This window comes from Pongo pygmaeus, chromosome 12 (genome assembly GCF_028885625.2).
Source record: "Pongo pygmaeus isolate AG05252 chromosome 12, NHGRI_mPonPyg2-v2.0_pri, whole genome shotgun sequence".
NCBI classification, from domain to species: domain Eukaryota; kingdom Metazoa; phylum Chordata; class Mammalia; order Primates; family Hominidae; genus Pongo; species Pongo pygmaeus.
The window spans coordinates 132,512,984-132,733,799 of NC_072385.2; the positions used below are offsets into that span (position 1 = coordinate 132,512,984).

Here is a 220,816-nt window from a genome sequence, read left to right on the forward strand (position 1 = left end):
TAGGGAGGTCTGAAGAGAGGGAGAATAACCCATCCGGGACCCAAAACAATTAATAGTAACGTCAAAGTTCATTGATCACAGATCACCATAACAGATATCATGAAAAAGTTTCAAATATTGCAAGAATTACCAAAAGGTTGCCAGAGACACAAAGTAAGCACGTTACCACAAAAATGGCCCCACTGGATTTGCTCCACACAGAGTTGCCACAAACCTTTAATTTGTAAAAAAAAAAAAAAAAAAAAAAAAAAAGCTATATCTGTGGGCTGGGCATGGTGGCTCACACCTGTAATCCCAGCACTTTGGGAGGCCAAGGTGGGTGGATCACCAGAGGTCAGGAGATTGAGACCAGCCTGGCCAACATGATGAAACCTCGTCTGTACTAAAAATACAAGACATTACTCAGGCGTGGTGGCGGGTGCCTGTAGTCCCAGCTACTTGGGAGGATGAGGCAGGAGAATCGCTTGAACCCAGGGAGGCAGAGGTTGCAGTGAGCTGAGATTGTGCCACTGCACTCCAGCCTGGGTGACAGAGCGAGACTCCAACTCAAGAGAAAAGAAGAAAAAATGCAGTATCTGTGAAGCGCAATAAATCAAAGCATAAAATGAGTTGTGCCTGTGGTTTTTGGTTTGTCAAAGCATTCACCAAAAGATTCTCACATGCGTTTAGTGAACTTCCCAAATGTTTTCTGACAAAGTTTCAGGAAGGCATCTGATTGGCACCTACTGAGTTTCATGCAACTGTTTTTCTGGTGAAACCAATTTATCACCACCCACAATTCTAGTCATGACGTTCTAGAATCTCGGAGATGGAATAGATGAGTGAGCAAAGTGTATTTGCAAAAGAGTCATCTATTCCTAAGCTATCACATGCTTTAAGTTTATCCAAGTCCCCACCATGTGACCAGTTGGGAGCCTCAGCTTGAATGGATTTAAGATTATCCTGTAATTACAGATGAGGAAAAATGGTCCTAGAGGGCTGGCCACATTGCACCAGGCCACCAAACAATATGAGAGCTCATCCAACATCAGCCCAGCCCCATGCGCTGTTGCACACAGCTGTGAGCATTGCACCTGCCCGATACCCCAGCCTGCCGGTATCCACCCCGGTTTGCACACCACTGTGAGGAAGCATGCCCCTTTAATGGTTCCTTAGCTCAGTCCTGCTGATGGGTTGCCATTCCCAAGTTGTCCTTAACGTCCTAGTGGCTATAACAAAGGCACCAAACAGCCACTACAGTTTTGGTTTTCATGTATCAAGTGTTAAGCCTTTGTGCTTAAAATCTTCACATTTTAGGTTTACTTTCATTTATATTTATGGTAACAAATATGCTCACATCCCAAATCTGGAGATATTGACAGTCAGTTAGCATGTTTGAATCTGGAAGAGTCCTGAAACTCCAGTAATGACTGTTTTTATGTTTGTGGGATTTGTTAAAAATAACTCAGTCTGTGTTCACCATCACAGTATCTGGGTTTTCTTTGTTCCAACTGTGGGGACTCCAGAGGGTGGAAGCCAAGGTTGAAAGCCTAACATCTCCGTTGTCCTTCCCATTATGTTGTGAACGTGTCCCTAACTTAACAAAGTGATCCTTTTTCCATCATAACTCTAGATGTCACCCTTATGGTCTAGTACAATACCGCCAAGAAACCACAGTTTTCAGGAATCGCTTTGTGGTTACTGGTTTGGTGCTGCGGAGGACGGAAGGAAACACTGTGTACCCCTTTATCAGTTGCAGTGACTGTTCAGATATGGACGGTAAAGAGGTGTGGCTTTTCCATTACCGTGGTTTGGGGAAGAGAAGGAATAGAAATCTTCAGATTTTCATTATTATTATTTTTTTCTGACCTTGAGCATAATCTTAAGTTATAGGGAAAATTTTATCTTCAATGTGTTTTATCAAAAACATACCACCTTAATGATTATTAACCCGCAATTAAAAACTGTAAGTGGACCATCCTGGCTAACACGGTGAAACCCTGTCTCTACTAAATATACAAAAAAATTAGCCGGGTGTGGTGGTGGATGCCTATAGTCCCAGCTACTCGGGAGGCTGAGGCAGGAGAATGGCATGAACCCAGGAGGTGGAGCTTGCAGTGAGCCAAGATCGTGCCACTGCACTCTAGCCTGGGTGACAGAGCAAGACTCCGTCTCAAAAAAAAAAAAAAAGAAAAAAAAGAAACCCTAAGTTAAGTAACTCTGTGATGTTATCGTCACATGCTTTTAAAATTGTCTGCATCCTTCCCAGCATGCAAACTGCTTTTCTTGTTGTTTTGTCCTCAAGAAGCAAACTCATCAGGATGTAGGAATGGAGCCTGGCTGAGTGACTAGTATGCACCTGTTTATAGAGGAAGTTCCTGGAAAACATTCATGTTTGTATTATTTAAAAATTACTACACCAGAAATTAACTCAGAGAATGACCACTGGTCATCATTTCTTATGATTCAGGGTGTGTAGGGGAAGGGAGCAGGATGTTTGACGCCGTGTTGTGGCCGCGCGCTCTGTGGAGACTCGGGACCCTGAGCTTGCCGGGAAGGCTCTGGGCTGCGCTGTGTCCAGCGGCCTCTCTCTAACTCCTCGGTGCCTCCCATGCCCTGCAGTCAGGAACTGCTGGACCCAAGACTCGAACCCACTGCCTCTGACCTTGGGTCGGGTACTCTCTTCATTTTACCAAATGTAGAGAAACAATGTCTACATTGAATTAAAACTTTGATTTGTTCCATGCTAGCCCCGAAACACGGATAGAATTGCAGAGCTCATTCGAAGCTTCGCATCCGAAAGACAGAATCGTGTAACTTTAGGAACCTGAGTGCTTGAAATAAAATGACTGCAATTTATTAGCTCTGTGGCCTTTACCAACTCACGTGACCTTTCCAAATCTTTTTTTTCTTTGTAAACCAGAGAGAATTACACCGTCCACCTTGTGAGTCTGCTGTACAGATGACCTGAGATGTTCCTATCAAAGTGCTTAGCTCAGGCATAGGAGCTGAATTCTCCTTTCCTGCTCGTTTGAGCACAGCCTTGCCCCTAAAGCCCTCAGGCTCAGAGTCCCTCCCCCACATCCCATAATTACTTTTAGAAAAACACAGAGACTCACTCATGCTTTCCGGCAGCAGGGAAAAGAGAAGATTCTGGACCTCTTCCCTGACTTCCTACACTGCCTGAAGGTAAAGGCAACGAAGTTATGATGAGAAGCAGCCGAAGTTATGATGAGAAGCAGCCGCATCAGACCCAGAACATCTGGCAATTAGAGGCCAGTGGCTAATAGCTCAAGCCTTGCCGAGGCCAGGAATGTGGTTACAAAAGACGGTGCACCTGGGCCCAGCGGGAGCCTTCCAGAAACTGCCACACAGCCCTCCCCAGGACCCCTCCTTCCTGAGTGACTGAGTTCCCCCAGACCCTGCGCACAGGCCTCCCCAGCACCCTCCTTCCTGAGTGGCTGAGTTCCCCAGGCATTCCAAACACACCTTTCCTGTCTTTGTGTTTGCTCAGCCTGTCTTCTCCTCCCCTCATCCTTGTTACTTGAAATATCTCCGTATCTCCCCATTGCCCACAGCCGGATCCACGGTCGGTGACTAATCTCCGGGAAGGCGTCCAGCATGAGCCGTGAGGCCTGCGCCTGGGCCAGACTTTACCGCTCACCAGGAGTCTCTGCCCGCCGCCCCCAGCGCAGTTCTCTTCCCTGCTAGACGTAAAGTCCTGGGGACAAGCACAGCCCAAGTGAGCTTTGCTCCACCATCCTTACCTTAACTCTAAATCATGGCTGATTCTGTCACCGTCCTACTTCGGTAGTGGCTCCATGACTGTTTTTTTTCTTTTTTTTTTTTTTGAGAGGGAGTCTCACTCTGTCACCCAGGCTGGAGTGCAGTGGTGGCGGGATCTCTGCTCACTGCAAGCTCTGCCTCCCAGGTTCAAGCAATTTCCTGCCTCAGCCTCCTGAGTAGCTGGGATTACAGGTGCCCACCACCACACCTGGCTAATTTTTGTATTTTTAGTAGAGACGGGATTTCACCATTTGGACCAGGCTGGTCTCGAACTCCTGACCTCAGGTGATCCGCCTGCCTCAGCCTCCCAAAGTGCTGGGATTACAGGCGTGAGCCACCGCGCCCGGCTCCGTGACTTTTTAAAGTGAAAATCTTTGCTTATAGCCTGATGGTCACAGAGTCTTTGTACTTTTTGCAAATAATGCACCTGAAGCCGTGAGATTTGGGTGAGCTCCATTCCTGTTAATTGCTGTTTGAGCTCAGACAAATTATGTAACTCATTTGAGACTCAGTTTTCAGCTATAAAATTGTCTACCTAATAAGAATTTTTTGGCCAGGCACAGTGGCTCATGCCTGTAATCCCAGCACTTTGGGAGGCTGAGGTTGGAGGATCGCCTGAGCTTAGGAGTATGAGACCATCCTGGGTAATAAGGTGAAACCCCATCTCTACCAAAAATACAAAAAAAAAAAAAAAAAAAAAAAATTTAACCAGGCGTGGTGGCTTGTGCCTGTAGCCCCAGCTACTCTGGAGGCTGAGGTGGGAGAATCGCTTGAACCCACAAGGGGGAGGTTGTGACAGAGGGAGACTCCGTCTCAAAAAAAAAAAGAAAACAGTATATTTTATTTGAACAAAATAAATGTCAGTAAAAAGAAAAAAAAAATAAAAAGGATACAGCCATCTGAGCTGCCAGGGGGCAGCAGCAGCTTGTTGGGCAGAGTCACCGTCTTCTGCGCCCAGATCCCAGCAGGGTCAACCCCTTCCCTGCCAAGAAAGAGCAAGTCCCACCCTCTCAGGGGTCCGAGGGCCACAGCTGTGTCATCTGTGAAGATAACTGGGGAAAACGGCACTTCTGGATGCTCCAGAATTGTTTGTCTTATTGACCCTGTGGATAAATACCTCCCTGGTCTGGTGTGTGGAGGTAGCTAGAGCTTTGCCTGGGGCATTGTCGTGCTGTCAGCGTGAGTGGGCACTAGAGTAACCTCAGCTTGGTGGCGGAGACTGTAAGCAAGTCCAGGTTAGCAGTGATCATTCATCTTGCCATCTCTTCCTTCACTTGTTCATTCAGCTACCGGGAGCCCGGCTCTGTGCTCCTAGCTCTGTGACCGAGGTAGACATAAAATAGGCAGAGACTCCATGCAGGTTAGATACAGACTGGCTGGAGACTGTGTACAGTCAATACAGACCAAATATAGGCTAAATATAGACTATGTATAGACTACATATGGACTATAGACTAGATGGAGACGGTATAGCTATACAGGTTTGCAGCCTATATAGCTTAGCTATAGACCAGGTGTAGATTGGATATTGATTACATACATACAGATTAGATGTAGACTGCATGTATTAATAGATGAAATATAGAAAAGATATTGACTTGATGAAGACTGGATATAGATGGAAATAGACTACATATGGCCTAGATATAGACTAGATGTAGAGTACATATTGACTAGATACATTAGACTAGACGGACTGAATCTACATGAGATACTGACTAGATATAGACTGGATATAGACTAGATGTAGACTAGATATAGATTAGACTAGATGTAGACTAGATATTGACTAGATACTTATAGACTAGATGTAGACTGGATGTAGATAAGATATTGACCGGATATAGACTGCGTATAGACTAGACAGCCTAGACGTGGACTAGGTAGAGACTGTGCTGGGTTCTACTCCATTAAGGAGCATGGAGAAAGAGAAGGTGGACGAGTGACATGTTGGGCTGTGTGATGAATGTGGTGAGGAGAGCACAGGACCACCCAGGAGCGCACAGCAGGGGCTCCTTGCTCCTTGTGGAAGTGAAGAAAACCTCTTGGCAGTGAGGAGCCCTGAAACAGGGCTGGGGCAGCCATTGGAGGGGACAGTGACATCGTGTCCCAGGTGGAAGGGCCTCAGGGCTCCAGGGGAGTCTCCACAGCTAAGCAGGGTCCAATAGCCTCAAAGAAGGTGACCATTTTTTTCTGAGTGGCTTGGGGAAGCTCCTGGCAGGGCTGAAGAGGGGGCACATCTGAATGGAGCACTCAACAGGCAGCCTTTGTCACATCAAGGTTGGGGTTCCCCTAGAGCTGCAGGGGAAGAGGGCACCGTCCTTTCCACTCCCTGATGTGGAGGAGGGGTCCAAGAGGAGTTCTGGGGCAAGCAGTGTGTCCTGTGAGCATAAAGGTGTCAGGTGAAACGCCAGCAGGAGACAGGAGAGAAGGGGACTCCGCAGGCAAGGGGGAGCTGCGGGTCAGCTACAGGGGAGTTGGTTTCAAGGCCACTGATAGGAATGGCAGCAGCTCCACTAGCCCAGACTTCACTGTGATGAATCCCCCTCCTCCAGACCCATGACCTCCATAGGCCGGAAAACTCACCATAAATATACAAACATACTATGGCTGCCACGTGGATCCAGCTCCCAAAGCTGCACAACATGCAACCTACCCAGTTGCAAACCATCATACGGGGGCCTAAACTTTGTGTATTAGCCTTGCTTCTGTGGGGCGTTTGTGCATTTGGCATCATCCACACCCACCCAACCCCTGGTTAGGGCGTGCCTTGCTGGTACACTGGGGCTTCCGCCACCTCCCTCCCTGGCTAACTATGTCCTGAGACCCCAGAGCAGCCTCATTCACTGACCTGAGATGCCTGAAGTAGTGCCAGCATTAGATTGTTCCTCTGAGAGAGACGACACAGTCAGCCATTGCATTGTTCCTCTGAGAGAGACACAGTCAGCCATTGCATTGTTCCTCTGAGAGAGACACAGTCAGCCATTGCATTATTCCTCTGAGAGAGACACAGTCAGCCATTGCATTGTTCCTTTCAGGGAGATGACACAGTCAGCCATTGCATTGTTCCTCTGAGAGAGACACAGTCAGCCATTGCATTATTCCTCTGAGAGAGACACAGTCAGCCATTGCATTGTTCCTCTGAGAGAGATGACACAGTCAGCCATTGCGTTGTTCCTCTGAGAGACACACAGTCAGCCATTGCATTATTCCTCTGAGAGAGACAACACAGTCAGCCATTGCGTTGTTCCTCTGAGGGAGATGATACAGTCATTTGCTCAAAGCCATTGCATGTGTTTGTTTTCTTAAGGCACTTTCTGGAGAGAAGATTTTGATGGGGAAAGATAAGAGAGCATTTGGATGTCTATGCACCGTCAACAGAAATGAGGCTTCAGGCCAAGGCTTCTAAAATGCAGGATTCCCAAAGTGGCAGTCACATAAGACGGATCCCTCCATCGCCTTCTAGAATATTGAGAAGATCATCACGCCTGGGACTGGCTCATCACGCTGGGACTGGCTCACAGCACTAATCTTTTTCTTGTTAGCAGAGACTCCAGGAAGCAGATGAGCAGACCTATGGGCCTGCTATGTGCACCTGCCGCCTGCCTGGGATCCTGCATCACCCAAGTCTTCCTGCGGACCACCCTGGGTGGTGCACATGCGGTCATCATTGTACAAACGAAGCTTTAGTTCTATAATGAAAGCCCCTTTAATAAGTTATGCTCCTTGAAGACTGGGTCAGCGTCTCTTTCACCTCTTTATCCCCAGACTTAGCACAATTACAGCCCCAAATCGGCAATGGACCTTTGACCAAATGACATGTCAGTGCTTCAGGGAGCTTCACTGATCAGGACAGAAATGAGTGACTGGAGGAAGGTGACCCGGATGTCTGTAACCCCCAGAAAGGGTGAGATGGCTATTTCATCAGCCAGCATTGCCGAGTTGTTTGTGTGACGACATTCTGTCTGACTGCTGGGCCTTACCAGTGTGTTCTCTGCTGGAGCCATGACAGTTTGAGTTGAGGACATTTTACATCAATCACTGAACTGCACAAAAGATGGAAATCCAGCAAGGGACCCAGTCGACCTGACTGACCACAGAGCTACCTTTTGCTCTTTCTGGATGCCACACGGCCTCCTCATCCCGCCTGTCCTTGGAGCTTGTGTTGGTCCACTTTCATGCTGCTGATAAAGCCATACTTGAGACTGGGTAATTTATGAAGAAAAAGAGGTTTAATGGACTCACAGTTCCACGTGGCTGGGGAGGCCTCACAATCACAGCGGAAGTTGAAAGGCGTGTCTTACATGGCGGCAGGCAAGAGAAAATGAGAGCCAAGCAAAGGGGGTTTCCCCTTATAGAACCATCAGATCAGCTGGGTGCAGTGGCTCACTCTTGTAATCCCAGCACTTTGGGATGCTGAGGTGGGAGGATTACAAGGTCAGGAGTTTGAGACCAGCCTGACCAATATGGTGAAACCCCATCTCTACTAAAAATACAAAAATTATCTGGGCATGGTGGCATGCGCCTGTAGTCCCAGCTACTCAGAAGGCTGAGGCAGGAGAGTCGCTTGAACCTGGGAGGCGGAGGTTGCAGTGAGCTGAGATTGTGCCACTGCACTCCAGCCTGGGCCACAAAGCGAGACACTGTCTCAAAAAAACAAAAACAAAAACAAAAACAAAAAAATCCATCAGATCTCATGAGACTTATTCACTACCATGAGAACAGTATGGGGGAAACCACCCTCACGATTCAATTATCTCCTGCTGGGTCCCTCCCTCAACACATGGGAATTATGGGAGCTACAATTCAAGATGAGATTTGGGTGGGGACACAGCCATACCATATCAGAGCTGTGCTCCCAAGCACCCAAGTACTGCCGAGTTCTCAGGCTGGCAGCTCCAGCTGATGGCACGTCACTGGGGGGTGAGGGGTTGAGGACCTGAGCTGCCCCCAGGCTCTGCAATGGAAAGCATCAGGCTGGTCTTGGACATTCTGGGTGGGAACTGTCTAGAACCTGGATGCTGGGTTGGAGAAGAGCCTCAGGTGGAATCGCCAGGATTCTCAGCTGTCGAGAATGTCACCTGCTGCTGTACCCCCAACAGCAAGGGAGGCACCTGGCACATCGTGAGCAACTCTCGTGTATTTGTTGCATGATCTAGTCCAAGAATGGCCAATGAGTTTCACCTGCCAGTTTTCACAGGCCTGTGTGCCGGGAGTGTTCCTTACCATTTTTTCATTATTATTCTGCTAAGGAGGATTTTTAGACATTATATTCCTAGTCAAGCCCTCATCTCTGCAATGAAATTATAATACCACTGTTGACCCAAAGCTGAGTAGCAAGCACTAGAACTGAGGGAAATCATGGTGAGATTTATTCTGAGCCAAGTTGGAGGACTTAAGCCCAGGAACACAGAATCAGTGTCCACTGAGAGTGTATCTCAAAGCAGACTCCAGGAGGCACCGTGCACTTACATTTTCTAACAGGCGGATGTGTGTGGCCCAGAGGGTGGGAGAGGCAAGCAGTGAAGCAGCCGTGACATTCCTGAGATTCTGATGAGCGCTCGGTGGCACTGCCCACACGATAAGGTAAGTATGCAGTTGAGTGGGGGCTACAGGGAGACTGGTTCCCTCCTGTCTTTATTCTACAGGTTTATGATAAACAGGTTTATGACCAGTACCTGCCAGTGAAATAGTTAACAAACCCCAGTTACATGGGCAAGAGGCCAGCTTTAGGTTAGAGGCCTTGGTTTTATTAGCTGTGGGTCCCAATGCAGCCATTAGAGGCTACTATTAAGATCTTCTTTTCAATGTTCCTTTTCTGACCCCACACAGGAACTATAAACCTGTTCATGTGTTGGCCCTCTCGAGAATCGCAAATATTGCAATGGCCAAGAATTTTTGTTCACCCACGAGCTAATGTTGCCCCCTTGGGAGTGACTCTGCCAGACTGAGGATGCCTGGCCTGAGTGTAGGGCTGCTTTGGGTGTGAGGACAGGAGTGGCCCGTAGCCCCGTGAGCAGCCACCACCCGTGAGAAGCCCAGGCTCCCAGCCGCAGGGGGCCTTGTGTCTCTGCCCCCAGGTCGGTGCAGACGGGGGCCAGGGTCCCCACCTGCCAGCCTGGTGCTCACTGCACAGCAAGAAGGTTTCCCAGCGGGAACAGACTGAACCAGGCCCTGGTCCTCCAAGGACACAGAAGTCAGGGACAGAACTGAACTGTGACCAATCGATGGATCTGTCGTCGTTGATCTCAGGCTGCCTTCTTATCAGAAGTTCAAAGTTCTTCAAAGTGAGGAAGATCAACTGGAGGATTTCAACTGATCTTTTTTTTTTTTTTTTTTCTCAAACCTAACTGTTGAGTTCAGGGTTTCCAGCCGTCTCTGTGCCCAGGTGGGGCCGTTTCTGACGGCAGCATCACTGGTGCACAGCAGTGGGTGACAGGGACCTCGGCCGCATTGCGCCTACGCCGTGCAGGATCACAGAGGTGCTGGGAGCTAGGGAGACAGCAGTGACCCTCCTACAGCGGTGACCTTGTTCTCAGTCACAGGGCACGTCCCAGTCACAGGGCACGCAGTGATTCGTTGTGTGCTCAGCAAAGGTAGATCCGGGCTCCCAAATAACGAAGGGGGAGGAGAGGATGGCGGCAGCAAGGCCCACGCTCCTGGGTGCCACCTCGGGACATTCTGACTCTGGTTTTGGGAGGGACCCAAGCATATGCATTTGAAGCAACCTCCCCAGGTGATTCTGAGTTCCAGGTAGTTTGGGGGATCCCAGATCAGCCAGCAGCACCCCAGGTTCAGCAAGGATGCTGGGTTTCCGCTCGGCAGCTTCCTAGCCTGCAACAGGACAGGTGCTTCCACCCTACTCCGATCTGCAGGGAGCCCTAAGAAACTGGTCTCAGCCAGGATCCCAGGAGAGACGAAAGTGCCCTGGGGCTGCGTGGCTGGAGGACAGCATCAGGACAATCCGCAGAGCAGGAAGTAGGGAACCCAGCTGAAGGCTGGTGCACTCTCTGGGTCAACAGCAGGCGGCTGTAGGGCCTGAAGGGGCAGGGGAAGAAGACACCTGGGGAGACGGGCTGCCTGGGGAGCATCTCTGCAGTGACCTCGCCCCAGGGTGGGACAGGGGCCTACGCCAGCCAGCTCCAGTGACTCCTCTAGAAGGAGTCTGGGTCAGCGGGCTCTCACTCACTCTCCATGTTCCAGTCTCTGGGGCTGCCTTTTGGGCCACACCTGATTGCAGCCAGGGCAGAGGGAAAGTGTGGGATGGAGCCACCCTGCAGGAAGGGACACCATCCGTTCTGTGCAGCCAACCACTCTGGCTGAGGCTCCCTCTCTAACCTGTCTCCCCAGCCTGAATTATTGAAGTTATTGAAAGATGACCATTTTGAAATCATCTGCTAATCTTGTCTATTGTTCCCTTCTTTGTGTTGTGAACCCGGAAAATTTGAGCCAGGCCTCAGTTAATTTAGAAAATTTATTTTGCTGAGGTTGAGGACGCGCACCTGTGACACAGCCTCAGGCGGTCCTGACGACAGGTGTCCAAGGTGGTGAGAGCACAGTTTGGTTTTATACATTCTAGGGAGACATGAGACATCAATCAACACATGTAGGATGAACATTGGTTTGGTCTGGAAAGGCGGGACAACTCGAAGCAAAGGCAGGAAGACTCGAAGCGGACGGGGGCTTCCAGGTCATAGGTAGGTAAGAGACAAATGGTTGCCTCCTTTTGAGTTTCTGATGAGCCTCTCCAAAGGAGGCAATCAGATGTGCATTTATCTCAGTGAGCAGAGGAGTGACTTTGAATAGAATGGGAGGCAGGTTGGTCCTAAGCAGTTCCCAGCTTGGCTTCTCCCTTCTCCCTTTGGCTAAGTGATTTGGGGGTCCCTGGATCTCTTTTCCTTTCACCCTGTCCATGAGTGTCCGGTGTTTGACTCCCACTTATAAGTGAGAACATGTGGTATTTGATTTTCTGTTCCTATGTTAATTTACTTACTACAATGGCTTGCAGCTCCATCCATGTTGCTGCAAAGGACATAATTTTGTCCTGTTTTATGGCTGCATAGTATTCCATGGTGTGTATGTACTACATTTTATCTAATCCACCAGTGATGGGCACCTGGGTTGATTCCACATCTTTGCCATTGTGAACTGTGCTGCAGTGAACATATGGGAGCATGTGTCCTCTTGGTAGAATGATTTGTTTTCCTTTGGGCATATACCCAGGAATGGGATTGCTGGGTTGAATGGTAGTTCAACTCAGAGTTCTCTGAGAAATCTCCAAACTGCTTCCCGCAGTGGCTGGACTGATTTCCATTCCCGACAACAGTGTATAAGTGTATCCTTTTCTCTGCATCCTCACCAACATCTGTTACTTTTTTACTTTTTGGTAAAAGCCATTCTGACTGCTGTGAAATGGTGTCTGCCTGTGGTTTTGATTTCCATTTCTGCGATGATTAGTGATGCTGAGCATTTTTTCACATATGTGTTGGCTGCTTGTATTTCTTCTTTTGAGAAGCGTCCATTTATGTCCTTTGCCCACTTTTTAACGGGGGTTATTTGTCTTTTGCTTGTGGATTTAAGCTCCTTATAGATACTGGATATTATACCTCTGTTGGATGCATAGTTCGTGAGTATCTTCTCCCATTCTGTAGGTTGTCTGTTTACTCTGTTGATAGTTTTTCTAGCTGTATAGAAGCTCTTTAGCTTCATTAGGTCTCATTTGTCAATTTTGTTTTTGTAGTAATTGCTTTTGAGGACTTAGCCATAAGTTTTTTGCCAAGACTCATATACAGAAGAGCGTTTCCTAGGATTTCTTCTAGGATTTTTATAGTTTGAGGCCTTATGCTGAAGTCTTTGAAATCCATCTTGAGTTGATTTTTGAATATGGTGAAAGGGAAGGGTCCAGTTTCAATCTTCTGTGTATGGCTGGCCAGTTATTCGAGCACCATTTATTGAATTAAGAGCCTTTTCCCCATTTATTGTTTTTGTCAGCTTTGTTGAAGATCAGATGTGTGGCTTTATTTGTGGGTTATCTTTTGTGTTTCATTGGTCTATGTGTCTTTTTTGTACTTATACCATGCAGTTTTGGTTGCTGTGGTTTTGTAGTATAGTGTGAAGTTGTGTAATGTGAGGTCTCTGGCTTTCTTCTTTTTGCTTAAGATTGCTTTGGCTATTCGGGCTCTTTTTTGGTTCCATGTGAATTTTAGAATAGCTTTTTCTAATTCTGTGAAAAAAATGTCATTGGTAGTTTGAGAGGAATTGCACTTAATCTATAAATTGCTTTGGACAGTATGGCCATTTCAATGATATTGTTTCTTCCAATCCATGAGCATGGGATGTTTTTCCCATTTTTTCATATCATCTTTGATTTCTTTCAGCAGTGTGTTGTAGTTTTCCTTGCAGAGATCTTTCACCTCCCTGGTTATCTGTGTTCCTAGGTATTTTACTGTTTTTGTAGCTATTAAAAATGGGATTGTAAATGCAAATTTCTTCATGCCTACTCCTGTCCTACCAAGCTGGGATTACTGGGGCTGGGGCCCAGCAATGTGTGTTTCAGTAGAGCCCTTTGGGTGATGTAAAAGTTTGAAGAACATTGATGATGAGAGGAGGGGGGGAGGGGCAGCACAGTCTTCCATAACTGTGCTGAGACCCCACTGTCTATCTCCTGCTCCAGACCCCAGCACTCTGCACCCCTGGCCCCTTCCCTGAAGGGCCCTCCCCTACCCCACCTTGCCCTCCCCTCGGAGGCTCCTCCTGGAGCACCTGCTCCCCTCACCTCTCCCAGCAACCTGGGTTCACACCCCTCCTCGGCCCACTCCCCTTTCAGGCCAGGCCATTCCAGAACAAGGGATTTTGGAAGTAGAGCCCCACTCCCTCCCCTTCCATATTTGTTATTCCACAATAAAGATGTGCCACTTAGAGAGTGGAACTGACTTGCTCAAGGTCACAGAACCAAATAACTCAGCCCTGGAGGAAAACCCAGGTTGATTTGCATGTGGGGCCATTCATGTGTGAGCGGATTTCCTGAACTTGATGGCAGTTCATAATGGCAGCGAGCCTGACTCGCTCTCTCTCTTTTTCTCTTGCTCTCTCCATTCTCTCCCCTACCCTACCAACACATCCCCTTTTCGTCCTCAGCGGGGGCAACAATAATCGCAGCATGGTTAAATCCAGATTGAAGTAATTTGTTATATTGTGAGAACATTCACATTGGATTTCAATCAATGTCACACTTAATTGAGGAGTAGAAGGCTTCGCATTCTTTGTTTGTTTACAATTCCTTCAAGAGTAATTAACATAATAAAGATATTTATATTCTTGTTAAATTTCAAAAACAAATTCTTCTTTTATTAAAGATGAGATAAATTCAATAGCCTTAATACTAAAGGCCTATGCCTCTTGTAAAAGACTCATGGAGGTTGACATTTTACAACATATCCAGAGGGAAAATGCGGTTTTTAAAACTTATAGTTGTTCCCATAGACAAAGCCAAAATTCCTTTTGGCAACTTGTATTTGAAACGAGCCATTGTGTGTGCGTGGCTGCATGGGCTGTGGGTCCCGCCTTTCTGTCCCAGGAACCCAGAGCCCCCCGACTTGGGCACAAGGTCCCCACACACCCAGTGGGAGAAGGCTAGGCGGTGACTCCACCCAGCGTGCTAGCTCTCCTTAGAAGTTTCCAGCCAACAATTTTAAAACTCAGTCAGAACTTGGTTTTCATTGTTCACTTCTGAATTACCAAAACATCTCCTGGGAGTTCATGATCCACTAAGATTTTGTGTAGGGATTGTTCTATTCATTTGGTGATATTGGCTCACAGGCATGAGTAATTACTGAACTGTCTCTGTCTCCCTCCCTCTCTCTTTTTGTCTTTCTCTCTTATAAGAGCAGATGACTTAGGGAGACCAGCTGTCCCTCCCTCTCCCAGCAGGAGGTGTGGGTGTGGTTTTGCTGACTCGAGGCTGAGTATGGGAAAGTGGGAAGGGTAGGTTCAGGGCCAGTGCTTCTGGATTTGGGCCCAGCTCCCTCCACCCCCATGACTGTCTCAGGCCCGCAGGGTCTCTGCCCTATTGAGAGATGAGGATGGGGAAGCCCCGGGCCTCCCAAACAGTGTGGGGAGGGCTAAAGTTACCATGTGAAATGTGAAGGAATTTCTATAACCAAAGCGCTGTCTTCCGGGAGGGAGTCCTCAAGAAGCCTCAGCTCTGGCCCCGTGAGAGGGAATGCTCTCGGAGTGACCCACGTTTCCCTGACTGCAAAAAGAGACCTGCAATCAGAAGATAGATTCTTTTTTTTTTTTTAGGTTTTCTTTTCTCTGATTGTGGATTAGAATATAGATAGTTTTCAATTCTGGTAAGCACAGGTTAGAAAATTTCATCTCAAGCAATGATCATTGTTGCTGTTTTGAATCTTTTTTTAATGGATAAATGGACCCCATAGCTCCTTGTTGTGTTTCTTCTTTTAATAGATAAATGGACCCCATAGCTCCCTGTTGCACTTCTTTTTTTAATGGATAAACAGACCCCATAGCTCCTTGTTGCATTTGTTCTTTTAATAGATAAATGGACCCCATAGCTCCCTGTGGCATTTCTTTTTTTAATGGAAAAACGGACCCCATAGCTCCCTGTTGCATTTCTTCTTTTAATAGATAAACGGACCCTATAGCTCCTTGTTGCATTTCTTCTTTTAATAGATAAACAGACCCCATAGCTCCTTGTCGCATTTCTTCTTTTAATAGATAAATGGACCCCATAGCTCCTTGTCGCGTTTCTTCGTTGGTAATTTTCCCCCAAGCTCTCAGGTAATTTGGTTGTTGCCTCCCAAGTGAATGGGCTGTGGTGTGTTCCATGCCTGTGACACCTCAGAAGGACACACAGCAGGAAGAGGCGAGGCCGGGTGCACTGCCGTGGGCAGCCTCGTGGACACATCATAAAAGAAACGCTCTGACCGGCGTGGACAAAGCTCTGTTGGTGTGGGAGTGGTGTCTTTTTCTGCGTGGAAACTGCAAGAATAACTACATCTCTTTCTGCACATCACCCAATTAAATCACACACGGAAATGATACCCTGAGTGGGGGATTTGGCCAGCCTCTTTAAACATGGGAGGAAGTCCTGAAACCAGAATTCCTTGAGGATGAACACAGAATCTTTTTGTCCTTTGGAAGGGGCTCTGGCCTCCAAGGCTTTTGTAAAACGGAGGCTGTTCACTCCTTGTCCCCCTCAGTCTCCTTGTGTCCTCCCACCCCAGTCAGGGCCCAGTACCTTGCCTGGGTCCCACCCTGAAACCACCCCTTCCAATCTCCTCCCCTCATCACTGCCTCTCCTGAGCCTCTTTCCTCAGTGGTCTGCCCTGAGATGCCCGTAGGAAGGAGACTGGTAACTGGACACTCAGCGCATACTTACTGAACATTGATTCTTTGTCAAATGTTGATGAAAAAGGTTATCCTGAAACTTGTTTAGAAATAGGAAGGCAGGCTATATTCACGGGACTGCGGGGGGCACTTGGATAGGTGCAGGGACCATGACAATGGGGTTTGCAGTGGGGAGAGATGAGAGTCAACTCCAAATACAACAAGGACACGTGGGGTTTTACAGCCAGGAGCAGGGGGTGGTCAGTGGGTGGAAAATTGGGAGAGGAAGTATCAGGGTAAGCCACTGAACAGGGTCCCACAGAAGCCAGGCCAGGACAACGGGAGGATGGGGAACCGGTCGGATATCAAGGATAACCAGGCAGCAAGGGCATGGGGTTCCACTTAAAATGATTTAGTGGGATTTTTGATAAAATTGGACACTGCATAAAAGAACACAAAAGCCCCCAAATCAGGACCCCGTTGAGAGGAGAGTTCAGAGGAGCCCGACTAGAATTATTCAAGGAGAGGATCTGTGTCACAGCCTTGCACTGGAGGTATTAATGGTGGGAAAGATGAAGCTCAAGACCAGGCAATGCAGTGAGAAGCGCGGAGAGGACTAAGCCCGTAGGCCACAGCGAGGGACGAGCGGGGGCTTTGGTGCAGAGGAAGGTGGGGAGGGCGAGGACGGCCTTTAGAGGAGGAGAAGTTGGAAGGGAGAGGAATGCTGGGCCGCAGATCCGTGGGGAATAGGTGAGGAGGGGCTGGAGCACTGGGAACCCTCAGCCATCACCTGAGAGAGCAGCCAGCCAGGGAAGACCAGGCCACAGGTGAGGTGCTGATTCTATTTTATCCCAAAGACAAGAGGCAAGTCACCTTGGGCACACCATGCCACCATGCTTTGGTTTCTGAGAAGGCATCTTCCCAAGTCACTCCTGGCCTAGTTCTTACTCCTCCCCAGTAACAGAAGGCAGCTGGGGACCCTGCTCATTCGATGGGCTCCGGGCCTCATCCTTCCTCCTCCCCAGTAACAGGAGGCAGCTGGGGACCCTGCTCATTCGATGGGCTCCTGACCTCATCCTTCCTCCTCCCCAGTAACAGGAGGCAGCTGGGGACCCTGCTCATTCGATGGGCTCCGGGCCTCATCCTTCCTCCTCCCCAGTAACAGGAGGCAGCTGGGGACCCTGCTCATTCGGTGGGCTCCGGGCCTCATCCTTCCTCCTCCCCAGTAACAGGAGGCAGCTGGGGACACTGCTCATTCGGTGGGCTCCGGGCCTCATCCTTTCTCCTCCCCAGTAACAGGAGGCAGCTGGGGACTCTGCTCATTCGGTGGGGTTCATCAGAGAAGAGTTCCGTCTCTGTTTCTCCTCTCTGGATGGTAGGAGCAAATATCATGAATACAGGTCACCTCTGTGGACCAAGCTGCCCTTCAGGTGGACTGTCCCAGGATTTAGACTGAGGGACACAGGGTGGAGGAAGGGAATTCTAACACACTCAACAGGCAACCAGGAAGAAGCCATTTTCTTCGCTATCAATTGTTGGTAATAATATTACATTTCGGTCTTCATTCGTGTGACTTCTGAGCTTATGCCTCGATGGGTTTTGAACTCAGGCTTTAACTTCCCCCAGTGTTGAGGAACAGCCACATATCTTAAGGAGCAGAATCTGGGGGCCAGAACGACGTGTGCACAGACCTTTGGCTGAGTGAAGAAGCGTGACTTGAAGCCTCAGGTAGGACCATGCGGGGTTTTGATCTCAGTGGCCAATTGCGGTTGTGATGCTCAGTGGCGGCTGCATTATAGGGGCCAGCAGGTGTCCAGCCGTGATGGCTCAGCTGTGGCAGGCTGCACTGGAGGGGCCAGCGGGTGTCCAGTTGTGGTGGCTCAGCTGTGGCAGGCTGCATTATATTGGGCCAGCAGGTGTCCAGTTGTGATAGCCCAGCTATGACAGGCTGCATTATAGGGGCCAGCGGGTGTCCAGCTGTGATGGCTCAGCTGTGACAGGCTGCACTGGAGGGGCCAGCGGGTGTCCAGTTGTGGTGGCTCAGCTGTGGCAGGCTGCATTGGAGGGGCCAGCAGGTGTCCAGTTGTGATAGCCCAGCTGTGGCAGGCTGCATTATAGGGGCCAGTGGGTGTCCAGTTGTGGTGGCTCAGCTGTGGCGGGCTGCACTGGAGGGGCCAGCGGGTGTCCTGTGCTTTGGGGACAGGGTGGCTGTAGCAGATGGGCGTGGTCAGGAGCATCAGTAAATAAGGCACACTGGCGAGCCTCAGCAGGCATAGCTGAGCAATGTTAGGAAAGAACCACTTCCTCCTTCTCTCTGACATTCACAGGTTACAAAAAACGTAGCTACTTTTACTGTGTTCCTTAGCCAGTAAGCATAGAATTTAAAATTCAAAGAAAGCATGTTTCCATCTGTCCCACATTTTGCATTAAAACTGAAAGCACAATTACATTTAGTGGAGCTATGATTTGAGTGACTGTAGATTTCTCTCTAGAAACCGGCACATAAAGGTGAAGCTTGAAAGTGTTAAAAGAGGAGACTGTCGTCAACAAAAAATCCATTTGATGAAGGCAAAATAAATTTAGTTCCAGAGGAAGCAAAACACAGAGAATTTGTCACTAACAGACCTGGCCTGGTGAAAGTCTTCATATGGAACTTGTTCAGCATGAGTGGAAAGAGTGCCAGCGTAAACTTGGATATTTAGGAATGAGGAAAGAGAAGTAGAAACAGTAAGTATCAGAACAAATATAAAAGACTACTTCTTTTTCTCTTAGTTATTTAAAATTTGTGAGCGTGGAAAGGAAAATTTATACTGTTTGGCGTGGTTTTCAACATACACAGATGTAAAACACCTGACATTTATGACAGGGTCACTGAGGAGGACTGTGCAGCTGCAGGTTTTCCACACTCTACAGGAAGTGGTGTCCTATTAATTCCAAGCCAACTGTGAAAGATGACATGTGTCTATTGCAATAATTAGAGCAGCTGTTAAAAGAATGATTCAAAGAGATATAGCAAAATGCAGTGTAAATTTAGATGGAATACTAAAAAGACTTAATCTGAAAGACAGAGGAACAAAAACAGAACAGACACACAGAAAAAAATGGTAATTTTAAACCAAATTGTATCCATGATGACATTATATTAATTAATAATTACACATTATATATTAAAAATAATTTAACTAAAAGGAGACTGAGCGAATAAAAACAACCCCAGTATTGTTTTCAAGAGTCATGCTTTAAAATTAAAGATACACATAGGTAGAAGTTCAACAGATGGCAAAAATCGTACCATGGAAACATTGAGCACAGAAGACTGGATGGCTATGTTAATACCAGATAGACTGAATACAAATAGTATTACCAGAGACAAAGAAGGACATTTCATAGTAATAAAAGGAAAAATTATCAGGAAGGCATAAGTTACCAGTGTATAATTATGATTGCATGAAAAGTGACAGAATTAAAGGGAGAAATAGACTTTTTCACAAAGCAGAAGACTTTAATACTCCTCTTTTGGCAATTGATAAAATAACTAGAAAAAAAAGTTAAGACCTAGATGATCTTCAAGTACTGCCAATTCCCGTGATCCAATCAACATCCATGTAACACTGCACCCAACAACTGCACATGCTGTTTTCAAGGGCACATGGGGCATTCGCCCAGGGGATGGGTGTCATCCTGCGGAGGGAGAGGAAGGGCAGGTGTGAGGCTGGAAGCTGTGGCAGGTGCATTTGCAAGTGCTTTCTATGAAGGCAATGGTGAGAAGATGATGAGTGCTCTTTACCTGGACTGGGAATCTTTATTCCGAGTTGAGATGGAACTGGATCTGTGTTCGGAGCAGAGTTGGCCTGAACTTGTCTCTGAAAAGTGGTTCGAGGCAGGGCTTCTTTTGCATCTGTGTTACTAATCATCCCCTCTCCATTATCGGACATAAACTAGGGAAGCATAAGAATCATTCAATGAGTCAAACTCTTGACTCACCTTCCCCAGCTGAAAAACACCACCGTGCAGAAGTGGTGTCTCCAAGGGTGGAGGCAGGGAGGGAGAGCGTTTCCTGTTAAAATTCCCCAGAAGTACTTGTTAGTGCCCATGTGCTTGGGTTTTACCTTCCAAGATTATGACATGCCCGATGGCTGAGAGCCTGCTTGTGTCAGGAAAGAAAGGATCTTGGTGTTCTGATTATTCTTCCTAATGATGGTTCTAAATCAAACCTTAATGGCTGTATTTCTACCAGACTGAGGGGAAGTATTTTAGATCAGTGCTACTCAACTTTATTGCACTTAGAAATCAATAACATCTAACATCTGCAGATCTCAAAAATGAATGTGGCCTCAACTATCAGCAACACTCAGTCCCTGGACAAACCAGAAGACTGGCCAAGGAGCTCTGGTGTGTCCTCACTGTTCCCTTCCTCTCTGCCTGCCCAGACGCCTACACACTGCACCTGCATCTGGACTGGTTCGCAGGGACCTTCCGTGGGTTGTGCACCTGCATCTGGACTGGTCCACAGGGACCTTCCGTGGGTTGTGCATCTGGACTGGTCTGCAGGGACCTTCCGTGGGTTGAGAGAAGACTGCTGTTGTGGACACAGCGCGTGAGGCCACAGGGGTCTTTTCTGTTGCTTTTGGTGGCTGGGGTGACCTCAGAGCCCATCCTCATCTTTCCTGTCCTTCATGGTCAACCCCAAGGACCTCTCTCCCACAAATTTCTTTCATTCTCTCTCTGGGAAAGGTCTCTGCCTGCTCTGAGTATTCTCAGACTTGCTCTGACCTCCTTGGGGTTCCTTCTGATATGCCTTGGTTTCCCTCCCTGGCTTCTACCACCTGGATCTCTGCGAAGAATGCCTGGCCTGAGTCCTCCTGGAGCCGGGGTGCCCAGTTCCTCCAGGCTGTGTCCTGGCAGCTGCACTTCAGTCTTCCCCTATTCTCAGTCCAGGTGGCTATGGTGGGGATGTTCGCCCCCGCCATGCCTCCAGGAAGAGCACATCACCAAAGGTGGTTCAACTTTTTATCCAGGAATTTTTGGGGAAGTCTTCGGAAGCAGAAGAACCCTGTCTACTGGGACAGCCAACACTCAGGTTAACGTGCATGTGGATCTGCTGGGAGCCAACGTGTGGAGAGGGGTCTTGAGTGGAAGGTGAAGGCAATGAGGATGAGAGTAGGAAAGAGAGCCGGAAGGAGCAGAAAGGTGGAGGGGAGAAGCTGGGGCAGATGTGGAGCTAGAGATGGGAAAGAGAGGGCGAACTTCAGAGAGAGAGAGGAGTGAGGGAGAAAGGAAGAGAGTCTGGGACCTACAGACACACTTTGAACATCTGGACCCAGCTGTCATTTCAAGCCTCCCCAGGAGCTTTGCATTATATGAGCCAACAGACTCATTTCCCTTTTTACTTAAGATCATTTCCATGGGGTTTTCCATCCCCTGTGCACACACGTCTCCCGTTCCTGCTCTGCAGGGTGCAGCACAGCACCTGCGCCTCCTGCCATGTCCCACACGACCTGACTCTGCCCCCTCCCCAGGCTGGTTTCCTGTGATTGCACCTGCCTCCACCCAGATGCTCCTCCTCCTCTCAGGACCTCCCTCCACATGGACCTCCCACTCAGGTCCTTTACACTCAGGTGGACCTCCCACTCAGGTCCTTTACACTCAGGTGGACCTCCCACTCAGGTCCTTTACACTCAGGTGGACCTCCCACTCAGGTCCTTTACACTCAGGTGGACCTCCGCCCCTCTTTCCAGCCTGAGCCTCCAGCCTTCCCTGAGTTCCCCACCACATTTGGTCAGAAGCACTCCTTGGTAGCCCAGGACTGGGTACAACGTGTATTGTGTAGAAAGCGCTCAGTCCATGAGGGCGGCTGGACCCTCCCTTGGCATTTTGTGGGCTGTTGTATTAATTGGTGCAAGCTCTTTCCCGTCATGTACTTTAATACCCCAGAGGGGGAAATTTGGGGTCCGCAGAGGGGTTGTTCCCTGTTTTAATGGAGTGTGAGTGAACACATGATAAAGGGAGCTGAACAGAACTCGGCACAGGGTCCTCTGGCCTCAGCACGCTCTGGAGTTCAGAGTGTGGGCAGATGAACAAGGAGAGCTGCACAGTTAGACTGAGGATCGCCCAGGCCTTCCTTAGAACCTGTGTCTGCAGGTCGGCTCTGTGGCGGTCGGCCAGGTCCTTCTGTGAGCCGGGCAAACCTTGAGTGCAGGATGGCTGCAGGAAGGCCCTTCGTTCCATGGAGCCCCTCGGCCGTCCCCTCCCACACATCCTCCCAGAGACAGGCAGGTGGAGCAGACTGCCCCAGTTTACAGATGGAGAAGCTGATGCTCAGAGGATGAGGCAGGGCCGTGGCCAGACGAGAATTCCTTTCTCTTTTTTCCTGCTTGTCGCTGCGGGAAATGTGGATTGGTGTCCGCTGCTGTCTGGGGACTTTCCCCCAGTGCTGCCCCTGTATTACCTCATCCTGAGACACCACGGGGAAATGTGAGCAGTCCGCAGACTGGGTTTTGGTGATTTGGCTGAGTCGTGCCCTGTGTTTAGATGTGGGGCTAAGAGGCTTCCCGAGGATGGACGGATGGACGTGCTGCGGCTTCTGGCCCGGGGCAGTGCCTGGCTGGTGGCAGCTGCTCAGACGGCGTTTGTTGCCTGTCTAATGAATGAATGCCCAGAAATAATCTTGGGCATCCAGCATCACTTTAAAGGAGGTGCCGCTTTCAGGTGTATTTTCCACATAATCTAGATTTTGCCTGTTGTCACTTTTAAAAATTATATTGCCCTCTTCTTCACTTTCTTAAAGAGACAGACTCTGCTAAGCTGAATTGAATTATCTGCGGTGCTGACCGTTGAACAGCTATTCCACACATGGGTGATGCTGAAGTCATTCAGGCCGGGGGAGCTATTTGTCCCCAAGTCAGGGCCACGGGCTGCCTGCGACATCAGCACTGCCTCCTGCCTGGCACAGAGCCCGCTCGCAGACAGCTTTCCTCACCGTTTTCCACGCCAGGAGGCCGCCTCTCCCCACCTGCTGTCCTGTGCGGGGCCGCGGCGGCTTCCAGGCGCCGGGAAATGACTTCTCTGTCTCACTTCCTATGCAGTTCCTGGAAGCAGACGCTGCCTCTCGTGATGTTTTTATCTTAGGCCCACGCAGAGTCCCTGTCACACGGGAAGTGGCCAGCCTGTGTTTGTGGAAGAAATGAACAAACAAAATCATTTATCCACCTCCACTTTCCAGCCGTCCTGTCTGCCAGGGGAGTACCAGACGCAGGCCCAGGGGTCCATTCGCCCCTTCTCAGCTGAGATGTGTCAATATCTGTGACTCCGTCAGACCCTGTGGAATAGTGTCCACGTAAAGTCTCAGAGAGTTAACAAGGCACAAGGATTTAAAAAAATGTGTATTTGTGTGTCTGTGGGTCTGTGTGTCTCTGTGCCTGTGTGTAAGTATGTACCTGCTGTCTGTGTATCTGTATGTGTCTGTGCATAAGTGTGTGTATCTGGGTCTTTGTGTCTTTGTGTCTGTGTGTGTGTTTGTGTGCGTGTAGGTGTATGTGTCTTTGTGTGTGTCTGTGTGTGTCTGTGACTTTGTGCATATGTCTGTGTATCTTTGTATGTGTTGTGTGTGTAGGTGTGTATAAGTGCGTGTGTGACTGTGTGTGTTTGTATCTCTGTGTATCTGTGTGTATAGGTTGTATATGTGTCTTTGTGTGTGTAGGTGTGTATTTGTGAGTTTTTATGTCTGTGTGTGTGTTTGTATATGTATGTGTAGGTGTGTATATGTGTGTGTCTGTGTCTGTGTGTGTGTGTCTGTGTCTGTGTGTGTGTGTCTGTGTATATGTTGTATATGTGTCTGTGTGTCTGTCTTTGTGTGTTTTTGTGTATGTCTCTGTATCTGTATGTGTGTCTTTGTAGGCTGTGTGTGTAGGTGTGTATATGTATCTTTGTGTGTTTGTGTGTGTTTCTGTGTCTGTATTGTGTGTGTATGTCTTTGTGTGTAGGTTGTATATGTGTGTGTAGGTGTGTATATGTATCTTTGTGTGTTTGTGTGTGTCTGTGTCTGTATTGTGTGTGTATGTCTTTGTGTGTAGGTTGTATATGTGTGTGTATGTGTGTATATGTGTGTCTGTGGTTTTTTTTGTGTGTGTCTGTGTGTGTATTGCTGTATATCTGCGTGTAGGTTGTATATGTATGTGTAGGTGTGTATATGTGTGTCTGTGTAGATTATATGTGTATAGTTGTGTATATGTGTGTGTGTTTGTGTGTGTGTATGCCTAGGTGTGTGTAGGTTGTATATGTGTGTTGGTATGTGTGTGTCTGTGTTTGTGTGTGTCTGTATGTAGGTTGTATGTGTGTGTCTGTGTGTGTTTGTGTGTAGGTTGTGTATGCTTGTGTCTGTGTGTGGGTTATATATGTGTGTGTCTGTGTGTTTGTGTGTCTGTAAGTGTGTATGTGTGTGTGTGTCTGTGTCTGTGTTTTTGTGTGTGTGTGTCTATATGGCTGTATAGCTCTGTGTGTGTGTGTGTGTGTGTGTGTGTGTGTGTGTTTAGGTTCCTGACTGGGGTCTAAGAAGATGTCGTTGTTGGACAAGAGGTCTGGGGCTTACTCATCGGAAAGTTCCGTGGGCACGTGCAGCCTTTCCTGTCACGGCCAGCCCTGCTTAGCCCCCGGAGCCCACGGAGGACCCTGTCTTTGGGATGGGGATCAGCGGGGGGATCCTCTGCGTGTTTGCACATTCAGGACCTGCAGTGCCCTTGTCGGATGCTCCGCCCTGGCATGGGGGATCACTAACTGAGAGTTTGGGCAGAACGACAGCTGTTGTAACACCCTCTATCGACAATTTAAACAGGTTGGACGACCCTGTTGTCCAATCTGGTTACAATGTATTTTCCTGACAGTGAAAACACAAAGAACAAGTACATTTGATTCCTAAGGGGGTCTAAGTTAGTAGGTATGGTAGCTTATTCAGACCATCAAAACAACCCCACACTCGCATCTCTTACGTTCTCTCTACCTGATGCCTTGGCAAGTTGGGCACCACGTCAGGCAGCATCTGTGCGCAGAAGGCACGGGTCTGATGGCAGCCCCAGCCTGGCTGATTTGGTGGAAAATCCAGCGAACCCAGGCACAGGCAACCAAGGCCGAGGGTGCTCCCAGGTGTGCCGATGACCCCGTGTGCTCCTGTGACTTGGGAGGCGTCACCACACTAAGCCAGGGGAGGAGCAGCATCTCCGCTCTCTGGATGGTGCAGGGGTCTCCCCAGCTCACCCCGGCAGATGGGACCTGTGGAATCTATTTTGATGACAACTTAGCAAATGGTGACTCATCATCAAAAAGCGGTTCAGTAATACTGGGGTTTGGTGTGGGAAATTCACTTTCTTCCTTAAAATCTTGTTCTAAGTTTTTTCTTAATTCCTTCTGGTGACATTTTTTGTACCGATATCACCCATGGGTTGCCCTTGGGAAGAATCCAGGGATGGGGTGAGGTTATGGTGAGAAGACGGAGATTCCAGCACACTGGAGACCCCAGGGGAGGAGCGGGGAAGGGCCTTGAACCTGGGCCCCTGCAACCACCTGGTGCCTGGTGGGCTGACCTCCCAGAGTGACCTGGACAGGGCAGCATGACCCGACAGCACAGGGCAGGCGCTCAGCTGCGTAGACTTCACACAGCCTCCATTTGCTGTGTGACTCTCGGAAAGTTGCTTAGCCTCTCTGAACTTTGGTTATGTCGTCTGTAAAGTAAAGATAATGATTTCTAGTCTAGGATTATTTTCAGATTCAATGACACGGTTGTGGGATACTTAGCGCAATGCCCAGTAAATAATCCGTTATTCTCATGGTCATCATCCCCTCTGTTCTATCGGGTTCATGCATGTTCCTGCTCCTCCCCTTTCCCCTCTCACGCCGTCCTTGTAAGCATGTGGCCGATTCCACTTCAGCACCAAAGGGGAGAAAACAGCTGGCCCAAAGCTCAGGAGTCCTGTTTGTTTCTTTTTTTCTCTTGCCTGTGATTTTCCAAAAGCCTAGATCCTTATGAGAATTTAGAGCACTTTAGGAGAAGGTGCAAGGCAGAAGAGCCAGACGGCCAAGTGAGGAGCAGGCTGGCCTAGAAGAAATGTGAGCATCTGGGTGGGAAATGAGAGGGGCTGTCCAGGGAGCGGAGAGAACCCTGGAGGCCCGAAGTGACAGGCCCGGGGGCGCAGCTGAGAGCGTCCTACGTCGGGTGGGTGGGGAGGAACCCTCTTCCCGACTCCTCGTGCTGGCTTCCACCCCGGGCGCCTGGCATGACCCTGATTGAAGGCGGGGCCGGGATCTACAGGGATTGAAGCGGGTTTCCGCCCATGCAGAGGGTGTTGTTGGCTTATAGAAAAAACAGCAGAGGTCAGTTCTTGCACACCCACTCCTGGGCATAGAAATCCATCCCTGCACGTTTTAAATTACGTCATAGTCTCCATATTGCTCCTCCAAACCCACGTTCATTTCAGTGAATGCCACCTTTTCTGTCCAGCTGCAGAATGTGCTCACCTGTCTTTCCGACCACTGCCTCGTGTCCTCTTGCCTCTCTGAACCTTGTGCTCCCAACCACTCTCCGCTCTGCTGCCCACATGATCATTCTAAGAAGCAAAACACATTACACAATTTCCCTGCTTCACATCTGCTTAGTCCAGAGAATGAGTACAAGGGGCACCGTAGCTTGGCCTTGACCCCTCTGCAGCCCTGCTGGTTCCATTCCCCGAGGCCTCAGGGGCCTTCCACACTTGGCCATGTCTGCCAGGGACACCCTCCACCCACTCCCCATACTCAGCGGACAAAGCCTCATTTATCCCAGAAGGCCCAGCTCCGAGACCAAGTGCGCGGTGAAGCCTTCCCCAGCTTTGCTGAGCTAAAGAGGCTGTGCCCATCCCTGGCAAACCCAAACCTTCCCTCTTTCTCGAAAGGCACCTGGGGAACCCTGTTTTTCCCAGGGGTGTTCAGGGAGGAGGAGGGATGCCTGTCTGCACCAGGGGCCCTGGGTCTGCTGTGCACTGGCCCAGACAGTTATTTATCCACCCAGAAAAAGAACATGTTTATGCAAATATCTATAATATAAACTGGTAAATATTTATAGAGGTGTGTTTACATGTAGTAGACACTTCTCTGTAGGTGCATATTTACATTTGTAATCCAAGCCTCACGACACAACCAGGGCAAGTGCAGGAGGCTCCCCCGAGTGGAGGTGGAGGAACGAGTGTTCTGAAGGGAGCTGGCACCACGGGCAGTGTCTGGGAGCCTCAGGGAACCTTCGGGTGGAGTGTTGGACAGTCCTGAAGGGAGCTGGCCCCATGGGCAGCGTCTGGGAGCCTCAGGGCACCTTCGAGTAGAGCGTTGGACAGTCCTGAAGGGAGCTGGCACCACGGGCAGCGTCTGGGAGCCTCAGCCACCTTTGGGTGGAGCGTTGGACAGTCCTGAAGGGAGCTGGCACCACGGGCAGCGTCTGGCAGCCTCAGCCACCTTCGGGTGGAGCGTTGGACAGTCCTAAAGGGAGCTGGCACCATGGGCAGCGTCTGGGAGCCTTGGGGCACCTCCAGGTGGAGCGTTGGGCGGGAAGCCGGGAGGAGGCTTGTTTGGATTTCTGGCCTGTTTCCCCAGCACCATGTTTAGACCCTGGTAAACAAATGACTAAGCCCTAAGCCTGCCTCTTCCATCTCCAGGTCTCATGTGGGGTCACAGCTTCTCCCTAAGAATGGCTAAGGAGGTCATGGCAGGTCAGCTATGGCTTGGACTTTGGACTTAGCAGGCCTGACATCACTGGGTTGGGGGCACACACACAATGATGTCACCTCCAGATGTGGGGCCCTGTGGATCCCTGCACGTCTGTGGTTTGCAGGCTGATGAGCCGGGTTTTCTCTGGGAAGGCAAATCTTCCACATCTGGGAAGAGTCTGACACACACAGAGTGCCCTTCCCCTGCTTGTTCATCAGCAGATGCGACGCTACTGACCATCCTTGCTGGAAATGGTCACCAGATGATGGAGGAACGGGCCCCGGGGGTCCCAGGCCCAGCTCCGTGAATAAGCCCCATCCTCATGAGCAACACAGATCCATGCCTCCCTGAGACCAGGGGCTCCTGAGGGCACAGGCCGCGGCTCATCCACTCACAGTATTGTTTTTAAAGTCCAGCTCTCGTCCCAGGGCCCAGCACAGTTCCTGACACGCGGGAGTGTCAGTCAGCACTTGTCCAATCTCTCATTCCTTGAACACATATTTATTGAGGGCTGGTATCTTCAGGGCAATGTTCTAGGCACTGGCAATGCCTCAGTGAGCAAAACAGAGACCCTGCCCCAGAGAACTTCCCTTCTAGTCAGGTGGGTGTGGAGGGACAGGTGGCGGTCAGTTAACAATAAGCATCATTAATAAGAACATCACATCGAATGCTGGAAGATGATATGTGTTATGGAAAAAGAAGTTGAACAGGGTGAGGGCCCCGGGGAATTGGAGGGTGGGGGGTGAGCTGGGTGTGGTGCTAAACAAGGTGGTCGGGGGATCGGAGGGTGGTGGGGTGAGCTGGGTGCGGTGCTAAACAAGGTGGTCGGGGGATCGGAGGGTGGTGGGGTGAGCTGGGTGCGGTATTAAACCAGGTGGTACGGGGATTGGAGAGTGATGATGTGAGCTGGGTGTGGTGTTAAACAAGGTGGTTGGGGGATCGGAGGAGGGTGGCATGCACAGAGCTGTGAAGGAGACTTGCCGGCAGAGGGAAGAGGCAGGCAAAGGCTGCAGCAGGGAGACCTCTGAGCTGGGTGAGCAGGGAGCAGCAGGAAGAGGAGGGGCCAGGGCACAGCACAGTTGGGGCCTCCAGGGCGTCCTAGGCCACTGTGAAGACTGCTTATCCTGCGGGTGGAGAAGGAAGGCTTTGCTATCTTAAGCCAAAGAGTGAAACGCCCTGGTTTGGGTTTGGTGACGGAGCAGAGGGCAGAGGCCATGAGCAGAGCTATCACGAGCGACCTTGAGCCAGTGCCTCATCCTGGGTGCCTGGAGAATAAGCTTCTCCCCAGGAGGGCTGCAGCCAAGCTCACTGAAGACATGGGAATCGCACTGTTGTTTCTGTTTCTCTTGTCCCCGTGGTCCCACGTCTTTGCCAGGAGGCTTTGCAGCACCCGGAGCAGGGAGGTGGCAACTCCTCTGGCCAGGAGACAGACACTGTCCATGGCCACACAGGATGGGGGACAGGCCAGGGCACCTCTCTTCTCCTCCTGACTCTTGTTAGTTTCACCTCGTACAATGCGTCTTGTTCCTTAATGCTCACCCTGAAATGCTGTGGGATTCAGTCCCCAAAATCGTGCACAGTAGTTTTGAAGGTAGAATCAGCATGATTTCTAACTGGTTAAGTGAACTTCATTAGAGAGAGGGGCCAAGAAAGGCTCCAAAGCTGATGGTCTGAGCAGCTGGAATGAGATGCTCACCAGACTCACCACCTACTGAAGCAGAGAAGGCAGTTCCCAAGCCCCCTTCCCAAATCTGGAAGGGGCCCTGGTGCCCTCTGGTGAGATGAGACCATTTCTTTACATAGTTAGGAAAGTGAGCCTGGAGCCAGGTGCCAGGCTCCATCTCAGAGGGACACAGCCAGCCCTGGGAAGGCGCATCCATCCCCCAGACAACCTTCTCCTAACTTTATGAGCCAGTGAAGCGAACTCGATAGGCTTAGTGAACTTGGATCTGATTTTAGTCAACAACTTTGAGAACAATCCTCATTTTCAGGAGATTCTGAGGTTTCGTTTGCTCAACGACTTTTCTAAGTTCACGGAGCAAGGCTGACACCTGGGCTTCTGCCTGTAAATCCATGCTTATTCTGATGGAGCCTGACAGCATGGACCTGCTCAGATACAGACTCTCCAATGCCGCCTACAAACCCTGAGGAGTGGGGACAAGAGGAGGCATCACAGGATCTCCCAGGGCGAGGCCAGGGAACGCCTGGAGGTTCTGAGACTCAGGGGAAGCTTTGACACCAGAGATGCTGCCGAGAGTGGGGAGCCCAGAGGGTGTGCAGAGCCACGCAGCCGGTGCCTGCACGTGTGTGTCTGTGATCTCTGTGTGTATGATCTCTGTGTATGCGTATGATCCGGTTCCTGGTGCAGCCTCCGCGTGCTCAGCTTCTGCTGTGGGTGCCCTGCCCTGGGGCCCAGCCCGGTTTGGGACGTGAGAGATTCGAGGGTGCTCCGTGCCCATCGCCAGCTGCCCGGCACCTCCCTCCTTGGCTAGGAGTCAGCAAGGCCTGTTTTCCGCATCACCTGTTTCCCACTTTCCTGGGATAGCTGTGTCTGTGGTCGTCACCAAAGGCACTGATGGTGTCCAGCTCCTCAGCCCTGACCCCACAAGGACCTCCTCCTGCTCCTGGGGCAGTGGTTGCCTCCAGCTTGCTGTGTCCCAGCACAGCGGCAGCGCCCTCCTTCCCCTCTGCGCGCTGTCCTGCAGGTCTCTCTTCACCTTCCCAACTCTTAGCTCTGCAGGTCGTTATGAAAAGGAAGATTGGAAGGCAGGAGGCTGTGTGTGTGTGTGCACCTGCGTGTGTATGATCTGTGTGTGTGCATGTGCATGCGTGTGTCTGATCTGTGTGTGTATGATCTCTGTGTATGTGTATGATCTCTGCATGTGTGTGTGTGATTTCTGTGTGTGTGAATGCGTATGCATGTGTGTGCATGTGTGATCTCTGCACATCTGTGGTGTGTGTGTTTGCACGTGTGTGATCTGTGTGCATCTGTGGTGTGTGTGTTTGCATGTGTGTGTCTGATCTGTGTGCTCACATCTGTGGTGTGTGTGTTTGCATGTGTGTGTCTGATCTGTGTGCACGCATCTGTGGTGTGTGTGTTTGTGTCTGATCTGTGTGTGCACATCTGTGGTGTGTGTGTTTGCATGTGTGTATCTGATCTGTGTGCTCACATCTGCGGTGTTTGTGTTTGCATGTGTGTGTCTGATTGTGCATCTGTGGTGTGTGTGTTTGCATGTGTGTGTCTGATCTGTGTGCATGCATCTGTGGTGTGTGTCTGTGTCTGATCTGTGTGCGTGCATCTGTGGTGTGTTTGCATGTGTGTCTGATCTGTGTGCTCGCATCTATGGTGTGTGTGTTTGCATGTGTGTGTCTGATCAGTGTGCTCGCATCTGTGGTGTGTGTGTTTGTATGTGTGTGATCTGTGTGCTCGCATCTGTGGTGTGTGTGTTTGCATGTGTGTGTCTGATCTGTGTGTGTCCATCTGTGGTGTGTGTGTTTGCATGTGTGTGTCTGATCTGTGTGCTCGCATCTGTGGTGTGTTGGCATGTGTGTCTGATCTGTGTGCTTGCATCTATGGTGTGTGTGTTTGCATGTGTGTGTCTGATCTGTGTGCTCGCATCTGTGGTTTGTTTGCATGTGTGATCTGTGTGCTCACATCTATGGTGTGTGTGTTTGCATGTGTGTGTCTGATCCGTGTGCTCGCATCTGTGGTGTGTTTGCATGTGTGTCTGATCTGTGGCTTCACATCTGTGGTGTGTGTGTTTGCATGTGTGTGTCTGATCTGTGTGCGTGCATCTGTGGTGTGTTTGCATGTGTGTGTGATCTGTGTGCGTGCATCTGTGGTGTGTTTGCATGTGTGTGTCTGTGTGTTCACATCTGTGGTGTGTTTGCATGTGTGTCTGCTCTGTGCTCTCATCTGTGGTGTGTGTGTTTGCATGTGTGTGTCTGATCTGTGTGCTCGCATCTGTGGTGTGTGTGTTTGCATGTGTGTGTCTGATCTGTGTGCTCGCATCTGTGGTGTGTGTGTTTGCATGTGTGTGTCTGATCTGTGTGCGTGCATCTGTGGTGTGTGTGTTTGCATGTGTGTCTGCTCTGTGTGCTCGCATCTGTGTGTTTGCATGTGTGTCTGATCTGTGTGCTCGCATGTGTGGTGTGTGTGTTTGCATGTGTGTGTCTGATCTGTGTGCGTGCATCTGTGGTGTGTGTTTGCATGTGTGTGTCGGATGTGTGTGCTCGCATCTGTGATGTGTGTGTTTGCATGTGTGTGTCTGATCTGTGTGCTCGCATCTGTGGTGTGTTTGCATGTGTGTGTCTGATCTGTGTGCTTGCATCTGTGATGTGTGTGTTTGCATGTGTGTGTCTGACCTGTGTGCATGCATCTGTGGTGTGTTTGCATGTGTGTGTCTGATCTGTGTGCTCGCATCTGTGGTGTTTGCATGTGTGTCTGATCTGTGTGTTCGCATCTATGGTGTGTGTGTTTGCATGTGTGTGTCTGATCTGTGTGCTCGCATCTGTGGTGTGTGGGTTTGCATGTGTGTGTCTGATCTGTGTTCTCACATCTATGGTGTGTTTGCATGTGTGTCTGATCCGTGTGCTCGCATCTGTGGTGTGTTTGCATGTGTGTCTGATCTGTGTGCTCGCATCTATGGTGTGTGTGTTTGCATGTGTGTGATCTGTGTACTCGCATCTGTGGTGTGTGTGTTTGCATGTGTGTGTCTGATCTGTGTGCTCGCATCTGTGGTGTGTGTGTTTCCGTGTGTGTCTGATCTGTGTGCGTGCATCTGTGGTGTGTGTGTTTGCATGTGTGTGTCTGATCTGTGTGCGTGCATCTGTGGTGTGTTTGCATGTGTGTCTGATCCATGTGCTCACATCTCATCTATGGTGTGTGTGTTTGCATGTGTGTGTCTGATCCATGTGCTCGCATCTGTGGTGTGTGTGTTTGCATGTGTGTGTCTGATCTGTGTGTGTGCATCTGTGGTGTGTGTGTTTGCAAGTGTGTCTGATCTGTGTGCTCGCATCTGTGGTGTGTTTGCATGTGTGTCTGATCCGTGTGCTCGCATCTGTGGTGTGTTTGCATGTGTGTCTGATCTGTGTGCTCGCATCTGTGGTGTGTGTGTTTGCATGTGTGTGTCTGATCTGTGTGCGTGCATCTGTGGTGTGTGTGTTTGCATGTGTGTGTCTGATCCGTGTGCGTGCATCTGTGGTGTGTTTGCATGTGTGTCTGATCCATGTGCTCACATCTATGGTGTGTGTGTTTGCATGTGTGTGTCTGATCCGTGTGCTCGCATCTGTGGGGTGTGTGTTTGCATGTGTGTGATCTGAGTGCGTGTATCTGTGGTGTGTTTGCATGTGTGTCTGATCTGTGTGCTCGCATCCATGGTGTGTGTGTTTGCATGTGTGTGATCCATGTGCTCGCATGTGTGGTGTGTGTGTTTGCATGTGTGTGTCTGATCTGTGTGCGTGCATCTGTGGTGTGTTTGCATGTGTGTCTGATCTGTGTGCTCGCATCTATGGTGTGTGTGTTTGCATGTGTGTGTCTGATCTGTGCGCTCGCATCTGTGGTGTGTTTGCATGTGTGTGTGATCTGTGTGCTTGCATCTGTGGTGTGTGTGTTTGCATGTGTGTGTCTGATCTGTGTGCATGCATCTGTGGTGTGTGTGTTTGCATGTGTGTGTCTGATCTGTGTGCTCGCATCTGTGGTGTGTTTGCATGTGTGTCTGATCTGTGTGCTCGCATCTATGGTGTGTGTGTTTGCATGTGTGTGTCTGATCTGTGTGCTCGCATCTATGGTGTGTTTGCATGTGTGTCTGATATGTGTGCGTGCATCTGTGGTGTGTGTGTTTGCATGTGTGTGTCTGCTCTGTGTGCTCGCATCTGTGGTGTGTTTGCATGTGTGTCTGATCTGTGTGCTAGCATCTATGGTGTGTGTGTTTGCATGTGTGTGTCTGATCCGTGTGCTCGCATCTGTGGGGTGTGTGCATGTGCGTGTCTGATCTGTGTGCGTGCATCTTTGGTGTGTTTGCATGTGTGTCTGATCTGTGTGCTCGCATCTGTGGTGTGTTTGCATGTGTTTCTGATCTGTGTGCGTGCATCTGTGGTGTGTGTGTTTGCATGTGTGCGTGCATCTGTGGTGTGTTTGCATGTGTGTCTGATATGTGTGCTCGCATCTATGGTGTGTGTGTTTGCATGTGTGTGATCTGTGTGCTCGCATCTGTGGTGTGTGTGTTTGCATGTGTGTGTCTGATCTGTGTGCTCGCATCTGTGGTGTGTGTGTTTGCATGTGTGTGTCTGATCTGTGTGCGTGCATCTGTGGTGTGTTTGCATGTGTGTCTGATCTGTGTGCTCGCATCTGTGGTGTGTGTGTTTGCATGTGTGTGTCTGATCTGTGTGCGTGTATCTGTGGTGTGTGTGTTTGCATGTGTGTGTCTGATCTGTGTGCGTGCATCTGTGGTGTGTTTGCATGTGTGTCTGATCTGTGTGCTCGCATCTATGGTGTGTGTGTTTGCATGTGTGTGTCTGATCCGTGTGCTCGCATCTGTGGTGTGTGTGTTTGCATGTGTGTCTGATCTGTGTGCGTGCATCTGTGGTGTGTGTGTTTGCATGTGTGTGATCTGTGTGCGTGCATCTGTGGTGTGTGGGTTTGCATGTGTGTGTCTGATCCGTGTGCTTGCATCTGTGGTGTGTTTGCATGTGTGTGTCTGATCCGTGTGCTCGCATCTGTGGTGTGTGCGTTTGCATGTGTGTGTCTGATCCGTGTGCTCGCATCTGTGGTGTGTGTGTTTGCATGTGTGTGTCTGATCCGTGTGCTTGCATCTGTGGTGTGTGTGTTTGCATGTGTGTGTCTCATCCGTGTGCTTGCATCTGTGGTGTGTGTGTTTGCATGTGTGTGTCTGATCTGTGTGCGTGCATCTGTGGTGTGTGTGTTTGCATGTGTGTGTCTGATCTGTGTGTGTGCATCTGTGGTGTGTGTGTTTGCATGTGTGTGTCTGATCTGTGTGCTTGCATCTGTGGTGTGTGTGTTTGCATGTGTGTGTCTGATCTGTGTGCTCGCATATGTGGTGTGTGTGTTTGCATGTGTGTGTCTGATCTGTGTGTGTGCATCTGTGGTGTGTGTGTTTGCATGTGTGTGTCTGATCTGTGTGTGTGCATCTGTGGTGTGTGTGTTTGCATGTGTGTGATCTGTGTGCGTGCATCTGTGGTGTGTGTGTTTGCATGTGTGTATCTGGTCTGTGTGCGTGCATCTGTGGTGTGTGTGTTTGCATGTGTGTCTGATCTGTGTGCTTGCATCTATGGTGTGTGTGTTTGCATGTGTGTGTCTGATCTGTGTGCACGCATCTGTGGGGTGTGTGTTTGCATGTGTGTGTCGGATGTGTGTGCGTGCATCTGTGGTGTGTTTGCATGTGTGTGTCTGATCTGTGTGTGTGCATCTGTGGTGTGTGTGTTTGCATGTGTGTGTCTGATCTGTGTGCTCACATCTGTGGTGTGTTGGCATGTGTGTCTGATCTGTGTGCTCGCATCTGTGGTGTGTGGGTTTGCATGTGTGTGTCTGACCTGTGTGCTCGCATCTGTGGTGTGTTTGCATGTGTGTCCGATCTGTGTGCTCGCATCTGTGCTGTGTGTGTTTGCATGTGTGTGTCTGATCTGTGTGCTCGCATCTGTGGTGTGTGTGTTTGCGTGTGTGTGTCTGATCTGTGTGCGTGCATCTGTGGTGTGTGTTTGCATGTGTGTGTCTGATCTGTGTGCGTGCATCTGTGGTGTGTGTTTGCATGTGTGTGTCTGATCTGTGTGTGCATCTGTGGTGTGTGTGTTTGCATGTGTGTGTGTGATCTGTGTGCGTGCATCTGTGGTTTCTGTATGTGCACGTCCATGGCCCGTGTGTGTGCCTATGCATGCGTCTGTGCTCTGTGTTGTGTGCCTGTGTTTATGTGAGTCGTTTGGGCGGAGGCTGCAGCTCAGTGCTGCCGTGCGCTCCGTCCCTGGGCCCTGCAGAGAGTCCCGGGGGGCTTCCTCTCTCACGGGCCCCCGCTCCGGGAAGGCTGCCAGCCCCCTGCCTGCTGTTTGCATCCCTGTGGACACAGGGACAACAGCCACTGTCCCCACCCCCAACTCTGCCCCGGTCAGTGGGGCAAATGAAAATGTCTGGCCTGATCACAGAGTAGGCTCAGGTGCAGGGATGGGCTGCCCAGCGTGTCCAGGAGAAGAGGGCAGTAAGCTCTCAGCAAGGGATGCTCTGGAAGCTTCCTGGAGGGTGAAATGTCTGCTGAGCTGAGATCTTGGAGAGAAGTGGACGCTAGTCTACGGGGTGGGAGACCAGGGGGCAGCAGAGCCTTGTGCAGGGCCTGAGGCTAGGCCTGTGTGCTGGGGGTACTGGGTGCTGTGCCACAGGCCTGGGAGGGTCCCACTGTGCTGAAGCGCTCACAGTTTAAAGGACCTTCTGGCGGCTTCGCGAAGAGCAGAATGAGAAGGGGCTGGGGTGGCCGTGGGAGGGAGGCAGGCCAGAAGGCCTTGTTTGAGGATGGGAATAAAAGACGAAGGCAGAGGTTGGAGAGATGTGGCTTCCAGCCCAGGAGCACTGGGGTGTGCAGGGGCGGGTCCCCGGGTGCTCGTGGAGCAAGGGGACCTTGTGTCTCAGGTCTCAGCTCAGCCCAGTTGTTGTTTCCATGGCGGCCAGCATGTCTGCAGGAGCTGCCCCTCAGTTCAAGCACCACCGGTAGGAGCCTCTTCCCTTTCTAGGCGTTCCTGAAGCACCAAGCTCAGCAAAATTCCCTGTCTTCTTGTTCGTTATGAGTCAGTGTGCTATGGTGGGAAAACAGTCTTTGGAGGTTTTTGTTTGAGACCATTTACTATAATGTCCTTTGACACTTTATCTCTTTGGACCTCCTTTCTCTACAACTTGTATCTGTAGATTCCTACGGACTTCAAAGGCTCTAGATGCCGAGTTGACAGGCTTGGCTGACATTCAGAAAACTTCAGATGAAATGTTAAGTGCCCGAACCACAGCTTAAGCAGATGTGTGAGTCAGAACCCTTATTGCCAGTGACAAAACCTCAGTTCAAAGGAGCAGAGATGGGAGTGGGGACCCAGGCCTCGTCTCTGCTTCTCCCCGCCATCGGCTTGGGCCTCTCTGCCAGGCCCCTCTGCTCGGCTGGGAACAGGACTCCTGGCGGGTCCCAGCAGGCAGCATCTGGCTCTTGGCAGCGAGTCCAGGATTCTCTGTGGCCAGATGCCTGCTCACAGTCCCAGGGAGGGGCAGCAACCTGGCAGCCTGAGTCAGTGCCTGCGGCTGGGCTGGTCACTTGTGGAGTCTGTAAGATGACAGCAGCTTTTATGCAAAGCACATGCTGGAGTGTCAGGGCTCTTCCTCACAGCAAGGGCTCTTCCCAGAGGACAGGGATGCTGCAGGCACTGTGAGAGGCCTGGATGGAGCAGATGTGCAGCGAATCCAGCTTCCTCTGTCACCTGCCTTGGTCACTCGGCATCTGTGACAACCACAGCAGATGGGGCTTACGAGCTGCAGACACTCGTCTCTCTGCTCTGGGGGCTGAAGTCCAAGACCAAGGCCCCATGGGCTTGGTGTCTCCCGAGGACTGCTTCTTATTTCACAGACCTCTCCTGGGGGAAGGGGTGAGGGTCTCTCTGGGGCCTCTTAGAAGGGCACAGATCTACCCATGGGGCTCCACACCATGACCTCATCACCTCCCAAAGGCCCCCAGCTCCTGGAACCATCACCTGGGGAGTTAGACACTTTGAGGGATACTGACATGAAGGCCATGGCACCGCTTTGCATTTTAAGGTTTATTGTGTTTATAAACCACAGGTACATTTTTTTTTTTTTTTTACCACAATGGAGCATAGCTTCTTTACAGGAAAGGTGTAATAACAGTGTGACATTTGCCTACTGTTAGAATAACTAACTAGTCATTTAGGTTTGTTCACTTTTTAAATTATTTTGTCCTCCACCAGTTTAATTTTTTGCTTTTTTTTTTTTTTTTTTTGAGATGGAGTCTTGCTCTGTTGCCTAGGCTGGAGTGCAGTGGCATGATCTTGGCTCACGGCAACCTCCATCTCCTTGGTTCAAGTGATTCTCCTGCCTCAGCCTCCTGAGTAGCTGGGACTACAGGCGCCCGCCACCACGCCTGGCTAATTTTTTGTTTGTTTTTTTTTTTGGTATTTTTAGTAGAGACGGGGTTTCACCATGTTGGTCAGGCTGGTCTCGAACTCCTGACCTCGTGATTCGCCTTCCTCGGCCTCCCAAAGTGCTGGGATTACAGGCATGAACCACCGCGCCGCCATTTTTTTTTTTTGCTCTTTTACTGCATTTAATGTGATGTCTACTTCGTGAGCAATAGTGAGTGTTAGGAAACTCAAAGGCTTTTTCTCCAGTTTTGCCCAAAGTATTCCCCATGAGTGTGGAATTATTACTAAGTGCTACTTTTGATGGGAAGTATTGGCGATCTGAGCTATCCATCACCTTGACTGACGTCTTTGGCCCTGCCAAGGTCTTCTGGAACCTTCCAGCGTGTGGTTGGGCAGGGGTGCTGTTTCTGTTAGGAGGCTGGTGTGTCTTGCCCTTGAGTTCTTGGAGTATTTCTTAACATCTGCCAATAGCTGGGGCAGTTTATCCTGAAATTATCCTGAACCACTGGGGCTTGCTCCTTGGGCCAATTTTTTTTTGTTCTAGGCTCCTTTGCATCTTATCAGGAGGAGTTTTCCTCCCCCCGATAAGTTTCTGGTCTGTGTTGCTTTCCCACACTCGAGAATACTCATCTGTTGTGAGACAGATGGAATTTCTGCCTCCAGCTGGGACCACTGGGAACCAACCCGGAGGACGCTTCCCACTCTCCCCTCCCAGCAGAGCAGCCTGCGGGCTTAGGGGCCGCGCTCGCACAAACGGGCCAGGCTGGCTTCTCGTCCACCACACGCGGTCCTCTGTGCATCCTGTAGTCCCAGCGCCAAGGCACCTTGGTGGTGCAGCAGGAAAAACCGCCACCCAGATGTGAGCCCAGGCGCCGTGTGGGGGTGGCCAAGGCCACAGCGCCCTCATCTGGGATTTGGGATGAGGACGCGTGGGATACAGCAGGCAGTGCTCTTGCTGGCGCAGCAAAGCCGGAGATGCGCCGAGCATCTCTGCAGCCCAGACCCGGCCCCCGAGCCTCAGGCCCGGCCGCTACCTGACGTCTCCCTGTGGAAATCCGAGGAGTGGGTCACCACCACGTACCTGCCAGGAACCTCTGGATTCTCCTCCAGCCCCTCCACCTGCCCCGGCTGGTGCTTCCATTTCAGCCTGGGTGCGTGTGTGAAGTTAGAGGTCAGGATCCGTGTTCGTCAGGTCAGCGGACGTGTGCTGGCAGCTGCGGCAAATAAATGACCAGCATCACGCACCGCGGGCTTGCTCCGCCGTCGTTCCCTCCTGTTCAGGCTGGGCGCTCGCAGGGAAAATGCTCCTCCACATGTTTGCCGGGACCTGGGCTGCGTCCCTGGCATGGAGCGGAGTCCTGCCGACTGGGCTTCCTCCCGCAAAGGCCGGAGAGGTGCACGGTGGGCAACTGGCCCAGCTGGCCTAATCTGGCCGGAAATGACAGGTGTGACTCATTCGCAATCCAGCACCCACAAGGCAGGCCCTGCCTGGCCACTGAATGTGGCCGGAACAAGGCGTGCCTCCGAGGTGCCTTTAGGCTTGTCCCCTTAATAACCACAGAATGTAACATACCAGCCAATTCCACAGGATTTTCTCCAAGATGCATCTTGAACATCTGCATTTCTCCCCACATTCTCTGCCCCCGCACCTGCCCAGTGTCCCCTCCTCCACTCTGCCATTTCTCTGACTTTCCTCTCTTTACAGAAGACATTCTGCAGTGGTCCTCAGCTGGAGGCATCGTGCCCCCGGGGGACACTGGACAGGTCTGGATCCGTTATTTGTCATTGTAACTAAAGAGCGAGTGCCCGCCGCTCCCAGTGCAGGGAGGGCAGAGATACAGCAGCACCTCCCGCATCCGCAGGCCTAGCAGGTATCCTGGCCAACACAACAGCCAGAATTCAGGGGGCAGCCCCTGGGCTAGCTCATTTTCTCTCAACGCCCCCCAGTGACTTCTTATTGCTTAAAGAATAAAATCTGCAATCCTTTCCCAGATCTACAAGCCCCTGCCTTGTGGGATTCTCCCACTCCAACTTTGTTGACGTCCCTGCCATGCACGAGGTGCCGTCTAGTCTACGTAGCTTTCTCAGGCGGCACGTGGCTGGATAGGATTCAGAACCTCTGGGTCTGCCAAGACCTCTGCCTGGAGAGCCTATCTGCGGCTGGGCCCTCACCATCTGCACAGCCCTGCTTGGCAGTCCTTCCTTCTGCAGACCTTCCGGTCCAAGCTGCCTTCCTCCTGCTTCTGTGCTTTGTGTCCTGGTCGTTTCCTTTGCAGCATTTAGGCCAAGCAGAATCATCTGCCTGATTTATTTGTTTACTCGTGTTACACTAGTGATTGAGTTCAGCTGCTGATTTCCCAAAGAACAGTGGATTATTACAATAGAAACCCCAGGAACAGTCACTTTTATAAAAATACATTTTTCACTCATAAATCTGGGAGTGGGAGTGTCAGGCTGGTTTGGCAGGCCCACGTTTCTGCTGCACTGGGCCCTGTGCGCACGTCCTCATGGAGGCTGCTGGAGCTCCTGCCATTGTTTACTCGTTTCAAGCAGCAGGAAGAGACAAGGTCCAAGAGCAAAGTGGTGCCTGTTGGTTGGGTTTGTCCCCCTTTTAAGACAGTCTATAGCAATCCCACCCCAAAGCTTCTACCTACCTCTCTCTTGCCAGAGTATGACATGGGCTATTACTGTCTGCAACAGAGACTGAGAAAGACAAGTTTTCAGATGTGCAAATTGCTGCCTGGGAAATAGCAAACACAGGCCTTATTAGTAAGAAAAAAGAAAATGGCCACAAATTGTTTTTGTCTGGATTTCTGTCTGAAATTTATGCTCTCAGAAGAGAGAGTTCGAATTGTTCCCCCCTAGATCTCTGGCACTTCACACAGTGTCTGGAACCTGGAAAATTCTCAATGAACCTTTGTTAGAGTCAAAAGTAGACTTCTCATCTGCCTCTGTGGGTTTTTCACTCAAGACTCCAATACAGCCTCAGAATTCTCTGCACACAGGCAGTCAGACTTGGCACTAGGGATTGTGATTTTTTCACCATATTTGCTGTTGGTGGTTTTTTAAAAAGCAAATCTGGGTCAGTGAAGGGGCACCAGAAGCTTTGCCAGTGGCTGGAGCAGCGGGGACCTCTCAGCTGCTCTGTGCAGGGGCCTTGCAGGCGCAGGACAGAGGGTCTTTGAAGGCAGAGACCACAGCACCTTTCACTCCCACCCCTGAGAGAGGCGTCATTAGGTTGACTCTTCACCAAAGGGTCCCTGCTGAACAGACTTCAGCACATGAACTTTCAGTAGGTTTGTGTTTTCAGGTTGACATGGGTTTGGGCACCCTGGTTCAATTGTCTTATATATAGTTTTGGGGCTGGTTCAACTTGAAGCTGCGGCCAGAAGGACAGCCCCTTATTACCTGGGCCCCTCCCCTGGGAAGGCGCTTCGCACTTCCTGGCCTTCTCCGGACCCCGGGCTTCTGAGCTGTCCCCTCTAAGCCAGGCTGCTGTCTGTTCTCACAATATCTGTGGTCTGTGCCCCTCCTGCAGGACTCTTCTGAGATTTGCAGTTTACATCAGCATAGACCCAGCAGTTACAGTCACACTGGGTGTCTAAATGGGACCCACTGGGCGCCTGCTCCTGGGCCCTGCGTGGTCTGTCTGCTCCACCACAGACACGCCGCTCCCCGGTGCTGGAGACCAATGCATCCGCACACACAGGTTACAGGCAGAGGCTCCGTTCAGCCAAGGAAGGACCGGGCAGCTCTGCCCAGGTCTGCGCAGGCCTGGGGCACCGGGTGGGGGATTTGTGGTGTGACCCGGCTCTGCCACCTACCGTCAGAGCATGCTTCTTCCTCCACACCGCCAGGATCCTCATCATAAAGGGTCCAGCCTTGGCCTTGTGGCCCCGATAGTAACATCTAATGTGATATGTGTATTAATCTGCTGGAGCTGCCATGACAAAACACCACAGACTTTGGACTGAACCACAGGAATTTACTTCCTCGCAATTCTGAAGGCGGGAAGTCCAGGACGAGGGGCCGGCAGGGCGGGGTCCTCCTGGGCCTCTCTGTGGGCTGCGGGCTGCGGGTAGGGCAGGGCCCTCCCCTGTGTCCTCACATGGACCCCTCTAGGCCCTCTGTGTACCCTCCTTTCATGGGCCGTCTCCAAGTACAGTCGAGCTCTGAGGGGACCGGAGGCCACAGTGCAGCCCATGGTGCTGAGCAAGGCTGGAGCCGGAGGTGTCGGGGACATGGATGTGGGTGAGGGACATGGGTGTGGGGGACGTGGGTGTGGGTGAGGGACATGAGTGTGGGGGACATGGGTGTGGGGGACGTGGGTGTGGGGACATGGGTATGGGGGACACGGGTGTGGGTGGACATGGGTGTCGGGGACATGGGTGTGGGGGACACGGGTGTGGGTGGACATGGGTGTCGGGGACATGGGTATGGGGGACACGGGTGTGGGTGAAGGACATGGGTGTGGGGACATGGGTGTGGGGGACACAGGTGTGGGTGGACATGGGTGTCGGGGACATGGATGTGGGGGACATGGGTATGGGGGACACGGGTGTGGGTGGACATGGGTGTCGGGGACATGGGTGTCGGGGACATGGGTGTGGGGGACACGGGTGTGGGTGGACATGGGTGTCAGGGACATGGGTGTGGGGGACACGGGTGTGGGTGGACATGGGTGTCGGGGACATGGGTATGAGGGACACGGGTGTGGGTGACAGGGAAACAGACTGAGCTTCTTCAAGGCCCTGCCCAGCTCTCATGTCCAGGAGCCAAGTGGAGCCCAGGGTGGCTGCCGGCCGGTGGAGACCTGTGCGGGGAGAACGGGTGCTGTTGTCCAGGCCCTGGGGTGGCAGCCCCTCTTGGAGAGCTTTGGGGAGCACTGTTGACCCAGGGTTCCAGGCTGAGGTTACGGCGGTGGCCATGGAAGTCTTCGGAAAGACTGAGTTGTCCTTTTGAGAGGTGGGGCCCTGCCCTCACCCAGTGCTGCATTTGCTTGTTCATTGTGTGAAAATGAAAGTTCCTGTGAGGAAAATCCATGAGCACAGGGCATAGACTGGCGGGGACAGAGGGACGGGAGACAGAGGGACAGAGGGATGGGGGAGAGAAGGACAGAGGGACAGAGTGGAGATGGACAGAGGGACAGGGTGGGGACAGAGGGACAGGGCAGGGACAGATGGACAGAGTGGGAACAGAGGGACAGGGCAGGGACACAGGGACAGAGGGACAGGGTGGGGACAGAGGGACAGAGGGATGGGGGACAGAGGGACAGGGCGGGGACAGAGGAACAGGGCAGGCACAGAGGGACAGGGCAGGAGGAGAGAGAGACAGAGCGGACAGGGTGGGGGCAGAGGGACAGGGCAGGGACAGGGTAGGGACAGAGGGATGGGGACAGAGGGACAGGGCAGGGACAGAGGGACAGGGCAGGGACAGAGGGGCAGAGGGACAGGGCGGGGACAGAGGGACAGGGTGAGGACAGACGAGAACAGAGGGACAGGGCGGGGATAGAGGGACAGGGGGACAGAGGGATGGGGGACACAGGGATGGGGGACAGAGGGACAGGGCAGGGACAGGGGACAGGGTGGGGACAGTGGGACAGAGGGACAGGGTGGGGACAGAGGGACAGGGCAGGGACAGAGGGACAGGGCGGGGACAGAGGGACAGGGTGGGGACAGGGACAGGGCGGGGACAGAGGGACAGGGCGGGGACAGAGGGACAGGGCGGGGACAGAGGGACAGGGCAGGAGGAGAGAGGGACAGTGTTGGGACAGAGGGACAGAATGGGGACAGAGGGACAGGGTGGGGACAGAGGGACAGAGGGACAGGATGGGGACAGAGGGACAGGATGGGGACGGGGGACAGAGGGACAGGGCAGGGACAGAGGGACAGGGTGGGGACAGAGGGACAAGGCAGGAGGACAGAGGGATAGGGTGGGGACAGGGACAGGGCGGGGACAGAGGGACAGAGTGGGGACAGAAGGACAGGGACAGAGGGACAGGGTAGGAGGAGAGAGGGACAGTGTTCGGACAGAGGGACAGGGCAGGGACAGAGGGATAGGGCGGGGACAGAGAGACAGGGTGGAGACAGAAGGACAGGGCGGGGACAGAGGGACAAGGCAGGAGGACAGAGGGACAGGGTGGGGACAGGGACTGGGCAGGGACAGAGGGACAGGGCAGGGACAGACTGGGGAGAGAGGGACAGGGACAGAGGGACAGGGCAGAAGGAGAGAGGGACAGTGTTTGGACAGAGGGACAGAGGGACAGGGTGAGGACAGAGGGACAGGGCGGGGACAGAGGCACAGAGGGACAGAGTGGGGACAGAGGGACAGGGTGGGGACAGAGGGACAGGGGGCAGAGGGACAGGATGGGGACAGAGGGATGAGGACAGAGGGACAGGGTGGGGACAGAGGGACAGGGGGACAGAGGGATGGGGGACAGAGGGACAGGGCGGGGACAGAGGGACAGGGACAGAGGGACAGAGGGATAGGGCAGGAAGAGAGAGGGACAGTGTTAGGACAGAGGGACAGAGGGACAGGGTGGGGACAGAGGGACAGGGCAGGGACAGAGGGACAGAGTGGGGACAGAGGGACGGGGACAGAGGGACAGGGCAGGGACAGAGGGACAGGGCAGGAACAGAGGGACAGGGCGGGGACAGAGGGACAGGGCGGGGACAGAGGGACAGGGCAGGGACAGAGGGACAGTGCGGGGACAGAGGGACAGTGCGGGGACAGAGGGACAGGGTGGGGACAGGGACAGGGCAGGGACAGAGGGACAGAGTGGGGAGAGAGGGACAGGGCAGGAGGAGAGAGGGACAGTGTTCGGACAGAGGGACAGGGTGGGGACAGACAGATAGGGTGGGGACAGAGGGACAGGGTGGGGACAGAGGGACAGGGCGGGGACAGAGGGACAAGGCAGGGATAGAGGGATAGGGCGGGGACAGAGGGACAGGGCGGGGACAGAGGGATAGGGCGGGGACAGAGGGACAAGGCAGGAGGACAGAGGGACAGGGTGGGGACAGGGACAGGGCAGGGACAGAGGGACAGGGCAGGGACAGAGGGACAGAGTGGGGAGAGAGGGACAGGGACAGAGGGACAGAGCAGGAGGAGAGAGGGACAGTGTTCGGACAGAGGGACAGGGCGGGGACAGAGGGACAGAGGCACAGAGGGACAGAGTGGGGACAGAGGGGCAGGGTGGGGACAGAGGGACAGGGCAGGGACAGAGGGAAAGAGGTACTGGGGGACAGAGGGACAGGGCAGGGACATAGGGACAGAGGGACTGGGTGGGGACAGAGGGACAGAGGGACAGGGCGGGGACAGAGGGACAGAGTGGGGACAGGGACAGGGCGGGGACAGAGGGACAGGGAAGAGAGAGAGGGACAGGGCAGGAGGACAGAGGGACAGGGTGGGGACAGGGACAGGGTGGGAGGACAGAGGGACAGGCTCTCCATGGCCACTGACAAGGACTGCTGCAGGCGGTGCTGCCTCCACATCTGTGTGGGAGCCCAGCCCATTAGGATAAAAGCTGCACCTTCAGAGTGTAGCTCCAGGATTCCCTGGGGATGGGGTGTCCCTGTTCCGGTGTGTCTCCCCACCTGGTCTCCCCACCTGGTCTCCCCACTCGGTCTCCCCCAGTCTCCACAGTGCAGGTTCCAGGGAGGCCCCTGTGGGTGGGGCCAGGGGTGGGGATGCTGGCCTGGATAGGAATCTGGGCGGGGAGGGCAGCCTGCTGGGCAGAGATGACCACAGGGAGGGCCGGCCTCACCCTCTGCCAAGTTCCACCTCCACATTCCTTCTCCTTGTTTTCCACTCCCAGTCCTGAGGTCTCAGCTTTCCACGGAGAAGTGGCAGCCAGGAGAGGCCAGGAGCCAGGGCCGCAGCCAGGGCACAGCCTGATGGACTGAAGCACCCTGGGAGTAAGGGGGTGGGGGAGGAGCTGGGTGTCATCGTGGGCACCTTGATAGTTTGGGGGGCCTGGTCTTCCTCTTCCGGAACTTGTCCGTAAAGCTAATGAGCTAAGGAGCATCTTCTTGATTGCAGACCAGGAGGCAGAAAAGTTCTCTAATAAACACCTGTGGTGTGCCCGGCCTCCACATTTGCAGGGGGTGGGGCTCCTCACCTCCCCAGGACAGCCAGGCTCATCCTAGGGACAGGTGAAGCTGAGTCAGTGCTTTATGCAGGGGACCTGGGGCCAGAAAGGGATGGCCTTCACCCAAATCTCTGTGCAGCTGCTGAGGTCCAAGGTGATTACTTCCCGAGAAGTGCTCTCAACTCACCTAAAGGGTCACCGAGGCAGGAGGACTCAGGCACGGGTGAGAATCAGCCTGTGTGGATCAGCCCTGGGTTGAACCTTTGCATGTAGCTCGGCGGACTCTGTACTGACGCATGGAGAGTTGGCAGCTCCCTCTTCATCTGAAGGGCTGAGGAGACACAGTTGTGCACCTCCCCGTGGACACCTCCAAGTGTCCAGGGATCTTCTCCCAGACCCCAAGCCCAAAGGGCAGAGCTTTGCCATGGAGCACACAGTGGAACCCGGGGGCGTGAGATGTGACAAGCTGTCCGGTTGGGAGGATAAGGTGTGACAAGCTGTCTTCTGGTTGAGCAGCTGTGGGATGTGCATCTTCCTGGGAGGACGGGCTTGAATGCCCCTGTGACGTGGAGCTCACTCCTCCGGAGGATTTCTGTTCCTTCTTTGGTGGCAGTAACTATTTGAACATTTTAAAAAATATGGTTTCGAAAAATATTTTTCCATGACTTCCATTCCTTGGATGACCTGCCATTTCCCCATAGGATATGTGGAACACGTTTGAATCTGGAACACAGCTCTAGCTCATGGGCTTCCAGGGACCATCTTAGAGGTGTCTGTGCCCGTTTCTCTGAGAAGAGCTCCCGTAGACATAACTGGGCTCTGGGTGACTCCTTGATCACAGGCTCGGGCCTGCGTAGAGGAGCAGCCTGAAGACAGGCACCTGCCCCCTCAGCCTGTGGATGGCCGCCCACGTCCCTCGAGAGTTGCCATCCTCTCCTGTCTGCCACTGCCCTGGGCTGATGCTCTCAGGCAGCCCCACGGTCTCTCCTCGGGGCTCAGTTGGGCTCAGCTCCATCGGCCTGGGACTCCCGGCTCCTTCCTCAACTCTGGTCTAGTAGGAGATGACCATGGTCAGGGAGACACACGCTCCCCAGGGTGGAGGGCTGGAGTCCCAAAGCAGGAATGCTATGTTTTGTTATTTACTCTGAAGAACCCCGGAGATTCATTAGGAAACAGGGCATGTGCTTCCGGGACATTTGGAAAATCAAATTTGAATATAACTGGGGTGTGAGATTAAAACTTGGCAAAAAATATAACCTACGTTTAGCCTGGCAAAAAAAGAGTCAATCTGAGGCCAAAAATCACTCCTTGGGCATCCCTAGGCAATCCGCACCAAAGCCTAGACCAGAGGGTGAGGAGGCTATGCCCAGAGTCCTGGGGTGGGAAGAGGGGCCCCCAAGGTGCTGAGTCAGATGGGGTCTGAGGTGCTGCTGATTCAGAGGTGAATGAGACAGGCACGCTCGCAGCCGGCAGAGGACAGCACCCAAGCAAGCAAATAAATAAGTACAAATTATGGTAGACAGTGGCTCAGGTTTTTAAAGTTGACCTGCTTTTGAAGGCTTTCTGGCGCCTATGCTGAGCTCTGATGGATGGAAAAGCGGGTAGTTCTCGAGCACAGGCCCCGTGAAGGCTCAGAAGCTGGGAATACAGAAGCCTCTATTCGGGCCAGGGAGGTGTTTACAGACCAGGCTGGTTTTAGGAAAATGCTCCTATTCCTTAAGAAAATTTGGAGCAGATGATCTCAGAGAACTGTTGCTGGGCCTGGGAACAGGTTGTGTCGTGTTTTTAAACAGCCAGGACAGAAGACAGCAACAGGCAGGAAGAAGACAGGACAGAGAGAGACGAAGCGAGGGGCCCATCTCCATCTGCACAGCCGGGCATGCTCGGAAGGCACAGCCTGGGGTGGGCAGGGGTCAGCTGGGTGGCTCTGCGACTGCTCCTCTTGCTGCTGCTGGGGGAGGGAATAACCTCTAGAGTGAGACCACCCCTCAGGCAGGGAGATGGGAATTGTCCTGAAAGTGGGGGGAGATTTTCCACAGGAAATATTGGGAGAGGAGGCAAGGCACTCAGGCTCGGACCCCAGGGGTCCTGGGAGACCCCTGTGTGGGGCTCAGGGTGGGCCTTACGCTTGTCCTGGGAGGACTGACCAGGCTCGGGTTCTCTGCTCTCACCCACGAATTCTAGACCTTCAGGAGGGTCTGTGACATCCACGTTTGACCTCTGCTTATGGTCCTGGAGGGTCCAGCGGGCAAGTGGTGAAGGAAACCTGGCCAGTGGGTAGTGCTGACTGAGACCCGGGGGCTGGGACTCCCAGGGCAGCGCCCACGGTGGTTCGGAGTGCGCTGGCGGGGACAGAAAGGGAGCAGGAGTCCCGCAGAATCCAGCCCGACTTGGAAGAAGGAAGCCTCATTCCCCAGGGGACCCAGTGTCTCCCAGACCTTCTGTGCACTCAGCCCGGGGCCTGGTCAAGGCCAAGACACCAACCCAGCAGGCCTGGGCGAGTTCTCAGGGAGCAGCTGGTATGGAGCCCATGGGGCAAAAAGGAGGGAAGCAGGGGACGCCCAGGGTGGAGCCAGGGCGTGGGAGTGGGACTTGGCACGTCGTTATCCTTGAGACCCTGACTACTGTGCCGTGAATAATGGGGTCCCTCTTAGCCGCCCCTGGAGCGCAACCCTGCACAGCAGAGGGGAGCCTGTGAGCGCAGCGAGTCACGCCCCTCTAATCTGGGACCAACACACTTTCCTTTGGAGTTTTAAATGTTTTTTGAAGTTGGCTCACACATATTCTGCCCATTGTGGATTCTGTTTGTTCATAGATTCATACAGATGGGATACCTCTCATCTTTTCTGGAAGAAAGGTGAGATATAAACAAAAATGTATTAAGGCTGTATATCCATGATCGAAAGTATACTTCAAAGAGCAACATGCTACTCAAATCCATGAGAGATTACTGTGTAACTATTGTTGAATTGAGCCCGCTCTATTTGTAATGAATTGACTGAAAGTTTGTATAAATGGTGTAAGATATAGGCTCTTCAAGCTGTCAGATAAAGAAAGCCTTATTGAAATACCTCCGTTAGCCTTGCTTGTAAGCCACATACTTTACTTGGATAAATGGCATGAATTTGGCTTCTTTTTACAAACAAGAGGTTCATACCTGTTTATTCTGCCACATTGTGACTGTTTTTCTTTCCTTTTCTGCCTTCTCTGCGTCTCTGCGATTCTTTAGACCATTGTCTGTCATTACAGCCCCAGGCTTAGCGCAGGGACTGGGATGGAGGAGGGGCTGGAAGATGCTTATTGAATGTTTGGTGAAAAACAAAGTGGAGAAATAAGCACATGAGTGAGTTGGGGGGCAAGGGGCGGCTGTGAGGGAGCATGACCTCCCCTCCCGGCACCTCCAGCGTCTAGGGACAGCCGCAGAAACAGAAGAGTGACCGGGGGAGGGAGGGCACAACGCAGGCCTCCGAACATGAAGACTGTGTGTCCACAGCGGGAGTGGAAACGGAGCACGTCTGTGCGTGTGGATGTGGCGCGGAGCAGAGGTGCCCTGGCTGGAGGCTGAGGAGGAGTGCGAGGGTTATGAGCGGTTCGGTGACTCTCTCCCACTCCTGCTGGCGCAGGATGAGGCCACATGAGGTTTGACAACAGCGTTGGCTTCCAGCTGAAGAAACCCCTGGGTGGGCACACAGGCGTGATGGCCAGCCGAGTTCTGTGTCTGTTTTCTTTCCAGCAAACACTGTTTACCCGGCTCAGCCTGTAGGGTGCCCACGGCCCACGAGGACATAGAAGGGGAACCCGTCCTGCGTGTCAGGCATTTCACACCTGTGGTAACACGTGTGTAAGCTCTTAATCTGGTTCTGTGGGTTCTGCTGGGTTCTGCTTCAGTGCGGAACTCTGCAGATGTGCAGAAAGAATCAGCTCTGGTTTCTCATCAAGCAGGAAATCCCAAGTTCTCACTTAAGATGAAACTGGAAGATGGCACAACTTTTATAGCCATACTCCAATTGCCAGATCTGGGACAAAAAAATGTGTAACAGAAAAATATATGACAAAATGACATTTCCTCTGTGTGTGTGTGTGTGTGTGTGTGTGTGTGTGTGTGTGTTTTTGGTTAACCAGTCAGAAAAGTCCCCATGAGTGACAGAAGGTTCCTAAGAAACAAACTATTGTATTTGGTGAAAAGGCTTCACTGATCTCCGAGTTTTGCAAACAGGAAAAAAAAAATGTGGCTGTTAGGAAGAACTTGGAAATCCCAGTCTGCGAGGACAGACCCCATCCTACAGGATGACATGGCCAAGCTGTGTTATTGCCTGTCTCAAAGAGTCTTAAGAGTTAGTGACGGAAACTTTCTGGTTTTAATAAAGTGGATTCTGTGCTGAGATCTTATGGGTTTGCGGGGTTTGAAGGAGGAGATGGCTGAGGAACGTTGGCCTTGGACATTGTGGCAATCTCTTAATCTACCAGCTGGGAATTCCATTGTTGGGAACTGGCGGGGCAGCTTTGCTAAGAAGGAAGGCAGGTTGGAGAGAGAGAGCAGAAAATGGGATATAAGAAAGTATAGTCTTCATGGTTTGCTAAATTCATGGAGAAGGCAGCAATGGAGTGAGTGTGTGGATGTGAAACGGCTCTCGGTAAACCACAGGCTGCTTATTTGGATTTCTGTGAGAGCCCCCGCAGGAAGCCCCCTTCACTGTGGAAGGATCCATGGATTGTTGTGAGGCCTCTGCAGGAAGCCCGCTTCACTGTGGGAAGGATCCATGGATTGTTGTGAGCGCCCCCGCAGGAAGCCCCCTTCACTGCGGGAAGGATCCATGGATTGTTGGGAGAGCCCGCACAGGAAGCCCCCTTCACTGTGGGAAGGATCCATGGATTGTTGTGAGGCCTCTGCAGGAAGCCCGCTTCACTGTGGGAAGGATCCATGGATTGTTGTGAGGCCTCAGCAGGAAGCTCCCTTCACTGTGGGAAGGATCCATGGATTGTTGTGAGGCCTCTGCAGGAAGCTCCCTTCACTGTGGGAAGGATCCATGGATTGCTGTGAGGCCTCTGCAGGAAGCTCCCTTCACTGCGGGAAGGATCCATGGATTGTTGTGAGAGCCCCCGCAGGAAGCCCGCTTCACTGTGGGAAGGATCCATGGATTATTGTGAGGCCTCTGCAGGAAGCCGGTTTCACTGCGGGAAGGATCCATGGATTGTTGTGAGGCCTCTGCAGGAAGCCCGCTTCACTGTGGGAAGGATCCGTGGATTGTTGTGAGAGCCCCCGCAGGAAGCCCGCTTCACTGTGGGAAGGATCCATGGATTGTTGTGAGGCCTCTGCAGGAAGCCCGCTTCACTGTGGGAAGGATCCGTGGATTGTTGTGAGGCCTCTGCAGGAAGCTCCCTTCACTGTGGGAAGGATCCATGGATTGTTGTGAGGCCTCTGCAGGAAGCCGGCTTCGCTGCGGGAAGGATCCGTGGATTGCTGTGAGGCCTCTGCAGGAAGCCGGCTTCACTGCGGGAAGGATCCATGGATTGCTGTGAGGCCTCTGCAGGAAGCTCCCTTCACTGCGGGAAGGATCCATGGATTGTTGTGAGAGCCCCCGCAGGAAGCCCGCTTCACTGTGGGAAGGATCCATGGATTATTGTGAGGCCTCTGCAGGAAGCCGGTTTCACTGCGGGAAGGATCCATGGATTGTTGTGAGGCCTCTGCAGGAAGCCCGCTTCACTGTGGGAAGGATCCGTGGATTGTTGTGAGAGCCCCCGCAGGAAGCCCGCTTCACTGTGGGAAGGATCCATGGATTGTTGTGAGGCCTCTGCAGGAAGCCCGCTTCACTGTGGGAAGGATCCGTGGATTGTTGTGAGGCCTCTGCAGGAAGCTCCCTTCACTGTGGGAAGGATCCATGGATTGTTGTGAGGCCTCTGCAGGAAGCCGGCTTCGCTGCGGGAAGGATCCGTGGATTGCTGTGAGGCCTCTGCAGGAAGCCGGCTTCACTGCGGGAAGGATCCATGGATTGCTGTGAGGCCTCTGCAGGAAGCCCGCTTCACTGTGGGAAGGATCCATGGATTGTTGTGAGGCCGCTGCAGGAAGCTCCCTTCACTGTGGGAAGGATCCGTGGATTGTTGTGAGGCCTCTGCAGGAAGCTCCCTTCACTGTGGGAAGGATCCGTGGATTGTTGTGAGGCCGCTGCAGGAAGCCCGCTTCACTGTGGGAAGGATCCGTGGATTGCTGTGAGAGCCCCCGCAGGAAGCCCGCTTCACTGTGGGAAGGATCCGTGGATTGCTGTGAGGCCTCTGCAGGAAGCCCGCTTCACTGTGGGAAGGATCCATGGATTGTTGTGAGGCCGCTGCAGGAAGCTCCCTTCACTGTGGGAAGGATCCATGGATTGTTGTGAGGCCTCTGCAGGAAGCTCCCTTCACTGTGGGAAGGATCCGTGGATTGTTGTGAGGCCTCTGCAGGAAGCTCCCTTCACTGTGGGAAGGATCCGTGGATTGTTGTGAGGCCGCTGCAGGAAGCCCGCTTCACTGTGGGAAGGATCCACAGCTGCCGCAGCACAATCCCACCTCCAGGAATCTCATAGGATCCCTTGAGGAAAAGCCTAAAGCTGCTGCCATTAGAAATCCCCAAAAGAGCATGGCATTGTCAGGATTCTGGGGGTGAAATGGTTGTCGCGAACCACCCAAGAGGAGAACTGGCCTCGGCTTGGTTTATTCATTCCCTCCCTTCACTTTGATATTAAACTTCTTTTGGAGCGATATTTCCTGGGTTTCTTTTGTGAGACAAGTTTCTTCCCTCTAAAAGAAGAGAATATTTTCAATGCTACAAACTCCAAAGCATAAGGACTTTGGGTGAACTTTCTGTTGAAGTACAGCATTTAGACAGCAAAGCCCGCAAATCTTAGCTTTTAGCCCAGTGAAGTTGGACAGTTTATTAACACCTTCAAGTAACAACCGCTCAGTCAAGACAGAATGCTGGCTGCACATTCGCTACCACAGATTCATCTTGCCTCTTTTTATGAACTCCATGCAAATAAAATCAGACAGTACGTAGTTTTCTGTCTGTATCATTTCCCACTTAATATCCTGTCTGTGATTCATTCATGTGGTTTTGGGCATCTATGTGTGTGTGTGTGTGTGTGTGTGTGTGTGTGTGTGTGTGTGTGTGTGTGTGTGTTTGTCATTGTTGGGTCGTATTTCATGTTAAATATACCACAATTTATTTAACCAAGTACTGATGGATAGTTTTTGGTTTTAGGCTATTATGAACAATGTGGACATGAACAAGTCTTTTGGTGCACATGTGAATGCATTGCAGGTGGGTACCTGCCTAGAAGTGGAGTTGCTGGGTGTGATAGAATTCCTGCATGCTCAGCTGTATAAGACACTGTCAAAATGTTTCCCTAATGGCTTTACTGATTTACATTCTCACCGGCGAAGGATCAGAGTTCCAGCTGCTCCAAGTCTTTTCCAGCATGTGGTGTTGGCAGCGTTAAAGTGCAGGCATTCTGGCAGTGAGGAGTGGTGTTTCACGATGGTTTTAATTTGCATTTGCTTGATGATTAATGAGGTCGAGCCCATTCAGATGTGTGTTTTGATCATTTGAACATCTTTTGTGAAGTGCTTGCTTAAGTCTTTTTCTCACTTAAAATAAATTATCTTCAATTTGTTATTGATTTGTAATGTCTTATATTACCTATATATATCCTTATATATATAAGAATATATACCCTTATATATATAAGAATATATACCCTTATATTTTAGATATGAGTTATTTTATATATATATAGATATATTACATTTCTTCTCTCAATTTGTGCCTTTTATTCTCTTAATTGAACAGAAGTTCTTAGTTTTCGTCAAGTCCTACTTGTCAATCTTTTCTTTTATGGGCTTTTTGTGTCCTGTTTAGGAAGGCTTAATGAGCATTAAGATGTTTTCCTATGGGCCTGGCGTGATGGCTTATGCCTGTAATCCCAGCACTTTGGGAGGCCAAGGCGGGTGGATCACGAGGTTAGGAGATCGAGACCATCCTGGCTAACACAGTGAAACCCCGTCTCTACTAAAAATACAAAAAAATTAGCTGGGCGTGGTGGCGGGCGCCTGTAGTCCCAGCTACTCGGGAGGCTAAGGCAGGAGAATGGCGTGAACCCAGGAGGCGGAGCTTGCAGTGAGCCGAGATCATGCCACTGCACTCCAGCCTAGGTGACTGAGCAAGACTCCATCTCAAGGAAAAAAATAAATAAATAAAAAATAAATGTTTTCCTATGTAATCTTCTAGAAATTTAATAATTTCACCTCTCATTTCCAGGTTTGATGATCACTTGAAAATGATTTTTAAATATATCATATTGCAGGGATTCAGGTTAATGTTATGACTCATGCATAGCTGACCTGGTGATTGTCAGCTGAAGAATGAGGAGGTTCATACATTTGGAAAGAAGGGCTTTATTTCTTGTGAAGAGTGCAAGAGTGGCCATTTTGACAGGCTGGGAAGGGTAGCCTCCAGTCTGAAGCTGGAAACAGGTACTACATGGGTGGAAAAACTAAGACAGAAATTTATTCAGAATGGGACAGCCAATATACATACTTAATAAGGTATAGGAATCATTAATATTTGTGAAAAGATGGCATGCACACGTGTACCTGAGCTTCATGCTTCTCCATGGATCACATGTTCAAAACCTGGCGGGGTTAGTTTGATCTGAGCATGGAGATTTTGGCTCTCTGACTTCAAAAGGTGAAGCAGAGGATATGAAAACCCTCCCTGCACATTCCCCGCAGAGTGGCCAGAGCCATTCCATGGCCAGTGGTCTCCTGTCAGGAAGGAATGCTGTTGGTTGTTGAGTCAAGATCATGAAAAGGGAGGGTCAGTGATGAAGTTGGTTGAATCAGCAGTGGAGCAAGTCTTCCAAAAGGGCTGGTTTCTCTTTAACCCTTAGGGAAGGAAGCCTAATGGTGGTGGCGAGGGAGGGGTGTCATGAGGAGCATCCCACCTCCCATCCCATCATGGCCAGGAACTCAGTTCAGGTTTTTCTGGGGTCCCTGTGGCCAAGAGGAGGGCTGTTCAGTCAGTTGGAGGGCTGAGGATTTTGTGTTTTACTTTTCATGACATATAGTTGAAAGAGTGTCTTCTGCCCATGGCCCTGCACTCTCACCTCGGTTGTCATTGAGTGACTGTATATGTGAGTGTGTCTCTTTCTGGAATTTCTACTGTGATTTGCTGACCTTGCATCAACACTGTTTTAATTGCTATAGGCTGATAAAAGTAGTCTTGATGTCTGGTAATATGAATGCCTCAGCTTAGTTGCTGTCTGTCAAGATGGTCTTCGCTGGTCTGGCCCCTGTGCCTTTCCATATGTATCTTAATATCTGCTTGTCAATTTCCACCAAAAACAAAACTAATGCCTGCAGGAGTTTTGATTTGTATTGTATTGAATCTATAAATCAATCTGGGCTCACTTGACAATTTTAACATTTAATCCTCCAGTTTGTGAACGTGGTATATTCCTGTCTTTATGTACAACTTCTTTAATAGGTTTCAATAACTTTTTTTTCAGTCTTTTATAAAAGTTTTGCACATTTTTGTTAGATTTATTTCTTGGTATTGATGTTCTTATGGTATTGTAATTTTTTTAAAATTTCACTTTCTAGATATGCAACCATATAGAAACGCAATTGAATTTTGGATGTTGACCTCATATTCAGCAATCTTAATAAATTAACTTATTAATTTAAATAGTTATAGTTTTTTTGAAGTTCTACATTCAAAATATTTTTGTTTGGACAAATAATGAAGGTTTTATTTGTCTACTTCTAACTCTAATGTTTAAATTTCCTTTTCTTACCTCATTGTCTTCAGTTAGTATTTCTAGTACAATATTGAAGGAAATGGAGTTAGTGGAAATTGTTGTCTCATTTCCAATTTCCTTAGTTGTGTCTTCAGTATTCCATTATTGCATAGGTATAGGCATTTTTGTAAATACTCTGACATATTTGGGAAATATCCTTGTGCTTATGGTTAACTGAGGTTTCTTTTTAATTGCTTTTTGTCTGAATCATGAATAGATGTTGAGTTTTATTATATAATATTTCTGCAGTTATTGATATCCTCATATAGTTTTTATCTTTTACTCTGTTTTTGTGTTGCTTTACTATGACTAATTTTAAATATAAAACCCATTTCCATTAGTAAAATAAATCCTACTAGGCTTAACATATTATTCCTTTTACGTAGTGTTATAAATAATAATAATAACCTTTTATCTTTATGAAATATCCTTTTTTATCTTTAGTAATATTTCTTGCTTTAAAGCAGGGGTATCCAATCTTTTGGCTTCCCTGAACCACATTGGAAGAAGAATTGTCTTGGGACGCATAAAATACACTAACACTAGTGATAGCTGATAAGTTAAAAAAACCAAAATCACAAAAAAAGCTCATAATGTTTTAAGAAAGTTTACGAATTTGTTTCGAGCTGCTTTTAAAGCCTTCCTGGGCTGCATGCAGCCCATGGGCAGTGGGTTGGACAAACTTGCAAAGTCTGTCTTTTCTCTTCATTAGTTGCATCAGTTTTTAAAATTGGATATGTTTGGTTTTGAACTTTGTGGTGTATCTTGTTCAATCCTTTTACCCTATTACTTTGTGCTGAGGTTTAAAGTAGATCTTCACTGGTCTGGCCCCTGTGTTGTTGTAAGTAGTGTACCATGGGATCTTTTGTTTTATCCAGAGAGATAATTTTTGTTTTTCAGTTAGCATGTTTAGTCCATTTACAGTTAATACTATTACTGTTGTATTTTATTTTAAATCCACCATCTATTATTTTCTATTTGCCCCATGTTCATTTTTCTCCTTCCTTGTGTTTTTATCAATGAATCAAGATTTTTATTTCTCTATTTCTGCCTCTTAGCTTATAGTTAACATTTTTACTATTATTTCAATGGTTACTTTTTGCCAAAAATTCACCATTGACACAGTCTATCCTAAATTATTACTTCTACATTTTATGTATTTAAATTATTTCACTTTTTGGGCTTTGTCTTGCATTTTATCCTATGTTTCAAATGCATGAAACATTTTTATTATTGTCTTAAATATTAGATCTTTATGTAGGTTTACTTCAAATATTTACCATTTTGTGTATTCTTTATTACTTTTAGCATTTCCACTCTTCCAAAAAAAATTGTCCTGCCTCATGTTCATGAGTTTTGGTTGTCTGGGAACATCTTGATTTCCACCTTCATTTTGGAAAAGCATCTTTATTGGGCATGGATTGTTATATACAATCTGTAAACACTCCAAGGCCATCACTACATGCCTTTTGTTTTCTATCTGTTGAGAAGTCAACTGACACTCTAAATGTGGCTCTTTGAAAGTGTCGTGTTATTTTTTTTTGGCATTTTAAAGATTTATCTCTTTGTCTTTGGTTTTCAGAATTATTCTGATGTCTAGTGTCAAAAGCTAAAACTATAAAAAGTCTGAGGTTTTGCTCTCCCTGTTCCCTAAGTCCTAGGTGAGTGTGGCTGTGGGTTTGCATCACTGATAAGGAGCTTGAGCTCAGGGGATCTGGGTCCTACCATGGATTGTGAGACTGACTGGCCTTTGCCCCGGAGGGACACATCATGACAGTGGATGCTGAGCAGACCTGCCTTTTCCTCTCCAGAGGGAAGCACTGTCTGTGTCTCCCAAGGCTGCACACTAAGCAAACATACTTGAAAAGACAGCGGGGGGTCAGTGGGTCTCAGTGCCTCTGCCTACAGCCTGCACAGGGACCCTAGGGGCCCCGTGAGGAACTGTCTCCACAACAGCCACCATTGTTTCCACACTGTGTTCACTTCTGGTGAATTTTCCCATGAGGTTGTCCACAACTATGATTGATCTGACAGATAGGAACCACGTGCACGACTTTGACTGATCTGGACAGATAGGAACCACACCCACTCCATCTGTGTCTCGCAGCCTTGAATTTCAGGTCACTGACCACAGGCCGCTCGTCCAAGGCAACTGTGCTGATGGTCGAGGGAACCCGCATGCATTTGGTCCCTTCCCATCATCGAGTGTCAGAGGTGCCCTTTATCTCAGCCGACTTTCCTAAACTTTGTGACTTTTCTTTAACCATTGTCCTCTCTTCATTTCTATTTAAATTTTTTCCCTTCTAATTCCTTCACAAACTATATCGACCCATGAGACCAAAGCCCCAGATAAACTGAAAAACTGTGTCCTGGAAGGATGAGCCTTCAAGCCTTCCAGGGAGATATGTGTATGAAACATTCAGACATCCAATTTATTCCACAATCTCAGGTTCTTTGCCTGATTTTTATAACATTATTCCCTTCCAATTGTATTGTATCTAACTTAGAAAAGGCTCTCACATTGCCATGGTCTGAATGTTGGTGTCTCCCTCAAATTCATGTTGAAACCTAACCCTCAAGGTAGCAGTATGAAAAGTTGGGACCTCTGGGAGGTGATGGGGTCATGAGGGTGAAGCCCTCATAAATGGGGTTAGTGCCCTTGTAGAAGGGACCCCGAGAGCTCCCTCGCCTGCCCCATTGGTAAGGACACAGTGAGAAGGCACCATCTGTGAACCAGAAATGGAGCCCTCACCAGACAGCAACCCTGGTAGCCCCTTGATCTTGGACTTCCAGCCTCCAGAACTGTGAGCAATAAATGTCTGTTGTTTCTAGACCCCCCCATCTAGGGCACTTTGTTACCACTGCCCAAACAGATGAAGACCAATGTTTATCCAATATCCACTCAATGGTTTTCCTCCTTCTGTCCATGAGACCTGCTCTAACATACCCCAGCGGATCGTGAACACTTGGCATTTCTGATGCATTTTGACGCTCATCTTACTCACCCTCACGCTGCAGTGTGTCGGGTATTCCAGATTCCCCTCCACAGAGGGTCCCCGTCTCATCCTCCTCCGCTGCCCCTCACCGCCTGTCTGCCCTGCTATCATCTCCCGTCCTGTCCGGCCTCCCCCAACCACACTCTCCCTTCACCAAGCAGAAGGGAGGACTCCACCTGCCTGGAGAATGCTCTGGGTCTGGCCCCTGCCTGCTTTTTCATGTATTTGTTTTGTTGCTTTTTTCCTACCAACTTTCTTTGGAGCTAAAGTGCCTTGCCCTCTGTCTTTGCCCATCTAGGCGGCCGCATCTGTGGTTCCCCTGGCTGGCTGCTTGGTAGTTTGAATTTATTTTCTGTCTCCCGTAAGCCTGACTCCTCTTTACTTCTAGGTATTTGAATCCACCTTTCTGCTCCCAGAAATACTTTCCTGGTGTTTGTACCTTTCCACACTCTGCCCACTCTATCCACCTTTTCAGAGTCAGATCAGATATCACATTTTTCTGTCAGAACTTCTCCATTCCAACTGAAAATGATTGCCCCATTTCTATGATCCTTTTCCAACTCACACCACCTTTTATTGTATCTGAAATGTTCTGGTTTTGATAATTTGAAAAACGTTTTGTATGCTGGCCTCTTACTTCTCCATTGTCTTGAGGAAGGGGAGCTTCCAATGTGTTTCTCGCTGAGCCAGGCTCACAGCTTGCCTTCTGCTTGGATAGGGTTGTTGCCCAAGGATATTTGTTGTTTCACTGAATATTTTTGAATCTAAATACAAAAACAAACTTGGGATTTTTTTCTGCCTCCTTATTATAACCCCTTTAAACATATTTTCTTTGCAATGTGTAATTGCACCAACTTATTCGGCAAATATCATGCTTTTGTGTATTTTAAGTTCACAGATAACCACTCATCATTTCTAGCTCTGTATGTGTAAGTCTGGACCCTAAGTGCAATTTCCATTGTGTTAATATTGACTGTCTTTGTAATGCCCATGTTTAGTTTGAGCACACTGGTTAATTTCACTTATATGATAAGGCATCCTACACTTCTTAACCACACTTTCTTGCAAGACTGCTGTAACTATTTTAATCAATGCCTTTCAAGGTACCCAGGCTCTGGAGAGAAGAGTGGAAGTTGAGAGAATGAGGGGAACCAACCTCCATGAGCAAGTGCCCTGTCCTTGGCACAGGGCTGGGAGGTCTCCTTTAACCTTATTTGATGGTCCACACCATTCACTTTGGCAGTTGAATCTGTCTTGGGATAGTCAGCATTTCTCTTGGTGATCTCAAAGTGCAGATTGGGATGGAGAAGGGCAGCAAGTCGTGGGCCCTTCCTAGGCAGAGAGGCTACCTCATAGTGTAGGCATTCATGGGCGGTTCTGGACAGGGTGTTCCCCGCATGCTTTTTACTTTGTTTTACTTCTTAGCCTTGCCCTTCAGGAGGCAGAGGGCAGTTGAGTCACTGTGGTCGTCTAAGAACTAAGGACATCTAGTTACGTACAGAGTCTTCGCCGTCCTCCTCCGACCACGAGTATCCAAGGAACAACTTGCAAAGTGGTCTGTTTTCCCAGCAGGAAAATCCACTGGGGTGGGGCGTGGGCCAGTGTGGGTGGAGGAATGACTCCTCTCCCAGGGGTGAGATTTTTGAAGCTTGAATTGTCCGAGCTGTTGTTTCCTCCCCTTCTTGGTCACTGCAAATGCAATTATGAAATAATTCTTGGGGAAGCATGAGCAACATACTCTGCAATGACTCCAGACTGGACCTTCCAGCTTTGATCATTTGCAGGACTCAAGTCCACACAGGAGATTGAGAGAAGAAAGAAGGACTCAGAGACAAAGACAGCTCTGAGCCCCTAAGGGAAAGCTCAAAGTCAGAGTGCTAGGAGGACTTGCCCAGCTGTGTAGACACAGCTGAGCTATGTCTACATTGAGGCCGAAAGTTAGAAAGACATTGACACTAACCCCTGAAAGTAATTAACATAACGATCATGCATTATCTATCAGATTGGCATGATGACTAGCTGCAGGACAGTTTTGGTTTTCTAATTGTTCTCTGACATCCCCATTGAAGCGGGTTTTGTCATCTGTGACCTTGTGTCCATCCCTGTGATGTTGTGTGCGTGTGTGTGCGTACGGACACATACAACACACATGTCTTTGGTTGTAAAGCACACCTGGGGGAAGGTCAGCTCACACACAATTACTGTCAGGGAGCTCTTCCCCAGGCCTGGCAGCCTCACCCTGCAGTGGCCACCACAGGCCCATCAGCCTCTGCCATCGTGGTCTGCCTGCAATTGAGTTTGTTAATTGACATAATATATGTTGAAACTAATTTTCATTGGCGAAATCAGTGGCAATTCAGAAGTGTGGATTGCTGTAGAAATACTGTGCCCATCCCCCGTGTATGAATAAGGGTCTAAGAACCTTGTAGGTGGAGTGCCCTAAGTCCCTGGTGGTGTGTCCCTCACCTTCCAGAAGGACCTGCCACCTGGTCTCTGCAGGTGGTGGTCTGCTGCCACCCAAATGTGACCCTGCCTGTCTCTCTTCTGAGATTGGTTCATAACTCGTCACCCCTATGAGCTACAGACTGCAAGTTTAAGAGAGGACGCTGGGAGGAGAGCCAGAAAGGGGAGGTTGGGACATGTGAAACCCTGCGCGGTGGGTGGGGGCAGGACAGTGGGCAGCTCAGGTGTGGAGATAGCATCCTTAGGGTGTGGACTGGGGCTGCCAAGTGTGGACAGCTTTCTGTCTCTCCAGGGAGAGCCCATGGGACCCCAGCTTCTGCAGGACGTGTGCCGGGGCTGGGTGGCCTCACCCCTGCTGGCTTCTTTCCTGGGAGTGGGAAGGCAGGGGAGGATTTTCTTTTCTTAGATGTCTAAGAAAAAATGTCTGTCCACTATAAACAGAACTGTCTCTCCAGAATCCACACATTGACATCCCAAACCCCAGGATGACTGCATTTGGGGAAAGGGTTCTAAGGAAGTAAATCAAGTCCAAGGGGGCCATGAGGGTGGGGCTTTGATCCAATAGGACTGGTGTCCTTAGAAGAAGGGGAGGAGATGGCAGGGCTGCACTCTCTCCACCACGTGAGGACACAGTGAGAAGGCACCGCTGTTGTCAAGCCAGGAATGGAGCCCCCACCAGACACAGAATTGCCTCATACCTGGATCTTGGACCTCCAACCTCCAGACTCAGAGAAATGTATGTCTGCTGTTTAAGCCGCCCATCTGTGGTGTTTTGTTATTGCAGTTTGAGCTGGCTGAGATAACATGGAAGAAAATGCAGAGAGAACGTGGGGAGACACCACTGTAAATGCGTGGAACTCTTGAGACTTCAGGCTGCAGCTTAAAAAAATCCTTCTAACAATTGCAAAGATATGGCATCTACCTAAGTGCCCATCAACTGATGAGGGGATAAAGAGCTGCATGTACACCATGGAATACTACTCAGCCATGAAAAAGAATGAAACGATGTCTTTTGCAGCAACTTGTTTGGAGCTGGAGGCCATTATTCTAGGTGAAATAACTCAGGAATAAAAAACCAGATGCCTTATGTTCTCACTTATAAGTGGGAACACAAGGCTACGGGCAAGCAAATGCATACAGGGTGGTATAATGGGTACTGGAGACTCAGAGGTGGGGAGGCAGACAGGGGTGAGGGATGGAAAGTTATGCCTTGGGTATGATGTGCACTGTTTGGGTGACTGGTGCACTAAGATCCTAGACTTCACCACTGTAGCTTCATCTGTGCAACCAAAAACCACTTATACCCCTAAAGCTATTGACATTATAAAATTTAAAAAAAAATCCCTCCAGCTATCACAGCCCCTGAGACCAGTCCCTCTGCTTGGTCAAGCGTCCTGGGTGTGGTTGAGGCGACGCCCCCAGGGCCAGCTGCTTAGCGACTCCTTACCTTGCCTCAAGCTTCAGGCAGAGCTGAGCTCTAGACCCCTGGGGAGGAGGCTCTAGGTATGCATAGGGAGCATGCATCCCCTCAGGGTTGGGATTCCGGCAGATCCTCAGCCCCCACCATATATACTAGAGTTTTCATTCAGAGCCCTCAGGGCAGGAAGAACCTCTCCTGTGCCCTCTCATGTCCTCAGCTTCTGCCTGGGACCTGCTCCCAGCAGCTGCCCAACCACCTGTGCTCTCCCCATCTCACGCCAGAGCCAGGCAGCTGCACAGACCGGGTAGCAAAGCTCTTCTGGAACTGTACACAGGTCACCCTTGCCTTAGGACAGCACCCTCTGCAGCCCTTTCCTTTTTGACCTACCCTCCCTTTGGGACCTCGTTTCCCCCCTTGCTCTCTCACAGGCATCTGCCTTGCCCCTTCTACGAGGCCACCACGCAGACCCCGTTATGACTGTGGGTGTCACAGTGCTGGCCACCCCGCCCCGCATTGACTGCCTGGACTCACCTGCAGGAGGGGAAAGCCGTTGTCCTTCGGCACCAGCTCTGGTTTGGGTCTTCTCACCACCTGCCTTTCATGTCCTATTGGTTGGTGGCCTCGGCTCCTTTATTAGGCCTTTATTAGGGCTTTACAGATACATCTTTTTCCTGCATATCAGGATTCCTCCAACTCTTTTTTTTTTTTTTGATGGAGTCTCACTCTATCTCCCAGGCTGGAGTGCAATGGTGCGATCTCGGCTCACTGCAACCTCCACCTCCTGGGTTCAAGCAATTCTCCTGCCTCAGTCTCCCGAGTAGCTGGAATTACAGGCATGCACACCACGCCCAGCTAATTTTTGTATTTTTAGTAGAGATGAAGTTTCATCCTGTTGGTCAGGCTGGTCTCGAACTCCTGAGCTCAAGTGATCCGCCCATCTTGGCCTCCCAATGTGCTAGGATTATAGGCGTGAGCCACCATGCCCGGCCGCCTCCAACTCTTTACTCCTCATGGAACATGTCACATTTAAAAGCCACAATTTTATTTCTATCGATTTGCATTTATGTTGAGTCCATACTTGTATTCCAGTTTATAGTACAGTGAGTAAGAAACCGACAAGGAAATCACTTTTCAAAGTCATAGGAGGAAAGCGACTGCTTGGAACCTGCTGCCTGGACAGCACACACTGATTATTCACTCCCCTGCGTCGCGGCCGTCACGGCTGCCTCCAACACTGGAACCCACGCCCCCTGCGCCGCGGCCGTCACGGCTGCCTCCAACACTGGAAGCCACGTCCCCTGCGTCGCGGCCGTCACGGCTGCCTCCAACACTGGAACCCACGTCCCCTGCGTTGCAGCCGTCACTGGAACCCACGTCCCCTGCGTCGCGGCCGTCACGGCTGCCTCCAACACTGGAAGCCACGTCCCCTGCGCCGCGGCCATCGTGGCTGCCTCCAACGCTGGAACCCACGTCCCCTGCGTCGCGGCCGTCACGGCTGCCTCCAACACTGGAAGCCACGTCCCCTGCGTCGCGGCCGTCACGGCTGCCTCCAACACTGGAAGCCACGTCCCCTGCGCCGCGGCCATCGTGGCTGCCTCCAACGCTGGAACCCACGTCCCCTGCGTCGCGGCCGTCACGGCTGCCTCCAACACTGGAACCCACGTCCCCTGCGCCGCGGCCATCGTGGCTGCCTCCAACGCTGGAACCCACATCCCCTGCGTTGTGGCTGTCACTGGAACCCACGTTCCCTGCATCGCAGCCGTCACGGCTGCCTCCAACACTGGAACCCACGTCCCCTGCGTTGCAGCCGTCACTGGAACCCACGTCCCCTGCGTCGCGGCTGTCATTGGAACCCATGTCCCCTGCGTCACGGCCATCGTGGCTGCCTCCAACGCTGGAACCCACATCCCCTGCGTCACGGCCGTCACTGGAACCCACGTCCCCTGCGTCGCGGCTGTCATTGGAACCCATGTCCCCTGCGTCGCGGCCATCGTGGCTGCCTCCAACGCTGGAACCCACATCCCCTGCGTCACGGCCGTCACTGGAACCCATGTCCCCTGCGTCGCGGCCATCGTGGCTGCCTCCAACACTGGAACCCACGTCCCCTGCGTCGCGGCCGTCACTGGAACCCACATTCCCTGCATTGCGGCCGTCACAGCTGCCTCCAGCACTGGAACCCACGTCCCCTGTGTCACAAACATTTATTCCAGACCCACTGCACTGTCTTCAGTCTGAAATCTAACGATGTAAAAGAAAAGAGAGATCATTAGGTCACTAATCAACACAACGTAATCAGGGCATTCAAAACTGTAGCTGCAATTTGAGAAATAAAATATGTCAAATATCCCTTTTCATTTTGTTGTAATGACGAGACTTGCAAGGTTAGCAAATCCCTGTTCGAAACCGCTGACCACATATTTTTCTTCAGTCCCCTGCCTCCTCAAGAATCCTCAATGGCTCTCTGTCACTAATGCGTGGAGGAAAACTGGTGTCCTCTCCTCTGCCCAGCTGGGGACTGGAAGTGACCCAGGACCATGCCAGGCAGAGTTCTGGAAAGGCTCCTGGAACCAATGCAGCAGGTCCCTGACGACCCGGCCTCTGCTGCCAGGGGCTGGCTCTCTCTGGCTGCAGGGACCACGTCTGCTTTGGAAGAGCTGGGCGCCACTGCCCTGGCTGGTGGGCAGTCCCTGTGGTGGTCACTGGCATCGCTGCCAGGTTACTAGTGTAGTTGTTGGTTTACTGGAGAAACAGCTGGTTTATTCATAAAATAATTGGTTTACTGGTGGAGTGGTTGGTTTACTGATATAGTGACTGGTTTACTGGTATGGTGATTGGTTTACTGGTATAGTGGCTGGTTTACTCATATAGTGGTTGGTTTACCAGTATAGTGGTTAATTTACTTGTATAGTAGTTGGTTTATCAGTATAGTGGTTGATTTATGGTGCAGTGTCTGGTTTACTGGTATAGTGGTTATTTCTGTAATGGGTGGTTTACCAGTATAGTGGTTAGCATGGTGATTGGTTTACCAACGTAAGTGGGTGGTTTACTGGTGTAATGGATGGCTTACCAGTATAGTGGCTGATTTACTGGGTGTAGTGGCTAGTTTACCGATGTAGTGGTTGGATTACCAGTTTAGTGGGTGGTTTACCAGCATAGTGGCTGGTTTACTTTTGTAGTGGCTTGTTTACTGGTTTGGTGGCTGGTTTACCAATGTAGTGGTTGATTTATTGGTATTGTGGCTGGTTTAGCAGTATAGTGGCTGATTTACTGGTGTAGTGGTTGATTTATCAGTGTAGTAGCTGGTTTGCTGGCATGGTGGTTGGTTTGCTGGCATAGTGGTTGGTTTACCAGTATAGTGGTTGGTTTACTGGTGTAGTGGTTGATTTACCAGTGTAGTAGCTGGTTTACTGGTGTGGTGGTTGGTTTACCAATATTGTGGTTGGTTTGCTGATGTAGTGGTTGGTTTAGCAGTATAGTGGCTGGTTTACTGGTATAGTGGTTGGTTTACTGGTGTAGTGGTTGATTTACCAGTGTAGTAGCTGGTTTACTGGTGCGATGGTTGGTTTACTGGTGTAATGGGTGATTTACCAGTGTAGTGGTTGGTTTACCAGTGTAGTGGCTGGTATACTGGTGTAGTGGCTGGCTTACTGCTGTAGTGGTTGGTTTACTGGTGTAGTGGCTGGTTTACTGGTGTAGTGGATGGTTTACTGGTGTAGTGGCTGGTATACTGGTATAATGAATGGTTTAACAGTATAGTGGTTGGTTTAGAAGTATAATGGTTGATTTACTGGTGTAGTGACTGGTTTACTGGTGTAGTGGTTGGTTTACTGGTGTAATGAGTGGTTTGCCAGTATAGTGGTTGGTTTAGAAGTATAGTGGTTGATTTACTGGTGTAGTGTCTGGTTTATTGGTGTGGTGGCTGGTTTACCGGTGTAGTGGTTGGTTTACCAATGTAATGAGTGGTTGGTTTACTGGTGTAGCGGGTGGTTTACTGGTGTAGCAGCTGGTTTACCAGTGTAGCGGCTGGTTTACTGGTGTAGCGGCTGGTTTATTGGTGTAGCAGGTGGTTTAGTATGGAGGGTGACTTGGTACAATGAGGGACCACAGTCTCCCAGGATTGTGTCAGGGACTCCCCTGGTTTACTGGTGTGGCGACTGGTTTACTGGTGTAGCGGCTGGTTTACTGGTGTAGCAGGTGGTTTAGTATGGAGGGTGACTTGGTACAACGAGGGACCACGGCCTCCCAGGATTGTGTCGGGGACTCCCCTGGTTTACTGATGTAGTGCTGGTTTACTGGTGTAGCAGGTGGTTTAGTATAGAGGGTGACCTGGTACAACGAGGGACCACGGCCTCCCAGGATTGTGTCGGGGACTCCCCTGGTTTACTGGTGTGGCGGCTGATTTACTGGTGTAGCAGCTGGTTTACTGGTGTAGCGGCTGGTTTACTGGTGTAGCGGCTGGTTTATTGGTGTAGCCGGTGGTTTAGTATGGAGGGTGACTTGGTACAATGAGGGACCACAGTCTCCCAGGATTGTGTCAGGGACTCCCCTGGTTTACTGGTGTGGCGACTGGTTTACTGGTGTAGCGGCTGGTTTACTGGTGTAGCAGGTGGTTTAGTATAGAGGGTGACTTGGTACAACGAGGGACCACGGCCTCCCAGGATTGTGTCGGGGACTCCCCTGGTTTACTGATGTAGTGGCTGGTTTACTGGTGTAGCAGGTGGTTTAGTATAGAGGGTGACTTGGTACAATGAGGGACCACGGCCTCCCAGGATTGTGTCGGGGACTCCCCTGGTTTACTGGTGTGGTGGCTGGTTTACTGGTGTAGCGGCTGGTTTACTGGTGTAGCGGCTGGTTTACTGGTGTAGCAGGTGGTTTAGTATAGAGGGTGACTTGGTACAACGAGGGACCACGGCCTCCCAGGATTGTGTCGGGGACTCCCCTGGTTTACTGATGTAGTGGCTGGTTTACTGGTGTAGCAGGTGGTTTAGTATAGAGGGTGACTTGGTACAACGAGGGACCACGGCCTCCCAGGATTGTGTCGGGGACTCCCCTGGTTTACTGGTGTAGCGGCTGGTTTACTGGTGTAGCGGCTGGTTTACTGGTGTAGCGGCTGGTTTACTGGTGTAGCGGCTGGTTTATTTGTGTAGCAGGTGGTTTAGTATAGAGGGTGACTTAGTACAGCGAGGGACCACAGCCTCCCGGGATTGTGTCGGGGACTCCCCTGTGGCCTAGGCATGGCCGCAGCTGCTTCAGCACACAGGGTTGTCCCCCAGGATGTGGCCTGACCGTGGGCTCAGGAATGCTGTGGGTGGGAGGGATGAGCAGGGCATTCAGGGGAGCTCTGGCCCATGGGAGCCGCCCAGCTTCCCCTTTCTTCTGGGAGCCAGTGTTTTGCTGAGATTCAATGGACCCAGAGATCTCAAGCCTGGGGACCCAACTCCCCAACCCACGTCCTGCCTCAGGGAGAGAAGTCCACGCGTGGCCCAGGGCACAGGAAACCCCTCCCCACAGGAAACCGCAGGCTCCAAGAAGGTCGTTCTTGCCGACCACGGCATCCAGAGCTCTTCCAAATGAAAATTGTTTTTCCATTTTGGGGGTTGAGGGAAGTGGATTTAAATGCTGCCAGCAAAAGCCAGTTCACAAGGCAGTTTTGGACGCCTCTACCTTCTCCACAGGACATTTTACAGCAGCGCCTGTGGGCCTGAATAAGTTTGTATTCAAGATTGAAGGCTTCTGTCACACTAAGAAATGTGAAGTCATTATAAGTCACCAGTGTATGGAATCCACCCATGGGGAGCAAGATCACACTAGAACCCCCAAACTTGTTATTATCATTATTGCACCTCCACGTGAACCCAGCAGTAGTTCCAAGTTGGAATGTCACAGACTCTGAAGCCCCATCAAGGGCCTCTTCGACCTCAACAGAGACGCCCATCTGAGGATGGGCTCCAGCAAACCTGCTCCGAACCTCCTCTTCCCTTGTGCCCCTGCCTCATCGCTGCCATGTCTACCACTTGGGCCCGCGTGCAGACATGGACAGGCCCACCCTGCCCCGTTCTCCCAGCTTTCGCTGCCCCCACCCCAAAGCCTGAAGAGTCCTTTGGAGACATCAGCCCGATTTCCTTCATTCTCATAACTTTCCAGAGGTTTCTGAATCATTTGGGAGGAAACACTGAGTCCTGCCCAAGCTTCGCAAGCTGCAGCCCTGGCTCCCAGGTCCCTGGGCCCTGGCCCAGCACACAAGGGCTCCATATCTCCAGAGGCTGCCGCCAGGTGCACGTGTCCTCTGTTGCTGGTGATTCGGGTCCACCACACTATACAGAGGCTCCCGCAAACATCGGCTACACATGGCATTGCTCCCAGGCCCTCTGACATCATGCATCACCCACAACCTCCGGACTGACTGTCTCTGCCGCAGCCTGTGTGTGGGCTCACAGAGAGTCCAGCACCCTGGGCCGCACCCGATGCCTGGCATGGAAGAGACAGCCAAACATTTGTTGGATGAATAATTTACGAAACGCTCTCTGCGGGCTGAAGATGCCTCTCCCAGGAGTAGAGCTTGGGTAGAAGTGAGGGGCGGGACTTGGTGAGACCAAGGGGTGCAGGTGCTCAGCCGGAGGAGGTCAGGAGGCGACGTGTGTGTTTGCAGAGTGCTTTACACTTAGAAAGCCCATCATCTCTAAGACAACGTGAGGATGTGTGCTTTATGCAGCCCTGCGTGTTCCCGGAGGACCTGGGCCTCCTTCAGGACATCACCAGCCAACATGGGCCACACTCTCATAGGTGCTGGCACAGCTCTGCCCGGGAACATTTGTGGCAACCAGGAGGTGCCATGTGGACTCAGGAACGGGGGTATCAAGGTGGTAAGTGAGCACGGGCTGAGGTTGATTGAAGGACACTCTGCGGTGAGGCTTCTCGAGGGAAGCATTCTGAAACATCCACCAACGGCTGCCCATTCACATTCCATCATCGCACATCATTTTCCTCCTAAAATTTAATAACACAGAACTGGAAAATTTGATGACCCATTCAGAACCTTAATGGTTTTATAAAACAAAGCTAAAGTCACTTATGAAGCAATAAAAATAAATTCTGGCTGGAGCACACAATAAAACCTTTTCATAAATTGCTTTTTCTTGTTTCTGTCACTGATATGAGCTGTCACCAAACTTAGCATTCCACTCTCATATTTATGCAAAACATTTGTTTTCCTGGCTATAAATCACTGTCGTCTTAGCCCACTTCACCTTCTTTTAATTTTTGCGGTCAGTACTAGCCATCAACACAAATACTAATTTTCCCCCTAACGATTAGCTAGTGAAATGCACATGACTTAGATTTGTGCCTCAGCAAGATGATGAAGGAGGTCACTGTCCAATGTGAGAAATGGCCAACTTTAAAACGGTGCCTGCACCTGTGGCTGGAGGGCGCTGGGCTGAGGACGTGGAGGTGCAGGTGGGGTGGGAGGGAGGGCTGGGGGCCTGGCACTCGCAGGGGAAGTGGTCATTGTTTGAGGTTTGTGTGCCACTGAAGATGGTCCAGGGTAAGGTCTGGGTGTGGCATGACTTGAGGAGGTATCTGCCACTTCCTCAAGGCTGTGTCCCCGGGAGCCTCTCGTCTGTGACCAACGGGCACGCTGGCCTGTCTCCAGTGGAATTTGGGAGATTCTGGTCCCTGTGTACTTGGAAGCCCCCGACTTTTCCGCCCTGATCATGTGGCTCCTGGTAGAGCAGCTGAAGGATGTCCCCTCCCTGCAGGGCATCCATCCCGAGAACCTCCGTGCCTCCTCTTGGAAGCTTCAAGAAGGCAGCCTCGCAGAGCCAGCCCAGGAATGAAACACTGCCTTTCTGGCATGTCCTGAAATGAGCTCCAGAAACTGGAAAAACTGATTTCCGTAGGTCTATGGAAAAATCTTGCGGCGCTTCCTCCACCCTCTAAAAAAATAGGCTTCCCAGCCTGTGTTTCTGTTTGATCGGCAGGGCCAATGTTTTAGAACGGTCTCTGGTTACCTACCAGGCTGGCCTGCGGTGCGTCTAAGGTAATAACATCAGTGCTGGTTAATGCTTTTTGAACATGTTTTCTATCAAGCTGGGCTGCAGACTGCACTTACACTGTTCTGAACCTCACGACAGCCCTGCCATTATGGATTACTGCCCGTACTTTGCAGACAAGCAAACCTTGCTCAGAAGTGCCGAGTGTCCTGTGGGGCCCACAGAAGCGGTGGCGAGTGTCCCCCACCTGCTGTCAAGGTGCGGAGTCCTGAGGTTTGGCATTAGCTGATTTCTGTGGTGTAAATTCTCCCTCTACCTATGACCGACTTCCAGCTACAAACCCATCAACCAGCTCACAAATTTTCGGAAAATCTAACAGTCGGTACAATTTACAGAGCCAGCTCCAGCACTGCTGCCTCCGATCTTCCTGAGCCTGAAGCCCTTCGTTTTAGCTTTCCTAGTATCTTGGCTTAGAGGATGAAAGAAGTCAAGTCATCAGACTCCTGGAGCCGGGTAGAGGGGGCAGCGCACTCATCGGCATGACCGTGGCTTTCCTTCTCCACTGTTTTTGCCTTTTCTTTTCTTGCTTTTCCCACGTCTGCTGCACTGCCCACTCTGCACATCATGCTTCCTCTTCCTAGCAAACCCACTCTGCAGTCCCCACTTGTGGGTGCTGGTGCTGTGGGAGGATGGACTGACAGCAGGTCTCTTTACTGAGCGCAGGTACACCGTATTGTAGGCACGCTGTCAGTCCCCAGCTCTCCACTTTAAAGGGGGATTCTGAAGGGTGCACAGTCCAGTTCCTCTCCTCCACTGACTCCCCATGGCCTGCTGTGTAGGGAAAAGAGAGATCAGATTGTTACTGTGTCTACGTAGAAAAGGAATACATAAGAAACTCCATTTTGACCTGTACCATGAACAATTGTTTTGCCCTGAGATGCTATTAATCTGTAACTTTGCCCCAACCTTGAGCTCACAGAAACGTGTTGTATGGAATGAAGGTTTAAGGGATCTAGGGCTGTGCAGGGTGTGCCTTGTTAACAATACGTTTACAGGCAGTATGCTTAGTAAAAGTCATCGCCATTCTCCATTCTCGATAAACCAGGGGCACAATGCACTGCGGAAAGCCGCAGGGACCTCTGCGTAGGAAAGCCAGGTATTGTCCAAGGTTTCTCCCCTCTGAGACAGCCTGAGATATGGCCTCATGTGACGGGAAAGACCTGACCGTCCCCCAGCCCGACACCCGTGAAGGGTCTGTGCTGAGGAGGATTAGTAAAAGAGGAAGGCCTCTGTCTCCTGCCTGCCCCTGGGAACGGAATGTCTCAGTATAAAACCCGATTGTACATTTGTTCTATTCTGAGATAGGAGAAAACCTCCCTGTGGCTGGAGGCGAGAGATGCTGGTGGCAGTGATGCTCTGTTACTCTTTACTCCACTGAGATGTTTGGGTGGAGAGAAGCATAAATCTGGCCTACGTGCACATCCAGGCATAGTACCTTCCCTTGAACTTATTTGTGACACAAATTTCTTTGCTCACATGTTTTCTTGCTGACTTTCTCCCCACTATCACCCTGTTCTCCTGCTATATGCTCCTTGCTGAGATAGTGAAAATAGTAATCAGTAAATACTGAGGGAACTCAGAGACCGGTGCCGGTGCGCGTCCTCCGTATGCTGAGTGCCGGTCCCCTGGGCCCACTGTTCTTTCTCTATACTTTATCTCTGTGTCTTATTTCTTTTCTCAGTCTCTCATCCCACCTGATGAGAAATACCCACAGGTGTGGAGGGGCTAGCCCCCTTCACTCTTGGGCCCCAGAGCTAGAGGCCAGGCCCTGTTCCAGCCCCATGGATTTTCAGTAGCTTTGCAAGGAAGCGACTGCCGTGCATGCATCCCTATCGAGCACCAGCAATTTTACTCTCTGCAGGGTGGAATCCTTTCCGTTACCAAGGTGGGGGCACCGCACAGAGCAGGAAAGTGAGCTCCTCAGCAGAGACCAGCCTGGGATGAGGACACTGTGGTGCAGAAGAAAATCTGCCTGGCCATAGTGCCTAAAGCTGCCATGCTCGGCCAGAGGAAGCCCCCAGCTGCATGTTTCCACACTTGGCTGAGGGTGACCCAGGCCGTGGACATGGAGTCCAGACAGCCTGGGCACGGTCGCTCGCTTGCGTATTCAACTGGCCTGGCTGCACAGGAGCTGTCAGAGCCGTCCCTGTGCTCTGTGTACCGGGTTATCTTCCATCCCTCTCTCCTGTGTGGTTGAGTCTCTGTTGGTCCCATCCACAATGGGCGGGACTGGTTTTACAGCAGAACCTTCTAGAATGAGGGCAGTGTGGGGAGCAGGGCCTCTGGCTGGCTGGGGTTTTGTTCTATCTTCACCACTCTGCAGCTCTATGATTTGGGGACGAGCACTAATCGCCTTGTGCCTCAGTTTCCTTGTCTGTAAAATGGGGTAATACCAGCTCTTGCCTGTTCCTGCGCTCATTTATTGTCCTGAAAATGACATGACTTAGCAGATGTGAGGCACCAGGACAGTACCTGGGTACAAAGCTCCCCAGCCACACTCATGGCCACAGCTGTCACTGTCACCACCTCACTCACCAGGGTGGGGGGAGCTCTCTCTGTGGCTGAGGAGGAGGGGGTTCAGGAGATGAGGAAGGCAGGAGAGGTGGAACTTGGCCCAGGGGAGGCCAGCATAAGGGGCTGCCCCTGCCCTGGCGTCCTGCAGGCTGGGGCGACTTGGCTTTCCCGGGTCCATTCCCAAAAGAGCCCACTGTGTGCCAGGGTGGGCTCAGAGGACCTGCTGGTGAGGGGCTCTGTGTGGGGTTCGGCAGGACAGCCCCACTGCCTGGCCGCTCATAGCGCAGGAAGGACCCCCTCTCAGTGTGCCTCACTGCTGTGATCACGCCCTTTCCTCTGAGTTCTCCTTCTACAGATGATGAGCCACAAAATACCCCCTTATTTAGGGACAAAGTCCAGGCTTTTTTGAGCTGAAGAGAGGGTTTTTTCAAGCCGCGTGCATAGTCTCTGGCTAGAAGCATTGGCAAAACCCACTCCTCATGCCCTTCCTGTCCCCTCCTCACCCTGCTCTTCCCGGGTTGGCCCGGTAGCTGGGCCAGTGGCTCCCTGCACAAAACCCTTCCACGTGGCCTTTCCTTTTTATTTTCTGGATGAAGCCATCAGACTCCCAGAATTGCTGCCTTTGAGAAGGCGGGGCAGATGCAGCTTGTGGTGGGGTAGGGTCCAGCTCGCCACCTGCCATGGGGGAAACCGCCGAGTTGCCGAGTTGAGCAAGCAGGATGAGGCCTCCATGATCGTCACCTGGAGCCTCAAACTTGTTTAAGAAGATCAGAAGGAGGCAGGAGTGGGGAGAAGATCAGAAGGAGGCAGGAGTGGGGAGCCAGGACTCGCCTGGAAAAATGGAGAGCTTCAAACTTGTTTAAGAAGATCAGAAGGAGGCAGGAGTGGGGAGAAGATCAGAAGGAGGCAGGAGTGGGGAGCCAGGACTCGCCTGGAAAAATGGAGAGCTTCAAACTTGTTTAAGAAGATCAGAAGGGGCCGGGCACAGTGGCTCATGCCTGTAATCCCAGCACTTTGGAAGGTCGAGGCGGGTGGATCACAAGGTCAGGAGATCGAGACCATCCTGGCTAACACGGTGAAACCCCATCTCTACTAAAAAACCAAAAAATTAGCTGGGTGTGGTGGCAGGCGCCTGTAGTTCCAGCTACTCAGGAGGCTGAGACGGGAGAATGGCTGAACCCAGGAGGCGGAGCTTGCAGTGAGCTGAGATAATGCCACTCCAGCCTGGGTGACATCGCAAGGCTCTGTCTCAAAAAAAAAAAAAGATCAGAAGGAGGCAGGAGTGGGGGGAAGATCAGAAGGAGGCAGGAGTGGGGGGAAGATCAGAAGGGGGCAGGAGTGGGGAGTCAGGACTCACTAGCCTGGGAAAACGGACATGCGTGCTGGGGTTTTGGAGCAGCCACAGGGTCCCAGCTACCTGAGGATCTTCAGTGTTTAGAAGAAAATGTCATCAAGCCATGGGCATGAGAGAGGAGAGCACGTCTTTCTTCTTCTCTTCCTTTAATTGTGAAAATTGAAGAAATTTGAGACAGGAAGGGGCCTTGGGGGATCTCACTCAGCTGTCCTGGCCTGCGTGAGGAGAGGCTGGGCCCAGGCGGCTGTGCTGAGTCCTGCGAGCGCCTCCCATTCCTCCAATTCTTTCCTTTCCTTCCCCGGGGTCGGCAGAGCCCCTCTGTGTCCCACACAGTCAGGGGGAGACCTGGGCTCGTCTGCAGGGTGGAGGTCAGCAGAAGAACATGTCTGCGGTGCACCGAGGGACACGGTGGGGGCCAGGCGTGGCAGGGATGGGCGCAGCCTCTCCCACCCTCTGCCTGGAAGGGTCCCACGGGACTGAGTTCCAACAGGAAGCTCCACTGGCTCTCCAGGGAGAGAGTTTTGAGGCTGCTTATCTTGAGACTGAATTGATCTGTTTGATGAAGCAAATCCTAAATTGAAGGCCTGGGGCTTCCTTGGCCCCACACCACCCCCACGCAGGGCCAGGGAGGCCCCCACAGCCTGAGTCCTGGCCGCTCACTGCGGCTGCCTGGTGCCCCATCCAGGGTCACGTCCCGACCCAGAAGCCTCGTCCAGGCCTCCCCTGAGGAAGACGCAGCTGGGTCCTGCTGGCATCTCCCTGTGACACTCAACATAGGGACACTGAGGACCTCACCTGGGCTGAGGGTGTCTGTGAGGCTGGATGCTAGCTGTGGAGACAGCAGAAAACTCTGAGCATCCTGCAAGCAGGGGCCTTTGTGATGCCTCGGGCCCCACTGGGGATGGCCTCCCGGGTTACGTAAAGGCAGGCAGTGTTCACTGTGCTCCCTGCCTGCCTGGCTGACCCCACCTCATTCTCACCATTGGAGGCAGGTTATTCCCATTTTACAGAAGAGGAAATTTAGACTTGGACAGACCAGGGCTGAGTCAACCTGCATTGCTCTGAGTGATGGGTCCGGCTGCCATGGAAACCAGCTGCATGTGAGTCACCGGGACCAGCCAAGGTCATGCTCTGAGCAGGGAGGACTTGGGAACACAATGTCGTTGGCCGCCTGCACCAGCCGAGAGCTTGATGACATGTTCCCGGAGCAAGAGCTCCTGCACCTTGCCCTCTCTCAGATGACACACCAACTTAGAAGGAAAGAAGGCAACAAGTCACGAAACAAGCTGCAAAATTTCCTTATGTTTTGCTTTTCATACTTAGAAATTAGACAAGCCTAGTAATTATACATTTAGTTTAATATATATTTTTTTAAGACATAAGGTCTCACTCTGTTGTCCACGCTGGAGTGTGGTGGTACAATCACAGATCACTGCAGCTTCAAGCTCCTGGGTCCAGGAGATCCCCCCCCTCAGATTCCCGAGCAGCTGGGACCACAGGTGTGTGCCACTGCGCCTGGCTTGGCGCATTTTGCATTCCTGTTGGAAGTTAGAGGGAGCCTCCCCTCCGTGTCTCATGTAAGTAGAGACTCCTGTGCCGGTGGCACCTGATGGCTCTGAGACAGAACAGACAGGTTCTGTTTGCAGACTCGGAGCTGCCTTTTCATTCCTGCCACCCTGAGACCTGTGGGCTGAGGGCTCTTCACCGCTTGGACTTCAGAAGTAAGAGGCAGAAACTTCACCAGCAGAGGCTGAGAAATAGGGAATTAATATACAGTTCTTAGTATAGGATGATGTGACGGGTTCTTGTGTACAGAATGGGAGACGTTGTATACAGCTCTCAGTATAGGATGATGTGGCGGGTTCTTGTGTATAGAATGGGAGACTTTGTATACGGCTCTCAGTATAGGGTGATGTGACGAGTTCCTGTGTATAGAATGGGAGACTTTGTATACAGCTCTCAGTATAGGATGATGTGACGAGTTCTTGTGTATAGAATGGTAGATTTTGTATACGGCTCTCAGTATAGGATGATGTGACGAGTTCTTGTGTATAGAATGGTAGATTTTGTATACGGCTCTCAGTATAGGATGATGTGACGAGTTCTTGTGTATAGAATGGTAGACTTTGTATACGGCTCTCAGTATAGGATGATGTGACGAGTTCTTGTGTATAGAATGGGAGACTTTGTATACGGCTCTCAGTATAGGATGATGTGACGAGTTCTTGTGTATAGAATGGGAGACTTTGTATACGGCTCTCAGTATAGGATGATATGACGAGTTCTTGTGTATAGAATGGTAGATTTTGTATACGGCTCTCAGTATAGGATGATATGACGAGTTCTTGTGTATAGAATGGTAGACTTTGTATACGGCTCTCAGTATAGGATGATGTGACGAGTTCTTGTGTATAGAATGGTAGACTTTGTATACGGCTCTCAGTATAGGATGATATGACGAGTTCTTGTGTATAGAATGGTAGACTTTGTATACGGCTCTCAGTATAGGATGATGTGACGAGTTCTTGTGTATAGAATGGTAGACTTTGTATACGGCTCTCAGTATAGGATGATGTGACGAGTTCTTGTGTATAGAATGGTAGACTTTGTATACGGCTCTCAGTATAGGATGATATGACGAGTTCTTGTGTATAGAATGGTAGACTTTGTATACGGCTCTCAGTATAGGATGATGTGACGAGTTCTTGTGTATAGAATGGGAGACTTTGTATACGGCTCTCACTATGGGATGATATGAGGGGTTCTTGTGTACAGAATGGGAGACTTTGTTGGGTGACGCTGTCCATGGGCAGCTGTTTCCTGGAGTGCTGGCCCCTTCCCTTGCTGCAAAGAGAAACAGAGTCCCCCTCATCTCAGCTGCAATGTTCGGTTTAATTTCATGCTCTCAGGGCTGAGGAGAAATCCCTCTGGGTTTGAAACCTTCCTGTGAAATTGCTCCAAAATGTGGCTATTGTCCAACCTCCTGCTTCTGCCTGGAGCGACTTCTAAACCCGAATCTTTACTATGCACACTTACTCATTTTTAAAAGCCCAGGTCAAATATCACCTGCTACTTGGACTGGCCTTGGTCTCCCTAGCTGACGTTGGTTTCCGTACTGACCATGTGCACAGCTGGCACCGGGCCCTGCCCGAGGCTCTGGGCTCAGCTCACTTAGGAGCTTGCACAGAACAACTCTGTCCATCTGTTGCAGAGGTCGCGGTGCATGACCTTATACGTACTGCATGCATGCACATGTCTTTGCGTTGGAGTGTAACTTCCTGTCTCTTGCAGGGCCTGCCACATAGATGGTTCTCCGCAAATGTTGGGCAAATATTGGTGGATTAATTGCTTAGTGTGTGGTAGCCACCTCCGTCCCCTCCTGGCCCTGGGTTGGGTCCTGGGCCCCCCTGCTGATGTCAGCGCTGCTCACAATCTGTAGTGACCTCGTTTTGCCCACCAGATGGAGACTGAAATCCTCTGCGGGCTCCCAGGGCGCTCGGGGACCCATTTGCCATCGGCCTGGCCTGGAGTGGCTGAGTCGCCCCCGTGCCACGGCCACCGGTGGCCTCTGTGGAGCCCTGTCTGGGGGCAGAGGTGCTGGACGCCTGCCTCAGGCTCCTCAGTGGCTCCCGGGCATCTCGACCTCCATCCCCTCAGGGTGGGGGCTCCTGGGGCAGATGTGGAGGGGGAGAAGGAGAGGAAGGGGGAGAGGGAGTGGGAGGGGAAGGGGGAGAGGCCAGAAAGGAAAGTGACACTCAGCATATTTCAGTCACATATTTTCTCTTCAGACATTGAAGAAAAAGGGCTTCTGAAATTTATGACTAAGAGCCCGATAAATAAACCAGGATAAGTTAAATAAGCCCTCAAAGAATTCCATAGGAAAGTTCTCTGAGAATGTATTCATTCCATCATAAAAAGCACAGTTGTCTGATGTTTTGGGAAGTTTGCAGCGGGGTTGCCGCGTGGTGGGATGTGAGGCAGCTTGGCCATAGCACTCCTGGATGGTGAAAGGGGGACGGGAGGAGGACCTGGCGGCACAAGAGTCTGGTGTCACGCAGGCCTCTGGGAGTCGGTGTGCAGGGATGGCAGGCGCGTGGGGCCTGAGCCTGGCTGTGGGGATCAGCTCCCAGTGGGTGGAGGACCGCAGCCTGGAAGGACGCGCTAGGGTGCACTCCCAGCCAGCATTGTAACTGCTCCAGGAGACAAAGGTCAAAGGTGCAAGATGCACCCCCGCCTCGGCCAACCCACCTCACCCTGCACGGGGTTCACCTTAGGCTCTCAGGAGGATGTGTTGCCTGACACTGCTGCCAGGGAACCCTACTGAGGGTTCCCACTGTCCCCTCCCCTCGCCCACCCAGTGGGGCCATGTGGATTGAGAGAGAGTGCCCCTTCCTGCATCTGCTCGATGCAGATGGTGAAGCTGCTTGTCTACAGCCAGGATTGACCTGGTCCTGCTGTGGATGTTTAAGGGATTCCTATTATGAATGAATGACTCGAACATCCACCAGAATTCAGTGCAGCCTAGGGAAGAAAGGTAAGCTGGGTTTTGCAGAAAGGGTGGCCCCTTCTCCTCATCCTCCAAAGGGCTTGGCCCCCCTATGGAGTGACACATTAGAGGGAGGCCCCAGGGAGGAACCTGCACCTGGTGGGTTGCACTGGCCAGTTGCCTTCCTCCCCGCCCTGCACTGCCCACAGCAGCTTGAAGGAAGCCCTCTGAGCCCCTGTGCACCCGTGAGTCCTGCACTTTTCTCTGCCCCCAAACACCCCCTGCCTCACCACAGTGGCCTCAAGTCCAGTCCCGATGAGGAGGTGTCCTACAGGGGACGGGCTCTAACCCCTAAGAGAGTGCCAGGATAATGCCACCTGGGGGTCTGAGCCCACCAGGAGCCCACCCTTGTGGGTTCCCCACACTCAGGTCCCTGGACCCCAATCCAACACGACCTCCTCCTTTTCTAAACCTTCTCAATGCTTCCATGGAGCCTCTGAAAGTCATGGAAACCCGTGTTCGACCCAGCAAAGCCCATGGGACCTCCTGGCTCTCCATGAAGCTGAGGTCTCTGCAGGGGCTGGACACTGCCTGGGAGTGGGATGTCCACCCTGGAGTGGCCACTCTTTCCCCTTCGTCTCCTTTTTGATTCTTCCACAGCCCAAAGGCAGGAGCAGATGGAAGCCGTGCCCAGCCTGCAGGGGTTGGGAGGACCAGCACAACTCCCACGATACATAGTGGAGGGTGGGTAACTGGCCAGGAGCAGGTGGAAGCCATACCCAGCCTGCAGGGGCAGGAGGGACCAGCACAGGCCCCAGGATACATCGTGCCCCTGAGAGAAGCAAGGGGGATGTGGCTCTGTAGACCCAGGTGGCTCCTGGAGCCAGGGGCTGAGGATGAGGGGCGCCCTGGGCCAGGGAGAGGCATTCAGAGTACAAATGCAATCTAGGGTGTGACCCTGAGGACACAGAAACCAGTTGTGGAGGTCACTGAAGATGAGGACCCAGAAGCCAGAGGCAGAAACATACATGAATCCTCCGCGGATACTGAAGAGGAATACTCAGGCTTTCCTTGGATGAGACCATGGGCAGCTCTGAGCAGGAGGAGGTGCAGGATCTGTAAAGCACATCACAGAAGGAAGGGCGCAGTGCCAGAGACGTCCACCATCGGGAACTGGAAAGCACACACATGCACACACACACACGCCACGCACATCACACATGCCTAGATGCACACACACACACACTCCACACACATCACACACATGCATAAACCCATACACATGCAGCACACACCACAGACATGCGTCACACACATATACGCACATACACAACACATGCATACACACTACACACCACACAGACATCATACATGCACACCCATACAACACACACATTCGCCACACACCACACACATGCATCACACATATATATATATGCATACACATACAATGCGGCTTCTGGGAGGAAGAAGTGATGACATCCAGAAAGCCACCTGGCATGACCCCAGCTCCATCCCCGGGGCTCAGGGGAGGATGTAAAACTTCAGCAAGCATTGTTTGTGCAACCCCCAAACTTACCCCTCTTATTTCTATGTCTCTCATCACAGCTTATTCTGAGGTAAAGAGATACTATCAGTGACTTACATTTTAGTGAGAATTTTAGCACTAAGATTAAGCAAGACTTTCCACTGCCCTCTTCTAATATAGCAAGTCTTTTGTAACGCGGCTTCACCGTGTAATGGGGAATTTATAGCTCATGTAACTTCCCTTTCCATATAGCTTAAAAATCAACATAATGCTGTAAGATAAAGGAGAAATAAAATGAAAGTAATTTATAATCTATAACCATGCAATCTAATATGACAATGATCACTGACAACTGCCTAGAAGGTCGGTTAAAGTTGCCTAACGCCTGCTAATGAAGATAAAAAAGAAGTAAAATAATTGTCAGCAGAACAGTCTCAATGCTTTTTATTTCCAGTTCCTATTGTGAATGCGTGTCTAAGACATCCAGAGCAGGGTTTTGGAAGGTGTGGGGATCTTTGTGCAATGTGGAGAACCTTGGTATAAAGTCCCTGTGAAATTAAATAATTCAGAAGTGAAGCTGTTGGAAGTTGAGATCATTTTGCACCTTGAGAGGCACGTGGCTGTGTGGCCTGAGTCACATGGTGTGAAGCTGCAACTTTTTTGATTCCAGATCAAATCTCTTCCCATTCTTGTCCTGTAAATGATTAGGAAGGACTGAATGGTACCAGAGGTGAGACCCCTCGAGACGATTACCCCTCCCTGTGGAAAGTTAAAGCGAGTTTCCTTGGAATGCAGCAAGCTGTGAGCAATCAAGTGAAATAGATGTAACCTGTGACCTCCTTGAAACAGGCTGCAGCCCTGTTATACTTCTGTCTCTGCTTATAAAATGAAACTTTAACTTCTCGCTTTAAAAGCAGAGCCCATTCATCTACAGTCTGTGTTTCCAAGGTGACGACTCTGAAGCTTTGCACTCAAATAAACTCTATACTGAATCATCTTTTCCAAATTTCATTATTGAAGATTGACATTTTGCTAACCACAAAGGGATGTGAAGTGGGCCTCCAGCGATCCCCATTACATCACCAACAGCCGGAGCCTTGCTGTCAGCACACATGGCTTGGGTTCACCTGACCTCGCTGGAGTCAACAGGGACCTCTGGGAAGGATCTTCTCGGGTCCGAACCTCCCAGCTTGTTGAAGTTCTGACTTTTATTTGAGCCACACAAATTCCTAACTCGATAGGGCTGGAAGACCTACTGCAAGCTTGGAGTTTTGTTTGTTATTCTTCTGGGATTCTGCTGACCCCGGATTCAAGACTTTGATTTTTTTTTTTTTTTTACTGAGGTTAAGGTTCTGTTTTGAATTACTCATTAGAGTTTCTAGAACCTTTTCTCCCATTTGAAATTTTGGTCAGGGAGAAAACAGTTTCTCTTTGAAAAGAGAAATTGAAGCTTTGTGGATTGAACAAAATTTGTAATGTTTAAAACTGGCCAGACTCTGAAGGCTGATTCAACAAACAAATGTCCACTTTCTTCTTGAGTGAACAGAATTATAAAAGGTCCTCTAGGAGGATGAGGTAAGTCCCAGAATGGAAGGACAGTGTTCCTTCTAACTGAAAAAGGCCCTGAATGATAGCCACATGTCGCGTTAATAAACAATGAAGATGCGTTTATGAGAAAGGCTGCATTACAGGCTCGTATGGCCTTAGACAGACTCACTGCAGCCCCAGAAGGAACTGCACCAGTCATGTCCCTAACCCAGATGAATCAGATAATGTCCCTAAATTAACTACCAATATGAAAACCCAATAACCAAACTTTCAGATCCAACACCCTCTCCACACAGTTGGTTAAGCATCTGGTTTGTGTCTTGGGGAACTTGGCGGAAGAAGCTGTTAATCAATCTTTGGTTGGGTTCTGGCCTGTTTTGTCTTCCCTGCTCTGGCATTGGTGTGCAATGGAGTCAATTCACAACTGAAGGTACTAAAACAATCATTACTCACAGAATCCCGTTAACGGACGATGCAGCTGTGTAGCCTGACCAAGGTCACCACGTCACTTCTTTCATGTGGCTCCAGGTTCGGCCTATGCCCCATCAGTTCTGTACAGCTTGGCACACAGCCCTAGACATGGGAGACAACATCCTAGGAGTGAACCTTCCTGATCATCTGGGGCTAAGCCCCTAAACATACAGAGATCCCAAACCATCTGCATTCAGCTACTAAGCTTTCTTCAAAAGGATCATGTTGATGTTGAAAAGGGGAGATGTGAAATTAATCCAAACTGAAAGCTGTCGGAACCGTACCTGATTTTGAGCCTTGAGAGGAACATGGCTGTGGGGCCTGCGTCGCATGGTGTGAAGCTGCACCTTCTGCTTCTTTATTCCGGGTCAAATCTCTTCCTCATTCTTGTCCTGTAATGATTAGGAAAGACTGAATAGTACCAGAGGTGAGACCCTCTCAAGACTATTACCCTTCCTTATGGGATGTTAAAACAATCTTCCTTAATGTAGCGAGCTATAACCTATGTCCTGATCTTGTTGGAAAATGCTGCAACCTGTTAAACCTCTGCCTCTGACTATGTAAATGAGACTTAAACTTTCCATTTTGAGAGTCTGTGTTTCCTATGTGACTATCCTCCAACTTCGTGTTCAAATAAACTCCACACTTCATCATATTTCCGGATTCTCAGTATTTAAGCTTGAACATTGCAAAGACACATTATCATGTTTATGTGGTGTCAGCATTCTATGGAAGTTTAGTGCAATTAAAATCGTGAAAAGGGCCAGGTGCAGTGGCTCATGCCTGTAATCCCAGCACATTGGGAGGCCGAGGTGGGCAGATCACCTGAGGCCAGGAGTTAGAGACCAGCTTGGACAACATGGTGAAACCCCATCTTACTAAAAATACAAAAATTAGCTGGCGTGGTGGCACACACCTGTAATCCCAGCTACTAGGGAGGCTGAGGCAGGAGAATAGCTTGAACCCAGGAGGCAGAGGTTGCCGAGATCACGCCACTGCACTCCAGTCTGGGCGACAAAGTGAGACTCCATCTCAAAAAGAAAAAAAAAAGTGAAAAGTTTTTTGTTTCAGTGTACATTACAACCACTCAAATTAGTTATGGGTATATTTTTCTTGCCTTTTTTTCAGTTTCTGCAGTAGGTGAGCTGCCCTGTGCTGGTCAGGATGTCAAGCACCTTTGGGACTCTGCCCATTAAACCACAGGGGATTTCCTCGTTATTGCTACAATTCCATCCCCAGAAATATTCCACGTGCCTGAGGTGGCATCCGTCTCTTCCTAGGAAGACTGTCGGAGCTTCCTTTTAAACAGACTCTGCCCTGTCTCTGTGAAGACGTTCAGGTGCTGAGCACACGGAGGGCGGTGGGTCGGGGGACATGAGACTGACTGTAGGCAGCTCTCTAGAGCCCCTTTCACACGTGGGTCGTCACCTACCGACTTTTGAATCTCTGGGAGTGGGAACTGTACAGGCCGTGATGTTGTTTGAGGTCATTGCACCGAGAAGTGTTCCATGTGCAATGTGGTTAGAATCTTGTCACCATCGGAACTGGAAGGTCTTTAAGACCAAGGTATCCAGCCCCTCCATCATGCAGATAGGGGGCCTCAGGCCCTCAGGGTGATAAGAAGGAATCAGGCTTTCGAAGGTTAAGGAAGAGTGAAGTGCAAAACTCGGTCTCTGGAGCCCTGAGGTGGAGCCTCACCCTCACCCTGGCCCCGGCGTCCTCAGCCTGTGGGCGTCCAACTGCTCTGACGCAGCAACTGGCACGACCACCAGCCCCAGGGAGCAGCAGCGAGTTTCCAGGGTTAGGAATCACCCGGGAGCTAGTAATTCAGACTCCCAGGCTCCACAGAAACCTGTAGGGACCTCGGGGAAAGGCAGCTTTGTCCTAAGGCTCCACTTTGGGAAGAGGCAGGGCGGCCACTACGTGGCGCTGCAGAGCCGCGTCTCCGGGCAGGTGCCTGCGCTTGGGAGCGGGAAGCCAGGCTGGGTCATCTCCGTGCTGTCACTGCAGGAGGCAGAGACCCCACATCCCGCAAAGACGGAGGGGCTGGATTCCACCAGCAGCTCAGCCCATCTCTCCGCCCTTAAAAATCAAACCACATCTTAGGACAATATCAGGCTTGCGAACGAAGCATCCAGGGGTGGCCCACGTGGGATGGGGGTGAGGCCGTGGGCCCCCTCGGTCCAACCTCACAGCCTCTCCGCTCTCCCCACTTCCGAGGCAGATTTCTGGGAATTTTGGAGATCAGAGGGAGGAGAAATAAGTCATTTGTCAGCAGCCTGCTCCCTGATCTCCAAGGTCCCTTCCAGAAGGACAGGTGCTCCTCACATGGCCAAACCTGGCCCCGTCCAGGTCTCTCCACCCAGCAGCCCTGCGCTCTGTCTCTCCCTTTCCCCTTTCCTCCCTCCCTGCCTCCCTCCATTTCTCCCTTCCTTCCTTCCTTCCCTCCCTGCACAGGATCTGCCATTCCTTAGCTGTGAAATGCGGGCACAGGGCCTGTGACTGCACTCTGGGTGATAGCAGAAGAAGTGCCCTACGGCAGGTCAGTTGACTCAACAGAACTGGGTCAAAGTCCCCCAGCCCACAGGTCCAGCTCAGTGAGGCTCTACTGGTCTACAGGAGCCCAGCCCTGGAGCAGGGACACCTTTGCACCAGCAGTGCTGCATGAGATGGGCTGGGGAGAGCGCCCAAAGCCAGGGGCTGATGGAGGCCTGTGGACCCACCAGGAGAAGCCCTGCTGTCAGCTGCAGAAGAGAAGAGGCAGGTGTCTGGAGAGGGGGAGGGGGGTGTCCTATGGCAGGTGGAACTTCTCCCTATTTACCTGGCTGGGGTGGGGCCACAACACAAAATGGATGCCCTGAAAAACTCAAACCAATCTGGAAAATGTGCGTCCACCTCTGCACTATGCCTGTTCTGCACCATATGCCTGTTCTGCACTAGATACTTGTTCTCTGCCTCCCTCTGGGCCAAGGCTTACCTGCCCTGCAGCCTCAGGAATGTCAGCCCGGTTTCCACGAGAGGGACCTAGAAGCTGCTGAGTAACTGTTACGGGCAGGCACTGTTGTTGTCTCTCTCCTTGGATTATCTCATGAAACTTCTCAATGGGAGCCATCAAAGCTTGGCCCCTCTGATTTTCTCCTTGGGATGGTCACTTTTATGCTCTCCCTGGAGTGCCTAAGTATGAATCACTGCTCTAAGAAAAGAGCTGCCAGGCAGAAGGGCAGAGCTGCACAGCCGCTGGCTCCAGCTGCTCCGGGATCCAATTACTTACCAGGACTGAGGACTGGAGGTTCTCTGCAGACAGGTGCTGGCCCTGGCTCAGCCTGGGGTGAAACTCGCTCCTGTAGAGACCAAGGGTGGGTGAGGGCAGGAGGGAGGGGTGTGGGGCCAGTCCTTCCCGGAGACGGTTTCCTTCTCCTTACCCGTTGCAAGGCTTGTGGCGGACACCCCTGCACCCAAAGTCACACTGACAAGAGGAGGGCATGGCACGTGTGTTTAGCCAAGGCCTTCCGCCACACATGAGGACCCAAGGCCCCGGGAAACGGAATTCTTCTGCTAAGCCTGAGGAAGGAAGCAGGAACCAGGGAGTTCTGGGAGTGGACAGAAAGGCATGCCCTGGAGCTGGTGAGCCGGGAGCCTGGCCAGGCCCCTTGGCAGAATCCTTCCTGGGTGTGTGCTGGGATCGTCCCCTGGGTGCCCAGCAGGATACGGACACTCGAGGACCTTCCGGGAGAAGCGGGGAGGCAGAGAGCTACCCTCCCAGGCTTTATGGCTTGCTTTTGGCGAGAAGAGCCCTAGTTTCCATTATGGACTTTGTAGCGGGAGGAAGGGTGAAGGCCGGAGAGGACTTCTTGCTTCTGTTGACTTGCGGATCTCCCTCAGCTCAAAGCAGGCCATTCACCAAGGTGCTGCATTTGGGGTATTGCGTTTTGAACCCGATGGGGGAGTGAGAAAATGCATATGAAATTGCCTGCAAGAAGGGCAGAGTCATGAAAAGTGCATTACATTTTTTTTTAATGGTAAAGCCAAGAGTCAGGCTCTGACCGCTGTTTCATTCTGTACTTTTCTTTAAAGATTCCCAAGAGGCAAGTTCCCTCAGTTTACTTTAAACAAGCTATTTAATGCTGTCTTATGATTTCATTGAGTTTTTATGGACATAAGTTAAACACTGGCTAAAAATATTTATCCTTAAATAGTCTGTCACTCACTGACCAACGAAGTGTCATTTTTTCTTGGTAGAGTTCTTTTTTTTTTTGAGATGGAGTCTCTCTCTGTCATGCAGGCTGGGGTGCAGTGGCGCGATCTCTGCCTCCTGGGTTCATGCCATTCTCCTGCCTCAGCTTCCTGAGTAGCTGAGACTACAGGCGCCCACCAGCATGCCCGGCGAATTTTTTTGTCTTTTTTTAGTAGAGACGGGGTTTCACAGTGTTAGCCAGGATGGTCTCGATCTCCTGACCCATGATCTGCCTGCCTTGGCCTCCCAAAGTGCTGGGATTACAGGCGTGAGCCACGGCGCCTGGCTGGTAGAGTTCTTAAGCGTTGATTCCCCTTCACTGATAGGGTGAAAGAAAGCCCTTCCATGCTCCTAAACAGGAGTGGTGGTGTGATGTCTCTGTGTGCAGATGTGGTATGTGGTGTGTCTGTGTGGTGTGTGTGCGGGTGTGTGTGTGTGGTAGGAAGTGTGAGTGATTTTTGACTGTGTGTGGGGAAGTGTATGTGGTGTGTGTGTATGGTGGGTGGTGTGAGAGGTTTTGGGTGTGTGTGTGTGTCTGTGTGGTGGGTGGTGTGAGTGATTTTTGGCTATGTGTGTGGTGGGTGGTGTGTGTGTGTGGTGGGTGGTGTGAGTGATTTTTGGCTGTGTGTGTGGTGGGTGGTGTGTGTGTGTGGTGGGTGGTGTGAGTGATTTTTGGCTGTGTGTGGTGGGTGGTGTGTGTGTGTGGTGGGTGGTGTGAGTGATTTTTGGCTGTGTGTGTGGTGGGTGGTGTGAGTGGTTTTTGACTGTGTGTGTGTGTCTGGTGGGTGGTGTGAGTGATTTTTGGCTGTGTGTGTGGTGTGTGGTTGGTGGTGTGTGATTTTTGGCTGTGTGTGTGGTGGGTGGTGTGAGTGGTTTTTGACTGTGTGTGTGTGTGTGTGGTGGGTGGTGTGAGTGATTTTTCGGTGTGTGTAGTGGGTGGTGTGAGTGGTTTTTGTGTGTGGTGGATGGTGTGAGTGATTTTTGGCTGTGTGTGTGGTGTGTGTGTGGTGGGTGGTGTGAGTGATTTTTGGCTGTGTGTGTGGTGGGTGGTGTGTGTGTGTGGTGGGTGGTGTGAGTGATTTTTGGCTGTGTGTGTGGTGGGTGGTGTGTGTGTGTGGTGGGTGGTGTGAGTGATTTTTGGCTGTGTGTGTGGTGTGTGGTTGGTGGTGTGTGATTTTTGGCTGTGTGTGTGGTGGGTGGTGTGAGTGGTTTTTGACTGTGTGTGTGTGTCTGTGTGGTGGGTGGTGTGAGTGATTTTTCGGTGTGTGTAGTGGGTGGTGTGAGTGGTTTTTGTGTGTGGTGGATGGTGTGAGTGATTTTTGGCTGTGTGTGTGGTGTGTGTGTGGTGGGTGGTGTGAGTGATTTTTGGGTGTGTGTAGTGGGTGGTGTGAGTGATTTTTGGCTGTGTGTGTGGTGTGTGTGTGTGGTGGGTGGTGTGAGTGATTTTTGGGTGTGTGTAGTGGGTGGTGTGAGTGATTTTCGGCTGTCTGTGTGTGTGTCTGTGTGGTGGGTGGTGTGAGTGGTTTTGGGTGTGTGCAGTGTGTGTTTCTGTCTTTCTGTGTGTAATGCTTATCGATATACTCACATGACGTACTTATTTCACTGATCACAGGATTTCACAGTTTTTGAGAGGTGTCTCTTCTTGACAATAAATATTGATTATTTAAGTCATGCAAATGCAGAGTTAGGATTTGAGGTTTTATTCCAGAAAGTTCATGGCGATGAAACTGATTCCCTGAAAGATATCCGAGTCCCTGGAACCTGTGAATGAGACCTTACGTGGAGAAAGAAAAAGGATCTTTAGAGGGAAAGATTAAGGGTCTTGCGAATGGGAGAGCTGCCTGGACCACCTGGGGGTGCCTGAGTGCCACGACCCATGCCCATTCCAAAGGGAGGTGGAGGGTTTTCCACAGACAGAGGGAAAGGAGACACGGAGGCAGCAGAATTGGAACGGGGCAGCCCCGGTCAGGTTTGCCTGGAGCCCCCAGAATCTGGAAGAGACAAGGAAGGGCCCCGAAGAGCCTCCAGAGGGAGCGTGGCCCTGCAGGCACCTCCACCTGGGAGAGCTGGACTCCGCCACGGGGACAGTGTCCATTCCCTGTGTGGGGCCACCCTGTGTGTGGGAGTCTGTGATGCAACCCCAGGAAACCAACACAGGCAGAGACGGAAATCTGCAGGGTCTGAACCCCAAACCCAAGACCCACCTGTCTCTCCCAGCTCCCTCCCCAGCAGGGAGAGAGGTCAAGTGCTCCCTCCCTGCTCCACCAGGAGTAGTGTTCCCATATTCCCCAGGCCTTGAGATGCCCCCAACCCCAAGAATAGTGCTCCCCCCTTGACTCCCAGGGTTAGTGCTCCCCTAACACCAGGAATAGTGCTCCTCCACAACCTCCGGTCCAGTGCCCTAACTGCAGATTGCATTTTTGATTGCAGAAGTCATGAGCGAAGAGACCGTGACCCTCTCTCAAACCCTGCACGTGCTGACATCTCCAAGTGTGCTGTGTCCTGGGTGGGCTTTCTTCACAGACCATGCTTCCGTCTGTCTGGAGTTTCCGCTTCATCCATCCGTCCACAGGGAGGACTCACACCCCTGAGTCCGAAGCCACACCACGCATCCTGTAGAAACTCTCACTGCCTAGGGAGCATGCTTCATTAGGAAAGCTCCAGGTTCACAGAGGCTCTGGGCTCTCTCTGGGCCCGACGCCCTTCACTGTTTGAACTTAGCAGCTGCGTGCAGGTGCGGAGGACGTGCACCTTCCAGCCTTTGTCCTTTCCCGGCCTTTCTTCTCATCAGTCCTACCGTCTGTCGGCCCTAAGTGGACGCTCGGGTGAGTGAATCTGTAAGCAATGAGCAGTGCCTGTCCTTAGCATGTCTGGGGTCTGTGGCTTTTGAGAAGCCATCTGCAAAGCTATTGCTGACATGGATGTCATGAGGTTCTCTCCCTTATTCCAGAGCTCAGTAAGCCCACGGGGTGCAAGGGTCTTGACATTCACACCTGAGTGAGAAAGTGGTGATGTTTAACTACAAGCATGAAAAACCCAAAAAGTACAATAATAAGGTTTCCATATGCAATGCACAAATCCAGCGCCCTGGAATGAAACAGACACGTGTGCTCTTTGAGCGGAAGGAAGATGCAGGTCAGAAAAAAATGGTGATTCTGCTGTTTCCCAAGTCACCCAGCAGGTGGGGGTGTCTGCTCATGGAAACCCACATTTGCTAGGATACAATTTCCCTCTTCTTTTTCACGAAGGAAAGGTCAATTCATTCAGAAATTACATCCTTAGTGAGATACCCATGACTTGTCGGGCCCCGTACACTCAGAACCCCTGCTCCCAGGGGACTGCTGGGTCAACGTGGTCCAACAAGTGTAATATTCACAAGGAATGGGTGTTACAAGCCCAGCAGGCTGTATGGCTCTCATTAATTTGGCTAGAATCATTCATGAATAGCAGAATGTTTAATATGGAAGCAGCAGCCACCCAAATAGCAAACACAATTTGGGGACATCGAGGTTGGGTAGAGATGATGGGGCTGTTAGCGCCATGGCAGGGGTGAGGCAGAGTCCTACCAAGTGCTGATGGTGAAGTGTGTTGTCATCTCTTCCTGAACTTAAATTTGTTACATGATTCTAAGCAATTCACTTCCAATGCCTGGGACTCAGCTATTTCCTCTCCAAAATCAAGGGGCTGTACAGAGTGACCTTGGGGTGGTCTCCAGGGCTAACATCACACGGTGCCAATTATCCCAGTAAGAGGCCAAAGCCGTGGCCAGTTTGCCTGGAATTCTCCTGTGAATGGCCCAACAGAAATAATGAAAGTGAGTGAATGGTGTTACAGACACAGAAAGGCCTGGGAAGGAAGCTGACCAACTTCCTGGATACTTAGCCAGGCTCAGTCTTCTCAGTTAGATCTTTAAATGGATTGAGATTTGGCAAAATTGTTACAAATCCTGGCAGCATATCAACCAATGTCATTATACCAATTAAGTAACTAATATCCTAAAACTCTTTGACCCCAAGGAGTGTCAGGATTGTAGCACTGTGAAGATGCTGCACACGAATTAAGGTTGATCCCATCATTGGGGATTGTCAAGTTTGTGAGCCATCAGTGCGTAATCATCCTGGGACTCTTAAAATATGTGTATCACTATAGTCAGGGTTCTGCAGTGAGACAGAACCAATAGGCTAGATAGATAGGTAGCTATATAGACAGGTGATAGATAGATAGATAGATAGAAGACAAACAGATAGCTAGCTAGGGGGATGGAAAGAGGATATTCAGTAGGAGCAGTGGCTCATGTGATGGTGGAGGTGAGAAGTCCCAGAACAGCCTGTCTTAGAGCTGGAGACTCTGGGATGCCAGTCGTGTGACTCAGGACCCAAGTGGCAAGGCCTCAGAGCCAGGGAAGACAATGGCGTGACTCAGTCCAAGGCTGAAGGCCTGAGAGCCCAGGGCAGGGAGTGCTGGTGCAAGCCCAGAGTCTAAAGGCCGAGAGGCTAGAGTGCTGATGTCCAAGGGCAGGAGAAGAAGGGTGTCCCAGCTCTAGGAGACAGACACAGCTGCCTTTTAGTTCTATCCGGGATTGGATGGTGCCCAACCTGCATTCAGGCAGGTCTTCCCCCTCAGTCTGCTGACTCACACCCCAGTCTCCTCCAAAACAGCTCATCCTCTTATCCATCCATCTAGCTGAGGCTGAGACAAGATCTCACCAGCCAGCTGGGCCTCCCTCCAGCCAGCCAGGTTGAGGCCTGGCATTAACCATCACTATATGGCACTGCTCCTTCTGGCTAATCCCAGAGGGCAGAGGTCACGCAGGCACCGCATCAAGCCAGGGTTCCTTGTTTTGGTGTCAGCAAGAGGCTCCGAGGTGGAAGGGAAGACCACTCCCCAGTCAGTGTGTTCCAGTGTGTCGCAGGGCAGTGGCTGGAAGTAGGAGGCCTGTGTTCCCTTCATGGAAATGATCCTGAGGTTGGGCGGCCGCCTCCCTTCGCTGCCCAGAGCGGGTGCTGATGCGTTGTGCATGATCCAGAGGTTGGGCGGCCACCTCCCTTCGCTGCCCAGAGCAGGTGCTGATGCGTTGTGCATGATCCAGAGGTGGGGCGGCCGCCTCCCTTCGCTGCCCAGAGCGGGTGCTGATGCGTTGTGCATGATCCAGAGGTGGGGCGGCCACCTCCCTTCGCTGCCCAGAGCGGGTGCTGATGCGTTGTGCATGATCCAGAGGTTGGGCAGCCGTCTTCCTTCGCTGCCCAGAGCAGGTGCTGATGCGTTGTGCATTGCTGCGATTCCCTGCGTCTCTCCTCGCCCGCTGATGGGAACGCTCAGCAGCTCCTCTGCAGAAGCCGGGTCCTGTCCCTTCCCTGGGTGTTGATATGGTTTGGTCTGTGTCCCACCCAGTCTCATGTGGAATTGTCACTCCCAGTGTTGGAGGAGGGGCCTGTTGGGAGGCGGTGGGATCCCGGGGTGGGTTCTCAGGAAGGGTCCAGCACCACCCCTCTTGGTCCTGTGCAGTGAGTGAGTCCCCTGTGATCCGGTGGTCTCCATGTGTGGCTGCCCCTCTCCCTCTCAGCTCCTGGCTCCCACCCTGTGATGGGCCGCCTGCCCGGCCCCTTCCACCGTGACTGTGTTTCCAGAGGCCTCCCCAGAAGCCCAGCAGATGGCAGCACCATGCGTCCTGTACCACCTGCGCAACCCGGAGCCAGTTAAAGCTCTTTTCTCTATAAATGACCCAGTCTCAGTGGTTCTTTATGGCAGTGTGAGAACAGGCTGCTTACCGGTATGATAAGGGCAATCTGTGAAATTTGCCAGGATATTTTTAATATTGTTTTAATTATGAAATCATTCATGAGTTTTACATGAACAAAACTAAGAGTTTGGGAACACATAGAACAGGATGGCCTGGCACCAAGGGAAAACAACAGTCTGGTATTTTTGGGTCATAAAAGTTATAAAAAGCAAACCATGCTTTCTCTACATAACACTAGAGCGAAATAAAACATCCTGAAGCAAAACGTTCATAGCCCTCCTATGCCACTGTTGTCACTTGTGGTGAGATCATTAAGTGCTGCCTCGATGGTCTGTTTTATCCATGAATTAGTTACTACTCTCTTCTCTTAGTGCAGGTAGAACTCCAGCTCAGATGCATCTGAGTTTGCTTTCAATGCCGAAGGACTCCTATTTCTTGGGTGAGGCTGAGGGCTGCCTGGGCTGGGACCCAGCGCTCGGAATTCAGCTGCTTCACATGTGAAATGAGGACAGCAGCTTTACAGGGTCGACGTGGCTAACGGTGCCCCCCAGACTGCCTTGTTGAGTCAGGGAGGGAGTTTCCTCCGGGATCACTGGGCTGTGTTCCCCGTGAGTGAGGGTGTAAGGAGGGGTGAGAGCAGCATGTGGCAGGGCAGCTGCTGGAGGCAGAAGCCTGGGGTCTGAGGCTCATATGTTGGTAAATCTCTGGAGGATGAGACAAGTCACTTTGCCTTGTTGGTCCTTAAGGCTCCAGCCTCTCCCTCAGAATCCCTTTCCTCCTCCCACCGGCCCTGCAGGAAGCCAGGAGTGCTCTTCCCAGGAGAAGAGGGAAGCCAGATGCAGGCCCTGTGGACACCTGGTGATGGGCAGGGGGTGTGGAAACGCCAGTGCTGGAGGGACCGCCAGGGCAGAGTGCAGATGAGCACAGCATCGGAGACACCAGAAAGTAGAGATAGGAGGATGGCAAGAGTAGTGTTTCCAGGGTTCGCAAAATAAAGATGTGTAATCTGTAAATACATTTTAATGGCAAAGCCCCAGAAGGAACAAATCAGGCAATGTTTGTTTACAAGAAAAGGCCAGACAGATGCAGCTATAATATTTATTCATCCATGCCTGAGAGTAATTACAACATAGTACTAGATTTGCCCGTGTTTGGAAAACAGTCGTCCTGGTGATTTTGGATTTGCCTGTGTTTGGAAAATAGTCGTACGGTGATTTTGGGAACACGAAGCTGTTCTGCAGGATTCAGTGTCCTGCCACTTTGCCCTCAGAGGGCTCTCGGCAGCCTTTGAGTATCCCAGCACTCTCCTGCAAAAATGCAGAACAAACATTAATAACATCTGAATTCTGACTGCTCCAGTAACAGCACACACTTGATACAAGACAGAAGGGCCTGGACAGGAGTTCTTTTCACAGAGGACCGCTGGCAAGATGAGCCATCCTTCTTCCTTGTCACGCTGGAGGGAAGTTTCTGGCTTCCGGACGAATGCTTGTTTGCAGGAGGCCACAGAGGAGCCACGTGGCAAAGGTTCCTACTCACAGAGTGGGATCTGCGATCCGCAGGCAGGGTCCTTCAGGAAGAAGCCGTGCTGAGCACACAGGTCCCTGCGACCACAGATGCACAGAACACCTGGCCTTGCCCCTGGTGTCAGTCAGGCTAATTAGGGGCCCGGAAAGCTATTTAAATTCACAAAGAGCCTCACTCCCAGGCCAGGTCTTTTTGGTTCCATGCATGGGAGCCAGGTGCAAAGATGAATGTGCTCTCAGCAGAATGACCCCGGGCTCTGCTTGTCTCCGAGTACAGGATCTAGTCTCACACTGAATTTCGGAAGGGAGCCCGATCATGTTGGCAATGCCCCCTCCTGTATGCAAGTGACTTTGTTTAAATTAAAATTTGTATTTTTAGTTGACAGATACTAACTGCATATATTTACGTTTTAAACATGGTTTTGATACCTTTATACTGTGGAGAGATTATATCAAGTTAATTAACATATCGTCACCTCACATCTTTTTTTGGCAGTGAGAACATTTAAAATCTATTATTCTAGTGGCTGGCTGTGGTCCCAGCACTTTGGGAGTTTCAGACTGGAGGATCTCTTGGGCCTAAGGGCTCAACACCAGCCTGGGCAGCATAGCAAGACTGCATCTCTGCAAAAAATTTAAAAATTAGCCAGGCATGGTGGTGAGCGCCTGTAGACCCAGCCACTCGAGAGGCTGAGGCAGGAGGGTCGACGCTGCAGTGAGCTATGTTTGTGCCACTGCACTCCAGTCTGGGCGACAGAGCAAGACTCTATCTCAAAAAAAACAACAACAACAACAAAAAAAAACCTATTGTTTTAGCAATTTTGAAATATGCGATCATTATGACGAAGCGTGCGCCTCATGCCGTGCAGCGGATCTGAGGCGCCCTCCTCCTGCCTGAGACTTTGTGCCTGTGACCAGCACCTCCCTGCTTCCCTCTGGAGGCCACTGTTCTGCTCTCTGCTTCTCTCAGTTCAAAAGTCAAACTTACACAAGTGAGTTTTTGATATGGCTTCCCTTGGGGTTCTGCATACAAGGTAAGGGGGTAAAACATAAACATGCACATTTTTCCACACTGATGAATTTAAAAGTCAGCATTTTGCTTCAGCTTCTCCTTCCTCTCCTGTGCTTCCAGCCGATCCTCAGATTAGGTGGAAGCAAACGCCTGAAAGTCAGCGTTTTGGAACCGGTTTGGAACGCTTAGTTTTGGAACCGGTTTGTACAAATGGAAGGCATTTATTTTCATTCCTCTCACTAAGCAGGCTCACATTCTGGCTCATTGTCATTAGCTTGTAAATAAAACCTCCCGGAGGAAGGTGCAGAACGGACTAGGAACCATGGAGTAAACAAAAATATGCAGGGAGCCCCAGCAGAGCTGCTCCGACACCCACATCCTGTCCAACCACTGCGGTGGCAGCTGGAAACATGCGGCATGGTGTGGCTCACCTGCTCCGAGTCCTGAGCTGCGGCCTGCTGCGGTGAGGTTCCTGCGTCCCGGTGCTTCCCGCATCTCAGCTGGGGAGTTCCTCCGCCTGTCTCCGAGATGGGCAGTGTGGATTTAGTGCCAGCACGTGTCCTGTGGGAGACACGTGTCCAGTTATCGGGAGAGGGCCCGGCACCGTGACTGTGGAGGGGAGAGAGTGCGGCATGAGCGACAGCAAGGCGGCCGTGCTTGTCTTTGGCAGGAACACTCCAACCCACTTTCATTTCACACTCAGTCAAGTCGATCATAATCTGATATATTTTGGAAAAAATTAGCACTGCTCTCTTCATAGGAAAAATGATTTTAGAATTTGCAGCCGAGAGGACCCTGTCTCCACGCAGCTGAGCTGTGGCTTTCTTACAACAATCATGCAAGGGACACGGGCTGCAGTGAGGATTTCCCCCCAGTCACTGCCAAGAGACGCATCCAAATGACAGACAACATTAGGCTTTTCCTGGGTCGGGGCATCATCCCTGTGCAGGCAAAGGGCCCAACACCATCTTCAACCTGAGCCTGAAGACCCCAGCCCCGACCTGGAGATGAGGGGGAGGAAGCGCCATCCCAGAGGAGCAAGGGTAGAGGCCCCCTGGTCTCCGGGAGGCGTGGAGAGCTGGGGCCAGTGCAGGAAGGGAAGCTCTGGTGAGACTGGGACCTTTTGAGGAGGGAAGAGCAAGTTACCCGGAAACTCATCACAAATACTGTGGGATTTACCTGTAAGTACGAAACAGCTTTTCCATCAGAACTTAACAGCTACTATATTTTCCAGCTGTTTGCCTTGATTCTACGTTTTTACCTGCCCCCACCCCCATTCCCCAAATACTGAGCTGCTGGACTCCTTCCCTTGGTGGTCATTCATCTCTGACCTCTGCACGGCACCATCATCGCGGGTCCTGAGCACTCCCCCCACCGCCTGAAGAGGACCGCAGGCCCTGGAGGTGGCTTCCCGTGACCCTGTGTCAACACGGCAACGGCAGACAATACTATAATGTCTACAAACAACTCCCGAGGTCCTCCCGGGGAGCGCAGTCCCCGCACCATAGCGCAGTCCGCACAGACATTCCAGCACCGCCAGCAAAGGCATCGCAAACCAAAGTCCAGTGCACAGTCACCGCGCCACCCTTGCGGACTCCGACCTAGGTGTACATGGAAGACAGCCCTCCTGTCCGTGGGGAGGGCCTGAGTCTGCCTCTCCTCTGTACAGGCCCAACGGTCCTTGGTGGTTCAGTGCTTGTGATGGTGTCATTAGGAGCAAATGGCATTTAGTCATCGCTTCAGCCTGATCACCGAGGGGGGCTGGGGTGTTGCTTGAGTTTGACTTGGTGACCTCTCCACATCTCAGTTTTCTCATTCGTAAAGTGGGATAAAATAGCAACTTCCTTCAGTGAGAATCCACTGACATAAAGTCTGTAAGGAGTTAGCACCAATGCCAGCTTCTATTAAAATTCAGTGAAGGTCAGGTGTTCTTGCCATGTGAAAGCACATTAATTTCTCATTCACTCTCTGCTAATTACTGTAAACGGAACTGGATCTACTTGATAATCATTTCAAAGTCACATCCACCCAGAACTTGGGAATGTTACCTTGTCTGGAAGTAAGGTTTTTTCAGATGTAATTAGTTAGGGTGAGTCTATCCTGGGGTAGGGTGGAACCTGGAATCCAGCAGGACTGGTGCCCTTATAAGAAGAGGGGCATTTGAACACAGACACGCAGCGGAGAAGGCTGGGTAAAGACAGAGGGAGAGGTTGGCGTGATGAGTCTGTAGGCCAAGCAATGCCAGTGAACACCAGCAGTGCACCAAAGGCTGGGTATGCAAGGCAGCATTCGTCCTTCCAACCTTTGCGGGGAGCAAAGCCCTGCCAACACTGTGACTTGGTCTTCTGGCCTCCAGAACTGTGAAAGAATCAACGTCTGTTGCTTTAAACCACCAAACGTGTGGTTCTTTGTTATGGCAGCCCTCGCCCTCCTTGGCCTGAACCGTCACCACTCTGCCTTACCTCTCAATATCCCAAGTAAAAGCCACCTGAACAAACCATGTCTTAACAGAGTATGTCTTGAAAATGTTGAAAAACGACTTTCCTCATTTTATGAATTTGCTGCATAATAGAAATTTAAATTAAAATAATTTGCATTCACTGTTCACTATTGTATTATAAGCATCATGCTTATTTCAATCTAGAGAGATCTTATGTCTTTTTAAATTATTTTCTATATTCATTGAGGTTCTGAATTGTGTAAAAGCATCAAAAACAATCCTTGTCAAATAATCCTGACTTTTCTGTACAATTGCATATGTGGCTATTTCGCCATTTGAATTCAAGCTTCTTCATGAACACTTTAGAAACAGGGACAGGGTGTGCCCGTGCCTCTGAATTCAACCCTCTTTCCTTTGTATCAGGTCGGAGCACCTCCCTAAGATGAGAAATATTAACTGCACTCTTACTAATTGCGAGATGCTTCTGGACAAAGAAATGAGGAAAGATTCACAGGGAGAAGAAGCCACTCCCTGCAGGGGGGGATTTGGGGAGGGTGCACACAGTGCGGGCGATTTGAGGAGGTTGCACACAGTGGGGGGGATTTAAGGAGGTGGCACACAATGGGGGGGATTTGGGGAGGTGGCACACAGTGGGGGGATTTGGGGAGGTTGCACACAGTGGGGGGATTTGGGGAGGTTGCACACAGTGGGGGGATCTGGGGAGGTTGCTCACAGTGGGGGAATTTGGAGAGGTTGCTCACAGTGGGGGGATTTGAAGAGGTTGCTCACAGTGGGGGGGATTAGAGGAGGTTGCATACAGTATGGGGATTTGAGGGGGTAGCACACATTGTGGGGGATTTGGGGAGGTTGCACACAGTGAGGGGATTTGGGGGGATGCACACAGTGGTGGGGATTTGGGGAGGTTGCACAGAGTGGGGGGGATTTGGAGAGGTTGCACAGAGTGGGGGTTATTTGGGGAGGTTGCTCACAGTGGGGAGATTTGGGGAGGTTGCTCACAGTGGGGGTATTTCTGTTTGCAAACAGTGGAGGTATTTGAGGAGCTTGCAAACAGTGGGGGTATTTGAGGAGCTTACACACAGTGGGGGGATTTGAGGAGGGTGCACACAGTGGGGGGGATTAGAGGAGGTTGCACACAGTAGGGGGATTTGAGGAGGTAGCAAACATTGTGGGGGATTTGAGGAGGTTGCACAAAGTGGGGGGGATATGGGGAGGTTGTACACAGTGGGGGGATTGGAGGAGGTTGCACACAGTGGGGGGACTTGGGGGGGTTGCACACAGTGGTAGGGGTAGGGGGAGGTTGCACACAGTGGGGGGATTTGGGGAGGTTGCACACCGTGGGGGGATTTGAGTAGGTTGCTCACAGTGGGGAGGATTTGAGGAGGATGCACACAGTGTGGGAGATTTGAGGGGGTTGCACAGAGTGAGGGGGATTTTGGGGTTTGTACACGGTGTGGATTTGGGGAGGTTGAACACTGGGGGCATTTGAGGAGGTTGCACACAGTGGGGGAGATTTGGGAATGTTGCACACTGTGGGGGGATTTGTGGAGATTGCACACAGTGGGGGGATTTGGGAAGGTTGCACACATTTGGGGGGATTTGAGGAGGTTGCACACAATGGGATTTTGAGGGGGTTGCACACAGTGGGAGAGATTTGAGGAGGTTTATCACAGTTGGGATTTGAGGAGGTTGCATACAGTAGGGGGATTTGGGGGGGTGGCACTGTGGGGATTTGAGGAGGTTGCACACAGTGAGGGGACTTGGGGAGGTTTCTCACATTTGCAGGGGATTTGGGGGGTTGCAAACAGTGGGGGGATTTGAGGAGGTTGCACATAGTGGGGGGATTTGGGGAAGTTGCACATAGTGGGGGGAATTGAGGTTGCACACAGTGGGGGGGAGTTAAGGATATTGCACAAAGTGGGGGGATTTTAGGAGGTTGAACACTATGGGGGGGATTTGAGGAGGTTGAACACAGTGGGGGAGATTTGGGGAGGTTGCACACAGTGGGGGGATATGGGAAGGTTGCACACAGTAGGGGAGATTTGTGGAGGTTGCGCACAGTGGGGGGGAATTTGGGGAGGATGCATACAGTGGGGTGATTAGAGGAGGTTGCACACAGTGGGGGATGGGGGAAGTTGCACAGAGTGCGGAGGATTTGAGGAGGTTGCACAGAGTAGCGGGGATTTTGGGATGTTGCACACAGTGGGGGGGATTTGGGGAGGTTGCACACAGTGGGGGAGATTTGGGGAGGTTGCACACAGTGTGGGGGATTTGAGGAGGTTGCACGCCATGGGGGGATTTGAGGAGGTTGCTCACAGTGGGGGAGATTTGAAGAGGTTGCGCAGTTGGGGGTTTGAAGAGGTTGCTCACAGTGGGGGGATTTGAGGAGGTTGCACACAGTTGGCGGGATTTGAGGAGTTTGCACACAGTGTGGGAGATTTGGGGGGGTTGCACACTTTGAACGGAATTTGGCGGTTTGCACACAGTGGGGGTTTTTTGGGGAGGTTGCACAATGTGGGCCGATTTGAGGAGGTTGCACAGAATGGCGGGGATTTGGGGAGGTTCCACACAGTGGCAGGGATTTAGGGAGGTTGCACACAGTGGCAGGGATTTGGGGAGGTTGCATACAGTGGGGTGGATTTGGGGAAGTTGCACAGAGTGGGGGGTTTTTCGGGAGGTTGCACAGAGTGGGGGGGATTTGAGGAGGTTGCACAGAGTGGGGGGATTTGGGGAGGTTGCACAGAGTTGGGGGGATTTGAGGAGGTTGCCCACAGTTGGGGGGATTTGGGGAGGTTGCACAGAGCGTGGGGATTTGGGAAGGTTGCACACAGTGGGGGGAATTTGGGGATGTTGCTCACAGTTGGGGGGATTTGAGGAGGTCGCACACAGTAGGGGGATTTGGGAAGGTCGCACGCAGTAGGGGGGATTTGAGGAGGTTGCACAGAGTGGGGGGGATTTGGTGAGGCTGCACAGAGTGGGGGGATTTGGGGAGGCTGCATAGAGTGGGGGGATTTGGGGAGGTTGCTCACAGTGGGGGAGATTTGGGGAGGTTGCTCACAGTAGGGGGTTTGGGGAGGTTGCACACAGTGGAGGGCATTTGGGGAGGTTGCACATAGTGGGGGGATTTGAGGTTGCACACAGTGGGGGAGATTTGGGGAGGTTGCACACAGTAGGGGGGAATTTGGGGAGGTTTCATACAGTGGGGGGAATTGGGGGAGGTTTCATACAGTAGGGGGGAATTTGGGGAGGTTTCACACAGTGGGGGGGATTTGAGGAGGCTACAAGCAGTGGGGGAGATTTGGGGAGGTTGCTCACAGTAGGGGGATTTGAGGAGGTTGCACAAAGAGGTGGGGATTTGGGGAGGTTGCACACAGTGGGAGGATTTGAGGAGGTTGCACACAGTGTGGGGATTTGGTGGGGTTGCACACAGTGGGGGGATGGGGGAGGTTGCACAGAGTGGGGGGATTTGGGGAGGTTGCTCACAATAGGGGGATTTGAGGAGGTTGCACACAGTGTGGGGATTTGGTGGGGTTGCACACAGTGGGGGGATTTGGTGGGGTTGCACACAGTGGGGGGATAGGGGGAGGTTGCACACAGTGTGGGGATTTGGGGAGGTTGCACACAGTGGGGGGATTTGGTGGGGTTGCACACAGTGGGGGGATTTGGGGTTGCACACAGTGGGGGGATTTGGTGGGGTTGCACACAGTGGGGGGATTTGGTGGGGTTGCACACAGTGGGGGGATTTGGTGGCGTTGCACACAGTGGGGGGATTTGGTGGGGTTGCACACAGTGGGGGGATTTGGTGGGGTTGCACACAGTGGGGGGATTTGGGGAGGTTGCACACAGTGGGGGGATTTGGTGGGGTTGCACACAGTGGGGGGATTTGGTGGGGTTGCACACAGTGGGGGGATAGGGGGAGGTTGCACACAGTGGGGGGATTTGGTGGGGTTGCACACAGTGGGGGGATTTGGTGGGGTTGCACACAGTGGGGGGATTTGGTGGGGTTGCACACAGTGGGGGGATTTGGTGGGGTTGCACACAGTGGGGGGATTTGGTGGGGTTGCACACAGTGGGGGGATAGGGGGAGGTTGCACACAGTGGGGGGATTTGGTGGGGTTGCACACAGTGGGGGGATTTGGTGGGGTTGCACACAGTGGGGGGATTTGGTGGGGTTGCACACAGTGGGGGGATTTGGTGGGGTTGCACACAGTGGGGGGATTTGGTGGGGTTGCACACAGTGGGGGGATTTGGTGGGGTTGCACACAGTGGGGGGATTTGGTGGGGTTGCACACAGTGGGGGGATAGGGGGAGGTTGCACAGAGTGGGGAGGATTTGGGAAGATTGCACAGAGTAGGGGGGATTTTGGGAGGTTGCATACAGTTGGGTGATTAGGGGATGTTGCACACATTGGGGGATGGGGGAGGTTGCACAGTGTGGGGGCGATTTGGGGAGGTTGCACAGAGTAGGGGGGATTTGGGGAGTTTGAACACAGTGGGGGTGATCAGGGGAGGTTGCAAATAGTGGGGGGGATTTGGGGAGGTTGCACAGATTGGGGGTGATTTGCGGAGGTTGCACAGAGTGGGCGGGATTTGGGTTGCTCACAGTGGGGGGATTTGAGGAGGTTACACACAGTGGGGGGATTTGAGGATGTTGCACACAGTGGGGGGATTTGGGGAGGGTGCACACAGTCTGGGAGATTAGAGGAGGTTGCACACAGTGGGGAGGATTAGAAGAGGTTGCACACAGTAGGGGGATTTGAAGAGGTTGCACACGTTGGGGATTTGGGGAGGTTGCACACAGTGAGGCGATTTGAGGAGGTTGCACACAGTGGGGGGATTTAGGGGGTTACACACAGGGGGACTTCAGGAGGTTGCACGCAGTGTGGGGGATTTGGGGAGGTTGCACACAGTAGGGGGATTTGAGGAGGTTGCACACAGTGGGGGGATTTGGGGGGTGGCACACAGTGGTAGGGATGGGGGAGGTTGCATAGAGTGGGGGGGATTTGAGGAGGTTGCACAGAGTGGGGGGGATTTGGGGATGTTGCACAGAGTGGGGGGGATTTGGGGAGGTTGCACACAATGGGCGGGATTTGAGGAGGTGGCACACATTGGGGGGGATTTGGGGAGGTTGTACAGAGTGGTGGGGATTTGGGGAGCCTGCACAGTGTGGGGATTTGAGAAGGCTGCACACAGTGGGGGGATTTGGAGGGGTTGCAAACAGTGAAGGGAATAGAGGGAGGTTGCACAGAGTCGGGGGGATTTGGGGAGGTTGCAGAATGGAGGGGATGTTGGGAGGTTGCACACAGTGGGGGGGATTTGGCGCGGGTGCACACAGTGGGGGAGATTTGGGGAGGTTTCACAGAGTGGGGGGGATTTGAGGAGTTTGCTCACAGTGGGGGGAATTTGAGGAGGTTGCACATATTGGGGGGATTTCAGGAGGTTGCTTACAATGGGGGAATTTGAGGAGGTTGCACACAGTAGCGGGGATTTGAGGAGGTTGCACACAGTAGCGGGGATTTGAGGAGGTTGCACACAGTAGCGGGGATTTGAGGAGGTTGCACACAGTCGGGGAGATTTGGGGGGGTTGCACACAGTGAGGGGAATATAAGGGGTTGCACACAGTGGGGGGCATTTAGGGAGGTTGGATACTGTTGGGGAATTTGAGGAGGTTACACACAGTGGGGGGGATTTCGGGAGGTTGCACACAGTCGGGGAGATTTGGGGGGGTTGCACACAGTGAGGGGAATATAGGGGGTTGCACACAGTGGGGGGCATTTAGGGAGGTTGGATACTGTTGGGGAATTTGAGGAGGTTACACACAGTTCGGGGGATTTGGGGAGGTTGCACACAGTCGGGGAGATTTGGGGGGGTTGCACACAGTGAGGGGAATATAGGGGGTTGCACACAGTGAGGGGGGGATTTGGGGAGGTTGGACACTGTTGGGGAATTTGAGGAGGTTACACACAGTTTGGGGGATTTGGGGAGGTTGCACAGCGTAGGGGGGTTTGGGGAAGTTGCACAGAGTTGGGATTTAGGGAGGTTGCACAGAGTGGGGGGGATTTGGGCAGGTTGCACAGAGTGGGGGGGATTTGTGGAGGTTGCACACAGTGGCGGGATTTGGGGAGGTTGCACATGGGGGGGGATTTGAGGAGGTTGCACATGGTGTGGGGGGATTTCGGGAGGTTGCGCAGAGTAGGGGGGATTTCGGGAGGTTGCGCAGAGTAGGGGGGATTTGGGGAGGCTGCACAGAGTAGGGGGGATTTGGGGAGGTTGCACAGAGTGGGGTAGATTTGAGGTTGCACACAGTTGGGATTTTGGGAGGTTGCACAGAGTGGGGTTGATTTTGGGAGGTTGCACACAGTTGGGGAGATTTAGAGAACTTGCACACAGTGGGGGGATTTGTGGAGGTTGCACACTGTTGGGGAGATTTAGAGAACTTGCACACAGTGTGGGGGATTTGTGGAGGTTGCACACAGTGGGAGTATTTGAGGAGGTTGCTCACAGTGCGGGCATTTGAGTAGGTTGCTGACAGTGGGAGGGGATTTGAGGAGGTTGAAGACAGAGGGGGCGATTTGGGGAGGTTGCACACGGGGGGATTTGAGGAGGTTGCTCACAGTGGGGGCATTTGGGGAGTTTGCTCACAGTGGGGGGATTTGGGGAGGTTGCACATAGTGGGGGGATTTGGGGAGGTTGCACAGAGTTGGGGGGGATTTAAGGAGGTTGCACACAGTGTGGGGTATTTGAGGAGGTTGAACACAGTGGGGGGATTTGAGGAGGTTGCACACAGTGGGGGATTTGGGGACGTTGCTCACAGTGGGGGGATTTGGGGAGGTTGTTCACAGTGGGGGGATTTGAGGAGGTTGCACACAGTGGGGGGACGTGGGGAGTTTGCACACAGTGTGGGGATTTGGGGAGGTCGCTCACAGTGGGCGGATTTGAGGAGGTTGCACACAGTGGGTGGATTTGAGGAATTTGAACACAGTTGGGATTTCGGGAGGTTGCAAACAGTGGGGGGATTTGGGGAGGTTGCACACAGTGGGGGGATTTGGGGCGGTTGCCCACAGTCGGGGAATTTGAGGAGGCTGCACACAGTACGAGGGATTTAAGGAGGTTGCAGACAGTGGGCGGGATTTGGGGAGGTTGCACACAGTGAGGGGATTTGAGGAGGTTGCGCACAGTGGGGGGATTTGGGGGGTTGCACACATTGTGGGGGATAGCAGGAGGATTCACAGAGTGGGGGGGATTTGAGGAGGTTCCACAGAGTGGGAGGATTTGGGGAGGTAGCACACAGTGGGGGTATTTGGCGAGGTTGCAAAGAGTGGGAGGATTTGGGGAGTTTGCACACAGTTGGGAGATTTGGGGATGTTACACACCGTGGGGGGAATTTGGGGACATTGCAGACATAGGGCCGGATTTGGGGAGGTTGCACACAGTGGGGGGATTTGAGGAGGTTGCACACAGTGGGGGGATTTGAGGAGGTTGCACACAGCGAGGGATTTGGGGACGTTGCTCACAGTGGGGGGATTTGGGGCGGTTGTTCACAGTGGGTGGATTTGAGGAGGTTGCACACAGTTGGGGGGATGTGGAGAGTTTGCACACAGTGTGGGGATTTGGGGAGGTTGCTCACAGTGGGCGGATTTGAGGAGGTTGCACACAGTGGGTGGATTTGAGGAATTTGGACACAGTTGGGGGGATTTCGGGAGGTTGCAAACAGTGGGGGGATTTGAGGAGGTTGCACACAGTACTGGGGATTTAAGGAGGTTGCAGACAGTGGGGGGGATTTGGGGAGGTTGCACACAGTGGGGGGATTTGGGGAGGTTGCACACAGTGGGAGGATTTGAGGAGGTTGCACACAGTGGGGGGATTTGGGGGGGTGGCACACATTGGGAGGGATAGCAGGAGGTTTCACAGAGTGGGGGGATTTGGGGAGGTAGCACACAGTGGGGGTACTTGGGGAGGTTGCAAAGAGGGGGGATTTGGGGAGTTTGCACACAGTTGGGAGATTTGGGGATGTTGCACACAGTAGGGGGGATTTGGGGACGTTGCACACAGTGGGCGGGATTTGGGGAGGTTGCACACAGTGGGGGGGATTTGGGGAGGTTGCACATAGTGGGGAATTTTGAGGAGGTTGCTCACAGTGGGGGGATGTGGGGAGGTTGTTCACAGTGGGGGGATTTGAGGAGGTTGCACACAGCTGGGGGGATTTAACGAGGTTACACAGAATGTGTGAGTTTTGGGGGAGTTGCACACAGTGAGGGAGATATGGGGGTTTGCGCACAGTGGGGGGGATTTGCGGGGGTTGCACACAGTGGGAGGGATGGGGGAGGTTGCACACAGTGGGGGGGATATAGGGAGGCTGCACAGGGGGGATTTGGAGAGGTTGCACACAGTGGGGGGGATTTGGGGAGGTTGCACACAGTGGGGGGGATTTGGGGAGATTGCACACAGTGGGAGATATTTGGGGAGGTTGCAGAGATTGGGGGGATATGTGGAGGTTCCACAGAGTGGGCGGGATTTGGGGAGGTTGCACAGAGTGGGGGGATTTGAGGAGTTTGCTCACAGTGGGGGGGATTTGAGGAAGTTGCGCACAGTGGGGGGATTTGAGGAGGTTGCAGACAGGGGCGGATTTGGGGAGGTTGCAGACAGGGGCGGATTTGGGGAGGTTGCACACGGGGGGGATTTGGGGAGGTTGCACACAGTGGGGGGATTTGGGAAGGTTGCACACAGCGGGGGGATTTCGGGAGGTTGCACACAGTGGGGGGGATTTGAGGAGGTTGCACACAGTGGGGGGGATTTGAGGAGGTTGCACACAGTGGGGGGGATTTGAGGAGGTTGCACACAGTGGGGGGATTTGAGGAATTTGCTCACAGTGGGGGGATTTGGAGAGGTTGCTCACAGTGGGGGGATTTGGGGAGGTGGCACACAGTGGGGGATTTGGGAGACGTTGCTCACAGTGGGGGGATTTGAGGAGGTTGCTCACAGTGTGGGGGATTTGGGTAGGTGGCACACAGTGGGGGATTTGGGAGACGTTGCTCACAGTGGGGGGATTTGAGGAGGTTGCTCACAGTGTGGGGGATTTGAGGAGGTTGCACACAGTGGGGGGATTTGAGGAATTTGCTCACAGTGGGGGGATTTGGAGAGGTTGCTCACAGTGGGGGGATTTGGGGAGGTTGCACACAGTGGGGGATTTGGGAGACGTTGCTCACAGTGGGGGGATTTGAGGAGGTTGCTCACAGTGTGGGGGATTTGAGGAGGTTGCACAGAGTGGGGGGGATGTGGGGAGTTTGCACATAGTGGGGGGATTTGGGCAGGTTGCTCACAGTCAGGGGATTTGAGGAGGTTGCACACAGTGGGGAGATTTGAGGAGGTTGCTCAAAGTGGGCGGATTTGAGGAGGTTGCACACAGTGAGGGGATTTTAGGAGTTTGAACACAGTTGGGGGGATTTTGGGAGGTTGCAAACAGTTGGGGGATTTGAGGAGTTTGCACACAGTGTGGGGATTTGAGGAGGGTGCACAGAGTACGGGGGATTTGAGGAGGTTGCATACAGTGGCAGGGATTTGGGGAGGTTGCACACTGTGGGGGGATTTGAGGAGAGTGCACAAATTTGGGGGTATTTGAGGATGGTTGCACACAGTGGGGGGATTTGGGGGGATTGCTCACAGTGGGGGGATTTGAGGAGGTTGCACACAGTGGGGGGATGTGGGGAGTTTGCACAGAGTGGGGGGATTTGAGGAGGTTGCACACAGTGTGGGGATTTGTTGTTTTGCTCACAGTGGGGGAGATTCAGGGGGGTTGCACACAGTGGGGGGATTTGGGGAGGTAGCACACAGTGGGGGGATTTGAGGAGGTTGCACACAGTGGGGGGATTTGGGGCTTTGCTCACAGTGGGGGAGATTTGGGGGGTTGCACACAGTGGGCAGATTTGGGGAGGTTGCACACAGTAGGGGGATTTGAGGAGGTTGCACAAAGTGGGGGGATTTGGGGGTTTGTTCACAGTGAGGGAGATTTGGGGGGTTGCACATAGTGGGGGGATTTAGGAGCTTGCACACAGTGGGGGTTTGGGGAGGTTGCAGACAGTGAGAGGGATTTGGGGAGGCTGCACACAGTGGGTGGTGTTTGGGTGGAGCCTTAGCGATGTGTCAGACTTGAACATTCTAGGCTGGGTTAAGATGATAAGGAGGGAGCATTCTACGGAAAGATTGAGGCTTGAATAAAAGGCAAGAAGTGGGAATGGCTGGGCATCTCCAGGGACAGATCAGAGAGACTGCGAGGGCACGGTGGCAGGGCCAGTGTGGGGTAGATGGTCTGGGATCAGGAGAGGGAGACAGATCAGAGAGACTGTGAGGGCACGGTGGCAGGCTGGTGTGGGGTAGAGAGACTGTGAGGGCACGGTGGCAGGCTGGTGTGGGGTAGAGAGACTGTGAGAGCACGGTGGCAGGCTGGTGTGGGGTAGAGAGACTGTAAGGGCACGGTGGCAGGCTGGTGTGGGGTAGAGAGACTGTGAGGGCACGGTGGCAGGCCGGTGTGGGGTAGAGAGACTGTGAGGGCACGGTGGCAGGCCGGTGTGGGGTAGAGAGACTGTGAGGGCACGGTGGCAGGCCGGTGTGGGGTAGAGAGACTGTGAGGGCACGGTGGCAGGCCGGTGTGGGGTAGAGAGACTGTGAGGGCACGGTGGCAGGCCGGTGTGGGGTAGAGAGACTGTGAGGGCACGGTGGCTAGACAGCCTGGGGTCAGGAGAGGGCACGGTGGCAGGGCCGGTGTGGGGTAGAGAGACTGTGAGGGCACGGTGGCAGGCTGGTGTGGGGTAGAGAGACTGTGAGGGCACGGTGGCAGGGCCGGTGTGGGGTAGACAGCCTGGGGTCAGGAGAGGGCACGGTGGCAGGCTGGTGTGGGGTAGAGAGACTGTGAGGGCACGGTGGCAGGGCGGGTGTGGGGTAGAGAGACTGTGAGGGCACGGTGGCTAGACAGCCTGGGGTCAGGAGAGGGCACGGTGGCAGGGCCGGTGTGGGGTAGAGAGACTGTGAGGGCACGGTGGCAGGCTGGTGTGGGGTAGAGAGACTGTGAGGGCACGGTGGCAGGGCCGGTGTGGGGTAGAGAGACTGTGAGGGCACGGTTGCAGGGCTGGTGTGGGGTAGACAGCCTGGGGTCAGCAGAGGGCACGGTGGCAGGCTGGTGTGGGGTAGAGAGACTGTGAGGGCATGGTGGCAGGCTGGTGTGGGGTAGAGAGACTGTGAGGGCATGGTGGCAGGGCCGGTGTGGGGTAGAGAGACTGTGAGGGCACGGTGGCAGGGCCGGTGTGGGGTAGAGAGACTGTGAGGGCACGGTGGCAGGGCCGGTGTGGGGTAGAGAGACTGTGAGGGCACGGTGGCAGGGCCGGTGTGGGGTAGACAGCCTGGGGTCAGGAGAGGGTGGAAAGCACATTTCCCACCTATATTTGCTCAGAAGTGGGTGGAGAAAGTGGGGCCGCAGAGGGAGGGGCTGGGAGCTGCCCAGAGAAAGCAGATGAGCCTGGCAGCCAGGCTTGGGTTCTGGGCTGGAAACTGGAAAATGCGTTCAGCTGAAGCCACCGGGGGACTGCGAGGTGGGAGGCTGTCGTTGCTGCGGCTCATATGTGACCAGCCTGGGAGCAGCTCCCTCTGCTCGTTTCCAGGGCAGATGTGGGTCTCTAAGGAGCACAGGTCCTTCCCCAGGTCCTCTGGGGCCCGAGTGCCTCACAGACGCTGACTGACTCTGAGGGATTCCACTACAACAGGTTCGGATCCCCCGTGCTGTGTAGCCCAGGCTGGCCACTCTATGTCTGTCCCCCAGCAAAGGGCCAGTTCCCTCGGACTTCCCTAATGACGTCCTGAAGACAATTCCTGTCATCAACATGCAGTTCAGATGACCAGAAGCTTCAGACTCCATCTCAAGAGACTCAGGCCGTCTCTGCCCCAAGGCCCCAAGGCCTCTGGGGAAAGAGGGCCCTGGAGGAGGAGGGTCCCTGGGGAGGAGGGTCCTGGGGGAAGAGGGCACCGGGTCACCCATGGCTTACAGGGATCCCGTGGCCCGCAGCCCCATGGCTGCCTCAGCCTAGTCCCAGCTGGCTTCCATCCAGCATGCTTGTGAATCTAATGATAAAGAGAAGAGAGATGGCAGGAACCCCCTAAGCCGTGCCTAGAGAAAGAGGACCCGTCAGCTCACAGTGTGGGAAGGTGCGGGAGGGAACAAAGGGTTAGACGCCCTGGACAGAGGACAAACCTGGCTGCATCCTAGGGAAGGACCTCGCGGCTTTCCCATGGATTTGCTGGAAATTAATGCAAATGATTCAAACTTTCTTGAATTTATAATGCATACCGTAGGTAGGAATATCAATACAAAATACAGCTGAAATCAGCAAAAAGATATAGGGCACTGTTTACCAGTGACAAGGAAAACCTGAAAAATTGTATTTCAGAAATCGCAGAACTAAGTGATGGTGGAAAAGTAGAGTTGGTAAAAATAATAAAAATAAGAGCGAATGGAGAAGGACTGGAACTGCACATTTAGCATCTTCCCTGGACAGTAAGAATCAACAGACAAAATCTTCATGAAATTTAAGTTTAAAATGCTGAGCTAAGAAAGCCGGACCTGAAGAAATCATACCACAAAGGAAAACGCCTCCATGGCGAAAGGTCTAACTGGCAAAACTGACATGGACCAAAGAACTGATTTGGGGAATGAATTTTTAGTGTAAAAGTTTGCACAGAAAGAATTCAACTTGGTGAAAACAATTTCAATGCAATAAAACAAGTATAATACCTTGGAGGTATTTTAAATGCAGTGTCAAGAAAGTTGATGGAGTCGGTTTGATGGAGTTAACTCCAAATCATAGATTTGCAGTGAAAATATATTAACAATTTGTCACATTAATAATAATCAGACCAAAACATACAGTGTTAGACCCCAGACAGCAGGGTGGGTAGAAAATGAGGAGGAGAGTAGAGAAGCAAACACCTTTGTCTCACTAGGAGAGGAAACGTGTTTGCTGAGCACCTGCTGTGTGCCACACTGTGCTGGGTTCTCTCCCCTCCTGTGTCTCTCTCCGCTGTCTCTGTCTCTCTTTCTCCCTTTCCCTCTCTGTTCTCCTCCCTACTCCTCACCGCACAATAATGCCCTAAGGTGGAAATAAGATCATGTTTTTAAAGTTGAAGAATGAGACACAGAGGGAGGCGAGGCTGGGATTGCATTGAGCCCATTTGCTGGGAGCAGCATGGGGGTCTCAGGGTAGGTGGTGGGAAGACACTTCCTGAATGACTGACTTGACCTTCTGAGCTCACCTAATCATAGGTCTGGAGGTGCTGTGGTTTTGGTCCACGATGTTTCTGCCCTGGAACCCCAGGGTCTTCCCTGTTACGGTCTCTGACTCTGTAACTGCCGCTGTTCTCAAGCGTGTGTTAGCACATTAACATCCACTTTTTCATATCTTTCAGCTAAGTGGCATTTTGCAAACTAAATTGGTGCTTGGTAGCATATTTTTAGAACTCCAGAGTCTAAAATCAACTATAGCCAAATATTTCTTTCCCAAGTTTCCTTGGAAAGGTATTCATTTAATCTATGGCTGTCAATCTTAAAGAAAATTGCTATTTTTCTTGTGAGTGCGGGCTACAGACGCTAATATTTATCATAATGATAATGTGATAGATGTTTATAGGGATGTTTGCAAATACAAAATTGTTTATGAATAGGAAATTATAGTCATATCAGTTTTTGTTACAATTATACATTTAATAGTTATAATTACAGAACTAGCTAATTTGAAGTTATTTGCTTACAGCCTATTCAATTTTTATTGCTTAGTCTATTTCATGGTTAGCTGAGGGTTTTAATTATTAGTAATTGAGGTTTTTAAGGTTTAAAGACCAAATGATTCATAAAACATAGGGAATATTTCCTGCCACCACCCCGTCTAAAACTAGAGACACCATTTAAAGGTTAAAGTAGTCTCTTCCCAAAACAGATCAATATAGTGTCTTGTAGAGAGAATAGGTGACTATTCAATCTTCACTGGTAATGATTATTTGAAACAACAGCCCTGGCATGTGGAATATAATCTTCCCGCGAGGAGAAGCAGGGCAGCTGCAGCACGACCTCCAGCACCAGACAGGTCTTGGGTTCAAGGATCTGCTCTGGGCCTACCAGCTTTGAGCAAGTAACAGGCTCTCGCTCCACCTCCACATGCTACACTGAAAATGGACACAATCATAGCACTTCGTTAGTTTTCTGGGGCTGCAGTCACAGAGGATCACAGACTTGGCTGCTTAAACAGCAGAAGTTTATGACCTAGAGCTCTGGAGGCAGGAGTCCACATCGTGGTGCCTGCAGGCGGCTCCCCCTGCCTCCCTCCCAGTTCCTGAGGCTGCTGGCGATCTTCGCAGGCCCCAGCTTAGAGAAACCCCACCCTTATCTCTGCCTTCCCGTCGAGATGGCCTTCGCCTGCTCAGCATGACTCAGTCCAAACTCTTCTTTCTAGAGGAACACCAGCTATATTGAATTAGGGGCCCCTCTACTCCAGGACAGTCTCATTTTAACTAATTACACCTGCAGAGACCTTAGTTCCAAATAAGGTTACGTTCTGAGGTCCTAAAGGTCAGGATATAAACATATGTTCTGGGCAATGCACAGTTCAAGTCATGGCAAGCACCTGAGTCAGATGATTGATCAGAAAATCAGAGGAGACAGTGGCTAAGGATGACTTAGCGTTGCATCTGATACATGGCTTTAGCCATTACTATCAACTCTCTACTGGAAGGAATTTCTCACAGTTGTCTGAATTATGGTGTATGTTAGTTTTGTTAGAAGCTATGAAGCTACTCAGAAATACATCACTGAAATATCGTATGCCAGATAGATCATAAGGTCATGTGTCAAATGCAGGCATCTGGGTCAACCACAGTAGTTGTCAGAGGCCTTGCAGAATAACTGAAATGGGGAACTGGCTTTACTACCATATCTCAGCAGCAGAGACACAGGATGCAGAGCAGACGGCAGGTATAGAGGCTCTTCTTACAAGTGCTCACAAAAATAAAAACAACAGAAAATCTTATACACCAACAACAGACAAACAGAGAGCCAAATCATGAGTGAACTCCCATTCACAATTGCTTCAAAGAGAATAAAATACTTAGGAATCCAACTTATAAGGGACGTGTAGGACCTCTTCAAGGAGAACTATAAACCACTGCTCAATGAAATAAAAGAGGACACAAACAAATGGAAGAACATTCCATGCTCATGGGTAGGAACAATCAATATCATGAAAATGGCCATACTGCCCAAGGTAATTTACAGATTCAATGCCATCCCCATCAAGCTACCAATGACTTTCTTCACAGAATTGGAAAAAACTACTTTAAAGTTCATATGGAACCAAAAAAGAGCCCGCATTGCCAAGTCAATCCTAAGCCAAAAGAACAAAGCTGGAGGCATCACACTACCTGACTTCAAAGTATACTACAAGGCTACAGTAACCAAAACAGCATGGTACTGGTACCAAAACAGAGCTATAGACCAATGGAATAGAACAGAGCCCTCAGAAATAACGCCACATATCTACAACTATCTGATTTTTGACAAACCTGACAAAAACAAGAAATGGGGAAAGGATTCCCTATTTAATAAATGGTGCTGGGAAAACTGGCTAGCCATATGTAGAAAGCTGAAACTGGATCCCTTCCTTACAACTTATACAAAAATTAATTCAAGATGGATTAAAGACTTAAATGTTAGACCTAAAACCATAAAAACCCTAGAGGAAAACCTAGGCTTTACCATTCAGGACATAGGCATGGGCAAGGACTTCATGTCTAAAACACCAAAAGCAATGGCAACAAAAGCCAAAATTGACAAATGGGATCTAATTAAACGCAAGAGCTTCTGCACAGCAAAAGAAACTACCATCAGAGTGAACAGGCAACCTACAGAATGGGAGAAAATTTTTGCAACCTACTCATCTGACAAAGGGCTAATATCCAGAATCTACAATGAACTCAAATTTACAAGAAAAAAACAAACAACCCCATCAAAAAGTGGGCAAAGGACATGAACAGACACTTCTCAAAAGAAGTCATTTATGCAGCCAAAAAACACATGAAAAAATGCTCACCATCACTGGCCATCAGAGAAATGCAAATCAAAACCACAGTGAGATACCACCTCACACCAGTTAGAATGGCAATCATTAAAAAGTCAGGAAACAACAGGTGCTGGAGAGGATGTGGAGAAATAGGAACACTTTCACACTGTTGGTGGGACTGTAAACTAGTTCAACCATGGTGGAAGTCAGTGTGGCAATTCCTCAGGGATCTAGAACTGGAAATACCATTTGACCCAGCCATCCCATTACTGGGTATATACCCAAAGGACTATAAATCATGCTGCTATAAAGACACATGCACACCTATGTTTATTGCGGCACTATTCACAATATCAGAGCCTTGGAACCAACCCAAATGTCCAACAATGATAGACTGGATTAAGAAAATGTGGCACATATACACCATGGAATACTGTGCAGCCATAAAAAATGATGAGTTCACGTCCTTTGCAGGGACATGGATGAAACTGGAAATCATCATTCTCAGTAAACTATCGCAAAGACAAAAAACCAAACACTGCATGTTCTCACTCATAGGTGGGAATTGAACAATGAGAACGCATGGACAACAAGAAGGAGAACATCACACTCTGGGGACTGTTGTGGGGTGGGGGGAGGGGGGAGAGATAGCATTAGGAGATATACCTAATGCTAAATGACGAGTTAATGGGTGCAGCACACCAGCATGGCACATGTATATATATGTAACTAACCTGCACATTGTGCACGTGTACCCTAAAATTTAAAGTGTAATAACAATAAAATAAAAAAAATAAAAAAATAAAAAACAGAAAAGAGACCATTACTGTGGATTCTTGACAAGGCCCTTTGGAAGCGATAATGATCATGGGTAACAGCTGGTTGCTAAGCTTTCAAGTTTTTAAAAACCAGTTCCTGTAGGAGGTGCAAAAACTGTAAGAAAAAGATTTCCTGTTCAAGGGGCAGACATTCCTCAGTGTACTGAGAAGTTGCTAGAAAAATGAAGTTTGCTAGAATGTTGAGTTTCTATTATTGGGAAGATGAGAAACACCCTGGAAGATGGCCTTAGAGTGGGAAAATCCTGGATAATCCATAGATATGTGGTATCGGGTGATGCTGGGAGGCTTGGATAATCCATACATGTGTGGTATGGGGTGGTGCTGGGGGCTCGGCCAGTGAGGAGCTCTGAAGACCAGGGTGGAGGGCGAAGGCGACTGCAGGGGTCATCCTGGCAGAGGGCAGGGCTGGCTGCAGCAAGAGCATGCACAGGGCATGTTGGGCTGAGCCTGGCGCTCAGGGAGAGCAGAGGCTGAGAGACTGTGGCCTCTATTTGCAGGTATCCTGGGCATGGCCCTGGGGGCCCAGCCTGGGGCTGCAATGACTTCATATTGTGTTTGCTGTTATTTTTAATACTTTCTATATAAAATGAACAATTGTGCATTAAAAATGGAAGGGATGCTCAAGGAGTTTGGTTCTCAAGAGCAGCAAGGTGAGAAGCAGCAGCAAGGAGCAGTCCTCAGGGCTAGGGACGTGGACCAGCTGCCACATCCGAGGAAGCCTCGAGGGGCTCTTTCTGCAGAGAGCACTGTCACAGGGCAGGGCCTCTCAGGTGCGGGTCTGAGTCTTTCAACGGCAGCGCCATTTTTAACATGAAAGTTCAACTTCCAATTTCTGCCCTCAAGGGAGGGAATAAAACTGAAGAATAAAACTTTTTATTCATGGATGACCTTTTTTCTCTGAGAAACCTTTGTAAGAATCTTTACTCCTAACAAGAGACTACTTCAATGCAATCATTTAATGTTAGAAAAGTGTTCCATATTGCTGAATCTTCGTCTACAGATATCTGACACCACCTAAGGTGTACGAATGATCACTCCACTTTCATTATTTAAAGCATAATGAAAGATCCAGAGAGTCTATTATGTTGTACAAAATAGCTCTGAGATCAACGCCTTTGAGATACCAGTAATCTGTGTTAGCTTCAGGAAAATAAAGCAGCTTCATTGCAGCCATGTCCAGAGGAAAGGAGATTGCTTTGTGTCTAAGTAACAGTCAAAAAGTGAAGGACTTACCACCTGCAAATCACCGTCGAGGTGAGACCTGCCAAGCCTCCGATCAGCAGAGCAGCCAGCGAGATGGAGACCCAAGTTGCCCGAGGGAGCCTCCCAGAATCTGGGGCACAGAAAGAGGCCTGGTTAGAAGAACCTTCCAGGGCCTGGGCAAGCCAGGTTGTCCTGCCTGAGTCTGGGCCACACCCTGTCCTGGGCCAGCGGCCTTCACCCCACAGCATGACGCAGGGAGGGAGGGACAATTTATCTGCCCAGAAAAGCCATTTAGACCATTAAGTCCAGACCTGAATGTGACGTGTGTGAGGAGAGCCAGCAGGGGACACAGGGCAGAGAAGTTGGCTCTCTCTCTATGGCAACCTCACTGTGGGCTCGGCATGGACGCTGTCCTGCAGGACCTTGCTGCCCAAACCAGGGAGGGCTCTCAGTGCTCTGGGAGTGGACCACAGGACCCAGGGGGCCCTTGGGGCCTCGGACCGGGGCAGGAAATGTTCGCAAGGTGGGCTGTAAGGGACGCAGTGTGACGCTGTGAGGTTTTGCCCTTGGCTGCATTTTATTTTTCCCAGAAGCCTCCTGGAGGTGAAGCCGTGGTTGAAGGAAGGTGGACAGCACCTTGCAGAGCTGGAGCCCTGGGGGGACGGGGGCACGGGATGGCAACAGATTTTGGAGCTCATCCTAGGTCTCATCTGCCCATTCCAGAAAGAAACCGAACAAGGTTGGTGGGAATCAGACAGAGAAATGCAGAAGGCCCGACGGGCAGAGGAGAGAGGCAGCCCAGGAGCAGGCCCCAGAGCATCTGGTGAGGGGCCTGAGGAAGTGTCTCCCACCTGGACCTGCGTCTTCATCTGAAAAAGCCGGGGACTGAGTGAGGGCTTCTGGGCTCCAGCCCTTGGCTTCTGTGCTTTCTGCAAGGAGATGCCAGCCTGGGGCCACTGCGGCTCTGAACTCAGAACTCCTTTGACCTAAGTTTTATTACTGACTTTTCTGTTTAGGTGCCCATTCGAGGTGGCCGAGGAGAAATCCAAGATGAAACGAAAACTGACTTTTAAATAAGAATTTAAATACTACCAATCAGTGTTTTTTTTAAACAAACGTGGGTCGCCCTGGATAAACATCATCATGTGTGGTTGAAGAAAGGCTCTGGGGCTAAGAGCACATTCAGGTACCAGACAGAGGCAGCAGCTGGGGGAATGGGCGCTTGGGTTGGTTCTATTTCTCACACTGGATTTTTTAAAGTGGGTTGTGAATGCGTCTGTGGGTGACTGCGGTTCCCTGTGCCACTTAGCGCCTGGGCGTGATTTGCAGGTGTGTCTCATTTGCAGCCCAGACACAGGTCGTGTCCATGGCTGTCTTCCTAGCATGGGTCTTTCCCAGCCCAGACACAGGTGGTATCTGTGGCTGTCTTCGTCGCATGGGTCTTGGACACTCAGCAAGCATTTGTTGGATACAAGAATGAATGAATAAATTCTAAATGCACATCCTGTTTCTCCAAAACGATCCTGTCCTCTTAGCCTTTGCACCTCATGACTTTTCCTCCTGGGATCCTCTAACCATCCTCCCGCCTCCAGGATCTCCTTCCTGCCACCTCTCACAGATGTAGTAGAGTCTGCAGGGCAACCTGAGCACAACAGCCTCTTGCTAAAAGCCCGTGGAGAGCAGAGCTGCTTGCTGGCCGTGGGACGCCGCTCCTCCCGCATCCAGAAAGAGGCTGGGTTCATGTTTCCATCCGCTGCTACTCGCTGTCACCCCCATGGCTGCTACAGGTGGGGGTTCCGCCTGTGCAGCTGGGGCTGGGGGTGCGGGGAAGGCTGAGCTGATTGAGGCCTGGGTGGGGATTCCAGGTAAGCACAGGCCAGGTCAGGGCAGTCAGGACAGTGCAGCCATGGAAATTCATTCTGGAATTGGTGTTTGACATTTCTGGGAGGGGGACTCCCCCTTCCTGCTGGATTTAGTTCTGAGAAACTTGGGCTGGAGGGGCCACCTGTGGAACTTCAAAAACCAGCAAAGCCAAGCATCTGACATCAGAGCCTTGAGAGAGAGGAGCCACGTCCTGGGCCGTGGTGAGCATCTGATTGAAGCCCACCTCACACCAGCAAACGGCAGACCCACAGCAGGGACGTAAGCAGCTCCATGTTTACCCAAAAGTGTGAAACGAGCCTGGGCAGGGGAAAGGCCAGATGCCGCACAGCAGAAACTTCCCTTTATTCTTTGCTCCAAATTTTTCTTTCTTGGCATTTTCAATTTCAAGAGCCAGTAAATCCGCTTGGAGCCAGGTTGAAGGCTGTGTGCTGCTGGGGATACCCGGCTGAGACAGGTCCTGAAGCCCCTGCATGTCCTACGGGGGCATTGCAAAGGTCACAGCTGCTGCCAGAGTGGCTTTCCGACCTCTTCAGTGCCACCCCGGGGAGCCCTGGAGTTCTCTGCTGTGGGCGTGGGCGTGGGTGCCCCTCTGGTGGGGCTGGGTGGGGTGGGATTCCCTGAGGCTGGGTGAAGGCCAACGAGGGCCTTTGGAAAGAAAGGGCATCGGGTTTGGGCAGGCCCTGGGCAGACAGAGGGCATTGGGATTTTGGAGAATTCAGGTCAGAATAATATGACTGGGATGGTTAATTTTATGGGTCAGCTTGACTGGAGCACAGGCGCCCAGATTAGACATTATTCCCGCTGTGTTTTTGAGATGGGTCCTGGAAGGGATCAGCATTGGAATCTGTGGTCTGAGAAAAGCAGACGGCTTTCCCCAACACGGGTGGGCCCTGGTGCCCACCTTCCCTGGAACCTCTGGCCTCCAGCCAGGGCTCGTAGGAGGGGCTGTAAACATGGCTCAGCTGTTGCTCCTGGGTCACTCTCAGCCCTCAGCACCTGAGTGCATGTCCACTCAGCCGGGGCCTCTGCTTCTCTCTGTGTCTACCCTTCCTCATGGAGGCAGGCTTGGGTTTCACGCTGTCATTCTGAAAGCTGAGGGACAGCCATGTCCATCACCCTTTTGGGGTGTTCCATCCAGCAGTGACAGAGCTGGTGCGTCCAGGGACGGTGCTGGGTACTGCTGGCTGCGCGGTCTGTACAGAGAGGGCACTGACGGCTGCTTGTGCGGGAGCAGGGCTCTTTCATCAGGGACGTGTGTGGCCTCCGTGTGACAACAGTTAGGCTTGTGCGTCAGGAATGCAGAAAGGTCATGCCCAGCGTCCTAATTTTCCATGGTCGTTTTTGCAGGGACAGCAGTATAATCATAAGGGTGCTGGTGGTGGAGGAAGCACTGAGGCCAGCATCCCCAGCTGTTCACCTCCCAGCTCCTGAGATGCTCTGGGGGCATTTTCCCTCCCTCAGTCCCTTCCTTAGAAAGAGAAGGTCACTGTCCACCATCGTCCACCATCAGGCTCCACCAGCGGCCTGGCCCAGTGCCTCCGGAGGGCCTGGGTCCTGTCAGGGAGGCCAGGGAGGTACACGGCAGCTGTTGGAGAGGAAGCTCCTTGGAGGCAGCCAGCTGCTTGAGGGGCTGCAGGGCTCAGCGGGAAGATGTGTTCTGCGGCGGACCCTGACTTCACGTTCGGCAGCCAGGAGCCCAGCAGGGGCGGAGCGGGGCAGGGACAGCACCATGCAAGCATCACATCCACCGCACAGAACCAGAAGGCAGCGCGGAGCTCAGAGCTGCCCTGAGCACCGGCACTGCATGGGCGCTGGTCCCGGCCGGGCTCAGGGGCTCTCTGGGACGCCCTTGGCGGGGGCAGGATCTGGAGAGGCAGATGGATAGCGTCCAGGCAGGAGGATTCCTTAGCAAAGAGGTAGCACTGGAAGGGAACGTCTCAACTCTAGAGACACATTTGGCTTCCACATTGGCGTTTATAGAAAAGAGTCCTTAAGATGTAGGAAATACATCCTGGCTAACACGGTGAAACCCCGTCTCTACTAAAAATACAAAAACAAAAATTAGCCGGGCGTGGTGGCGGGCGTGGTGGCGGCGCCTGTAGTCCCAGCTACTCGGGAGGCTGAGGCAGGAGAATGGCGTGAACCCGGGAAGCTGAGCTTACAGTGAGCTGAGATCGCACCACCGCACTCCAGTCTGGGCAACAGAGCGAGACTCCGTCTCAAAAAAAAAAGATGCAGGAAATAGATAAATGTATGTTGTAATTGTTCTCAGGACAAAAACTAAAACAAGACGTTTGAAACAAAATATTGGAAATTAGTTTATGCAACTCATGCTCCTGTTGTATACACTTCTTCTAAAGTTTTATTCTGAAGATTAAAAGACGGCACTATGGACCAATTGGCTGTCGTGGGCTGAACCGGGTCTCCCAGATTCTTGTGCTGAAGCTCCAACCTCCTGGGCCTCAGAATGTGGCTGATTTGGGGATGGAGCATTTGAGGAGGTAATTGCGGTGGCATGGGGATGTCACTGTGGGCCGTGGCCCAAGGCAGCTATGTCCTTATGAGATGAGGAGATGCGGCCATGGACACACAGAGGGACTGCCCTGGGAGGACATGGGGAGAAGGTGGTATCTGCAGCCAAGGGGTGAGTCCTCAGGGGGAGCCAACCCTGCCCTCCCCTTGATCTTGGACTCCAGCCTCCAGGACTCGCTGAGAGAGAAATCTCTTGTTCAAGTGCCCAGTCTGCAGGGCTGTGCTATGGCACCCTCAGTCTGCAGGGCTGTGCTATGGCACCCCCAGTCTGCAGGGCTGTGCTATGGCACCCCCAGTCTGCAGGGCTGTGCTATGGCACCCCCAGTCTGCAGGGCTGTGCTATGGCACCCTCAGTCTGCAGGGCTTTGCTATGGCACCCCCAGTCTGCAGGGCTTTGCTATGGCATCCCCAGTCTGCAGGGCTTTTCTATGGCACCCCCAGTCTGCAGGGCTGTGCTATGGCACCCCCAGTCTGCAGGGCTGTGCTATGGCACCCTCAGTCTGCAGGGCTTTGCTATGGCACCCCCAGTCTGCAGGGCTTTGCTATGGCATCCCCAGTCTGCAGGGCTTTTCTATGGCACCCCCAGTCTGCAGGGCTGTGCTATGGCACCCCCAGTCTGCAGGGCTGTGCTATGGCACCCTCAGTCTGCAGGGCTTTGCTATGGCATCCCCAGTCTGCAGGACTTTTCTATGGCACCCCCAGTCTGCAGGGCTGTGCTATGGCACCCCCAGTCTCCAGGGCTGTGCTATGGCATCCCCAGGAAATGAATACAGTTCCTTTAACCACAACGTTAGGAAAAAAACACTACAAAAGCAGAGCTCCCTCTATAATTATATCGACGCCTGAATCTATATGTGTATCTACATCTAAACTTATGTAGGGAGAGCTATACCTAAATCTAAATCTATTCTTTTATATCAAAGCCTGAATCTATATGTGTATCTACATCTAAACTTATATAAGGAGAGCTGTACGGAAATCTAAATGTATTCTTTTATACCTATATGTAAATGTATATCTACATCTATATATCTGCATCTGTGCCTACAACTAAACTAAGTCTCTATCCATAATATCTATACCCATATCTGTATCTAAATCTAAGTCTGTAAGTCACCGTGGAAACAGGAGAAGCCCTGGGCACCTGTGTATTAATCTCTCAGACATGGGCCCTGGTGCACAGAATGGTCTTAAGCTCATGTGCTGCTGGCCCCTGTCACGGTGCATTCAAGGGGGGGGCCCAGGAGGAAGAGAGGTAGTGGGCAAGTTCTCTTAGGCACAAATGCATCTTTGGGTGCTCTCCGGGAGGAGGAAGAGAGGTAGTGGGTGAGCCCTCTTAGGCACGAATTCATCTCTGGGTGCTCTCCCGGGGCTGTTCCTGACCTCCACTGGGCTTCCTTTCTCCTTCCTTCTGTGGGTGAGTCCAGAAGAAAACACCGGGAGGGATGGAGGGTGGTGGCTTCAGCTGGAGGACAGCAGTAGAAGTGTTTCCTGGGGCCCCATGGAGCCATCTGACGGGGTGAGATATTACCAAAAATACAGCAAGTGCTTCTGGGCTGTAGTCCAGCAAAATTGCAGTCTTGACGTAAATGCCCCACTGCCTTCGCCTGAACAGGGTTCTGAATCCGCTTTCTTGGGTTTGTGATAATAATGCGGAAAGCAGCTGAGCTCCTCTCTGTAAATATGGCAGCTTGGCCACCTGACTACCTTTGCAATTCACATCTGAACCATTGATTTAAACATTTTATTTAAAAACCTGAATGCAAGAGCAGCTGTTTCTAGCTTTCCATGATTGAGAGTGGTCTGCTTTGAAAGGAAGAGAGGATACGATTTCATATGGAGAAAAAACATGAATAAAATCAGAGGCTAATAAAACAATGAGTGTGAGGGGGAAATGCTGTGGAGAGAGAGGAAACCTGAAACAAGAGGGTGGGGTGTCCCTGAAAAGAGAGGGTGGGGTGTCCCTGAAACAAGAGGGTATCCTGTGCCTGAAACAAGAGGGTGTCCTGAAAGGACACAAGAGGGTGTCCCTGAAAGGAGACGGTGTGCTGTGCCTGAAACAAGAGGGTGGGGTGTCCCATCCCTAAAACAAGAGGGTGGGGTGTGCCTGAAACAAGAGGGTATCCTGTGCCTGAAACAAGAGGGTGGGGTGTCCCTGAAAGGAGAGGGTGTGGTGTGCCTGAAACAAGAGGGTGGGGTGTCCCTGAAACATAAAGGTGTGCTATCCCTAAAACAAGAGGGTGGGGTGTGCCTGAAACAAGAGGGTGGGGTGTGCCTGAAACAAAAGGGTGGGGTGTCCCTGAAACATAAAGGTGTGCTGTCCCTGAAACAAGAGGGTGGGGAGTCCCTGAAACAAGAGGGTGAGATGTGCCTGAAACAAGAAGGTGAGGTGTGCCTGAAACCAGAGGGGGGGTGTGCCTGAAACAAGAGGGTGTGGTGTGCCTGAAACAAGAGGGTGGGGTGTCCCTGAAACAAGAGGGTGGAGTGTCCCTGAAACAAGAGGGTATCATGTGCCTGAAACAAGAGAGTGGGGTGTCCGTGAAACAAGAGGGTGGGGTGTCCGTGAAACAAGAAGGTGGGGTGTCCCTGAAACAAGAGGGTGTGGTGTGCCTGAAACAAGAAGGTGGGGTGTCCCTGAAACAGGAGGGTGGGGTGTGCCTGAAACGAGAGGGTACCTGTGCCTGAAACGAGAGGGTATCTGTGCCTGAAACAAGAGAGTGGGGTGTCCCTGAAACAAGAGGGTGGTGTGTGCCTGAAACAATAGGGTGTGGTGTCCCTGAAACAAGAGGGTGGGGTGTGCCTGAAACAAGAGGGTGTGGTGTCCCTGAAACAAGAGGGTGCGGTGTGCCTGAAAGAAGAGGGTGGGGTGTGCCTGAAACAAGAGGGTGGGGTGCGCCTGACACAAGAGGGTGGGGTGTGCCTGAAACAAGAGTGTGGGGTTTCCCTGAAACAAGAGGGTGGGGTGTGCCTGAAGCAAGAGGGTATCCTGTGCCTGAAACAAGAGGGTGGAGTGTCCCTGAAACAAGAGGGTATCCTGTGCCTGAAACAAGAGGGTGGGGTGTCCCTGAAACAAGAGAGTGTGGTTTCCCTGAAACAAGAGGATAGGGTGTGCCTGAAACACGAAGGTATCCTGTGCCTGAAACAAGAGGTGGGGTGTCTCTGAAAAAAGAGGGTATCCTGTGATTGAAACAAGAGGGTGGGGTGTGCCTGAAACAAGAGGGTGTGGTGTCCCTGAAACAAGAGGGTCGGGTGTGCCTGAAAAAAGAGGGTGGGGTGTCCCTGAAGAGGGTGGGGTGTCCCTGATACAAGAGGGTGTGGTGTCCCTGAAACAGGCCAGTGCTGTGTCCCTGAAACAAGAGGGTGGGGTATGCCTGAAACAAGAAGGTGGGGTGTCCCTGAAACAGGAGGGTGGGGTGTGCCTGAAACAAGAGGGTGTGCTGTCCCTGAAACAAGAGGGTATCTGTGCCTGAAACAAGAGAGTGGGGTGTCCCTGAAACAAGAGGGTGGGGTGTGCCTGAAACAAGAGGGTGTGGTGTCCCTGAAACAAGAGGTTGGGGTGTCCCTGAAATAAGAGGGTATCCTGTGCCTGAAACAAGATGGTGGGCTGTCTGTGAAAGAAGAGGGTGGGGTGTCCCTGAAACAAGAGGGTGGGGTGTCCCTGAAACAAGAGGGTGTGTTTTCCCTGAAACAAGAGGGTATCCTGTGCCTGAAACAAGAGGGTGGGTTGTCCCTGAAACAAGAGGGGTGTGTGTGCCTGAAACAAAAGGGTGGGGTGACCCTGAAACAAGAGGGTGGGGTATCCCTGAAACAAGAGGGTGTCGTGTACCTGAAACAAGAGGTGGGGTGTCCCTGAAACAAGAGGGTGTCGTGTGCCTGAAACAAGAGGGTGTGGTGTCCCTGAAACAAGGGGGTGTCGTGTGCCTGAAACAAGAGGCGGGGTGTCCCTGAAACAAGAGGGTGGGGTGTCCCTGAAACAAGAGGGTGGGGTGTGCCTGAAACAAGAGGGTGGGGTGTCCCTGAAACAAGAGGGTGGGGTGTGCCTGAAACAAGAGGGTGGGGTGTCCCTGAAACAAGAGGGTGGGGTGTCCCTGAAACAAGAGGGTGGGGTGTGCCTGAAACAAGAGGGTGGGGTGTCCCTGAAGGAAGAGGGTGGGGTGTCCCTGAAACAAGAGGGTGGGGTTTCCCTGAAACAAGAGGGTGGGGTGTGCCTGAAACAAGAGGGTGGGGTGTGCCTGAAAAAAGAGGGTGGGGTGTGCCTGAAACAAGAGGGTGGGGTGTCCCTGAAAGAAGAGGGTGGGATGTCCCTGAAACAAGAGGGTGGGGTGTGCCTGAAACAAGAAGGTGGGGTGTGCCTCAAACAAGAGGGTGGGGTGTGCCTGATACAAGAAGGTGTGGTGTGCCTGATACAAGAAGGTGTGGTGTCCCTGAAACAAGAGGGTATCCTGTGCCTGAAACAAGAGGGTGGGGTGTCCCTGAAAAAAAAGGGAGTGGTATGCCTGAAACAAGAGGGGGTGGTGTTTCTGAAACAAGAGGGTGCGTGTCCCTGAAACAAGAGGGTATCGTGTGCCTGAAACAAGAGGTGTGGTGTCCCTGAAACAAGAGGGTGGGGTGTCCCTGAAACAAGAGGTTGTGTTGTCCCTGAAACAAGAGGGTGGGGTGTCCCTGAAACAAGACGGTGGGGTGTGCCTGAAACAAGACGGTGTGGGGTCCCTGAAACAAGAGGGTGTGGTGTCCCTGAAACAAGACGGGGGGTGTGCCTGAAAGAAGAGGGTGTGGTGTCCCTGAAACAAGAGGGGGGTTTGCCTGACACCGGGGTGGGGGTGTGCCTGACACAGGAGTGGGGGTGTGCCTCTCATCAGCAAATGTAAAAGAACAGAAATTATAACAAACCGTCTCTCCGACCACAGTGCAATCAAACTAGAACTCAGGATTAAGAAACTTACTCAAATCTGCTCAACTACATGGAAACTGAACAACGTGCTCCTGAATGACTACTGGGTACATAACGAAATGAAGGCTGAAATAAAGATGTTCTTTGAAACCAACGAGAACAAAGACACAACATACCAGAATCTCTGGGACACATTCAAAGCAGTGTGTAGAGAGAAATTTATAGCACTAAATGACCACAAGAGAAAGCAGGAAAGACCTAAAATTGATACCCTAACATCACAATTAAAAGAACTAGAAAAGCAAGAGCAAACACGTTCAACAGCTAGCAGAAGGCAAGAAATAACTAAGATCAGAGCAGAACTGAAGGAAATAGAGACACATAAAACCCTTCAAAAAATTAATGAATCCAGGAGCTGGTAGTTTGAAAAAATCAACAAAATTGATAGATTGCTAGCAAGACTAATAAAGAAGAAAAGAGAGAAGAATCAAATAGACGCAATACAAAATGATAAAGAGGATATCACCACCGATCCCACAGAAATACAAACTACCATCAGAGAATACTATAAACACCTCTACGCAAATAAACTAGAAAATCTAGAAGAAATGGATAAATTCCTCGACACATATATCCTCCCAAGAGTAAACCAGGAAGAAGTTGAATCTCTGAATAGACCAATAACAGGCTCTGAAATTGAGGCAATAATCAATAGCTTACCAACAAAAAGAGTCCAGGACCAGATGGATTCACAGCCGAATTCTACCAGAGGTACAAGGAGGAGCTGGTACCATTTCTTCTGAAACTATTCCCATCAATAGAAAAAGAGGGAATCCTCCCTAACTCATTTTATGAGGCCAGCATCATCCTGATACCAAAGCCTGGCAGAGACACAACCAAAAAAGAGAATTTTAGACCAATATCCTTAATGAACATTGATGCAAAAATCCTCAATAAAATACTGGCAAACCGAATCCAGCAGCACATCAAAAAGCTTATCCACCATGATCAAGTGGGCTTCATCCCTGGGACGCAAGGCTGGTTCAACATATGCAAATCGATAAATGTAATCCAGCATATAAACAGAACCAAAGACAAAAACCACATGATTATCTCAATAGATGCAGAAAAGGCCTTTGCCAAAATTCAACAACCTTCATGCTAAAAACTCTCAATAAATTAGGTATTGATGGGAAGTATCTCAAAATAAGAAGAGCTATCTATGACAAACCCACAGCCAATATCATACTGAATGGGCAAAAACTGGAAGCATTCCCTTTGAAAAGTGACACAAGACAGAGATGTCCTCTCTCACCACTCCTATTCAACATAGTGTTGGAAGTTCTGGTCGGTGCAATCAGGCAGGAGAAAGAAATAAAGGGTATTCAATTAGGAAAAGAGGAAGTCAAATTGTCCCTGTTTGCAGATGACATGATTGTATTTCTAGAAAACCCCATTGTCTCAGCCCCAAATTTCCTTAAGCTGATAAGCAACTTCAGCAAAGTCTCAGGATACAAAATCAAAGTACAAAAATCACAAGCATTCCTATACACCAATAACAGACAAACAGAGAGCCAAATCATGAGTGAACTCCCATTCACAATTGCTTCAAAGAGAATAAAATACCTAGGAATCCAACTTACAAGGGATGTGAAGGACCTCTTCAAGGAGAACTACAAACCACTGCTCAATGAAATAAAAGAGGACACAAACAAATGGAAGAACATTCCATGCTCATGGGTAGGAAGAATCAATATCGTGAAAATGGCCATACTGCCCAAGGTAATTTATAGATTCAATGCCATCCCCATCAAGCTACCAATGACTTTCTTCACAGAACTAGTAAAAACTACTTTAAAGTTCATATGGAACCAAAAAAGAGCCCGCATTGCCAAGTCAATCCTAAGCCAAAAAAAAACAAAGTGGGAGGCATCACACTACCTGACTTCAAACTATACTACAAGGCTACAGTAACCAAAACAGCATGGTACTGGTACCAAAACAGAGCTATAGACCAATGGAACAGAACAGAGCCCTCAGAAATAATGCCACATGTCTACAACTATCTGATCTTTGACAAACCTGAGAAAAACAAGAAATGGGGAAAGGATTCCCTATTTAATAAATGGTGCTGGGAAAACTGGCTAGCCATATGTAGAAAGCTGAAACTGGATCCCTTCCTTACAACTTATACAAAAATTAATTCAAGATGGATTAAAGACTGACATGTTAGACCTAAAGCCATAAAAACCCTAGAAGAAAAACTAGGCAATACCATTCAGGACATAGGCATGGGCAAGGACTTCATGACTAAAACACCAAAAGCAATGGCAACAAAAGCCAAAATTGACAAATGGGATCTAATTAAACTCAAGAGCTTCTGCACAGGAAAAGAAACTACCATCAGAGTGAACAGGCAACCTACAGAATGGGAGAAAATTTTTGCAACCTACTCATGTGACAAAGGGCTAATATCCAGAATCTACAAAGAACTCAAACAAATTTAGAAGAAAAAAACAAACAACCCCGTCAAAATTGGGCAAAGTATATGAATAGACACTTCTCAAAAGAAGACATTTATGCAGCCAAAAAACGCATGAAAAAATGCTCATCATCACTGGCCATCAGAGAAATGCAAATCAAAACCACAATGAGATACCATCTCACACCAGTTAGAATGGCAATCATTAAAAAGTCAGGAAACAACAGGTGCTGGAGAGGATGTGGAGAAATAGGAACACTTCTACACTGTTGGTGGGACTGTAAACTAGTTCAACCATTGTGGAAGTCAGTGTGGCGATTCCTCAGGGATCTAGAACTAGAAATACCATTTGACCCAGCCATCCCATTACTGGGTATATACCCAAAGGATTATAAATCATGCTGCTACAAAGACACATGCACACCTATGTTTATTGCGGCACTATTCACAATATCAAAGCCTTGGAACCAACCCAAATGTCCAACAATGATAGACTGGATTAAGCAAATGTGGCACATATACACCATGGAATACTGTGCAGCCATAAAAAATGATGAGTTCATGTCCTTTGTAGGGACATGGATGAAACTGGAAACCATCATTCTCAGCAAACTATCGCAAGGACAAAAAACCAAACACCGCATATTCTCACTCATAGATGGGAACTGAACAATGAAAACACATGGACACAGGAAGGGGAACATCACACTCTGGGGACTGTTGTGGGGTGGGGGGAGGGGGGAGGGATAGCATTAGGAGATATACCTAATGCTAGATGACGAGTTAATGGGGGCAGCACACCAGCATGGCACATGTATACATATGTAACAAACCTGCACGTTGTGCACATGTACCCTAAAACTTAAAGTATAATAATAATAAAATTTAAAAAAAAAACTGCCAAAAAAAAAAACCAGGAATTTCTCCCCAACCCCTAAGTAAACAAATGGTTCCTTCACACGGACAGAGAGGGGAACAGCACACACCAGGGCCTATTGAGGGGTGGAGGATGAGGGGAGGAAACACATGGACAGAGAGGGGAACAGCACACACCAGGGCCTATTGAGGGGTGGAGGATGAGGGGAGGAAACACATGGACAGAGAGGGGAACAGCACACACCAGGGCCTATTGAGGGGTGGAGGATGAGGGGAGGAAACTTAGGGGATAGGTCAATAGGAGCAGCAAACCACGGTGGCACACGTATACCTATGTAACAAACCTGCATGTTCTTCACATCTTTTATCACTTTTTTTAAAAGAAAGAAAGAAAAACAACAACAACAACAAAAAAGGAGTGGGGGTATGCCTGACATGGGGGTTGGGTTGGTGTACCTGACACAGGAGGGGGGTTGTGCTTGACACAGGATAGTGGGGTGTGCCTGACATGGGGTGGGGGGATGTGCCTGACACAGGAAGGGGGGGTGCACCTGACACGGGGGTGGGAGGGTGTGCCTGGCACAGGAGGGTGGGGTGTGCCTGACATGGGGTGGGGGGATGTGCCTGACACAGGAGGGGGGGTGCACCTGACACGGGGGTGGGAGGGTGTGCCTGGCACAGGAGGGTGGGGTGTGCCTGACACAGGAGGGTGGGGTGTGCCTGACACAGGAGGTGGGGTGTGCCTGACACAGGCTGGTGGGGTGTGCCTGACACAGGAGGTGGGGTGTGCCTGACACAGGAGGTGGGGTGTGCCTGACACAGGGGTTGGGGGTGTGTGCGTGACACAGGCTGGTGGGGTGTGCCTGACACGGGGGTGGGGGTGTGTGCCTGACACAGGAGGGTGGTATGTGCCTGACACAGGAGGGTGGGGTGTGCCTGACACAGGAGAGTGGGATGTGCCTGATATAGGATAGTGGGGTGCGCCTGACACAGGGTGGGGAGTGTGCCTGACACAGGAGGGGGGTGCGCCTGACACAGGAAGGGGGTGTATGCCTGACACAGGAGTGGGGGACGTGCCAGTCAGGCAGATGTAGCTTGAAAGCACCAGAAAGAGCATCCCCGGCCTCTGAAGGCCCCGGGCAGCCACGTCCTGGCCATCGCTTTTCAGACTCACTTGCTTGATAACTGGCCTTGACCTTAGCCCTTGTGTCCTTCGCTGAGGAGCTGAGTTTCAGCAAGAATCCTATTATTCCAGTTTAGCAGAAGCCCCTTAATGCAGTTGAGTCATGAAGCATTTTGCACTGACTTCTCTCTGCCCTGGCTGGACGTCCCAGCTGCCTTTGCTGCATTTGGACCTTGCACTTGGCTCTTTCCCAAGACCTCACTCCCCTATGACAGTAGCTCAAAGGAAGTCTGTCTGTCACTCGAGTCGGTAAATAATTATTTTTCTATAAGAGCTGTAAGCCAAACTATTAACACAAATTCCCGGCCAGCTACGGAGTGGCTGTGTGACCAGGAGCGTCTCTCGCCCTCTCTTATCACTAGTATCCTCTTCTATAAAATGAAGATTAAAGATAGTGCTTACTTAACAGCCACAATTTTCAGGGGAGTAAATTCGTCAAAAGTTTGGGAGTAGCTGGCACCTGGCTTGGAGGCAGCGGTGAGGAAGACGCTGTCCCTGAGCTGAGTGCAGAGCTGGGGAACTGGGTAAGGCCATCTGAGGCGGATGTTGAGCACCCAGGCCCCATGCCGGGCGGGGACATCCGGAGGTGGAGGTGGGAGACAGGCAGGGAGCTGTGCTGCTGGCCCTGGTCAGGGTGCAGTCAGGTGCGTTTGGAGGGGGCCCAGAAGGAGGAGAGGTGATGGACGGGTCTGTAATGAATCCTGCCTGTTTCATAGGTTTTTTGTCTGGGGTGTAATCTAGGCTGGGTATACACCTGTGGGCCTTGTCTGGAAATGCATTCTGGCTGCCGCCCCCAGCCTCAGCGTGCACCGAGGGTCTCTGCACAGACAGCAGGCACACAAAGTGCATCCTCTGCCCCCAGCACAGCGCAGACGCCCCTCGGGCACCGTGGGCTTGGTGTCTTATTCATCTCCGCCCTTCCCAATCAAGATGGTGATTGACAGTTGCCTAACTTGAACACATTTTTCTTCATTTTACAAAAACTCGCAAATGGACAGACAGAGAGAGAGGGGAACAGCCTCACCTACGCAGGTTCTCCCATCGTCTCCTAACTCGTAGGGGTCCGCGCAGAGGCACTGGAAGCCGCCCTTGGTGTTTCTGCACCTCGCGGAGGCGTGGCAGGGGGGGTGGGCACCGTCTGCACACTCGTTCACATCTGCCAGACACGCAAGGCCACACACGTGAGAGGAAGCGGCTGTATCCCCTTCTCCCATGAGCGACCCCCATTCTGGGAGGTGCTTCTCTCTGGGGAGGTCAGCCCTTTGCCTGCCATCCCACCTGGTCTAGAGGGAACCGGGCACCACCTCTGCTGTTGTGTGGCCGCCCCCTGCTCCCGGCACATCCGAAAAGGTGATGAGGAGCAGACAGATGTGCGCTGGCCATGGGCTCTGAGCCTGCAGGGAGTCCACACACTGGGGCTCACTCAGGCCTGAGTCACAGGAGCCCTCCTGGAGGAAATTACGGTCTGCCTGGGATAGGGGAATGTGGAATGTGGCCAAGTGCAGGACACAGGGGCAGGAAGGGGCCAGGGTGAGGGTGGGGCAAGGTCTGCTTCACTCAGGCAGATGCTCCCAGCTGGCCCAGATGCTCCCAGCTGGCCGGCACGTCCTCTGAGAGCAAGGACTGGGGCCATCTGCCACTGCCAGTGAGGATGTGGCGTCCGCTCTTGCTCCCCCTGTACACGAATCCTACAACCTAGTACCTCATCCCCTAGGCTTATGTTTCCAGATAACCTGCTGTACATTTTGTTCAAATAATGTTCCTTTTCTGGCCAATTTTAGAAAACAAGCAGTAGCGTGTCACAGATCTGCTCTACATGCCCAGTGCACGTTCTCTAAATGGAACAGGTGCTGTTAGTGCTGGGGACACGAGCTCTTCCAGGAGCTGCTCTGTCTCGAGGGAACAGAGCTGGCCTGGGTGCAGCCTCTGCCGAGGGCCAGGCTGGGGGCAGCAACCTCCCTGCACTCCTGGGGCCCTGGTGCTGACGACACCCCCAGACAGAGCGAAGGCACTGGGAGAGGTGGAGGGACTCTCCCTAATCTCACCGCTGAGTGGAAGAGCCGGGGTCCACACAGGTCACAGGGTCTTGGCCCCCAACTCGGCCACCCCAGGACGATGAGAATGTGTGAACCTGGGCAGTGCTCAGGTGACCCAGTGCCAGAGACCCGTGAGGCCTTGAAGGCCACCTGGGGTGGTCTGCTGCCCACCTGCTCCCCAGGGTGAGGGGCTGCATTGGATGGGACTGCCCACTCCTAACCTGGGGGGAGGCTTGGCCCATGCTGGTTTTCTCAGTTACAGAATGGGTATCATTATGTCGGCTGTGAAAAACGGGCATGGAATCAAAGACGATGCTTATGACAACTAGCAGGGTGTCGGGGATATCTCAGGCTTTCTAAATAGTACAGTCTTTAATAATGACATTATTGATAATGACAACCATTCTATAAGAGTATAAGAAGCCGGGTCCAGTAGCTCATGCCTGTAATCCCAGCACTTTGGGAGGCTGAGGTGGGTAGATCACCTGAGGTCAGGAGTTTGAACCCAGCCTGGCCAACATGGTGAAATTCCATCTCCACTAAAAATACAAAAATGAGCTGGGTGCAGTGGTGGGTGCCTATAATCCCAGCCACTCAGGAGGCTGAGGCAGGAGAATCACTTGAGCCCAGGAAGCGGAGGTTGCAGTGAACAGAGATTGCGCCACTGCACTCCAGCCTGGGTGACAGAGTGAGACTCTGTCTCAAAAAAATAAAAAGAAGTATAAGAAAAGGGTCAAGAAATTTCAAGGGATTGGAGCTATTGACTATCGGCTACTGTTAATTGTCTCTATCTTGCAGCAGCTATTAAAGTGTTTTATGTATAGGTAACCATGTCAAGGCTGTTAAACCTAGAAAGTCTTTCTTGGCTAAAGCTGCCCCTGGAACCAGCCCCTCCTGCATCCCGTTATGCAGAGTTGTGAAGCAACGGAGCTGTGTGAAGGCATCTGCAGCTGCCTTCACACAGCTACAAACAGTAGGGGAGTGTTTCCATCATGATCGCGTGAAAAATTAAAGTCATCACCCATGAACGCTGCAAGCCCATTTTCTCTTCATCCCCTGGGATGTGCGATGGGGTCCTCAGAATGGGAACAGCAGCCACCAACACATCCCTACATTCCTCTTGGGGAGTTCCCTTGGAGCAGCTTCTGCCCCCTCTCCTCACCCCATCCCTGCAGTTCAGACTCATCCTAGGTATAAATTCCCTGTGGCTGCCGGGAAAAATCATCACAAAGTGGATGGCTCCAAGCAACAGAAATGCATCCTCCAAGAGTTCTGGAGGTCACAGGTCTGAAATCAGGGTGTCGGCCGGGTGGTGCTCTCGGAGGGGGGGGGTCCTTCCTGCATGCTCTGGCTCCTGGTGGGTCCTGGGGGGCCCATGCCTGGCAGATGCTTTGTTTCCATCCTGGGTCTTCACACAGTCCCGTCTCTCTGTGTCTTGTCTCCTCTTCCTATGAGGACACTGCGCATTGGAGCAGGATGCACCCAACAGCCTCATTTTAACTGGATGGCACCTGCAAAGGCCTTGCTTCTTCATCAGGCCACATGCAGATGTACACGGGGCTAGAACGTGAGCGTAGCTTTTTGGGGGCACGGTTTGGCCCACAACGCTCCACCCACGGTCAGTTTCTTCTAAGCAGAAGGCCCAGCCAGGGGCCAGCGCTGTGTAGGTCTCCTTCCCAGGATGGACAGGAAGGAGGGGGACAAATCGGCCCTGTCTGAAGAGCAGCGCTCCCGACAGAGGAGGAAACCAGCCTCAGCCGCAGTGTCCCCAGATACCAGGGCCACCTGCACAGAGGCCGAGGCTCTGCTCTCCGACTGCTTCGCCTTGAGTTTCAAGAAGAGCAGCCGTGGTGTCCAAACGTCTCCACGCGCAGTGAGTGCGCAGATGGCTGTGGCGTCCACAGTCTGCATGTGCAGTGAGCGCACAGATGTTTCCATTTCTCTAAGCAAATTAGTACCGGTTGCGAACTGTATTTTCCATAATACGCACAAAGCATGTATGTATATTCGTTTACTGCGTAACCTCCTGACAATAACTCATGGAAAAAGCCACTGACTCATAGCTTTTTATCTATTTGAAATTTGCAGCATGAAGGCACTCAGAGGAGACTCACTGCAATGCATTTGCCAGCTTTTTTTTTTTTTTTTTTTTTTTTTGAGACGGAGTCTCACTCTGTTGCCCAGGCTGGAGTGCAGTGGTGCAATCTCGGCTCACTGAAACGTCCACCTCCCGGGTTCAAGCAATTCTCTTGCCTCAGCCTCCTGGGTAGCTGGGATTACAGGTGCCCACCACCATGCCCGGCTAATTTTTCTTCTTTGTATTTTTAGTATAGATGGGGTTTCACCATCTTGGCTAGGCTGGTGTTGAACTCCTGACTTCATGATCCACCCGCCTCAGCCTCCCAAAGTGCTGGGATTACAGGCATAAGCCACCACACCCGGCCTTAATATCAAGTTTTTATGTGAATGAGTTTGAGTGAATAAGTAGAATTTGAATAAAGAGCAGCAAATACTATTTGTTTTTCTGTATCAAATATTCAGTCAAGCCCGTAGCCTTCCTTTCTGTAGCCGCAGATGTGTTGATGAAGTTTCACTGAGGATCTCCTTGAGTGCTTATATTCTTATCAATTTACCATAAACGTAAAGTTTCCTGTCTGTTATACTTGAGTTTTTTCCCTTGTGATTCTTGATTTTGAAACTTCTAGTGCAGGGAACAGCTGTGGTAAAAATATCTGTGCACATGCATTTGTACCAGATTTTTGAGTTTTGTCATTTATTTCTAAGATATATTTTAATTATAGATGTGATAAAACAAACAAACAAGAAAAGAGTTGTATCGATGAAGGTTAGCAATTTCTCCTCCCTGTCCCCATCTCAGGCTGCCAAGGTCTCCAGTATTAACAGGTTCTGGAGCAGAGCCTAGCGCTCCCCTCACATTCGGGAGGACACTCATCAAAGTAATATATGTGCCTGTGGCCCACTGCTTTAAAAAAAACCTGAACAGATTCCCAATGCACACATTGCTGTGTAGCTTACATGCTTATTGAGTGACATGTCACCAACACTCTTCCAAGTCAACAGACACCCTGCTAACTGTGCAGTGTGATTGTTCTGGGTGCGGCTGTCCCAGCATTCAGAACACGGCTCCTGAGCACTCACGGTGTTAATATCAACAGGCCTGCACCCCGCTGTTTGTACTGTGCATTTATAACTAATTTAAATCAATGCCTTATTCCTGTCCTCATTTCACATTTGAAAACATGGAGGCACACAGAGGCTCAGCAATTCTGGGAGACAGATTAAATGGCTACTGAAATGTCTGTGGCAGGAGAACATGAAGTTGGGCCAAGTTAGTGAACTAGATAGAGAAGACAGGATGAGTTAGGATTGGCCGATGGGTGTCTCAGACCTTCACATACACAGTCTAATGGGGTCTTGTGAAGAGTGTGGATTCTGATTCAGGGATTGTGGTGGCCCCAGACGCTGCAGGTGTAATAAGCTCCTTGGTGATGATGTTGCTGCAACCAGGGAGACCACCAGGAGCACTGGCTGCTGTGCACGGACCATGCTGAGAAACGCTCCTGTACCCTGGGGAGCACCCAGACTGGTTCAGAAATAGTCCTTCTTACAATGGATCTTAACTTCAGACAGCTGTTAATTGTTGGACTAAAAATCAAGGAAGATAAATGAAAAGATTTCAAGAACAGAAGAGTGATTTTGATGGCATAGGATGGTCTACAGGAGACTGGAGGAGCATTCCTCATTTAGGAGACAGATGAGCAACGTCCCAGGCAGAAGGTCAGAGGGCAGGTGGAAGGTCAGAGGGCATGCGCACAGGGGGCAGCTCCACACAGGCAGGTTGTAGGACTCCAGCAGTCTCCCTTCCTGATCGACTCTAAGGTCTCACCCATCTTTTATTTGCACCTTGAAGATCCCTGTGAGTAGCACTTTGGGGTCATTCATTCATACTTAAAATGAAGCTAAAATGGACACGTGAAACGTCTGGGTATTTGGGCAAGGAAAGGCGCAGATGTACAGTGAAATGCACCATAGGAAGGCTTGTTAACATAGAACACGCAATGTGCTACGCCCTGAAGCACCTGCCATCAATTCCTTAACTGTAATGCCAACATGGAAAACCAGGAATCGTGGGTGAAGTGGCCATTTCAAGTTTGTGCAGTCTCTAAGCCAAGGGAACAGGAAAACCTTGCGATTCGTGATCCTTTTGTCACTGAAGGGTCAGCGGCAGAACCTATGGCCAGGAGTCGTGCAATAGTGTTAATAGCAACCACGAGTTTACACAGATGTCATCACCCGACAGAGTAGTTGTGTTTCTGTCACCGAGGCTTCTGGAAAGTTCTCTGGGAGAAACATCCTGGTCTGCTGTTCTCTGGGGCATTGTCTAATCTCTGGGTGACTTCCTTGTACACTGTCATTCATGACCAATCCCAAAATGCAGCAGGGAAGCACGTCTGCAAATCTGGCATTGTGGAATTAACAGTTTAAACAGAGGGTTTCCAGCCCAGGCTGCTGGTTTCCAGAGATGACACCCTCCCTCACCTATGTAGCAGGCCTCTGTCCTATCTATGCCCAGGCAGCTCCTTGTGCCATTAGTGAGTTTGAAAGTTATTTCTGAGGCACCGTTCCCCAGGCCAGCTTTGTTTCTTCCTCTCCTCATCCCTTCTCTCCTCTCCTAACGGGAAGGTGGCTCCCGGGAGGGCACCTGAGACCACAGCCTTGGCGGGAGCCGCACCCCTACCTGACCCCTGCCACAGCACTGAGTCCTGGTGGGTCTCTGGTGCACACAGGGTCTCAGCCTCTCCCTTTATGACTGAGGGTCTGGAAGCAGTTGACCACTGCAACCCTTCAAGGAGAAACATTTTGGACTTTCAAAATTGAAATGGAAATTTTGTTGTTGTGCTAAATTATACATAATGTAAAATTTACCACCTCAGCCATTTGTAAATGAACAGTTCAATGGCATTGAGCACACTGACCTTGTGCAACTTATCACACCCATCCCCCTCCAGGCCGTTTTTTTTTTTTTTTTTTTTTTTGGTAGAAATGGGGTTTCACTATTTTTCTCAGGCTGGTCTTGAACTCCTGGCCTCAAAGGATTCTTTCACCTGGGTCTCCCAAAGCACTGGCTCCAGGACTCTTTCATCTTCTGAAAACTCTGAGAAAACTGAAAACTGTGGACTTTGCTAGTATTTCTGCTTGCAAACCAGCCAGATTCGCACACGAGACCATCTCTTTCTTCTGCAGTCTAGGTAAGTGCAGCAGGTAGCTCACAGGAGGCTGTGAGTCTGATGCCAATTTCCCTCCCCTAAAGTGCAGTCCCTGAAGGCAGCTGGTTGGCCTTCTAAAGATTGCTGGTGTCATCTGAGCAACCTTCCTCCGAGAACAGCAGCCATTCCTGCTCCTGCCTGCCCTGACCCCACTGTCCCATGAGACCAGAACCAGCGGTCCAGGTTTTGTTGCAGGGCATTTCTGAAGTAGTTGGGGGACGCAAGCTGCTCTGACAGGAAGCCCCAGCCTCAGGAGTCACACCCAGAGGGCTCTGTCTCAGAACAGTCAGATGGGGACTCTTATTCTGCTGCTCCCCACAGAGGGACCCCAGTACACGGCTCTTCCCCCGGGAGGCTCTGTTGTCTAGCACATGTTCTCCCAGGTGCCCTGGGCTGATGCCCGCTCAAGCCAGGCGCATGGGAGGAGCAGGTGGAGGTGGCCCATGGCTGTCTTGCCTTGTGGGCTGAAAGGTGCCTCCCCATCCTGCTCTCAAATTACCGCCGGGAGGCCACACCTGTCCACACCTAAACATGCGGGAGGCTGGGAGTGGAACCCAGTGGCTGGAGGAGGACCAGGCACGGGCTTGGGAATCAGCCACGGGCTTGGGAATCAGCCACCTGTAGGAGGTGGAGGTGGAGGCAAGCCTTACTCTATGGGTTCCTGGAGTGGAGACGTTTGCTGCTGTGTTCCCTTTGAGAAAGCGCCCCTGTGAGTTCACCACAACTTTGCCTGGAACTCACGGACTCCCCTCTCTCTTCCCTCACCGGTGACCCCATTGGTCACGATTCCATGTGCCTGTCCTGAGGCCTCACTACCTAGAAAGAGGCCAGCTGGGAACATGGCCAGCCAAGGGGAGAGCCCTTGCTTTCTATCCCCAAATTGCTCCTGGGAAGATAACAGTTTGAGAAGCACCTTTTGGCAAAGAAATTTTCAATGACATTGCATTGTTAATTTATATCGGAAACATGCAGATGTTTTGTAATTGTCATTGAAGAAAGGACTGACCTTTGCAGAGGGGAGGCTGGAAATCCCATCCTTCCTGGGTGCAAGTGAGCTGCTCCCGGCCTTGGAGCTCATACCCATGCCAGCAGGAATACACCAGCATGCGCCTCCCAGACTCCTCACAGTGCACAAAGTCCCCATTCTCCACGTTCTCTGGGAAGCCACACTTGTCGTCTATGAAATGTGGACAGGTTGACATGTAGTCAAACTACGAGAAAAGAAAACCACACACCAATGTCCCTGTCACGGGTGCGCTTGGGCCCTGGAGAGGCTGGTGCCGAGGCCGGGGAGCCCTGCTGTGGTCACTCACTGAGCACCCACGCAGCACACACAGCCACTTCCCAGCTCGGGCCCCGTTGGCTCCCTTTCTCTAGGCCTCCAGTTCCTTTCTCACTAGTGAAGGGTCCTGCCCCGCCCCGCCCCGCCCCGGGAGCTCCCCTGAGGGTGTAAGGCAGGGTGTTGACACTATTTTCTAAACAGTGAAAAGTTAAAATCAGCTCCTGGGGAAGATAAGCTTTGTTTGATGAGATGCACGTGCTGTAAGGTGGTGTGAGAAGAGACCAAACGTCACCTTGAGGAAAGGTTTCCCTCCAGGCCTCCAGGTTCATGCCAGGGATGCTGTCACAAGACTCAAAGTCTTCGGGGAATTTTCCAACTTGGAAGGCGTCCACGGGCACCCTGGTGAGGCCGGTGTTGTCACAGATGACCCGAGACAGGGAGTGCTTCTCCAGCTCATGCCTCTGTGCATCCGTGAAGACGTGGCTGTTCTCCCACCAAAACCTCCAGAGAAGGAGACAGTGAGTAAGGTCACAGTGCATGGAGAACCCCCAGGGCAGGCACTCAGGACCAGCCGCCCACTGCTGTGTGCTGCCAGCCTCTGCTGCAGCATCTGCCCAGACCCCCAGCACCTGGGGCCGCGCAGGTGCAGGCACTGAAGACCTGAAGGAGACCCTGTGGCGTCTGCCCAGACCCCCGAGCACCCGGGATCACTCAGGTGCAGGTGCTGAGGACCTGAAGGAGACGTGGAGGGGCAGCACAGTGTACACCTGGCTGTCTGAACGAGCGGCCTCAGACGGAAGAGGGGCTCAGAGCCACTTTGCTTGTTGGCTATGAGCATCTATTTTGCTACATTGCTGTTATCTGGGGTGTACTGCTGTGTTAAAAACAAGAATGATGACAGTAAATTCAGCTATTTTAGAGGGTGCTGCTATTCTGAAGTCAACATGCCCTGCACGGTCTCTCTACCTTCAGCTTCTTCCTCCAGGCCATGATTAATCAAGAAAATTGCAATGTTGAAGAAATGAAGTCCCACTTTCCTCTCAAAATATGAAAATGGTTGCCAAAGCCCCAATAGCTCCCGGCCTGAATGCCGTAAAGCATGCATCTCCCATGTGCATCTCCCCTGCCACATAAAGCTCTTCTGCTTCCCATCATGGGGATGGATTCCTCTTAGAATATGAAAAAGAGGCCCCACTATACATAAGTTAATTGATCCCATTTTTGCATTGGGGAGATATCTGGTCATAAATACACAGGATGAGAAATTGGGGGTACCACCCTAGGAATCTGCCAGCTGCCTCTGCACTGATTTCAGATGGAGCTTCAGCCACAGGTGGCATAAAAGACGCATGGGAGACACACGTATGGGGCAAGTTGGCGAAATCTTCCCCTTCTGAGCAAGTGGCTTCCCATGTCCCAGAGAATTCCACACCACATGTTTGCTGAAGACACAGCTATGAGGGAGACAAGTTCTCCTGGTGATTTCTCCTCAGGTGTTCGTAGCTCTTTGAAATGCTGCATCTCAGAAATTAGAGATAAAAGTCACACTGGGGAAAGGAAAGGAGCCCCAGCGTGTGGCAGGTGCACTCTCTGGGAAGAACACAGATCCTTTACAACAATAATCTGACCTCAGCACAGTGACTACCAAAAATAGAGAGATAATTGGATAGGTAGGGATGTCTTTAAAAGCAAAAGAAAACGTTTTCCCATTGTTTTTGTCTGTGTTGTTCCAAAATCCTAACACTGGTATCCTGTGCACCTGCTTCTACGGGGGGCATGCACTCAGAGTCAGACGGGAACAGGACCTGGCTCTGACTCCCTCCAGTACAAACCTCCAAATTCTAGGTTGAACTTGAGGAGGGAGCAGACATGTATGAGGCAGGCAAAGTGGGACCTCAGCTTTCTGCTACCGGCAACCATCTGCTATCTGTAGGCGGGGGCTAGGAAGGCCTGTCTAGCCCGGAGGCATCCATGAGCACCCGGCATGGCCTGTGTCTGCGCCTGAGTCACTGTCCACCTCTGCACTTTCCTGCGCGTTGTCAGGGGACTTGGGGGATGGGATGCAGTCTCCGGGCTGTCACGATTGTGTCACAATTTGTTTTTGTTAGGTGCCTGCTTGCTCTTGTGGTTGGATCTAGGAAAAATCAGCGCTAGCTCCCATTCTAAGTGCCACGTGCTTTGTAGTTGCTTCATTGTTATAAAAATACTGTTCTAGGTTAAGGAAGCTATGGGTGGGAGAAACAACCCAACCAGGCTTACGTGAATTGAATGGTGGAGCCGGAATTTGAATGCAGGTCTGGCTGGCTTCAGAACCAACGCAGTCCACCTGCCTCTGTGCAGAACGTGAAGGAAGATGGCTCTGGATAGGAACCTACCAGTCACCGTCCCGCAGAGCCTTCATCTGCTTCCCAATGAGACAGGCAAACAGGGGCCCTGTCCGAGCCCTGGGGAGGAAGTTTTCAGCTAAGCCTCCCAGCCAGACATCGATGTTGTCAGGATGCTTGTACAAGTCCAGGATCTTGTCGGCCACGCTCCTGCTGGCAATGGCTGTGCTCAGGTCAGCGGGGGTCTCCAGGCGAGGCAGGCCACAGAACTCCCTCCACTCATTGTAACCTGCACAGGGGAGAGGCTGCAGGGTTTCTCTCACAGACCTGAACCTTCGTTCAGCCCATCTCACTCATGCCATGGTCCCCGAGACTGGAAGCGCATCAGGGCAGGGTCCTGTCCCACCCTGTGACACTGCCCGGCAGTTTTCCAGGCTAGGATGTTCCAGCTCGGACGCCAGGCAGAGTCCTGTCCCACCCTGTGACACTGCCCGGCAGTTTGCCAGGCTAGGATGTTCCAGCTCGGACGCCAGAGCTCTTTTTGCTGGTTTGTTCATAAAGGAGCTGGAGACAGCAAGAATGCTGAGTCCACGACATCTAAGTGCATTCCTGTTATCGCCCAGCCTGTAGTTAGTTCTCGCCTCTGCAGGGCAACCGAGACAGCTCTGCACCCTCTTCAGAGTTTGCCTCCCACAGTGACATCAGGAGCACGCACAGAAGCCAGCACGCCACCCCCCTCCTCTCTCTCTCTCTGTCTCTCTCTCTCTCTCACACACACACACACACACACACACACGCACACACAAATATCTTTATCTGTCTGGCCAGTCATCTCCATATTGAAGACTGGAGATCTTTTCTTGCTGGGAACCCTGGTGAATACCTGGCCTCTCTTCTCACTCCTCCTCCTGCTCGCTGACCCACGCCTGAGCTGCTCCCTGCCCAGGCCCCCATCCATGGTCTGACTCCGGCTGCGCCTTTGCCTGACACTCGTACCCCTCCCTGTGCCCACCTCCTCACATCCGCCTTCGTCCCTCATCCACTCCTCTTGGTTCAGCTGTCGCCTCCTCCAGAAGCGCTCCCTCCTCAAGGATGGGCGACCCTCACTCCCGCGGGGTCTGATCAGAGCGCCGCTGTCTCTGCTCATCCACCCGTCCCGTGTGGTGCTTTAGCTAAGACTGTCCGGTTCTACTCTCAGCGCCCTGCCCACAGCAGGCTCCCAGCAGAAGTCCCGGACAAGCGCACGCACAGCAACATGTGAGCACTGGGCCAGTTCCCCCCAGGGGCAGTGAGGCTTTCATGGGACAGAAGGTTGGGCCTTGTGGTGTCTCATGTTTAGACCAAACAGAACTGGGAGAAATAGCCAGGCATCCTCCAGTTAGTCTGGGAAGGGGATGCCCATGTGATAAACAGACTCGTGGAGCCAAGGGGTGGGAACAACTTGGAAGAAGACAGATTGGAAGAATGGACAAAGTGAAAGAGGAAGGCATGAGTGAGATTCAAAATCTGAGCTTCTAGAGGCCAGGTGCGGTGGCTCACGCCTCTAATTCCAGCACTTTTGGAGGCCGAGGTGGGCGGATTGCCTGAGGTCAGGAGTTTGAGACCAGCCTGGCCAACATGGTGAAACTCCATCTCCACTAAAAATACAAAAATTAGCTTGGCGTGGTGGCGGGTGCCTGTAATCCCAGCTACTCGGGAGGCTGGGGCAGGAGAATTGCTTGAACCTGGGAGGCGGAGGTTGCAGTGAGCCGAGATCACCCCATTGCTCTCCAGCCTGGGTGACAAGAGTGAGACTTCGTCTGAAAAAAACAAAACACACACACACACAAAACCCCTGAGCTTTTAGAAAACTGCTGTCAGGTGCCATTGAGTCCATTTCTTAAAAGGTGGCTCCCTGGTTTGCCGTCAGGAGGAACAAGTGTGTGTCTGACTCTTGTGCTCCTAGAGTCACCCCCCTTGGCTGGCCCCGTAGCCCTGGTGCTTCTACATCTGGCAAGGGTTCCCCCGAGCCCCCGTGAGAAGCTGCGCTGCCTCAGCCTGACTCCTGCTGTCCGCAGTGGGCTCTGCCGCCCTGTGATCTGCAGAAACCACTCTCGTTTTCTGTCTCCGCATGGGCCATCCCAGCCCTCTCATCAAAGCCACCAGGAAGTGCTTTGCCCCGTCAAGAGGCACCTGTGTCTCTCCACCTCAGCGCCTCCAACAAAATTTCATCTTTATCACCCAATCTACTTTAGCCTAGACCATCCCAAACATACCCCACAAATTTCTCAACTCCGGGAATAGGTAACCTGTAGACACTTGGTTTATGTAGAAAACAGACGCCCATTGCTTGCCACAGGGCTTGGGGGACACAGCAGTTATTTCATTAAATATTTACTAAAAGAATGCAGTTATTTTCAGACTAGTGAGAAACCAAAATAATGAGCAAATTAAAGTTCTCAAATAAGGAGAGAAAGTTTCTATGTAGTCAATTTAGACCACTGTCAAACTGTTCTAAGTAGTCCAAAATAATTAAAACATTTCTAATACCTGTGAGAGATGGAAATCTTAATTTTAAAAAGAAAAAACAATGAAGTTAGAAGGGTATTTTCCTTTCTTATTGCTCTAAGAGGAAACATATTTGCATCTTTTTCCAACTCTAGAGGGAAAATGTGCAAGGCCTGGGAAGGAGGTAAAGACATGGAGGCTGAAGCTCATCACAGCTCCAGAGGCCGCAGAGCCCGGAACAAACATCACTTCAGATGTCCCTGCCTGTGGGAGACACCACAGAAACGGGAATGCAAAAAAAGTGTTTTGTTTTTTTTGACTGAGTCTTGCTGTGTCACCCAGGCTGGAGTGCAAAGGCATGATCTCAGCTCACTGCAACCTCCGCCTCCTGGGTTCAAGCAATTCTCCTACCTCAGCCTCTCAAGTAGCTGGGATTACAGGTGTCTGCCACCACGCCCAGCTGATTTTTTGTATTTTTAGTAGAGACAGGGTTTCACCATCTGGCCAGGCTGGTCTTGAACTCCTGAACTCGTGATCTGCCCGCCTCAGCCTCCCAAAGTGCTGGGATTACAGGCGTGAGCCACCGTGCCCAGCAGCAAAAAAGTGTTTTGGGGAAGGTTGTACATTTTATATTCCCCGTAAAGTACAACAAAAGATTTCAGGGCGTAGTGGAAATCATCATCACAGCTCAGCTTGCTGAGACATGAGCGTTTCTCTTTTATCTAATTTATCCTCAGATCTAACTGATCAGATCTAATGAAGCCTCTGCCAGGTTTGTGGCCTTTCTGGTGCATCGATGCCTCCAGTTGCTGGAATGCAGACCTGGGGAAGTTGCCTAAACTGTCTGTGCTTCAGTCTCTCGATCCATCTCTTAGAAAGTGATTGCAGTCCGGCCTTCTACGGTGGCTGGGGTATAGAGTGCTAACACATGCAGTGGGCTTCGAACTGCAGGCTGCAGGGACCCACGTGTGGCAGCTCTTACACTGCTGTGTCATGACTCCTCCCGTGTGGGACCCACGTGGCAGCTCTTACACTGCCGTGTCATGACTCCTCCCGTGTGGGACCCACGTGGCAGCTCTTACACTGCTGTGTCATGACTCCTCCCGTGTGGGACCCACGTGGCAGCTCTTACACTGCTGTGTCATGACTCCTCCTGTGTGGGACCCACGTGGCAGCTCTTACACTGTTGTGTCATGACTCCTCCTGTGTGGGACCCACGTGGCAGCTCTTACACTGCCGTGTCATGACTCCTGTGTGGGACCCACGTGGCAGCTCTCACACTGCTGTGTCATGACTCCTCCCGTGTGGGACCCACGTGTGGCAGCTCTCACACTGCTGTGTCATGACTCCTGCTGTGTGGGACCCACGTGGCAGCTCTTACACTGCTGTGTCATGACTCCTCCTGTGTGGGACCCACACGTGGCAGCTGTGTCATGACTCCTCCTGTGTGGGACCACGTGTGGCAGCTCTTATGCTGCTGTGTCAGGACTTCTCCTTGTGGGACCCACGTGGCAGCTCTTACACTGCTGTGTCATGACTCCTCCTGTGTGGGACCCACGTGGCAGCTGTGTCATGACTCCTCCTGTGTGGGACCACGTGTGGCAGCTCTTATGCTGCTGTGTCAGGACTTCTCCTTGTGGGACCCACGTGGCAGCTCTTACACTGCTGTGTCATGACTCCTCCTGTGTGGGACACACGTGGCAGCTCTCACACTGCTGTGTCATGACTCCTGTGTCCTCACATCAAGCACTCTCGTGTGTGCGTCCCTGATGCTCAAACGTGAGGTTGACTCCACTGTCCTGGGTGCTCAGGGGAGGAACTGGGAACCACATAGGTTAATTAGGAGATTCATCCAAAATTGAACTCCTCAGGTCCAATCCCAGGTCTTCTGAACACAAGTCGGGCTGTGTGCTAGTCTTACTCCTGTTCCCTTCCCGCTAGGCCCTTCTGTCCTTGTCACTGTTTATTTGTGCAAACATTCATTCATTCATTCATTCAGTGAGGGTTCCCAAGTGCCTGCTCTGTGCCAGTTGACGGTTCTGGGTGCTAGCGACTCCAGCCCTGAAACACAGCCCTTCCTCTTGGGCTTACGATCTACGGGGGGACCTACAGGCCAGTGGGAACGTGGGTTTTCACCTTTGGCCACATTTCAGTTGGTGAAAAGTGAAGCAGAGGAAGGTGGGGGTTGTGAGAGCCAGGAAGGGGTCGCCCGCTCTCTGGCGCTGTTAGCTCGGGGAAGTCAGCAGTGGGAACATGAGGAGATCAAGCTGTGGGGCCTGAGCAGGGCCAGTAGCAAAGGGGGTCCCAGCCAGAGGCAAGCCATGTGCAGGCATGTGCTGGGTATGTGCTGGGCATGTGTGGGCGTGTGCTGGGTATGTGCTGGGCATGTGCGGGTGTGTGCTGGGCATGTGCGGGCGTGTGCTGGGTATGTGCTGGGCATGTGTGGGCATGTGCTGGTGTGTGCTGGGTATGTGCTAGGCATGTGTGGGCAGGTGTGTGCTGGGTATGTGCTAGGCATGTGCTGGGCATGTGTGGGCATGTGCTGGTGTGTGCTGGGAGTGTGCTGGGTATGTGCTAGGCATGTGTGGTGTGTGCTGGGTATGTTCTGGGCATGTGTGGCCATGTGCTGGTGTGTGCTGGGTGTGTGCTGGGCATGTGTGGCCGTGTGCTGGTGTGTGCTGGTGTGTGCTGGGTATGTGCTGGGCATGTGTGGCCGTGTGCTGGTGTGAGCTGGTGTGTGCTGGGTATGTGCTGGGCAGGTGTGGCCGTGTGCTGGTGTGTGCTGGGTGTGTGCTGGATATGTGCTGGGCATGTGCAGGCATGGGCAGGCATGTGCAGGTGTATGCTGGGTATGTGTGGGCAGGTGTGTGCTGGGCATGTGCGGGCATGTGCTGGGTATGTGCTGGGCATGTGCTGGGCATGTGTGGGCATGTGCTGGGTATGTGCTGGGCATGTGCAGGCATGCGCAGGTGTGTGCTGGCCATGTGTGGGCAGGTGTATGCTGGGCATGTGCTGGGCATGTGTGGGCATGTGCTGATGTGTGCTGGGTATGTGCTAGGCATGTGTGGGCAGGTGTGTGCTGGGTATGTGCTGGGCATGTGCTGGACATGTGTGGGCATGTGCTGGTGTGTGCTGGGTGTGTGCTGGGCGTGTGTTGGGTATGTGCTAGGCATGTGTGGGTGTGTGCTGGTGTGTGCTGGGTATGTGCTAGGCATGTGCAGGCATGCGCAGGTGTGTGCTGGCCATGTGTGGGCAGGTGTGTGCTGGGTATGTACAGGTGTGTGCTGGGTATGTGCTGGGCATGTGCTGGGCATGTGCGGGCATGTGCTGGGTATGTGCTGGGCATGTGCAGGCATGCGCAGGTGTGTGCTGGCCATGTGTGGGCAGATGTGTGCTGGGTATGTGCAGGTGTGTGCTGGGTATGTGCTGGGCATGTGCAGGCATGGGCAGGCATGTGCAGGTGTGTGCTAGGCATGTGTGGGCAGGTGTATGCTGGGCATGTGCTGGGCATGTGCCAGGCATGTGCAGGCGTGTGCTGGGTGTGTGCCGGGTGTGTGAAGGCATGTGTGGGCTGTGCTCCCTGAGGTCTGGCAATAAGGAAGCAGCTGTGTTTGGGTGCAGGGAGCGAGGGGGACAGTGTGCGTTATCCTGACACACATGGGGGCCCCTTCTGCATCCTCCCAACTCACATTTAGTCCCCAGATATTCACAGCCTGTGTGGCTGCTGGTGCCAGCCCTTCCAGATGCCACTGGTGAGGAAGACAGGGATGGGGGAAAGGCCAGGGGACAGAGGAAGGCCCAGGGACGGGGCAGGGCAGGACTTGCCAGCACAGTCCATCTCACATATCACCCACACACAACAGGAGGGCACCTCCCAAGCTCCCAGGGTGCATGGAGAGAACAGAGCCGCACACAGAATACGAGGTGTCAGGGGATCGGGCCTAGACAGGTCCTGCAGGTTGACCAGATAACCGAACCACCTAGGAGCCCAGAGGAGGGAAGGCTGAGGTGGACCTGAGGTCAGGGAGTTGGGAACTGGGCAGGTCAGGGAGGAGGCTGCCGGGTGGGGCCTGGGAAAGGCAGGAGCCAGGTGGGGTGTGGGGAGCACAGGGGGCTGCTGGCCTGAGAGGAGCAGCCACTCCCGCCAGGGGCCAGCTTGGACCAGTTAGTTAACAGCAGTCCTGATGTGATGGGATGATCTCTGCAGGCCCTGGGACCTTGTGGTGGGGAGGAGAAGGGGAAGGGGGCACTCTAGCCATCCCAGGAGCTTCCCGGGCTGCCAGATACAGACCTGCCATTGTCTGCCCGCGCACTGCCTCCTCCCTCTGCTAGAAGCGGCTGTTTCTCAAGGTCCCAGCTCATACGTTCCTGGGAGGTTCAGAACCACCCTCTTCGTGCCATTTCTATCTCTAAGAAAAGCTGGAAGTGGCCTCTTTAGCTGAATGAACTGGAGCCCTTTAAGAGCCATTGCTTAGAAGGCCTTAGATTTGAGATTGTTTTGCTCTAAATCAGTCTCTCTAGCAGCAGGTTGCTAGCTCAGCAAATCCCGCAGCAGCTGCATGAGGTGTGCAAGGGAAGGAACTGGCAGACCTGGCAGCCCGTGGTCCCGGCCCCTCTGCAGGTTGATGGACGCCAGATCCAAGGTGCTAGAATTGGACAGCACAAACAGCCTTTCCGTCAGCTCCTCGTTCATGAGCTGATCCTGCACCTGCAGTTTGGCTGGTCTTGCAAGAAGGCCTCGTATTAGTGGGTCCAAACCACCTGGAAAATACCATGCACAAGGCAAGGACAGTTCTCAGCTCAGTTCTAGAGAAACAACAATATCTCAATCTTTTTTTTTTTTTTTTTGAGACAGAGTCTCGCTCTTTCTCTTGCCCAGGCTGGAGTGCAGTGGCGATCTCAGCTCACTGCAAGCTCCGCCTCCCGGGTTCATGCCATTCTCTTGTCTCAGTCTCCCGAGTAGCTGGGACTACAGGCGCCCGCTACCACGCTTGGCTAATTTCTTTTTGTATTTTTAGTAGAGATGGGGTTTCACCATGTTAGCCAGGATGGTCTCAATCTCCTGACCTGGTGATCCGCCTGCCTCGGCCTCCCAAAGTGCTAGGATTACAGGCGTGAACCACCGCGCCTGGCCCAATATCTCAATCTTATCCTTAGCAAATCTTTGTGTAAGTTCATGAATTCAGCTTGCGTGATTCCAGAGTTTCCTGAATGTCCTCAGGACACTGCCCTTGTTGGCGGGTGAACCACTGGGCTGGCACTGACAATGTGGCTCATGGGGGATGGACCCTCAGAAAGAAAGGGGCCTGGAGAAGGAGCCCACCAGTTTTTAAAGCTTTTTGTTTTATTTCTCAGCAACAGAAAGATTACAAAAAAAAGAAGTGTTTGCTGAATTCTAACATCCAGAACAGTGAAAGGAAGACTCAGCTTAGCTGAGGGAGTGGCCAGGGTGCCTGGGGACCACTGTTCCTGTCATCTCCAAAGGCCCCGTGTGGAAAGCAGTTCCCATGGCCTGTCAGGGTCCCTCTATCTCAGTGGCGTGTGAACACACCACTGCATGCCGCCAGAGTCTTTAAAGGATCGGTTTGGCCTTAGGATGCCCAAAAGGAAGACTTAGAAATCACGACGTGCATCGTCCTGTGTGGGATGACCTGGGTGTCTTCAAACGCCGGGCACCTGCTGAGGGCCAGGCCGGCCCCTGCCCCTCTGGTGCACTGTGCGTGACTCAGCTCTCATCTAAGCAGGTATCGCCCGACGCACTGCAGCACCCCTGTCCTCCCCACTCCCCACTACACCTGGAGCTAGTCAAATTTTGAGACATAGAAGCTCCCAGAAAGACTTACAGAGTACTGGGAAAGGAATATAAAGAAAAAATGGGGAAGCTTAAAATAACCCTTCCAAAAAACTAATTAGGGGAATAGGATCATTTTCTTCCAAATAATTAACTTCCAAAGGTAACCCATCATTAACATTCTAAAGATGATGGTGCTGATCATAACTATAGAACAGTTTAGCCTTTTATTTGTATTTTATTTTATTTTATTTTCAAATGGAGTTTCACTCTGTTACCCAGTCTGGAATGCAATGGCGAGATCTCGGCTCACCTGCAACCTCTGCCTCCCGGGTTCAAGCGATTCTCCTGCCACAGCCTCCCGAATAGCTGACTACAGGCACCTGCCACCACACCCGGCTAATGTTTTTTGTTTGTTTATTTTGTATTTTTAGTAGAGACGGGGTTTCACCATGTTGGCCAGGCTGGTCTCAAACTCCCTACCTCAAGTGATCCACCTGCCTCAGCCTCCCAAAGTGCTGGGAATACAGGTGTGAGCCACCATGCCTGAGCCCAGTTTAGCCTTTTAAAATGCTTTAAACACATTTACTTTCCCCACAGATATTAAAAACATTGTGTAGGATCAGCAAGTGTGCCCATACGGAAGGTCTGCATGGCTGCGATGAGTCATAAGAAAGAAGTGAAACTTGATGAACATCAATGCGAAAATCCTTATGCAAAAATTAATTCAAGATGGATTAAAGACTTAAATGTTAGACCTAAAACCATAAAAACCCTAGAAGAAAACCTAGGCAATACCATTCAGGACATAGGCATGGGCAAGGACTTCATGACTAAAACACCAAAAGCAATGGCAACGAAAGCCAAAATTGACAAATGAGACCTAATTAAACTAAAGAGCTTCTGTGCAGCAAAAGAAACTACCATTAGAGTGAACAGGCAACCTACAGAATGGGAGGAAATTTTTGCAATCTACCCATCTGACAAAGGGCTAATATCCAGAATCTACAGTGAACTCAAATTTACAAGGAAAAAACAAACAACCCCATCAAAAAGTGGGTAAAGGACAGGAATAGACACTTCTTAAAAGAAGACATTTATGCAGCCAACAGACACATGAAGAAATGCTCATCATTACTGGTCATTAGAGGAATGCAAATCAAAACCACAATGAGATACCGTCTCACACCAGTTGGAATGGCGATCATTAAAAAGTCAAGAAAACAATAGATGCTGGAGAGGATGTGGCGAAAAGGAATGCTTTTACACTGTTGGTAGGACTGTAAAGTAGTTCAACCATTGTGGAAGACAGTGTGACGATTCCTCAGGGATCTAGAACTAGAAATACCATTTGACCCAGCGATCCAATTACTTGGCATATACCCAAGGGATTATAAATCATGCTACTATAAAGACACGTGCACACGTATGTTTACTGCAGCACTATTTAAAATAGCAAAGACTTGGAACCAACCCAAATGTCCATCAGTGCTAGACTGGATTAAGAAAATGTGGCCCATATACACCAAGGAATACTATGCAGCCATAAAAAAACGATGAGTTCATGTCCTTTTCAGGGACATGGATGCAGCTGGAAATCATCATTCTGAGCAAACTATCGCAAGGACAGAAAACCAAACAACACATGTTCTCACTCATAGGTGGGAATTGAACAATGAGAACACATGGACACAGGGCGGGGATCATCACATCCCGTCTGTTGTGGGCGGGGGGAGGCGCGGGGGAGGGATAGCATTAGGAGAAATACCTAATGTAAATTACGAGTTAATGGGTACGGCAAACCAACATGGCACATGTATACCCTATGTAACAAACCTGCACGTTGTGCACATGTACCCTAGAACTTAAAATATAATTTTAAAAAATTAAAAAAAAAGAAGGGAGACTTCATGGGGACCAGCTGCAGGGACCGCACTCACTCACCTCCACGGAGGAGTGTCCATGGGCTGAAGAAGGCCTGGTGCAGCCACAGCCCGGGCAGGTCGGGGTGCTCTTGGAAGCTGGCGTCCAGCCTCCTCACCAGTGGGTGGATCGTGGCGTGGCCGAAGCGGAAGGCGGCTGTGGAGAACACGTTGGACACAGTGGGGTTGGCCGTGGAGTCATAGCCTTCATAGGGACCCACGTACTGCTGGAAGGCCTCGGGTCCCAGGATTCTGGGGATGTAATCCCTCAGGGTGATGATCTGTGCAGAGAGGAAAAGCATCTCAGTGAGGCTCAGGATACCAGAGGAGGGTTGCCTTGAGTGGCAGTGTGGAAGAGCATCTTCCTTGACAGCCCCAGGGAGCTGGACCCTTCTCGCCTCGCAATGAAGTCCTCAGCTGAACTTCTCAGAAATGTCTTCTTGTTGATTTTTTTCATGGATATTCAGGAGGTGTGTTTATAGGGCTGACTAGAGAGCGTCCTTCCCAGGATTGTGATGGGGCTGGCAGTGGCAAGAGACAGCGCCTCTGTCAAGCCAACAATGGTCACCGGGCCAGGCTGGGCAGCTCGACTTCTGGCTGGATGATTGACAGTGGGGAGCAGTTCCTTTTTCTACAAAGCAACAATAATACCTAATTCCTAGAGCCTTTGTGAGGATTAAATCAAAGCATGTTGTATGGCAGAGAGCTCTGTCAATGGAAAATTACAGTTGCAATCACAAGGCCTGGAAATTATGATTTGACACATGGTCCCAGGAGAATTATGTACCAAGATTCTACTTTCAGGTTTAACAGTGTTTCTTTCAGACAGAAAAATCAGTGTCAAATTGTTTTGGTATTTAAGGGGAATATTTTGGTAAGTAAACTTCATCCAAATGAAGTATAATAGGAATAATTCTAGAATATGAATTTTCTCTTTTAGCTTACCAGTTTAGGAAGGCTAGCGGATTGTTTAAAAATAACCAATATTATTTACACACTTGTAATATGTTCCTTCCAGGTGCCAGAATGCATTTCCTAAGCACGAAATTTGGCCCTTCAGGGAGACCAGGGAGAGCCGCGAGTCTTGTGTGACCTGGGCCTTCATTGAAGGTGCACCTGCCCGCGCTGTCCCGCTCCACCTCGGAGACCTGGACGGACAAGGAGGAAAAGGCAGCATCCAAATGTTTCCCAGTGGGGTTTTTGTCCCTGTGCTAGTTCATCCATTGGTGAGAAGCACCGTGCTATGGGTCAGCGTCCCAGAGAGTAGTTCTGACTTCATGGTGCAAACAGCCTCTCCACCTCAGGTGCAATTTATGTGGCAACATTTCTGAACCACACAGGTGTCCAAGGGGCTCCTCTTAACCGTATGAGAAGGTCCGTGTGCTTCCCACATCCAGAACTCAGGCAGCACCTTCTGTTCCCTGGAACATTCTTTGGTTTTTTCTCACTACAATAGAAAGGAAAAGGCCTCTCTCTTTTTAGCCCAGGGACTGAGACAATTTCAAATTCAAGTGCAAGCTATTTTAAGGAAGATACCTCTTCCCCTTCTTGCCTACCTGAAGTTTGACTTGTAAGCCGGGGGATACAACAGGCACAGGCAGAGAACTCCTGAGGCCTGAGGCTCAGGTTCAGCAGCTCAGCCGTGCCCAGCCAGCTGCTAACATAGAGCAAATCTGCGCCCTTCGTCAGAGCCTCGCAGACACTGCACCTCCTCAGTGTCTGACCTTGCCAGAGCTCTGAACAGTGTGTCACTCCTCTTCCCCACTGGCTCCTCATCTGATCTGAAATGTCCCCGGTAAGTGATTGGGCTCAGATACTGCAGCCCCCCTGGGAGCCGTCGAGGTTGGGCAGAAGCACCCTTTGTTCTGACCAATGGAGCCTTAAAACTTGAATCTTGAGTCAGGCGCAGTGGCTCACGCCTGTAATCCCAGCACTTTGGGAGGCCAACGTGGGAGGATTGCTTGAGCCCAAGATCAAGACCAGCCTGGGCAACATAGTCAGACTCTGTTTCTACAAAAAATTTTAAAAAATTAAAAATTAGCCAGGTGTGGTGGTGTACACCTGTAGTCCCAGCTACTCGGGCGGCTGAGGTGGAGGATTGCTTGAGCCCAGGAGGTTGAGGCTGCAGTGAGCTATGATTGTGCCACCACACTTCCGCCTGGGTGATAGAGGAGATGCTTTCTCAAAAAGAGAAAAAGAAAACACTTGAACCTTGTAAACAGCTCTCTGGAATTTTCATGGCAATTCTTCTGAAAATGCTTCTGGTATTTCTTTACCTGCTCGCGTGGGGGAAATGGTTACTCTGAACTATTAGACCTGGGCAGACGCCATAATGTCAGACCTGGGCATCGTCGCTGTCAGGTGCCCCTCCTGCTCACCTCCCAGGTGGGCCATGTCTTCTTCCTCTGCTGGCGGTGCCGTGTAGAGGCCTCATCTTTCCAAGCTGCTTCAAGCTGCTCCTCCATGTCTGCTATCACCCCAGCCTCCTGGTTCCCCACAGCCTCTGCCAAAGCCACCAGGTGCTGACTTGTGACCACTCTCCATTTCTTTGCCTTCACAACTCACCAGTGGGAATGACTGAAAGGTCCACACTTGGGAAAATGATGGTCGTGAAGGTGACGGGAAGCCAGGACCCCAGCACACAGGGAGACCAGGACGAAGAGACCTGGAGATGCGATCCTTGTCACCCACGGTGGGAAACAGCCGCGTAGCCCCTGGCACGGGCTCCTCTTAACTTCCTGACTCTCGACTGCTTTCAAAGTCACCTACCCTGCTCTATGCAGAAAAACGTCACTCAGCATTTTCTCAAACATGCCCTATTAGTCCAATAAGAGGCTCCCATGTGCTTGCTGAGTGTGCTTCCGGGAGGAGGCTGAGCAGGCACCCAGCTCCCCAAGGACGTGACACAGCCAGGCCTGGCTTGTGCTTCTCCACAGGAAGCACTGCAGCATGGCGCACCTGGGCTTGGTCCAGCCTTGAGGCAGGGGCCTGGCTGTCCCTGCAGGGCAGGGGGCAGCCTCCACAGCTACCCCTGGAAAGGAACGACCAGGAGACTTTGTCAGCCAACATTGGAGGCCACTGCAGGATGCAGATAAAAGGGTCTGGGTGGGGCAGCAACAGCACCCACTGCAGAAACGGCCCTTTCTCTTTCTTTCCAGCCTTGGAAGCATGGCTTTATCCATCTGCTCCTTTGCTCTGGAAGAGCAACCAATCTGAAAAAGTACTCAGCTACAGCAAAGGTCAGCAGCCGAGTGGCCTGGAGATGCAGCCCCTACCCTGAGACATGGATCTGCCTGCCCGGGATGGAGATGTCCAGGGAGATCTGCAGTCCCTCCGGGGTCTGGTTCTACCTCCACACACATCCAAATCAAAGCTTCTGTGGGTCTGTGGATATCTGGGGAAATCAAGGCTGTGCTCCAGAAATAGGTCGGCTATCTGATGGCCGGGGCATAGAAAACATCCACGCCAGATGTTTGGGATGTCTTTATCTTTTCACCCTGTGGAACCCAAACTCCATGCTGCCTGGATGGCACACCCAGACTCCCCGAGGATGGCTACCTCCTCTCTGCTTCCCTCACACCTGTGCTGGGAAGGGCTTCCTTTCTCATTCTTTTCTTGTCTGTAGAACACAAAAGTTATCACCAAAGTGAGCAACTGATTGTGAGTTCTTGTCTTATGACACACCTAAAGCAGCTAGGGTTTTCTGGGATTGAAGAGCAAGAGCTTCAGTTCCTCCTGGTGGGAAGCAGGGCTTATGGAACTGGGGTCCTGTGGGATCTCAAGCCAGCAAGAGCAACTTTATCAGCCCTTCCTATGTGCACGTCCCCGGAGAGATGCCGGATCCCAGGAACCAGCACAGAGGGCGGCCCTGCAGATCCCTCCCAAAGATGCCCACAGCAGAAGTCCTGTGGCCCAGGGCTGAGGGAGGGGATAGCTCTCAGCTTTCGACAAAAGAAATTAGAGGAGCCAAGATCCTCAGAGTGGGGGTGGCTGTGGTTGGGCCCTGACAAATTAGAGTGGGTATGGTGAGGACAGACGCAGCAGCAGGGACGTGGTGTGGACGGATGCAGCAGGAGGAAGGTGGTGTGGACAGATGCAGGAGGAGGGAGGTGGTGTGGATGGATGCAGCAGAAGAAACATGGTTTGGACGGATGAAGGAGGAGGGATGTGATGTGGACAGATGGAGGAGAAAGCTGTGACTCCCAGCTCTGAGTTGAGCCTTCCTGTCTCTTGCTGATGTGTGCATTAGCCTGGCCCTGGCTGGCTCATGTGTGTGTGTGTGTAAGGGGTTTGGGGGGTGATGGGGGGGGATGCTATTTCTTTTTCATAAAGTTGCCCTGGCATCTCTTTTCATTGTCTAATGTTTTTCAGAAGAAGAGAGATTCAGATTACAAAGTTACCAAACTATGAGTCGGTAGAACCAGGGAGAGAAAAATGAGCCTTCCAGGCCACCGCGGATCTTTCAAATATGGCTGGAAGTCGCAGCAGTGGCTCTATCGACACGTTAAACACAACTTATTATTTTAATGTATCAAAGGTTTTTGCAAAAAGCACCAAAGAGGACCTATTAACTGAAAAAAATACAAAAGTAAATTCAAAAGTGAAATGTAAAACCAAGAAGAAAAGAATGTTCACAGTTTTTTAAAAAGCAGAACACACAGAAAATGAATTGAGGAAGGTAAATATGAAACAGAGAAGAACACTTTTCCTATTGGTTGCTGTTGTTATTATTTCATTAATAATAAGAAAAGGCAGCTGGGCGTGGTGGCTCAGGCCTGTAATCCCAGCACTTTGGGAGCCTGAGGCAGGCGGATCACTTGAGGAAAGGAGTTCGAGACCATTCTAGCCAACACGACAAAACCCCATGTCTATTAAAAATACAAAAATCAGCTGGGAGTGGTGGCACATGTCTGTGGTCTCAGCTACTTGAGAGGCTGAGGCAGGAGAATCGCTTGAACCCGGGAGGCGGTGGTTGCAGTGAGCCAAGGTCTCGCCACTATACTCCAGCCTGGGTGACAGAGTGAGACTCTGTCTCAAAAAAAAAAAAAAAAAAAAAAGGAAGAAGGAGAAGAAGGAGATGAAGGAGAAGGAGGAGGAGGAGGAGGAGCAGCCACAGCCACAGCAACCAAATGTCATTATTTCTAGGTCAGTGGGATTCTTGGTAATTTGGAATTAAACTGTCTCTAATCTACAATGACAGGGCCTGGTAATAATTCACGCCTCTAGATAATCCCAGAACTCCATGGAGAAGAAAGACAACAGAGTGGGTGACAATTGGGTGTTTCCCGCTCTGTGAACGGGCTCCAGGGATCAGAGACAGCTGCTCTTCTCACAGCTCCCTGGGCTGGATGAGGTTCTCACTCAAAGAAGGTTCAAACCAAATCCTGCTCCTGAGGCGACAGCAGGGGCAGGACTTCCAGAATTATTTTTGAGATTCTACTTCATTCACAAATTCAACATATATTTATGAAGCAACGTGGCAAATTGTGGGTCCTGAGAAAAAAGAATTAAATGGATGAACATCTCCCTGTGGAGCTCGCAGTCAGGGAAGGGGCACAGAAGCAGCAAGGAAGCAGAGAGGCGTGCCGAAGGCCTCAGGGGGGTGAGCAGAGGGGAGAAGACAGCCGTCTGGCACCTGCCTCCCCACACGTGTGGCGGGAAGTCCAGGCTCACGGAGATGAGGACCTGGATTCCACCGCTCAGCAGCTCCTGGGTTTACATTCCCGTTTGCACGGGGAAGCAGGAAAGTGTCTGAGTCACTGCTTGAAAGTGACATGGGTGCCTGATGATTTTTACTTCACATGTTGACAAGGTTCCTGCTTTCATTTCTAACTCCATCTTCTCACCCATTAAGCCTCCTCCAAGCGCTGCTGTGTGGATGTGCGTTAGGACAGTGAGCTCGTCTGCCGTGTTTGCTGTGTGGATGCGTTAGGACAGTGAGCTCGTCTGCCGTGTTTGCTGTGTGGATGTGTTAGGACAGTGAGCTCGTCTGCCGTGTTTGCTGTGTGGATGTGTTAGGACAGTGAGCTCGTCTGCCGTGTTTGCTGTGTGGATGTGTTAGGACAGTGAGCTCGTCTGCCGTGTTTGCTGTGTGGATGTGTGCGTTAGGACAGTGAGCTCGTCTGCCGTGTTTGCTGTGTGGATGTGTTAGGACAGTGAGCTCGTCTGCCGTGTTTGCTGTGTGGATGTGTGTTAGGACAGTGAGCTCGTCTGCCGTGTTTGCTGTGTGGATGTGTTAGGACAGTGAGCTCGTCTGCCGTGTTTGCTGTGTGGATGTGTGCGTTAGGACAGTGAGCTCGTCTGCCGTGTTTGCTGTGTGGATGTGTTAGGACAGTGAGCTCGTCTGCCGTGTTTGCTGTGTGGATGTGCGTTAGGACAGTGAGCTCGTCTGCCGTGTTTGCTGTGTGGATGTGTTAGGACAGTGAGCTCCTCTGCCATGCTTGCTGGAGAAGTGTGAGGGCCTGCTCCTGCCAGCCCCTGTTCCAGGAAGCTCCAGGTCCCCTCGCTACCCAGGAACTAAGGGTTAACGCCCAGCACATGGGGGCTTCCCAGGCCCTCTGCTCTGACCTTTGGGGCCTGGACCCCAGGGCAGTGAAGGCCAGAAAGCGGCAGGGGCGCATGGTGCCCGGGGGCAGTCGGTGCCACACACAGCTCCTGTGCCTCATCGGGCAGGGCTCCAGTGCCTCCTTTAGAACAGGATTGACGCGCGCTTCCCCGCAGCCTCGTGGCGAGGACTGCAGAGACGACGCCCAGGCCGCCACAGGGCCTGGTGCAACAGACACACACGGTGACTCTCAGTATAAAACAGCCCATCCTTCTTCTTAACCCTGTGAGACCCCTAGAGTCAGGGACCGCATTTCTAGGTGCGTAAGTGCTTTTCTCCATCACACAATTAATAAGAGGCCAACTTGAGTCTCCATTCAAGACCCTCTCATGTGATACTTAAGAGAGTCATAAAATGAAGAAAGGTTTCAAATAGACTCTAACTTGTTAGTTCAGAATCCTCACACAGAGTGGGTTCTTCATTCACTGCACTGTCTCTGAAATACAAAAACACCAGCACCCCTGGTCCACCCACCTCCAAGGGTTGTTCTGGGAATTATTAAATGAGTTGAAATCTGTAAAGCACGTAGCTTGGCTGTGGGCGCTGGGAAACCTGGGTGGTCTGGCTGCCATTGTTGGGGGGCTGTGGTTGTTGGTGTCTTGGTGGGATAATCACCAGCCGGCTGGAGGGTAAGCAGGTGGGACAGAGGGGCCCCGGAGGGCCGCCAGCTCCGGAGTTACCCTTCGGCCCCTGCATAGGAGCTCACGATGACCCTCCACACGCCCATGCAGGGCGCCCAGCATGACTGCGCACCCATACAGGGCCCCACGACCTGGAGCTCACCCATGTGGGCGCCCATGATGGCTGTGCAAGTACCTGGGAGAGAGAAGCCACGATTCTGCGGACCCACACGAGGCGGCCCCCGCTTTGCCGGAAGCCACCCAGGGCGCCCAGGACCACCCCCGCACCTGGTGCAGAGCGCCCACGACCTTGCGCGCCTCCTGGTACACGGCGTCCGCGCTCCAGTGCGCATTGAGGGTCTTGAGCGCCGCGGCCAGGCGGTTGTGCTCGCGCAGCCACAGCGTGTGCAGCGCCGTCAGGGAGGGGACCTCGCTGGCGCGGCCGTCTCCGGCCAGGAAGCAGGGCCCGCGGGTCTCTCCGGGGACGCCGGGCTCGGGCGCACAGGCCGCAGGCGCGCGTGGCGGCGCGAAGGGCAGGTAGGCGCGGCCGGAGTCCCGGAGGCTCGCGTGGACGCGGAGCAGCCCTTCGGCACTGGTCCAGTTCCGCAGCTGCCTCTCTAGGGCCGGGGAGCTGCCATACACGGTGGACGCGTCCAGGAATGAGGTCAACCCGTTCATCTGCTGCCGTGGGTTGGCCGTGGACAGGTTCCCAAAGAGCGCGCCTTGGTCCCCGGTGCTGCAGGCGGCCGAAGAGCGGTAGAAGGGCAGACAGGCGGTGCCCGCGGCCGGCCGGGCCTCCTCCGGGAGCTGCGGGCAAAGGGGAGTTCAAGGTCACCCAGGGCCCCCGCGCACCCTTTGTAAGACTCCAGAAGTTTGAGGCCGGCAACGACCCCACAGCGCCGCACGTTTCTCTGCCCCTCCAGTCCTCTGCAGGGATCAGTCCAGCCAGTCCCCTCACCTCCCCCCCCGGCCTGCTTACTGGTGGTCTCTTGCCTGGAAGAGGCTGCAGGGGTCGGTCCAGCCAGCCCCGCACCTCCCCTCAGCCTGCTCACCGGTGGTCTCTTGCCTGGAAGAGGCTGAACCCAGAAGATGGACCCCACATCGTAGGAGTTCACATCTCCCCAAAGCTCAGATGCTCTTGGCCTGAGCCAGTCTCGCTCCTGCTCAGACCTGCTCTAGCTGCTTACGGAATCCCCGGTCTGGTTTATTTTCTGACTTTCGGAAGAGCTGACTTCTTTCTTTCCAGTGCCATGGACTGGTTTAGGAGCACAATGAGTAAACAGTCTCCGAGTTTTGTGGGCATCACTGTTTAGCGTAAAGGCAGCTTGAGGGGCGTGAGGAGACCTTGGGTGGGCTTCCAACTCTGGCTGTGGCCAGCTTCCATCTTCTCATCTGTAACATGGAGATCTAAAACATTTTTTCCAGATTTACAGGTTTCCTGGGAAGAGTCGCCCATGCCGGATGCCGGCGAGCTCTGTGGGCTGCAGAGAGCGTGTGCCCTTTCCCTGTCAGTTCTTCCTCCCTGGGGAGGTGTCACGGGGTCAGGGCCTACCCTGGGCATTATCAGATTTAGGAGGTTAAATCGCTCATCCAGAATCACAAGATCGCCGGGGTTGGACAGACCCCGAAAGAGACTTTTCCTGAAGATCAGGGTCTTCTCGCAATAGAACATTATTATTACCAGTGAAAATAAGGGAAAAGCTCCTTTTGGGGAAAAGCGCAGCCTGGGCACTGAGGAGTAGGAAGGAACAGAAGACCTGGGGTCAATTAGGGAAATGCGGGCAGCGAGCCAGCAGCCGCTCAGGGGTTAGCCGCTCCGTGCAGTGCTGTGCAGGGAGACAGGCCGAGCTCCTGGTGGACTCAGGCACAGGAGGTGCAGCGGAAAGAATGTAGGTGAGAGGGAGTTGGTCTTGTGGTGAAGCAGCAAAGCAGATGCTGTCAGAACCCCTCTGGGCAGCGCCCAGGCCTGGCAGCTGTGCAGCCCAAGGCCAGCTGGGGTCGGGGCAGCGAGGACGCCCCAGCCCTCGCTCAGAGCCAGCACAGGGTCCACAGGTCACGCATTAAAAAAGCGCTTCTGGCCAGGCGCAGTGGCTCATGCCTGTAATCCAAGCACTTTGGGAGGCTGAGGTGGGCGCCCAGCACTTTGGGAGGCCAAGGTGGGCGGATCACGAGGTCAGGAGATCGAGACCATCTGGCTAACACGGTGAAACCCCGTCTCTACTAAAAATACAAAAAATTAGCTGGGCGTGGTTGCAGTCGCTTGTAGTCCCAGCTACTTAGCAAGCTGAGGCAGGAGAATGGCGTGAACCCGGGAGGCGGAGCTTGCAGTGAGCTGAGATCGTGCCACTGCACTCCAGCCTGGGTGACAGCAGGAGACACCATCTCAAAAAAAAAAAAAAAAAAAAAAAAATGGCGCTTCCATTGAGAGCCCTCAGCGCGGCTTAGAGTAGAGGAGGTGAGAAGTTGGGGCCAGCAGGGAACCCAGGCAGGAGCTGAAATTCAGCAAAAGAGTAGGAAAGTCAAGAAAACCGTGACAGCGGGAACTTCAGTGCACACCCTTCAGATTATACAGGCCCAGCGGCCCCAAGAATAGGAGGAAATAGAGGAATTAAATTGAAGAGCACAAATAATAATAAAATTACAAATAAATAACAAGGAGCTGCAAATTATCTATCATACTCACTGATTCAAAGAGACTCAAGAAGAGCTGAAAGTCTCTCTAGAAATCAATGAAAAGTTAACTCACTTGTTAAGAAAATTCAAGCACACCAGCAAAGCCTTCCTCAGAAGAAAATCTGTGCTCTTTAAATTGCTTTCATCAAAACAACAAAAACAAAGAAATTAAGTAGCTATTTTAAGAATTTAGTTAAGGAACAGAGAGCTAAAGCAAAAATAAATGAGAAAGTTAAATTAATGCGTGCAGACGTTAAAATAATTAACTATGAATAAAAGACCTAGTGGGAAGAAAACATGAAGCCCTGCTTCACAACCCACTGTGGAAAACAAAGAAAGGGCACAGAGCCAGGCAGGATTTGCAATGAGAAAGGAGCAGGGCTCAGGCACGCAGGAGAGATGAGAAGAATCAGGAGCGACTGTATATGCGGTTTCACGGCAACACATTGGAAAATGAAGAACGGATCGATGACTCCCTAACAAAGTAGAAATAACCACAGCTTTTCCAAAAAGAAATGTAAAACTCCAATGGACAATGAGGATGGAAGAGATAGACAAGGTGATCAGAAATCCAGAGGTCAGATGGCATTGACGGTGGACTTCTATCAAATCTCAAAAGGATAGGTAACTCCAAGGTTGCTTAAACTATTTCAGCCATGGAAAAGATGAAAAGTGCCCCAGTGCATTCTACAGAGTCAGTGAAACTTTTGTATTGGCCTCTGATGAAAACAGGACAAGGACAGGACATACAGATCAATATCCCCTTCTAAATAAAATAATAAAAGATAGGGCAGCCAATCAAAACAGCAATTACCATAGTCAAATAGAATCTGTTCACAGAATGGTTCCATGTTGGACAATAGGGTTATATTATGCAGGGTGTCGACAAATTAAAGAAGAAAAATTAATATCACAGGTACTTAAAATGCAATAACACAATTTACTATTACTTACCATTCCTGGTTAAATAGAAATAGAATAGAATAGATTGGAATTGCTAAAATATAATGTAGAAGCAATAACACATATTATCTTGAGCAGTGAAACAATGGAAAAACTTAATTTAAAATTAAGGACTAGCAGAAATACCCACTATCATTGTTGGTACTTAGTACTATCTCAGTTAGACCAAAGTCTAGAAAATAAAATAAGAGCTGGTAAAACTACTATAAGAGAAAATAAGATTTAAAACATAATAAAATTATTTTTTCTTTTTTTTTTTTTTTTCATAAAATTTTTATTTTATTTTATATTATTTGACAAATAATAATTATATATATTCATGAGGTACATAGTGATGTTTCAATGCTGATAACATATAATGATCTCAGATCATGGTAATTAGTGTAGCCATCGTCTCAAACATTTATCATTTCTTTGTGTTGGGAACATGTAACATCCTCCTTCTAGCTATTTGAAACTATATAACATATTATTGTTATCTGTAGTCATCTTACAGCTCTATTAGAAGTTGTTCCTGCCGTCTAGCTGTATAAAATTATTTTTTCTTAATGCTCTGTTAGATGTCTACAACATCTAAAAATTCTAAAAAATTGATAATATTTCTTTAAAAAATGTCTTCGATCTGAGGAAAAGTATAAAACTGTTCTTTTCCTTCTTTCCTTTTTGTTTTGTTCTTTAGCAAAGTACCACGAATGGTAATGGAGAAAAAAAAAATCCTTTTCATAATGGCAAAAAAGTTGATCAAAATCAGGTGTATAAATTTAACAAAATAATCACATGATCTACAAAAAGAAAATCATAAAACATCATTAAATATACAAAAAATTTGGGAAAATATCACTTCTGTCTAAAAGAATGTATAAACTAAATGCAATTTCATTTATAATAATAATGATAGTACTTTTTCATTTTGAAATAGATACATTAATTTTAAAGTTTATATGAAGATACAAATTCCATTATTTATTTATTCCTTAATAAACTAGGGAAAAGAATGGTGATGCAGTATTGACTTGACAGATAATAGGATATACTCTAAGGCCGCTATGACCAAGTCCACACAGTACTGTCAACAAGAACAGATGAATCTGTTAATAAAAGAAGACAGAGAGCCAGAACCAGACCCCAGTTCTTCCGTGACAAAGTTTTATCTAGGCCTGTGGGGAGAAGGAGGGCAGAACCAGCTGGTTTTTCCATTTGGATGGGAATAAACCACACCCAGACTGTCCACTGTGCAAAATGAATGGAAACTCATGCTGCAATACCACGCAGGAGGTCACTGTTGACTTCAGGCAAAGGAGATTCCTGAACCAAAACTGAGCCTAAAAGCCATCAACACATAAGTAGACCTGGCCTTATAAAATATGAAAGTGCTTCATGCTGACAGTTCTGTATTGATGGGGCTGGAGAAAAACATTTGTAAGAAAAGTGAGAGACAGAGAGTTAACATCTAGAGTGGAAAGGAGCAATTAAAATCAATTAACAGTCAAATAGTATAAAAATGGACAAAGGCTATGAATAGATCATTCATTGAACAAATACAAATTGCCAAAAAAATAAAAATAAAGGACAAGTTTAAAATTCACTAACATTCAGGGAAAGCAACTAATGTAACAATGACATATCTCTTTTTTTGCCGCTGAACAAGCAGAAAAAAATGAGAAAAAAGAATTAAGGCTGTTGCTAGTGCAGATGGTGAGTGTGGGTAAGGGGTACACTCAGTCATTGCTGTGAGGGCTACAGAATTCTTAGACAGTAGTACCAGCACAGCAGTGCTAAAGCTGCCTTCCAACTTGGCAGTGTCACTTCTGGTGATCCACATTGCGGCAGAGGCTGCAACACGGAAGGGCACACCCATGGCTGTGACCTGGAGTGTGGAACAGTCCAGCCGTGAGCAGGGAGGGCTTGGAGCTCCACTGGGGGGATTTCCAGGACGCATCGCTACTGAGTGAGAATCCAAGATACAGAAAGTGTACTCAGCATAGTCTTGTTTTTATTAACAACATTCAAGAGAAAATGCTTGTGCATGACTTCTTTAGGTGTAGCTGAGTGAGCATTCATGTCATGGAAAGGGCACACCATGACCACTCACAGCGTGGGAAGAGCACACATCAGAAGGACACACCATGAGCATTTGGATCAAGGGAAGGACAGAGCATGAGTATTTGGATCACAGAAAGGGCACACCATGAGCACTCAGATCATGTGAAGGGCACTCTATAAGCATTCAGAACACAGGAGGGGCATGCCATGAGCATTCAGGTCATGGAAAGGGCATGCCATGAGCATTTGGATCACAGGAAGGGCAAGCTGTGAGCATTTGCATCATGGGAAGGGCATGAAATCAGCACTCAGATCACAGGAAGAGCATACTATGAGCACTCAAAGAATGGGATGGGTATGCTATGAACATTCAGATCATGGGAAGGGCATGTGCTATGAACATTCAGATCATGGGAAGGGCACACCATGAGCATCAGGATCATGGGAAGGGCATGCCATGAGTGCTCAGATCACAGCAAGGGCATGCTGATTAAAACGGGGTGCCCAGTGAATCCCTTTGAGCCCACTATGCTGTCTACACCAGCTTCTTACTATTCTAGTTTCATTTATCACGACACCTTTCCCCTACACACACACTTCAAATATCAACATTTGGGAGTCAAGTGATTGGTTTGGGGGCAGAGGCATGAATGGAGAACATGGGAGTGAGGAGGAGGAGAGTCTAGCAAATGAGGGAGGGAGAGGAAGAGCCACGTTTCAGGAGAGTCAGGCACAGTTTAAGTTTTACATTTATGTGAAATTACATTTACATGTGGGTGCTCAAGTTTAATGTAAGAAATTCTTATTTGAATTAAAACCTATTTTGAACTAACATCAATGTAAGGACCATGTATAAAAATTTGTGGGGGGGTCACAGGAAAATACATAGTCTTAAATACACTTATCGAAAAGCACGACACAGTGAACGTAACTCAACTCGCTTTTACCATAAGAGGGTGAGAAATGTGAAGTAGATGAAAAGGCGTAATAGGAAGGTAATAGAAAATAAAGAACAGGAAAGACTTATGGGCTTGAACAGACTAACTGCACCCAGAACTGAGCCCATAACCAAAGATCTGCCACCCCAGAGGTTATCAGGACCAGAATCACAAATAAGCTCTACCAGTTATTCAAAACAAAAAACCCAAATTTGATTTTAGACAAGGTAATCCTGAGCATAGTAAAAGAATGGGCAACCCCTGAACACTGTCAGATGTTGGTGTGTTTGTAACACCCAAATAGGTGCAGCGTCAGAAAAGAGCACTTTAGCATAACCCTGCTTATGAAGAGAGATGCAACATTTCAAATAAAATATTAGCAAATTCAATCCAAGAATAAATGAAAACCTGCATCACCATCATGCAGGCCATGTAAAGATGGCACTGTGTTGGAAATCTACCAGTGTAGCTCACACAATAATGAAGTAAAGTGGAAGCCCTGTGGCCTCCACCGATGCTGGGAAGGCATTGAGTAAAGCTGGAACCCACAAGCCTCATTAAAATTCTTGGGAAATTACAAATAAGATTTTCAAATTTCTAACTGAAGTTGTCTAGCAGAAATTCCTAGTAGACACAGTATGTGAGGAAAAACATCAGAATCATGCCGTTTATCTAAGGAACAGAGCCAGGAGGCTGTTCTCACCATGGCTTTTTAAAATGTTACTCACTAAAGCAGTATTTTATCTACACAAAATAGATTCCTAATAAAAAAAAGTTGTATATCAAGCCCAATTTTTAATATGTTTAAAATAAAATATATAAAAATATATTTTTATCTATATTATTATATATATCAGATAAGGAAGACCTGCTCAGTAAGATAACAATTTAGATGTCATAGAGAAGAAAAAATATTTGACTAAAATCAACCTAAATTTATGAATAATGGCACCATAAACAAAATGAAAAGCCAAGCAATCATATAGAGTGAAGGACCAAGGCTCACTCCTTGTCCACCTTTTTCGCCTTTGAAATCTGTTTGCAACAAAGATCTAACAAAGCTCATGTCTAAGGTTATTTGGGTCTAAGTATTCTGGGCAGCTATTCTCATTTTGGCTCAAGTAAACTCTTTAAAATATATTTTGTGCCTCAGCTTCTTGCTTTAGGTCAACAAAAGAGATACAGATACAGGTTTTAAAGCCAATGTAAATTTCAATATTTTCTTCTTTACTGCATTGGAAAATAATAGGAATTATGTAAGATTAATTGTTGCTGAGAAATAATCAATTAGAAAATACAATTCGCCATCTCATTGCTGCAGAGAAATTTGGGAGTACCTATTAAAATTCCAACATGAGGAGGATTTTTTGTGATGGATCATGGCGGACAAGAGGCAGGACTAGATTTCAGCTCTCACTCGGACAAACAGAGCAGTGTGTGGAGGCTCACGTTGTGAACTTTTGCTCCAGAACGATGGCAGGAATACATTAGGAAAGCCAAGAGAACCCGCAGATCCTCTGAAGGAAGTGGATGGCTCCTGCAGGATTCGGGAGACACCCCAAATACTGTGAGTGCCCAAACTGCGGAAGTGGGAGAGATCGTCCACCCTGAACATGCACCCCCACTGTGGAACCTGAAGGTCTAGATTATGGGAGAAGATTCTGACTTTACCCGGAGCTGAGTCAATTTAGAGAGCTGAGTGGAATACAGGAGTAGAGGAAGCAGCCGGAAAAGCCCTGTGGGCTCTCTGGGTCCCCTAGGAAGCCATTTCTACCTTGCCTCACAGGGGTCCTTTAGGAGGGCTGCCAGAGGCACCTGGAAAAGGCCACAGGGAGAAGGAAACCTCCAGCTGAACTTTGTAACCATTTGAACTTGGTGGCTAGATCCAGAAGAGAGATAATAATCACTACACCTTAGCTCTCAGGAAGCCACATCCCTAGGAAACAGCGAGAGTACTAATCACATCCAGGGAACACCCCATGGGACAAAAGAATCTAAACAACAGCCTTGAGCCCTAGACCTTCTCTCTGACAGAGACTACCCAAATGAGAAGGAACCAGAAAACCAACTCTGGTAATATAACAAAACAAGGCTCTTTAACACCCGCCAAAATCACACTAGCTCACTGGCAATGGATAACCAAGGAGAAATCCCTGATTTACCTGAAAAAGAATTCAGAAGTTTAGTTATTAAGCTAATCAGGAAGGCATCAGAGAAAGGCAAAACCCAATGTATGGAAATCAGAAAAATGATACAAGAAGTGAAGGGAGAAATATTCAAGCAAATAGATATCACAAATAAAAAACAATCAAAACTTCAGGAAACATTGGACACACTTAGAGAAATTCAAAATGTACTGGGAAGTCTCAGCAATAGAATCAAACAAGCAAAAGAACTTCAGAGCTCAAAGACAAGGTCTTCAGATTAACCCAATCGAACAAAGACAAAGAAAAAAGAATAAGAAAATATGAAGGAAGCCTCCAAGATGTCTGGGATTATGTCGAATGACCAAACCTAGGAATAACTAGTGTCCCTGAGGAAGAAGAGAAATCTAAAAGTTTGGAAAGTTTATTTTGCGGAATAATCAAGGAAAACCTCCCTGGCCTTGCTGGAGACCTAGACACCAATTACAAGAGGTTCAAAGAACCCCTGGAGAATTCATTGCTAAAAGATCATTGCCCAGGCACATTGTCATCAGGTTACCTAAAGTTAAGATGAAGAAAAGAATCTCTTTTTTTTTTTTTTTTTTTTTTTTGAGTTGGAGTCTTGCTCTGCTGCCCAGGATGGAGTGCAGTAGTGCAATCTTGGCTCACTGCAACCTCTGCCTCCCAGGTTCACGCCATTCTCCTGCCTCAGCCTCCCAAGTAGCTGGGACTACAGGTGCCTGCCACCACGCCTGGCTAATTTTTTGTATTTTTAGTGGAGAGGGGGTTTCACTGTGTTAGCCAAGATGGTCTCAATCTCCTGACCTCGTGATCTGCCCACCTCAGCCTCCCACAGTGCTGGGATTATAGGCGTGAGCCATTGCACCTGGCGAAGAAAAGAATCTTAAGAGCTGTGAGACAAAAACAACAGGTAACCTATAAAGTAAAACCTATCAGATTAACAGCAGATTTCTCAGCAGAAACCCTACAAGCTAGAAGGGATTGGGGCCCATCTTCAGCCTCCTCAGACAAAACAATTATCCACCAAAAATGTGGTATCCAGCAAAGCTAAGCCTCATAAATGAAGGAAAGATACAATCTTTCTCAGACAAACAAATGATGAGAAAATTCACCCCTACCAAGTTAGCACTGCAAGAACTGTTAAAAGGAGCTCTAAATCTTGAAACAAATCCTGGAAACATATCAAAACACAACCTCTTTAAAGCATAAATCTCACAGGACCTAGAAAACAAAAATACAATTTAAAAAAACAGCAAAATCACAAAAACACAAGGTGTACAGGCAACAAATAGCACAATGAATGGAATGATACCTCACATCTCAATACTAACATTGAATGTAAATGGTCTAAATGCTCCACTTAAAAGATACAGAATTGCAGAATGGATAAGAATTCACCAACCATCTGCTGCCTTCAGGAGACATGCCTAACACATAAGGACTCACATAAACTTAAGGTAAAGGGGTAGAAAAAGGCATTCCATGCAAATGGACACCAAAAGTGAGCAGGAGTAGCTATTCATATATCAGACAAAATAAACTTTAAAGCAACAGTCGTTAAAAAAGACAAAGAGGATCATTATATAATGATAAAAGGCCTTGTCCAACAGCAAAAGATCACAATCCTCAATAAATATGCACCTAACACTGAAGCTCCCAAATTTATAAAACAATTACTAATAGAACTGAGAAATGAGATAGACAGCAACACAGTAATAGTGGGGGACTGCAATACTCCACTGACAGCACTAGACAGGTCATCAAGACAGAAAGTCAACAAAGAAACAGCGGATTTAAATTATACCCTGGAACAAATGGACTTAACAGATATTTACAGAACCTTCTACCCAACAACTGCAGAATACACATTCTATTCAACAGCACATAGAACTTTCTCTGAGATAGACCATATGATAGGTCTCAAAATGAGCCTCAATAAATTTAAGAAAATGGAAATTATATCAAGCACTCTCTCAGGCCACAGTGGAATAAAACTGGAAATTAACTCCAAAAGGAACCTTCAAAACCATGCAAATACATGGAAATTAAATAACCTGCTCCTGAATGATCACTGGGTCAAAAATGAAATCAAGATGGAAATTAAAAAATTCTTCGGGGCCAGGCGTGGTGGCTCATGTCTGTAATCCTAGCACTTTAGGGGGCCGAGGCTGGTGGATCACCTGAGATCAGGAGTTTGAGACCAGTCTGGCCAACATGGAGAAACTCCCTCTCTCTACTAAAAATACAAAAGATTAGCTGGGTGTGGTGGTGGATGCCTATAATTCCAGCTACTCGGGATCCTGAAGGAGGAGAACCACTTGAACCCGGGAGGTGGAGGTTGCAGTCAGCCGAGATTGTGCCCCTACACTCCAGCCTGGGCAACAAGAGCGAAACTCCATCTCAAAAAAAAAAAAAATTCTTTGAACTGAACGACAATAATGACACAACCTATCAAAACCTCTAGGATACAGCAAAGGCGGTGCTAAGAGGAAAGTTCATAGCCCTAAATGCCTACATAAAAAATTTGAAAGAGCACAAACTGACAATCTAAGGTTACACCTTAAGGAATTAGAGAAATAAGAACAAACCAAACCCAAACCCAGCAGAAGAAAGGAAATAACCAAGATCAGAGCAGAACTAAATGAAATTGAAACAACAACAACAACAACAAAAATACAAAGATAAATGAAACAAAAACCTGGTTCTTTGAAAAGATAAATAAAATTGATAGACCATTAGCAAGGTTAACCAAGAAAAGAAGAGAAAATCCAAATAAGCTCAATTAGAAGCCAAATGGGAGATATTACAAGTGACACAACTGAAATACAAAAGATCATTCACGGCTACTATGAACACCTTTATGCCCATCAACTAGGAAACCTAGAGGAGATGAATAAATTCCCAGAAAGATATAACCCTTCTAGCTTAAATCATGAAGAATTAGATACCCTGAACAATAACAAGCAGCGAGATTGAAATGTTAATAAAAAAAATTACCAACAAAAAAAGTCAAGGACCAGACAGATTCACAGCAGAATTCTACCAGACATTCAAAGAAGAGTTGTTACTAATCCTATTGACACTACTCCACAAGGTAGAGAAACAGGCAACCCTTCCTAAATCATTCCATAAGGCCAGTATCACCCTAATAGTAAAACCAGAAGAGGACATAACCAAAAAAGAAAACTGCAGACCAATATCCCTGATGAACATAGATGCTAAAATCCTTAACAAAATACTAGCTAACCAAGTCCAACACATATTCAAAAAGATAATCCACCATGATCACGTGGGTTTCATACCAGGGATGGAGGGATGGCTTAACATACACAAGTCAATAAATGCGATACACCATGTAAACAGAATCAAAAGCAGAAATCACATGATCATCTCGATAGATGCATAAAAAGCATTCAACAAGATCCAACATCCCTTTATGATTAAAACTCAGCAAAATCGGCATACAAGGGAAATACCTCAATGTAAGAAAAGCCATCTATGACAAACTCACAGCCAACATAATTCTGAATGGGGAAAAGTTGAAAGCATTCCCTCTGGGAACTGAAACAAGACAAGGATGCCCACCTCACCACTCCTATTCAATATAGTACTCGAAGTCCTAGCCAGAGCAATCAGACAAAAGAAATAAAGGGCATCCAAATTTGCGAAGAGGAAGTCAAACTGTTGCTGTTTGCTGATGATATGATTGTTTACCTAGAAAACCCTAAAGACTCCTCCAGAAAGCTCCTAGAACTGATAAAAGAATTCAGAAAAATTTCTGGATACAAATCAGTAGCTCTTCTATACACCAACAACGACCAAGTTGAGAATCAAATCAAGAACTCAACCCCTTCTACAATAGCTGCAAAAAAAGAAAATACTTAGAAATATACCTAATCAAGGAGGTGAAAGACCTCTACAAGGAAAACTACAAAACAAAACACTGCTGGAAAAAAACACAGACAACACAAACAAATGGGACACATCCCATGCACATGGATGGGTAGAGTCAATATTGTGAAAACAACCATACTGCTGAAAGCAATCTACAAATTCAACACAATTCTCATCAAAATACCACCATCATTCTTCATCAAATTAGAAAAAAAAATCCTAAAATTCATATGGAACCAAAAAAGAGCCTGCATAGCCAAAGCAAGACTAAGCAGAAGGAACAAATCTGGAGGCATCACATTACTTGATTTCAAACTATACTATAAGGCCATAGTCACCAAAACAGCATAGCACTAGTACAAAAATAAACACATAGATGAATGGAACAGAATAGAGAACCCAGAAATAAACCCAAATACTTACAGCCAATTGATCTTCGACAATGCAAACAAAAACATAAAGTGGGCAAAGGACACCCTACACAATAAATGATGCTGTGATAATTGGCAAGCCATGTATAAGGAGAATGAAACTAGATCCTCATCTCTCACCTTATACAAAAACAACTCAAGATAGATCAAGGACTTAAGTCTAAGACCTGAAACTATAAAAACTCTAGAAGATAATGTTGGAAAAACTTTTCTAGATATTGGCTCAGGCAAGGATTTAATGACCAAGAACACAAAAGCAAATTCAATAAAAACAAAGATAAATAGTTGGGATTTAATTAAACTAAAGAACTTTTGCACAGCAAAAGGAACAGTCAGCACAGTAAACAGATAACTCACAGAGTGGGAGAAAATCTTCACAATCCATACATCTGACAAAGGATTAATATCAGAATCTACAATGAACTCAAACTAATCAGTAAGAAAAACCAAACAATCCCATCAAAAAATGGCCTAAGGATATGAATAGAGAATTCTCAAAAGAAGATACATGAATGGCCAACAAACATATGAAAAAGTGCTCAACATCACTAATGATCAGGGAAATGCAAATCAAAACACAATGCAATAGCACCTTACTCTGGCAAGAATGGCCATAATCAGAAAATCAACAAATAATAGATGTTGGTATGGATGCGGTGAAAAGGGAACAACACTTCTACCCTGCTGGTGGAAATGTGAATTAGTACAACCACTATGGAAAAACACCACGGAGATTCCTTAAAGAACTAAAAGTAGAACTACTATTTGATCCAGCAATCCCATTCCTGGGTATCTACCCAGAGGAAAAGAAGTCATTATATAAAAAATACACTGGCACACGCATGTTTATAGCCGCACAATTCACAATTGCCAAACTGTGAAAGCAACCCAAATGCCCATCAATCAACAAGTGGATAAAGAAACTGTGATTTTATATATACGATGGAATACTACTCAGCCATAAAAAGGAGTGAATTAATGGCATTTGCAGCGACCTGGTTGAGATTGGAGACTATTATTCTAAGTGAAGTAACTCAGGAATTGAAAACCAAACATTTTATGTTCTCACTTATAAGTGGGACCTCATCTATGAGGATGTAAAGGCGTAAGAATGACACAGTGGACTTTGGGGACTCAGGGAAAGGGTGGGAAGGGAGTGAGGGATAAAAGGCTACAAATTGTGTTCAGTGTACACTGCTTGGGTGACGGGTGCACCAAAATCTCACAAATCACCACTAAAGAGCTTACTCATGTAACCAAGCACCACCTGTTCCCAACAACATATGGAAATAAAACATTCCAACGTGAACATAATTCATAATCCACTAACTCCACTTTGTATTATGTACCTAGAGATACACATTGGTGTGCACGAGGAGGCTTGTGTAGCTTTGAGGTTTTCGACACATTCGTAGCTACATATTTTCTGCAGTGGTTGGGGGGTTTGCAGCGCCCAGTGGAACATCATCAGGCTGCCTACATCCCCACTTAGCTGAGACCAGAAGGAGCGAGGGCATGAAGAAAAGCCCAGTCCTAAAATAGAGGATGCTGCAAAGCCCTCACAGCTCCCTGGGCTGAGTGAGTCGGTAGTCAGAGACTCAAAACACTTTAATTTATAGTCTCGTGTAGTTGCTGGAAACATGCTTCCCTTAGGAAAACTGAATAAACATAGATATGATAAATTGTGTGGATCATTTTCTGTTTTTCTTTGGGATTCAAAAGTCCCAACTTGCTCCGAGCTCACTAGGAACTTCCACCCTCACACTCCGCCGTAAATACTCAGAGACCAAACTGGATGCTTTGAGTGTAAAGGACATCAAACATTTAAAAGCACTGATTTATGATGTGTCAACTATTGGGTTTATGGAGCTACCATGGTACCCTATACTACCTAGAGTATACCATGTATTTTTCATCTCACGGGAGTGACTGTTGGCTCAATCACTCAACTACTGAAGGCTGCCCTGGGGATGGACAGGATCTGAATAATTGAAGGATGCTGTTAGCTGCAAGCCAGGAGGCCTGTGCCCAACACCAAGAGCCCTGGAAAGTGCCTTGGAGACCCACCCTGGGGCCTCTCCCACTTTCTCACCCATGGGCACGCAGGTGTCCTCCCTGCCAGATGTGATCTTGCCTTTTATGTTTAAAATTGTTTACAAATAATTTTATTGTTATTTTTCTCTAAGTACAAAGATAACATATGCTCAGTAATGAACACTTTGAAATAAGAAAAGTGACAAGTAGAATATCATCTAAAATTTTACTAACCCGGGCAACATTTCACCATTTCCATAATATCACTGTATAACATGGTTGTCTAAAGTTGCTTGTGTTTCTCATGCTCATAGCCTGTGATCAACATTTAAAGTTTTTCAGTATTTTGGTGATATAAACAATTGTGACAAACAAATATATTCACCCACTTCTATGGGCAGTTTGGACATTGTCCCTAGGAAAGATTCTTGTGGTGGTGTGAATGGGCTTGATTTCATTTCATATCTTATGTCACATCGTGTCCCGAATGTATTCACCAGTTTACTTTTGCACAGCAATGTATGGATGCAAATCATTTCTCAATACCCTCAACAACGCTAAATTAAAATTTCATAATTTCTTTCCAGTTTGTATGTTTAAAAACAGCATCTTGCTGTTCATTTATCTTTCATTGATATCTATGTGTGTGTGTGTGTGTGTGTGTGTGTGTGTGTGTATTTACCTACACATACCTATTTGGGTTTTCTTGTAATTTTCTTGTTCACATCAGGTGTTTATTCCATTGAGTGTTTATTTTTTTCTCATTGCTTTATAAGAGCTCTTTATAGAATGAAGATAACAATTGCTTGTGATTCCATATTTTCAAGTTGTCCCCTGAGGGTTTGCCTCTTGTCCGTGCCCTGGGTTTGTGTCCAGGGCCCTTAGCACAGAGCCCTGAGGTCTGGAGTCTCAGCTCCTCAGCTCCTCAGCCCCTGGGAAAAAGCCCTGCAGGCACCCCGCCTGAGACAGTCCAGCCCCTCCCTCCCTGCTGTCCACAGCACCTGCCCCAGCCTCTCTGCCTTCAGGGTCCCACAAGCATGTGCTCCGTGTGGAAGAGAAGTGCTGTCAACCCCAGTCCTGCCCCATGAAAGACAGGCTGGCCCAGAACAGCCAGAACAGAAAGTTGAAATACGGCAGAGAGATGGTACCTGGTGTGACCGGGCTCACTATAACTGAGCCCTAAAAGGAAAGGAGGAGATTGGAGAGTGACATGGCTGATGAGAGCACCTGCCTTTCCCTTGAGATCCAGTAGGGAGCCCCGAAGGAACCAGTGCCTGGACCCCCCGGAACCTCTGCAGGGGTCTCCATGGGCATCACAGTATGCTGCTCCTCGCCACGGCCCCCCCTGCCCTTGTCCAATACACTACTGAGTTACACAGTGTCCTCATGTCAGTAGAAGGATCCTGGAGCAGCTGTGTGCATGTGAGGTGTATGCAGCTGTGTGTGTGGGTCTGTGCATGCATGAGCATGGATAGGTGCATGTGCCTGTGTGCACGTGTGTGTATGGGTGTGGGTGGGTGTGCATGTGTGTGCACAAGGGTGTACACACAGGTGTATGGGTGGTCACGATCACCTGTGCCTGTGGGTGTGTGCATGCCTGTGGGTATATTTATGCCTGGTGGGGCGGGGGGCCCTGGGGTCCAACTCACTTTTGCTTTTCACTCCCACTTGGGTTCTTCTGAGGAGACTTTTCTTAGGACAACAGGCCAATTTCTCCCCTGAGGCAGGTGGAAGTCTAGTTTCCCCAGAGCCAGCTTAACCGGGAGGCACCGTAGCCACAGTGCCTAGGACCACAGGAGTAAGTGTGCTCACAAAACATTTAATTTATTTTAAAATCAGAAGAAAATAATAAACATTTAGGCCAAAGAAAAAGTTTTAACCTACATTAATACATTTATCTTTATATGAATGCAGCCATCCATGTGACTTGGGGTATTGTGGATGGAGGAAGGAGCCCCTGTGGGCAGGTATGTGGGGCTCACCCCAACCATCACGTGGCCCTGGATATCAGTGGAACATGCCCTGGATGATGCCCTGGCCGGAGGCCCCCGACCTCCCCCACGGTGTGTGTGGCCCTGAAGGGCTGGGCTTTTCCTGGTGTCCTTGTCTGGTCTCAGTGCCACCTGTGTCCTTCCCACCCAGGTGGTGTCTCCCAACTGTCCCACCTGTCTGGACAAACACAAATTACCCCAATAGTAGCTGCAGACTTGCAAAAACAATCCCTCCTTCTTCCAAGGCTGCTTTTCACCAGCTCTTGCCCAAACCAGCAAAACTCCAGGGGATCCCCAAAGGTGGAGCCCCCACGCAGAGTGGTTCTCTCAGTGCAGCTCCCCACCCAACATGCTGCCTCCTTGCTGAGCTTCCCTAATCACCCCACATCCCTCTCAGGCATCTAGGCTTCCAGCAACACAGCAATAACAATGCACATTCATCGAATTCTTTCTCCGAACCTGGTTTCATTTCATTCTAATTGCTCCATTATTAGGTGGGAAATATATTCTTTTTACGGACAACAAACCTATATACATGCAGCTAATAAGTTACAAGGCAAACCTGGGAAATATACTCTTTTTACAGACAACAAATCTATATACACGCAGCTAATAAGTTTCAAGGCAAGCCTGGAACCCAAGACCTGGTAGATAATAGGTGCCCGACTCCATTGCTTCTCCAGGCTGCATAACTCAGTCACTTTCTGCACAGATTCTGCTGGGGAGCCACTTAGCTGGGAAGGAGGGCCTCTGCTTGGCAGACTGTTCATTGCTGAAGACACAGGTACTTCTGCAAGATCTAATAGCTCTAATGTTAACAGATGAGAACTTTGGGGTCCTGAGTGGTGAAGAATAACACTAGGGCCAGGCGCAGTGGCTCATACCTGTAATCCCAGCACTTTGGGATGCCAAGGTGGGCGGATCACTTGAGGTCAGGAGTTTGAGACCAGCCTGGCCAACACGATGAAACCCCATCTCTATTAAAAATAGAAAAATTAGCCAGGCATGGTGGCGCATGCCTGTAGTCCCAGCTACTCAGGATGCTGAGGCAGGAGAATCGCTTATATCCAGGAGGCGGAGGTTGCAGTGAGCTGAGATTGCACCACTGCACTCCAGCCTGGGCAAGACTCCAGCTCAAAAAAAAAAAAAAAAAAAAGAAAGAATCCCAGGTTAGAGGTACATGCAGTGGGGGACACATGCAGGGGGCCTCCCTGTTGAGGGGGCTCTGCAGAGAAGAGCAAGGGGCCCCCCGTCACCCAGGGTCTGAGCCCCAGCATGTGAGAGAGAAAGAGATCTCCTCCCAGGGACAGAGGCTGGACCTGGCTGAAATTCAGTTTCTGTGATTGACACAGTCTTTATGGTGCTCCTTTTCCACCTTTCCCCCAATATTATTCCCTTTGGGATATTTTGTTTAGATGCCTTGCTTTTGCCCACTGGGACCTCCTCTGCAGATGCCCAGAATTTTGTAACTGCTGGTTTATGTAGCTGTCCTGCCCACCTTCCAGGGACCAGCCTGTCTTCCTTTTCAGCCTGCCCAGCACACAGCACAGCATGGCGCAGAATAACTGCCAGTGAAGTTTTATTAAATGCATGTTAGAGAAGACATGAGATCGAAACCATCTGTGCTCTTACGTAGAAAATGTCCCTTGTTGGCTGAGCACGGTGGCTCACACCTGTAATCCCAGCATTTGAGAGGCTGAAGCAGGCGGATCCCAAGGTCAGCAGTTCGAGACCAGCCTGGCCAACATGGTGAAACCCCGTCTCTACTAAAAATACAAAAATTAGCCGGGTGTGGTGGCGCCTGCCTGTAGTCCCAGCTACTAGGGAGGCTGAGGCAGAAGAATTGCTTGAACCCGGGAGGCGGAGGTTGTAGTGAGCCGAGATTGTACCACTGCACTCCAGCCTGGGTGACTGAGTGAGACCCAGTCTTAAAAAAAAGAAGAAAATGTCCCGTGTTAACTTCAAGGCTGGTTTCCAGAGAGAAGTAAAATTAAAAATCTACCTATATTGTCTCTTTCTTTTCTGGTAAGAGTGAACATTTGTGCAATACTAATGGAGAGTAATTCTGTAATATTTATCAAAGTTCCACAGGCACCTCCACCATGACTTAGCAACCTTACCCCTGGATCTATCAGGTGTGCACATGGGCACAAAGAGTGCTCTTTGCACTCTTGAGGGCCAAGTGTGCTCTTTGCTTCATTATTTGTGACAGCATAGAAACAGCAATGAAGCAGAAGGCAACTCATGCTCATTAATAAGGAAAGTGGTTAGATAGATTATAATGCACACACAAATGGAATATTAAGAAGTCATAAACAATTACATTTCTGTTCACTTAACGTTATGCAGACATGTATAAGAACTGTTGCTAAGTGGTCCTTACCAGGCACTGAGCATGCACATGATGTGACACAAGGGATGAGAAAAAGTGCAGGTACACATGGGATCATATGCTCTATTTACACACGTGCCCACAAACTAATTAATATGCTATAAACACATGTGCCCACACAGTATCTTATATGCCATATACACACATGTCCACAAACTGTCTTATATGCCATATACACATGTGCCCACAAACTGTCTTATATGCTATATACACACATGCTCACACACTGTCTTAGACGCTATATACACACATGCCCACATACTATCTTATATGCTATACACACGTGTCCACACACTATCTTATATCCTATATACACATGTGCCCACACAGTATCTTATATGCCATATACATACGTGCTCACACAATATCTTATATCCTATATACACATGTGTCCACACGCTATCTTATATGCCATATACACATGTGCCTGCACACTATCTTATGTGCCATATACACATGTGCCCACAATCTTATATGCCATATAAACACGTTCCCACACACTGTCTTATATGCCATATACACATGTGCCCACACACTATCTTATATGCCTTATACACACGTGCCCACACAGTATCCTATATGCCATATACACACGTGCCCACACACTATCTTACATGCCATATACACACGTGCCCACACAGTATCTTATATGCTATATACACACGTGCCCACACACACACTATCTTATATGCCATATACACACGTGCCCACACAGTATCTTATATGCTATATACACATGTGCCCACACACGATTGTATATGCTATATACTCAAGTGCCCACACATAATCCTATATGCTATATACACGTGCCCACACACTATCTTATATGCCTTATACACACGTGCTCACACAGTATCTTATATGCCTTATACACACGTGCCCACACACTATCTTATATGCCTTATACACATGTGCCCACACAGTATCTTATATGCCATATACACATGTGCCCACACAGTATCTTATATGCTATATATACATGTGCCCACACGTGATCATATATGCTATATACTCAAGTGCTCACACATAATCCTATATGCCATATACATGTACACACTATCTTATATGCCATATACACACATGCCCACCCGAGATCATATATGCTAATACACGAGCCCACACGTAATCCTATATGCTATATACATGACCACACACTATCATACATGCTATATACACACGTGCCTACCCACTATCATATGTGCCAATACATGTGCCCACACATAATCCTATATGCTATATACATATGTGCCCACACAGTATCATACATGTTATGTACACATCTGCCCACACACTATCATATATACTATATATATGTGTACCCAGATAATTTCCAGTGAGATGCACCAGATATTCACAACTGCTACCCCTGGGAATAGGACAAAAGAAACAGACTTTCACATTTTATTTTATACTATTCTGTTTGATGTTTTAAATAGTACTTAGTTTCATAATAAACATAGAAACGTTTTCTAAAACTTACTTGTATGGGAAAACATGGGTTTTGGTTCTCACAAGTCATCTGGCAGTCAGCCCCTCCCCCGAAGGCAGCTTTGCTGGTGCTCTGTGGTGTGAACGCGATGTCGTGGTCGATGTATTGTCCCCATGCCATCAGGAGGTCAGAATAGTGGTCATCATCTGTGACAACCTCATTTGAAACTTGAATGACATGTCTTGTCACCTCCCGGACCTGGGTAGGAAGAGACCATTGGTCAGGACATAGGAGGACCCCATGGTAGCAGAAAGATGACCCTTTGGGATCATGCACTTCCTGGTGTGGTTCTTGTTCACAGAGCTCCTGGTGCCCCTAGGAGATCTGTGCCCTGGAGTTAGGGCAGGAGGAGCATAAGCTTTGAAGACAGATGCCCTTGGACTTGAATCCCTGCCTTGATTTGTGGTGGCTGGAGGGCCTGGTGTTAACTTCCCTCAGCCCTCACTTCCTCATCTGTAAGTTAATATGGAAAGGTTGAGCTTTCAGTGTTGTTGTGGGGATTAAGTGAAGAGTCATTGACAAAACAGCCAGGCTTTAGGACGGTTGAGTCCATGACTCAGAGGGCAGAGCCTCCAGCCACAGGGGAGTACTCCTTGGCCTTGAAGCCTAAGGGAGTTGCTTGACTGGATTTCCATGTGGGTTGGGAGGAGTGACTCCCCTTCTTTTCCTTTCTCCACCCACACGTCTGTGGCTGTTATGTTTAACACCGTTCCACCAGGGCATCTGGAGAGCAGATAACAAGCTTCCCCGTCTCACAGGCTAGGTCCAGATGGAGAGGAACTTTGTCCTGGATGGATCTTACCCTGAGCCTGCCCTACCTGATGTGGATGATTTATGTGGTGAGATTTGGATTGGATTTTGGGCCTAGAGTTGGTGCTGTCATGGGATGGGGTCTGGGGGAACCTTGGAATGGGGTGAGCATGTTAGGCATGTGGACTGGGTATGAATCTTTGAGGGTCAGTGGGTCATTTGTGGAGGCAGAAAAATGCCTCTCGCACAACATCCATTCGCTAATCCTTGGAGCCTGCCGATGCGATTACATTAAGGGCCTTGAGATGGGAAGGTTGTCCTGGGTCTCCATGAGTGTCCAATCCAGTCACATGGATCCTTAAAGTTGGAGGCTCTCTCCTGACTGGAGGTGGAGATGTGACTCTAAACAAAGGCACAGAGACATACAACATTGCTGGCTTCGAAGGAGGGGCCATGAGCCAGCCAGGGGATGCAGGCACCTCCAGAAGCTGGAATTGCCAGGAAAGGGATTCTCCCCTGGAGCTCCCAGAAAGAACCAGCTCTGCAACACCTTGATTTGAGCCAAGTGAGACATCAGACACTGATTATGAAACTGGAAGATCACATTTATGTTGTTTTCAGCCACTAAATTTGGAGCAATTTGTCCCAGCTGAGTAGAAAACCAACACAATTTCATTTGAGGACACTTGAACTCTGATTTTTCTCAATAGTGAAATAATTCTGAGCAAATATGAGTTTACGGAATCATAATCTCATAATACTGAGAGTTTAAATAGCCTCGGGGGTTGAACTGGTCTACTGTTGAGCATAAGATGGGTAAGACAGTGTTATCCCATTTTAGGGATTGTCCAACTGAGGGCAAGAAGGCAAGCGACTTGCAGGAAGCCAGTGGGAGCAGAGTGTGAGCCCAATTGCCTTGTCCCTGCTGCTGGGAGCACCAAGCCGTCTTCAGTGACACAGACTCCAGCTCTACCCAGGGCTGCTCACGGCTTCTGGGAACACCAGGTCCTCTTACTAAAAGCCCGCCTGGGAAAATTGCCTAGGTAAAGTTGTTGGCTTTCGTAGGGGAACTTTGTGCTGGTGTATCTGTCCACAGCTGGTCTGAGTCAGACCTGAGTCCTACCACCTGCGCTCTTTGGGCTAAACAGAACATCCACTGCCGTATTTCTAGATAATTTCATCACTGAACATGGCACAGGAGCAAACACACTGGCTCATTCATTGAAATAAGTAGTTAAATCACAAGAAAAATGACCCATTTTTTGATCAAATAGACCAGTAGATTCTACTAGGCTATGACTGTTCAGCAAATAAATTCACCTCTGGGAGTAAAGCGGTCATCTTTACATCAACAAGTGGATTGCTGAACTCATAATCATCTTGGGATGTACCTAGCCCACACGATGGATAAAGGAATTTATCTGAAAACACTGAAGTGATTTTCAGGAACAGAAGTGTTAGGGTTGAGAAAACTTAATTTAAATCTGCAGGGTTCCACTCACTCAGAGATTTTAATCTCCCTGAGCCTTGGCTCCTAAGCCATAGGGCAGAAACAGTGATTGCTACATCAAAGGCAGGCTGGGAGGATCTGAAGGAATTGCACGTGGCACCCAGCATGAGCAAGAACCCAGTAAAAGGCTATTTCCTTCCCTCAGCATCACAGGACCCAATCTTAGTCCAGGATAGCAGTGTTCTGAGTACCCACCGGGGGCAGTGGGAACCCGTTGTACAAGAAGCCGGGGTTCCAGCCTCGGGGCTGACTGAAGCCATCCTCGTAGACTGGAGGGAGCCATCGTGCCAGGGCCGTGTTGGAGGCGCCCCATCTGGGGTGGTCTCTGTGGAGACAAACGCAAGGATGTGTTTGAGATGGGGGAGAAGAACACAGAAGCAGTGAGTTCCAGATATAAGGCACCATTCTCAGGGAGAATAAGTGGGGTCTCTCCAGAGGCCCAAGGGGCACAGCTCCCCAGAAGACCCGAAAGGCCTTCCGTAGGCCCAAGTTGTGGCTGGCTTCAAGGAAGCTCATTCCAGAGGCTCGGTTCCCACAGGCACCCTCTCCCGAGCTCAGCACATGCTATCTGGAGGTGGCTGACTGCAGGGTTCCTTCTCACTCCCCTGTTTTCCGAAGGAGGGTCTCCCACCCTTCTAGAATGTACCGGGGCAGTTCTCTGGAGGACAGAAACTTCTGGTGTTCCAAACAAAGAGATCATTTGAAATCCTGTGGCATAAAATATCCTTTAATCAAAGCACCATGAAGCCACCAGGTTGTTGCGCCTGTTCCTGCCCTGTGTGATTGTCCAGGCGAACTTGTGGGAACTGAGGAAGTTGCTGGTTTTCTGATTTTAGAAGTGAGCTGGTTGTCAAAGGAACCATTAATAAATGAATTTGAATTAAAATAAAATAAGTTAAAAATAAAGTTAAGTCTCTCCTGAGAGAGAGAGAGTCAGTTGTATTTGGCTGTTTGATTGGGCGATGAGAATGGATTCAGCCAATAGGCTAGATGGTGAAGTTTCCCATAAGTAGGCTGGTCTGCAGTTTTGTTCTATTGGTCAAAATATATTCTGACAAAAATGTATTTGAAGTGCATGATAAAGTAAAGGTGTGTTGAATATTTTGATTTCACACCTAGTTCTGAGTGTACTGTGTTAAGCAAGGTGACCCTAAGTTGAAGGGGTGTAGGCACAATTAACAGTCACTTGATATGTCTCGGAGCATCTTCTAGAAACTGAGGAAATAAAAGACTAAAGATTGGTAACTAATCCTTTGTACAAATGAGGTATTTTCCAATATTTTGTTTAGAAATTTGGAGGACAATGTTATTGAATTGTTTGCTGATACATGAATAAAAATCATTTTAATGATAGCTCATTATATGTTCATTTTCTTCTATATCTCAGAAGGAGTTTTGAGGGCCAGATGGCATTACTATGGCAAAACTTTTCCCAGCGACATAGTCACAGGAGCAGGTTTCTAGGCACCTTCCATCTGCAAAGGTAAAAATAATCACAGGGTTGCTGCTGAACTGTCTCATCTATAGTATGTAGGGCAACCGTATAATTCCTAACCAAAGTGGAATGCTTTTGAGGAGACAGGAGCACTATTAATTATTAATAATTTCCTAGGATAGAAGGCAGAAATAGGAAGGCTATCAGGTAACCAGGATGCATGGCCCCTCGGCCAACAGGTGATGTTCAGCCAACTGATGAAGAAACTAACTGAAACTCCACCCATCTCATCAGTAAACTAATTCCAATAAATATTTATCTCTATGCATAATAATTACCAACATCTGTCATAGATCCGTGCTTATTAAATCAATTGTGTTCTAATAATATGTAAAAAATAATTCAATCTTGAAGAAAACAATGAACACTGAGGCCCTTGTGCTCACTGAACATTTTCTAAATATGAAATTTAAATTTATAAAATACATAAAAAGTAACATACAAAATAAAATACATATTCAAATATATAAATGCATGGCAAGACTATATGAATGTGAAGAATATATAAATTAATGTATCAAATATATAACATGAGCATAAATATCTGTAGAGGATAGGTAAAGAAATATGTAAAACATATTAAAAATAAAGGACTTTCAAATACAAAATATTCTACATTTGGAAGAAAATGGCTCAATTTACAAGGCATAAATTATTCTGCATTTGGAAGGAAATATGAGGGAATTAGAATATAAAAGTCAATTCAAAGAGAAAAATAGAAATTTTTCTGTGGAACAAAGGTTCCTTTTGTTAAAAATAAATACAGATTGTTTTGGGTCTAACATTGTCATGATATCCGGGTTCCATTGGTATCTGTCAGTCACGCCCTTGTGTGAACAACCAGCACTGGGGTTCTGTGTGTGGCAGCTGCAGAGTCATGCAACGCAACCAGGGCTGAGTCTGCAGAGTCTGAAGCCGCATCATGGACAACTGGTATTGGGAGGCTTTGCAAGCACATGACAAAAGAGTCAGGCATGACTAGGATGCAGGCTTTGAAAATCCTCCCATGTATCTGATGTGTACGCACTTAGAAAATACAAGGAGTGAAGTCTACAAGAATCATGACAAGATAAATAACGTTTTAAAACATTTGGCGTGTTTGGGAATATAAATATTTAAAAATTAGTGTAGTTTTGTCATAAATTACCATCGCCTTTATGGTTATAACATACATTAGTCATTCGTATTAAATATGACTGATTTAGATGTTCTGCACAGGAATGAAAGGACTAAGGTTCTACTAAGAACTGTTTGTAACCTGGGCAACATTTGTGAAGGAAAGATCCGTTTTGTCCTTGAGGTAGACTGAAGAGCTGAGACTCTTCTGGTTTAAAAGTCTCTAAGGCCTCCACGCAGCTCGGTACATTAGAGGAGAGGAGCTTTTATTCCTACTGTCGTGCACCTGCTGCTACCTCATCTAGGACACATTCGATGATGAGGGGTCAGCAGCGGCAGGAGGCTTGGGGACATGGTTACTTCTCTATGTCTGCAGGGACCATAAGGGGAGAATAATTCTATTATTAATACTTCATTAATCTCCAGCACACCAAAGTGGCTCAATTTGCAAAAATGTATGGGAGAGTAATGTGTATAATCAGCTGCAATACGTCAGCATCTGAAGATTGGCAAGATTGCTTTAATAAAGTGTTCAGATTCAGTATGGTTGGTTTGTCTTTATTGAAATTCCATAAAGTGTGGCTCATAGGGAGGTGCTAGATCACTCAATTAAAAATAATGAAACGTTAATTTAACTGCTTAAGCAGTGATTTTTTTTGCTGATTGACTTTTATATTTCAGCAGTTCACTAGGACATTACAATGGCCCAAGAGCACTCACAGATGTTTGTTGTGGACACTCCGCAAATGTGTCACCTGACCTTCACGGTCAGCAGGTCAGCAGGACTGAGAAGGGTCCCTCTGAGACTTTGATCAGCTCCTGTTGGAAAGACCCTTTCCCAGTGGAAATCTATTGCACCACACTGTTCCTTTCTTAGATCTGGATTAACAGCAGCATCGGAAAAAGGCTCATAAAGCTGACAAAATGAGCAAAGAGAAACATTTCTGGAGGAGAGTTTTATGAGGGAGACTGAAGTCTGTGCTCCTGCTGAGGCTCCGAGTCACTCTGATTTCCCTGGGACCCTAGCTCCCCTCTCCCAGGCACCTGGCACTGAGACTTTGTGATTTCTGAATTCCAAAGAGAAGAAATTCTAAATTTCCATCTTGAAGAGAGCTTGAGCATAAAGCTGTGGACTGGGGCCGCAAGACACAGGTCAATATGTTTGCCAGGTGTGGCGATCCAGTAACAGCACACGGACAAGCTGAGTGCCAGAGATGTGTGCTGCCCATGAAAAGAAGCACACAGCAATGCAGTGTGATACGCTGGGAGAGAAACCGTGGAAGAAGTCATGTTTCCACTCCTTCTGTAACCGCACCTCTTTCTCATTGGGGCAGCAGCGGGACACGGGATGAGGGGGTTTGCTTCTCTGTTTGGGAGGTGCTCACCCAGGAGCAGCCAACACCCTGCAGTCCTGCTGGGCCAGGTGTGCAAGGATTCATTTTGTCCCCAAAAACGCCTGACACCCTGTCAGGTGGCCGGAAGTATGAGGAAACTCAGCGGTGATTTTTCCCGTCTCCTGCTGGAGCTACTTGATTGAAGGCAATTAAGACCAGTCAGTTTGTGAGCTGGGATTATCACCAGCATGATCCCTGAGGGACATTTGCACCCTCAGAGGAAAACCCTTCAAAAGTTGCAAACGCTTTCTATAATTGGCATGAGCTCAGCTTTTTCCAAGAACTTTGAAAATCTTGTTTATTCTGGCATCATTTATACCCATCGTATGTTCTGCGATTTCATAAGACACCAAGATCGATTCCACCTCTTCTTTTCTTAAAGACTAATACATTTATTTGAGGTCAAAGGTATTTTCTGTTTTTTATCACTTCAAGTGTCAATATTGCTAAATGATATCTTAGTGCCATTGACGGATTTACAAGTTCAACTTAAACTCTTAATAGACACATATTTGTTCTTTAGCAAACTGTTTTGAGTAATTGAACTTTCAATCTACAGGCACTTCTTAAAAGGAGACGATTGTGTCAAGGAGTTTCATTCCAGCAAAACTCCATCAGGTCTCTCCCTGCTGGATAATTTCATGAATTAGGTCAAAATGCAAACGAAAAACAAAGTGAGAGGGAAAAAAGGTGACTGTGAATGTGAATTCAAGGCAAATACGTAGAAAAAAAGAAAATAGCTGTCAGACATCAGATATGAGGTGTTCTTAACAAAATATCTGGATGGCAGATGCAACATTGAATTTATATTTTTGATGATTTTTAGGCAAATGACTATAGAGAATGATATACCAAGTTACATATAGCAAATTATATGTTAAACCCAGGTAGATCTTAAGGGTTCTTCCAATAACTTAAATACTGTACGGAATTTTCCTTTCAGACGTGATCGTCTCCCCCAGAATCGGTCATGGGCTTTAAGGCTGTATTGGATGGAACATGAACTCCATGAAGGAGGCTCAGTGCAGAATGGCCGCTGTGGAGGAAGTTGGCTTTTCGATCCCTGGTGGGATCGCTTCCTGCAGCCCACAATGTCCACGCCACGTTCGTTCTCTGTGCATCCAGGAGGGAAGCACATTTGGCAAGCCGGGCGTCAGGGGAACCCAGTCCCGGCTTGAGTCTGTCCTGTCTGGATGGATATTTCACCTGTGACCTGGCTCCATCCATCATCGAGGGTGTGAGCTACCTCGAGGACCAGGTCCTTTAGAGCTCACCACTCACTGGATGCTCCTGCGCCACGAAAAACTGTGCTCTGATTCTGCGATGCCGTGATATTCCCACGTCAATCACTCTCCAGCCATTTACCTGCAGGAGCCTCCCAGCACTGCCCTCATGGAAAAGCACACTGGGCCGTTTGTGACCTTCTGTGGTCGATGCCATGGCCAGGAGCCAAGAGGCCCGATGCCGAGGAGTGGCCGAGAGGCGACAGTCGCCGTAACTCGTACGATGCCCGGCTGTGGACGGCGTGCGGGGAGCCTGACGAGTGCTGCCTTTCAACCGAAAACAACCCTGCGAGGTGGGTGTTCTTCCCACGTTACCCATGGGAAGGGGATGGCTCTGAGGATGAAGCGAGTCACGGAAGTGACTCAGGCGGGGAAGGGAGCAGCCGACCCTCGGGTCTGGACGGCTCGGCAGAGGCTCAGGGGAGAGGAAAGGAGGCGGACCCGACATCTGCGAGCCCAGCCGATGCGTGCAGGAGCTGCGTGGAGCACAGCGAGATGCAAACCACAGGCCCGGCTCCCACGCGCGGCCGGAGGGAGTCTATGAGTGTCCTCGTCTGGGAGTGTGTACAACACAAATGTGTGGATGCCGGCAGGGCACAACATGCGGTCTCCTGGAAACCTGTGGAGGCAGGAGCAGCCCCTGCCTCCAATCCCGGGCTCCTCCCAGGCCAGGCAGGACCCCTGCGCTGTCAGGCAGGAGGGGTTGAAGCCGGCCTCTCTTCCTGCTGGACAGAATCCCATGAGGCTTCTGCCGCCTGCGCCCCAGTGCAGAGCTGCCCCAACAAGGTGTTCTGGTGTCTGCTGGGTCCCTGTGTCTTTTTCTCAGTAGGCTTAAAGAGAAGTGTGGCTAATTGCTTAACTCACGTTCTCTCCCTCTCTCTCATAATTGTATACATAATGGTAAGAGTCTAGCAGTCCTTGCCCACACACATATGGCTACTCGATTTATGATACAGGCACGGGCGCAGTTCACCAGGTAAAGGATGGCTCTGAATAAATTAAATATCATATACACATGCTTTACACACACATATCTATACATACACACACACACCCCTCTATATAGACCTCTCTTTATTATATATGTGTGTGTATTATATATACACACACACACACAAATCTACCTATATATACATGCCTCTATATATACACACACCTATGGATATTGTCGATGAAGAGTCAAGCTCTGTAAAATAGTTGAAGAGATTTATTCTGAGCCAAATATGAGTGACCAATGGCCAATGATTCAGCCCTCAGGAGATCCTGAGAACATGTGTCCAAGGTGGTTGAAGCACAGCTTAGTTTCATACATTTTAGGGAGACACAAGACATCAATCAAATACATGTAAGATGTACATTGGTTCAGTCCAGAAAGGGAGGACATCTGGAAGCAGGGGCTTCTAGGTCAAAGGTAGATTCAAAAATTTTCTGAGTGGCAATTTTTTGAAAGAGTAAAGTTTTCGTCTAAGGACTTAGGATTGTCTGGGTTAAGACACGGGTTGTGGTGACCAAGGTTTCATTGTGCAGGTGAAGTCTCCAGGCAGCAGGCTTCTGAGAGAAGAGATTGTAAATGTTTCTTCTCAGAGTTAAGTAGTCTGCTCTAGCAGAAGTTCTAAAAGGGAGGAGGGTGTCATGAGGCACGTCTGACCTCACTCTCCCCATCATGGTCGGATTAGTTTTTCAGATTAGCTTTGGAATGCCCTTGCCAACAGGAGGGGTCAAATCAGATGATCGCAGGACTTAGAATTTTATTTTTGGTTTACAATATACACACACACACCCAGACACACACACACACACACACACACCCCTCATGGTTGCCACCTTGTATGTTGCTGAAAACATTAAATGAGATGGGTCACAGATCTAAATATGACATGTAAAACAGTAACATTTTCAGCAGAAAACACAAGAAAAATACCTTCACATCCTTCAGAGAAAGCAAGATTCTTAAACACAACAAAAAAAGTTTTCTTTCCATGAAATAAGTAATTGATAAATGGGACTTCATTAAAAATATGAACAACATTTCTTCAAAAGACAGCATGGAGAGTGAAAAGGCCAATCTCAGCTGGGAGAAGACATTTGTAAAACATATTTCTCACTGAAGACATATTTAGAAAATATGAGCATCTATAAATCAAAAAAGATTCATTAAAAAATGGGAAAAATATTTGAACTGGCACATCCCCAAAGAGTCTCCAAATGGCCAATGAATGTATTTTGAAAGTGCTCAAGATAATTAGTCACCAGGAAAATGTAAAGTTAAACCACAGGAAATGCCACCCTCCACTCAAGAAGGGCTAAAATGAAAGGGCTCACAGTGACAGGCATTGGTGAGGGTTGTGGGGCCCTTACACTTTGCTCCTGGGAATGCAGATTGGAGCAGCCACTTGGCAGCACTGATCAGTGCTCAGCAGAGAGGCGCCCATGCCTGCCCTGTAACGATGAGTGTCTCCCTCAGCAAGGCAGGAGCAACTAAATCCTGGAGGTGGAGAAGCCAGGCCCAGGGGTTACCATCTAACTTCTTTCCTATAAAAGCCAGGTCAGGGAAAACTAACTATGGTGATGAAGATCAAAACAATGGTCCCCTCTGGGTAGACGTCAAAATCTGGGAGGGGCCAGAAAGCAGCCCTCTGGGGTGTAAAGTCCTCGATCTCCATCTGGGGGCCCCTCATCTGGGGGTGCAGGCCCATGGGAGACTCGGCTACCTGTGCCTCCAGATTCACCCCCAAGTCCTGTGTAAGTTGTACTCCAATTTAATAGCAGGAATCCACTCATGGTCACTATGGTGATAGATTCTATCCACTGTGCCACTTATCCAACATGGTACGTCCTGCAGCAATGACTAGATCATACAAACAAGAAGGAGCCTGCCCCATTCCCTTCCAACATGGTAGTTCCTGCAGCATTGCCTACACCATACAAACAAGAAGGAGCCTGCTCCATTCACTTACAACACTGTGAGACACAGTGGTTTACTGCAGTAGTTCATCAGATCAAAACTCAAGAAATAACAAATTTTTCTTTTTTTTTGTTTTTTGTTTTAGAGACGAGGTATTGCTTTGTTGCCCAGGCTGGTCTTGAGCTCCTGGGCTCAAGCAATCCCCCCACCTCAGCCTCCCAAAGTGCTGGGATTACAGGCATGAGCCAACAGGCCCAGCAAGAAATAATGCAATTTTTCAAAGATAAATTACACCTCTTCAAGAACCAAGATTCAGACTCTTTGAAGAAAGGGGCTTCAAAGGTGGCCATTATTTACATAAACAATCGCTGACCTTTGTAGCATTATTGCTCACAAAATATTTCTGCTGCATTTTCTCACTTCAGCCTCATGACAACCCTAGAAATGAGCATCACTATCTTTTGCCATTTTCCAGATGCAGAGAATTTGAGAATCTAAGCAAGATGTGAAGTTTAAGCAGCTTGTAACTGACAAAGTGGTGGCTGGAATTTCACGTTGTATTTCAAAATACGATGGCTTTTCCATTATGCACGGGAATGTGAGCACTTTCTCAAGAACACACAGAGCAGTTCTTATCACGTGTATCAATGTAAAACTGAAGGCAAATTCTATATGAAGTATCTATGTGAATTCATCATATTTGATGAATACTATATATAATGAATACTATCTTACAGTATATAATATATATTTGTATTTCTGCTTATGAAAAATCATATGTAATACACTAACATTGCATGTGATAAGATAGTCCATTGATTTAGACGACAGAGCAAACAGTGGCTCGTGGCCCCTTTGTTTTCTAGCTATTGTGGCACACAGATCTCCACAATGACCCCGCTGCCTCTGGAGGACTGGCCGTGAGTAATTCCACCCCGACTGCATCTATTTCCAGCAGCTGAGAGGCTTCAGTTCTTCAGTAGCCCTCCCCTACTCCATCTGTATTAGTCTGTTTTCATGCTGCTGATAAAGACACACCCGAGACTGAGAAGAAAAAGAGGCTTAATGGACTTATGGTTCCACGTGGCTGGGGAGGCCTCACAATCATGATGGAAGGCAAGGAGGAGCAGGTCATGTCTTCTTACATGGATGGCAGCAGGCAGAAAGAGAGCTTGTGCAGGGGAACTTCCCCTTATAAAACTGTCAAATCTCGTGAGACTTACTCACTATCATGAGAACATCACAGGAAAGACCTGCCCCCATGATTCAATTACCTCCCACCAGGACCCTCCCACAACATGTGGGAATTCAAATGAGATTTGGATGGGGACACAGCCAACCATATCACCATCCCGCCACGGAGCACTTGATTTTTAAAATAGAATTTGTCTTATCTCTAGGCTGATGCCAAGTTACACACTAAAACCCAAATTTCTGCAGGATATCCTCAGGCCCTGGGGATTCTGTTCTCAGCCGATGTGACTGCTTCTAGCAAAGGCAACCTGCAAGTGACATGACCCCGGCCCACACCCACCCTTCTACCCCCCAGCTCCTAGACTTCTATAAAAACACACAGGTGGGGAACAACAGCCTCAGCTGGCTGGGAGCATAGGGGAGTCGAGGACCCTGATCTGAGTCCAGGATGATGAAGAGGTCTCCACAGGTTGGTAACAGAAACAGAAAGAAGCTGGAAATCCTTTAAATGATACTACCAAAACACCTTCACCCCAAACGCACAGTTATCAACAACATTCCTAATATCTTAAGCTTTATATTTAGAGATTCTAAAATTTTTAAAGGGATCAGTTTGCCATGCATGCACACCTCCCCCGCCACCATGTTAAAAAATAGGGGCTTATGCAGAGACCTGATAATTTCCTTTAGGACAAAGTGAAAAGAAAAACAGACTCAAAATTTACAATGGGCCTGCCCCATTCCCTTCCAACATAGTGCCTCCTGCGGCACTGACTACACCATACAAACAAGAAGGAGTCTGCCCCATTCCCTTCCAACATGGTAGCTCCTGTGGCACTGACTACACCATACCAACAAGAAGGAGTCTGCCCCATTCCCTTCCAACATAGTGCCTCCTGCGGCACTGACTACACCACACCAACAAGAAGGAGTCTGCCCCATTCCCTTCCAACATGGTAGCTCCTGCGGCACTGACTACACCATACCAACAAGAAGGAGTCTGCCCCATTCCCTTCCAACATGGTAGCTCCTGCGGCACTGACTACACCATACCAACAAGAAGGAGTCTGCCCCATTCCCTTCCAACATGGTAGCTCCTGCGGCACTGACTACACCATACCAACAAGAAGGAGTCTGCCCCATTCCCTTCCAACATGGTAGCTCCTGCGGCACTGGCCACACCATACCAACAAGAAGGAGTCTGCCCCATTCCCTTCCAACATGGTAGCTCCTGCGGCACTGACTACACCATACCAACAAGAAGGAGTCTGCCCCATTCCCTTCCAACATGGTAGCTCCTGCGGCACTGACTACACCATACAAACAAGAAGGAGTCTGCCCCATTCCCTTCCAACATAGTGCCTCCTGCGGCACTGACTACACCATACAAACAAGAAGGAGTCTGCCCCATTCCCTTCCAACATGGTAGCTCCTGCGGCACTGACTACACCATACCAACAAGAAGGAGTCTGCCCCATTCCCTTCCAACATAGTGCCTCCTGCGGCACTGACCACACCATACCAACAAGAAGGAGTCTGCCCCATTCCCTTCCAACATGGTAGCTCCTGCGGCACTGACTACACCACACCAACAAGAAGGAGTCTGCCCCATTCCCTTCCAACATGGTAGCTCCTGTGGCACTGACTACACCATACCAACAAGAAGGAGTCTGCCCCATTCCCTTCCAACATGGTAGCTCCTGCAGCACTGACTACACCATACCAACAAGAAGGAGTCTGCCCCATTCCCTTCCAACATAGTGCCTCCTGCGGCACTGACTACACCATACCAACAAGAAGGAGTCTGCCCCATTCCCTTCCAACATGGTAGCTCCTGCGGCACTGACTACACCACACCAACAAGAAGGAGTCTGCCCCATTCCCTTCCAACATGGTAGCTCCTGCGGCACTGACTACACCATACCAACAAGAAGGAGTCTGCCCCATTCCCTTCCAACATGGTAGCTCCTGCGGCACTGACTACACCATACCAACAAGAAGGAGTCTGCCCCATTCCCTTCCAACATGGTAGCTCCTGCGGCACTGACTACACCATACCAACAAGAAGGAGTCTGCCCCATTCCCTTCCAACATAGTGCCTCCTGCGGCACTGACTACACCATACCAACAAGAAGGAGTCTGCCCCATTCCCTTCCAACATAGTGCCTCCTGCGGCACTGACTACACCATACCAACAAGAAGGAGTCTGCCCCATTCCCTTCCAACATAGTGCCTCCTGCGGCACTGACTACACCATACCAACAAGAAGGAGTCTGCCCCATTCCCTTCCAACATGGTAGCTCCTGCGGCACTGACTACACCATACCAACAAGAAGGAGTCTGCCCCATTCCCTTCCAACATGGTAGCTCCTGCGGCACTGACTACACCATACCAACAAGAAGGAGTCTGCCCCATTCCCTTCCAACATGGTAGCTCCTGCGGCACTGACTACACCATACAAACAAGAAGGACCCTGCCCCATTCCCTTCCAACATAGTGCCTCCTGCGGCATTGACTACACCATGCAAACAGGAAGGAGCCTGCTCCATTCACTTACAACATGGTAGCTCCTGCAGCAATGACTAGATCATACAAACAAGGAGGAGCCTGCCCATTCTCTTCCAACGTAGTGCCTCCTGCAGCACTGACTACACCATACAAATGAGAAGCAGCCTGCCCCACCCCCTTCCAAAATGGTACGTCCTGCGGCACTGACTACACCATGAAAACAGGAGGCAGCCTGCTCTATTCACTTACAACATGGTACCTCCTGTGGCAATGACTAGATCATACAAACAAGAAGGAGCCTGCCCCATTCCCTTCCAACATAGTGCCTCCTGCGGCATGGACTACACCATGGAAACAAGAAGCAGCCTGCCCCATCCCCTTCCAAAATGGTAGCTCCTGTGGCACTGACCACATCATACAAACAAGAAGTCCAGCTGCGGCATTAGCTACACCACACAAACGAAAAGCAGCCTGCCCCCTTCTCTTTCAACAAGGTAGCTCCTGCGGCACTGACTACACCATACAAACAAAAAGTCCAGGTGAAATAGTGAAAGAAAAATAACTCTTTTCCACTACTTGTTAAGTAATTTTATGTGATATGTCCTAGGCAATTAGGAAAATACCAACAAAGGAAAAACAAGCCTTAGAAACTGTGCCATCCACCTGTGACATGCAGACATCACACCATAAAGCAAGAAAACTAGTAGAAATGGATGAGTTTTAAAATCCACCATTTCGACATTTAGAATTTCAAAAGTTAATTCCAAATAACATTGTCTTAAAGATATCATTGCAGCCAACACCCAAAGGTTGCTTGGAAATGCAGAAAATGCAGCACAGTGGAAATGCAGCACAGTGGAAATGCAGCTCAGTGGAAATGCAGCACAGTGGAAATGCAGCTCAGTGGAAATGCAGCACATTGGAAATGCAGCACAGTGAAAATGCAGCACAGTGGAAATGCAGCTCAGTGGAAATGCAGCACAGTGGAAATGCAGCTCAGTGGAAATGCAGGAAATGCAGCTCAGGGGAAATGTAGCACAGTGGAAATGCAGCACATTGGAAATGCAGCACAGTGGAAATGCAGCACAGTGAAAATGCAGGAAATGCAGCTCAGGGGAAATGTAGCACAGTGGAAATGCAGCTCAGTGGAAATGCAGCACAGTGGAAATGCAGCTCAGTGGAAATGCAGGAAATGCAGCTCAGTGGAAATGCAGCACAGTGGAAATGCAGCTCAGTGAAAATGCAGGAAATGCAGCTCAGGGGAAATGTAGCACAGTGGAAATGCAGCTCAGTGGAAATGCAGCACAGTGGAAATGCAGCTCAGTGGAAATGCAGGAAATGCAGCTCAGTGGAAATGCAGCACAGTGGAAATGCAGCTCAGTGAAAATGCAGGAAATGCAGCTCAGGGGAAATGTAGCACAGTGGAAATGCAGCTCAGTGGAAATGCAGCACAGTGGAAATGCAGCTCAGTGGAAATGCAGGAAATGCAGCTCAGGGGAAATGTAGCACAGTGAAAATGCAGCACAGTGGAAATGCAGCACAGTGGAAATGCAGCCCAGTGGAAGCGCAGCACAGTGGAAATGCAGCTCAGTGGAAATGCAGGAAATGCAGCTCAGTGGAAATGCAGCACAGTGGAAATGCAGCACAGTGGAAATGCAGGAAATGCAGCTCAGTGGAAATGCAGCACAGTGGAAATGCAGGAAATGCAGCTCAGTGGAAATGCAGCACAGTGGAAATGCAGCACAGTGGAAATGCAGCACAGTGGAAATGCAGGAAATGCAGCTCAGTGGAAATGCAGCACAGTGGAAATGCAGCACAGTGGAAATGCAGGAAATGCAGCACAGTGGAAATGCAGCACAGTGGAAACGCAGCACATTGGAAACGCAGCCCAGTGGAAACGCAGCCCAGTGGAAACACAGCACAGTGGAAATGCAGCACAGTGGGCAGCAGTGGCTGGTGAGGGACAAGAAACAACCTTCAGGAAGGAACGAGAGAGCAGGAAAAGAAAACACTGTGCCTCCGAGTTAGAAACAAAAGGAAGAAACAAAACGAAAACAAAAGCCAAACGCGATCAGAAAGAAACATGGGTGACATTTTAGACAATAAAAGGGAAATGATTAATGCGAGATTTAATTATCCAAAACATTTTGAGGAATGTTGGTGAGCCTCAAACATAAAAGTCCAAACTCACTGCAGAGGACCCACATGCCCTTCATAACTGGAATAAAAAATTCATCATCTGACCCAGCAAGGATATAGCAGCAAAGCTTAATCACCAGAATTAATCAAAAGGAATATAAATTCTCTAAGTTAAAAATGATGTATCAGAAACAAATATCTACCTTAATTCTTTAATCCCATGTGTGAAAAACCAAAGCAAACCTAAACAAAACAAATGCTAAACATGTTGATGGGAAGTTGCAATGACAATTCTAAAACATATTTGGATTTTTAGGATCAAGTAAGGAAGCCCATGTATTAATATGTTCTATAAGATTAATATGTTCTATAAGATATAATATGTACCATCAGGACAGCCATATGGTGATGTGCTGAGAATATTGTCTGGGGACCTCCTGCATGGAGTGTTAAGCTGAAAATTTCACCCGAGATAGCCGACACACTAGTCAAAAACAGTAAAGAGAAAGGCAACCATACCCAGGCCAGAGAGCTAGTGCCACACAAGGACATGGTTACAGTCTCTCTGGGTGCCTGGAGAGGCCAGGTCACCTCCCCTTGGGCAGGAAGGGACCTAGTGAGTCGGTACCAGCCCAGGCAAGGATGGGAAGGTGTGGGTGGGGAACCAGGTGCTGGTGACTGAGAGGGACGCTGAAGCGGCTTAGGAGACCACTGGAGGGGAACTTAGCAACTTAATGGGCATGGGGAAGCTCTGGGAACTCAGGGCTGAGCAAGGCAAAAGTTAGGATCGGGGAGGCAGAGACACACACATGCCTTTGGGGTGGTTCTTGGGCACAGGTGCAGAAGAAGAGGGAACATCCCTCAAGGCAGGGGACCATCCAGAGGCTAAGGTGAGGGACCACCACCCAGATGGGGAGGACGGCGAGGAACTCACGGTGGGGTGTCAGAGAGTCTCTGTGTCTGGTGACAGTACTCAGTAACATGGTGAGGTGGAGGGGGAGTCTCTGGGCAGGCAACTCCACAGACAGCAGCGACCTGGGGTCTGATGACCACGAGGCTGTATCTTACCAATGCCCTGAGATGCTGGGAGAGGTTTTGTGGAAGATGCAAAGAGGTAGGCTCCAAGTGGCTAAAAATCTGCTTGTTTGGGCTATTTTTATCACAATTGGGCATGAATAAATTTGAGCTTGGTCCTAGTGGGCTTTGGCACTAAGAGATCTCAGCCTGCAGAGAAAAAATAAACCACCCAGGAGCCAAGGGGCAGGGGCCCTCTGTGGCTTACTTTTATAACAACAAGTGACCAAATTCTGAGCAGGTGTTTTATTTTTGGGGGAATACAATGTGTGAAGCCTTGAGCATAGGAGATTTTAGATCCAGATGCTGTAAATTCTTAATGAAAACTGTAGCTGTCACCACAGAAGGAGAGAAACCAGCTCAGATCTAAGTGTCCCCAGATCACAGCTCCCAGTGCCAACATCGTTGTGTGGTCAGCAGAGATTCTCCCAGGAGCGTCAGTGGAGCCCACCCGGCAGCTGGGGCAGAGGTGCCCAAGACAGCAGCAGGGCCTCTTGGAAGAGCCAAGCAGGAACTCACTGCTGCCGGCTGAGACCCTGGTCTTGAGGTTGTTAAAATGTAAACCGAGGCACAATACATTTTTTAAAGAGTTTTTTTTGAGTGAACATGATTTATGAATCAGGAAGCACCAAACCAAAGAAAGGTTCAGGCTCTACTGCAGGACCCAGGGGCAGGCTTTGCAGGTGGATGTAGACGTCATTGGAGAAAAACTTTGGCTTCAGTTTTGCATTATTCGGTCTGTCCTGCTGGAAGGTTTCTAGTTAAACAGGTTAGTTGGCAGTTTCAGAATGGTCAGGCTTATATTTCATTTTTCTTTAATCCAGGCATTTGCAAAAAAAAAAAAAAAATCTCCAGTTAAGTTTCTCTTCTGTTTCAAATCAAGCAAGATTTAGATCACGTGTGAGGCCTACTGGCTTTGCTCAGGGATTCCCCAAGCACTGTAATTCACCCTCCACTATAATTTGCTTTAAGGATGTCCATGATGTTGCACATGGCTGAATTCATCATCCCCCTGATGTGGAGGAGGGACGTGGGGCAGGGTGAGGGCGGGTGGGGGGGCGGACCCTGAGTCCACTTCCGTGGAGAGAGCCATCAGAATGCACCTGAGGTCTGGGTCATGGCTGACAAGCAGAAGGCAGCGGGCAGAAAAGGAAATGGAAAAAATTTAGGAGTCTCAAGGAAAACCTAGAACCCAAGGAGCTCCATCATGGACCCGTCTGGTGAAAGTGCTTCGGGCCACAGAGAGTCCCAGACTTGTTAATGCTGTCTGTTGTTTAAGACATGCCAGAGGTGTTGAAAACATACGGGAAGTGTGACTCGCTGATTCTTAAGATAATTGTGCTTAGGAATGCAGAATTCAATGTCTTATATTTCTTTAATAAAATCAGAAGTATGAAACCCATTCAGAGAGCAGCCCCGCCCCCACATCTCCAACACCACTGTCCCCAGGAGTCCCCACCCTCAACATGTACCTGCAGGTTAGACCCCACCCTGCCCTGCTGAAGACCCTGCTCCTCCCTGTGTAGTCCAAGCCATCTCCGCTCTGGCCTTTGACTCAACAGTGCACCTGCCCCCTGCCCTCCTCCACCCAGGCCCTCCAGCCCCACCCCTCCTCCATCTGGGCCTGGTCCCTCCAGCCGTGCATCCCACCAGCCACCTCAGTGTCCCCATACTCCCAGGCATCATCTCCTGTGCATCCTTTGTCTACATCTATGTCTCCCACTGAGCTCTGAGGACAGGACACGTGCCATCTCCGCCTCTGAGCCCACTTCCACGGGAAAGCACAGACACCCCCCCCCCCCCCACAGGCTTCAGGGCAGGAGGGGTGGACAGCAGCCTCCTGTGTGGTCCTGACCCATCTCTGCGCTCAGCACAAGCTGCCTCTTCCAGCCAGGGCTCCACAGTCCTAAGATCTGGTCCTTACTCATGGCCAGGTTATGCATTCCTGCTGTGGGCTTAACAAACAAGCTCTTAGCTCAAAGAATTCAAACAAACTGCCCTCTGATAGGTGGTGATTCCAGGTTTCAGATCCAGGGCTGTCCAGTTGCAAAGCTGTCGTTCTTAACCATCATCATATACCCAGGACCCCAATTCCTGTTCATTGTCGCAAAGGCCCTGCTCTCTGTCTTAGAACACAGCCTGTCCAGACCAGGGCTCTGCCTGGGTCCTGCTGATCCCTCTCTCAGGGGGAGCATCTTCCTTCTGACCTCAGCACACCCAGCAGCAAGGAGCTCTTCCATGCTAAGCACCTTTGCTGCCTGCATCGGTGAACATCAAGCCTGCAGCCATCCTGGCGCCACACTATTGTGACAAAGCTTCTAGATGACCACCGGGCATACTGTTTCCCCAGACCCCACAGGTGCCACAATCCTGGCTGCTCTCCCTCTGCCCCTCTGTGTGCCAAAGGCTGCGTGTTTCAGCCCAAACGCATCTTGCTCTTTCTGGCCTTTGCAAAGCCCTCTCCTCTACCCTGTGGACCATTTGAGAAATGCCCACTCATCCTTTAAGATTTGGCTCACTTCCATATCACCTTCTTCAGAAAACCATTCTGAACCCCAGACTGAATCACATGCCTCTGTGTGTGGCCAAAGCTCTTGTCCATCTCCTGCCACTGTGGACCAGAGGAGGTGGGCAGTCTCCACTGTTGGGCGGATCTGAACTCACTCTGAGTGCAGTGGGGACTGAGGGAGGGAGTTGAGAAGGAGGATGCTGAGATGGTGTTGGCCACAACAGGGAGTGTGAACAGGGAAAGCAAGAGTTAAATTAGGAGAACCAGTGAGGGGACCACCATGTGATGGCAGCTGGATGGTTATTTTGGCTTCAGCTAAGGTGACAGGGAGTGGAGAGGACTCATTTTGGAGGTAAAAGTGACAGTCTTGGGGGTGCATTGGAAACAATGGGTAGCGGAGTTAGCGAAATCAAGGATGGCACCTAAGCACGTGGCTTGAGCTATTAGGTGAACAGTGGTGGAATTTGTGGGGTTAGGAATTAAGAGTCACCTGTAAGCACCTATGTGGATGGGACGTTGCGGCTGGGAATGACAGTGCTGCTTGGCACGCTGTTTGAGGCAACACCAGGCGTGCAGGAGGCCATGTCGGGGAGGCCAAGGACAGGAACCAGGATCTCAGGGGTGGGTACAGATCCACCAGTGGTGGTAGAAGCTCCTTCATGACTGCATCTAGTCATGTTCAGATCCAACTTTCACGAGAAGATTAAGAAAATCCACAAACAATACCTGTTGTTGCAAGCTCCCGTGATGAGCCTGTATTTGTTTGCCAGGCAAGTGTTTGGGCATTTTGGGGGCAGCATGTAAGGGAGACATCCGGACATGTTTGCAATGATGCTCAGCAGATCTTCTGATAAAGCATCTGTGAAAAATAGGAAACCATGAATTCTGTGCTTGTAGCCACAAATCCACCTAATAAATATTCTATAGCAGTCTCAAAAGTGGCTCCAGCATCTGATTTGGGATTCATATGTAACTGGGGTCACTGTTTTTGAGAAAATCTGCCTTCTCCCTTTACATCAAGTGCTCACTCATTTAATTCCCTTGAGCTTCCTTATTGCTAGAAATGTGGGGGTTTTAAAATTTATTTTTGCTCTGTGATCTTTCAGAAAAGCAATCTAAGAGCTCTCAGCCCTCAGGGGGATAAGCCAGCAAGTAACTTCGCAGTTACCATCAACTCTCACTGAGCACATCTCCAGGGCTCATTCATCACATTTGAACAGTGAGGCATGTGTGCCTAGTAATGGCCCCAGTGCTTTAGAAGTCAGTGACGAGTAGAATTTATTCCGAACCCTAATGTAGAAAAAATCTTGCCTTGATGAAGATGGTACGCTTATCTATAAAACCTTTCATTTTTCCTTTGTATTGATTTTTGGTTCCCTTGTAAATCTTTCCAGATGAGACGAAAGCCCAGGAAAACAATTTCATGGTTTTTTTTTGGATCAATTCTGTCACTGTAATTTATATGTTATTCAACAAATCAAAGTGAGAGTGGCTTTATTGTCCATTAGTAGAGGTAATCATCGATTACTTCTCCAAGATGGTTTATATAAATCTTTGAGGATAATGCCACAAAACTTTGATTAACAAGATACCAGTGAAATTGAGATATTCAATAGAAAAAAAAAGCCAGGAAGGAATGCATTCCATTTTCAGATATGAGAGAAACAAACTAGTCTTTCAATCATGAATGCTCACTAACAGTCCAATGGGGATGGCTCTATGGGAACAGTTAAGTAAACCTTGGACTGCAGTGTGCATTCAGTTAGTGGAAGATTACACATTCTTCAAAAAGCTGAGCACAGATTCTTCTTGACAGGAACGCCCTCAAGCAGGTGCTTGCAGACAATAAATCGTGTGCAATAGAAAAGAACCATTGGCCAGGTGCAGTGGCTCACGCCTGTAATCCCAGCACTTTGGGAGGCCAAGGAGGGTGGATCATGAGGTCAGGAGATCGAGACCATCCTGGCTAACATGGTGAAACCCCATCTCTACTAAAAATACAAAAAATTAGCCGGGTGTGGTGGTGGGTGCCTGTAGTCCCAGCTACTCAGGAGGCTGAGGCAGGAGAATGGCATGAACCCGGGAGGCGGAGCTTGCAATGAGCCGAGATCACGCCACTGCACTCCAGCCTGGGCGACAGAGCGAGACTTCATCTCAACAAAAAAAAAAAAAAAAGAAAAGAACTATTAGGTCATAGTCATGTAACACACAAGACCAACATGAAGGAGCAGCCTAGAAGGACAGGCACTGACCTTTAATGGAGTTCTGGCTTGGTGATGAAGTAATGGGAAAACTTTTTAGGTTCCTCACATTCTAAATTTTCTAGATGGGCTATGCTTACAATGGAAATCATTTTAAAACATTCTAAATTATGGAGTCCTTAAGTTCTACATTATAGCCTGGACCAAATACCTCAGCCTATTCTCCTAAACATCTATGTCTACAGACCCGGCAGTGAGCATGTGGCTCTAAGGCATGGGCCAGAAAGACTCACATCTTCTGACATCAGGAACTGCCATTTCCATAGGAGGCCTGACAGGACAGTGGACAGGACAGTGTCCCGTAACAGGACAGTGGACCAAAAGTTCTTAGAAACATTGTTCAGCCACATGGTTTGAAAGAAAGGACATTTCAAATGAATCTTAGTTTGCTATGAAATTAATTAAACTTCACTGTTAAGTTTAGGATTTGAGAATTCTGGCTAATACTGATTTAGCCAAGTTTGTCTTATTCTAAAAGCTAAGTAACCAGCACCAAATTGATCTATAGCTAGTTAGAAGGAAGAACTCAGAGGCCAAGCAGCTCATGGCACTGCAGAGAAAAAATTCTTGATAAATTAATTAAAAAGACATTTCGCGGACTTGCTCTGCATCATAGGAAGCACCAATATGCCTTTTGACTGCCTGCATCACCATCTCAGTATCTTATGCCCATAGAGTGCTTTAGAGCTGAAGAAATAATGACATTTGCTCCTGGTTTATGCACTGGTCTTCTGATAGCCATCAGAGTGAGCAGTGCCACTGTCCTCATTTTAGAGATGAGTAAATTGGCTCTCAAAGGTCCGGGGTATCTCTGCTAAGGCACCAGCAACTCAGTGGGAAGATGGGGCTCCCTGCAATGTGCTGCCTCACACACGAAGTCCTTTCACTGTAGAGGTTTTATGAATGAGCTTGCCAAGTTTTAACTAAGAGGGGGGCTATGGGAAAATTCCTAAATTATTTTATACCATAAAAAATGGATGTTTAGCTTATTGAGCTAGTTTTCAAATTTGATTTGAATAGGAGAGAAATAGCTATTTTCCAGAGTAAGAAAAATAAGATATTGAGACTGTTTGGTAAGCATTTTAAAAAATTGCAGCTTGTATGCTTTGAAAGAGCTGGAGTCCCATCCTGCTTGGTCTCAAGTAAAAAACATGCCCTGAGCAAGCAGCCCCTGGACAAAGTCAAGGCGTCCTCCTTCGGGAGTTGCCGCTTCTCAGTGGGGAGAGGGGCACACATTACCCGTTGGATGCTGTGATTGTTGAGTTTTCAGGTTGACGTTTCTTTTCATCGCTTGTATTGATGTTTCCATTATCTCTGCTGCTCGGGCAATCACTCCACTTGTTGGCTCAGGAAGTTTGGAAAAAGACAGAAGCTGAGCTGGAGAAAGGATTCCTCTTTTTTTGAGGTTTCTATGGCACATAAAGAAGATAGAAAATAGATTATTTGTCTATGGTAGCTTTGGTACTTAATTACTAATTAATTAAGCAGACATTTATTGAGTAACTACTGTGTCCCAGACAATGTGACGGGCACTGCGGGCTGTGCACAGGTAAAACGTGTGCAGTTGCTGTCCACAGGGTCATCGGGTTTAGGAACAGGAATACGGTGTAAGTGACGCATCAGTAGTGAATGATGAGGAAAATGGCACATACTTGCCCTTTACAAAACCGCCATATCAGAATGAATTGGATTTTCATAACAATTGTGGACAAGCCATCACATCCAAACCAAGATATGATTTGTTTACATCCCAGCTAATGAAACAGGAGACTGGGGAGTGCACAGCCCTGCCCTGATCTCAGAGCCAAAGCCTGCCGAAGCTGCATGTGTCCTAGCTCCAACTTCTTCCTTTGCCACTCCAGTGCAGAGCATTGGCTCAATGCAGCCCCAGAACGGGGCAGCAAAGCTGTTCACGGTGAGAGCTAAACACACCCTCATAGAAGAAGAAATATGTGAAGCCTGCCTCATCTGAATGCCTCTCCTTACCTGGGGCCTCCCCTCACCTGGGGCCTCCCCTCACCTGGGGTCTCTCCTTACCTGGGGCCTCCCCTCACCTGGGGCCTCCCCTCACCTGGGGCCTCCCCTTACTCCTGGTCTCCCGCACAGGCACCTGGCCTTTTTAGATTCTCAGCAGCAGCAGCTACAGGGAACCAATCCAAGGTTTCACAGTGGGCCTGCCTACTAGCATTTGAGGACCTGGGGAACCTGGAGAGAAAGGACAGAGGTGACCTTTGCAACAATGCTGCCAGCACCTGGGTGGATTACAGCATTGTCCAAGCACCTGCAAAGTGGAATTACTGAGTCCCCAGGACCCAAGGGAGGACTACATCAGGTTCACCATCCTTCTTGCCTGAGGGTTGAGTCAATCACCTTTGGACAGCAAAGCTGGCAGGGCCAGGCCCCAAAGGAGAAGCAGAGTGACCACAGCGGACTGTGCTCTGGGGGCTTCAGACAGCTACCCTGGCTGAGTCGTCTGCAGGGCGGGGCCTCTCCAGCTGACAGGAGGCTAGCACTGCCCAAGTGAACACGGCAGGTATGTGACTGTCAGAGGCCAGACAGAACTACGGAGCTGGCAGGAGAAACTCCTTCCCTCTGCAACTTAGACATGAGGCTCAGGACTAAGAATCACCTCACTGTGGCTTTGGGAAAAGTGACCTAGTTGTTCTCTTCAGTTGTTCTGCCATAATTAAATGGATTGTTTATATTTTTGTTTATTAATAATAACCCCAAAATATATAGTGTTTACTGAGTGAAAATAAAGTTTTAGGTGCTGTGCTAAGCACTTGCATTCCTTCCATAGTTAATAATATTGAATACTAAAAACAAATGTGCTAAGAGAGATTTTAAGTGCTCTCACCACACATACACACCAATCACTATGGAAGGTGATGGGTACGTTAATTTTGTTTGACGGTAGTGATCATTTCATTATGTATTTGTATATCAAAACATCATTTTGCACATTGGAAATACATACAGTAAAAATAAATGTTTAAAAAGCTTACTTGTTAACCTATGTTTTGCATTGCTGTAAAGAAATACTTGAGACTGGGTAATTCATAAGGAAAAGGGATTTAACTGGCTCAAGGTCCTACAGGCTGTGCAAACATGGACTCAGGATCTGCTTGGCTCCTGGGGAGGCCTCAGGAAGCCACAGTCATGCTGGAAGGTGCAGCAGGAGCAGGTGTCTCACATGGTGAGAGAAGGAGCAAGAGGTCAAGCAGGCAGGTGCCACACAATGTAAAACAACCAGGTCTCACATGGACTTCCTGGGCAAGAACTGACTCATCACCAAGAGGATGGGGCTAACCCATTCATCAGGGATTGGCCCTCATGATCCACTCGCCTCTCACCAGCCCTCACCTCCAACATCCGGAATCACATTTTAACATTAGATTTGAGGGGGAAAAGCATCTACACCTTATCATTCTACCCGTTCCCCCAAATCCCGTGTCTTTCTCACATTCCAAAATACAATTGTGCCTTCGCAACAGTCCCCCAAAGTCTTAATTTATTCTGGCATTAACTCAGAAGTCCCAAGTCCAAAGTCTCATCTGGAGATGAGTCCTTCTACCTATGAGCCTCTGAGATAAAAAAGCAGTTATATGTTTGCAAGATACAATGGGGGCACCAGCATTGGGTATATTTTTCCATTCTAAAGGGAGAAATCCGCCAACAGAAAGGGTTGATAGGACCCATACCAGTCTATACTCAGCAGGCAATTCGTTAAATCTTAAAGCTCGGAAACAATCTCCTTTGACTCTGTGTCCTGTACCCCGGTGTGAGGAATGGGCTCCCAAGGCCTTGGGCAGCTCTGCCCCTGTGGCTTCCTTGAACACAGCCCACCTGGCTGCTCTCATGGGTTGGAGTTGAGCACTTGAGGCTTTTTCAGGTGCAGAGTGTAAGCTGCTGGTGGATCTACCATTCTGGGGTCTGTAGGGCGATGGCCCCCTTTCCACAGCTCCATTAAGCAGTGTCTCAGTGGGCACTCTGTGTGGGGGCTTCAACCTCGCATTTCCCCTCAGCATGGCCCTAGTAGAGTCATTCTGAGAGGGCTTTGCCCCTGAAGTAGGCTTCTGCCTGGGCACTAGGCTTTTTCATGCATTCTCTGAAATCTAGGGAAAGCCACCAAGTCTTCTTAACTCTTGCATTCTGTGAGCCTGAAGGCTGAACACCATGTGAAAGCTATAGACACTTATGGCTTGGACTGTTCAAGCTATGGCTTGAGTAGTTCCTGGGCCCCTCTGAGCCAAGCCCAGAGCCAGAGCAGCTGGGATATAAGGATTAGTGTCCCTGGGCTGCACAGGACAAAGAGGCCCAAGGTCTAGACTCTGAAGCCATTCTTTCCTCCTAGATCTCTGGCCTTGTGACAGGAGGGGCTGTCCTGAGGACTTATAACATGCTTTTTTCGAGGCCCTTTTCCTGTTGTCTTGGATAGTAACATTCAGCTCCCCTCTAGTCATGCTAATTTCTCTAGCAAACGGTTACTCCAGCAACCCCCTTTAATTCTTGCCCTGAAAACAGTATATTGTTTTCTATCAGGTGTGTAGGCTGCAAATTTTCCAAGCATTTATGCTCTGCTTCCCTTTTAAGTATAAGTTCCAAATACAAATCATTTCTTTGCTCTCATATCTGACAGTTGGTTGTTAGAAGCAGCTAGACCACACTTTGAATGCTTTGCTGCATAGAAATTTCTTCTGCCAGATACTCCAAGTCATCACTCGTAAGTTCAAACTTCCACAGATCTCCACGACTTGGACACAGTGCAGCCAAGCTCTTTGCTAAGGCATAGCACAGGCGACCTCTACCTCCAGTTCTCAGTAAGTTCCTCATTTCCATCTGAGACCATGTCAGCCTGGCCTTCACTGTCCTTATTTCTACAAGCATTTTGGTCACAGTCATTTGGCAAGTCTCTAGGAAGTTCTAAACTTTCCCTTGTCTTTCTGTCTTCTTCTGAGCCCTCCAAATTCTTCAACCCCATGCCATTACGCAGTTCCAAAGCCACTGCCACAATTTCAGGTATCTTTATAGAAACACTCCACTCCTCTGTACCAATTTTCTGTGTTAGGCCATTTTTACTTAGCTATAAAGAAATACCTGAGACTTGGTAATTTACCCAGAAAAGAAAAGAAGTTTAATTGGCTCACGGTTCTTCTGGCTATATAAGCATGGCTCCTGCACCTGCCTGGCTTCTGATGAGGGGCTCGAAGCTGACAACCATGGCAGAAGTTGAATGGGGAGTGGACAGGTCCCGGAGCAAGAGCAGGAACAAGAGAGTAGAGTGGGGGAGGTGCCACAGACTTTTAAACAACCAGATCTCACGTGAAGTAACTGAGCAAAAACAAAGGGGATGGGACAAATCATTCACAAGGGATCCGCCCCCATGATCCAACTCCTTCCACCAGGTTCCACCTCCAACATTGGGAATCCCATTTCAACACGAGATTTGGAGGGGACGCACATCCAAACCATATCGGCTTGTGAGAGAAATACAATAATTATGCCAATTTTATAGATGAGGAAATTAATTCATTGAAAATTAAGTAGCTTGCACCACATAGACATCCAGTGAATGATAGAGATGATAGTAAGATAAAAAATTATACACGTGCACCAAATATGTTAGAAATAACCTCATGTACATACAAATGCATGTGATATTTAACTTAAAATATAAAATATATGTGTTTTAGATCTGCTGACATGCTTGTAAAAGGTACTATATAGTCATGAACTTTGAGGACACTGAGATTGTAGCTACTTATAACTAACACATTAGCCAGCCACAGTTCATGGATGCCAGCCAAAGACAGAAGGCTCCTGGCCCAGACACAAGTGACATTGTCAGTCACAGCAGCAGCAGAGCCAGAGCATAAGAACCTGTGCAGGTTCCCCAGGACTCGCCATGGTAGATAGGATAGCAACCCTTCCGAAAACGCGTGCTTTCCTTGGAGACATTTATCTAAAATCTATCTGAGCAAGACATTTGGCTAATAGGAAGGACGAGAATTCTCTGGAGGTCTGAAGGCCAAGGGTGCTCCTTTTGATGAAATCCACTTTCTCTGCCTCCTAGAACAACACCTGCACCCACTCGAGGGCTCACCTGTCTCATCCCTTCTTTTGCCTGGCACACATGGGACAACACAATCTGGGCCCAAAAGGGGTACGTCAGGAAAGCAGGGGTCTGGGAAACTGAGCTCAGCTCTTGATCATGACTTGGAGGGTATCACCCAGTGGATCCCCCGGATAGGTCCCCAGGCCATGCTGCCCATGCCAGCCCTTCTCGTCCCTGCAGCTGCCGTGCAGCTCAGATGGCTCTCCCTTGCTGGCTGGTCACTTTCCCGTCATGTCCATGTTCTGCAGAGCCCAGCCTGCAGGGAGCTCAGTTCAGGAGAGCCTGGAAAGGTGCTTCAACCACCCCACAAGCCACAGTCTGCTCTGTTCATCTGCTGCTATTTCCCGGGGGCCTCAGCCATGGGTCATTCCGAATGCAGACACAGTTTGCAGCCCAGGCCAGGGCTGCATGTTACTTTAAGACCTCAGCTTCAGAACATAAGCAAGGTATTAATAGGTGACACTTGCAGGCTCTTAATTGCAGCAAAATATCTGAAAATCAAACTCAAATTAGGGAAATTTTGACTCTAGCTGGTTTCACATTCTTAATGTGAAGAGCCCACACAGAGCCATGCATCAAATGTGCGTTCCCACGAATTCTCCGGATCACTCTCGGTTTGGGGACATCATCCAATAGCTTCATTTGATAAATAATAACACTCTTTTAGCTGTTCTGTCTGCCATCCCAGTAATGCCCAGAGTGTTTCACTGTGAACAGTAAACAGACTCAAATGGTATCACCAATCTAGGTGCAGATATTCCAGGCTGAATACACCCTGGAACTCACAGCGAATTGTGAATATTGGAAACGGTCCCTGAATACTAAAAAGGAATGAATTTACTGCTCAAGGAGTGTGAGCCTGGACAGACCGTGGGGTGAGCAACTGAGACTGATGGGAGCATTTGGTTCCTCGGCCTCTGGTCTCCTGGACCCACAGCCTCCTTATGCAGATGCTTCTTCTGTCCATGCCGAAATTATAAAATTACGAAGGGGAGAAAGGGAGAGAGTTGCTCCCGCTCTCATGGCAGGTGGAGGGGGCAGATCTGCAGTGCCCGCTTTTTGCCATGGTGGGAGAAAAGCACACCGCCCTGTCCGAGGGGTGCCTGCCAGGTCGCCAGGTCAAGGGCACACTCACCCCCACCCCCGCAGCTCATGGGGCCACTCACTACCAGCCACACTGGCCAGGTGGCCCAGACACAATGGATGGGCAGATTCTGCCCCTGCCTGCCTCCCTTCACAGGCTCTGGCTGCTGCAGGTGAACCTGGTTGCTGGTGCAGCCTGGGCCGCAGGCCCCGGAACCCTCCCCTGCCTCCCTGGAGGTCGTATCTCCCTCCAGAACACACTGCACTCTCCAATCAAACAGGGATGCTCTTCCCCAGAGCCTGGGCCGGCATGCTCACTGCATGTCATAAAGATCTGGGTCCCCAGGCACAGGGCCCCCCTCCCCAGATGCGGCCCCTCCTGTGTGCAGCCTGCCCTGGTCTCCTTTCCATTGCTGTATGGGAGCTGCTCTCAGGGAATGAGCGCAAACACTAAAACTCTGGCCCCATCTACCTTGGGAGCAAAGTCCTTTGTCCCTGGCCCCATGCTACCCAGGTAAGTGAAGTGATGAATGAGGCGGGTAGGGTGGTCTCGGACGCTCCGTTTTCGTAAACACTCCTTGGGCAGGCTCTGTGCTTTCCTATCACTTTCCAAAAGCCTGGGGCCACACTGCCATCCATGAGTGAGTGGAAGAAATGACTTAGGCACACTCTAGCTTCAGATAGTATTATTTAGAAAAGTTTTTTTTTTTTTTTTCCTTTTCGGCTCTAAAGTAACTAGATGTGTTTTGAAGGATAAAAGTATTTTATTATTATTAAAACTTTTATGCAAAGTCAGTCAGTTCTCTAACCAACCAACCATCATGTTTCCTGATGATCTGTAATAAATTCATCCCTAAATGAAGTGCCCTCTTCAGGTGTCTGTCTTTACAGAAGGAGCACGGACTTCTGAGAATATGAAATGATTGAACTCATCTCTGTGTCCCGGCCTCTAGAACAATGACTGCACAGAAGGAGCACGGACTTCTGAGAATATGAAATGGTCAAACTCATCTCTGTATCCCGGCATCTAGAACAATGACTGCACAGAAGGAGCATGGACTTTTGAGGATATGAAATGATCAAACTCATCTCTGTATCACGGCATCTAGAACAATGACTGCACAGAAGGGGCATGGACTTTTGAGAATACGAAATGATCAAACTCATCTCTGTATCCTGGCATCTAGAACAATGACTGTTCCACAGTAGAAACAGTATTTCTTAAGGAAAGAAACATAGTTGGAATAGGTGTATAGTGTATTTTTTGAGAACTATCAAAAGGCAAATCTTTCCAATAGTCTCCCCAGCTGATACCTCTCCCGGGCTTCCCTCACTCTAATGCATCCTTAGGATCAAGGCATTGATTTCAAAAGGGTTCTGTTAACATGCAATTTGTAAACTAAAAATAAAATTCTAATGTCCTCGCCTAACCACCTGAGTGGACCTTGCCTCTTGGCCAAGAGCATTCCAAAGTCAGCCTGAAAAGCTGGGTCAGGTCACGATGGAAGGTGGTTAGGGTCAGACATGCCTCCTTCTACCGCTCCAGCATCAATACCAACACAGACCTCAAGTCTGATAAGAAACATTCACCATCTCTTCTCTGTGAAGCTCATAAAACCTTGGTGTCCATAACCCCTTAACATAACCCAGACATTCCGTCCTACTGTTAATAATTCTTTCAGCCAACTGCCAATCAGAAAACTGTTACATCTACTTATGACCTGGAAGCTCCCCACCATGTAAATCTGACACGTATTGATTGATGTCTTATGTCTCTCTAAGATGTGTAAAAGCAAGCTGTGCCTCAGCCATCTTGGGCACGTGTCCTCAGGACCTCCTGACACTGCGTCATGGGTGCATCCTTATCCTTATTAAAATAAACGTTCCAAATTGACTGAGATCTGTCTTAGATACTTGGGTTCACAAATTGTTACTAAGAGAGCAGCACACACTTCTTACTACGCAGTTGGTATCCACCCCCACTGCCATGTCTTCCCCAGGAATTCCTGCCCATTTTAGACATACTAAAGTGTGCGTGAATTTATGAGAAATAGTGTTTCTCTTTCTTTTCCCTTTGATTCAATTTTTAGAAAATAAATAATAATTTGTTTGCAGCCAATATGAACAGTAAGGTATTTTTCTGACTGGAATAATAGAAATTTGGAATAAATTAACTGCTGTCTTTTGATATTTTGTATCTCGAGAACTTATATAATTATTAGTCAACTTCCTACAAAATAATAAGCTTGGGAGGACAAACTGCTTTACAGGTTTTTTGTTTTTTGTTTTTCTTTTCTTTTTCTAGACAGGTAATATGAGACCACAATATTCTTAATAGTGGTGTCTGCTATATAATTACAAATGCTAATTATTTCAAAAATGGAGGAGAGCCTCATTTAATTCTTTATTCTATACCACAGGTAATGTTACAGTTACATCACAACACCAAAGATCTGGGATCTAGGTCTCTCTTTTCCTCCTTAATCTGTCCTAATCCTTGAGAAGAGAGGCTGGTTGTGCTATCAGGATGTCAGCCTCTACTGTCTTTTAGTCAGGATATATGTAATTGCTAATTGGATCAGGGTGCTCTTCCTTTGTGTCTTGCTAAACAAAGAATTGGAGATTAAATACCAGTTCTGTCTGCTGCTTGCACATGACACTGAGGAAGTAAATTAACAATGGCAAGCTTCAGGTTTTCATTTGCAATTGTGAAAATTAGGCCACACGTGTGCAGATGTCAGGGAGGATGCGCCCATAGGTGGCACTCGGGGCAGCGGCCCCTCCACAGGGCTCACCTCTGCATCGTGGCGTACATGGCGGTGTCCACCAGGCGCTTGCTTTCCTCCAAGATGCTGGCAACACGAGACTCCTCAGGCTTTCCTACGGAATAGAATGTCACACAGTCAAGGCACAATGACAGTTCGGCGATTCACTGACAGTGTTGCTTTGTCCCTCGAGCCCATCTTGCTGTGGTGATGCCCACGAGGCTGCCAGGACAGGCAGGCAGCCAGGTCCCAGGGTCGCTTCCCCTCCACAGGCCTTCACTTCCCTGCTACAGAGGGGCGTCCACCCCCACTGCACGGAGCTGCCTGGAGGATGGGATGAGAGAGCTACTCACCTTAATTTCTCACTTGCCCAAACCACTTCAAATAATTCTGAATAACTTTTGTTCTGAACATTCATCACTGGTTACCTGAGCTAGTGGTAAAGTTGATAATAAGATTTGCCTATCTTGTGTACTTAATAAAAGATAAAATAATTCCACTATACCAGCATTTTCCAATGAAAGCTCTCCTATGTTATTTGTTTTAGCACCTGGAATGTTTAAGAGGTTAAGATCCCATTTCTGGGTAACAACGTGAACTTCCAGATGGGGTAACAGGAAGATGGCAAGTGTTTCCGGCCGTGTTCACAGGTCAGTCCTGTTACTAAATTCACCTGTGTAGCATCAATACTTCACCAAAGGAATGAATTGGCTCCTAAAAGCAAATAGAAGTCCCTGAAGGGGACACCAGGCTCTCGCTCTGCCCATGGCCCAACGCGGCGCCTGCACGAGGTCGGTCCAGGAGAGGCGCCTGCACGAGGTCGGTCCAGGAGAGGCACCTGCAGGATCTTCAAGGCTTCAGCCCCACGCGCCTTCCATGCTCGTCCTCACCCAAGGAGCAAACAAATTCCCCAGCATCACCTCTTCCTGCTCACTCTGCCCTGCTCCGTCTGTTCCATTGGCCACCCAGTTTCTTACAGTGTGATACAGCAAAGTTAAGAAAACCTCTGTGCTGGATTTCTCTTGGGTTCTGGGATGAGTAACCGGTGGTTAAGCACTTGGGGCAGAGGGTGACCCCTCAGGGTTGGGCAGAGAGCAATGAAAAGAGCCCCCCGGTGTGGGGCTTCCTGGGGCAAGGGCAGGAGGGAGGGAGAGACACCCAGCACGGGCTCACAGCTCCCCGGGGACCCCCAGCACAGCCATCAGAGCTGCGGGCTCTGGGTGTGGAATCTGAACAGGGGACCTGGCTTTACGCCAGTGTGTGCGTGCTTGGGACAGTGCAATGTGGGACGATGCCACCAAGAGTAAGTAGGAGCCGAGAGGGAAGGGGCAGCCTGGGCATCGCAGGACCGGTGGCAGGTGTAGACCACAAGGACCAGCATTCCAGGCTTTATGAAGATTTCTTTCAGCTCTCAAGAGCCAGGGAAGCTCCTGTTCCCACAAAAGCTTGAGATATAAGACACTTGGAATTTTCCTTTATTTTCCTCTTATTTCCTTCTAAACCCACTGCAACTGCCTGGGCAACTCAACTCACATTTTGTATTCTGAGGTCAGCCATGCCGCTTATTTGCCAAATGCAGTAACCCCCCCGCCCCCTCAGGACTCTGGTGCTTTTGGGATGTTGCCGGCATCCTTAAGTGGCAGAGGGGTGACGGCCATGGGCTCTGGAGTGAGACAAGTCAATCTCCGAGTGACGCGGCAGATCACTTCACCTGGCGCGGTTTTCTCTCCTAGCTGCAGTTACATCTTAGGATGGTTTTAGAGCGAAGTTTGCACAGCTCTTGGCCAAGGGCCTCGCAAGTGTGCTCTGAAGAGAGAAGTTTGCACAGCTCTGGGCCGAGGGCCTGGCAAGTGCACAGAGTTACATCTTAGGATGGTTTTAGAGAGAGGTTTGCACGGCTCTTGGTCCAGGGCCCGGTAAGCGCTCAGTGCTCCCGGCTGTCTGTCGTGCCTTTTGCTTTCGGTCTCTGGCCGCTCTCTCTCTCAGCCTTGGTCACCGTGGCTCTCTTCTCTCGGTGGTCTCCCTCCCGTGAGTGTCACCTCGGGTGCATTTCTGGCTCCTCTGATCTTTGCCCTCTCCTCTCACCCTCCTTTGGTCCTCTCCCAAACGCCGGTTTTCAACTTGAACTTCTCTCCTGAGTCACGCCATCCTCCTCTGTTCCCTGTTGAGGGGTGTTAACAGCCTGAAATAACCACCCTGCTAGCTCAAATCCCCAAGCAAGAAGCCCAGCCATGGCTTTCCTTGCCTTTCACTCACGATATGGTGTGGATTTCCCCATAATATCTCTGGGAGAATGTTCTGCTCCTGCCTGGCCCTTGCCAGTCTCACTTTCTACTGCCTTAGTAGAAGGAGCTCTCGACTGGCTCCTGCACTGATCTCCCCACCATCCTTCTGTCCCTCCTGCTGTCACCCAAGTGACCTTTCTAAACTAAGGCCTGCTTGTGCCTGTGCCTTTGATGAAAGCATCTGAAGGCTCCTGATGCCCACTGAATTGCATGCAGATCTTTCTCAGAATCCAGGACATCCACAACCTGCCCAAGACCAGTCTCCATGTTGCAGAGCTGTGGAAGTAATGCACAATTTATCCTTCATCTCATGAAATTGTCAATCTCAAGCTCCCAGCTCTTCCTTTATGAAATTTTGATCCTGCTGATCTTTAGGTACCAGAAAAAAAATTAGCTCTGTCACTCACACCACCTGTGTATATGCATCCTGTCACTGAGTCTCTTCAGGGCTCTGCAGAGTTCTGCGCTATTCACGACCAAGACTAAAGACTGGTTTTCAGCAGGCACTTGACAATTGTTTAAGAACCAACTGATTAAATATACAAAAACATGCTTATCCTTCTCTACTATGCTTAGAAATGGCAGTTACTAGAGAGATCATTCCTTGTTATTGACCAATATTAATATATTGTTATTTAAGTTTAACTGATCACATGTTGCTTAGTCTTTAGTTTCTTTTCTTATTGTAAAATATTTTACAGAATTAAAACATTTTTATAGGCTTGAAGATTATTATTGTCTTTTAAGTTTCATAAAATAAATCCATTTTTGTATTGAAAACTTCCTCCCAGATACATAATTCTCATCTGATAGTCTCAAGTCTACTGGAACCGGTGGTGTTTTCATTGTTTAGGTTAACTACTTCTTGGCTGAATAGAGATGACTGACATCCATCTATAGGGGAGGAAGAAACCTTTTCTCTCCCTGCATCTTAGATTAATTTTCTGGGGCATTGTAAATTAGACTGACAAAAGGCAGAGTCACAGGAGGAAAACTCACAGGGGTTATTAGCCTGGCCTCCTGCTTCCACGAAGGAGCCCCCTGAGCACCACGAGATGGAAACTCGAACGGATTGTTAGAACTCTGCTGCACAGCCCCTCAGCAAAAGAACAATCATTTTCCAAGAAGATACAAGACCAAAACAAAGGACTTTGAGCTCCCAGGAAATACCGTGAGGAGGCCTCTCTGGGGCAACTACAGGAAGGGAGGCCAGGGCTGCAGAGGTTTGCCACACAAATGCCTCTGGGGCTGGTTCCAGGCTGTTGAAGGCCTGGGGTCCCCGGTGATAAATTTCTGTCCTTTCTGCTGGAGAGGGAAAGGGTCACTTTTGTGGATCTATGTTCTACTTTTAGGTAAATAGAGAGAGGGCAGATGGCTTTTCCTTTATCTGCCGCTTCTCAGTTTCCATCAGCTCACATAAGCTCTCCTGCCACCAGGGAGCTGGGGTGGCCGCTCTGAGCCCCTTGCCATCGTTAGCTCTGCAGTGCCCTTCCTTCCTCGGTTCCCAGCAGTCCCAGGGAAGAGGTGTCTGATGCAAGGACCATAGACTTAGGGAGTTTGAACCCGAAGTTTATTTTTTTCAAACTGAGCACTGAATTCTAGGGAGTCACGGGACTTAATTACTTGCTCTGGAGAAGCCGCCGGCTGTTCTCTGCCTGCGCTGTCTCAAGATTGCTCCTGCTCTGAGGGGCTCATGGCACGGTACCCCCAAATTCTCCTTTATGCATATTCATATTGTTCATAAAAGAGGTGGGATTCAGGGACACATTAGGCAAGAACATACCATATTTCAGAAAGAAGAAGGAAGTTGCCTTGTTCCAAAGGCTGTTTATGTAAAATATATAAATGAAAGCCAAAAATCTTTCTTCTCCAAAACCATAAGCCCCCAGGGCCAGAGCTTTGCTCCTAATTCTAAGTGCTTGATTCCTGTTTAGAGTTGTGTGTTGATTCTCACTTTAATCATTGCTGTTTGTTGAAATTTAATGAACTGGAATAAGGTTTGCCAACTTTCCTTTTAAAACAAATTCACTCATTAGGCTAGCTTCCCAAATTTTCCCAGGCTGCAGGCAGCGCCTCTGCTTCCTGTTGTTCATTTGCATCTTATTTTCTTTTAACAGCTATAACTTGTGGAACATTTGCCATAAAGATAATTGCACATAAATCTTGATTTTGCACAAATGCTGGAATGCCTCTCAGCCTGTGTGGTGATGAATACACAGGGCTTCCATGAAGAACACTCTGTTCAGGGCTTTAGAGGAGGGATTGATAGCAAACTTCTCTTAGACAACAATGGTCATGCATAGATTTTTTTTCCATTTTCAAAGACTCTTATTACAGAATTTTCAGGTGCTGAAGTTTATTTCTCTTTGTGTTTTGACCCTAGGGGTTCCTGCTCTGGAACAAGAGTCTCTCCTGCACCCACCCAGTCTGAGCACTGGCCGAGATCTTTCCCTTCTTATTCTCACCTTCCTACAGGTTGCAGACAAGTTGATACAAACTAAACTCTATCCAGGACTGATGCTTTTCTTTTTTTTCTCTCTTTTTTTTTTTGAGATAGATTCTCACTCTGTCACCTAGACTGGAGTGCAGTGGTGTGATCTCGACTCTGCAACCTCCACCTCCTGGGTTCAACTGATTCTCGTGCCTTCCCTCCCGAGTAGCTGGGATGACAGGTGGGCACCACCACGCCCAGTTAATTTTTTTTGTATTTTTAGTAGAGATGGGGTTTTGCCATGTTGGTCAGGCTGGTCTTGAACTCCTAGCCTCAAGTGATCTTCCCCGCCTCAGCCTCCCGAAGTGTTGGGATTACAGATGTGAGTCACGACACTGGCCTGATACTTTTCACTGAGTACTTATCGAGCTTCAAGTATGAGGATGTGTGTTGGTTCTCTGTAAAGACCTGGGACGTGAGACTGAGTGGCCACAGCCTTGCTGCTTCTGAGACTTCCAGACCTCTATGTTTTGACCTGTAAAATGGGTGCCTGACACATAATGGGTGAGCCACCCACCAAGCAGGACCTCCCGGAGCACCATCTGCTTACGGTGACTGTGTGTGGTCCAGGGGGAGCCTGGATTCTCTTGGCCCTGCCACTGCCTGCTCTTTGGCTTGTCCTGCATAGAGGCTGGGGAGCAGGCCAAGGTTTTTGCTTCATATGTCTGTAAGCACAGGTGACATAAACCCACACACAGTCATTGGGCATCATTTTCCAAACAGATTTAAAGCTGCAAAACAACTATTAAAGGATGTAAAATAGAAATACTGTGAGACACATAATATTTTTTCAGTAACTCATTCACATTTGAAGCAAATAATAAATCAGCTTTGAAATATTGGAGCAGGCAGAAGGATGTGCCCAGCACCCAGGGCAGTTGTCAGCTGCCATCCTGTGCACTCGTGATGTATCAACCAAAAGTTTAAGCAAAAGGAAAAGGTCAAATCTCTCAGAGATGGAAAAATAATTTTTAAACACTGTTTTAGCAAAAGCTGTGGATACTGCATTCCTGATGGCTTTTTAAACGTGATTTTTAAAATTAAAAAACATGTTACAAAGTTTTAAATATTTTGTTGAATAGCTCTCATGTATAACGACTTGTTCATAACTAGCTCTTGACTTCTAACATGTTTTACTATGGTTTTATACAACCAGGTCCTTACTAAATATGAAATAAAGTAACAAAGTAATTAATTTACAAACCATTGGCTGAACATCTAGCATGTTCCAGGTGATAGAGTGACTGATTTATTCTGGGAAGATGCAAAATCAGTTTTTCCTGAGGTTCTTTATATTGTGACTCCATTTTTATTTTTTGTTTTTTGGTGATTGCCAGGGTACTGCATTCACCACTTTAAATGGAGTATCTCATTCTTGCTCACGAATAATGACTGTGATGAGTAATTTTCCAGCGTTCTCCATTTGCAGGTGAGGGACAGGAATTAGGGGTGAGTAGCCCATCCTTGGGGCATGGATGGAAGCTGGCAGGGAGAGGCCCCACGGCTTCCCTGATCTCAGAGTGGGCAGTGACCAGCACGTCCTGTGGGCTGTGGAGGGAGAGAGTTTTTTAAGGAGCCTACGACTCTGCTATGGATTTCACTGCAGCTCCTAATATGGTTGTGAAGTCCTGAGATGCAGAAAAATTGGAGTAAAATGTGGCCCCCAGCAGGAGGCTGGGCTGGGTGTGGCTGGGAGCAGCGAGGACTTCAGAGTCTGTGACCCTGAATGACAGACAAGGCCTCCAGTCCTGGGAAAGGCTGGTGAGGGCAGAGGTGCTAGTGTTGCTCCACGGCCCCCAAACTGTGTCCAGAGGCCCAGGGACCTGCCCAGCAAGGTGTCACCTGCTCCAGGGACCCCCAGACTGTGTCCAGAGGCCCAGGGACCTGCCCAGCGAGGTGTCACCTGCTCCTGGGACCCCAGGACTGTGTGCAGAGGCCCAGGGTCCTGCCCAGTGAGGTGTCACCTGCTCCAGGGGCCCCGAGACTGTGTCCAGAGGCCCAGGGACCTGCCTGGCAAGGTGTCACCTGCTCCAGGGACCCCGGGACTGTGTCCAGAGGCCCAGGGACCTGCCCAGCGAGGTGTCACCTGTTCCTAGGGCCCCGGGACTGTGTGCAGAGGCCCAGGGACCTGCCCAGCGAGGTGTCACCTGCTTCTGGGGCCCCGGGACTGTGTGCAGAGGCCCATGGACCTGCCCGGTGAGGTGTCACCTGCTCCCAGGGCCAGCGGTGTCCATGGGGTGAAGTGTCCAGGCAAATGCCCCTGCAGTGTTCGCTCCAGTGAAACTTGTTTTCAGGGTTTGGGACTTTATTTATTTTATCAAAAGAAAAGTGAAGAGTTCGATCTGTGATTATTTTAACCACTGCATCTCAGTAGCTTTCTTAACTTGTTTTCACATAGTAGCATACTGATTCCAGAAAATCCATCACAGAAGTTATTTAATAAAAGATAATTCTGTAGCAAAGGAAGAAAAAAACTCCCAAAGAATTTTTTTCAAATATATGAATAGGTAAAAGTGAAAATTGTCTATTGTATCATCCAAGGAAAATCAGCTCTTTTTTAAAGAAAGAAATGTACGTATTTCAATCCTTCTAAAATCAAGAATTACAATTTTTTTTTCTTAAGCATAAGAAAGCATACACTACAGGGGCCTAAACTGACTCTCAGGAGCTACCATTATGCCCTCTATTTTAGTAAGTGTGAAAAATAACTTTATAAGGCCAGAAGACCACAATGTATTTGCTACTTACCCCAAAGGAGTTCTTTCCCTCTCGAGATGAAAGGGAAGAAGGCTTCTGTGCAGGCCATAACCAGCGTGACAGACAGGACAGCAAGCGCTCTCATTCTAAAATTAACGGAAAGAAACAGAGTATGCAATCAAGCACTGACAAGGCCGCGAGAACTGCTGTGTCCTTGTCTCCTTGCTGAGGGGCTCCCCTCACTGACTCCACGCAGCCTTTACCGCGGTGAGTGACCCTCACAGGCCTAGGGTCTGCGAGGCCAGAGTCGCCGTCCATGTCAGGAGGTGCACAGAAGCTGCAGTGCTGAGCAGGCCTCCCAGGCCCCGATTATTCAAAAACAGAGTTTATATGTTTGGCAGCTCCAGTTGCCAATATATCTCACTAATAACCTATTGAAATTTTTGGTAATGTCAAATAGTATGACAGTACTGGGAATAATTATTGGGAATGAAAAAAATCTGTTTCCCCTAATGCATCTATGTGGCAAAAAGTGAATACTATTAGAAATTTAGTCTTTATAAAAGTGATAAATAAAACCCCTAAATGCCTACTGAATTTCTTAAAGCATTCTTGCGTCCATAAAATGATTTTAGAATTCTAGTTGTTAAGACAAAACAGAAGATTCAAAATTCATCATTTCTACTTTCAAATCCTTGTTTTCTTCTCTTAGGCTTTCTGTGGCTATTTTTGAGCCACTAATTTTGTTAAGCAGGATAGCACCAGTGAGTCCGTGCTGACAGGAATGTGTCTCAGTAGACGGTGATCTAGGAATCGACCCTACAGGACTTACGTGTTCCAGCGGAGGTCATTGCAGACAGCACTCATCAGTCAGTCAGTCAGCTTTGCTGAGACACGCCACCCATACCTGCTATAATGGCCCAAATTACAGCCTCTCTTGGGCCGCTTTCCTAGTTCCAATGATGAATTTCTCTTAGAAAATGGAAAAATAAAAAGCTTTACAACCTGACCTTTTTTCCTCTTCTCAGCCAACTGCACTGTTGGGTAATTTCCACGGCTGTAACTCTTCTGAAATGGGCGCCTCAATTGCCTTCCAGGGACTTGGTTACCCGCCTTATAAACCGACTCCACGCTCTGATAGCCCGTCAAGATGCTAGGAAATGGAGTGGCGTCCGTTCTTCGTGGGAACAGAATGTCTGCGGGCTTTGTTGTGTTTGTGACGGGCCTCTTGTGTGTCCTGACTGGTCAGAAACAAAGTGCCATGTCATCTGGGTCCACATGCAGTCCAGCCTCTGGCCGAATGAGTTAGGAAGAAGAGGGGAAAAATTATACAGGGAGAAAGAATAAATCAACTAAATCCAGCCTTTTGACACTTGCATTTTCCTCCCTCTTACTTTTGCAGTTAAATACCCTGTGAAAAAGGGGCTGTTAATCTTCCGAGGATTGGGTTGGGTGCAGCTCCCGGGCCCACTGATGACTCACTCTACAACTCTGAGCCTGTTGCTTCCTGTCCCTGAGCCCCTAGTTTTCTTATCACTAAGAGGTGAATAAAGTACACTTTTTTCCAATTTGTTGAGGTGAAAAATGAGCACAGTCCAGTATGTGTTCGCCACCACACAGACATTCTCCCCTCAGTCCTCATCAAGCACCCATCAAAAGAGTCCCCACAAAGACAGAGATGCCTGGTAGGAAGGTCACCACGACTGCACTCTGAACACTGGAAGATGACATGTTTTCATGGGTGATCTGCTTTCAGGCTGTATCTCATCATGAAAATGATAAAATAACACATCTTCAATGACCTGCTCCTGAGACTTGGAGCCTCTTCATGCCCCTGGAAGTCCTGTGGTTTTCTAGTTTGTGAAAATCATCTTCATCTTTCTCCTTCTCTTTCCCCTTCTCCAAATGTGACTGATGCTTCCTCTAGGTAATTTGAAACTAAATGCTAAAACATGATGCAAATACTTCAGAACATTAATCTGTTTGTTAGAAGATGTTCTGAAGCCCAAGAATGTGACGATTTGCCTTTAAAAGATAACATTCTCCCCTCAATCATCATCACACACCCATCAAATGGGTGAAGATAACAAATAAGTTAGACAAGCTCTGAAGAGCAGGGAGGAGATCAGCCAGCAGTGATATAATCCCTCCATGCACCCTGAGAATGGTCACTAGGAGGGTGGGGTTTGGACAGAGAGGAAGGACC

At 49.6% G+C, this 220,816-nt stretch overlaps 1 protein-coding gene and 2 long non-coding RNA genes across 7 annotated transcripts; 1 reads left to right on the forward strand and 2 right to left on the reverse strand.

The window, feature by feature from the left end:
• The first annotated feature begins 3,572 nt into the window (after nt 1-3,572).
• LOC134737827 (uncharacterized) lies at nt 3,573-11,826 on the forward strand. Its single transcript, XR_010123197.1, has 3 exons — nt 3,573-3,721; nt 7,076-9,351; nt 9,598-11,826. It is a non-coding gene; the product is annotated as an uncharacterized LOC134737827 (long non-coding RNA).
• Nucleotides 11,827-81,007: 69,181 nt separating this feature from the next.
• Nucleotides 81,008-83,604, reverse strand: LOC129030460 (uncharacterized). The gene is made up of 3 exons (XR_008500659.1): nt 83,003-83,604; nt 82,701-82,820; nt 81,008-81,393 (listed from the first exon to the last, which is right to left on the reverse strand). It is a non-coding gene; the product is annotated as an uncharacterized LOC129030460 (long non-coding RNA).
• Nucleotides 83,605-92,759: 9,155 nt separating this feature from the next.
• On the reverse strand, nt 92,760-219,703 carry TPO (thyroid peroxidase). 5 transcript variants are annotated; one of them, XM_054475235.1, is made up of 17 exons: nt 219,621-219,703; nt 218,662-218,756; nt 211,168-211,252; nt 202,414-202,583; nt 199,640-199,772; nt 181,491-181,620; nt 179,027-179,233; nt 158,311-158,829; nt 150,821-151,079; nt 147,676-147,846; nt 140,650-140,887; nt 138,567-138,775; nt 137,999-138,169; nt 130,693-130,824; nt 115,851-115,950; nt 95,662-95,791; nt 92,760-93,999 (listed from the first exon to the last, which is right to left on the reverse strand). In XM_054475235.1, exons 2-17 carry the CDS (start codon nt 218,753-218,755, stop codon nt 93,937-93,939), a joined length of 2,811 nt encoding a protein of 936 aa, XP_054331210.1. In that variant the 5' UTR covers nt 218,756; nt 219,621-219,703; the 3' UTR covers nt 92,760-93,936. The 5 variants fall into 5 exon arrangements, with proteins under 5 accessions (XP_054331210.1, XP_054331209.1, XP_054331212.1 ...); XM_054475234.1 differs by having other exon boundaries at nt 219,616-219,703; XM_054475237.1 differs by lacking the exon at nt 147,676-147,846.
• Nucleotides 219,704-220,816: the final 1,113 nt, after the last annotated feature.

Bases quoted from the DNA above. Each gene is read 5' to 3' on its own strand.
- TPO (XM_054475235.1), bottom strand. From the start codon at position 218,755: ATGAGAGCGCTTGCTGTCCTGTCTGTCACGCTGGTTATGGCCTGCACA. The intron at 147,847-150,820 runs GTGAGTGAGTGC...GGTATTTTCCAG, and splicing joins ATGGACACTCCTCCGTGGAG to GTGGTTTGGACCCACTAATA. The intron at 130,825-137,998 runs GTCAGTCCTTTC...CGTGTCTGGCAG, and splicing joins CCAGCCTCCCCTCTGCAAAG to ATGTGAACGAGTGTGCAGAC.